This window comes from Tachypleus tridentatus, chromosome 9, assembly GCF_004210375.1.
Source record: "Tachypleus tridentatus isolate NWPU-2018 chromosome 9, ASM421037v1, whole genome shotgun sequence".
In the NCBI taxonomy this organism is placed as follows: Eukaryota; Metazoa; Arthropoda; class Merostomata; order Xiphosura; family Limulidae; genus Tachypleus; species Tachypleus tridentatus.
The window spans coordinates 76,359,005-76,647,362 of record NC_134833.1 but is presented as its reverse complement, the minus strand read 5'-3'; the positions used below and the strand labels follow the sequence as shown (position 1 = coordinate 76,647,362).

General features: G+C 33.0%; 3 protein-coding genes and 1 long non-coding RNA gene across 15 annotated transcripts; 2 read left to right on the top strand and 2 right to left on the bottom strand.

Annotated features, from left to right (window-relative positions):
• Positions 1–40,083: 40,083 nt before the first annotated feature.
• On the top strand, positions 40,084–60,712 carry LOC143227151 (uncharacterized). Its single transcript, XM_076458661.1, has 4 exons — positions 40,084–41,245; positions 49,092–49,492; positions 55,264–55,321; positions 59,521–60,712. Exons 1-4 carry the CDS (start codon positions 40,945–40,947, stop codon positions 59,895–59,897), a joined length of 1,137 nt encoding a protein of 378 aa, XP_076314776.1. The 5' UTR covers positions 40,084–40,944; the 3' UTR covers positions 59,898–60,712.
• Positions 60,713–102,598: 41,886 nt separating this feature from the next.
• LOC143225539 (uncharacterized) lies at positions 102,599–124,190 on the bottom strand. Of its 10 annotated transcripts, none has more exons than XR_013013910.1 (6): positions 123,917–124,190; positions 121,660–121,762; positions 119,884–119,914; positions 117,370–117,447; positions 114,155–114,304; positions 102,599–110,193 (listed from the first exon to the last, which is right to left on the bottom strand). It is a non-coding gene; the product is annotated as an uncharacterized LOC143225539 (long non-coding RNA). The 10 variants fall into 10 exon arrangements; XR_013013911.1 differs by having other exon boundaries at positions 123,946–124,190; XR_013013908.1 differs by having other exon boundaries at positions 123,857–124,189.
• An 8,927-nt stretch (positions 124,191–133,117) lies between these two features.
• LOC143225537 (tyrosine-protein kinase RYK-like) lies at positions 133,118–288,038 on the bottom strand. Of its 3 annotated transcripts, none has more exons than XM_076455168.1 (14): positions 287,856–288,038; positions 170,992–171,119; positions 161,356–161,455; positions 160,789–160,923; positions 152,528–152,557; positions 148,569–148,704; positions 147,874–147,962; positions 147,564–147,710; positions 145,884–145,973; positions 143,336–143,538; positions 141,652–141,761; positions 138,431–138,590; positions 137,843–137,979; positions 133,118–135,749 (listed from the first exon to the last, which is right to left on the bottom strand). In XM_076455168.1, exons 1-14 carry the CDS (start codon positions 287,962–287,964, stop codon positions 135,638–135,640), a joined length of 1,686 nt encoding a protein of 561 aa, XP_076311283.1. In that variant the 5' UTR covers positions 287,965–288,038; the 3' UTR covers positions 133,118–135,637. The 3 variants fall into 3 exon arrangements, with proteins under 3 accessions (XP_076311283.1, XP_076311281.1, XP_076311282.1); XM_076455166.1 differs by lacking the exon at positions 287,856–288,038 and adding an exon at positions 192,577–193,304; XM_076455167.1 differs by lacking the exon at positions 287,856–288,038 and adding an exon at positions 192,577–193,304 and having other exon boundaries at positions 147,874–147,956.
• On the top strand, positions 184,316–190,934 carry LOC143227150 (uncharacterized). The gene is made up of 3 exons (XM_076458660.1): positions 184,316–184,620; positions 188,367–189,615; positions 190,576–190,934. The coding sequence occupies exons 2-3, from the start codon at positions 189,304–189,306 to the stop codon at positions 190,600–190,602; spliced, it is 339 nt and encodes a 112-aa protein (XP_076314775.1). The 5' UTR covers positions 184,316–184,620; positions 188,367–189,303; the 3' UTR covers positions 190,603–190,934.
• Positions 288,039–288,358: the final 320 nt, after the last annotated feature.

Below are 288,358 nucleotides of genomic sequence, written 5' to 3'. Positions count from 1 at the left end.
GGTGAATAAAATAAAAACAATCATTGGATGGCGATTTTGTGAAATATGCCATCTTTATAAATTTGTGTTCTTATAGGTTACTATTATTTTGTTATTTTTGACTAAACCAAGGATTATTTAGAAAGGGATGGATAAACTTACAAGAAAAATATTCATGATGTGCTAAAAACATGTAAGTCCAAGAAGTCTTGATAAAACTGAAATAGAAACCCTTATAACCCAAGCGCTTTCGAAAGGTGGACCTTTCGAAAGCGCTCGGGTTGTAAGGGTTTCTATTTCAGTCTTACAAGAAAAATATACGTTGAAATAAAGATGTCTGTTATTTTGGCTCTGTTATCCCGAATATCAAGAATATACGATATTTCGCGTGAAGGATTTCATTCGTTTGAAATTAAGCACAAAGCTACACAATGGGCTACCTGTGCTCTGTCCACCACTGGTATTGAAACTCGGTGTTCAGCGGTGTAAGTTCGCAAACATACCGTTGCACCACTGGAGGTCTGTGTGCGAAGAAAGCGATGAGGTAGATATGTAGTGTCTGGAGTCACTGAAATGAAGCTGAGAAAAACTTGTAGAAAAACTATTAATGTGCGAAACATACGTACATCAAAGACAAGCTAAAACAAACATTTTAAAAAACCATTAAAGTTTCAAATGTACATAGATTAAGTACGAAGCAAATATCCTTAAAGAAAAAACACATTAAGGTGTGAAACACACGTTGATAAAGTGAACGCTCAGACAAACCTTTAAAAATAATTAAAGTATAGAACAATATGGTCAAATACTAGCTAAAGCAGAACAGTTTAAAAAACCATTAAAGTGTGACATGCACGAGGTTCGAATGAAAGTTAAAACAAATCTTATTGAAAACTATTAAAATGTGAAATGTGTATGAAGAATTTTAAGTATAATCCAAACAAAACTCATAAGAATCTCTTTGCGTTTTAACTTTGAAAATGGATAGAGGAAACTCGATCATTTGAATAAACTTTGTTATCAGTCTTGTAATAACAGATTTATTAATAAGACAAACTTGGTAATTAAAGATTAACGATATTAAATCAAACACTCAAGTAATTAACGTCAAAAACCAATTAAATTGAAGTTAAATATTCCAATGAATTACAACTGTTGTGGTAAAGAGCGTTTTAATGTCATATTATAAATCAAGGCAATCAAAATAATTTTATAAAAACATATAATGTATAGAATACTTCTAACAGCAAATGTTTGTTCGCATTAAAACAACGATTATATGTCCCTGTAATGATGTGACTACAGAGATGTCTATTCACATTACACAGAAAATTAGTATCAATACAGTAGTGTAAGCTGTGAATGAGGGGTTCTGTCGTTAGTGGGGTAGATTTCCTTCACCAGTTTCAGTTTATTCCAAGCTAGACTCGAGTGACAATGTTCTCTTCTTGTTTGTTTACTTGTTTTGAATTATGCGCGTTACACGAGGACTATCTGCGCTAGCCATCCCTAATTTAGTAGTGTAAGACTAGAGGGAAGGCAGCTAGTCATCACCACCCACCGCCAACTCTTGGGCGACTCTTTTACCAACGAATAGTGGGATTGACCGACACATTACAACGTCCCCACGACTGAAATGGCGAGCATGTTTGGTGTGACGGGGAGTCGAGTGCCGGGCCCTCTCTTCTTGATCTAGTTGCATACAAGGTAATATTGTACTATATTTAATGTTTTCTTTAGTTTCTGATATACCAAGCTGTACTGTATCGGTCTCTTCTTTCGTTGTTTGTGTGTGTCCGCAGTTTATCAATTCACATTAGTGTAATGTATATATATATGTGTGGATCAAGTTTAAACTAAAACAGATCTTGTTGAAAATCATTAAAGTGTGAAATAAATATGGATCAACATAAAGCTATGCAAACGTCATAATAAACACAAAGTATATTGCCTTTAGATATAAAATATCGATACTGTAATTATATTTAAATGAATACATAAACCGACCAGTTATAGCTAGCATTCAGATAGTTAAAGTCAACATTTATAACATTTCAAAAGCAGGCCTCTGCAGATGTAATCATTTGTATTTTTTTTTAAAATAATCTAAGTATAATCACAAGATTACTGAAAAATCCAAAATTTAATATATTAAAAAGCAAGTAGAATGTCTGCCAATATTTATAACGTTCGAAATATAATTACAGTAGATCGTTTTTTTTAATTATTACAACATCTCTCGATAATATGATTATCAGTCACGTGATAATCGATAGATTTCAAACACGACTCGCGATGAGATTTTGGACGAGTGTACGGTTTTTGAGAAATGGCCAGAAATCTCTCAAAGAGATGTTAACAGAATGTGAAACTACTTGAAAATCAATGTAACATTTATTTGGGAATCACGCACGAAGAAGTGAGAACATGATTCGTTATACAAGCAGACGGCAAATATACACGACAGTTGTACGATTTCAAAGCTAAATCAAATGTTTGAGGCCAGAGAGTTGTTTATATTTGAGATATATTTCTTTTTTACAAAAGACGAAATTTTAATGAAAGTAAGACACTTCAATTGTTATTATTTAAAATTACCGTAAATCATAAAAAAAGAGTTCTCAATCAGTGTGTTTAAAATATTGGCTTCAAGTTAAGAAATTTGAGAATTCTTTGTCAAATTTGCTAACTAACATGGACTCTTGTAACACGTACATTAAATAAATTTAATTACAATGCAATGCAAGTAAGTTCAATAATATACATCTGTAATAAGTAGCAACACATATAAGCAAATTTATATATATATATATATATATCACATTTACATAAAAAATATAAACATTAATGTGAAAATCAGGAACCTGCTAGTCCAAACTGAACAATAAAGCATATATTTATGACCAAATGAATTTCGATTTCGACCAAGATATCAGGTCGAACAAGAGATGCTATTCAAAATGTGCACTTAGATTTGGATATTGCACTATTATATTACTTAATGATACGACCCCCTAAATTAGTGTAGAAATTGAGCTATTGTTTTATTTAACTTTAGTCTCACGCATAATGATCTAACCTGAGTCTCGCACATGGTACATTAACATGATTCGCAGGTATGGTAGTTTAACCCAATTTTATGTGAGTCTCAGAAATGGTAGTTTTGTTCACACATGGCGGATTTATAACCGAGTTTCACAAAAGGTGGTATAACCAATGTGTTAGATGAGTTTCATACATGTTGGTCTTACACCTTGAGTTTCACGCATGGTAACTTAACTGGAATCTCACGCAGGTGGTTATACATTATACTAAAGTAATCTCGAATACGCACATGATCAAGTCGCGTGATAGTCACTTATGATATAAAGTTGCAAAGGAACGACATGTAACAGAATACAGCTTAGCACTACTTGATGTTACAAAGATAGTGTGTTGTAACCAAATCTCGATTACGTTTGGGTAGGAAATGGAAAATGTTAATACACTCAAACTATAAAGATGTTTTCAGATCGGGGAATTACAGTTTCCAAGGAGGGAATGTATTAATGTCATTGAAAAACAACTGAATATGGATCAATTGGGGTACCAAAATCATTCAGAAATTGACCCAATACTAGTCGTATCCCTGCCGTGATAAGCAAAGTGTGATGTCTTTTAACCGTTCAGTAGCAAAAGATATCCATGTGCCCTAAGCAACAATAAGCAACATAATCAAGAAGTATCTCCGTTTGGATAATGTGGCAACAAAGTACAGGTTTGACAAGATAAGACACCTAATCATATCTCCCATTCAACAATTGCATACATCAAGAATTTAGAGAAAGAAACGAGTATTCATGCTATTTCACATAAAAAAATTTTGGTCAAGATTCCGGACGCAACTCCAGTAGATTTCTGTACGATTGAACTGTTGAAACAGGAGCTAGTAAACCTTTGTTCTTTTACACAAAATAAATGAAAGAAAGTCAACAAGCAGAAGTAGCATGTTTTGAATATGACAATATTAGAACGGAGTCTTTTGCACTGGAAAGTACACTACAGGGCTACTGTGAGACAGAACATGACCAGACGTAGTGACATGTATTGTAACGACGTAATGAGGTTTCAAAATATTTTATATATAACATACTCAATCTCTGTAGACGTAGGATTAAACTCTTGTATTATTTAGTCAAAAAGCCGTCTGAATTTGTTTTTATAACCTAATAGTATTTTGCCGTCATGGAGAAAGTTCAAAGTGACAGAAAAAAATTGCAGAGTGATTATTTGTTTGGTAGACTAACTAATATGTAAGAAGTTAAAAATAAATGTGTCACTACAATCTACCCCACATTAACACTCATAGCAAACAATTATATTGTAAGACTATAAACAAATATCAAGTTTTATAATTCTTTACTTTGGTGTTTATAACTTTTTGGCGAAAAATTTCAACAATGCACTTGTTTTAAAACAACATATTCAAAACCAGTCAAACGTATGTACAAACATTTGTCACACTATTGGCTATCACAGGTATATCCAGAATTTGAAATAATTGTCTCTTTTATTATCAAAATCTTTATGGCCAGACTCACAAGCATGCAGTCTCATTATTGTTTTCAACACTAATTAAATTGAACACTTGCACTTTATAGCTATCTGAGTCATAACTCTCATATGAAATTTAAATGAAATAGTCAGATATATATAGCAATAAGTCCATCTTCAAGGAAAATATTTGCAATATTTTTACTCTATATACAAGCACTAATTCCAGTTCATATACAAAGTATTCTCATATAGTTTTCAACAACATTTGTAGTTTCCTTGTTTGTCTCTCATTGCATACGGCGTAGGGCGTCATCTCTATAGGACCCCTGGCCGTAGACTCGAGCTTATGTTACACAAGGTTTAATTTGCCTGATCTTTCTGTGAAGACACTTGTTTACTGACACAGAACTGTTAAAGGTCTTTCTTCTGCTTGCCAGTCAGTTCTGCACTTATCTTGACGTCTTTATATGTCTCATCTCCACCCAGTGGATTTAGGTCTAGTACATCGTCATCCTCTATGACAAAGTAACTGTCTTCTGGTTCTGTACCTATGCCAGTCACACCTATAATATCCATCTGTATCTAAATAACTGCACTCGTTAGGTCCTCTTCCCTCTTGAAGTACTTCTTCAACAGATTGGCGTGGTAGATCTTAGTCTTCCCATCCACTTTCACTTATAGTTCATTTCATTGACCACTGGTTGTACCTCAAAGGGTCTTTTCCAGTGCAGGGTGTATTCGTTGTTGTATGTAGGTAGCAAAATCAAGACCTTTTGTCTAACCCTTAAACATTGATCCTTGTCATCCTTTTCGTACAGGTGCTTGTTTTTGCCTTGAGCTGCATTCAAGCTCAATTAAGCGAGTTGACAGGTCTCCTCCAGTGGGTTTCTTTAGTGGTTTGTGTTCCTTACTTCTGATGTCTAACACATAGTGGTTTGTGTTCCTTACTTCTTAAGTCTAACCCATAGTGGTTTGTGTTCCTTACTTCTGAAGTCTAACACATAATGGTTTGTGTTCCTTACTTCTTAAGTCTGACCCATAGTGGTTTGTGGTCCTTACTTCTGAAGTCTAACACATAGTGGTTTGTGTTCCTTACTTCTTAAGTCTAACCCATAGTGGTTTGTGGTCCTTACTTCTGAAGTCTAACACAAAGTAGTTTGTGTTTCTTACTTCTGCAGTCTAACACATAGTGGTTTGTGTTCCTTACTTCTGAAGTCTAACACATACTGGTTTGTGTTCCTTACTTCTGAAGTCTAACACAAAGTGGTTTGTGTTCCTTACTTCTGAAGTCTAACACAAAGTGGTTTGTGTTTCTTACTTCTGAAGTCTAACACAAAGGGGTTTGTGTTCCTTACTTCTGAAGTCTAACACAAAGTGGTTTGTGTTCCTTATTTCTGAAGTCTAACACAAAGTGGTTTGTGTTCCTTACTTCTGAAGTCTAACACATAGTGGTTTGTTTTCCTTATTTCTGACTCTGACTCTTCTTCTGTCTACAACTCTTTCAGTATCTGTATCAGACCACAAGTTGTTCTTATGTACAGCAAACTCAAAGGGTAAAAGTCCTGTACTTTTTTATGACCCTTCTTGGTGAGCAAATAGCACATTTCAGTTGTCCTTGTCAGTATCATCAGATACTAGTGCTAGTAATCCAATCAAGTCTACAAGTACTCTGCTATGTGGCTCTTTTGTGAGCGTCACCCCATCCAGCGGTACCTTTATTACCTTCTCCCTTGGTATAGTATGTTAGCAGATGCCACATGACCTGTAAAATATGATTACATTACTTACGACACCTAATCAGAGGAAGTCGCTGGTAATTTTATCTGCAGTCTTCTTTGCGTAGTTGTCATCCCACAATTGACTCATGAGTCAGCCTCATCCCTCGAGTCCAGTACTCTGTTGATACAACGATCTGTTTAATTTCTCTAGTAGAACTGTCTTAGTAGGTCCAGTACAGTATTCCCTTCAGCTCCTATAGACTTATGTTGGGGATGTAACTTTCCAGACTTGCATGAGCTTGATATCTTTTTTTCCTTTTCCTTTCTTGAGCTCTTGTGGTGAGCAAAGACGCCTTATCAGTCTCCTTTCTGTCTGATTCTTCCAAACTTCTTCTACATTGTGTATTTCCAATCATCAAGTCATAGATGTGTGCTTTCATACAAGTGTCCTCAAAGTCTCCCACGTAATATGGAATTTCCACTTTTATTCTTCCTATGGAAAACTTTTTTACCGTCCTATCAATCAGCACATAAAGATGTGTTTTGTTTGCCATCTGGTCATCAGCTACAAGAGTGGCTCTCACTGCTGCACTACTGCATCCAGTGACTCGTAGGACCTTCAATTTCTTGTCCTCACCATAGCCATCACCTGCTGGTATGTTGTTGTTTTTTTGGCACTTTCCAATATTTGCCATAAGCTCCAAACACTACTAGTACTGTTGATACATTTGCTAACTTGTGTTGACAATTAGTCATGCACTGCTTAATTATGATGCTAGCATTTCTTTCTTGTGGTGAACCTAATAAGATGTTTTGATTCTGTTTTTCCTGGCAGCAGCATTTATCATGACAGTCACTTTTTTCTCACTTCTTGTCAGCCCCTACTTTGTGGATGGCCTCAAAGGCTTTATGTTGATATCTGCTGCTGCTACTTGTTGGAAACAAACATAACATCTCTTCTCTCATCTCTTTGTTGAATTATTGTCATCTTTGGTGGTATCTTGTTTCTGATCAGCCACTCATGTTTTCAAATCTAACTGGTTATTTTTGGACTTCCTAGTTATTCTCCCTCCATGGACTTCCATATACTGGTCTGCCACCTTTATCATCTCCTCTACATCTTTGGTGCCCTCTCCTTTAGAAACAGTGACATGTCACTTGAACATGTAATCATAAACTGTTCGCGTATTACTAGATCTGTCAGTCATTCAAACTATATTCACACTTGTAAAATATCACTGTACATGTGGTACAAACGGAAATACAATTTATCCAGTGTCGTATTTGACTTCTCTGGTGACTTCTCTTAGGAAGCTCACATCATTTCAGCAATGCTATTTTTAACTTGCCATAGTCCACAGCATCTTCTGATGTCATGCCTGCATACACTTGTGAGTCTTTTTCTGTGAGAAGTGGACTGAAACAGACTACCCAGTTGCATTTGTCCCAGTTCTGACTGGTTAAATTCTTAATATATCTCCAGTAAAGCATCCATATCATTTTTCTATGCATCAAATCTGGGCAGCTTGGGTTGGCTGATCCTGACTGCATTGTCATTCTCGGATCCATACTCCTTTGGATGGGAGAGTTTAGCTATCTTAGTTTGTTCTCTTATTCTCTCTACTTTTCTTCTCTTTTTCCGTTTCGTCTTTCTCAGTTTATATTCTTATTCCCTCAACTTGCAGTTTCTTTTGTCCCTCCTTTTTCTTTCTGAGTTTGTGATCTTATCCTCTTTATTTGAAGTCTTATCTCTTTCCTCTCTTCTTCTTTCTCAATCCATGCTCTTATCCCCTCTACCCATTTCCTTTACATTCCCTCTCCTCTGGTTATCCTCTTTCTCTCTCTTAGTTCTTGTTCTTATTTAAGCCCAAGTCGCTCACATCTATATATATTTATGAAAATCAGTTGATATGATCATATAGTGTGATTGTAATCTCTACATTATTTTCACCACTACTAGAGTTGTGTGTTTATAGTCCTACTTATTTCTGTTGTCATTTACGTCTTCTTCTACCGCCACTTACCGCTCTGTAATCTTGGCTGACTCGCCAATGTAAGGTTTTATAAAGACGTTGTTTTTTACAGCAGTTGTCTGTAGCTTAATTTCAGCATTGAATGGCTAATGCAGAATCCACTTGTTTTAAAATAATATATTCAAAATAAGTCAAATCTATATATAAAGTGTTTTTTTTTTTTACATTATTTGTCACCACGGTTGTATTCGAAGCTTTAAATAACCAACTCTTTTTCGTCAAAGTCCAGATAGACGGGCTCAATTACTTTATAGCACCCTTTGACAAGGCAAATTATTTTTCTCTGTCCCTGTTATTACAATACAAGCTGTGATAGTTTTACTTTAGAAATCACCCTTACACGCTCTTTATGGGCAGTCTCACAGTCACGCAGATTGATTTCACTTTTACACTTTTAATTTCACTTTCAGCACTAGCTATAATATATATTAACCAACTGAGTCCTAGAACTTTTTACAAACTACGAGACCTTATAATGCAATAATAATCACTTAAAGCAACGAGAAGAATTCAGAAGGTTCCAATAACGTAATGTCAATTCACAAAAATTGAACCACACAACAAATTACTCGTACGCAGTTACGTAGGCAAACCTGCAACAAATTGTTGCTTCTAAAAATACTATATTTAACATTAGCGTTTTATAACTATCTAAATCATAAATTTCATATTAAATTTAAATGAAACGGTTTTGTATATGTAACAACAAGTAACAATACTATAAATCACTTTCAGTATACGCACAAAGGTCAAAATAAAAGCTTTTAAACAAAATGATATCTGTGTTTCACGTTCTTTTTATCAGGATTTATTTCGTATATTCATCTTGAAATAAAATATAAGCTTAGAATAAACACGTAAAGATATAAAAGCTTGGTTGAAAAGCACCCTTCAATGGTATAATACATTCAAGTTGTTTTTTAAAACTTATCTAAACTCTCACGTTTCTCCTCAACATGCTCTTGTAGTATATTAATTTATTCTTCTCAACATGCTCTTGCAGTATATTAATTTATTCTTCTCAACATGCTCTTGCAGTATATTAATTTATTCTCCTCAACATGCTCTTGTAGTATATTAATTTATTCTCCTCAACATGCTCTTGCAGTATATTGATTTATTCTCCTTAACATGCTCTTGTAGTACATTAATTTATTCTCCTTAACATGCTCTTGTAGTATATTAATTTATTCTCCTTAACATGCTCTTGTAGTATATTAATTTATTCACTACTTCTTTATTTACGGTTAATGTAATTGCACAGAGCGAATTCAATGGGAGTCCATCAAAACAAGAAATGCCTCTAACCTAAAAAAGAAACCACTGAGTTAAAAAAACAAAGTTGTAAAAGGCAACGAGACAGTAAGACGAAGTTTACAATATCCCTAACAGCTTCGATCTTTTAAATTTGCTCAGTATTTTCTTATCGAATAGCCGCTCCGTTAATTCGTTTTTCTCCTAACACTAATCACGTAGCTTTTACGAACTGTTTCCACCGACTCGGATAACTTTATTTATCTTCGTTTCGACTAAGCGCGAAATCAAATTATTTTTTGTTCCTCCGTGGATTTCGTTTTTTAAAATACATTGACAACCTTCTTCCGCTTCCCTTGCCGTGAGAAATGTCAGAAGAGACAAATTCATTAGGTTATTAATAAGATACACAAGATTTAAATTACAAATAAACGTTACTAATTCGATCGAATCTGATGAAGGGGCACGTTTTGAGGGCAAATACTTTCGAACTCAATGAACCTCGGCGTTCAACGCTTCACCGCTAGTTCCGGCCGCCTCAGGGCACAGAGCTGCCGACAAATTGGCCGACAAATATCACTCCAGTGTTATTTGTTGACAAACAGAGCCCAATTACCGGTAAAATAATTACTTCATTGTTGGGGCATTGGCGACAGCGTACAGACTGAGCTTGGTTAGGCTTAATGCAATCACGACTTCCTCAGTGCCTTGCTGTTAAGGGACGGGCACGTGCTAATCTCGTGTCTACCTGGACTCGAGAACGCTCAGTACCTCTGTGTGCCGTTCAAGTCTAATGGTTGGATCTTTATTAATCCAATTTTGATCAAGCTTCCGAAATTATGTTGCCATTCAAAATAAACAATGGAAAGGACCGCCGGTAGCTCATAACCCGGTTAGGGGGTTCACGGCAAATCTGAAACCAGCGAAGCGTGAAATTTGGCTATCGGCAGCCGTTTCCCAAATCTTGAATCGGGATTACAGAAGACACGAATAGCAGGCACTGTTCACTCTTTCTGCAGTATGGTATTGATTCCCGTAGTGAAGAGTCTGAATTGTGGAAACTTATTATAGAAATGAAATTTAAGTTTCTTTGTTTTTCGTTTGGTCCTTACAAAATATAATAACGACCTTTTATCCAAAAGACTTTTAAAATCTTCCTTGTATATTCGTTTATGAATATTTTTTATTCGCTTTTAAAAGTCTATCTTGGAAAAGTATCACAGACTGGAGTGCTTAACGAAACGTATATATGCATGTATAACATTTAGAAAAGAAATTAAAACATCAAAATAAACTAACAGTAAATCTTTTCGAAACGTCAGTATTGACGACTTTCCAGAAAATTTTATGTTAAATTTATTTAAAACAATCAATTAAAATAAGTATGTTTTATTTTCGTTTGTTTTGAATTTTCGCACAAAGCAGTGTAAGACTATAGAGAAAACAGCTAGTTATCGTCGCCCACCGCCAACTCTTGGGCTACTCTTTCACGAATGAATAGTGGGCTTTACTGTACCATTATAACGCTCCGACGGCTGAAAGGGCGAGCATATTTGGTGTGACGAGGGATTCGAACCAGCGACTCTCTGATTACAAGTGGAGCACCCTAACAACCTGGCCATGCTGGGTTTCGTTAGATAATGTTTTATAAACAAGTTCGAACCTTTGATTAATTTGTTGTGGTGTTTTTCTGTTTGTTATTACATAAAAAGTTATAAAATGAGCCATCTGTGCTGTGCTCGCTATGGGTATTGAAAAAGTTTAAGCCTCATACGTCGGTTTGAACAGTGAACTACTTACTATCTCATGCAGTGATAACGAAAATAATTTCAACTTCGTTCAAGAACATTCGTTTTCCAAGCAAAATTAATATTATTCGTTTAAATATTAAACCAAATTCCTCAAGCTTTAACCTACATAAATGTTCTCAGGTAGAACAACGGTAAGTCGTCGGATTTACAACGCTAAACATCAGTGGTTCGGTTCCTCTCGGTGGAGGCAACAGATGGATGTGGCTCTGCTATAAGAAGACACTTAATCCATACATACAACAGCCTTATAATATTATAGGGTTAAGTAATTGGTTACAATTTAGCCTTCAACGACTAAATGTATTAGGCTTTAAAAAAAGCAAGTTTATCTTTTCTTAATGTTTCACCTATCTTTAAAATATTATTACTCACTTTAGTAGCCAAAATATAATAGTAGATTTTGTTACACGTTATTTAATATCGTATCGTGATTCTTTTCAGTTACCCCAAATTGCCAAAAACATACTCTTCGTAAAGACATTTCTTTATCTCAAGTGAAGAACGAAACTATTCCTAAATAATATATATATATATGAATAAAGAAGTCTCATTGGTAATTACAATCAATATTATTTATGGTGTTTCTGACACGTCTCGTCACATAATTTATAGTTTGTAAGTTATCAACCACCCGTTCAACAGATTTTCTTCCAGTTTATTGAAACCAGCTCAACCATCAAAAAGCGCCATGATGTTTTCAAATTTCGTCTCAGTAGTTAAATTATCTTGTTTCCTTTCTTTTTCAACTTTAGTATTAATTAACCTCGCTTATTATATTTTGCAACACAAAATTTTTAAATTGTTCAATATTTTGTTCTTATTACAGGGTTGTAAGATATAACTTTAGAGCAATTGACACAAATGAAGGTCTGCAATCGTAAAAGGCGTTTGTTAAAGTTTTACGGGAATTAACAAAGTCCCAAAGCTCAGTGTAAGAGATGTCGCTCTCTCACTTAAACATGTTAAAGAATAATACATGATCATTAATATAAAAATTCTTAAATTAATTATTAGGCTAAGAGTAAAATAGATTTTTAACCTTCTAGATTGTAGTAGATGCACAGCATCTATTAGAACTTCGTGCATGATGAGTATGTTAGTGTTTTTTCTTTAGGCAAAGTCACATCGGGCTCCCTGTTGTGTCCACTGAGGGAAATCGAACCCGTGATTTTAGCGTCGTAAATCCGAAGACTTACCGCTGTGCCAGGGGAACAGTGCATGATGAAATTTTGTGGACACTAGAATTTATTTGAGAATTCTACAAGTAACAGTTTCATGTTTCATATCTAGTCCAAAAAGTAACTTTTTTTACCATATCAAAAGTAAGTATAAGCTATCAAAATTATTTTACAATTAGTTTTACAATTTTCGTTTGTTGTAGCATGAATATTAAACACACCTTTCTGACTTTTAAGACGCTGTCACATTTGTTAGAATTTAGAAATAAAAGGGTTAAATGTGGAATTTCCTAATGAAAATAGTAATTGTTTATAAATATTTTAAGTTGTTTTAATTATTTATAAAAACTGCAGGGATTAAATTAAGACTCACATTTTTATAGAACTACGAACCCTCAGATTCATCATCTGAGCTAAAATGTAAGCCACGTACAACACTTATTCGCTAACAACATTACACACTTCGAACATGTGCCCTTCTACATCAGAATTGCTACTTCACGAACACCGTAACAATTATTAAGTTTATAAGTAGAGACTTCCAGTAGTACAACGTTATGTGAATGGACTTGAAACGTTAAAAATCGGGTTTTGATACTCAGGGTGGGCAGAACACAGATAACCCATTGTGTAGCTTTGCGCTTAACTTCAAACAAATAAACAACGTTTAAGTAGAAATATTACTAAAAACTGTAAAAAAAAAATGCTTTTGCTCGTTACTTAAGTATTGATTGGTTGTTAATTATACGTCCGTTAAACAGATACTCAGATTGAAAGCAACACCAGAAAGTTAAACCGTGATAGTTAGTTAGTTAAACATGTATTTTGGTTTTCAGAGTGCATTGTGAAAATGCCTAACGTGATTTTTTTGCAGATAATAAAGCCTTATAAATACTGGTGTCTTGGCCAACCACTTGTTGCTAATAAAAGAAACGGCATATCTTATAAATATTTTGAAGCGCAAATACTGAAACACCGACATCGCTTGTGGTCGTTTTTGAAAATTTTAATTTATAGAATATTGTAATTACTTTTGAAATATAGTAGGTGCTGACACGTTCTGGAACAAGTTTTATAAAATGTTATAAATAATGGCACTTATTTATATAACTATAAAATGAGAGCCACTAATATTACACACTAATAGTTTGTTTATGCGAACCTGACACCAAAATTATCTACCACCCTTTTTATTTTTGAATTGCCGTCCACATGGAATACAACTGTCCGGCAACAATAAGTGGTGGAAGTGATTGTCACATAACAAGGACTGAAAGGATAAGCATATTAAAATCGGATTTCGATCCCTTAACCTATGGATAGTGAGTTGAGTACTATAAACACCAGACCATCATGTGCTCGAGATAATCCCAAAACAATCCTATGAGTTCTGATTATCCTTCGATAACTTAAGTCTTAAGTGCATTGGAAAGCAAATTTCATACTAAACTTTAACAACTATAGCAGAACAAGTATCTACCTATCTATAGGGTAGCTAACTACAGTCATACAATGTTTGCCTTGGAACTTGTACTAAAACTGGTGTAATTTGCTAATTTGTTATACCAATAACTTGTAAACAGAGTTAGTGCTTTAAATATTTACTTACAAAACGTTTATATTAGCGATTTGGGATAGGCATACATTCAGGGGTATACAGAAAGGACGTATAATTGGTATGAAAAGTAATACTACTAGTAATCCAAGAAAACCTATAAATTAATATTCAGTTAAAGAATAGAAATAAAATACTAGTAAGATAAAAAAGTTAAATCGGCAACTCTGTGATTGATAAGCTAAGTCCATTCATCAACCTGTGATTGATAAGTTAAGTCCATTCATCAACCATGATTTGAGAGGTTTGATTTGGTTTTGTTATTGCAGTTATAGCCTGCTTACGCTCAATTTGCAACGTATCACTAGGATTCTCGCTTTGTGAATATTAAACTTAGGGATAAATGGGTTCAGAGTAAATTTGAACACAGTGACGGTAGGAATAAACTGACACTTGATATTGTCAGTATTGTTAAGCCTGCTATTGAAAGTAAGATATTCAGATGGACAAGACTCAAGTTTGGAGAACTTCAATTAGAAATGTTTAAATTTGTTTCGTTCAGCACAAAGATAGACACTAGGTTATCTCTACTCTGTCCACCAAAGGGAATGGAATCCCAAATTTGAGAGCTGTAACTTTGTAAACTTATTGTCGACCACCTGAGGGAAAAAGGTTGAACCACTGACTTAGAGGTAAAGGATAACTTTCATAGGGTTAACAGTAGCTGGTGTCAGAAATATGCTTACATAATATAGAATAAGTATATTTATTACTGTTGTATATAGCGCACACTAAAACTTTGTATTTTGTTCACAGTAGTTTGGTCAGAAACATGCCTACAAGGTTCACACTAAAACCTATTTAATACTCTTGTTAAACAATGATTGATGGCAAAACATATACAATGCAGATTAAACTTATTTATTACTGTTGTTAACAATTGTTCATGACAAAAACGTATATAACCTACTCTAAAACTTATTTAATATTCTTATTAGCAGTAGTTGCTGTCCAAAATGCATATAACGTACAAGGAAACTTAATTCATATTCTTTTCGAAACTGATTGGTGTCAAAAGCCTACATAACGTACACCAAAATTTACTTAATGCTCTTGTTAATAGTGGTTATCGTTTAAAACGTACTTAACGTACGTGAAAGCTTAACTAATACTCATTTGCACGGTGGATGATGTCAAAAACATACACAACGTGCATTAAAATTTATTAAGCACTCTTCCTAACATATATAAAGTATATCAAAAATTACTTAATACTTTTGTTAACAGTGGTTATGTCAAAACATACAAAACGTACACTAAAATCTTTTGTTGAATCCGTGTTAACAGTTTGGGACTTCAAAAGCATAATTAGAAAAAATACACTAAAGTCTAGGTAATATTCGAGTTTACAATGTACAATTTTAACATGTGATTCAACAGTGTGATCTTGGTGTGGTAACTCAGATATGATAACAAAGATACATGGCATGAAACTGCTTTAGCATGAAATGAAATGGAATGCATAGGTAACATTAATTTAGCTTCATATTCTAGTTTTACAATTACAACTAGCTTTCATTTCAAATTTTAGGCCCTACAAAGATATTATGAATATGCAATTAATATTATCAACTACGAAATCTAGCAATTAATGCGAGTTAGAGCTTAAATAAAAAAGTTGACACTTCTTACAAAATCTTAAGGACAGTTTTCTAACAGTTATATATATATATATATATATACAAATAAAGTAAGAAAATACACAATATCTCGTTAAAAATATATCCAAACTGGAACTCCTTACGTTTCTCTGACGCTCTGTCTTGCTACTTAACTAACAGGATAACATCGTACATATTCTGTAAAAAACAACTAACATAAGTAAATAAATATATATACACAAATTTTATAATACTGTCACCAACCACGTTTTTAACTCTCATAATAGGAAATAATTTCTTTATACCAACATCTGGTAAAGTGAGTATTTTTGAGATGTATCCAAAATATCTTAACGGAAATGAAGCAGTTTTGGCGTTTTCATAGAAACCTATAAAAAACATAAACATATGACAGTGTTTTCTGTAACAATTATGTGGCACTCCTGATGAATGCACCATTTTTAAAACAGAAAGTAGCCTCAAACTTCGTGTATCACATGCAACGCTGCCATATATATGGGATATAAGAATAATAATAACACATTTACCAATTTAAATGGCTTTATGCAAAAACAAAACATTAGTTATATTAAGTGGAGACACTTGTTGTGAAGGAAAACAATGTAATATGGTGCGTTATTTTGATTTATTGCACAGGGTTCTTTAAAAATATTTTAATTACTACAATTTTAAGAAGATGAGTTCTAATATATTTATACTGGACAGACTAGAGAAAATATCTAAAAACTTCGTCATGTTCTGATCAAGTTCATAACAGACAAAACAGTTGTAAAATACGTAATAATTAATGTATACTGGAATTATTAGATATATATTATTCCGCACTAAATGTAGCCTATATGTACCAGATAGAATTTGTATAATCTAACCACAAATAAGGTGTACAATATCCAAAGATTGATATCATATTGAACAAATTATGTATAGAATATCTAGCTGTGTTCTTATCCATTGTTGAAGGTTATTATCTAGAATACTGATAATTAGTTTCACATTCTGGTATAGTTTGCTGTAGAAAGTCCAGAGCTTATATCCAGCTTGTTGAACAATGTACCTGAAGAAAATCAAAAACGTACCGTCAAGTTACGTACAGAACATCTGGAAGCTGCTATCATATACAAAGAAGCTACGTGCAGAATATCTAGAAGTCACTGTCATATACAGACGAGTTACGTACAGAACATCTGGAAGCTGCTATCATATACAAAGAAGCTACGTGCAGAATATCTAGAAGTCACTGTCATATACAGACGAGTTACGTACAGAATATCTGAAGGCTACTGTTATATACCGGCAAGTTATCTATAGAATATCTAGTCGTTTCTCTCACCTACTATACATATTACCTGTATAATATCCAGCGGTTACTCTCACCTCTTGACCATGTTATCTCTAGAAGGCTAGAAAAGGAATTAGACACTCTTTCGTCCAAAAAAAAAAAAAAAAGACAATATACAATCTATCTCAGGTTAAAAGTATGTCTTTGGTTTGCGAAAATGATGGATGTATAAATCTGACATCCAGTAGATGTCAATTAAAGTTCATTAAGGTCACTCCGAGGTCAAATTATGGAAATTAGCATTTTACTATTTAAAGATATCTAGTTAAAACTATAAAGGTACTGTGACGTCAGGTATGGATTACAAGACATTAAGATATGCTAAGGTCAATAAGCATTTAATTAGTTTCAAGTTACATATTTGATAAAATCAAATCAAAGCGAATACTACGATAACTATTGGTTAACTGCCATTATCACAAACTTTGAAAGATTCTTTGACTTATAAACCAATAAATTAGCAACGTTCTCAATATCAAAGTAATGTAATACTTCTTACTAATTTACTTTGATATTTACAGTTAAATAAAAGTTTCGGAATAATTCCTCTTTTAACGGCCCGGCATGGCCAGGTGGGTTAAGGGGTTCGACCCGTAATCCCCGTTGCGCCAAACATGGTCGCCCTTTCAAACTTTGGGGCGTTATCAAGTGCGGCCAATCCCACTATTCGTTGGTAAAAGAAAAGCCTAAGAGTAGGCGGTGGGTAATGATGACTAGCTGCCTTCCCTCTAGTCTTACACTGCTATATTAGGGACGTATAGCGCAGATAACTCTCGTGTAGCTTTGCGCGAAATTCAAACAAACAAACCTCTTTTAATGGTTGTTTTCTTTGCTTCAGGTAAGTTTATTATAAATTTCACGTTGATCATAAGTCTGTCTTATCTCTATAATTTCTCTGTATGTTGTTATAATACCGAATTGATGAATATCTGATTATTATAACTTTTACAAAGAATAGAGACATAATTGTTTTGTTTGCCCTACACATTTCTGATGTTTGCAAAATAATTACATTCTTTTGATTACTATACTATGTAAATGAACTTTATGTTTAGAGATATATTATATAAATTCAGTACACGTGAAATAGATCCACCTTTTTCATGTTTATAGATATTACGTAAAAAAAAACTTTAGCATACGAGTAAATCGAACCATCTTTTTTCATGTTTATACATCTTATATTATAAAAGTATAGAACACGTGTAAGTAGATTCAAATTTCGAGAGATGAAAACCTTTTAGGAAATATATTGGTGCATTTTGTTGTTACAACATTCGCAGTTGTTAGAACTACATCCTCCAATAATCTACAATCCTTCAGTTCTCATCGTAATATTTATTTTTGTTCAATATACTAAAATATATACTTCTGTTTATTTCAGTTATTATGCTGAAACGAAAATATGCTGTCTTAAAACTTCCTACACTTATACTTTTATCATTTTCGTAAATTAATGTCATATATCATTAATCCTTCACGAAAGTTGTGTTTTGTTACATCCTACGAAAGGGATACGCCTAGTACTGGAATAATTTCCTTGTCTGTATCTAAACTTTACTGCCACCTACTGACAGATTGTTTGTAAAATACTTATTGGATACTATAAACTGCTCACCAAGTTGTTTTTAGAATATGGTGAGGTCAGTGTAATCTACTGACTAGTTACTTAAGAATATCTGGAGGTTACTTCTGTGTCTACAATATGTATGTATTTTGTTTGTCCTATCTTTGTAGATGTAATAGTAATAGCAAATGCTCTAAAATAGGTTTTTCGGCTTAAATATCAACGGAACATTATTCTGAACTAAAGCATTTATGTTAAACGTTAAAATTATTCATTTTTTCATGCAATAACTTACATATTGCTTTACTTTAATTATTATCAGTGGCGTAGTGGAATGTCTGCGGACTCACTCCGCTAGGAACTGAGTTTCGATACCTGTAGTGGGCAGAGTACAGACAGCCAGTTGTGTAGCTTTGTGCAGATATCGAAACCCATTTTCTAACGTTTATTGGTCGCAGTCTTATCGCTGTATCACCGGGAACGAGTAAAAAGTTTTTAGATTTATTACCATTTACAAGTCATGTTAAATCTGAGCTATCTAACGGTCGCTGTCATCTATTAAACAGAATAGTTACGTAACACTAATTATATTATCATACTATAATGGAACTCTTGCATATATGATAAAGGAAAAACGTTTTTATTACGCGATGTGTAACCTCCAACTTTGCGAAAATTTTGTCCTGTGTGCATATAGATTTGCAATGGGAGTCACGAGTTTCCGTTTCGATTCCATTTCCCGTCAAAGAGAACTTTACTTTTCTCTATTCTCAGGGTGCAGATATGACGTCATGAGTACGTCACACGCGGATCGAATGCGCTGGCGTCACGGGTAATTAGCAATAATCTTTCTGCTTACGAAATAGTAAAACTGATCTTCCAAAAATAATAACTTTTAAACTAAATAGGTAACATCATTACGATTACTTGAAACTCACAATGACGAAGAATGTGAAGGTTTTGAACCCAAAATAAACATTATTTACTTCTACTACGTAAGTAGAAATACATGAACCCTTAGTTATATTGTCTCCACTTCAATCAATAAATTAGCTTTTATTTCCCTAAAATCTCTAAAAAAAACATGTTAGAAGTAATAATTGCACAGATTATTTAGAATTTGATGATTTTAATATATTTAGTTTCCCATCCTTGATCTACTTATCCCAAATAGTGTAGTCTCGTATGTCTTAATAAAGGGAAGTTTTACCCCACAACTAAATATGTATTTGATTATTTGTAACAAAAGCAATTATTTTACAGATAATGTTTAATTAAAAGAATAACGGATGTAAAGATTGGTAAATAAACATTTCGTACATGTCTTCATAATATTAAAATATATCTAAGTTTCTGTTTTGTTTGTTTGTTTTTGAATTTCGCGCAAAGCTACTCGAGAGCTATCTGCGCTAGCTGTCCCTAATTTAGTAGTGTAAGACTAGAGGGAAGGCAGCTAGTCATCACCACCCACCGCCAACTTTTGGCTACTCTTTTACCAACGAATATTGGGATTGACCATAACATTATAACGCCCCCACGGCTGAAAGGTCAAGCATGTTTGGTGCGACCGGGATTCAAACCCGCGACCCTCGGATTACGAGTCGAACGCCTTAACACGCTTGATCATGCCGGGCCACTAAGTTTCTTATAAAGCAAACTCAATGTTTTGACTTCTACATGAAAATGGCGTGCAGAAATTATTAATTAAATAAAATAACTAAAATATTTACTAGTTTTTTAAATGAAATTATATTACTAACGTACAAAGAGCCATAAAAATGGAATATGAGAAAACAATGGAATCATATTCGAAATGTTTGTATATCGCATGACCAAGACATCTGTGTAGGCAGAAATTTGGTTTAATTCTTTTGTACATAGTTTTGTATGAAATTGCTTAAAACACCTATTACACTTTGACTTGTTACTACCTGTAGTTACTTATAAAACATTTAAACTGTGAACTATCTGAGGGTGTTAGCATTTATTAAACACAGTAGTTATGTAACACTTTATTTTATTATTACTTATAAAGCATGTTAAAACTGAAACATCTAAAGGTTACTGACATTTATTAAACACAGTAATTAACTGCGAAATACTTTAAATCTATTATTACACATAAGACGTGTTAACTGTGAATTATCTAACTGTTACTGTGATTTATTAGAGTGTTAAAGTATTTGAATTTTTTTGTTATTCATAAAAACATGATAATTGCAAATTGTTTAATGGCTAACGCTATTTATAAGACATAACGATTGAAATATCTAACAGTTTCTATGCTATTCTACGAACCTATCTGTAAATATTACTATTACTGACTCGTATGTAATACTTATAACCTAAATCATATGGAAAATCTAGTTTTTTTTACAACAATGTGTGACACATTACAGATTTATAAAGGACTTGTAATTACACATTTGAGTGAACAAATATTTGGTAGGCAGAAATTGGTTTGTCGCATGCATCTCTGGTAGTTTGAATTCATACCAGTTTAAACAAGAAATGTATTCAAGATCCAAAGCGGAAAAAAATATATTGCATAGAGGGAAAATGACGTTTAAGTAAAGCGTTTGAACTGAATTAGAACCTCTTGAATCTGAGTGGCTGGAAGTTTTTCATGAAGCCTTTCGACGTGCAAAAAAATTTTCTTGAATAAAATCCATCAAGAAAACAATGGAAACATTTTCGAAATGTTTGTATATCGCATGACCAAGTTAATTCACCCAGACAAGCATGGGCAAGAAACACTTATCAGCTAATACCAAACAATCGCAAGCTCTTAGCTCGTTTCTCGGACATCTTGCTCGTGTCAGCCGCTTGACTTGGTGGCAAATGACGCGTACCATGTTCTGGCTGCTCAGAATCTGAAGCGCGTGCAGTCACTCGCATAATCTGTCGTTTCGTAGCACGAGACAACTGGATATTTTAGATGCATTATGATGGCGTAATTAGGGAATCTAACAGCTTTGTTACACAGCAAATTTCCTGTCGTAAGCATTACTGCCTTTCATCGTCTGAATACAAAATGATGAGTCTTCAGGGAAAACTGGTAGCTTTTTAACATCTACAGAACCATTACCTTTGTCAGCCTTCAGCGTGTAATCTTAATTGCCTTAAAATGGTGGAATTCTCGGCTTGGGCATTAGAGAAAAATTATATTGAAGTAAAACATAAATCCGCAAATTAAATGAGTTTCAAAAGATATATCTGTATAAAGTAGAATCTCTCCAACGTACAGAAGTCGGCTTTTCTGGATGACTCTCTACTTGTATTTATGTTGAACATTTAGATCTTAATTTCTGTTTCCTTACAAAACAATACTTATATTTTTAAGCAAAGTGTATCAGAATGATTTATTGCAAAAAATATCAGAAAATTGTGAGGTAAAAGAATCTGTGATCTGAGGAAAACCAGCTGAACTAGATGTCGTCTTGGTTGAATATAATATTAAAAAAATTATACGAAACATTAATGAATATATAGTTTTCATCAACTGAATATAAAGGGGGTTTCGGACAGGGTTTTCATTAAATGTACTGAATACTGTTATCCTTAGATTCGGTTGTTTTAGTGTCACTTTAAAACCAATATAAAATTAGGGATAGTTTGATAAACATGATAATAGCGCATGGCATACATTTAATTCGGATCGTTATAATTTACCGTTGGAATAGCATTCTGGACAAATGATCATTTATGATCGATTCATTAACTACGTTACAACGAAGAAATTTAGTCCGTCAGTTCTTCGTCCTCTAATGTCTTTTTCTTTACTGACATAACTCTTCACATTGATTTACATGATATAGACTCCTTGATGTGCACATTTTTTACTAACAACGTTCCTTACAGTGTAACAGAGTTCAACTGTTCTTGTTCTTTCTATTCCTCGTATTGTAATGCTGATACAAACATGTTTATTTCATATTTTTCGTGGCATCCAATTCTATTTATATATGACATGTGATATTGCTGTTCATAAGCCTAAATTAGGCATAAAAATTTGAACATACCTTATCAAAATAAAGTACTAACTCGGTTCGATGTGTAAAAATACATTCTTCTTACTCTAGTTTTGTTGATACTGATTGTATTTACTGTGATTACAATCACTTTTTTAAACACTTTCTCTGTCCATTCTTTAATAACGCAACCAAGAAAGTAAACAGAAGTATTTGCTTTAAATCAATGGGCTAATTTGGGACTTCTTTTGATCATCATTCATGGAGATTATCAAACTACTTTTTTTTACAGTATTATTACCGACTACTCAGTTAGGGTGGTATTTTGCACAAGGTTTGTCGTACCGTTATTATTATTTTTTCAAGCTGAGAAACCATCCTGATAATTCAAAGACTCCATTCTTATGTTCTTAGTTGTGTTCCATACAAGCTGATGCTAAGTACTAGTGGTACAATTGAGATTGATGTTATTTCACGAGACGAACAAGGAGAAGTAATTCGAGTGACTAACAACGTTAGTTTATATGACACTGAACCGAATTCAATCAGCGCAGATTAAAGCTAAATTTAACTTTACCACTTGACAAAACGAAACTCCACAACGAAACTATAAGACTTTGTCACATATATATCTTAGTCTATACAAACTTTGCCACTTGTTTGAATCACTACGTAAAAGTGCTTTTCTTTCAGTCATCATCAAAATATTAGAGAAATAAATGTACTTGTTTAAAACAAAAAAACATTATCTCTTGGATGGTAAAACGATTTTTTATTTGTTTATATCACTGTATTGATTTCGAAAATAGAGTGGAATCTCACAAATACTAGAGAAAAAGTCTAAACATTCTATATAAAAGAAAACGTATTTAGAAAAAAATTCATATTTCTATACATCTTATATATACCTGACGGTCGCGGGTTCCACTCCCCGTCACACCAAACATGCTCGCCCTTTCAGCCGTGGGAGGTTATAATTGACAGTCAATCTAACTATTCGTCAATGAAAGAGTAGCCCAAAAGTTGGCGTTGGGTGATGATGACTAGTTGCCTTTCCTCTAGTCTTACACTGCTAAATTAGGTACGGCTAGCGCAGATAACCCTCGTGTAGCTTCATGCGAAATTAAAAACAAACAAACAAACAAATCATTATTTTTGAACCGATACGTTCAATGTGTTTAAAATTAAAGATGAAATATATCATAGAAGAAAAAAAAAACAACGTTAAACTGTATTTTTCTACTTACAAAATATATGAATTATAATCATACTAATGAATTTTTAAATTCCATATGTATATGCTTAAAAAACCGGTTTTTGAATATCGCGCAAAGCTAGAGGAGGGCTACCTGCGCTAGCCGTCCCTAATTTAGTAGCGTAAGACTAGAAGAGACGTAGCTCGTCATCATCACTCACCGCCAACTCTTGAGCTACTCTTTTACAAACGAATAGTGGGATTGACTGTCACTTATGACTCCTCCACGGCTGAAAGGGTGATCATGGCTGGTGTGAAGGAGATTTGAACCCCCGAATTACGAGTCGAGTGCCTTAACCACCTCGCCATGCCGGGCCTCTTAAAGAATCCAATGCTATTATAAGTTACTTTTATAACAAATAATTATACGTATGTCTTAAGCCCGAAACATTAACATGAAGTAACTAGATAGTATTACTAGATGTATTTTACAAATTCTGTTGATAAACAAATAAATATTAGTTTAAACGTATTTGATTAACAGCTATGGTACGGGAAAAGCTCCAATATTGAATCTAAACCAGAAAAATATGAGTCGTTTCCTGTCTTTTTACATATTACCTGAGAGAACAGAAGACTGAGGATACATTATTGTAGTTGTTTTATAGAATCGTGAATGGAATCAACTGTCCATATATTAAAATAACATGTCTGGGACTTAATTTCATTTTCTAACATTTCTAGCAAGAACAAAAAAAGTGGAGCATTAGTTTATTGTGTCAAAAATGTCAAACTTACATTTATTTTTTTCAATTTTCTTACATACAAGATTCAACGAAAGTAACAAATGGATTTAAACTGATATTTCCTCAATTCATTTTCAATTTGTCTTTCAGTAAGAACATTTAAATATTTTGTTCAAAATAAGATAAGAATGTTAAAATGAAGATTTTTTTTAACAACCAGCTAATTTCGAAGAAAAAGTTATGGGCACTAACATTAAATGATTGGAAAAACAAAATGTTCACTCAGACCGAAAGAGTTTACATTTTCACTTGATTCACTTCTACATCTTTTCTTAGCAACGTGACCAAAAATCGAGAAATGTTGGAAGAAACGAGCGCGACATCACTCATAGGCTGACTTCACTTTGTCAGTTAGCTATCAGTGCACTTTATAAACGTGAATTTGTAGAATATCACAATAGCGAAACAGAGAAGAAGATTTTAAGTTTCAGATTAAATTGTAAACTCGGTGCTCGGTCCATCTGTCTCGTGGCGTGTGCATTTGTCAAAACCTAATAAAATTACTTTTCCCTTTTCCGCTATGAGACGACCAACTGGACAGAGAGAATGGGGGAAGATTTCATAGATGAGGTGTCTTTTTAAGTCGGGAGTCCAAGTGGAAGAAGAACAAAGTGGGAAACATCACCCAACCCTCGCTCTTACAGACTAACAACAAACATAGCGAAGAGAAGGTCATTCAGCTAAAGCTGGTCTCACTAAGCTAATGCCACTCTAAGCAACCTACTCGATCCATCATTTCATCCCTAGCAAAATGACGCTTTTATCTAGATGTTCCAGAAAATCTCGTGTCAATGGATTTGTTACTTATAGCATGGTGCAAATGTAAACTCGACGCTAGTAATCTTATAATGCCAGTTTCCTCTGAGTTTGTTTTTTTTAAATACAAGTTTCCATTCATTTTATTTTGCACGATTTCTTAACTTATGGAAATATGTTTATCTCATTCTGGTACAGTGTCTGTATCCAATACAATATTGGAAATAATTATGATACACATATAGAAGTCACAAATAATGAATGGTGCCAGTTTATCATTATTATACAATACACTATTATAGCGAATATACAATAAAAGCAGATATGTTATACAATGCAGTAGCATTTGATACTTGCTTTAATTAGAGCAGTATGTCTCATTTTTATGCTATCACATATTTATCAATGTATGATTGTCAAATATTGTTCCAACGTTCTTCGGTTGTCGTTTAACCTTCTCAGTTTCCATTTATGATAATAAATCCTTAATAATATTTATTCTAAGATTTTGGTTATCAAGCTCTTTTTTTTATTATTATTCCAGGATTGCTTTACCACATTACTGCCTTGCTGGAAATTGAATCACTGCCAAACAGGTCTTTCCTCCGAGAGACTGGCGTGGTTGATTATAATATGTTTGTATCTACCTATCAGCAGTCATGGTACCATCAATTTTGTATAATTCAGTACCATTGGCTTTCAGCATGCTTCACCAGAAGTGCTGAACTTTAACCATGATTCCATTTTTTAAAACTAACTATCATTAATTGTTGCCAAACAATTTAAATTTGAATTAATATGTAAAGGTTACAGTCCTTCAGCTTTGCTTCTCTTATTGTTTGAAGCCTAATACACATTTCATCATTTTTATTAATTATTTCTCGTAAGCAATTTGTCAAAACCTAATAAAATTACTTTCCCCTTTTAGATCACTTTAGGGTAAAGTGTATTCTACTTTTTTAGAGGCAACGTCCACTTTTGTACTTAAAGGTAAGCCATTAACAACATCTCTGCTAGGCTTTAGTGTATCAGTTAAAGATAATCCATTACGTTTGAAGAATTTGGTCTTTATATTTCAACCGTTTACATTGTTAACACTATTAATTTTACGATCTCTCTTATGAGTTTCTATACAGTTTATGATGATACATGAAAATCACCTCATCCTGTCATTCAGAGCAACCTTAACCAGTTAGAAATTTGAATTCTACAAGCTTGTTATATAAAATTTCTCTTCTGTGAAGCCATATAATCAACCACCATACTACTGATGGGAAGTGTATGACAACCTGTACTTTTATATATAAAAATTATACTAACCTGAAACTTCCTGATTGATTGAATGATAATAGATCACAGTACCTTGGTACAACTCATTTCCATACAATAGAGTGGAACCAATCCCATAATAACTTGTATTTTATACTCAATTTATTCATTGTTTCCATAATTATTTCTAATATTACATATATTGATACTAAGCATGTCTTCAGTTCTACATGACCTTTGTGACAAACAGAAAAGACTTTACGTTTACTGAACTTTATAGATGACTTTTCATATCTGCTTCATTGAATGTTTCTAGAATGGTCGAGAGTGACTTATTGGTTATTTAGTTATAATGTCGGGCTTTGAATCCGAATATTAATGGTTTGCGGCTCGTTATCGTAAAAATGCTCTCCGAACTTTAACACCATAGGTCCTCTAAAATAACGACGATGAAATCCAACTATTTGATCAAATATGAGTAGCGAAGGAGTTGGTTTTGGATATTGTTGTCTCGATGCCTTCCTTTCAGCTGTCATCTCACAATTATGAGCAACTATACGCAGATAAACCCTGTGTAAAATTTCAAAGCAAACAAACCATTTACATTTATGAATTTCCACGTTCATTAGATCATTGTAATTAAAAAAGGTTGACCTTCGAAAGTGGCAAGATGTGTAAGAAATATACGATTCGAACCTACAGTAAACTCTTCTACGCAAGAGCAAATTAAAGATATTATTACTCCACTTTTCTTTTGAGGATCAAACTATAAAAATAACTAATATTCTACACTCTTTTGTTCAGGATCAAACAAAAACATACCTAATTATCTTCATATTCTGTTTAATACAGACTACAAATACAACTAATTATCTTCACTCTTCTGCTCAGAACTTATAATATAAACTTATATTATAACAATTACTCTAGCGTTAATGACACCCTTCACTTGTTATTAAGGGTAAAGATTAGAAGTGCCATTATGTTCTAAATTTTTCTGTTCAGGAACCAACTGTGCACATGACTAGTTCTATTTGTTATTCCGCTACCGTAAAGATAGAATAAAATGACAAAGATTTCTCAACGTTTTTGTAAATGAAAAAAATAGTTCACTACGTAAAGCACAGAAATAAACAATATATATATATATATATGATTGTGTGTATGGCCAGTGAAACATGTTTTTGTTAACTTCATCGTGGACCAATGAAAGTTGTTATATTCTCCTTAACAACCATGCTTTTTAATTTACTTATTTATGACCACATTATTCTTTCCCTAAGGTACTGTTCTCCAGTATGTCAGCGGACTTACAATGCTAAGATCCAGGGTTAGATTCTATGTTGTGGACAAAGTGCAAATAGTCCACTGTATTTCTTTACGTTTAAACGATATCTTCCAACTTTCGTAAAGCCTGCCCACAAATTATTCGTCTGGGTACATCTTACTAAAGATGATTAACCATCGCCTCTGGACTAATCATTAAACCTTGCCAGAATTTATTCGAACCTGCGACCCTCAGATTGCGAGTCAAGTGCCCTAACCGCCTGGCCATGCCAGGCCCCATTACTCTTATCTTTACGAGTTATCCAGAGATTATTTATCCATTAAAACTGTTCCCAAATTACTCTTTAGAAATGTTCAAAAATTTCTTTAAAATTGCTCAACAATAACTTATACCCTAAAAACATAACATTTCTTTGTTGCGTTTTCACCAAAGATTATTTTTCCTTCTTGAAACTAACCACAAATTAATATTCTCTTTAAACTAACCAGAATTCATCACCTTCTCTGGAATACCAAGAAACTAACTCTCCTTTTTAGAACTGTCTGAAGAGTTTTTCAAAACAATCCACTAAATATTCTTCCCTTTAGGATGACCAGAGATTAAGTTGTTACTATTGTTTTTCAGGAATATGTTCTTACCTTCAGAACTGTCAGGTTAAAGTTTCGTTAATCCTGAAAAGAAGTCCGGCACGGTCAGATGAATTGACTCGCAATCGTAAGTATGAATCCCCATTCCACTCAACATTTCCACTCTTTCAGTCATGTAAGCGTTATCAGGTTACGATCGACCCCAATATTCGTTGTTAGAAGAGTAGCACAAGAGTTGGCGGTGAGTGGTGGTTACTAGCTGCCTACCCTCTAGTCTTACACTGCTAAATTAGGGACGGCTAGCGCAAATAGCCTTCATATAGCTTTGCACGAAATTAAAAACAAACAGAAAGATATTATTTATTTTGTAATGACTGATCACATTGCACCGAGTTTTGAAACTCACAAATTATCCTTTGTTTCCCCACAACTACCTATATTTCAGTTTATATACAGGTCCGAAAACTAAATTACTTTTAAGGTCTATTTCAAAGCTAAAGACGTATTAGTCTTTTTAGAAAATAATTTTCTATATTTAATTAGCATTTATTAAAGAGAGACTAAAAATGATACTTACAATATATCGTATACGGCAAGTTCCTACTGTATATAATGAAACTTGTTTTGGCGATATCTATTTCACCAAAACTTCAATATTTCTGGAAGTAGGAATACAGGTCTCTCTTACGAATTTTCTCCCCAGTGAAACAACGAGCGGTATGTCTGCAGACTTACAACACTAGAAACCGTGTTTCGATACTCGTGGTGGGGCAGAGCACAGATAGATCATTGTGTAGCTTTGTGCTCAATTACAAAGAAACTTAAGAATGCTCCTTCCCCATTGCCTTAGTTATAAGTCCGCAGGCTAATGACCCTAAAAATCGGGTTTCGATCCTCGTTGCGCGCAGAGCAGAGATAGCCCATTGTATAGCTTCGCGCTTAAAAACAACCAAGTCATTTATAAACAAGAAACAATAAAAGACATTTAAGATAATGGAGCAGTAAACGTAACTTTATAATACTCTCATGTTCTGGCAATGTGAGGATTCTTGTGGTATGTGACGGGTTCGACTGATAACGTTTTCATTACTTACGTGTCATGAGAAAAACGTTTGGCAACAGTTGGTATAGCAATTTCGATAGTTTTAATAGCAATATTTGATAACAATAAAACTTCTCTTTCATTATGATAGATGAAAACTCGATATCCTTCTCTAAAGAAAACGTTATTCACCACAACTGTAATATCTTTAGTTCTGTTAACTAAAATGTATTATTGTTATATATGTGAAAACGGTTGGTATGGATAGAAAAAGCACTATGAAGAGGAATGAACAACGTTTCGACCTTCTTCGGTCATCGCCAGGTTCACAAAGAAAGAAAGAGATAACTGACCGATAGCTGACCACATGTTTGAAGGTAGTTGTGTAATTGAGTGTAAGAATGTAGAGGGCGTGCTTAGATGTTGAATATATTTATTAAGGTATAAAGATGTTCCTTCGTATTGGTTTATTTTGGGTTTAAGTTGTTGTATAAGTAAGGCTTCTTTAATTTTGCGTTTGTTTATGTTTGTTTCTTTACTTAGTATTTGAGTGTTTTCTAAGGTTATGTTGTGTTTATTTGACTTGCAGTGTTAGAAAACGTGTGAAGGTGATTTTTTATGTTCTTTGAATCTGGTTTCCATTTTTCTACTTGTTTCTCCAATATAGAAGTCGTGGCAGTTATCACATTGTATTTTATAAATAATGTTGGTGTGGTGTTTGTTAGTGTAGTTTTTACATAGTATAGACTTTAGTTTTGTGCCTGGTTTTTGAATAAATTTCGTATTAACTGGAATGTCATATTTTGTTATTAGTTTTTGCCAAATGTTGGTTATTTTTCTGCTGATGTCGGGAATATATGGTATGCAGCAGTATATCGTTTCGCGATTTTTTAAATCATGGGGTATATTTACTTTTGTCATCACGTATCATGAATTATTTTTATTATTTTTCAGATTGTTGACTAATACAAGAATATCCATTTGCTGGAATTCAATACAAACATATTTTTAAAATTGATTCACTTAGTATTAATATAACTATATTTTATTTTAACTATACAAAAATAGTTGTATCCGCAACATAGTAAAAACCTGTAAGCCAAAAAATCCACTGAACAACATAAGATTTTTTTTGTTTGTTTAATATTTTGTCCATGACCAAAAACGTTGGTTTGCTGGTGCCATTCTAGTGGCCACAAACAAAGTTTTTAGTAAAAGTTTTCCAAGTAGTAAACCATCTGGAATAGGCTGTATCACCAAAACAAACTAGTGGAGGATTTCTACAACTCGTTCTTTTGATACACATCATTACACTTCGGATCCACGAAATGATCCTAAAAAAATGACCGTTGTAGGGATAATTTGAGGTTGATTGATTACGATATAGGGTTTTGAGCATGAAGACGTTTTCTAAAACTTACGAGAGTGTCTCGCAAGACTAGATCATTGTCTCACTGTTCTCTCAAGACTTTGAGCCCAACGGATGCAGATGTATTTTGGAAATGTTGACTCGCTTTCATCATATCTTTAAACGGTCATTCGACATAACAGAAAATCATCAAAAAATTATAGTTTTCTTATCATCATATTATTACTGTTTTATTTTGTTCACAATTACTCTACATACATCCTAAGCATTTAGGCCTAGTGATTGTAGTAACAAGACTCTATTATTTATAAAATTTGAAATGAAACAGTTTTTTTTCTTCTTCGTCATCTTGTAAATTTTTCTCGTGGTGTTAGATAAGTATCTAAACCACATTTTTTATTGACTCCATGCAGGTAACTTCCTAAATACGTCTTCCTAAATTTGCCCAAATCCGCCTAAATTAATTTTTTACGTTAACACTTTTCTTTCTAACTTTAATTCTGGATCCTCTGTGAACTCGGAATCCTCTGCTTTCAATTCATATAAGTATTTTTTTTCATCTATTCAAATTTTCTAATAACATAGCTTCCTACCTTTAATATTTTGTAGACGCAGATGGACAACTTCGTAAATCCACATCTTTCATGTGAACTGGTACAAATTACATTTAGGTTCATGTATTACGCTAACACAGATAGGTAACGTTCTAAGCCTCAATATTTGGTAAACGCAGAGGACAGCATCTTTAATCTGTCTTTCGTGTAAACTGCACAGATTGCACTTAAATTTATGTATTATGCTAATACAAATAGATAACTTCTAAACCTCAACATTCTGTAGACCCAGACGGGAAAAATCATAAATCTATGTTTTTTACGTGCGCTGTTACAGATTGCGCATAAATTTACTTATTACACTAACACAAATAGGTAACTTCCTAAACCTCAGTATTCTGTAAATACTGGTTTGTTTTGAATTTCGCGCAAAGCTATACGATGGCTATCTGCCCTAGTCATCACTACTTTTGCAGTGTAAGACTAGAATGAAGGCAGCTTGTCATCACCACCCACCGCCAACTCTTGGGCTACTCTTTTACCAACGAATAGTGGGATTGACCGTCACATTATAACGCTCCCACGGTTGAAAGAGCGAGCATGTTTAGTGTGATGGGGATTCGAACCCGCGACCCTCGGATTACGAGTCGAATGCCTTTACCACCTGGCCATGCCGGGCCTCTGTAAACTAAAAAGAGCAATTCTCTAAATCCATTTATATTTTAATGAGTACGTCAGGGAGATTTTCAGCTAAAGATATTTCAACTGTAAAGTTTATTTAGCATAAAGACTGAAAGTATATGCGGTTGAATAACTACTAAATGATATAAAGCGAATAAAATACATGAAAATACATACGACATACACATGTTCCAGAAACGTGATGCGCCGAAAAGCCGATATTCAATGTGGAAACTATTATGCTGTGTAATACTCGCTTAATACATAAAACTGTATATACGTTGTAACATAAAACGGAAGTGTACAATTTTAATATAATATAATAAGACTTCATGCAGTGTTTAATGTTACAGAGCTTCATACTTGAAAGTCTGATTTATTAATACATAACATAAAATCACTGAAGAATATCTTAGTGATAGCTATTCTACCATAATTATGATTTCTATTACATATTTATATCCTAACTTGGTTGTTAATACTGATTATTGAACATTTATTTGTATTCTAACATAAACTTCAGTGTCTTTTCCTTAGTTTTTCCTCCGGTTTCCAAATTCTTCTACGTGATGAAGAAACACCAATCTTGAAAGCACGCGAAGTTTAAGTTAATTTTTGGACTCGTAATTTTTTATCGAATTTGTTTTTCTAATGTATCGTAATTTCTTACACAATAATGTCTATATATTTAGTTACATCTTAAGTTGTAAACTACTTTTTACACGAGAGTGTACTCTTTTTGTATTACATAATATTTTACCATATTTCACACATGGCAATTTACTGTTTAAGTAATGTTTAATGCCAAAAATAATCTCCATAAGTGAAAGTGAGTTATGGTTATGAATATCTCACGTATTGTCGCAGTATGTTCTTAAGTTGAAAGTATGCTATTTTAACGTTATCAAAAATAAAAAGTAACTTAAGTTTCGCAAGTGTTCTTTTAATAGCATGTAAAACCATAACAAACTTCGTACTCAAGGACTTAGCGTTATAATATATAACGTAACGTCCTCATCAGTGTAGCTGTTTTACAATAAATACTATTTACACAATATACTCCCACGTATGAGGTTATGTTACATCATAACTTGTATAATTGTACAATATCTTTTATCAACTTATGAATGTTTTAATCATTTTTAATGCGCCTTATAGTAATCTAAATTAATTTAGGTATATGAATAATATACAGTATTATACAGTGGACCAACTGTTTAATGGTTATACATATATATATATGTTACAGATTTCCTTTCTTGTTCGCCAAAGGTAAAACTGAAAATATCTTCTGTGGCGTAGAGGCTTAATTTATTCTTTGATTGACCGTATCATTTGCTGTGGTCTGTAGTTTCGTCTGTTCAAGGCTCATCAACACAGCGTTGTCAGCAAACCAAAGAAATACCATTAAGCCTCTTATAACGGTGATTGTATAAGTTTTATGGTAGGACTTTGAGTCAATTTCAATTCACTAATCACAGATTACAACATGCCTCTAGGTCACAGATGTTACTTTCATTTTTATCTCTGGTGATAAGTAAAATAATTCTGTAAAACACACACATATGTATATAATCTTTAAACAGTTGGACGCTGTATAATATCCCATAGTTGCATTGCTATAATAATATTCACGCAAGGAAAGTAATTTAGGTTGCTGTTTAGTGAATTAGAAAGTACTCAAAAACCATATAAATAATCTATAGATATCACTTTTATCAGGGCTTAACTGTATTACTTTCTTTCTTTCTTTTTTGGACCCAAGCTTTGTTGACTAGCCTTGAATAGGCGAAACTGCTTTCAACAGCAGAAGTTATGGCCAGTCAAAGAATGCATTTGGCGTCTACGTCACAGATATTTTCAGTTTTATCTTTGGTGGAAAAGAAACGTCATCTGTAACATAAATATATATATTATTTAATGAATTTGTTTTTAGACATTATTAAAACACTCATTGGTGAAGATATATTCCGTTAGTTATTGTTAAACAGTTGTATACAGTACTATTATTGTTAAATCATTGCACAAAATATAATTCTTACATAAAACTTCATTTTGTCTTCTATACAATGCTTTCTATCACGTTGCAACATTATGCTTGGATAAAACACTATTAATTCATAACTGAAGTTAATTTACATTAAATATTTTTACAACGATACATTTTTATGTATGCAATTAACTTTAGCTTTAGATATTGTCAACAGTATCGTTTTATAAACAAAAATCCGTTACATTATAAAGTATGCTTGTGTTGAGCTACACCAAACTTAGTGAAAATGTAAACTCTTATTATGTGACGTATTACAATAACTATTCTTAAAACAATACAGTTTCGTGTATGAAGATAGATAACATTATTTGAGATCACTAAAACTGTACTTTATAACGAAATATTTGTTATATTCAATATTGTTAAAACAAAACAAGCTAATGCTTATATTTAGGTTACATTGATTTTAACAGGTTATATTAGATAATAATTAAATATACAGAAGTGTACGGTACAACATCGAGTACAAATTAGCGTCACGCAGTTACAGAGATGTTACGTCTGGCATGACTGTATTGTGTTAAACAAAGATATAGTTATTACATAATAACTTTATGTATGAGAATGTTCCGTTTTAATATTTGTATGTATTTAGTAAATAAGAATCTATGAATAATAATATCTGATATTAGATTATGTTATATATAAAAATGTGCTCGTTTTAACTTCATTTAATACTGTAAATTAGAAGTTTCTAAATAAGAGTGTAATGTTATAATAATATTCTTATCTACATTCTTAAATTAATAAAGTACTTTAAGTTATACTGTATAATTACTAGCCTTGATAGCGACGTTAAATTGCAATTTTTCATGTATTATATTGCTTCACTTTAAAGTATTTAATTTTTGAATATACTTTCACATATGTGACTAAATGCAAGAAATATAATTATAATACATGCATTTAAAAAATCTTACTTGTTAACCAAGTTTTAAAAGCAAGAGTGATGCTAGTCATGGTGTCTTCACATTACTATTAGTATACAAGTGTTAATCACCATAAATTATTCATACTACCAAATAGCTAGTATTTGTCGTACTACTAGTTGTGATGATTTCATTTTCATTCTATAACAAAATATAGCAAACAGGTATTATCTGTCGTACTATTAGTTGTGATTAATTGAAATTAACGCCAACAAACGAGTGTTATCTAAGATACTGCTAGTTGCTTTTGGTTTAACATTTCTACTAAGAAACAGATATTCTCAGTCATACCACTAGTTATGATGGTATATTTTTGGGCTAGAAAAAAGTATTAATTGTAGAACTTCTGGTTGTGATGATTTAATTTTACTAATGAGAAATAGTTATATTCTGTCTGATACTTGTGATGATTTAAATTTGTGCTAACAAACAGGTATTGTCCTTCGTGCTGTTAGTTATGTCGTTTTCACTTTGCTACTAGCAAATATTTAATTTTTCTCTTGTGCTACTAATCGTAATAATATAAATACATGCAAGTATTAACAAAGAATAACTTACTGACCAACTGACAGTACATTACAAGTGCTGTTTTTTACATTCCACTGAATTTGTCTATTGTAGATTCTAAGCCAGAGGCGTTTAAAAATAGCATTTGAGGTCTATCCTTTATCTCTCATAATTCAACTGTCAAAAAGGCCTTTCGTCCGTAACCATAACTCTTCAGTCGAGCCTCTTATACTTCTAATTGTTATGACTTTACTATTACCAAACGAGTTTTATCTGTCATACAAGTTTTTATGACTGTTTGGTATAGTAAAATATTATTATTATTACTTTTTCTGCTAATTCTAATTTTTTTACTTTAGTACTAAGGTAAGTTTTAGTAATTTATTTGATATTAAAACCAACGTTACTGCCAAGATAGCATATAATATCTTTGCTTAATAGCACTCAACCTTTTAGCTATTTAAACATTGTTAATAGCGAATGTTCTAAACATATTGTATGTTTTGTTTTGTAGTTTTATCGTAATATATTTGATGCCCTCGGCTAATATAGAAAAGGTACAAAATAAACATAACTGCGTATCTTTTCATGTTATTATACTAATTCTTCAATATTTAAACACTGTTAATTAACATTTAGTGCTAATGAAAACCAGCTATTATATAGATCCGATATTAACATTAACTCAGTAATTAATCTAGCTAAATCAACATAATACATTTTCTTATAATTTTTAACGTTTCTAAGAAATAATATTATTCACCAGATTGGATACCAAATAAATATGTTTTTATTTTCATATAATATTATTTCAGTTTTAAAATCATATAGCAATTACCATATTATGTTACATTATTCTATAACACCTATTAACCTTTGACATCTTAAGTGCCATTTCGTGACAATATTACCAACAAAATATTATGTTAACTTTTTTTATATGCTACTGTAATTGCAATAAGTTGCATTATATTTTACCATCAATGCTAATAATTAAGGCAATTACAGGAGCATAGAAAAAAAAAAGGTTTACGTAATATTTTGTTGATAATGTTGTTAAAAATAGCACTTAAGATATCAACGGTTAATAGGTGTTAATGAATATTAAACACAAGTAAAAAATTACCTTAGTACTCTTAGCTTGCCCACAAAAAGATACTTAAATTAAGATATAAGTAAGAATTTAGCTGAAAAATTAGTCAGTTTGGGTTTTGAGTAAACTAACTAATTTTTCAGTTAAACTCTAACTTATTGTTTAATCTAAGAATGTTTTTGTGAGCAAGCTAAGGGTACTAATGGTACTTTTTCACTTGCGTTTAATATTCATTTTTAATATCTAATTTTACTGTATCAATTCTATCTATTAATATCGATTTGTTCATATTAATACTGATATTATTTTGTCACATCATAAAAGGTGTGCCAACAGTTGTGAACAACAAGTAATCAGCGAATCAGTGAGTAAAAGATCTATATTGAGTCGTTGTGTTTCAGGTTTTCGGTAAATACGACTCATTAATTTATTCAGCAACGAGTACTTAAAAATTTCACTAATGTACTCATTTGTGAAGACTTGTAAATTACAGTAATATACTCAGTTGTGCAAACTTAGGAGTTACACTAATGTAGTGAGTTGTGAACACTTTGAAATTACACCGACGTAGTCAGTTATGAATGTTTGAAAGTTACACTAATGTAGAAGTAGACACCTGTAAGTTACACTAATGTAAATAGTAATGAACACTCCGTAGTGATGTATTTTCTGTTTTTTTTTCTCTGTTAATTATAAATACTTCCCTGGATTCTTGGCCTTTAAAACAAGATACAATAGCTTTTAAAACATTATACATCATCATTGTATTATCGTTTAAAGGCCCGGCATGGCCAGGTGGTTAAGGCGCTCGACTCGTAATCTGAGGGTCGCGAGTTCGAATCGCTATCACACCATACATGCTCGCCCTTTCAGCCATGGGGGCGTTATAATGTTACAGTCAATCCCATTGTTCGTTGGTAAAAGAGTAGTCCAAGAGTTAGCCGTGGGTGGTGGTGATGACTAACTTCTTTCACTCTAGTCTTACACTGCAAAATAAGGGACGACTAACACAGATAACACTCGTGTAGTTTTGTGCGAAATTCAAAAACAAACAAAACAAATTATAGTTTAAATGAAAAATATAATTAACAACCTTCTCTTCTAAGTTTTTTGTGACATATTTATGCAGACGTCACTTTCAGTAAGTACATTATTTGTTTTTAAAATGTATATTATCTACAAAAGAATAGTAATCCTTGCTTTTTATTTAGAGAAAGCTTGAAAATCCTTTTAAACAGACAATGTTTAAAGTAAAAATTATGGAATTTGTAAGATAATAAACTTCAATTTATTTAACCTTTGTTACTTAATTTCTACAGATGCATTTTACATAGTTTCTATAACAGTCTATTGTGTGTACATTGAAAAGGCATTTTACGTGGATCCCCTACATAGTATATGCAAAAGGGACTGGTCATATGATATGTTATATGCATAGACATATGATGATAATGCATAAGAACAAGTATCTTTACAATTTTCAACTCCTCATTGGGGGTTCACGTCTTGCAGGTCCGCATCATCGTTTTGTTATTATTAACTGTCCAAATAATTTTCATCAGTGTCTATCGTTAACGGTAATTGAAAGGCAGAAAGAAGGTTTAGAAAATTGGAAACCTATAGTCGTTAACCGTAGGTTACAGACTGAGGGAAAAAGAGATGACAGAACAAATTTAATAAGTTTAAAAGACCTTCTATTATGATTCATTTCACCATTTTCTTCAACAGTTGTCTGGTTGTAGCTATCTCCAATTGCATCACCATCAAACTGTCATAAAGACCAAACCGAAAAGTATTTATTCTAGTTGCAAAAGGAAAGCATAGCTTTAATACACTAGGAATATAAATTTGTAAATAATTATTGAATAAATGGGAGCATTATGTGTGTTTCGCTAATTTTAGCCCTCAGTATAATGATATTTGAGCAACAATGTAAACACGAGACATTTGACCTTAAGTATGTTATTCCGACAATGTTAGCTGCTGGAGGTGTTTCGGGGTCATTCTCCTGGAAGATGAAGTTGAGCCTCTAATGCCTTAAGAGGAAAGTAGCATTCAAAGTATACACGAGCATGTTTACTGATAAAGCACTGTAGAATGTAGAATGTCTATTGTAATGGATGATGTCTCTTCCAAGACATAATGCAACAATCCACGGATTTTTGCTGTTCAAAAAACTGGTTTAGAGCATATAATAGTTTTATTCGTATTTGTTAGTCAGTATAGTCAAATAATTTTTATATGATTGAGTATTGTCAGGAGGAACACAGTTATTTGTTGTAATTTTCTGTGTACCAGTTGCAGATCAGTGAGTACGAGGAATAAGTAAGAATCGAACAAATGACTTTGCAGTATTTTATCATGTCTATACTACGCCAAATCCAGGTTCTTGTCGTAGTGAAACTGGTAAATCCTAGCATTACTTGGAGTTCCTAAGAAAACGTATTTTCTCTATATAACACATTAACAGCTTTCTAGTTTGTTGTGCGGACCTTGTATAGGTCTTGACAACTCAAACTTTCGTTACACATACTGTATAGTTTAAACATGTAATACACGTTTTCCTAGTATATACTGCATAATTTCTATAGATGAGATCCAGGATTTTTCCTATGACATACATATAGTTTCCATTGATAGTATATCAACCACATGTTTTTGATTCCACAAATACAACACGTGAGTTCTCCTAGCATACGTTGCACAGATCCACTGCTTATGCAATATAGTTTTCATAGTTAATAAAGCATACTTTCTTTTAATATGTTTCTTATAGTTTCAAAATATAAAATACCACACATTTTTCTAAAATATCATACATGTTTTCTGTCAAGCGTATTATGAGTTTCTATTTTTTAACAATGTTACGCAGTTTCTACAACTATTGTACCATAAGTTTTATTGACGTTTTCTATGCGAATTTTTTTGTTTAGTATCCTTAGTTTCCAGTGTGGCGTATACTTACTGTAAAGTTTGATGCTACTTACAAATACACCATTTGTAGATATATATTAATTTATTAAATAATAAGATCTACTTTGTTACATATCCTTCAATTTATCTTGGATTATACGTGTAGCTAAATTTTAAAAATACATACAAAATGTAAACAGGGTAGAAACATACCTTTTTTTTTCACTTTCTTCACACGAGGTCTTAAAAAGATATCACCCTATTTATAACACGACGTTTTCGTGAAAAACTTCAAGCACCTTCAATGGGCGCTGGACATCAAATACCGGCCCACGAGGAGCGCTTGCCCAGTACGGAAATTGAAGGGTAGAGTCCAATCAGCAATAGCGGCGCTAGTGGCGGGCCATCGAGACGAAGGGAAGCATGGAAAACACGCGGGAAATAATATGATTATAGGCGCGCGGGGTTGACAGACGAGGTATAAAAGTACGGGGTTATGAGTGGAATTTCTTCTGTAGATACACAACGACAAGCAGTGAATACAAACCGCAGCATCATCCCTATTAAAACAAAGTTACGGAAATTCCAATAAGTGTGATTTATGGTGACGTGGAAAACAAGGAGCAGCGTGGCCACTCCATATTTTACCGTTGAGAGATAGTATGGTCACTTACGTCGTATCAACAAAGGTTAATAAAATTCTAACCTAATCCACGAGAGTTCTGACTATGTTGATGTAATGTCATATTTTGGAAACTCTTGTTCTTGAGAGAGTATTTTGGAAATTTTAGAGGATATTTGTAGACCTCATATTGCGACCAAACTCACAGGAAGTTTAAGGCTAGATTCTGAAAGCTTCTCTTGATCTATTGCAGGTTTAAACAGTCTTGTGAACTACTACTCCAGCTTGAAAGTTTGGAAGGATCAAAATACATTTTGCAAACGGTTGTTGAGCTTGAATTTGTAAGAAGTGTCGAAATAGTTTTTGACAATTGAAAATCTAGGCCTAGAGGAAAATACTACTGTTCTGAACAAATCAAAATCAGGTCGAACTGTGCGACAAAATTCTATAAGCAACAAGAAAGAATATCCAGAAACTTACTGTTACTGTGACCTGTTGTTATACTTCAGCCATATCCTAGAAAATCTGAGTAATACAGTTGTTATTTTATATCCACAATGATGTTGGCTTTCGTTTTAAAAGGCTAAACACATCACTTCGGTAAAGATTCATAGTGTACTAAACAGTTAGCCTTACGAGAAACTGAACATTACTACTATGGAGCAGTTGGCAGAATTTGTATCCAAATCATTTACCACTGGTGATCGCCCAACTTTGACTACATCTCTCCCTCATCCATGTTTGGCTCCTGTCCATCCTTTTTCAAGTCACCTCTCTCTGCATCCCCCTGGACCAAGAGGACTGAACAGTGTTGTGGACAGACTAATGCTCCCCCATTTGTTTCCCCCAGGGTTTCCCAATCCCCCACTCTTACCACCACTGACCACAACAACAATGATTAGTCCGGCAGTCAGTGGTCGTAGCTGTGGCGATGATGAAGATTCTCGAAATAGAAAAGGTAAGAAAACATGTGTTTTACAGCAGTTATTAAAATAATGTATTATCAATCTAGAACACAGTTCATAGTTTACTCAGAAGTACAGTAGAAATAAAGATAAAACAGTTTGTTGTTTACTCTGAAGCACAGTAGAAATAATGATAAAACTGCACTCTAGAAAATCTGCCAGGAGAACTGATAGAACATAAGTAAGCAATACGAAATCACTATCAAAGAGTAAGAAGTACAAACTGTAATCTTGAGACACATTCCTATTATTTCAGATAAAACAAGCTACACATTGAGAGAAAAACTAAAATATCAACCTGTTAATGAGTACGTAGTTAATTATATATACTTGTGTTTTTAATTATAAAGATTAGAATGTATTGTTTCATTAGTTGGGACTCTACGCTTTTACCAATACTTCCGGCCGCAGTTATCAATCCTTGAAGTGAAACCATGGCATAGCGTTAAGCAAATATAGTTTGTTCATTACAATATAATTCACGAGAACAATACATTCTGTGTGTAGTTAGAACTGATGGGATTCCTGTACACAGTTTTTCATATTTTGTACTAGCCATCTTAATATAATGTGTGGTTGTTTTGATATTGTCTTATATAATCAAGTCATATTGGTAGTCAATGGCTGCGTGTTAAAAATTTCCTGTAGAGTAAACAGTGCAGCTTTTCTCCAACGTTTGATGTGTATTACTCATTTATTTATTTTTATTAAACATCTAACTTAACTAGATAATATCCCATCATCTGCAACTATTCAGTTGTCCTGTACGGGTATGTTATACGATTGTTTCTCAATGTTTGATTCAACGTACTAGCAGACGTATTCAGTGAAAGCACAGCGAGATGTTTATGAAGGTTAATATATCATTTATATGATTCATTTATTGATTTTATAGCAATTGTTTTACCAGTTATGAAAGTAAACAGTTTCTATTTTTGGTCTAAGTGTACCAATAATGATTTAAAGGACTGAGACTGCATGAATACCCCGTGTAAATGAAAAAGGAAGCTGGAGAGATCCCATCAGTATCCCTCGTGACTATCCCCATTGACTGATCTATGTTCAACCCGAATTTTAAAATAAAAGGAACTTTTTATAACACACCTCGAATCACTGTTAACTGAATAAAAACCATATTTAGCAGGTACATATGCAATAGCATAGGAAGAGTTAGAGGACAAACCAAATTATTTTAAATTATAATAGGAGTGGACATTTTATTGTTTAACATTACCATCGTAATTAGATAATACACCGTAATACACAACTGTTTTAATTTAAATAAACTTATTTTGTAGAGCCAGGCTGTACAGCTGGTCCTCAACATTTGAACATTTATATTCATTAGTACTGATATACATTGGACGCTGGAACAGGGAACTGGAACAATATCTGTATATTATAGCATATAATATAAAGTATACAAAAATATCAGAAGATGCAATTTGCCTAATAAGGCTATATGAATACCTGAAATGAGAAATCGCCTTTAAAGAGTATTAAAAACTAGATTTATTACTGCACATCATTGGAAACGAATACATAGGAAAATCAGTGTCTTTTTAACGCATGCTATGTTTTCAAAGACAGGAATTTGCAGGTACAATATAATATAATCTGGCTCCAAAACCACTAAGGCGGTACAAAAATTCTTAGGGTTAAGTGAAATCAAAGATTCACTCAGCTTTCACCTTAGACACAATGTGGCTTTCCAGTTTTAACCTCAAAAAATACAAGTTGGTAAAAAGATATGTGCAATGAGTCTTATTTGTATATATTTGTGTGAGGTATTGCTTTTATTATAATAAATTAGTTGTAAAAATACGTATGTGAATGAAGTATTGTCGAAATAACCAGCTGAGCTGAAATTAGGACATCTAAGTTACTATACCAGAAAGAAACCACGCAGTATAAAACATAGCGGTAGTTAAGAAACAATTGGAAGTTTATTTTATATAAAAATGTTATTGAATCACTATAACGAGGTGGGACATAATAACGTTAACATTAATAACAAAGTAACGGGTTATTGTGGATTTCCATTCATAACTGCTTATTAACCAGTATTTTAATTAAGATTTGCACGAGCTTTACTTATTATGAGTCTACATAAGTTTCACATATTCTTGTTTTATATTAATCTTATGAACAAACTTTTAATTCGATTTCTTTTAGCCTCGTGAAATGTGTTGCTATTGTTTTTTCAGTTTCACGTGAAACTTAACTGTAAACATTTATTGGTTATATATAAGAGAACATAAATATTTTTTATATTAATTGTACGAAAATCTGATCTTTGTGTGTTGTATCTATACGTCTACTCCAGCGAAGCATATGATCCAATAATAAGTTGTATCCATGATATTACATAACAAACAGATTGATAAGAAATTCACATGTTATTAGCTATTAAAGGACCACCCTTCACCAAGTCAGCTAATATACATTATAAGATCTTATATCACGTAAGTGACTTATATCAATTGTGTCTCAGCTACGACACTGTGTATTTCAACTCCATGAGCCCGACGAACTCTGATATTGAACGAAAGAACTCTTCGGGAACGACGTACTACAGATTTAAGTTCATACGCTATCATAAACTTTTTTTATACTGAAAATACGTATTGTCTAGTAAAAAATGATACGATTGTATTATCAGTTTTACTGTCACGACATATCACACCAAGTAACTACTATCCTTTACTTTTGGTGTCCATTTCAACGTGGAAGATAACAGATTATTATAAAGAGAGAGTCTTTCATGTTTATTTGTTTGTTTGTTGTTGAATTTCGCGCAAAGCTATACATGGGCTATCTTTGCTAGCCGTCCCTAATTTAGCAGTGTAATACTAGAGGGAAGGCAGCTAGTCATCACCACCCACCGCCAACTCTTGGGCTACTCTTTTACCAAAGAATAGTGGAATTGACCGTTACATATTAACGATCCCACGGGTGAAAGGGCGAGCATGTTTGGTGTGACTGGAATTCGAATCCGCGACCCTTAGATTACGAGTCAAGCGCCTTAATCACCTGGCCATGCCGGGCCAGCTTTCTTGTTAAATGGTTAGTTCCTAGTAAAATTTCTTAGAAAATCAGCATTCTTACCTGCAAAAGACCACGTTATTAGTTTATCAGTTCCATAATCAAGTAGAGACTATGAACTCGGGGTTCTTATTCAGGTGGGGGGCCCCGCTAGTACAGCAGTATGTCTCCGGATTTACAACGCTAAAATCAGCGGTTCGATTCCCCTCGGTGGGCTGAGCAGATAACCTTTGTGGCTTTGCTAAAAGAAAACACACACTTATTCAGGGATACCCTTTTCTATTGGTTTTCCCTGTTTCACTTAGATCATATTTAATGAACTTGAGACAGTGATTTACTGAGAACGTTATAGCATTCATGGTTCCGTATTCTGTGAATAATAGTTCTGATCTGTTAATATATCTTGCTGTTATTTTGGTTTTTATGTATTATGCATTAGAAACCTGGAAAGAAGATTCCGATTTAGAAGTAGACATACAATCAAAATATTTCCTTTAAATCTACTAACAGACCTACCTGTGCAATGCACGTGAGATATTTAGAAAAGTTTTTTTACTCAAAGTACGTTAGATTGAAAGTATATACGGATAAAATTATTCGTGTTCACTAAATCTGATTATTTAAATAACAATTTTATTTTCTTTTTTAGTTTTTAAATAAAAAATGTTTAATAACACATGATATAAAAACATCTCACCTGATATAAGTGTGTCTATCTTTAAAAGATATATACATATAAGCAATGTGTGAAAAAGAAATCCCTCCAATGATTGACATGGTCTAAAAAGTAAATGGAGTTGTAGAATTAATGTTTTACTAGTTATGAACGTAAATAGTATTTCTGCTTTTATTCTACAAATGCCAGTAATAATTGAAAATACACAGAACGTATATAAACCCATGTAATGAAAGATGAAACTGGAAAAAAAATCCCACCAGTACCTGGTACCCCTCATTGGCACCCCCTCCGACTGATCTATATTTAGCCAGCACTGAAGTTATGAACTCTGTGCATATAACTGAAAGATAAATTTCTGACACATCTCGAATAATCCTGGTTAATTAAACTACATTTAAAGGTCCAAATAGAAAAGTGTAGGAAGAATTGAAGGACAAAAACATTTTTTTAAATAGTAGTAGGATTACAATTTTTTTCCTTTTTGAGTTTCAGAAAGTTTATTTAATAGATATGTTACTTATGAAATACATATGAGATTATTCAGATTATAACCCATTTAACTGATACAAGTATTTTTACAACCTAAAAAGCAATATTCCTTGCTATAAACGTACTGATCACATTTCCTCATCTTAAATTTCGAAGCTAATAATAACAGATTATCTATATCCATTCTTCTATTGTACACAACCAGGTCTAATTGTACACATTTTGATCACAAACATATCAAGTTGTAGGTGAAATACTGTGAATATAATGATAGACAACACATCGACAGCACGTCACTACCAATTCATTGTAGGCCGTTTTCCGGCTATTTTTCCTACCACCAGACAGCCAGACGTGGGGAATTAATATCCGCTAATATGCAAACGTCGAGAAAACCGAAGTGGAAACCAAATCAAGGATGGCAGCTGAAGATGAGGATGATTTCCGGGAGCCTGCTATTATACCAAAAAGCGGGCTCGAATTTGCCCAAGGGCCTAAAGCGCCTGTATCGATGTGAAAAATTGACAACACTTGATGTCAAGCGGACTTAAATGCAAGCTGCTTGCTTTAAAACATGCAATGTGATTTGTCAAATATCGACTAAAGCTGTAAGCTGAATTTGCCTTCCAGCGTTCTTGTTTTTTTATAAAAGGAAGCTAGAAGTGAGAACAGAGACAAAGACATCAATGTTTTTACATCTACTTTTTTAGTCAAATTGCCTTTTTTTGTTTTGTTTCTGTGAGTAAAGCCATGATTGAATACCAAAGTTACTTGAATAAGATAAAACTAGAGATCTCTAGCTAGAGTTGAAGAACAAAGCAGGAATTTCGTTGTATACTGTTGAAATCACATATGTATGTAGAACACACATTAAAAAGACTGGGATATATAGAAATTATAGCACTCTTTGATATTCATATACAGTCAAATACTACACAGTCATAATTGTTAAAAACGTCTATTGAAAACAGTTCCAGGATCGGTTACGATACTATAATACATGATGCCAGTGTTTTATTTAATTTCTTATAGATACATTAGTTCAACATGAAACCAGCTCACATATTTTAAAATAAAGTGGACAACAAAAATAACATTATTCTTTATTATATTCATTCTGAGTTCCTGATAAAATTCGAGGAACTTATTCTTTCGAAACAATCTCTTATAACACTAAAACCATAGCACCTCTTAACAAGTATATATTTAACAAGCCGAAAACGTTTTAACGAGAGATATATAAACATTTAGAAACACCAAGTATCTTATAACGTAATAAGACGTGCCATTATATCAGTTAAAGTTAGAGCCGCTCATTTGCTTCATAAACTGTTTTAAATAATTTCCCAATGTTACATTAACAACCAAAACCATATTTCTATTTATGTTCCACATAAGTATATAAACAAAAAGTGTGTTAACACACACGTGTTAACCACGAGAGAACTTTAAGTTTATTCAGATTAAACATTCACATACTCTTAATATTTTCCCTTCTAAAGAGTATAATATGAAACACAATAAGTTTAAATTAGCAAGAAAATACATTATATGAACAAAGAGAACTGTAATTTTGAATTGTAATCGCTGTTATTAACTGATGTTGGATGATGTTAGAGAATTTTTACTCAATGTGAAGACAGACGAATCTCTACATTTTGGATCTTAAGCACTAGATGTTTAATCAATGTAAAAGAAAATAACAAATTTTAAAGGAAAAAGCCTCTGCCTTTTCGATCTCAAACACCAGATGTTTAATGCATATAATATAATACAATAACCTCTACAAGGAGGAAGCTCTACCTCTTGGGTCTTAAACAGAATCTACTCTTAAACCAGATCTCGGAGTCTAAGTAGTGCAATATTATTGGCGTCATATTTCGTTTCAATTACAGTTTGAAATATCTATTTATCCATTTGTTAAAAATGATAATATTATTAAATAATCCATACAAGTTATTAGAATAATTTTGAAAAAATACGTTTAATTAATCAATTAGATTGTAAACGTATTTAATAAAAATTGTAACTTACTTGTTTGTTTGTAACTAAGCGCAAAGATACACCATGGGCTATATGTACTCTAGCCACGACGAGTATCGAAACATGATGTCTAGTGTTGTAAGTCCTCAGACATACCGATGTAATCCCGATGGGTGGGAGGGAGTAACTTACTGGTAATTTTGATCCAAACATTGATCGATATCTAAATCATCTACAAAACTGAAAATATTTTCGATACTTAAAATTTTATGTAAAAATTGAGCAGATAAAGAAAACTCAGCAGTACTGATATCCGACTTACTAAAATTTTGGCAGAATTAAATATTTAAGATATCTCATTCATCAAATAACATTGATAGAGAATTGTTAAAAATACTCTTAATTCGATAATTACTTGGTAAAATTATTTTAAAATAATATTCGATTCCTTAATAAAGGTGGCCCGGCATGGCCAAGCGTGTTAAGGTGTTCGACTCGTAATCCGAGGGTCGCGGGTTCGAATCCCGGTCGCGCCAAACATGCTCGCCCTATAAGCCGTGGGGGCGTTATAATGTGACGGTCAATCCCACTATTCGTTGCTTAAAGAGTAGCCCAAGAGTTGGCGGTGGGTGGTGATGACTAGCTGTCTTCCCTCTAGTATTACACTGCTAAATTAGGGACGGGTAGCGCAGAGAGCCCTTGTGTAGCTTTGCGCGAAATTCAAAACAAACAAACAATTCCTCAATAAAGTGTGTAAGAATGTTGATAATACCAAGATTATTAAACTAAGTAATAATAGTAACACCTGATTTCATCAGTAAGGACGAGAATTAATTGTGTTTCATCTATGTGGTAGATGGTACTTTCATCGTTTTAAAGATTGGTAGGAATATTTAAGTTAGATAATTAATTACGCTTATCCTTAAATCTAGACTATGAAATAGTCCTTGTACTATGAATAACATTCGAAATGGAACATAAGTTTAGCCACTTATGTGATTTTGGGGAGATATTTTATTTATAACGAAGATACGATGTAGCTAATTTTAGTGTGTCAAGTCAGGCGATGAACTAGCCATACTTATCACTTAAGACGTCTGTGGTTTAAATGGTACTAATCGCTCCCAGGAGTCTTGTCGGATTTGACTTTCAATATAACGTACTTATAACCACTTTATCCAGGGATCAGTAATTGGATTGGACGAATATTACTGCTTATATAATAGTTTACACTTCAATCAACTGATGAATAACATGTAGTGGACAGAACGACGTAGAAATAAACTAATATAATTTAGAACCTACAATGTATTTTTGTTTGTATGCTACGGTTACTATCATCTTCCTCAAGCATTCTTATTTTCCATGCACAGAATATATAACTTTTAAAAGGTATTATTTTGCAAAATAAGGAAAATACCAATAACTCTTTCTAGGGAAAGACTGGAAATAGCACCTTCTTAAACTTATTTACGTTTAATTACATAGTCATAACTATTTAATATTAGTGACTGTTGTTTCTTTATAAACTGTCACGAATAAACGCAAATATATGTAAATAAATTGGACCCATTTACCACAACGACGGAGAAGTTTAGTTTCGTCATTGAAAAATGATTCAAGAGGTTTTCACAATTCCACAGAATCTCCTTCTTCGGCCAGATCAACTCCATCCTCACCATCGGAGAGAAAAAGTGATAAGAAGCCATCAGCATCTGGCCATAAGAAAACTAAGACAACATCTGATGAACACGAAGAAAAGTCTGAGGATGACAGCAATCCTAATTTATCAGAAGAAAACTTTAAACCAGAAGAGAAGAAAGAAGTTGACAATAACAAATCTAACACCCAGTCGCCGGCGCCTTCTGTGGATACCACCAACTCCCATTCCTCCAAGACAGCCAAACAGCGCCGTTCCAGAACTAACTTCACCTTAGAGCAGCTGAATGAATTGGAGAGACTATTTGATGAAACTCACTACCCTGATGCTTTCATGAGAGAAGAGTTGTCCCAGCGGTTAGGGCTCTCAGAAGCTCGAGTTCAGGTACGTGTTTATGTTATCTGTACTTTATCAAATCGTGTCAAGTAACAAAAATATAAATATATCTGATTGGCTTTGGAGGAGTTCCACCAATACTTGTGTATTTTGTTTGCTTGTTTTGCACTTTCAATGTAACTAGCTATTCTTAAACAAGAAACTGCAAGCAAGAAAAGTAGTTCTAATTTGAACATAGTCTGTTTCACATTTAGCTGACATGTTCCTCTACGTACAATAAAGTTTCTGTGTTACGTACGTTATATTCATGACAAATCCTTTTATTGTGATCCAAGGACTGTTTGTATAAATAGCCTCTTTCAACAAAAGCATTATGTATCAAGACGAAAACTCTGCTACTAGGAAAAAAGGCCTATAGCACTTTTAAAAAAAGCATGATGTATCAGGCAGAAATACTGCCAGTACGAACAAAGGCCTCTTTAGCACTTAAATCGTTCTTATATTTATAGTACAAACAAACTTAGCATGATGAACTTTTATCAAAATCTCTGATGGACCCAATCTCACAGATCTCCTATATCCAAAGGTTTGTTTGATAATTAATAAAAGCTTTGATTTATCCAGTGGAAAAGATATCTGGTATAAAGCATTCTCTTACTCTTATCCCCCTCGGTGGACTCAGCAGATAGCCTGACGTGGTTTTGCAATAAAAAAAAACACACACACTTACTCTTACCAAATATTTGTTGTAAACATACTTAGCGTTATCAAAAGATGTCGTTTTCAAAAAAAAATAAAAATGAAGAGTTATTATAAATAAGGGCTTGTTTTACTCTTATCACAATTTTGATGTAAATTCAATTAGTATAAACAAGGGTCTGTCTTACTCTAATGAAACTTTTGTTGTAAACATATTTACAATAAACAAGGTCTGTCTCACTCTTATCACAAGTTTGTTGTAAACAGATCGTTTGAACAAAGGATGTGACTGTGTCACTCTTATTGGAAATTTGTTGTAAACAGAGTTAGTACGAATAACGGTCTGTCCCACCCTCATTAAAAGGTTTTGTAAACAGGTTTACTATAAACAAGGGCCTGCCTTACTTTTATCATAATTTATTTGTAAGCGTAATTAATGTAAACAATGGTCTGTCTCACATTTAATGAAAATTTAAACCTTATACGTAATCAGTTGCTGAATGGATAGCTGTTATTCTAACAGAACGAAACTTCCTAAACACATCCAAAACCATCAGCAGTTTAACAGTTTATTTAAGTCACAACTTTTAGAAAACTTGGAACGTTCCAGAACAAGTTTTAGATGACATTATAGCGACTGTATGTTTTTGTAGCCTTTGTGAAATTCTAAATCTAATTAACATAATACCAGTATACAGCAAAGAATACTAACGCCTTGAGACTTGTGTAATCCAGAGTTATTGATAAGAGACGTAAAACAATGAAGCTCATGTAACTATAACTTTCTAAAACAAAACAATAGATAAGTCCGTTAAACTTAGTAAAGAAATCATCCACAATAAAGAATAAAACGACTTGTTTAGATGTAAACAAAATCTCAAACCTACAAAGTTTCCGCGAAAAATTTATTGCAAAAAAACTTAAATTTGTTAAAAATACTTTATATTATAGGGAAAAAAAACGTGCATTTTTTTGTCAACAAGCTCCGTTTAAACGAACGAACTAGCCTGAAAGCTGTACAGTCTTCTGGTGGCTAACATAATCAACTCGAAGAATAGTGTATTTTATGTTTTTAGTATTGAGCGATGGGAAGGAGAAGAGATTAGATTTTCCCAAACTTTATTTTGAACAAAAAGTTTTTTGTGCGTCTAAAGTATTTACAACTGGTATTAAAAAAGTAGATCTCGTTTGAGCTATAGCTTGGTTAGGAATATGTCTTATTAAAATATATGTAATTTTAACTGTAAAAAAATATGAAAATTTCTATACTTTGACTTGATAAATTGGCCAAAGTATTTATTTCAGTGCTTTTGATCGTTCTCTGGAACTTTCATTTTTCATCTTGACTCTTCGTAATTTCTACTATATTTTCTAGCGAATTTCACAAGATATAAATGATGTTTGAGGGGAGGAAAAGTTTAAAAAATCATACTATAATTTGTACTAAGTAAAACACTTTAGATATTCAGAGAGTTAAATTAACTTTCATAATTCTCTCTATGTAAAGTGTACATCTTTAACACTCCCTGACATTATTATGGTAAGATCGTACGCATTATCTTGATTATAAAAACCCTTCGTCCTGTAAAACGTATATTGTACAATTTACAACGTAACGAGGGAGACGGTATTATTACGTTGCGCTTGTCATCGCCTGTTGGGAGAGAGAAAGCACTAGGGGTAAACTAGCTTGTCAATTAACTCTGGCTTTTATACAGATTAAATCGTTGTTTCCCTAATGCTTCTTTTAAGGAGACTGGCCCTTTTCATTTGGCCAACTTAATTGGTTCGAAAGGTCAGCGAAGAGCATGGAGTGATAGGCAGCACGCGCATCCCGACAATACCTAGCGGCCCGTCACTCCTTCCGATATGCTCGTAAATCCACAGAAAAACCCACGGACACTTCTTATTCGCGCGGCAGCTGTTTATACGATCTGTTTATTTGACTATAACTAAAGCTCTAACGATGACAAGCTACCAGCACAGAGTTTACACATCTTTTAGAGCACCTCACTGAGCTACAAAAGCCCACTTAATACCACTAATTTATCTAATCATGAAAATAGACTCCAGGGTTATATGGTAGAATAACGTAAGATTATCACTTAACCGATTCACTATAGTGACATCATCGTAAGGTTCTTTAAACTCTGTTTCGTGAAGACTTCGAATAATTGGCAAATTTAATTATGCGAATAATATTACTCTCTCAATATTCTTTATTAACATAAACATTTGTTGACCCGCAACTTTTTCTTTAGCACTAATACTGCATCATATTCTTTATAATTAGACCAGTTTTTATATACCAGTAAATTTAAGAATATGCACATGAGTAGACGAATCATGAAGTAGCTTCATAATTACGAATAAAGCTATGATGGCATAAAATTTGCAAGACAGCAAATATTACATTATACTTACATATCAGTAGAAATAGACCAGTCTTTTATATTATTAAGTTCGTTAATATAGCATGATAATAACAGAAAAAACATGATCAAACCAGTCTTAATATTCTGATTACAGATGAATCTGAGAAGCTCAGCTTTCATATAACATTATGATAACAGAAAAATACGATCAAACCAGTCTTAATATTCTGATTACAGACGAACCTAAGAAGCTCAGCTTTCATACACTGTTATAACAATAGAAAGATATGAGTATTGAGTCTCCTTGTCATGGTTAAAGATGGGTTTGAAAAGATTCGACTTGATTTAACATGTTAAGAAACTGACTTGAGTAGACGAGCCACAATGTATCTTTGCGTTTACAAATGATAAGATCATATTTTATATAACGTTGTAATTATAGATAATATATTTCGTGAAAACAATGAGTAGTTTTATCACTATAACTAAGGACTTCTCCGGGTTATTATGCTTACATAATTATGTACATAAGCCATTAAATATTAGAATATATTTGTTTATACTGCAAAAGCAATTACATTTGCTTCTGTTGAGACAAACGACCAATTTGTCAACGATTTTGATGTTGGCTCAAAACTTTATCTTTGACTTGAATCAATCTCTCCAAAGAGGAAGGACATTTTAGATTTTCAAAACTCTTTTTTTAGGTTCGTGCAGTTTTTTAATTCGAAACAAATAGAAGTTCGAAAGATGTGTTCCTTACCGAATCAACTCGGCATAGCCAGGTGATTAAGGCATTCGACACGTAATCCTAGAGTCGCGGGTTCGAATCCCCATCACACTAAACATGCTCGCCCTTTCGGCCGTGGGGGCGTTATAATCCCACAATTCGTTGATAAAATAGTAGCCCAAGAGTTGGCAGTGAGTGATGATGGATAGCTGTCTTCTCTCTAGCCTTACACTGCTAAATTAGGGACGGCTGGCGCAGATAATCCTCGTGTAGCTTTGCGCGAAATTCAAAAGAAACCAAACCTTACCGAATATACCTTAAAAAAAAACACATTTGATGTAAATAAAAGTTGAATTAAAATTTACTTAGTCAAAATTGGACATAAACAATATAAATTTATGTATTGTTCTGACAAACAGGAGAAATGTTGGGTCTTATTGACTTCCTTAACATGTTTTATCAGATTTGGTTTTAACTTCTAGACCCAGAATATTAGAAACTGTACAAGGTGTGAACAACTTGTACTAGCACAAAAACATGTGAATATCTCATTATTAAGAGTATTGCATTTGCTTCGTAGTTGCTGGATTAAATGGAGTAAAATATAAAAATTGAAAAGAAATATATCTATTCATGATAAAACTCCTATTATCTTCATATAAAGCACGTGACTAAAGTGATAGACAAGATGAAATCTGTTACTTTCACCTCACAGTCGCATCCGAACTACGTATTAAAAATTTGTGTAAACACCTCTTTTTTGGTTTGATTTATTTCAATTTTAATTAATCAGTTTTATTACTTGTGATTTACTTTTCGCATTTCAAATAATACTGGCTTTGTTGAAAACCTCGTGTTTTTTTTAAAGGCTGTCATTTATGTCATTACAATCTAACATTTTAATGCATGTCCGAAAATTATGGAATAACATTACCCGGTAAAGTTCATTTGTCGTTTTCTAAAAGAGTACATTATTGTTTTGTAATTTTTGGTTAAACGAACAACTCCCTAAAGTTGAAGTTCTCTATGCGTATTTTTCGTAAGAAGTCAAACTCTGCCCTCCTACGTGTAAACCCAATCATCCTGCCATATATTGATTTTGTGCATGGAAGTTTTACAGATAGGATTTAGCGTTTAAGCTAAAATATTAAAAAAAAAAACATTTGTTAGTGTTGTGTGAAGATTTGTCACCCTTTTGTCCAGCGGATTACGTGAATAAACAAATGTTCTCAACAGTGAAAAGATAATCAGCCATGAACAGGAACATGTATGCTTCGTATTATGAACAACAGAATAAGTTTCGCTGTCTCAGGGAGGCCTACTTTACATCCAGATAGATAACCTTCGTCTTGCTTATGTAGCTGTATTTTATAAAATGATTTAATATAATGAAGAAGATTTTCCAAACTTAACCAATCATGCAAACGCACTGACAAGAAAACCCCTCCCTCTGTATGCGTCACCCGCGTTAGAAGACGACAGCGTGCAAACGGGATAAAAGAAACGAATGAAAGTTGCTATCGCTAATATCATTAAGACAACGAGTCTGGAAGCCTGATGCGGGGTCCTGGGGGGCGAATGAATTAAATTAGAGAAGCAGTATTTTGTCTAAGTCTGCACAAAGCTCGAGGATTTACATAATTCCAGACTAAACGGTCTAGTGCAATCTATTCATTACCAAATTGCCGTTTAACAAGATTGAATTTATCAGTAATAAGTGGCCTCGCTAATGCAATCGTGTTGATGAAAGAAAATGCGGATATTTCCACAGAGTCATTAAGTCTGGGCTGGATAAGGACATGATTAATAACCGCCTCTGTGCGTCCATAATAAACTTCTCCTTACATCCTTATTTGACGCTTGTAGTGTTGGAATGGTCCCCGCGAGACCGCGTGCTACGTGAGGCGAGTGTTCACTAACGTGTGCTTGTCAACACTTTTGTTTACGACACAGGCATCGACACAGTTACGTGAGTTGACACTTCTAATGATAATTATTACTTTTCCTTTGTACAGGTTTGGTTTCAAAACAGAAGAGCCAAGTGCCGTAAGCACGAGAGCCAAGTGCAGAAAAGTAAGTGCATACTTACTTGTCTCTTTAGTCAAGTCTCATGTAAGTAACATTTTACCTAACATCTTCATGACTGATGGAAATGACCACATAATTTACTTGAAAGGTGCTGTTTTATTACGATCAGCTTAACAAATACATTATTTTATACAGTTCCCTCGTAAATTGAATCATGTGTGATAAGGAAAATAGTTGTTAGAAAAGTTAAAATTAAAGATTTTTTTCAAATAGATTGGGTAGAAAAATCTTAAATTACGATTTTAAAATTTCTTATTGTGCTTCAAAAAGAAATCTCTAAATACTGGAGAAAATATAATAATAGAACAATAATTATTCTTATACAAAGTAGATTTTTAGGTCAAACTACTCGATTCAAAACAAAGTTAAAATGAAATAAAGGACCTTAAGTGGGACAGTTACTTCACATCAGCTCTGAAAACATTCATTTTAGGAAGAAAAAGTATCACGTTTTCTGACAGAAACATTATCCCTCGTTTGCAAGTTCACTAATTACTTTAGTCAAACCAGTGTGTTAGATTAAATGTAATTACTGTTTACAGTTATATCAGATTAATCTGCTCTTTCTGAGAAAAACAACGATAATAATACAAAAAAAAAAACAGAAAATGTTACACGAACTTGGTAAATCTAAGCGCACGACTTTGTTATGAGTCTTTAAAAAGACACTGGTTTGGTTTGAATTTCGCACAAAGTTGCTTGAGAGCTACCTGAGTTAGCCCTTCCTAATTTTGGCAGTGATAGACACACTAATAGAAAGTAGCTAGTCAACAACATCCTCCGCCAACTCTTGGGCTACTGTTTTACCAATGAACAGAGGGATTGAAAGTCACACGCACATTAAACAAGTTAAGAAAATTTAGTGTACTTCAATATACCTATTACTCAAATTCGTTCTTCAAGAAAGCTGACAACCGGTTACGTCGTATTAGCAGGCAATGAATAGGTTTGAATTAATTAAAGACATTTAAGGGTAAATTCTGAAGATTATCTGATTTTTTTATTATTTCTTCAGCAGGTTTTATCTAGTAACTACAACGAGGTTGAGTATTTTCATTTAATATTACCAATTATATAAAACATTTCTTCATAACTTAGCACTTTAAAAGTACTTTCAGTAGATATTACAAAGCTGTATACTATTTTCAGTAGATATTACTAAGATGTATATATATATATATATATACATACCACCCTGAATAAACGTAAATATATGTACTACTATCACTAGATGTTACCAGGATATAGACACTAATGTCAGTAAAGGCTACCAGATTATATACTACTTTCAGTAAATGTTACAAATATATACATATGTACTACTATCACTAGATGTTACCAGGATATATTTACTGTCAGTAAATGTTACCAGATTATATTCTACTTTGTTATAAGGTTATGTATATACACTTCTTTGAGTACGTACCAGGATATAGAGAGTACTGTTAGTAAATGATATCATGTTATATACTACTTTTAGCAAGAATTGAGAAGTTAATATTCCTTTTGAGGATGGGTAACCATTTTATTTATTGCAAAACAAACACTGCTAATTGGAAAAATAATTTTTTGCTCTTAAAATAATGACATACGTTAGCTGGCAGAGAAAAAAAGACAGGTGAAGTGTCCTAAATTATTAGCACATTGATTTTGAGATAAATTGATATGCATATCCTTGTCACTTTTTTATATAAAATGGAACTGATATCATTACATTTATTATATTATTAACAGAAATAATTTAATATATACAACGAGAACGACTAGTCGTAAAATTAACAAACACTTATTAATAAATTACTGTAATGTAAAGCTCATATAAGTTCAAGAATTAATTTTTCCTAATTGGGTAAGATCACATGAAACTATATTTCATAGAATTACCAGTTGTTCTTCTAATTTAATTCAAAATTATCCATAGTGACAACGCTGACAGACGTGAACACACTCATCTAATTATGTTACAAATAAGCAAAATTCTGTCAAAATAATTTTGTTTGAATAATAAATGGTACTGTAAATTATAGATCTCTAAACTAAGAATGTTTCCTAGTACAAATAAATGAAATTAATATAATAAGTAGGTACTGGTTTTCAGTTGAATTTTTCTGTATTAACAAATGATTCAGACGTATTAAAAAATAAAACATATACAGTTCACAGAATGACAACAAACACATTGCACCGATTAGTGTGCATTAAATACTGCTGTCGAAAAACGTGTGCTAATTTGATTCTTATCTAATACCAAAACAGGTTTATTATCTCAAAACTAATAAAATTTCAAAGAAATCTATCTTGAGTCTCACTCTTTCCACGTGAGTTAAAATATAAACAGAAATAACTACTTTAGTCACATTTAGTTTATACAGGTAGCTGAACATAAAGTAAACAATATCTCATCATCAGCTTATTATAAGATCATTGTTCTCTAAAGCTCTTTAAATTCTAGTTGATTGATTCGCTTAACTTGTGATTTTACTTGGAACAAAAATTAACCAGAAATAGACTTCTTAACCTCCGAGGTATTGCGGTTTCTTCAGTTCAATTTCAGATTAATAAAGTAGTTAATCAAAACTGCAATGAACTGCCAGTTTGAAATGGCAGTTACCCACTCTCACTTGAAACTATAAAAAATTTGAAATTTCTCTGGTTTCATTAGTTAACATAACGTGAGGATAAATGACAAAACTTCTATGAATGTCACGTGAAATTGAATTATAACTTAAAAGAACTACATTTAATTAATTAGTAAATATTAGCTAACGCTAGTCCACAGAACATCAATTTACTCATCAATGAATTTTATGAGAAAGGAACTTAAAAGCGTTAGACATTCCTCTTAATAAATAGTGAGATATATATGGAATTAACCCACATGTCATTCATATCTATGTTTAACTACTACACCATTCTTCCCCCAAGTGGCTCAGCGATAAATCTGCTGGCTTGAGACGATAAAACCGGGGTTTCGATACCCGTGACGAACAGCACATAGATAGCCCATTTTATAACTTTGTGATTAACAACAACTAACCTAAGTGCTACTATACGCAGGATGTTAGCAAGCAGTTAATAAGGAGCTAATATTTTATAATGTAGTTAATAATAAAAATTATCTATGTTCAGAAACTGCTTTAAAGAACTTATAACCTAACATATGTTTTAGAGATTAAATAGAAGGCACTGTGAAGACATTTGTCGCCTTCTATTTAACCGTGTAGAACATAAACTCCTTTTCTGTTACTTTCTTAAAATTTACACCTATTATAAGTTCATGGTTCATCAGTATTCGCTAGTCAAGGAAAGGACAAAACACGTTACAACGATAATTTTAAACAACCATGAACTCCACAAAGTTTTATTAACACGACTAAAATCTTACTGTTTTTATAAAGTGACTTCCCAAAGAAACAACATGGCAAAATAGTGGTCTTTAGTGGAATAGCTTGAGTTGAAGATTATTTGATGTTTATGTTTAAAATAGATATTAGATAATGCTCGTCATATGTGCTTAATAGTTTCGATTATATGAATATATTTCTGTATGTATATGTATATATATACCCCATCCCATAAATAACAATCAATTTTATCAATGTGTACGTCTTTAGCAGAAAATTAAAATGTGTCCAGTTATGAACATTTCAGATGGGAACTTCACAAACGCGTCATCATAAGAAAAATGAAAACCTCAAAACGTGCCTGACTTTTTTTTTCTGCTATTTTGAAATTGCACGTTTGTCTGGGTAAACTACTTCATACAGATTAAACAACTTTTAAAGTATTTTATCTTTGACCAGTGTACTTAAAACAAGATGATGGCAACATATCATATTGTAAATATATATATATTTTACATTGATATCTAACACAGAGAAACACATCATACTAGAATTTTATAAATGAGTTTCATTTTTCATATGGCTGTCGTGAGAAATAATGTAGCAAACGTCCAAACTCATATTTTTAATATGAATTTTGAATTAACGAAATTTTTTCTGTACATAAGACTTTATGAATCCGATTAGAATTATCATACGTTTTCTTTCCATATAATAGCAGTCATATTATTAATTTCTTGTATTTTAATTTTGTATGCTTATTTTAGTTTTATATGTTTATCAGTTTTAAGTTTAATCAGCTAAAGATAACTTAGACATTTTTTTATTTTTACTTTTCAGATTTACTGATGGCAGCTAGTACACCTATCGAATCATCTCGGATTGCACCCTATATTAACGTCAGCAGTACGCCACCTAGGCTGCCACAAGAACGCTACCTGGTGCCAACTACTCATTATCTGCCTTACGCAGATCCTGCCTTTTTAGCAGCTGCTCATCAGTATTCTGTAGCTGCCGCTGCTGCAGCACAGGTTGCACACGGCACACAAGTTGCACATGGCACACTCCCCCATCCAAGTTTCTTCTTCTATCCTTCTCCCACTCACCCCTTTAGTCTATCAACTCTCATGGCTGCCGACAGGTTAACCAACAAAAATACAAGTATTGCAGATCTCAGGTTAAAAGCACAGAAACACACGGCTGCTCTAGGTCTTTAAGCTCTCGTTATTCGTGCCAAAAAATTAATATCATTCAAAAGATAGATGTCCTTGTTTATTATAACGTGAGATGTATTAGCAATAACTGATAAAAAATAACCTATTGAAACAATTCACGACATATATTACTGACCATCGTGGACTGCGTATGGACATAAAACATAAGTAAAACTTGTGTAAAGAAATAATTATTCCAAACCAGTTTAATATAAAGTTTGTTTTGCTTCTATAGAAGGCACAAGAAACGTAGATTCTCAAGAATTCTACATGCTATTAACAAGTGTTGAGTCTACATAACTAATAATTAAGATGAAAGAATGTTCACATATGTTACATTTTTTATTTCATATTTGTCAGTTGGTATCTTGAGCAAATTCTTAGAACGAAATACCTGTGATTTCATATGATCATGCTATACTGGAAGTAAAATGTTATATATTATACTGTAAAGCATTTTCTTTGTTTGCTCTATACTATATTTCTTCTTTATTACGAACCCTCACATCTCCCTGTAATGTTGTACTGTATATTTTCTGTATAAATTAGTAGAATAGTCATACCGGTGTCAGATTATGTTTTCGTCAACTTTAGCATACTAATAAAATATTCTTATATTTCTTCTAACTAGTGCCAAATTATGTTCTCGTCACCATTAACATGCAAGTAAATAATTCTTACATCTTGTAACTAGTGTCAGGTTATTTTATTGTCAAAAATAGCATGTTAGTAAAAATATATTACAATTCTTGTAACTAGTATCAAATTATCTCCTTGTCAACATTCAATTGCAAGTAAATAATTTTCACAATACTTGTAACTCGTATGAGATTGTGTTATTGTTAATAATAACATGCTAATAAAAAATTCTTACAGTTTTTGTAAATAGTAACAAATTATGTTTCGACGTTAACTTGCAAAAGATTTTTTATAATTCTTGTAAATAGTGTCAGGTTATGTCCTCGTCAACAATAATATGCTAATAAAAAAATCTTAATTTTTTAAACTAGTGACAGTTAACATTCAAGTAAACTATTATTGCAGTTTTTGTAACTAGTGTAAGATTATGTCTTGTCAACACCCTGTTAATAAAAATTATTACAGCTCTTGTAACAATATATGTTGTCTAATTGTTATCTTATTCAATAAGACGTTATTAAAGAGTTATTACGGTTCTTCAAACTACCGTTAAATTATATCCATGTCAACAGTAACATGTTGAATTCATACAGCTCTTATAACGAGTACCAGGTTAGGTTCCCGCTGACATTAACGTATAAGTAAACAATTCTTATACTTCTTGGAACTAGTAACAGATTATGTCCTCGTCAACAATAACATGTTAATAAAAAATCCATGCCATTCTGATAAGCAGTATTAGACTATGTCCATGCCAACAATAAAACGCATGTAAAGAATTATTATAATTTCTAGAAATAACTTCATCTTACATCCTCGTCAACAATAACATGTTAATAAAAAATCCATGCCATTCTGATAAGCAGTATTAGACTATGCCCATGCCAACAATAAAACGCATGTAAAGAATTATTATAATTTCTGGAAATAACTTCATCTTACATCCTCGTCAACATTAAGACGTTAATAAAGAATTCATATTACTCTGTCAACCAGTGTCAGATTATGCCCCTACGAACATTAAGATACAAATACAGAATTCTTGTAATTCTTGAAAATAGTATCAGATTATGTCCATAAGGCATGTTTGCTGATTTAAAAAAATAGGTGACAATAGACATCTTAACGGCCATTAAAAAATTCACATTTCAATTTTTTAGATCTTATAATAATAAAAAATGCAGAGACCCTCTTCTGCACAAAAAAAGCGTATTTCCTTTGAAATGCTATAATAACCACAGCATTTTATCTTACGAGACAGATAATAATAAAAAAGATTATTATAAGAAAGTGCGTTATAATACTATAATTTTCCATTATAGGAGCATTTGATTATCATATCGTTTGTTTGATCCCTGTATCAGGTTGTTATTATTAAGTTGCGAAGTACCGTTTACGAAATATAAGCCCTTAGTTCCTGATAAACTCTCTCTATCTTTGAATAATAAAAACATTACCAGCTGTTGTTAAAAATATTTTTGAGTTAAATAAATGAAAATTGAATTTCTAGCAATATACAACAGAATAGCGTAATAAATATTAATAAACAGCATGTGAATTTCTTAAACTATCAACTATGAAATAGAAAAAAAATAAATGTGTAAACATGAACAATTCTTAGATATCCTAGACTTTCAACTAGAACTGTGATGAGTTGCAACTTTATTAAATGTGCCAGATGAGAACAAACTGCTACATTTCGATAACCGTTAGCTGTCATTTTTAAGGACCTGTTTAAGTCAAACAGACTAAGTCAATGCCTACGTACTAAAGCAGTCATACTGTGGTGAAATTTTAAAAATGAAGAAAAAAAAACAAAACAGGATAACTTATTTTCAACCTTTGTAAAATCCCTTCCCAGTAATAATATAATTAGATTCTAAAATTTTGATACGATTCCAATTTATAGAAAAATTTATAAAATATGGTCAACCCTATCAAAATTTAAACATCACTTTTAGATCAATACGGACTTTTAACTGTTTGTTTATTTCACCTCATCTAAGTACCTACCTACGTACATATAACTTTCGTCAATATTTCGCACACTGTTTGTTCAACTACCTCATACTTCTCAAAAAGTGGACCTCCCAGTAGTACAGTGGTATTTTTGCTAAATTACACTACTAGAAACCAGGTTTCGACACCAGTAATGGCCAGAGCACTGATAGCTTTTTTTTTTTTTTTTAGTTTCTGCATAACAACAACCAAACAAACCCAAATCAAAAAGTGGTATTTTGTCACTGCGATGGACTAACATATTTCGGGAGTTACGTAACTTATTCAAGTTGGAAAAAATACCATTCCTATAAGGCATCATGGGAAATATTTCAATATGTCCCGTTGCAATAGCACTGGTTATTTTAAGATCACTGATCATTACATAGAAATCATCAAGTACTACAGTATCGGAACGTTTAAAACTTGTTGTTGTTGTTGAATCACTCCAGAATGATTTTGTCCGTGACTTTAAATTACTTAGATGCACTTTATCAGGGAGGGCCACATTTTTCTAGATTCAATTGTTGGGACATCTTACGGTTATCTTCTGTCAAGGATACGATGTGGCACGAGATGTAAGAAATTAAACGTTTGGATCAGTACATTAACGTAAGTTTTTGGTAGTCAAATGCTACCTGCGGTGGGAAAGTACTTTGTTTAATTTATTTCTAGAAAACGTGCTTGTAGATAAGAGAATGTTTTAAGTGTAATGTTTCATTATGAAAACAGTATTCTGGGGTCTGTAATTACACCTATGCGAAATTACTTTAATGTAAAACTGAATTTTCACACAAGTAGTTGTGATCGTGCATCAAAAATGAAGGTAACTGTGTGAATAGGCAACTTGTTCAGACCTATATTATCTTCAAATATAAGAAGTATTTAAACAATACTGTGCAACTATATTGAACCAATGGTTTTTGTTTTGTTTTAATGATTCTCTGCTTTGAGAAATGTAAGACTGCGTGGAATCAAAAATCAAGGCATGCATAACTTGATGCGCAATGGCCTGTTGAAATAGTATAGTAATCAATTGTAATTTATCACAGTGACTCCACCTACTGGAGTATCTGTTCAACCATGAAGATTCGCTTTCTACTTTTCTTATTCAAGATTTGATTTACTGTCAATGTGTAGTTATCCGTTCTTATAACTGTCAGCTGAAAAATGCCCACATTTTAACTTGAAATGAATATGTGTAAGACATTCTTGATTTCATGACGTACAATGGAACTAATATTCTGAAACAGTAAACCAGCAAAAAATGAGGAATGTAGAAAAGGAGAAAAGAAATATGAGTAAGACAATACACATGACGTACAATGAGGCTAACGGTGCAGTGGGCTAACAACCTACTTACTTAAATACTTGTTGCAGAATCCGCAAGCGATTGCGGCCCTATATTCCTAGATGGAATCTAATGGTGATAACTAACTAACTAACAATGAGGCTAATTACTAGCTCGCTTGTTTACAATGTAGGAAAGTGAGTAGCTACTGATTATCGAAAATAAATACTTCTGAATTTTTTACAGTGACGAATTTGAGTTAGAGGATCAAACTCGGTTTGGGATACCACATCGTTGTATATGAATATATGTAATATGTTTACTCCACCATCTGAAGAAAAGAAGACATTGTAGAACGGCACTGATAACAGTACCTCCCAAAAATATTTTATTTTTATATCAAAACAATTAGATTCAAAACAAACAGTATAAAAGAAGACAGGCAAATAAAACTAGTATTTAAACAGGGAAGAGAAATAGCATAAAATATCCCTGGAAAGAAAAGCCAAGATAGAGGTACAAAACAGAGGTACATTGTTTATCAGCTTTAACCTCTATTCAAAAATTTTACATGGTATACAAATTGAAGTAAAAAATAAAAATTACCAGATATACATCCGTAACGAGCATGTTTGGTTAACTGGGATTAAAATCCGCGACCTTCGGATTGCGAGTCGAGCGCCCTAACCATCTGGCCATGTCGGGCCTCTGTTGCAATAAATTAGTATTTAAGCGTCAATAAGGTGATAACTGATATGAATTTGAAAGTTTTGTGATATGTCAAATGATCTGAAATATCAAATGATAATATTAGAGCATACGAGCTAATGTTGTTTACTGTTACCTTTAAATAGTAGTATTCATTGAAATATAGAACATTAATTCGTATAAAAAAATCATTTCAGTTTTGATAAATGGCACTGGGATTTCTTCAATTCACTTTTATCTTGAATTATAAGGCACAAAATATGACATTATAACCCTGACGCTTAAAGCAGTGTAAAGTTAAACTTGAACACTTCACAGTAATTTATATATATGCACACATATATATATATATATATTAAAATGAATTAGGGCGTATAATTAGGTTAATTTCCGGAAATAGTAAACCGGCAAAAATTGGGGCATATTAACTTATTGTGTTTAATTAAGTAAATAAATTAAGTCTAATATTGTGCCAACAAGTCTTTATTCTAATTCTAATGTGTTATGATATAAATAAAATTAATGAAAAAATTACACTTCACCGACTTAATCCAGCTCACACAATAAGAGTTGTTGTCTTAACCACTATTATGTCCGTCGTACAACTCTGCCTGCCTGAAGAGATGAGGCATCAGACAAAAGGTCTCGTCGGAAATTGAACAACCAGGCAGCATTGACATATTATTTTTCACATTTCTTTACTTTCACTCATAAAATCTTATTAATAATTTCATCTTTTATGTAGTATTTGCTTACGCCTACCTTATACTGGCTTGTGTATTCATAAGACGGCTGGTATGGGTAATACAACTTTAATTAAGTTAAAGTACTGAGAAACGTTTAGACCTTCTTAGATCATCTTCAGGTAAACAAAGAAGTTTGCAACTGACGGTTGCTGGGTTAGTCACGTAAGAAGCTGCTTGTAATATCATATTGAACCTTTATTATAAACAGACTTTTCTACCTTTCACTGCATGTTATTTATATTGATTTATTTCTGATAAAAGCATACATTCTTTGCTTTGTTTAGCTGTTTTATTGTTAAAGACAATCATAGGCAGTCAAATATTCATTCGTTGGTTTCAATTATTTCTTAACATACGAAATTGCATAATATTGTACGTTTTTCATTGTTTAAACATTTTATCAGTATTGTTTTTTTAGATAAAATTTAAAGGAAAACAGAAACAAAGGCCGCACTGTGAGTGCTTTCTCATTTTCTATTATTCAAATCTTGACACTGATCCAATATTCAAAAAGCCAGGGACCGTCCCTTTGTTTCATCATGATAATGGAACGTCAATGGTTGATATTTCTCATCCGTAAACAAATTCGAGAAACGATTAGCCACTAACGGCTTGGTTATTGGAAGACCTGGCTTCTTTTTTCTTTTCACAGTTTAATCTTACTAATGTTGTAGACGTGGGGTTTAAGAGGAGAAAAGGCTCCTTTCATGCGTATGAACTACAGAAAAACTCTTCTTATTAAACAACTCTCAACCTGTCTTTAGAGAGAACTGCTTGAATCAAAGCTCCAGACCAAGACAATACTGTTCTAAATGAATATTTCACCATTAAGATGGGCCATTCATACGTCGTTAAGTGTATTTTCTTTCAGCAAAATAAATCCAAAACTTTCACTTGTTAATAATCTAAAACGAGTTTTCCAAAAAGATGAATAATGGACTAAATACTTTTCCAGAAACTGGATTACAGAAAAAAATGAAACATTAAATGAATTGAAGAACTTAGATAATCTCAAATTAAGGAGTTAAGTCATTAAATAAAACAACCAAGTAGAACAACCGACTAGTAAATGAGTCTTTCATTAAGAATCATTACATGGAGTCAAAGATTAATATAAATTATTTCCGAAAAAAAATGTTTTGGTATTTCGCAGAGCTGAATACAGAAAATAATCCGGAAGAACTCCGAATACATTGTAAATTAATACAATATAGACAAGTCTAGACAAAAACACATATAAGTTGTAGATTATTATAGTAAACGTAAGAAAAAAATTCTTCATATAAACGGTACAATTGTATGTTAAAACATTCTTTATTAAAATAATTCTTTAAATCTCTATAATTTCTACAGAAATTAGGAAAAAAGCACAAAATAATATTGAAGAAAATTAATTTGTTAAAATGGTGTAAAAATAAGTTGCTGGCTGGAAATAACTTCAGAAAGAGGTTAAATAATGTATTAATACGCTAAAGACTCACGACTTTAAAAATTGATCAAATTAGTTCTATTTATATATGAAATTCAGATATGTTAAGAATTGTTTTTTCAATCTTTGAAACACATTCGAAACTTTCTTAGCAATAAAGAATGTGCCACTAAATTAAATGTATTAGTTAATGTTTGAAGACATCTACTCTTAATTGTAGCTGCTGGCACTTTATTGTGTAAACCAACTCGTTTAGTTGTGTATACCGATCACAGTCGTTTACTATTTTTAATACAATTACTTAAAATCGCAAACAAAGAAAAAGAAATCCATGCATGTTAAATATGTTAATTATTGAACAAAAATTGAAAAGCAAATGAACAGAATTTATATACAGCATTATCACCGTTTTTTAATTATAAAAACCATATATAGAGTCGTTAATGTTAAGAATTTGTTTTATAAGAACTGTGTACTCAATAAAAGAAATTAAAACAGTTATTTGATCATTGAGTAGTTTAAAAAATAGACGAACTTCTTTTATTGTTTACGGACAGCCAAGACAAAGCGAAAATGCTCTGGAATTGAGAGGTAGTAATTTTGAAATGCTTGCTTTTAATAACTTATATTGTAAGTGTTAGAGAGCAAACATTTCACATAATTATTGCTTTCTTCTTTCTTATTTTTCTTTTAGCTTAGTGCTGAGAAAGGTCCAGTGGTTAGCATGCCAGATTGTAGATTTTAAGCTCTTGACCTGTTACTGCCGTAGGTCAGTTATAAGCGTAAAGAACAGATCCCAATATATGATTATAGCAGCCCTCGAATTGACAGTGGACGGCGCTGACTAGCCTCCTTCCCTTTAGCTTATCACTTCAAAGTTAGGGACGACTAGTGTAGATAACACTTGCCAAACAAAAAGCTAATAGAAATAAAGCAATGTGTTCTGTAAATAACTAATGCAGCATCCGTTTAATGCATTCCATTCTATTTTGTTTAACCTAAATCTACGGTCATTCTAAAGGCGGAAACAAAACAAGTATTACTTAGTGAACCAGCTCTAACTAGCACAGCTTTACAAAAAACATCCTTCCCAGAGACAGTTCGAATCTCGTCAGAACAATCTCACCACGAACATGGTTTCTTAGCTCTTCGCTTAATCCAATCACATACGTGATTCCCCACTGTGGTGAAATTCGAGAATAAAAACACATGCGACTCCACAACATACGGCATTAGCGAAAATGGCCAATTCCTGTGTTTATATGCATGTGTGTTACTGATTATCGCACATCACCTTTATTCAATGTTTACAAAACTGCTACACATTAAGATATAAACATCACAATTTTATGATAGATTGCTCACTCTTATGATATCAGTATTGGAACTAATTTTATTTTTATCCCGTGAACAACAACAAACAAATCAAAGAACAGTAAACTAATCGATATACTAATAACTACGAACACGTAACAACGATATAATTACCTGTATCACATAACATAACTACTCACTATACATATATATATGTATGTGAGTATCTGTGGTTAGATATACAGTCATTACATTACGATCAATGCATCATCTATCATAGAAAATAAATGTTAATTGTTAGAGTGTGATTCAAGAGATAAATTAGTTATGGCTAATGTTTCGGTCAAACAAACGTCATCTCTGATTTGCAATTACTTAAAAAAAAAATCAACAGATAACAGATTGCATGACCTTTATGAATTAGTATAATTCTTTGTAAAGTTCAGCTTAAATAAGTAAATTGAATTTGATGATAGGTCAGAAAACATTGTCCTTAAAACACGATGTTTAGAAATAACGTGTGCTTTAGTAGATCCTTCAAACGTTTAAAAGCAGTAAGTAAGTTTTATATAATTTTTTAAAACTATAGTAAACAGGAACTCTCAGACACGTACGTATGTTCCTCCCTACTTTCAGCTTGGGGAATATAAAAAAAAGTAAGTCTTTTTTTGTGCACATATCTCCTGGACGAATGCTCAAAAGTTATAGACGAGAGGTGGGAATACTTTGGAAGCTTTATTTAACATTGCTACCTATAGGAAATACATCTAACCCACTAGAAATTGTTTGGAGTTGATAAATTTTCCATTATTCAGTACGTAACAACCACACCAAAAATCCTGAGAAAAGAATTATTTAATAAAACTACGATTTTTTTTAAACTGTAAAATCAACTGATGAAAGTCATTGTTAGGCCTGTTAAATCAAGTCAGAAATAAATCTTAAGCCTTGTGGTCATGTTTGTTCAATTGTCTCTTGTTTGTCCTACAATTTATAAATCCGCTGAAGAAAATGCATAAAATGTACAAATCAGCTTTCACCAACATCCCTTCTCCCTATTGTGGTAATCCTACTACCACTGTACTGACCATGTATAATTGTGTTAGCGGGACGTTTCCTGAGCGCGAGCGGCCGGTGGTTTACACGAAAATAAAGACTCTTCCAAGTAGCCACGGCGGTGTAGGACGAAGTGCGTGTGCTGCTAAACCAACTGCAGTTTATCATTCAAGAGTTATTGAATTAGGAGTGAAGTAATATGATTTGGCTTGTCGAAAAAGATTCCCTAGTTGTCCTCTATGAAAATTACATGAAAAATTCACAGTTCTAGGGCCAGAAAATAGAATATAGCGAAAACGCATATTTGAAACTTTGTCATACATGTATGTATGCATGATATAAAACTTCAAATACAGTTAAGTCACGAAAACGTTAAAAGAAACTTTCTAACCACACTTCAATCTTCACTACAGTAAAACGTCACTGACATTTGTTAAACTTTCCGACTTTCAGTCTCCAGTACTTCAAATAAAATACTTAAATGCTGGTCAAGAATATTCAAATAAGGACTATCTCACAATCTATTATTCGTTTCTGTTTCTCGATCAATCTATATTTTCGAGATGTTAAGTGTTAGCGACACTTAATTCTAAACTTAAAACGAAACTCTGATAAAATTCCTTTGTTATTGGCTGGAACCTAAATTGAATGTTCCCCACTGATACAACGGTGAGTCTACGGATTTACAACGTTAAAATCAGGGGCTCGATTCCCCTCGATTGACTCAGCAGATAACCCGATGTGGCTTTGCTGTAATAAAAACACACAGCGTAAATTAAATTCAACTTGTTATATTCACTCGGCAATATTATTTCAAATTCACGTAGAAATTTATCAAATATTTCGTCCATAGTCTTTTGGAAAAAATATCACAAGCAAATACATTTTATCAAATTTTGACTTGGATGTTGTTCAAAACAAAGCTACAAAATCGGCTCTCTGGGCTCTGACCACAATGAGTATCGAAAACATATTTTTTGTATTGTAAGCCTGCAACTTTACCGCTGAACCACCGAAATGTCAGATCATAAAAAGAGCCTTAGTATTAACATTCAGGCACCCTTCATCAGAACCGAGTCTTTCTCCTAATCTCTAACTTAATGAATGCACTAAATTAGATTGATGATAATTATTCGTATTCGTGTAAATTTTGTTTTCTAATTATATCATTTTTTTTTCAATAGATTTCGGTTAGGATAAATCTCAATTAAAAAAGCGACTATTACCCTTAGGTAGTGACTAGATGGAGAAATTTAACAAATGTACAAAAAATGAACAAATATTGGGATGTATTAACTAATAGACATATATATAAATAAGCTAGAAATGAATGCAATTAAAATTGTATGTATTATTATTTTTTATTGTTTGAAATATGCAATAATAAATCTCTAAACCAGTTCCTTCCGTAATTTACTTAATGAAATTAACACCAGCTGCCACAGCATAAAATTATTAGCTAACATTACGTTCTGATATACGATTTGTATGTAAATATGAACACAATTTTTAATTAGTGTCTGTCACTTTTTTCCTCGATATTCAATATCACCTTTTTCTTTAGAACAAATTCGTCATTTCCCACTAATTACGTTAGTTGAAATTTCCCTTCCTTACGAAGAAAGTCTGTTGACTTTATAAATATAAGTAAATTTATCTTAATTTCTTCTTTTTCCTTCTTTTACTATAGTTTGATAAAACTAATTATATCCTTTTTAGACCACAATTCTTTGCCTTTGAAAAATTATACCTTCCATTATTTATATTTTGTTTTCAGCTATACAATTTTCAAAGTTTTGTAGATGTACGTTTTGTCGTCACTCAGACCTTTATGACGTTACATATACATCTATATAGACTTCTTACTCGAATAGGCATGGTAGCTGGAAGTATGTTTAATGCGCAATTAATTAGTAATCGATTTAATCGATATTTTGTCCATTAATTGATTGGGCCACTTGAGAGATAATAACCGACACCAATTACAATGGGAAATGCCAGAGATAAGAAATTTACCATTTTTGTGTTTTAGTTAGCAAAACTACTCAAACTTATAAAGTAACTAATATAATAAATTGTAATTTAAACAAAGATAGTAGTCTTATTACTACAATGTACACTAATTACTGTACATTTTAATTTTGAATTATTAATTGGCCTAACAAACAACGTAATTGTAATATTCCTTAAATGGTTTCAATGTCACGGTGACTAGAATTTTCTAACAAATTAATTGGTGGAATGAAACATTTTGGTGTTGACTAGTGAGGTACTTCAAAGAAAGTATTGTAAAGTCGTGAATTATTTGAAACATTTAAGACGTTATTACAGTTAAGTGATAAAAATGGAATAACAAGTACAACAATTACACCTTTAGTTTGACTGTTTTCTCAGTGTGTCATCAGACAAATACTGGTTTATGTCAGTGTATAAAAATACACAAAATTACATGACATTGGTTAATAATTATGACATTTTCTTTTAAAAAGTAAATGCAAAAATCCGTTACTGTTAAATAATGTTCGGCACTGATTAATTGGCAATCGCTAATAGAACACTAATTTTAGTCAATTTATTATAAGAGGTTATATTGTAATTCTATCAACCTTTGCCTTAAGATATGTGCTTTGAACCCCAAAAATATTAGTATTTTAAACATGAGCCGTACTTCATGCGCACACGTACTAAGCCACTATATTTTAGGTGCAATCGTCACTAATTTTTAAATAATAAACTATAGTGAAGGCAGCTAGGTTGTTCTTGTCAGACTGAAAAGTGGGATTTTGCCGTCGCTGTTACAGTGCACTTTCGGTCCTAATATGGGAAGTGTATCTTTTCTTGGTGGCACATCAGAAAATATCAGTACTTAGGGAGTTTGTTGATCGGCACCCCACAGAAAGCGAAACGTGTGTAGGCCTCAGACAATAGGGGAGAGGTAGAAACGATGTCATAGTTCCACGAAGTGTAACCATAGGTCGCGTTACTAGGCCACCATGACATCTGACAACGGAAATTGTCTTATACTAGAAAACACATTGCTGGGGCCACGAACCGGCACCAGAGAGTGAATTGGTATGATGAGTGCACAAATAGATCAACATGACATTAACTATATAGTAGCTATCAAAGTCTCAAAATTAATCATCTAATCTAATTAGGGTAGCCTAGCAACGCGCTCTGTGGTTCCACTTTGTGGAACTAAGTCATTATCGTTTTTACCCCTCTCTCCTATTGCTCTGGATTTAACGCACGTGCCACCGCCACCCACTATCTAGCGACGTGCTGTTCAACAAGCCATCTAACAACTAACATCAGATCCATAGTTTAGTACAATAGACACTGGACCATACTCAGTCCACTAGCCAGAGAAGAGGCAACTAGTTAGCAGCACCTTCTCCCACAGGAATATTGTTCAGCTTTGAATTAATAAACGGAATGGACTAACACTCTTATAACACAACAATAGCTGAAATACAGAGCTTGTTTTAGGCATCGATTTTTAGATCATCATCTTAACTATTAGGCCGTGCTCATCCTAACACCCTTTAAATTAAAATACACATAAACATGCCTTTCACTTTTTAACAAATATTTCTTTTTGGACGAAAACAACGGGTTCACAAGTATTTTTAAGATCAAATTAAATTTTTATTTACATCCAAACATCTCTGTTCGCTAACTAACAACTCATGATGTTGTTGTTTGTTATTGAATTTCGCGCAAAGCTACTCGAGGGCTATCTGCGCTAGCCGTCCCTAATTTAGCAGTGTAAGACTAGAGGGAAGGCAGCTAGTCATCACCACCCACGCCAATTCTTGGGCTACACTTTTACCAACGAATAGTGGGATTGATCGTGACATTATAACGCCCCCACGGCTGGGAGGGTGAGCATGTTTGGTGCGACCGGGATTCGAACACGCGGATTACGAGTCGCACGGCTTAACACGCTTGGCCATGCCAGGCCTCGCTAACTAACAACTCATGATTAGGTTTGTTTGTTTTAACGATCCAACAAAGAATGTATGTTTAAACAATGATTCAAGCAAACCTTATGATGTAATAGTTCAAAATGCTTAGTTTAGTTTGTCTGTTCCAACCTTAAAAACAATTTAGGTTCAAACAATTTATCAATAAAATGTTATCAAATGACAACTCAAAATGCTTAAGTATTTTTGTCTATGTTGACCGTAAAACACAAAACTTAGGTTTTAAACAATGTATCAATAAAACCTTGGAATAACATCTCAAAGTGCTTAAACTAGTTTGTTTTGATAAAATCTATTCAGATGTAACAATATGTCCATACAAACCTTATGGGATGACAGTTCCAAAGTTCAAAATTAGAATAATTAATATCCAAACATGCACAAATCAAACTGTTTTAGGCGGCCCGTGTGCTTGACAATTAAAAGAGATACACATCAGTATTACTAAATGTTTAAAACTACGAGTACTAAGTTTTAACCAAAACAATAAACAATTAGAGGTATTATACACATTGATATGACTGTAATGTTAAAATAAACGCTTCACTTAAATAAGAAAAGGTAATAACATTCAAATTACAATTAAAAATGTAAAGTTCACAAAATACAGAAACGCAAAGTTGCCAATTCGTTGTTGATATGTTTATAAAAAAAAAAACATCTAATACGTAAGCTACAATAAACTTAGTATTGTTGTATAAAATGTATCAATTATTGAAAACTAATACTACATTTATTTGTGGTAAACCTGAGTAACAATTAGATAACTAGACATTGGTAAGTTCAACCCTCTTAATTAACAACTTCAAGACTTTTGGTATGCAACAGAAAAGCGAGAACACGCTTGCAAATTATCGAGATTGTCTCTGCTGCTCTATAATAAATATTGCTTATTACATTTATTACAGCTTTCTAAGAAAACAACTTTAAGTGTAGACAGTATTGCTATTGCATCATTGCAAATTTAACTAAAATAGTTTTAACGGATTTTCAGTTATGCATTTATTTTAATATATGCGCTTGTTTCAGTTTGATGCATGTGACATATATTGTTGAATGTGTATTGCACAAGTCTTGTCTGTTCTCTAAATCTGTAGAAGATTCTTAAGCATAAGAATCAGCAATGCATGATTTATATAAAATACTAGTAATTACCAGTATTCTTGACACCTGAACTTTCTAGAACCTCGCTTAAAAGTTTATAAATCGAAGCGCCAAGAGGCAGATATGGAATATTGTCTGGTCAGCTACATTCATAACACTATAAGTCTCGGAAGCTATAATTGTGATAAACGTTTAGTAATCGGAAAAACTACAGATATATGACCAGAAAACTTTATAAAATTCGAACATTACAAACCGTTCAACTTCAGTGAATTAGCTTTGGACCATAGTATTTCTGCGTAATATAATAAATCGAAGACTCGTCCGAGAAAAATTATAATACACAAAATAATAAACTAGGGGCTCGCGTTCGAGACGTGAATCAGAAACAAAATCCGATAGAAATTCAAATCATAATTCAATTTATATTTATTATTGCCAACAAGATATGATAATGTCTGATGATCAACATTTTTTAATCACCTAGAAAAATATAATAAGAAAAGTGAACTGCTCGAAACTGACAAAATTTAAAAATTAGAAGTTAAAAAAATCAATGAAATCAAAAGCGTATTATTGAAATAGCAGTTGTTGATGATTTGTTGTCTGAGGAAAAATTAGGAGAATACTCTAGTATTTCCACTGGCCAGTCAAAGTTGAGTGATAAAGATATGTTAAAAATCCAGTTAAAACTGAAACAAATTGAGTTTGAACAAGCCCGCATCAAGGCGGAAAGAGAAAGTAAACGCCTTGAGGCCGATCTAACCCGTATCAAAGCTAAAAACGAAATTCGGTTGAAAGAAATGGAAATTAGACTCAACTGTGATTGATCAATGTGAAATGACAACTTTGAACTTCATTGATATATTAAAGTACCACCATTTAATGAAAATGAAGTTGATGAATATTTCCAACATTATGAGAAAGTTGCCCAAACCATGGAATGTTTTAACTGGTAAAGCACAGAAGTTTATGCCGCTTTCTATCAAAAAGAATTATGACAAGATTAAATCAGCTATTCTCAAAGCATACAAGTTAGTACTGGAAGCTTATTGCCAAAAGTTTCAAAGTTATATGGAATTCGCCCAAGAAAAAGAGATTTATTCTGATTAATGGTGTAATTCTATGTATATTGACAACAGTTTCTACAAATTAAGACAATTATTTCTAGTTAAGGAATTTAAACATTGTATAAGTGAAGATTTCAAAACTTAATTGATGAAAAAAAGTTGAAACAATACAGGAAGCAGTTTTTCTTTCTGATGATTACACTTTAACACACAAAATCACTTTCATAAAAATAACTTCTTACCATTTCGACCAATATTTGCATCTGTTTGTTCCAATAAATTTCAGGGTTAGTTTAAAAAATCCATCTTCCTAGTTCGAAATATTACTACAGAAAGGATAAAACTTCATCAAAATCATCAAGGTCTGTCTGCCATTTTTTGTAAAACACATGGTTCATCTTATGTTCAATTGTTGGCGTTTGAAAAAGAAAACGGAGAGGAGGCAAAACCCAATGCGTTTGTATCCACTTATGGACCTAGTTTCACCAGATCACCTGATGTTTTTGATTTGGCCACTGGTAAAAAGACTGATAAAGTTAAGGAGAAATTTAGATCTTTTATATCTGTTGGTTCTGTATCTTTGGCAAATGACATTGCTAATACCATAGTCATACGTATTTTACGTGATACTGTGGTGACTCAGTCTTTGTTGTTAGAAGTTATACTGCCTATGGGTTCGAGTTTTGCTACTAGTGAGTCTGTTATTGTCTAAGGTATTGAGAGTAGCTTTGTTAATGTTCCTCTTCGTAACATTTGTTTAACATCAGACCTAGTTTGGTGACCAATTGTGGTTACAGTAACACCTTCTCTCCCATTTAAGGGTGTATCATCATTGTTGAGAAACGATTTGGCTGAAGGAAAGGTTATTGTTGAACCCAAGATGGTTAGCGATCACTGTTTCATCTAAGGATGATGTTGTTGTTGAGGAAAACCCAGATGTGTCTTTCTCCCGTGCTGTGACGCGAGTTCAGACTAAGAAATTATGCCAAATGTAAATAATAGAAATATTCTATATTCTATATTATAGATTTGTCTCAGGCATTTTTTTTTGGATCCGATAGGGATCTTGTGAATAATTGTGTTACTGATAATTCATTGGTGAGTGACAATTATGAACGTGAGAGATCTCATTTAGCTGGGGAAGTTCCGTTTGCCAAAAGTAAACTGATCGCTGAGCAAGGAAAGGATCTGCAGATCTCTTCAAAATTTAAATATGCACTCTCAAAGAACGAACTGGAGAAAGTTCCAAATAGTTTCTTTTTCGAGAATAGTGTGTTTATAAGAAAACGGAGATCACCAAATGCGCCAGCTTCAGAGGACTGGGCTATAATTTTATCATACTCTTGTTCCAAAAGCATACCGTTCTGAAAGTTGCCATTGAACTTTCCATGGGAGACCATTTAGGAGTCAACAAGACGTGAAAGATCATGAGACCAAAAATTAAGCAAGATTTTCTCAGTTTTCTAAAACTTGTCGTACCTCTCAATTTGTTGGAAAATTAAACCAGAAAATTCCAGTTACTTCTTTGAAACCTCTCCCAGCTTTTGGAGAACACCTCAGTCATGTGATTGTTGACTGTGTTAAGTTAAAAATATAACATTTCTGTTTAAGCACTTTTATGTGATGTGTAATTTTATTCTCAAAAAGCTATTTGTACTGATTGTGTTGTATCATTTTCATGATTATTGAAGTTGTATAATAATTTGACAATGTATTATATTTAATGTATTATTCGTAATGTATATAAATGAATAGTATCCGAGTTAAAACTGTCTAACACTAATTCTTATTTCTCTAAGGAGAGAGGTGTAACGTATTCACTGTTATACTTCTATTTTAATTTCTACGTTTGTTTAAGTTTAATGCATGCGACATATATATCGTTGAATGCGTATTGTGCAAGTCTCGCCCGTTCTCTAAATGTGTAGAAGATTGTAGAATAATCAACAATGTACGATCTATATAAAATAATAGGTATTGCCAGTATTTTTACCAACTGAACTTTCTAGAAACTTGCCTAAAAGTTTATAAATCGAAGTGCCAAGATATAAAGTATAGAATATTGTTTAATCAGCTACAGTGAGTATGCTATGAGCCTCGGAAGGTCAAATTGTGACAAACGCTTATTAATCGGGAAACTACAGATATTTGACTAGGAAAGTTTATCAGATTTGAACATTAAAGACTGTTCAACTTCAGTGAATTAACTTCGTGTATTAGTATTTTTACGATGACATTAAATATTTGCGTGTATATAAACCATTATTTGTAATAAGCATTATTATAACTTGTATTGTTGTTTGTATATTAAAAAAGGTTTGTGTTAAAAAAGAAAACTGTGTGTATCAATCATGTTGGCAAATATCATAAATTTGATAGATAATGAAGTTTAATTAACTTCTAAATTAAAATAGTAATTTCTGGCTGTTTGTTTGTTTTTGAATTTCGCACAAAGCTACTCGAGAGCTATCTGTGCTAGCCGTCCCTAATTTAGCAGTGTAAGACTAGAGGGAAAGCAGCTAGTCATCACCACCCACCGCCAACTCTTGGGCTGCTATTTTACTAACGAATAGCGGGATTGACCGTAACATTATAACGCCCCCACAGCTGGGAGGGCGAGCATGTTTGGTGCGACCGGGATTCGTTCCCGCGACCCTTAGATTACGAGTCGAACGTCTTAACCCACCTGGCCATGCTGGGCCTACCTGGCTATTTGAAATCGTAACACATAACATACGTAACATAATAAATTACGATACGAAACACAGTATTATGTCTTTATTTACAAAATATTGAACAAAGAAAATAGTTTAATGGCAAAACACTGTATATTAAAGATGTATCTAAAATCTGAATCAGAGGTTAACATAAACTACAAACATATTAAGTAAGATACAAAAAGACTTTTATTAGCTAGCATCTGCCGGATATCCGAAAATTTCGGTTACGAAAGGGCCTCCCCTACGATATTTTACAGGATAAAACATTTGACACCCTATTCATTTTCTAAAGTACAGTTTTTCTATATTTCTGTAATAATGATAATTATAAAGAGTAATAAGTGTTCAAACACCTTAAACTGTATAAATAATTTATAAGTACAATATTTTAAATGTGAATCACAGTACAAGTGGCTAATAACTAAAACGTAATGACGGGAAAAATGTTAAATAGGACACACTAGCACCACTTAACTACAATGAGCATCTGTATTTAGAGATATTGAAATTGCTGGGTTCAGTAGCTTTCCAGATAGAAATAACAAAGCTTATACCGTCATTAGTTTTTTTATGTTATATATATATATGTATATATAAGGCTTAATTTCTTGATTTAATGTATAGTTTGAAGTTACTGAAATACAAGTGTTGGAAGAATAAGTGAGATATGACAGACTGAGTTGAAGTTATAGTATTTGTTAAGTGAAGTAAATGATAACTTAAAGTTAGAAGTTGAGTAAATGTCGATACGTATCCAATTTACAACACTTGCCATCAAAATTGACATACACATTAGATACAAATACATTTTAATATACAAACAATAATACAACTTACGATAAGAGTTATTACAAATAATGAGCTATATACAAAATTTTTACAAACTTACAATCAATATTGAGTCTTCTATTTCGTCCGGAACCTTTTTGATATTTTATCGGGGGTTCACAATGAGTGAAAACAATTCACTTAACCAGGATCTATCTAGCTCTGTATTCTTCTTTCTTTGCTGGTCACACGTCGAGTTTTTCCACCGAATAAGTTATGTACTGTTTTCGTAAGAATATTAATGTCCAATGTGAATCGGCCGAAGCTAAACGGTTTGTAATGCTCGAAATTTATAAACGCTTACGGTCAAATATCTGAACTTACCAATTAATAAGCGAAACAGTTATAGCTTCCGAGGTTTATAGTATATCAACTATAGCAAACCAATATATAGTCTTTTGGCACGTCGCGTTGATTATATTTATAAGCGTATGGAGAAAGCGTTTCTAGAAATTTCAACCTGCCCGACAATATTGACGATACATTAGTGTTTATGTATTCACGTACATGTTGGTTCTTACATAAGAGATTATTCTATAACTTTAGTAAATAGATGGGAATTTCGTAATTCATTTCAAAATATAAATTTAACTTAAACAAACATCAATATTAAAATAGATACATCATAATCAAACCGTCTCAACTCCCTCCTTTGAGAACAAAATTAGCGTTATTATATACATACGTTGGCACCAACGCATTAAATATAATACATTATTAAAGAATTATACAATTTCAGTAATCATGACACAATGTATAACACACTTAGTGCAAACAACCTTATGGTCATGAAATTATATAGCACGCAAAATTACATCAGCACAAATGTTATTAACCCCTACACATGGATTATCTTCAAATGATATTTATGGAATGTTAAACTCCAATTTAACAGTCTTCTGTTTTTCTCTTTATTTCGTTCAAAAAACGTCAGTGGGTTGTAATCAACATAAATAACAACTGGTTGTTGTGATGCAGATACATACACATTAAAGTGTTCTAAAGCTAACACTAAAGCCAATGTTTCTTTTCCCGTAGTACAATAGTCCTTTTGAAGACAATAAAACTATCTAGAAAAATAATAAACTGGGTGTTCAATACATTTGTCATCTGTTTCAAATAGAATAACAGCACCACAACCACAATCACTGGTATCAACAGCTAATATGAAATATTTAATAAAGTCAGGTGTCATCAATACAGGATGAGTGCACAATAATAATCTGACCATTTCCAAAGCAGATTTATTTGTTTCATACCACTCGAACTTTTGATTTTTTATACTAGATTTGTTAATGGTACAGTGATGTTAGCAAAATTTTTACTAAACTTCCTAAAACTCTCATCAAACTTTTGTTGTTGGCAAGAGTTTGATAACTCACAACACAATCAACTTTCATACAACTGATGGGTTCTTCGAAAGTTGGAATAGGTTTCAAAGGAGCAACAGAGATTTTCTGATTAGGTTTCCTGATCAACTGAGAAATGAGAAAATTTAACAAAACTGAGAAATGTTTTACCTAACTTTTGACCAAAAGAAATGTCTCATAATTTTTTCACATGCTTGTTGACACCTAAATGACCTCTTAATGACGTTTATGGCTTGCCTCAGCCGATAGAAGTTAAGTCTAATTTCCACTTCTTCCAGGTTAATTTTTTTCTCGGCTTCATTGCCAGTATTCTCGGCCTCTTGACGTTTATTTTCTATTTCAACTTGAATCCGAGCTTTTTCAAGCTCGATTTATTTGAGTTTTAGCTGGATCTCCAATTTATTTTTATCACTCAATTCCAATTGGCTAGTGGGAACACCAGAGTATTCCCCTAGTTCTTCCTCAGACAACAAATCATCATCAACTATTATTTCGATAATACGTTTTTATTTAATTTTTCTCATTAATTTCCTAACCTCGAGTTCTACAACTTCGAGCAATTAATTTTTGTTATATCTTTCTAGTTGTTCGAAGGAGGGTGATTCAAAAAAATCTTGATAATAATAAATGATAAAATCTTGTTATCATTGATAAATATATTAATTGAATTATAATATAAATTTAAATTTAGATCGAATCTTGTCTCTGATTCGAATCTCAGACACGAATATCGATAACAAAATAAATATAAGATAGTAATGCCATCACATATTACTTTAGGTTACTGTACGATTTCAAGCCCTCTAACAACAATAACAAAATGCATCACATCTATAAATAAACTATTAAGGATTTGATACTATTAGGTTAGGACAAGTGCTGTTTGTTTGTCAGTTATTATTATAAACTATAAAGTAAAGAAAAAAATTGTGCAGATAGAATAATTGAAGCCATCCAATCATTGTTTCCTTCATTTTTTCCATAAAATGAAACGAAATTTACTTAACACTTAAAAAAAAGTCTTTAGTTGTTTTTTATTTTACCTTGATTAATTGCTGTATTAATTTTTTACACTACTCATTTACCTTAGTCACACAATTTTAACGAAGTTATTTTTTGATATAAGCAAATCCTTTTTATCAAACAACAGTTTGCAAATGTAGAAAAAGTACCATTTCAGTCTTTTGTTTTCAAATTAAATGGGTATTAGTTGCATGTTCTTAGCTTTTAAATGTGATCCACGTAATTGTCAAACTGTTTAAAGACATTTCACTTCTGGCGCCATCTATCAAATATAGTTAATTCTTGATCACTCTCAAAATGAACAGAATAAACAATGTACCATGATTTTGGTTACTGATATAATACTCAGAATCAGACAAAGACAATAACAATGAAATGAATAAAATCATTTCTCCTCATTTTCCTTTCTGTGGTAAACTATTATTTTTCACATGTCATATTTCCGGCCGGTATAATATGTGCTGTTCCCAGCGCAACTCAGCAGGCAGTCGCTGATGAAGATTTATCAGTTATCATCTCCACCTTTATTACACGACACGGGTTGTTAGGCAGAAAAAACATCAACTTACGGCTTAGTCTTACCATCACGCACGCAGAGTGTCTTTTCACAGCAGTTCTTGTTTTTTTTAAATTTACTAAAAGATAACATTAAAGGAGATATTTGCATAAATCAGAAGACAAATTCAAACCTAAATCTCCCACATCTTATATTAAACCGTTTTTTATATATCAATTTACTACTGTATCTTAGAACACTATCAGCTGTGAATGTGCAATGCATGTAATGGTATATCTCTTTAAACTAAAATATTTAACTTGTTTTAAAATCAAATAAAACCACTAAAGCAAGATATAAATCAAAATAACACGTCCTACCACTAGATTTATCTATTCTTATAACAGTGAAGGAACAAAGACCTATTCTGGAATGAACTGTCCACACGTACTACAATTCATGACTCATTTGTAAATGTTTTCCCTTACTTTCAACAATAATACTACGTAAATCATACACATACACAATATTTTAAATGTTACGGTTTAAATGCCGAAAACTGGCGAAGCATAAGAAACCAATTGGCCTAATAATCACATTATTAACTACAGATAGACCAGTTATGACGAATATAAAAAAAAATATCTTCAGTTAATTTGATTTTCTCATAAATATTTAAACTGGTAATTAATTAAAAGCATTAAAATCATTACGGTATAATCCTTCCAGTATATATTTTTCACATATTAATGAAACAGTACACTAAAAATACGTTTTATTTTATACTAAATTTATGTGAAAATAGGCTAAAACTGAATATTTTATGGTTTTTTTTAAATATCTTAAAATAGGACATGCTACAGACAGAGTATTTATTTTTCATTCTCAATAAGTTAATCTGAGAGCTAAATAATGAAAAAACAGGATACATCAGGTCTCTCTGGTTTAAAGTCAGAGAAAATCTAGTCACTGTTTGTTATATACACAAACACGTGTATATATTAACATTTCTTCTGAGTAGACTGTGAACACTTTAGATGGTAACACTTCTTATGGCCGATTGTGAATGGTCGTTTTAAATGTTTACAACTTTCTCGACAATATTTAATTTGTGCTGATAATTGTAGATAATTGTTAAAAATAGAACTTCTAAGAAAATAGACTGTGTCTGGAAAATAAAACAATAAATCTAATTCCATGGCTTATTGAAGCTTTCCAGACATCATCGTATAACACCATTTGGAATTGTCAAGAATGCTTAAAAATATTGTTGTGACTCAGTCAGTATGTCTTTCTCTTCACAATACATTTTCCACAACACGGAAGTTGTTTAATGATTTTTTAAATATTTTATTCCTGGGACAATCACGAAATCTAAAAGTCATCATGAATTAGGTAAATCTCTCTGAAAATGTCTTTACGATACAAAAATAATATTTGCAGAAAATGTTTTATGACAGTACGATTAAGTATATTTTTATTGAAGTTAGTAAGTACTTAGAATAAACACCATCACGGTTATTTTCTTAAAGTTCCATATATTTGTTATCCATTTCGAAATGAAATATACTAGCTACGTATGCCTTGCGCTTTCTGTTCCAAGTTAAAGACGTTTGCTCATGGCCCGGCATGGCCAAGGATGTTAAGGCGTGCGACTCGTAATCTGAGAGTCGCGGGTTCGCATCGCCGTCGCGCCAAACATGCTCGCCCTTTTAGCCGTGGGGGCGTTATAATGTTACGGTCAATCCCACTATTCGTTTGTAAAAGAGTAGCCCAAGAGTTGGAGGTGGGTGGTGATGACTCGCTGCCTTCCCTCTAGTCTTACACTGCTAAATTAGGGACGTCTAGCACAGAGAGTCCTTGACTAGCTTTGTGCGAAATTCAAAAAACAACCAAACATTTGCTCATGATTTGGCTAAAAACAACAAACAAACAAACAAAAATCGGGATTTTCCTTTGTAACGCATTGGAGAGCACTAGTGACAATAGCCGATATTCAAATTTTTCAATGATTATGAATTTTAAAATGTGTGCTAAAATGTACAACTTTTGATGGTTAAATTATATACTCTTATAAGAACGATCGGCTCTTATAAATCTGGTTTTAAAAAAATAATTTTCTGATACTTTTTTAATTTTTATATTGACCATCATTTCCGGCATTCTTTAGTATTCATTTTGTCTGGTGCTTCTTATATTACAGACAATAATTTATTGTAAATTAACCATTTTCAGTAACTAAAGAACATAACAGCACTAGCTTATTCTTGTGGGTCTTTTATCATTGGTAACCATTTTCAGTAACTAAATAACATGACAACACTAGCTTACTTTTGTGCGTCTTATATCACCGGTAACCATTTTCAATAACTAAAGAACATAACAGTACTAGCTTGTTTTTGTGTGTCTTTTACCATCGGTAACCATTTTCAATAACTGAAGAACATGACAAAATGAACTTGTTCTTGCGCGTCTTATACCACTAGCAGTCATTTTCTGAAACCAAATAATCTGGCAATTTAGTTTTATGCATTTATGTATTTAAACAAGTAAGACTATGTGAAATATCGCATCTTAGAAGAATAAATGAAACTTCAACATAATACAGAATTATTATCATGAACACAAAAAACACATTATTATTATTCCTAAATGTAAGAATTTTCATAGTAATAAATACAGTAATTCTCATACTAGACTACTTCTATATAGTCCCTCGCTGGTAAAGCGGTAAGTCTACAGATTTATAATGTTAAAATCAGAGGTTCGATTCCCTTCGGTGGACTCAACAAATAGCCCGATGTGGCTTTCCTATAAGAAAACAAACAAACACACAAAAACCAAATGGTTCGTGTTACATTTCTTGACTGCTTTCGTTACATGTTGGCGTATGATTTACAGAAGTCAGACAAACGATAAATGACTTATCAAAATCCCAGTGTAGTTACTATTGGACCACTTACCAGGTGATAAGTGGAATTCCAGTTAAGAAGTGAGAAGATAATAAGAGTTTTGTTTAATGTTATTTTCTGAACAAATGTATAAAGTATCCTAGTTATTACAATTTGCAACACTATTCAGACTAATAATAAAATCTCCACTTTGTTTTGAATTTTCGCGCAAAGCTACTCGAGGGCTAACTGCGCAAGCCGTCCCTAATTTAGCACTGTAAGACAAAAGGGAAGGCAGCTAGTCATCACCAGCTACCGCCAACTCTTGGGCTACTATTTCACCAACGAATAGTGGGATTGACCGTCACATTATAACGCCCCCACAGCTGAAAGGGCGAGCATGTTGGGTGCGACAGGGATGCGAACCCGCGACACTCGGATTACGAGTCGAATGCCTTAACATGCTTGGCCATGCCGGGCCCACTTTAACTGTATTATCAACAACACATAAACCGCGTCTCAATACACGTGATACCAATTGTGTAGCTTTGCGCTTGACTACAAACAAACAATCTAGGGGGACCAAATATTAAAAATATGGATCTGATAAGATTGTTTTAGGGAAGAAAAATATTATGTTGAAATCTGGAATTTAATTTAATATAAATCTGATATAAAAAGCAATATAGCTTTGGATTACATTCGTTGTACTTTAGATAATTTATTACACATAACGCTTTTAGATACCATAAAAGTAAAATTACGTAAAAGTGTTTGAATTTGTTTATTTGGTTTAGTCCAAAATTATACAATAGGTTATACGAGAACTTTCTACTACGTGGAATTGAACCCTAAAATTTAGCATTGTAAATCCATAAACTTACCACTGACCAACCTGAAGTCCAACTTTTAACACCCGTATAGTCAGAATTAAATAAATTCCAATAGTCAAAGTACTAATTATAACATAAAATCAAATAACATATTTTAAATAAACATACAGTTTATTAACTCGTCATTTGCTGAAAAATATAGGTTTTACACTCTAAATAAGATTAACGTTACCATCTGAGACTAAAGAAAGTTTTGTTTGTTTGTTTTAGAGTGAGGTCACAATAGGCTATTGTGATAAACTTACCGCTGTCTCACCGAGGGACACTAAAGAAAGCAGAACATTATCGAGTAATCTCTACTGAATACATGCATCACGTTTGTCAACCAACGTGTTATATCTTGTGTTCTAAATAGTAATCTTTAATAACTATCCTTCCGTAAAAGTATTACATAGTTCTAGTGAAAAGCGGAAAAACGCTTTAAGTAGCTGCTACATGGCTAAGTACACAGTAAATATATCCGGTAGGTAAAATAAGAAACCAATTATCTTTCAATTTTAGAAAATTATGAGCTACAAGATTACAATATTGAAGAACATGGCTAAGTACCCACTGAGGCTGATGAAACAAGCTGATAAAAAAGTCTAATAAAAAAGTCTGATAAAAAAACTGAAAAAATAGGTTGGTAAAACAGTCCATTTCTTTGACCACTTAATAAAAACGAATTAAAAAAATAAGTAAATCCAATAACTACCCACACCCCTAAAAGGTTTTACACTTTTTCAATTTTAATTTACTCTGATTATAAAAACAGTAGAAGTGAGAAAAAACTCCAGCCTGAACTGTGATAAATAACATTATTATTATTGTGTTCTAAATAAACGCCCCTTGTTATATTCAGTTTGTGAATATCTGATGTTTTTGAATTGACTGTTGCATGTAAGCTATTTGAAAACATTTGATTTTTTGGTTAACTGAAACTAAATTAAAAACATCTTCATTAAACGGGAATATTAGTAGTTGTTATCCATTATACAACTTTTATCTTCGTATATTGAATATATTTAACCTCGGAAGATCTAAGACTTAATTTGTGCCAAAGAATAGTGATCATAGTTATCTTTGTTTCCAATATCTCTTGAACTTCCTTATATACATATATATAAAACATATTATCCATAACTAACAGAGAAAGATGCAAGTTTACTTTTCAGATAATTAATTCATGATTTAAAAATTTCATACTGTTTAGTGTTGAATAATTCGGTACGAGTTTTAGCACGATCAAATCTTCAGGTGTATTACCTCAATGAAAATGTTGACCATTAAAACACCGGTAGGCTAGACTTTTATATAAATATAGACACCTAACGGCTGAATTGTCAGGAACATGTGGATAACTAAAATAATTTGTACATATAAAAGTAGCATTTATTTATAATCTAACAAGTTTACATTTTTAACACAGTACTGCACTCAAAAACGTTTCAAGACTACTGATATTCATTAAGAACCAAAGATAAAACACATCATGAAAACTGTAATGTAATATCATGTCACTTAAAGCCTGCATTACATCATGCACTCACTGGAAAAAACAAACAAACGATTTTATCAAGTTTCGAGTAGCTTTGAAATCTTCGGCTTAAACGACATCGTCATCACTTTTCGATTTAGAAAACTGAGAGCCATTAAAGCTGGCTGTATGAATGGATGAACGAACAGAAAGACGAACGGGTGAAAAGGACATTTCAAATTCAAACCTGAAATATTCAAGATATTTTATTTCTTCAGGTATAGATAAAAAAACAAACTAGAAAGATGCAAAACAGTATTACCAGTAACAAAAACACATAATTAACAAATGCTGAGCGAAAACCTCAAGAAAAGATGGAAAAGCGGTCATACCTATGACATTAAAGTTTTTGTGATCATCGACATAGTTGTTTAATTACTTCTTCAGTATAAACTATTCTTCTACATTAAAAAGAAACAAATGAAGTTTTTAAGAGCTACACAATGAACTATCTACACTTTGACGATGGTAAATATCTAAATCAGAATGTTAACGTTATAAATCCTTCGACTTACGAGACACCGGGAACGTTTAAAAATATAATTGCAATGATAATAAATGTAGGAACAGAAATATATATTCTGTTTATAAATATGGTTGTGGTTTCGATGATTTCCATATAGAACTTGACATCTGTATACTGTGATGTTTACTATATGTTGAAAGTTAAGTAAAAATTTATTTTTTTATAATGATAAATGGCCCTTTTAAAAAAGTGGTAAAAAGTCTTGATTTTGTTTTTAAAGTTACTGTTCATAAAGTGCGTATGTGATAACGAACTTGAATGAACGTAAGCTTTAATGTGACAAAACGGTGACAACGCCGCCCGCACGCGCTGACGTTCAGAAACAACGTTGGGAGCCGCATGATCTATAGGCCAGTTGTGTTCCATCCATAATAATAAAATTTATCTGTAATAAAGGTGGCGAAGGTATAAGGCTTTGTAATCTAATCCTGCTATTAGACGGCGGCAGCGCGAGCTCAATAAATCGGTTGTGACGGCGGGCACGCGCGGGCGAGGCGCCCATGCAAAAAAGGTCTGCGTATAGAATTTGATTTGAATCCAAATATGCAGGAGGTAGGCCCATCAAGTTGGCAAATTCAACGTCTTCAGACGGCAACGTCGTGTTAAGGTGCATTATCCAGTCTCGATGTCGTTTGTCTTTGTACCAATGGCTGCCTACAGGAGTGATGAAGGAAGAACAAATTGATTTAATAAACGAGTGAGCTACAGGAGGCTTAAAGACAGTTGTAGTGATGTTCTGTGACAGGACAAACGTCGTCTTGTTCGCTGTTCCGACAAAGACGACTGGACAAGAAAAGGAGAAGCTGAAATTGACTGGAAGTGACCATTTGCGTAAAGCGCTATAGATTGAAAATACAGTAATTTTTCAACAAGAACACACAGTTAAGCAGCAAAAACAAACGGTGAAGAACTATTACTCGTCAAATATTGTTTTACGAATCTATTTTTCAAACATTGAACATATGTTCAATAGTTTTCTTATAGATTTCACAAAAAAAAATTTCAAACAAATTTATCAGTTTGTTTACTTTGATAAATTTCGCGCAAAGAGATGTAATAGACTGGAGGAAGGACAACTAGCCAACACCATCCCTCGTCACCTCTTGAGCTACTCTTCATCAACGAATGGTGGGATTAACTGTCACAGTTCAACATCACAACACAATTGAATTGACAAGCATAATCGTTGATGGGTTACGATCCAGCGACCTACAGATTGCAAGTCCAGTCCTAGCCACCAGGCCTCCAAATAACTTAATATTTTCTGATCCAGAATTATCAATTGTCATTAAATTAAATTTCGTCTAATTAGGAATGTTTATTCCAGAAGCACTTTATTCTTCTAGAATCACAGTAGTTTTTACAGGATAGCTTAAGACACTTAACGTGTAGCAGCATAGATTTTTTAAACTATCCAAAACGACTCTTCAGTACGTTAACTTTATTATCAGCGAGTTTTTAAATTGAAAATTATTATTTGGTGATTTGTGTTTACTATACATCATAGAAGCTAAAATACTTATTGACTCTTCAGATTCAATATTCCAAAACGTTTTCGTTTCTGCAAAATTTTCCACCAATTTTTTTCAAGTATTGTCTAAATTATCTAGATATCCGTCTTTTAAACACTCACACGTTTCATGTCAAAGTCTACGTTTCTTCTTTCTTGGAGAAGTTTCATTCTAACTAAAACTCCTTAACTTGGAAGGAAATCAGTAAAATCTCTGACAAACGGAAACGTTCACAATAGAGATCATTAACATATTTAAATAAAAAGGTTTTGGAGTACAAAACAAATTTAAATAAGAAAAAGATCAGAAACAATAAGTTGCTGTGTTACTTTCATGAAAAAGTCCTGATAGCTGAAGTTTGAAATGCTATCTTCGAGAATCTCGCATTATTGACATGCTGAATGCACGAATGGTTGATTACATATTTTTAAATAGCTATTTTCCCGCGGGTTTTTAAAAATTTCGATTTAAGAGAGAACATGTACGTGTAATGGTCTACAGTACAGATATTTCCCAGACAGACTGAGGCTGCTTAAAGTGCATATTGAGCATCACTTAAGTGCTGAAACTTGTTCGTCAACGAAGGACGAAACAACCGTTGGTGTCATTCTTCGTAACAAAGCCAGTGATCCTTTTCTTACTGACGTCCTATTGACCATGGATGCTTGTTTTGATACGAGCAAGCAGGGAAAAGCAAATTTCGTAATAATTATTCTAGGGAAATAACACCAGTTCTGTGTTATATAGAATATTATTGTAAAATTCAATTCTTACTGCGTTATTAACGCTTTTGATACACTTTCAATTATTGTGGTTACAAAGGAAATGAATCAGTGAAATGGCTAGAAAGATAATTTAGTTTCTAAATTTGTGCAGGATGGTAATTTAGAGAATGCCCCTTTGGCATCACATGCAAGTCAGCAAATGAAATCTTTCTACTGCTTGGAAGAGATTGAAGAAGGCTGGCAGAAAAGAAGCCTAAGTCAGGAGATTTTTATTAGGCTAATGAAGTAAAGTACACTGGCGAAGAAAGGGAACCGTAGCGGGGCCATTACGATAATGAACTCTGCTCTGACGGAAACGTCTTATAATTACACACTAATTAATTTCAAGAGACAAAGTACAAAGACTAGGTTTTCGGGAGTTTGTAGCCTGTTCGTCTTATCTTCTTTGTCTTTGTTACGCAAACTAAATTATATCGTTGACAATGCTATAGAAAACAATTTAAAGACAAACATTAAGTACTTGCTAGTTATAACATTAAATGTTATACTAATGCCATCATATGAATTTGAGTTCAAGATACCTGAAAACTGTTCTCTTATTTATACTATCAAACTTTCATTTAATGCGTTACGTTTCTCTTTGACATAAGAGTCCATTGAAATATCCAAATTCTTATAGCGTATCATATGAACATTTTATAAATGTCCCTATTTTTTACCAAAATATTATTCTAAATAAATATCCAATCACAACATTAAAGCTTACTAAAGCTAGCAACTGGTTAGTCTAATATGTAGAATAAAGCAAGTCGTACATAAAACAATATGTTGCACAATTGTGGCGCACTTTCTTTTAAGAACGTAGCATACCTATCTTATGAACTTAACTTCTACATGTGGAAGACACAGCAACATGAACTGTTGTATAACAACAATGTGCAGTGTATTTAAAAAAACCTTCACGAATGTTGCACATTAAACTTACCTTTGAAAATGTCACATGATTACTAAATGAGTACTAAATAAGTATTCTAAACATTGATACGTGATCATTGCTTATGAGTCCGGTACTTAAACATACTCATGGAGTTTAGACGGAATAACTAATCATAACCATTATAATAACTAATTAATTAAATCATAACCATTTATTGATAACGCCAGAGTTTGTTTGTTTTTTATTCATGATTCACCTTTTTTTATTCTGTAAGTTTTTATCTATCGTGAACATAAATGTATAGACATATGCATACGTGGATGTGTGTTTTCTTATAGTAAAGCCACCTCTAACTATCCGCTGTGTAGAAAGCCAGATAAATAACTAAATTTACAGGTAAACAGTCAAACACTAAGACAGAAAATATTTAGTCAGCTGAACAAATGGATATTTTACAGTGAGACATATAGATAGACAACGCTCCTCTCTAGCCTTCTTACTGTTTGTCATTACTGAAATGTCAGCAAGAAACTGACAAAGCGTTCGGCACGACATAGAGACGAATCCTGACAACGATATCGTCAAACGCTATTTATGGCAAGCCATGATATAATAACGCCCCATCGTATTTTCTTCCTAACTGGCCAAGTATATGTACAATAACTCTGTATTGTCTGGATTGCTGGACATAGAGGCCAGCAATAAAGTGGCAAAACGGTGAAATAATGAAATAAGCCTCCAACGGACGACATAACTCTCACTCGGTGTTCTCCAACTTTCCTTAACTCGTACAAAAGACACGGTCGGGGACTCACCATTAAACGGATTCCTATTCAACGTCTCAAAATATATACATTCACGTTCAAAATTTTTCGCTCCGTTGATTCTTTTCCAGTGTTATGGTTTTTGGACTGATATTAAATAAATATACATATTGACATTTTACACAGCCTGGCAGTGTTGGGCTTGCTTGTTAAAATATTTAGATTCATTTCAAAACACTTAAATTATTAAAAAGCCCCTTGTATTGCTCTATACAAACTGGCCTATTTCTGGGTTTGGACCATACGACTTACATTAAATGGAGAAACGTTTATAACTGCAAAACAGTCTACGAATTTATGACACTTAAATACAGATGGAACAATATCGAAGAAATTCGATTTTTATTTTCTACTCTTGGAATAAAGTGAAATTTAATTTTTTATTTACTGTTTTATCCATGTAACACAAGTTGTTATTAAACAACTAACATAGTTTTGCTTGATATATACATACTGGAAAGCATGCTTTTAACGGCTAATCACTTTTTATTCATGATATCAAACAGAAAAAAATTATAACAAAAATAATTTTACATTAAACTTCGAAACATCTGTTGTTTCTTCTATTCTGAGTATTTCTAATAAAAGGTGTATTATCATAAACAATGAAATACGTTATAATATTATCATAAGCAAGGGATGTGTTATAATAAAGCGTATATTATAAGAAAGAGAATATGATTAATATAAGATATATTATCAAAATCAAGGGGACATGTTATAAAACTGAATATATTATCATAAGCAAAAAACGAGCATATATATGTTAACTTATTTTGGTATTTAGTCTAAAAGTCTCAATTTTTAATTTTTTTAATTTCGCGCAAAGCTAAACGAGGGCTATCTGCGCTAGTCCCTAATTTAGCAGAGTAAGACTAGAGGGAAAGCAGCTAGTTATCCCCACCCACAGCCAACTTTTGAGCTACTCTTTTACCAACAAATAGTGGGATTGACCGTCACATTATAACGCCCCCACGGCTGAAAGAGCGAGCATGTTTGGTGTGACGGGGTTTCGAATCCACGACTCTCGAATTACGAGTCGAGTGCCTTGACCATCTGGCCATGCCGGGCTCTTCTAAGTTTTTAAATGTTTCATATTCTAGACTTAACATGTAATATAAATTTGGTCTTTTTTAAGTATTATTTGATAGTTATACTATGTATCTAATATTATATGATTTTATTGTCGTACATCCAGTTCAGACAATTGTGGTATTTGAATTTTAGTTCTCTAGGTGATTCTGGCGCTGACGCAATATATATAAATAGACATATAAATTTAAGGTGTATGGTATCACGAAAATTGTAAATTACTAATATGTACTAATATGGCCCGTGTCAAACCTCTGAGCTGTATAACAAACGTAGCAAGTGATTTCTGGCATAAAGTACTGAGATATAGTCATCTTCAACTGACTTCATTATCTTTAGTAAATTTTAAAAGTTAAAAATTTGTTAAGAATATTCTAACGACTCCCTTGAGTTTTTCGTAATGATTTTAAGTTGCACATTCAGTCGAAGAAAACGAATTGCTGAAGTTTCTCATACTGGAACAACAACTACAAATAATAACCGATGTTCCTGCCAAGCGTCTGTCGTCAAGCGACCTCGTTCAATCTGGCGAAAGTGATCGAAAAATCAACGAAATCGAGGCAAAAACGACAAGGGTAAAGAGAAAGAGCTTGGCAATCAAGTGTCCATTACACAAACAGATTTGCTGTGATTGAAGAACAGTGCGACACTCAATCTGTCTGCTGACACTTTCCTAAGTTTTTGTACGTCACATCACGTTCCCTACCCGTGGGGCTGCGCGTGACAAACGACTAGTGCGAAACCTGTTAATGTAACGAGCTGGCGAGTATCGTCAGGTGCACATTAGCCGTTTCTTTTAGCGCGCACTCACGTGCGTAGCTCGATGGTCTGCGTCACACTTCAGTGTACTTCTGTCACCTGTAAAATTGAACCACCAGCATTCTATTAATACGCGTCGCTAGATAGTAGAAACACCAAGGCTGTTCGTACAGCTTTTTCTCAAAGCAATAAGATAATATAATGGTGGTAAATGTACCCATACTTTGTTGGTCTGTCTGGGGACACCAACGATGCACAGAACGAGATATCTTGACAGGTTGCTATTCCACCGCATTAAGAAGTCGAATACCACAGCTAGCCGCGTGAAAATAGACAGATAAGAATTTTGCTGTCAGGGGGCTAATCCATCAATAAACAGTACGATAGGCTGTCAAGAATGGGTGTTATGTACATATTCGTTACCCAAAGGCTTAGCTTACGAGAACATAATATAATTTTTTTTCTAGTAACAGAACCGAGTCTTGTCTGTAGACAGTAGAAACTTTGAAGCAATTGTTCAGTCTGATAATTAAAAGAAAATCATATAAAGTGCAATTAGATTACTCGCGAGAGCCGAATCCTTGAGGCTGTTCACTTACTTCATCAATTCCGGAGAACGGAGCAACATTTTTATGGCCCATTGCTTGAACGGCGCCCGTGTGGTGGAAGGCTTTCTAACAAACCATGTGGCCACAGGCTGCCTTCAGCAAGCTACAGGAGGCCATAGCACTCGGTACGTAACACGATTTGCCTGGAACATTGTCATCTTGTGAACGAGCGCTGATGGAAGCGTTAGTTCTGTTTACGGGCTCAAGATTAGGATAAAATAGAGTTTAACTGCATAATGAATGAATTGTCCGTCCGCTCCTCTTACTGAGCGAGATTTACGCATGCTGCAAGGACCATTTGTGACCGTCTCACCATATCTTAACTATCTAGATAGCCTCGTATGTTGTGGCTGGCTTCAGCTATCTGCTAAAACGATTTAATGTCAAAAACCTTCTTTCTGTTAGATGTTTAGTAGTGGTCTAAAAGTGTGGGGAATGTATGTTTTAACATCGTATCTGTTTTTGTATGGTGATTAGATTCTCCTTCCAATTTCAGTTCTATTCTGTCACATCAGAAATATTAACAATTTGAGTATCTTGAGAAAGGTTATAAGAGTAAAAAATATATTGTATGATACATTTTTAGTGTTATCAGACACAGTTTAAATCAAACTACAATGAGCATATGAATCCTTGTAATCCAATGGGAATTTTGTGATTACATTTAATAAATAAAAAAGATTAACTTGATATTTAAAAATGTTATAAAATTCACAATTAACTTATCGAAAGTTAGTTTTCAAGATAATTTCATTAAACAAAAATTCAAGTTTTTTCAAATTTGCGCATTAATTCTGTTTTTGAAAGCAATGCTACACGATAGTTTTGAGAGGCTGCTTAGACACAACCGCTTGCATGTGTTTTTAGACTTACATTTTTTTCAGCTGCTTTTCATATACTCATATTACGCAAATTACACCCAAGTAATGGCGATTTTTTTTTCCTTTTCTCTAATTGGTTTATTTGTTTTTAAGCTTGGAGCTACAAAATGGTCTATCTCTGCAGTATTCCGGGAGTATCGAAACCCGATTTTAAGTGTTACAAACCTTCAGACTTACTGATGAGCCACCAGTCAGTCAGTCAGTTGTGTTTTTTTTTATGCATTTTAACAATGCTGCCACAATTTCTAAATTAATTAATTGTAACATTGCCACGTTTATCTGTTGTAACAGTAGTATACCACAAGTTATTTTTGTAGCACTATCACATTATTATAACTGCGTCATTCAAAGAAAACGATCCCATTTATTGTAGTACTACTACCTTAAAATAGTTATAATGGAACTGCTTAACTTAAAATAATTCTAGTCTAGTTAGTATTCTATTTGTTTTAAATTTTAATGCGTGGATTGTTATCGATTACAGAACTATTAAATTAGGATTGTTTCTGTTTATTGTATCATTATCCTGATAAGTTTGTTTGGTTTGTTTTGAATTTCGCGTAAAGTTATACAAGGGCTATCTGCGCTAGCCGTCCCTAATTTAGCAGTGTAAAACTAAAGGGAAGGCAGCTACCTCACCACCCACCACCAACTCTTGGACTACTTTTTTTACCAACGAATAGTGAGATTGGCTGTCAAGTTATAACGCCCCACAGTCGAAAGGACGACCATGTTTGGTGCAACGGGGATTCAAACCTGCGACTCTCGGATTATGAGCTGAGTGCCTTAACCACCTGGCCATGCCGTGCCTTTATTCTGGTAAGAAAACCATTTATTAAAGACAGTATGCTAAAATAACATCAGAAAATTAAAATCCAGATTTTCTCCTTTACATTACGCAATTTTCTAAATTTCCAACAATAAGCCGCCTAGTTTGTTCTACTTTCGTTTCTTTTTAAACAGATAATGAATAATTTGTAAATAGGCAAAGAAGCAAATTCAGCGGATACTTTATTAATGAAAACCCAGCAGGTCTCAAAGTGTATTCTCCCCAGTAGCTCACCGGTATGTCTGCAGGCTTATGACGCTAAAAATTGGGTTTCGATTCCCATGCTAAACAGAGCACAGATAGTCTATTGTGTAGCTCTGTGCAGATTTTCAAACAACGTCTTTCCACAGATGCTACCCCTATAAGAGAAATTATACTTGAGAATTCAAATAAGGAAAACTGGTGCTGAAATTCTACAATAGAAAGATAAAAGATTGTGCACTAAACTTCGCTGAAGGTTAAGAATGGCAGAGAAGAAAATGTGGAGATAGCAATAATGTATTAATTGGTATTTTTATTAATGTTCTCTATTCCACGATTGCAGTGGAGAAGCTGGAAACCACTTCAACAAACACTGAACGCGGAAATCGAACGAAAACATTGTTATTATGGATAGACTGAGCTACAAAAATATATCGATGAGTAGAACTGTTGCCACATTTTAATTTAAAATAACGCTCTTCAAAGAAAATTTCAAATGAATTAATTGATCCATAAAAGAAATCCTGTCACGGTACAAGTTATCTGATGTTTCATCCACAAAGGTGGTTTGTGTGTCATTGTATCACAAGAAGCCCAATAATTATTCTTTTTTGGCCCTACACGACTTTCCACTGATTAAAAAGAGATTAACCCAGCAAACTGGATTCATACGTTTGTAAGAACAAGTTCCGAGAGCAAAAGTGAATCCAGTATAGATTTGTTAAAATTTATGGTTAGTTATACTGTAATTTTGCGTCACACAAACAACCAGTCGGTGGATCACTCTTTGATAGCGTCATGTTTTACATATCATATGAATTGATATACCATCTACAGATATGAATAGAATGGACTAGTGGTAATTAAAAGAAGCTGAAGACCAACCTTACCAACGAAAGTATCTTTAAGTAAAACGATGTGTAGATGCTAGACACAGTAAAACAAGCATCTTGGGGATAGTTTTTCAAACACGCAATTGAGTTGAGGTTTTCCATATACAGTTTCAAACTCTGATATGAATAATTTTTAGTGCTCAGAGAAGGCGATGTTTATGATATGAAAATATGCAAAAATCCGCAAAGAGCACATAGAGTTGTTAGTAGCAAAACGCTCCTCGAGAAGTCCGAAATCTTCTAACTGTTGAACTCATTGGTTTGAAGAAGACTTCTGAAGATGGTGTGTGAAAAACTCTGTTGGTTAGAATTTTATCTTTGATAGAAAAGTGTTAACTATTCTGTCAACTGTTATAATTGAAAAAGATCCTACAAGTAACGTAGACAACTTCACAGAGATCGTGTTGAACTAGATATGTATACCATGCATAAGGTCTTCACATCGTGAAGACAGATGTTACATTACAGCGTTTCTGGAGCTTTACAAGTAAATAAAGATGTTACTGGACCATTGGACCATATTGTGCTCACCATTAAAATGACTCTAAGCAGACTTATACATATTACACGATTCAATGTTTGGAAATTAATTATTATTTGGCTAAAATCATATTCAAAACCAATTTTGTACGTGACTCAACTCTTGAAATTTAATATGAGTGATTTTGAAACTCCTAAGAAGCACATTTCCGTATAATCCCTTATGCTAACCATATTTTATAGTTGAAAATCTTGTTTGATATAAATCCTTGGAATAAAATCAATCCTCAATTACAAAATTATCTTAAATTAGCAACCGGGAAGTCTGTACGTAGTCTTTAGAACCGAATTTTTCAGCCAAAATGGCAAATTTCTGCGAACGTGGGTTAAACAACTAAATCAGGGGCCCCTAAGATTCTGGCATAGTTGTGCTTAATTCTGAACTACTGACCAGTCGTTACAAGTGTTTTTTTCGGTTCTTTAAATACGATAATGGGTTTGATTGTTATTTTTATTGCGTCTACAACTGAAATTACGAAGCGTGTTCGCAAACATCACGTCTTGAATTATGAATCTTTTGATACGCAGCCTAATATTCTAGCCACTAGGCTACGCACTACCAGTATAGAACTTATAACTTTTTTTTATAAAATATAAAGTTAATTTTTCAAGTCTTCAGTTAGTCATTAGCCATTCCTAAATACACCATATATCAATACTTTTTCTTTTTTTCTGAATTTCGCGCAAAGCTACACGACGTCTATCTGCGCTTTCCGTCCCCAATTTACCAGAGTAAGAATAGAGGGAAGGCATCTAGTTACTACCACCCACTGCCAACTCTTAGGGTACTTTTTTCCCCAACACATAGTGGGATTGATCGTAACGTTATAACGCCCCACGGTAAGAATGGTGGTTGTGATAAGAATTCGAACCTGAGAGCTGCAGAGTAGGAATCGAGCGTCCTAACCACCTGGCTATCAGCACTTCGAAATATTATTACTTTTTTTATTATCTAATGATATTTTAATCTGAAATGCTCTAATAAAGACTATGGTTATCATTTTAACGGGGCTTATATGATTGTTTTAGAAACTCCAAAATTTCACTTGTAAATTAAATTAACGTATACATGCACTTGTGGTTCTGTTAATGTAAATCATCGATGTTCATCAGTACTCAATATTAAAGCGTCGCTCACATTTCTCAAAATCATTAACTTTTAGATTATACATTTTAAAAAAATCTTTGTTGTTTGTTTTTTGGAATTTCGCGCAAAGCTAACCATTCCTAATTTTGCAGTGTAAGACTAGAGGGAAAGCAGCTAGTCTTCATCACCTACCACTAAATCTCGGGATACTTTTTACCAACGAATAGTAGGATTGACCGTCACATTATATAGCCCCCACAGCTGAAAGGGCGAGCATGTTTGGTGCGACGGGGATTCGAACCTGCAACACTCAGATTACGAGTCGCACGCCATAGCCCACCTGGCCAGATCTTTCTCAGTTTAAGAAATTACGAATTTTGTATCAATGTAAAATTTTTGTAAGATAAATAAATGATTAAATATTTAGTACCATGTTCGAGTCAAAATTGTTAAAATTTCTACAAAGGTTGTTTATAAACTGCCAGTTTTTTGAATAAGTAAAATTTATATTTTGCCAAAAAAATCAACTGAGTATTCCAATAATTAACGTCACTAAGAAAAAAAATTGTGCAAAACTTCATTTATTGTTCAATAAGTTCATATAAGGAAACTAAGTGGTTAAACTTACATAAAGCACGGAAGAGAACTGATGCATAGAACCGTGTTAACATATTAAGAAATAACACTGCTTTTGTTTTTAAATCAAAATGTTCTCGTTAATAAGCACACAAAGACAGATGAGCCCTTTTTTTTATATTAAACTTGAGATCAAAACGTCCTGATTAGCACGCTAGGGTGCTTCCAGTGAATAATATATTTAGTTTTGATAAATCTTTATGAGAAAAGTAATTTTTGCTAGAGTAATCTACACACTGAGTTATTTTTTTGTAAAAAGTGATTTGCGTGAATTTGTTTGGGATTACTTAGAAAAACGATATCATAGTAGGATATAAATAACTTTTAAATATTAGTTAATATAACTCAGTAGACACAAAAGCTTGTTTTTTGTTTGTTTGTTTTGGAATTTCGCACAAAGCTACTCGAGGGCTATCTGTGCTAGCCGTCCCTAATTTAGCAGTGTAAGACTAGAGGGAAGGCAGCTAGTCATCACCACCCACCGCCAACTCTTGGGCTACTCTTTTACCAACGAAAAGTGGGATTGACCGTCACATTATAACGCCCCCACGGCTGGGAGGGCGAGCATGTTTGGCGCGACTCGGGCGCAAACCTGCGACCCTCAGATTACGAAGCGCACGCCTTAACGCGCTAGGCCATGCCAGGCCAACACACAAAAGCTTAAATCGCAAATATAAAAAAAAAATAATAAGTGTTCAGTTGTAGTTTTTATACTTTTCTGATACAGCAAAAAAAAATTTTGAAGTTTACGTACTTTATAAAAATCATATACTAATTAAATTAGTATATTAAATTAAATGCTACATCATGTAATATATATAGAATAGTTTTACTTTAAATATTAGATAGTTAGTTAGTTATCACCATTAGATTCCATCAAGGAACATAGGGCCGCAATCGCTTGCGGATTCTTCAAGAGGTATTTAAGTGAGTAGGTTGTTAGCCCGCTGCACCGAGCCGTCCCTAATTTAGTAGTGTAAGACTAGAGGGAAGGCAGCTAGTCATCACCACCCACCGCCAACTCTTGGGATACTCTTTTACCAACGAATAGTGGGATTGATCGTACCATTATAACGCCCCCACGGCTGGGAGGGCGAGAATGTTTAGCGCGACGCGGGCGCGGACCCGCGAATTACGAGTCGCACGCCTTACGCGCTCGGCCATGCCATGCCATACTTTTAATATTAATTAACATTTATCATTCAAGTCCCTTATAAGGTGCTTTAAGGCTGGTTTTTTTTTCTGTTATTTCTGAGTTTTAATCCAAACTGCACAATGGGCTATATATGAAGTTAATATCGCATTGCGAAGTCTAGTGTTATAGAACCTCAAACTTAAAAATTTTAGCTTTTAACGTTTTGCTAAACTCAAGGCTACACAATAAGTTATCTCTGTTCTATCCATCGCAGACACTGAAACCCGGTTTTTATAGTTATCAGACTTACTGCTGAGCCAACATGGGCGAGGTTTTAGCCGAAGATCAAGTTTTTATATTTTTTAAGTATGTTAAGTTGATGCTAATTTTGTTTGTTTGTTTTTTTTAATTTCGCGCAAAGCTACACGAGAGCTATATGCTCTAATCGTCCCTAATTTAGCAGTGTAAAACTAGAAGGAAGGCAGCTGGTCATCATCACCCACTGCCAACTCTGGGGCTACTATTTTACCAACGAATAGTTAAATTGACAGTAACATCATAAGGCCCCCACGGACGACAGGGTGAGTATGTTTGGTGTGAAGGGGATTCGAATACGCAACTCTCAGATTACGAGTCAGGCGCCCTAACCACTCGGCCATGTCGGGCCTATGTTAATCTTACACCTTTTTGAAAAAAAAAGCAAAAAGAAAAAAACTTTTGATAGTTTTACAGTGTGTTTGTGTGTGAGTATCTGACAGCAAAGCCGTAGCGGAGTATCCGATTTTAGCGTTGTAAATCCATAGACTTTCTGCTGTCTCATCTGAGGACTAGCTTTATTTTGTGTACTAGTCCACACTTATAATATAATATAAAGCTTCTATTTATTTGTAACATTACTTAGACATCAAAAGATATTCATTCATACTTTAGCTTGGCCAGACGGTTAAAACACTCGACTCGCAATCCGAGGGTCGCGGGTTCGAATCCCCGTCACACCAAACATACTAGCCCTTTAAGCCATGGGGGCGTTATAATGTGACGATCAATCCCACTATTCGTTGGCAAAGGAGTGGCCCACGAGTTGGTGGTGAGTAGTGATGATTAGCTCCCTTCCCTCTCGTCTTACACTGCTAAATTTTTACACAGTACATCAACCATACAATAATTCATTAATATACAAAAGATTGAATACGTTATATTAAACCACTTTGAAAAAGCAAAACAATGCACATGTCAACCATGGTCCATATAACACTACGGTGGCACCGAATATAACACAACTACGTTTTTACTTTAGTTACACCTTCATAAAACTGGTGTGAAAAATACTGTCAACGTAGAAAGTATTTAATTTGTGACACAATTCAATGAAAAGTTAGCCATGTCCACATTTGAGATCATCTGAAGAAGGGAGAAATAAAAGTTTCACTTTCTCATTGAATTTAAGTACAAAATGGGATGTTTCCACTTCCAAAACTTTTTCAATTATTCTTGATAACAGTTTTCATTGTACCTCGACAGGTTCTCCTTTTTTGACTGTCCTAACAGGAAAAATATTTTACAGTAATTGTTCACAAATAAAAAAATGATAAAATTGCATCCCCAGTTAGGTGCAGGATAGCGCTTGAAAACAACAACAACAGACCAAGTTACTGTCGAAATACTTGGTTTGTTTTCTATAATAAATATCATCGTGTTTGTTTGTTTTCTTATAGTAAAGCCACATTGGGCTGTCTGGTGAGTCCACCGAGGAGAATCAAACCTTATTTTAGCATTGTAAATCCGAAGTCTCAACGCTGTACTAGCGGGGGACTATCAATGTGCTTAAAAACCCTTGTTTTAATATTAGCTATATATTTCTCCCATTAGCTTGTTTCTTTAAGAGATGCAACGTGAATGAAGCTTTTTAATCGAAATTAATTTCTATCAGGTTCTAGATAACGATCATGGTAGTATATTATGTCAGACACTGATTCTTTGTCTGATATTCTTACGAGCAGCAACTGTCCAATACTTTCAGAATTTGGTTGCTTTGTTCACGTAAATTCAATCATACTGGTCAAGTCTTTACGTTAACAAGGTTTTTCTGTTAGAACATAATTCCCAAAAAATAATGTTACTTTTATCATCAGTGAAACAATCTGAAACTTTCAATAATTATAAAAAGATAACGGTACAGTTAAAGACAGTTATTTCTATATCGTCCTATCAGGATGTTGGCAATCACGTTTGGTAATAACAAAGGATTACGACCACTTCTGACAAACAACATTGTTAATTTCGTTGAACATGGACAAAGATAAAAGTTACTTTATCTACAGATTCCATCATACCTCCAGTATCTAAAGCAAAATGTAAAGACTTTACGTCATATCATTAAAATTATAAAGCTACATTTAACAATAATTAAATAAAAAACAAACACACAGAAACTGAGCAAGAGAAATTTTAATAAGAAAATACAGAAATATTAAGACCAATTACAAAATTAATATAATACTAAAAATGAACAATATAAATAAATATTGGGTGTTATTTAGGGTTAGAAGATGCTGTTTGACATAAAAGTTTCCTTAATCAATGATTCTAAGTTAGGGTTGAGGAAGGTAGTGAAATTAAATAGGTTAAGTTGGTAGCGTTTCTTCATTATATTGGAGAATATAAAAAGCGCAGGAGTTACACAACTTTTTTGCGTTTGTTGTTTCCGACTGTGAAAAATAGAACTTTAAAACGATTAACCTCGATATTTGCTTCCTTACTTCGTGTTAATTATAGCGAAAGAAATTAACAGTAATTAGTAAAAGTTCATTGGTTACAAGACAATAGTATTAAAGTTAAAATTTTGCTTTGGTTATTACAAAAGAAAATATCCAAGTTATTTGTTATGTAGATACTTATATCACTTTTTCTGAAAGGTAAAAATGTAATACGTTTATATTAGCATCACATTTTTACAGGCTTTTAGACTGTTTCAATAATCTGTAAGTTGATTATATGCAGAGTCAAATACACTTTAGTAAAATACTTTTAAGCATGTAAATCATCTCATGTGACAACCACAGCTGACAAATTTAGGATGGAAAAGTACGTATCAGGACAATATTTTGACGTTGTTTGTTGTTTATTAGGTAATGTGATGCCTTTTAAAAACTGAATTATTTTGAAAATACATAACAGCCCTTTTCAAAGCTAAATATTTAAATTCTTAGATCATAAGGATGTGTTCAAAACAGGGATTCAGAATTTCATATATGGGGATATTCCTTGTACTCAAAGGCATTGTATGAATTAACTTAGTGAACTCAGGACTATCCAAAAAGATAACTGTAATGTGTCGTACTCCAGCTATGGTAAGCAAAATCTGGCATTTTGTAATGGATAAAAATCCACAAACACATATGTCAGTCACAAAAGCCGTCAACATACCCCTGGCAACAGTACATAATAATCAAGAAGTGTCCATCTGCCAATAAGGCCAACAAAGTATATGTTTATCAAGATAAAGTTTCCATTCATACTTCCTTTAAATCATTACATACCTCAAGCAGCTACTGGAAAATAAAATAGGTATTAATGTGATTCTATGTGAATACACATCAATAGACTATGAGCCTATGGACTTTTGTGACATTTGCCTATTTAAATAGCTGCTGAGAAACCATCATCTTTGTATAGTATGTGAATTATGAAAAACCAGCAGGAAGGAGTTATGTGTTTTTGCTGTTATAACCAAATGATGGATTCCTTTGCAATAGAAACTACACTACAGGACTATCAAGGTATACAGTTGTCAGATACAGCATGAGTGGACATGACAATAAATAGACTGTAAATGACATGGTAAGGCTCCAAAATTGTTTTGATATTTTTAATATAACATTATCAATCTCTGTATATGCAATCACAGAAATATAAATGGAAAAGAAAGACAATAGCACTAAAATTGAAATGTCCTTCTATTAATATATTGAAAATATCAACATTTCAACAGAAATATATTTTTACTAGGAATACAAAATTTCATAGGGAATACATACAATAAAAGTCACGTTTGCTTTCTCAAAGAACCATGTTATACAGAGATAAAAGATGATTTTGTACAAAGTTTTTCAGAATTTGTAAATCAATAGAACATCCAATTTAAAATGTTAACTACCCTAAAAGTTTCTTTAAAAAACAATGAAATTTCAATGATAAGTATTAAAAATTTTAAACAAGAAAGAAATGACAGATCATAGGGAAGATTAAAATAGCTTGCAGCAAAACTAACATTAGTCATCACTATAAATATTCAATATTTCTTTGACAATAATATCTTGAGCATTATGAAAAAGCTTGAAATAAAAATTTGGTATTCCACATAACTGCTACACCTGTGAAAGGTGTATGAAAATTAAAGTATTTCAGAAAACGACCCACAAAAAAAACCCTCCAAACATCCATTGCTCAGTGATTGTGATTCTAGAGAAAACTGGTAAAATTTAGCTGTATAATTGCAGAAGTAGTTTAAATAAAATAAACTCACCCCCAAAACAGAAACATCTACACATACAAAGAAAATAAGTTTCTTTCTTGGATATAAGCATGCCTGGTTTTTAAAATTTTAAAAATGGTTATACTTTTAACTATACTAATGATAGGATAATATCTGTATACTGCCAGATACTTCTAATATACACATTGCATTTGGTAAATACAACTTTGTCCAATTTATCTTTTCATTATTATAATGAAATCAGCTAAAAAATAAAATTGTGGTTTTCTCAGAACTTCCATAATATGTTATAATTGCATGTAAAATTTGAAATTGTTTATAATTTTATATAGTTTGTGAAATAAATGAAGAAGATAAAATTACCCAGCTCAAAATTAGTATGGGAAATCCATTCAGACTGCTTTCTGTATAAATGATAATTCAACTTAAGAAAAGTTTTGTATTTTTAAGAAGTAATGAAACTGAAGTGTTAACTAATGCAGTAAGTTATACAAACTTCTCAATTGCTAACTGTAAATTGTCCAAGTTTTGACCAGACTGTAATGTGGGAGAGTGAAAAGTGTGCAGAGATAAGTACTTAAAGCAGGTATGGTTCCTAACCACAGTCATGCAGATATGTTTACATAGAAACAAATGGAAAAAAGCTGACAGGGAGAAGAACAGAAATGTAGAATAAATAATAAATAATTATGTATAATGATGAACATTCTCAAAATTATAAATTATTTCCATCTTGTTTTTAATATCTTATGTATATCTGTTTATGTTCCATGTACTTCATACATCTACAGTCAAATGCTCCTAATGATTAGTACACTTTTAATGGAGATTTTGCCAGTCCATGGACAGGAAAAAGTTAGAAACCACTGTTTTAGGATACAACAGCCTATGTTATGGGTAATTTTCCTTTAGAATTTGATACAACTCTGCTGCACATCATTTCTATGCTTGACAGATAAAATATTTTAGAAACTAATATGTAAACAAAGAGTTGGGAAAATCAAGCAGAATGTGTGCCCATTCCTTATTTTTATTTAATTATGTTATTTTAAATTGGTGCTCATAAACGTACATAGTATTTACAGAATGGTAAACTATTCAAAACACATAAAAATTAATGTATGAAAATATCAACAAATTACTTCTAGTGGTCAAACACATCCTCTTTAACTTGTTTTTTCAAACTGTAATCTAAGATTTTCTATATAAAATATAAAAAAATGCATTTTACAAACATAAAGTTTCACTCTTCACATAAAAGTGAGAACAAAAACAATTTCAATTTCCACAATATTTGAGCAGTCACCAAGTAGATCCATTCAGTCAATAAATCTACAAAGGATTCACTGCTCAGTATTCCCACACAGCTCACAAAACCTTGATATTATACCATTCGAGCATTCATATTAACCAAGAACAAAACTATCGCAATGTAAGATAGTGGTGACAAGAATATTTGACACAGCATATAACTTAAAATTTAAGCAACAACTTAGTCTTCTTGTCCAAGTTTTTTTTTTCTTCATCATCAAGATAATTTTTAATCTGTAAGTTTGTTCATACTCTTTAACACTAACTTCAGTAATGATATCAAAACACACCTTGAATGCTAAACAAAGCACAGTTCAAGACACTCTTAATAATTTTGGTTCCTTCTGATTATTGTTTTCACTGACTCACCTTCAAAAACACTCACATAATCAACAGTATGCCTAACAAATTAACAAATATTGAAGCTTAAGAAGTTGACAAACAGTGAAACTAAGGAGTCAATTTTCATCTTTGGTAATAAAGGGATTAAAAAAATGGAATGATAATGTCTTATCAAATAACCAATGTAAGCTATTGTGTTTAAATAATACAAAATGTTCATTTTTATTTTTTAGCACACAAAAAATGAGGTTATTTGCAATCAAACAACCATCCTGCACATTCAAAGAATAACACATCCAATGTAAGGTGTCATAGTTTAACCATTCATCAAATCCATACAATGAGACAGCTAATATAAGTTACTCTAACTTTAAAAAGATTCAAATCATGAAGGGTTATTAACTCTTTAGTACACAGCAGTCTTGCAATCTGAACATAACTTAAGTGAGGAGGATTACAATACCAAAGAACATTTACTACATATAAATATTCCTTTTTCTGAGTGCACAAGTCGCACATTCTTAAAATGTTCAAACTTGCAAAAGGGATTATGAATAGTATCTTAATTCTAATACATATTTTTAAAATTTTTACTTACATGTTTCCTGTAAAAAACAGGCATACATATAAAAAAGTTTATATATAAAGACTTAAAAATGTTTTTCACACAACAAAATAAACACAACAGGATATGATGTATATTAAAAATAGGTACACTATATAGTTGATTGTTAAAAATTATAAACAGTTATAGGTTGGCATTAAAAATGCCCCTTGGGAACCTATATCTGTGACAATTAAAATGAATAAAAACATTATAACCTGAGCACTTGTGAAAGGAGTTTGCATGTGTGATAAATTCTTTAAGTGATTGAAGACTGGCTGTGCAAATTAAAAATATGTCATCTATGTAACATTTCCACACTTGAGATTTTACAGAGCTTACTTGTAAAAGTTGGCTATTAATATGACCCATAAAAATGTTGGCATATTTGGAAGGCATTTTGGTACCAATTGCAGTACCATTAACTTGAATGCAATGCTTGTTATTAAATTTGAAGTTGTCCAGAGTTAAAACAAGATTGGCAAGATTATTTACTATTTAAGATTGTGATGGGTTATAAAGATTTAATGCAAACTTTAGACTTTTTAGTCATGTGAAATACTGGTGTAAAGGGAAAAAACATCCACTGAGCAAAGAAGACCATTGGGTGGTAACTGTCCATCAGTATTAATATCTTCTGTTATAGTATCCTTCATGCAAGGTGGGAAGGTTCAGGGAATACATTTTGTGTTGATCAATAAAAACAGACAGCTTTACAGTAACCATGTTTATATTGGAAATTATGGGTTGGTCAAGATTGTGTATTTTGGGTAAGAGATAAAATCTACCAGGAAAAGCTTGTTTGTTAATTTTATTGTCTTGGTGGAGTTCTTTAAGTTATCAGTTATAGTCTTAATAAACTGAGATGTAGGATCACGAGTTTTTATTTTAATATAAATTAGTGTCCTGTAGTTGCTACTTAACTTTCATGATATAGTTATCTTTGTTAAAAATAACAACAGTTCCACCCTTATATGCTGGCTTTATTATGATATTGTTACTTAAGATTGTTTAAAGTGCCTCTTTTGTTTTGGTTAATATTATCAGGACATTGCTTGGAAGGTTATAAAGTTTGTATTATATCATTTTCTACAGCTTTAATATAACACTAAATCTGGTTCTCCATTTGGTAGAGATGTCCATACAGACTTTTCTATAAAGTTCAGTCTATGTTGATTTTCAGCTGGATAAAATCTTTTATCTAGAGAATTTCTAGATAATTCTAGAAATAATTCTAGTTTTCTAGAGAATTCATGAAGGTCAGAAAGAAGTTCAAGTTCATTAACATAGCTGTTATTTGGGCAGAAGTTGAGACCTTTACTAAGTAGACTGAGTTATTACCAAAAGTTTAACAATGTTAGAGGGTATGTTGGAAGTGTTCATCATTATTTGTATGTTTTGTAAGGTCACTGTTATTTTCAACAAATTTGTTAGTTTAAGAAGGTTTATTTATATTAGAGTATGAAGTGTTTTTAAGGGTCTTTTTAAGCTGTTCATTGTGAGATAAAGGGATTTTAATAGTTTCTGGTAGACTGCTTGATGTTATGGTAGTTTCTTTATGACAAAAGAAAAAAGAGTATTGTTAGATGTGCTTTTGAAATTGGTGTTATTGGTAGGAAGCTGATTTTTGTTATTTGTAGGAATAAGGAATGTATCAGCTTTATTTGTAAATATTTATAGTTCTTTTTTCCTCCAGCAAAGGGTTGTAGAGGTGATAATAGTGGAGAATTTCTTTATCTAGAATATCAAAAAATTTTTGACAGAATATTTTCAGTGATATTCATGAGTTCTAAAGAGGTGTTTTCAAGGATCTGTTGCTATTTGTTGCAGAAGTTCTGATCATGTGCTCCTATTGTTATTGGTGCTTTTAATGAGAGAGATTTAGGGATATTTCTGTTTTTTTATGTTATGCACTAACAACTGGTCCTGTTGATAATGTTTTGTGTGTTTCTTAACAAGTTTTCTATGTTTTTGAAATAGTTGTTTTCTGCTGTAATTGAATGATTCACTGCTTGGTTCATGTTGAATATTGACAAATATTGGTGTGAGAAAATTATTGTAATTGTGAGATAGAAGGTGATTAAGCTTAAGGGAAGGAAGAGGTAAGTAACTATGTTCTTCAGGGTATGGAGTGCATTGATGGTCATTCTGAGAATTTGTGCTAACAGATGAAAGACTACTGTGTTCAAGTGAAGGTAATTCTACAATAAACTGATCAACTGGTGTAGATTGTTCCATAGAACATGTGACTTTACACTTGTAGTGATCTGGTGAGAAAAGAGGGTTTGTGGATAAAAAAATGAACGACAAAAACATAAGAAAAACGATTTTAGATATTTGTGGAATGTGGTGTATTGGGGAAAGCGTGATTTATGTTTTGTCCTCTAGCAGAGCTTGAAGGATCATTGTAAAAGAGCAAGTGAGTTTTTAGTTGAGTAGATTGAGTAAAAGAGGTATTATTGTGAGAGACATTGGTAGCTTCAGAAATAGGGAAGGACAGAAGAACTATTAGAAATAATACTAGGAGATGACTAGGGTGACTTAGAAAAAGAAGAAAGAAGTGGGAAAATGTTATGGTAAATGAAGTATTTGAAGTTTGAGGCCAGGATAAAAATACCAGGAAAGTTGAGGTGAAGTCCATCTCATGCAAAACAATTAGTGAATGGAATTAAGTTTGTGTGGTTAACAAAGGCAAGCTGGGGTTTAAGTCAGCATAACTGTGTGGTTAATTCATTAAAATGTTGAATTTTGTAGATGAATTGTTTAATTATTGTGTTTTTTTGTATGTTGTAATCAGCAAAAGTGTGTATGTTCACAATTAATATGTATTCACATTAACAGTGACAAAATGTTGCATTGTGATACATTATTCTTTAATAATCCCCTTTTAACTGTTCATATTTTTTTAATTTCAAGTGAAATAACTAAGTTATATTTTTCAAAATATAATTAAATGAATTTTTAAAAGTTTACTACAGACTAAAAGATATATCCACGTATGTAAACTAACTGAAAACACAGTAGAGAAAACAATTTCATATCAACATTAATATTATCCAGCCAACTGTCATTTTTTTAATTGTGGTACACTCAAGCTTACAGTTCAAAATTTACCAAAGAATGTTAAAAGTTGTTCTTTGTTTTGCTAAAGTTCTATTAACTTCTCTGCATTTTAAGCATCAAATAGCTAATTAATGAAGGTTCTTGTTACAGCAAGTTCAATATTTATGGAAAGTTTTCTCGTGAGCAGCTCCTGTATTATGTTGGGCTCCATGAAGCCATTTACTGAAAACAAAAAAAATAAAAATAAAAAGAAGATTAATACATTTCTAAATTAATCAAAGAAAACCCAAAAAACTAAGAAGATATCCATCAAAACCACACACAACAGTACTATAAAATAAATATGAAAATAACTCTCCAAATCTAAAGAAAGACTAGGCATAGAACCCAAAGAATTATCATGAACAAACCCAAGACAAAAGTTGTCCACATAAAAAACATTTCCCAATTAACCTACCTATAATAATGATGCAGAAGTGAGATGATACAAAATATTTGTAACTGTTCTGTGTGAAAACACTTACTGCTGTCATGGAGTTAGTCATACATCACATGCAAACAAGTAATATGCTTATAAATATTAAGTAATACATAAATATTTTCTATTCAATAAATCATGGATTCAGAGTTAGGTTTATGTGTACACTTGGAAGATTGATAGATGTATCTTGCAACATATATTTTCAATTTGATAATGGCCTTTTTTCAAATATGCAAACTAATAAGTGACAAAATGTTTCTTCCAACAGTTACTCTATCTTACATTTAGTTAAATAATTAAATGTATCAGCCACATAATCCTAGTATGGCCAATTCTGACAGCATAAAAATTATGAGAAATGCATAAAAATCTAAAACTGCCTATATCTCTGCTTGGAACCTGCAAGAATGTGTCTTTGTACTAAATCCCATGCAAGTTGGTTGAGATATACATGAATAATTCACAAAAACCCCAAACTGTGCTCTCTTTAATGAAAAACTTCATAATTGTCTATATCTCTGTTTGGGACCTATAAAAAAATAGCTTTGTAAAATTGGCCAAAATGCAACACAGTAAATGTCAAAAAATATAAAATTATGCATTTTACCCCCCTAAAATGACCAAAAATAGGAATATCCAAAATCTTCGTATCTCTTTCTAAGTGATCTGTAAAAATGTATTTTTGTACTAAATCTCATCTGAATTGGCAAATATACAACAAACTAATTGTCAAAAAAATCTTAAAATTATACTCTTTGTAGCATCTTGACTTCCCTATATTATTAAAACTGTAAAAGATCCCCAATTTTGTTTGTCACTATGTGGGACAAGTAGAAAAGTTTCTTTGTACTAAATCCCATGTACCTTGGTCAAAATACAGCAAAGTAATTAACCAAAAACTGCAAAATTATGTTTTAATGAGCTCTGACTTTAATAAAAAGATTCAAAATTGGTAAATACAACATTTTTGTATGTCATGTGTTGTATGTATGAAAATTTATAAATGTGCCAATTTTCATCTTGAATGCTGAAAATATAACCAAAGCCCAAATATACATTTTTTTTTATGTTTTACCTTTGATACCAAAGGATCCTTAAAAAGGTCTAAAACAAAAAAATGAAAAGACTGGGCATACTGGAGAAAGATATAAGTTTCAAGTCAATTTGCCTAGAAATGAAGGAACAGCACTCACTTGAAAAGTGTTTGGAAGAAGAAATAAGTGAAAAACAGTGTCTCCCTGCAGAGACATTATAAAATGTGATGAGATTATAATGCAAATAATATCTATAAAAATGTCTTTCCTCAACAAACATGAGTGTGAAATTTATAATCTATCATCTTTGGTCTATTAAAAATTAATTCTATGATTTTTATTAGTTTTTCAAGATTCACTCATGAACTACACCACACAGAACTTATAATGTCCAATAATCTTTCTTGATGCAATAATGAACTGTAGGAAAATAAATCACTCCTATAATGCATATACCAAACTGATCCCACAACATTGAACACAAACAGTATGACAACAAATATGATGAAGAAAGATACAGGGACCTCAGAATTATAGAGAGACTAGTTAATTTTTATTGTTGCACATTTAGACTGAAAAAATACCATTCAAAAACTGACCATTTACAAACTTCATGTAAATTCTAATGATAGAAAGCAGAAAGGAAAAAATTACAATTTACACTTTAAAATTATGATCAGAAAGTTATTGAATATATTCAATAAGACAACAAACTGCTGCTATTCTTGTCAACATCCTTAGCTTAATACATTTGCAATTACATATACTAAACTCTAGAAACTTTAGCATACAAAACACAAACTTCCAATAGAGTCAATAATAAACTGTGGATATTGTATATGTAAAACACACACACGTCATATAGTATGCTGGTATATGCTGGAAACAAATGCAGACTGAGCTAAGTCTATTTTATTTTGGCCCTAATCAACTCAATAATTATTTTTAAAACATTTTTAAGGTCATAGGAAACAAAAATGGAAAACTACTAAAATCTGGTAACATTTGGACAAGGCAATATAATACAAATATCTATGACAAATTACAGAACCCTAGAAATTAACCATATTCTCATGAAGATGCTTAGTTGGACAATGGGAGAATAACCAAAATCCCTGAGAAGTCACCAAGTTGTTTGCACTACCACAGAAGATAAGATCAAAATGCAGTTCTAATTGCATCAGAAAACAACAGTTTATGCACAACCTGGGCAATCAAATTGCAAAATAGTCTCTTCGTGATGTGAAAAGAAGAACTCATTTCAAATGGCACCTACTGTTATAGAACAGATGCCAATATTCCTCAATACCATCACAGTAGCTATCTTCATACTATGGGCTGTAATAACAGTGTTTCCACTCAGAAGCCATTCCTTACTTTAGGCAATATTATATTATCAATTGCAGTAGGCGTCACATACAGTTTCATAGAATTCTGTCCTATGGAACATTAACATTCTTTTATGAGTCAAAATTTTCATAGTCTCTGGTAGATACACATGAGTTTAGCAAATAATCTCTCTAAGAACTTTTGTTAAACTGTTTTGCAAGCCATGGTAAAATATAACAGTATTTTGCTTTTCATGTGAAGTGTCATTTAGACAGTTGGATAATCACAACTAATGGTTTACAAAGAGATACCTGCTACCTATCTTCATCAACACAGTGTTTTCAGGAAAGATGGGGCTCTTCCTCATATGGCCCTTGTCATAAGTCAATGGCTTGAAGACCAGGACCATTCTTGATTGCTCTATGTGCAAGCATCTAAAACATCCAACTTCTGGAGACACTCTCATCCAAGTTACCACATGTAAGATCAAATAGTTTATGAACAAGATATATAGCTTTTTTCTGTTTTAAGTACTGCAAAACAAAAGTCCTTTAAGTGCTAATGATAATGTTTTACCTTTTGTTTCATGTTTGTTTATTTACTAAAAAAATATTCTAAATACTTATTGGTAAGATGTGTACATAGATTTTTTTGGGGAGAATGTTTAAATTTTCCATTTATAATAAAGTTGATGATAAATCATGTGATTATGTATGTTTATGCAATATGTAATATCATGATAAATGTATAACTGATGTTCATATGTGCAAAAACATGTATTTTGTTGAAAATAAAATCCTTGTACATGCTAAGATGCAGTTATGTGTCAGTTTGTTTTCTGCTGTATTTCACGTGTTAAGTATCATCACGATTAAAAAAACCAAACATATATATGTGTAACACACAAATATATTTACAGAAAATTTACCACATCATCATTATACCAAACAATTTATTCTATCATTTATCCTACCAGCTAATTTATTCCAAGTATTAGAAAATAACATCAGCTAAAATAAAGATTGGAAAAATATAATTTATTGAATGATGTTGAGAAATCAAATATATAGATATATAGCTTTTACATACAATTTATGTGACTTACATAATTAAACCTCAACAAGCCATACATACTATTTGGAAACTTCATATGGATAGTGGTAAATATTAAGATATCATAAATTAAATGATTACTATCATCACTTTTTATCATTATTTTAACTAAAACAGCATACTAAATAATTACTCCACAAAATAACATAAAAACTTCCAACAAATTACAGTTACGGACTGAATAAGCCCATGGGTAATGTAAGTGGAGAAGAAGACTCTTAATTACCTCACTAATCACTTGTCTCAACAACCGCAGTGCTTCACTGACTTAGTAAAGTTTTGTCCCATAATGTTTCACAAGGGAGCAAATTCCATCTGGCTGTAACCAGAAAACATCAGAAACTCCATCTCTAACAAAGAACTTGTGGTTGAAAAGCTGGAAACACAATATAATCAAAACTAAGGGAAAAGTTTGCTAAAACCAGAGTTGAAAATTAACAAATATATTTCATTAGTGCATGTGGGGTATATGTTTTCTTTTAAGTTCTGCTTAAAAAGGGTTGTAACTGTACACTATCATAGACACAAAATACACCGTATTTAAAAAACTTTCACTAAATTAAAATATTCAAACATTTTGAAGGTTTTATAAATTGAGCTTTGGAAATACTTTATTTTCTCCTTCTACTTAAGAGTAATAAAAAAAGTTTCTCAATGAAGTAATGCATTATTCATCACTTTATTTTCTATAGTAAATACTAACTACAGAAATAATTATACAATTTTAAAATTAATATTTTGAGTGGTTTATACCCTAATAAATTTACTGGTTATTAAAGCTGTTAGGAATACAACAGTGGAAAACTAACTAAGACTGACTTAGATGAACAGTTTTGTTTGTTTATCTTAACTAATGGTTTGATTAATTTTGAAGCTTGTCACATACTACATCGTAAATGTACAATCATTAATTGAACTTTGTACTTCAATATCAAATTACAAATAAAAATAGCAGACATTTTAGCCTGCTAAAAATAAGTGAAAAACAAGTATATTTTTCTAAGCTCAAAATAATACTGCAGTTAAAGTATCTGTTTATTACTATCTGTGATATATGAGGCTAAGAAACAGAAATTATGGACAACTTCTGTGCTTTTATAAATAAATAACTTCAGGGTACCTTTTTATTCACAAATTTTTCATAAACCTATGTTTTAATATAAAAGGCATACTAAAGCCTACTGAAGTGATTAAACAATGAAGAACTTACTCAAGAGCCCCATTCGCCAGTAGGTAATGCTTACCCATGTAACAAACACTAACCTACCCTTTCCTCCCAAATACTTAAAAATACAAGGCATTATTTCAACACACATCCTATAAACAGATAAACAATACCCCTTTAAGCCCTGCTCTGTGGGTTTAGTCATAGGAGTTCCTTGTATCTTAAATCTGCTTTAAGTAATTAAACTTACAATAGAGATTAGTTGGGTCTAAATATACAAAAGTTGATACATAAGAATTTAAAAAGTCATTAAAACTGAAAAGAAAAAATACCACATTTGACTAACAGAGGATATACATACAGCTTGATAGTTTAGACATTTGTCTCAAGCTACACAAGTGCTACCTGCACTAGCTGTGTGCAAGCTTTACCTTAATGAATAGAAAGAACATACTAGTCAATAGCAATCAATGCCAAGTTTAAGATACTCTAATTGAAAAATGGGATTTCACTGTAACATCTATGAATTAGCAAATCTTTACTGTTTAATTTAGAGTTACGTCAAAATACTATCAGAATATTCACAAACTTAAAGCATATTCAAACAATTTCTGAAAGATAAATGCTCAAAAAATCTTATTATTAAGCTCCAAATTTTTAAATACTTGTAATTTTTTAAATGATCAATATATAACTCAGTGAGATTTTTATTTATTGTCTGCTATGTTTAAATGTATTTGTAAATTTATTTTCCTTTAGTTTGTTTTTTTTCCTACAAGACAGAAAGAAGGCAGTTGCAAATGCTGGACTCCTCAGTCATACTGGATGGGTGTAATTAATTAATCTATCATATCTAATGTTTTGATGTAATGGTTACTCTAATGAATTTTGAAAATGTTATATAAATTAATGTAATTATAAACTACTATTTAAAACTGAATCATTAACATTTGGTAGTAAATGTTTAAGAATAATTTATATATATATACTTCACAAATTCCCTGCAACTTACATTAAGTAAGTTATTTCTGTAAAGGTTATTGATTTACTTGAGATGATTCTTTTCAACAATCTTTAAATAAGAAGTCTGCTAGTCTTTTGTTTGCTGTGATCTCTTAATCAGATTGCAACAAACTTTTGTAGTACACAGACATAGTGACAGCATGTATAACAAAATGTTATCTGGTTTCATAGATGGAACAAACCCTTGAATACTTTGTTGTTGTTGTATTGCAATGTCATTTAACAATGTAATTAAGCATCAACATGAACAAAGGAACCTCTGAATGTTTATTAGATTTGTATAAAATAGTCCCATATCCTAAACTGTTCATTCACAGTACAAACTTTATACTTAAATGATCACATAATATCCAAGCTTCCCTTGATTCAATTTTAGTTTATTTCTTTCAAAATGATCATATTATTAAATACCTATAGTAACTGGTCAACAGATCAATGAAGCAAACCATTATATAATTCTCACTATTTCATTCTAATATTACTAGTACTCATAAATGTTGCATTTTTGAAAAAGGGTAATAGTAAACAAAACTGTCATATTAACGTGAAAGATACAGGTTACAAAGAAACTATTTTATTACCATAAATATTACAGCAGAAAAGAAAAAAGAATGATGGAAAGCCTTTGCCAATCAGTTAACAATTATAAAACTATGAGTAGTACTCATTTTTGTAATATTGGTTAGGGTTTATAAAACCTTAATAACAAATGAGAGAGAAACAGAATTTCATGGCATTCATAATTGTCTCATAAACTGGAATCTTATCCAAACCCAGTTGTTACTCCTTTAAAAAAAACAAAAAACTTTATTGAACAATACGCTGCTCTTTTATGTATATAATAAATAACTTTACTGCTTTCTTAGCTGCCATTATAGCTTCAACATTATATGACTGTCAGTAAGTCATAATTTTGTGAAAACATCAAGACTAAACAGGATTTTAAAGTCTTAATCAATTTCTGAACTAGGAAAACTTAGCAAAGCTGTATAGAGACACTAGGGAGAGAAATAAAGAATTTGTAACTTGTTTCATTTATCTGAATTATTTCTTTTTACAAATTCAGAAGTACATCAAAGAGTGTACCACTATTAATATCCATTATTCCAACAGCATCTTTACTAGTTTTGAAAGAATGAACACAATTTAAATATTTCAAGCTCTTCCAACTTTTCTACTTCCTAATGATTTACAAACAGAAGAACAGTTTTAACACCTGCTAACTCCATCAGAAACTGGGTTTAACCACATACCAAAAAACTGACAGTCTACTCTTGCTGTACCAGCAAGTTCTGCGTCTTCTAGCTCCATCTGGTCCCTCTATTGTGAAGCTGTAAATAAAAATTTTAGATAAAGACGTTTTGATTTGATTTACCAATAACCAGGACAAAAATAGTAAAAATATTAACAAAATAGAAGCACTGAAAATCTTATAACTAATTATCATAACACTCTTTAAGGAAGACACTAATTAACACATTTAACAATGTGAATAAGTACAGGAAAAGGTTACAACAAACATTGTGAAATACAGTACTTTTTGTTCAAATACATTGGGGTGGAGGCAATTTCAATTCATAATGAGAATTTTTCTCAGTGTATATATTAATTAGTCATTTGATAAATTTTATCTAAGAAACAAAACAGTATTTAAATTTCTTGTTTTTAGCAAAATATAAGCAGGTGAAATGTATTATAATGTTATTTAGTTACTAATTTAAAAAAAATAAATTTATTGAGATAAAACACTGATTTCTCATCATATTTAACTACAATTTTATACACCATGTTCATAAAAAATAACTTGTAAAACAAGTAATAGGATTTTACTGAAATATATTTATATCATTGATACAAAATAATACAATTAATTTAAGTCATTTATGGATGTCCATACAAAACTTATCTACTAATTCTACTTTTCAAGTTCTCTATGATTTTGATTATTTGATTCGTTTCATAATAGTGATAATAATCAAGCTGAACACACTCAAATTACCAAAAATAATTTGTTTGGTTTGTTTTGGAATTTCGCACAAAGCTACATGAGGGCTATCTGTGCTAGCCGTCCCTAATTTAGCAGTGTAAAACTAGAGGGAAGGCAGCTAGTCATCATCACCCACCGCCAACTCTTGGGCTACTCTTTTACCAACGAATAGTGAGATTGATCGTCACATTATAACACACCCATGACTGAAAAGGCGAGCATGTTTGGCACGACCGGGATGCGAACCCGCAACCCTCAGATTACGAGTCGCATGCCTTAACATGCTTGGCCATGCCGGGCCACCAAAAATAATGAAAAATCATAAAGACATTATTTGTATCACTTAGATACTGGATATTTGGAATAATTAAAACATTCTTAATCAGAAATGCTAACTTTGTTTTCATGACATCAATTGATTTAATCATAACTTCAACTAGCCAATTACTACAGGTGACACCAATTGATGTAGTAGATGCTCATAGGCATAGTCAATTATATCAATTAATTTCCCAGCTTTAAGTTCACTCAATATCTCAAAATTAACATTTTTTATGTGCTTGGTACCTTCATACTAATATGAATTTGTAATCAAAATAATATACTCTTCAAAAAAAGAAACACAAAAGGCAAAATTTGAAGGTGACGTAACCGGATGTAGTGATCTTGTGCAAGCGTGGTCACACGAGGTCTGCCAGATTGTGGACGGTCACGAGTTGATCCATGTTGTTGGTGACGATTCCATAGCCTTGTGATGGTGCTTGGGTGGACATTCACAGCTCTGGCAACATCTGATCGAGATTCGCCTGCTTCCAAGCGACCAATGGCGTTGTTGCGTTGTGCTTCAGTCAGTCTTGGCGTAACTGTATTGCATGTCGGTGGCTTAACACTGAGCTATGGAAACTGAGAACCCGTCACTTTTATAGGGATTTTGCACATGTTGCACTTGCAGAACATGCAGATCTCTCAAACAAATATATTGGACACACATGCGTTTTGGCGAAAAATCCAATGTTTTCCTCCGTTTTCAAAGTGCACAACTTTTATTGTCATTTTGGTCTGACAATCAGTGCCTTAACACATGTTACATCACATACTCTGAGCTTGTAACGTTATTACATATATTTCTCTTTAAAATAAAAAAAATATCCCTTTTGCGTTTCTTTTTTTTAAGAGTATAATAAGTGTCTTGAAAAATATCCTCAATCAATTTAGAAGAAACTTGTTAGTCATCTGTATCAGTCCAATCTCCCCTAACGAAGTGTATTACCAAGTTAATAGTTAGTTAGCTACTCATTAAGAAACATTGAAAAAATTGTACAGAATTGTATTTCATATCTGACATTTGCTTTAGTCTAAACAAGACAAATATTATATCAAAAAATATTTTAGAGACATTTTTTCAAACAACTGTAGAGTAAGTTCATAAAAGATTGATCTCATCACTTCCTTAACAGTTTATATCAGCAGCAAATTCTAAATGATAATTTGAATGTTTTAACAAATATGTTTTCTTATTCATACTAAATTTGACAAGTTGCATACATGGATTTTATGTTTTGCATGACATTATCCATAATAAATGTTATCTAACATCTTTGAACTGAATTTGTAAATATCAGAGCAAAGAAAAGCATATACAATAAAATGTTTCATGAGCTGCTGAAAAGAATTAAGATTCATGAACACTGAAAGAAAATAATGTACCATTGTTAAAATTAATGGGTTATTACACCTTTCTGATTTTTGAAAATGCTTTAACTGAATGAGTGTTATTTACCTGTAATTTGAAGAAAATGGAGTGTTCAGCTCTAGAATACAACAGAGAAATTTGTTAATCACACCTTCTAGTCTGGCAAGTTCAAGTTAACTTGATTTATAAAATGGTATGTACACATCTTTCATACACCTTTTTAATCTTTCATTAAAAATATATATTGGAATATTTATTCTTAAATTTCAGATCAGCAAGTATTAAGGTTAGTAATAAGAACAGTATTTGTGTGAATAAACTTGTACATCTTTAATTAACTGTTAAAAAATATAAATAAAAATATTTCATTAATTCTATGTTTTTATAAAAATTTTAATAATACTGTGAGTAAATAACTTGATAGGTTGGGAGTTTTAATCTTGATCAAGAAATGGAATAAATGAATTACTTCTCATTCCAATATGTGTATTTTAAAACCAGATAAGCAGTATATATTCTTTTTAATTTTTTACTATTCTATAAATTTCTTTAAAAAATTGAAAATATAAGAATTTTATTTCTAATTTATAACATTATCAGCTTGATACACATTTTTAGTATAATATACACTTTTGGATAACCTTGGGATTTAATTTGTTTCATCAGTACTAGCCCAGGTATTATATCTTCATTACTGACAATGTTTGTTGCACTCCAAGTCATTCTCTTTCTCTTTTTTTTTTCAATTTTTTTATTATCTACATTTAATTACAGCAATATTAGCTTAGACATTTTCTCTTTCAATACTAAACATGAAATTACTGACATTTACAAACTAGCTGTATAATGTTATATTATGGAAGTTGTGCAGATGACTGCATCATAACCTAAGACACATAAAATATAACATTATTTAGAAAAGCAACATAAAGTACAGAACATGGAAAAATAATCCAATTTATTTTACATTCAAAGAGATCATATTAATTTCTTAGTCCATTGTTCATTGGGTCTTTGCTATATGGACAGCTAAAACTGTAAAGGACTTGGGAAACATAACTTACTGCAAGTTCATGCAAGTAAATGAAATTTATTCAAAGTGATTCCATCATAATTATCAAGTGCTTTGTAAACCACTGAATAATTTTTTCTAGATACAACTAAAACAAAATAGAATAAGTTTATAAGGATAATATAATAAATTTCAAACAGCAAACAAGTGCAGGATAAACTTTTATTTTAAAGAACCAAAAATAATAATTTTTTAAACATTTATCTAAATCACTAATTTATTACAAATGGCTAAACATGGGTGCAAAACAAGCATAACATTTGGTATATTAACTTATTTTAATAGGCGAGACAAACGTGTTTCATTTATTAAGTTTTTCTTTAAATTCTTTAAAAAAAAAACTTGTGAAACTTAAAATGTTATTTATCACATTAAAAATCTACACCATTTCTTCTAACACAGAACAATAACATTTCAAATAGTTGAAAAAACTATCTTCAACCAAAACTACATGATATAAATTCAGACTGAAAGAGATAGTATCCTAATTATACTTTTGTACATAAAAGCAAAGCATCACCTGGTCAGAACTGTTTTTTTTAAGTACTTCAAGACAATGGAAAAATGTAATATTTAAAGACATTTAAGATTTGGAAAAACCAATTCAAGCCTTGGTGCTAAAGGTACAAAAGAGCTTACATTTTCCTATTAATAATGAGTCATTAATATACCAACTGTATGCATCTTTGTACCATCTGGAATAACTGGTTTCTTAAAGACACCATACACTTAAGCTCATTAAATGATTAATGTGCCTATAAAACAAGCAAAACTGAAATTTTAAGATGTACTTTCTCTCTTCTACTTTTTCTTTTGCCTGTAATGACTCTGGCCTTTACCACAAAATCACATGTTGGTTCTAAAGGCTAGCAGCTCCTACTGAATCATCAACATCTAAAAAAAAAAGAGAAAGAAAGAAAGAACATTGTGAAAATATGCTTATTTTTTTATTGTTTGTGCTTAAATGGGTACACCTAAATTAAATTATCTTAATTTATTAGCAGAAAATGTTTATATTCAAGAAATTTGTTTTGTAAGAAAACATTTCCTAATAATATTAGTTTGTAATGTGGTTCTGAATTATGGTCAATTTCAATGTCAGATTGTACCTCAATATTTTTAGTTATAAATCTTGACTGTTTGCAATTAAGCACAAATGTACACAATGGTTACCTGTGCTATTCTGTAAAATCTTGTTCACTTAGTCAAAGATATTCCTATATGTTTTTAATTTTCATAAGTTATCAAACTTGCAAATATATAAGGATACTACCTAATCATCATTTTGTATACCACACTAAAAAAATATTTAATTAATCTTCAAAGTGCACATAGATTCTCAAAATATATAAATATTTAATGGTTTGTTTAAATCTCAAGTTTCTAAGATAATAAAAACATTTAATATGTTGCTACATTTTTTTCAGTTCATAACATTTATTAAAGATTAAACTTATCTGTAAAAACTTTCCAACTTTTCAAAAATTTGCCAGTATGAAAGTGACTGATTCTGCATGTATTTAGAACATATAGTGGTGTCATATGCCAACATAAAATAGAAGAATTAAGTAAAAGCTTTACCTTTGGTCCAGTCTATAACTGACAAATTCTATTTTTGTAAATTTTGGAAAATACTCACAGCACATTTAATAATAAATCCAATGATGTGGGAGGTTGTTATGCTATATGCACAATACTACATGTAAAGTGACAAATGATTATTAAAGGATGTGAAATAAAATAAAGAACACTTGGAGACTTTTCAAATGTGCAATTACTAATTCAAGATATTATTTTTAAAACTACATCTTGCCAAAACAAAATTTTATGTCAGTATAGTGACATGTAATAAATCATTGATACTGTATTTGGTGCTTCTATATATTTTTGAATTAACTGTTTGTGTTTAGTTCACAACCACACGCCCTTAATGATACAGTTTGATCTAGTTCTTATTAAGTTAAAAGGTAGCTTGTTCAAAAGACATCAGTCAGATAGATATATGTATATCTATTACCAGTAATTACAATAAATTACAGTAAACATATAACTATCCTCAAAACAACTAACAGGGAATAAAATTTAAAATACAAATTACAATTTTAACCATAACTAAATCCATATTTTCTTAAATAATGTGAATAAAATATTGGAAACTGCCTCTTTTTTTCATTTTAAAGTTAATTAGGCTAAATTTTTAGTTCAAGATTAATATAAGCAAGTAATTTCAGCAAAAATGCAAACACTAAACTAAAGTGATTAAAAATAAAAATAATTCTAAATTTAGGCCCTAGAACCACTTGTTTTTCATTGACTAATTTAAGAATAGAGTTATATGTGATAAAAATGTATCCAATGCTTGAATACTCAAATAGGAAGACAAAGTTAATTTTGAAACTAAAAATGCTTTCAATAAAAAAAACTATTTAAAACTAAATAAGACTTTGTTACTAAATATAATCATTATAATTATCAATATACTTTCATAAAGCTTACAAAAACAACAAAAGTTACTATGAAGCTAAATAATGATACCCCTTTCTTACATTTTGTGATTCAACTATCACAGACACCTGTTTATTAATGCCATGGGTTACTGAACTCCCTTCGTAAGTTCCTGATAACAATGGATTAGAACCCAAAAAAATAGTTTGTATTTTTATGAAGAATAAAAAAAATGTTAAAAGTACGGCATACAGAAAAATTATTCAACTGTGTCTTCGAATTCAAATTTCAATGAAAAAGTAATCAGGTCCATAATTGAAATTATAAACAGAAATTAAAATAATTTTCAAGGTTATTTTTCACAAACCCACTACTGGTACTATAACCGAGTATAACTTATAAACATAAATGAATGAGCCTACTGATAACTTAATTATAAATAGGAAGTATCTAACATGTCACTTCAACATTTCAACTGATTACCTACAAATATTGTAAATTGCTGTAATATTATTATATTACGTGACATTCATACTTTATTACCTAATATTATATTAAATTATTTTCTAACTTCAATCCAATACAAAGTGAAAAAATCAGCACTTGAATCAGTCTTTCATCCATAAAAACACCTTTTGCGCGTTTGTTTGTAGTTAAGCGGAGAGCTGGAAGATCGAAACGTTCGTTGTTCTCTCTTTATCAACCGGCCGTTCTGAGATACATTTTTATTTCAATTGGGTTTCTTGTCATCAAAAATATCTGTGTTTTGCTCACCACGAGTATCGAAACTAAGTTTCTAGCGTTCTAAGTCCCCAGACGTGCCGCGATGTCACTGAAAGACAATAAAAACAGTAAACATGCAAACCTACACACAACCTGTAATGAAAAGGTTTCATCTAAAAAATGTTAAGATAAGGTATTGAGGTTTTTGTATAATTTTTTCTGATTATAGATAATATGCTTTAATTTGACAAATTAACTACGCTCTACCTTTTAAAAAATAGAATATATAGCACTCATTAAAAGAATGACTGTAACTTATAAATGTAAATTTGATTAAACTAAACTTTTTCTTTTTTTTTAGTTTTATTGAGTAGCTAAAACTTCAATTTTTTTTGTTCATTTTAATACAAAACCAAATATTTGCACTTTGTCCATTGATACTTTTTGTTTGTTTGTTTGGAAATTTCGCACAAAGTTACTCGAGGGCTATCTGTGCTAGCCGTCCCTAATTTAGCAGTGTAAGACTAGAGGGAAGGCAACTAGTCATCACCACCCACCGCCAACTCTGGGGCTACTCTTTACCAACGAATAGTGGGATTGACCGTCACATTATACACCCCCACGGCTGGGAGGGCGAGCATGTTTAGCGCGACGGGGGCGCGAACCCGCGACCCTCGGATTACGAGTCGCACGCCTTACGCGCTAGGCCATGCCGGGCCCAGGTCCATTGATACAATTCGTAGAACAATGAGATAGGTACGATTGATAACAAGATAATCAACAACAATGTATTACGAAAAAAGTGTGAATTCCTGAGCAAATGAATTTATGAAAATATAATAAAGAGAGTGGACTCAATGTAATAATGTAAGTAAATAATCATCATAGCGACAGTAACTCAAACCAATGTCTGTGCTTATGGGCAGAAGTAGGGTACTTCTACTGGATCAGGTAAATGTTTTCTTCAAACTTACGAGGGCTATTCAAAAAAATACGCGAACTGACGTCATAAAACAAAATGTACTTTATTTAGAAGTTACAGGTCTGGGACTCCTTCAAAGTACTCTTTCCCCAACGCACACACTTATCCCAACGGTGTTTCCACTTGTTGAAACAGTCCTGGTACGCTTCTTTTGTAATGTCCTCCAGCTCCTTCGACGCATTTGCCTTAATCTCGGGAATCGTCTCAAATCTTCTTCCTTTCAAGGGTCTTTTGAGTTTGGGGAACAAGAAAAAATCGTAAGGAGCAAGGTCAGGTGAGTAGGGGGGTGGGGAAGAACAGTGATCGAGTGTTTGGCCAAAAAACTCACGAGTTCTGAGGGCTGAATTTCGCAGCAACGCGGTGCATCTTCAATTTTTCGGTCAAAATCTCGTAACAAGATCCAACTGATATCCCACACTCTTCAGCAAGCTCCCTGACAGTCAGACGTCGATTTGCCTGCACCAGGGTGTTGATTTTGTCGACGTGTGGGTCGTCAGTTGACGTGGAAGGACGTCCAGGACGCTCATCATCTTCAATGGACTGTCGACCATCCTTAAAACGTTCATGTTACTTGAAACATGCCGTATGATTCATAGCAACATCACCGTAAGTCGTGTTAAGCATAGCAAAAGTTTTAGTCGCAGATTTTCCAAGTTTAACACAAAATTTCACAGCAAGTCGTTGCTCCTTCAGGTCATTCATTCTGAAATCCGCCAAACCAAAAAATCGCACTTCACTTAAAACCGCGTAGCTAATACACAAATAAAGATATCTGCAATCGGGAAATGGCGTCGTAATCAGCTGATCTTTGCGAACCTAGCGACACCAAGCGGATTCCCCTGGAACCAACTGGAGCCGCGCAATTCAAACAGTCCGCGTATTTTTTGAACAGCCCTCGTTTCTTCAAGGTTTTATACTTGACTCTTTACGTTCATGTTCCTTACTTTCTAAATAACGACAGATTTATCCAGAGCGACTAGTGCTAATCATGTAATGGTCATTCTCATTAAAACTTAGGAGAAGATGTATCCTCAAAATACCACGATATCTACCATTAAAGGAAGTTGCTGTCTATATTTTTGCACATCAGCAGCATCACCAACAAAAAGTGAGAAAAACACAAATGAAGTTACAATGAAGTCAACGAATTTCTAGACCATATGATAAATGTAGAATAATGCTATATTAAAACAAAAAGGTAGAAAACGCACGCTATGTTTACATATTACAAATATATCCTTGACCCACTGGGGGCATATATTTCAAAAGTTAATTAATTTTACTTTAATATTGTATTAATTAGAAGTTTGTTTTTATTGTGTTTGTTTCTTATAGCAAGGCTACATCGGGCTGAGTCCACCGAGGGGAATCAAACCCCTTATTTTAGCGTTGTAAATCCGTAAATTTACCGCAGGACCAGCGAGGTCGTTTTTATTGGGCAGAAATAGATACAACCATTACAAAATACAAATATGCTATTACCTTTTAACGTTTTTCTGCTCTTCAGTGTTAAAAGTAGACATAGAAATATTCATTTCAAAACAGCTTTTTTATTAGATAGCTTCATCTAAAAAGTATTTACGTAGAAAAATATTTAAATAAAATTCTATTAACATATAAGAGTTCAATATAAGGGCTTTGAGATAAATATCTTAATGCCTAAAAAAATTCACCAATCGTTTTAGTAGGACAGCTACAATAATTACGAATATTATTCTCAGCAACATTTTGTGAATGAAGTTGGAGTACATGGATAATACTTAGGTACAATATAATCAGTAATGACGAGAAAACCCATTTATAGAGAAAAATATATATGTAAAAACGACTAACCTACTTTGGTCATCATCAGATCGAAGAAGGTCGAAACGTTGTTCGCTCCTCCACATAAAAATTTTCTCAACCCAAACCAGCCGTTTTTACATATATATTTTAGGTACAAAATGTGTCTGTGTTTCATTTACATTGGACCTAGGAGATGCATAAGGCGATCTGTTTAGATACTTCAATAACTTAGAAGCTATCCAACAAATCTAAAGAAATTGAAAAGGCCTTTACACACGCATACATATAAATAAATATATGTATATATGATATTCAAGGACACCGAACTACAGTGCCGTGACACCAACAACATAGTGAGTCTTTGCCTCTTATGACTCTGTTCCACTGCTGATAATTATAATAAATCCAGATATTGCCATTTTGTTCCCCATATCCCCTGCAGAATCAGCCAACTCAGTCTAATATGGCATTTTTTCGACATGATTTCTCAGGTATATTATGTTTTATCCAATTTCCCGTTTCTCTATAATTTCTTATTACTTCCACGTTGGCTGATTTATCGTCTTTGGCTCTAACTTTACATATGTGGTTTCATTGTAGTTAGGATTTTCTGAGTCGTGAGGCAACCTTGTCCGGGTGCGTTTGTTACCTCTTTATTTTTGGGATTTCTGTATTTTTTCATTGGTGGTATGTTTTGATCGTTTATCTCAGACTTTAAAATTTCGTGTGTAATCTCTATGCCAACACTCGACTGTTTCGTTAGTGGTTGCATGCTTGTTGCAGTTGGAGCTATGACACTCCCCTATTCATTTCTTGTTCTAACCCTTATCTACTTATCCCTGTCCCCTTTCCATGGGTTTTCTCATGACGATGTGTTATCCAGCATTGATGAACATGCTGTCAACAGTCCCAAAGATTAACTAGAGAGTTCTGATCCAGTGGGAACTTGACTAAAGTATATTGTTTTCCTTTGATGATCTTTCACTACAGATTCATGGGTTCTTTGGATTTTATCAGAGGGACGTGTCTTACTATTTCTTTCATCCCATACTTTGTCTTTGCTATCCTTTTTCTTTGACCATGACTTGGGATCATCCCACTAGCTTGTGTACCCGTTCAATATCTTTCTATGTGCTTTTATTCCAGGATATTTATTCTCCTTGGACAAAACTGGAGATAACCTGTTATAGATTTGTTCCTCCTTATTCTAATTTTAAATTTGCCTCATTGTACCTTGGAGCCGTTTCTCACGCTTGGATGGACTTTTTTCCAGGTTTATCGATAACAAAGAGATGTGTCGCGAATGATTGTTTGCATATCCTAATATTTTGTAATTCACGACCCTCTCTTTAGTTTATTCTCCATGTGGTGGTTTCTCTATTTCACGCACTGCCTTTCGGACTTACTTTGGCCCAATATGCTTTATCGGGTTTTCAAAGCACTTACATGTTCTTAAGTTGTGCTTTCTCCTTTCTTCGACTGGCTACTGTTTACTTGTTCTGAACAGCAGTTCGCCTGTTACCCTTATAAGCTGATCGTGAAGGTGGCTATAAAAGGCTGTTAATCAAGTTGGAGAAGTTCTTAGTGAGGTCCATCCAGAATCTTGTCAGTCCAAATGTTTTTCTTTTTCTACACACATCTTAGCTAGGCCCGTCCTTCTCCTCTTTGACTTCATTTGATAGGTTTTCGGTTTTGTTACAGCTCACAAATTTCTTTCACTTCTGGGAATATCCTTCATGATAACACTTATACCCTTTGTGGGCTTTTTACGGCCAAAGGAATTTCACAAGAATCCTTTACTAGATCTTATTATCCTTCCTCTTGCCCTTGTTGTCATTCAGTGTTGGTGATTGATATTACTTACATGTCAGTGAGTGACCTCCTTCCTCTTCCTCATTCAGTTTTCTACATTTCATGGACACATCCTTTTGGGCATGGGGGATAAAATGGAAGATTCGGGTTTTTGGTTTGTAGACAAAATGTCTTATCCTATCACTGTACTACAACTTCTTACTGTAGCTCATGTTTTAGTTCATTTTTCTCCATCTGGCCAGAAATCAACTAGTGATGATCCATTCCAATTTTTCCTCAGTGGTTGCTAATCTTAATTACCTGGGAGACACCCATTCTTCGTCCCTCGGTATTCATATGTTGGATCTTCTTTTGAGGCCCACATGCTTGATATTTTTACCATAACATGTCAAGTTCTGGGTGCTTTTAATCTTGCCATAAATTGGATTCTTGTTCGGGCAACATTTATCTGACAGGAAAATCTCTCAATTCTTTTGTTTTACAATGGCTTTTACTTCAGTTGAATACTCCTCAAATTAAGGCTTTTCTACATCCCTTAACAACAATGTTTTTTGGTTTGGTCTTTGGATTTTTATCTTTTTGCTCTGGCTATTGAAATTTTCAGCAAGTATTGAACCTACACATTTGTTTATCCTCTTGTTCTCTTTTTCTCCTGACGATTTTGTTCATCTTTGACACTACATGTTCAATCGTTCTGATAGCTCCTTTCTGTCTATCTAAGCTGTGATTTCTGTGGCTTCTTCAGCTACAGTCATCTTCCATTGCCTTTGCTTCTGTTTTCATCCCTTTTTGTCACCCTCAAGTGTTTCATCCAGACCTCCCTGTTCTTCATCTTCATGTCTAGGTTTTCTCTGCCCATTGGTGATGTGATGTGGATTCTCCTGATGGTTAACCTCTTTATGGAGCTTGTTAGGTTTGCCCTTTATACATGGAATTTCTCAACACAAATGGAAATTTTTCACTGTTTGTTTCTGGGCCCAGGAGTTTTTCCTAATCAAACCACTGTTTTTATTCATGTAGATCAGTAGTCTTCTGTCTCCTTGGTCTCGGATTTTCGGTTTGTTCTGTCACACATCTTCCAGAAGTATTTACCTCTTTTACACTTTATCTGTCGACATGACCCTGCTAAATATGTCATTTGTCAGAGTGGGTCGCACCTCCAGAAGGGGACGTTAATGTGGTCCTGAACTGCTTCACTCTGTCTATGTTCGAATTACTTTCTAGATATTCCTTGTTTCAACTTTCCTTATGTTTTCCTTCCCTCTCTTCATTGTTTGTGGATGTTAGTGTTTTTTTTTATTTTTCATACTATTTATCCTTCTATATATCTTCTCCTTTCTCCAGATCATTTCCTCTCCCTAACACTTCGGTGCCTCGTGAGAATAACTTCGCTATTTAGCCACTTTCCCTTTCTTCTATTTCACACCTTTATTCTGGTCTTGATCTAGATAGACTTCTATGCTCTGTAAGTGTTCTTCAGCGGTGACTGCTTTCGCCTTTCTTTCTTGGTAATCATCTTCTGTTTATGTTCTTTCTTTTTCTTCATTTGCGGTTGGGTTTGATTCTTCATTTGATTAAGCTGTGTATGACCAAGTGGTTAGGTCGCTCGACTCGTAATCTGTGGGTCACATATTCGAATCCCCGTCACACTAGACATGCTCGCCCTTTCAGCTGTGGGGCGTTATAACATTATGATCAATCCCACTATTCGTTGGAAAAAGAGTAGCTTAAGAGTTGGCAGTGGGTGGTGATGACTAGCTGCCTTCCCTCTAGTCTTAAACTGCTAAATTTGTGATGGCTAGCACAGATAGTCCTCGCGTAACGTTGTGCGAAATTCAAAACAAACAAATAAACAAGTGATTGGATTCTTTGTCCTCTTTACCGTCTTCCTCCCATTCTTTATTCCAAGTGTCTTCTCACCCAACTCGACACCGTACCACTTCATTGGTATTTTTCATCTGCATTATCCTTTGGAGGTACTTCTTCAATTGGGCTTGTAGAGCTTAGTGCCTGACCAGATATTCTTTAACTGTTCAAATCCACATTGTCAGGCTATACCAATCTGCATATTATAATTCCGTGGCCATGCAATTTACACTACAGAATTGGGGTGTTCCACAATTCACTTATAGAGACAATTGCTTCATAAGTCTGTTCATCTGAGACTATATCAAGTCATGGACTACACGGATAAAATAGAGGAAGATAGCAGCCCTTCCCTGCTATCGTACCTATCTCATTGTTCTACGAATTGCATCAATGGACCTGGGCCCGGCATGGCCTAGCGCGTAAGGCGTGCGACTCGTAATCCGAGGGTCGCGGTTTCGCGCCCGCGTCGCGCTAAACATGCTCGCCGTCCCAGCCGTGGGGGCATTATAAAGTGACGGTCAATCCCACTATTCGTTGGTAAAAGAGTAACCCAAGAGTTGGCGGTGGGTGGTGATGACTAGCTGCCTTCCCTCTAGTCTTACACTGCTAAATTAGGGACGGTTAGCACAGATAGCCGGAGAGTAGCTTTGTGCGAAATTCCCAAACAAACAAAAATCATCTGTGTTGTTGAAATAATTGTGGTTTGTTATTGTTCTTTTGCTATCCATCAATTCTTCATGTTCTGAGGAAGTTAAAACATTTGGTGAGATTCTGGTCAATTTCACTTTTCAGAAGGCTTAAAATATGCAGACATGTTTTTGATACTGGATTTTGGGTTCCTGGACCAATCCATCTTATTCACAAGTGCCCTGTTCGTGAGTAGGGAGATATTAGATACCCTCTAGTCTCATAAGCTTGAGGTGGAGACAGTATGGTACTTTTTCCTTACCCTCACCAGATGGCTGAGTTTGGGATTGTTGTTGTTTATAAATCAGTATGATCCTTTTCCTACCCCCATATGGATGCTAGCTCCCAGTGTCATGGATTTTGGATGTAGTTGACTTGCCGTGTATGGTCTGTTGCACTTAAGCCCACCTAGAGGCATATCCTTTTCACTTTAACCACATTTATAATTTATTGGAGTGAGTTTTTAAATAATGCCTGATTTAGATCACTTTCCAGCCATAGATGTCTATCTTGGGACCTACTCCTCGGTTTTGTGCTCATCTATGCAACATTTTTCTACGATGGGCAAAAGTTATAGCTGTATAAGAAGTGGTGTGGTTTCCCATATCAGATCTTTCAGAATCTGTCTCATTTTAAGGAGTGTCATTCAGATGCTTTTTTCTTTCCTTTGCAATATACTCCCCCCCTATTTAATAGCTGTGAAGAGGATGCTGCAGTTTTACACAGTTTTTTAGATCATTTAGTGAGTTGGGCAAATAAGTAACACATGGATTTTAATTATAATAACTAAAATGTAATATAATGCATGTGGGTTATAAGAATTTGAATTACAAGTACAATGTGGATGGGAATAAGTTCAACAGTGTCATAAAAGAAAGGGTTACTAGAATGGTGCATGAAATGGAGGGATTTAAATCTCTATACCTGTTTTCCCTTACAAAGAAGAGTTGAGAGATCTGATTGAGGTATCCAAGATTGTAAGATAATTGATAGTGTTGATGTATCATCTTTTTTCATATTTAACAACAAAAATACTAGGACTAAGGTGCACAAATATAAATGGATTGCTTTGCAAAATTAAAAGAATTTAAGAATAAGCTTGAGAAGTATACAAATAATAACAATTGGCTTTAAGATATGTTTAAATTTCCTTTTTAATAGTATTGGTTTAGAAGGTGGAACAGCCACAACGAATCAATAGGTCCCATAACGTTATTATGTATGAAAATACATATCAGGTATGCAGTAAATCTACTTTTCAATCAGAATAATCATTAATATTATACTTGGATATTACTGTAAACTGCTTTAAATTTATTAATCAAGCATTTTCTTCAGCAAATTGAAAACTAAATTTTATAAACAGAGATTAAACATATATTTCAATAATGAATCAGAATTCAAATAAGGTTCATATTTTTGTGTTTAACTAAGTAATTATATCACGTTCATATACAGATTTTTTATAGAGTTGTCTTTTGAGAGTAAATTAATGCATACACTGTTTGATACAGCTTTTAATTGCAAATAAATATTTATTTTTATAAAGCGTGTGTGTTTTTCTTATAGCAAAGCCACATCGGGCTATCTACTCAGCCCACCAAGGATAATCAAACCCCTGATTTTAGCGTTGTAAATCCAGAGACATACCGCTGTACTAGCGTGGGGGCTATTTTTTTTTTTATAAAGTCTCACTTTTTCAACAATATATTTACATATAGACTGTTTGAGACACCTTTCAATTGCAAATATATTCTTTTTATAGTGTTTAATTTTTGGCAATGTGTGTACATAAACTTTTACAATTAGATTTTGAATGTTACAAGAGAAATGAAGATTTTTAAATTGCTTAGGAACTTAACATCTTACATGAGGCATAACTTACTATTGAAGGTCTGATGGAAATTTAAAAAATACCAGTTTTTGCATAAAAATAACAAACACAAATTCAAAATCACAAAGATCTTTTATATATGTATATTTATACATTTGGCATACTAGTACCATACAATGGACAAGTCATCTCATTGAGCATTTTATAGCTATAGAAGAAATACCATGAAAATACCAAAACAGCTGTACAAAATTTACAAATTGGTACAAACATATTAGCTGTTATATTGGCCATCAAGAACAAATACACAAATCGTCAATAAACGTTGACTAGCATTCAAACTTGGGTTTCTGTCAGAATAATCCTAAAGATTTAGGCAACAGAATTTTAGTTATTCCCTTAAACACTAAACAGCTCACTGGATGAGAAAAAACAGCTATGGAAGAGGATATCAAAATCCAATAAATATAAGAGAAAAACCTACTTTATCGTTTCACATAACACAAAGCATTTCATGTATTCCATACCAGTTTTAAAGTATTTTTTTAATTTTCTTGTTAATAAAAAAGCAAATCTAGTAACCACAAAAGTTCTATAGCAAGAACAAAAAATATTCCACGAAGTTCTTTAGTATGTGATGAAGGGAAGAATGATATCAGCAAATTTAATAACTAAGTTTTGATCAGGTTTTAAAAATATGACTCATTTGTTTAAACTACTATTAAAAGAAACTAATTACACAGGGTACAAAAGTTCAGAGTTATATATTACTATACTGCACATCATCAAGAGCCATCACTTCCATTTCTCACTATTATATAAAAATGTTAAACAGAAGTCGTTTCTGATCCATAATGCTTTATGACTGGAAAGATGAAGTAGAGCTTTGATCATTTTCCAGAAGCACATCCAATTCACATGATACACTTTTTTAAGCATCTGATGAGATTTTTTACTAAACAACAAAGAACAAGAGTTTTATTATAGATATATGCAATCGTTTCAATACAAACATTTAATTAACATAAAAACTTCTAATTACATTCAAATAATTTTTCATGTATCTAACAAATGTGAAAATTTTTCAAACCTTTGAAATAGATGTCACTCTCAGCCTCTTGTATAAACATTAACAACTAAAATCTATAATCAATAACAGATTCAACATAAAAATATTGGACCACATTATGACATTCTTTTCCTTCTCCATTTGAGGTAAGATTTCATATTTTCAATTGTTTCTCAAACTGGTGTCATTAATAGAATCATCTTAATGTTATAGCTGTGGAAAACAAATACACATAATTATACACAACAGCACAATTGGAAATGAGGATTACTGAAAAATAATGTGTTTACAGTCTTTGATATATTTTGAAATCCAACATGCCCTTAGTTTTGTAAGAATTCTTTGGAATAAAAATATATTAGGAAATAAGCAAAACCTTTGTATTTTTTATATGATAAAACTAAAAAGATTTATGTTACTCTTATATATTAAGATTTTTCTTAGTAAAGACCTAATTCCCATTCAAAAATATAATGCATGATTAAATAGTGAGTGGACTCATGCATGATGATAAAAGAATGTTTGTTTAGTACGTTAAAATTAATACATGAAAATATTCAAAGAAAATGAATTTTCAAAAGCATTATTTCTTTCAAATTAAATCAAGTACAATTTGTTATTTCATCAGGATTAATTGTGTCTATTAGAATAGTTAGGAGTGGTCTTAGTCATTCTGGAGCCTTGGGTAGAATTCAGTAAATGGAGCCTCATAATGATAAGAAAACTCAAGATTAAAAGGCATAGCACTGGAGGCCCTTGGGCAATTGCCCAGTTTGCCCGACAGGTAAGACCACTCATGAAAACAGCAAAATTTAACAACTTTGTTTGAAACTCTAATTAAATAAAGTACTTAAACATGTGTTATTTAACCCTTAAACAGTGGGAATGTTGTAGGTAGCAGCATCAATTGATGATGGCTGCTATTTAAGGGTTAAAACGAGACAAAAGATCATTTCACTGTTAACAGTTTAGAAACCCAAACACATACTTGTTTGGTCCTTACCTGTATGAAGGTCAATGAGAAATAACCACTGACATGAATAAATTACAGTGTAATACAGAATTTTTTAATAGACAGCCAAACAGCAATAAATTAGGTAAAAACTGAAAATTAGAGTTTCTTTTTGAAATAGTGTTAATGATAAGTTCAAGTTACCTTAATTACTGTTTTACATATAAATCTATCACTTGTCTTTGTATTTTCATTCTAATAATATTTTTCAGTTAAAATATCAAACCAGTTTTCCTAGAAACTCTAAGGTATGTACAAACTGAGATATGGCCTTGTTCTTTGATATTACTATTGGTGAACTAGGTATAAAATGTAATGTTATATTGTCTGTCCGATAGTACAACATCAGGTCAATATTGATCACTATGGTTCAAAAGTTTCTTTTTCCTACATGAAATTCATGGCACTTAATAATTAAAATATCAAATAATACAATGTTAAAGACTGAGAGTTTCATTCTTATAAAACAGAAGATAGACAGAAATTACTCCTTTCTTTGACTCTGCATTGACCTGAGAGATCTTTTTACCATCTGTAATTGCTGACATAGATCAAACGTAAAGTCCTAGGGCATTGTAAAAGTCTTGGAAACAGACAAGCAACTGTATAAAACTTGGTCGTTTTTCAGGTGCAGCAGCCCAGCTAAAGGCCATCAAAGTGTACCTGTAGGCATAAGTGCAATTATTAATAAAGTAATCTTTTAACACTATTTAATATCAGATAATTATTTATTGCCTATAAAATTCACTGGAAATCATATTTTTATAAGATGTCAAATACACACACACACATACACGACATTTAAAATAAATAAATATTAAATACTGAATAAATAATATTAAAATATTAATTGTTTGCTGAATTCAAATATTTCCAGAGTTTCTGTTGTATTAAATATAAAGATTAATAAAATATTGATGTTTCACATATGATTTACCTTCCATTATTCTTTGAAAGTAGACTTAAATCTAATTTTTGACTTTGTCCTAACAGTACTGTATTTTGATCCATAATGACATTACATAACATGATACAATAATATACAAAATAAGAAATGTATAGGTACAGGCTTAACGACAGGGTCACGTCTTATAATGCTCCAAATATGAAAAACTGCATAGTACCATGATTGTTGTCAAACATAAAGTTTAAAAATTTAATTTAAAACCTGCTATCTATTTTCAAAATACATATTTTCTGCTATTTTTCAGAGCATAAATGAACTTGATTGGGTCTTTATTTAAACATAGAAATCAAACATTAGATATTCTAATATGATGTACTTTCAATAACTATCTGTTAAGGTTGTAGTGAAAGCATGAACCTAGTATTCTTTAATTGCTTATGGTAATGTTCTGGTGTAGGATACAAGTCATTGTGATGGTTAATAGCCTACAGTCACTTAAGTCTAATTACTAAAATTTCTTTTTATATAAATATTAAATTACTAATTAACTAGTTTTTATCTATTGCCTCAAGTTACTGCCTAAAAAAAGTCCTGAGAAGCTTCTTTTATATAATAAATAAACATCAAACATCAACAGTAAACAAGAATAAAATTAAGACATACATCTTAGAGATTATCTGAAAACAAAGACATTTAAACAACATAAAATCATAATAATATTTAGAAGTCTCAATAAAATAGCAATTAGTACACAACAAACTACCTAAATACACAATGGTAATGATTAAAAAAAAATCTTTCTACAGCATCATCTGTGAATATGGGTTAAAACATCTTAACTGAAAAAAAAAGCCAACAAAAGTTCAAATTCAGAATTATAATAAACATTCAACACTTGATGACACCAATCTATCTGCCATAGACCATCAATTCAGAGATCATACATTAAATTGAAATAAGACTGAAATAAAAGGGTATTAATTATGAACAAGAACAAAGGAACATAAAATAAACCTCCTAATTCATCTAACTGATAATACACTCATTCAACCTAGCATAGAAATCAGCAAAATTTCAATACCCCTTCTTAAATACATTCAAACAGTTAGTTGAATTAAATTCTCTTAGTGGATATTCAAGTGAATTGGATAAAGCATACAACTTCCATTAAAAGATCAAATTCTGGCCACAAATAACACAGAAAATAGTCTTTTTCAGGAGTTCCTGAAAACAGCAACTGGTTAGCAGTCACAACAGAGGATAAAACTCAGTGATGTCGAGAAAACCCACTTGTAGAGAAATATATACGCAAAAACGGCTCGTTTGGGTTGAGAAATATTTTACATATTTTTTTGTGAACCTGACGATGACCGAAGAAGGTCAAAACGTTGTTCGCTCTTCTATGTAAAATATTTCTCAACCCAAACGAGCCGTTTTTGCATATATATAGAAGATAAAAATAGTTACCACTTGATGTGTGATTATACATATATTATAAAAAATTTTATTGATTCATAATTAGACTTAGGTAATTGTAAAGGCTAATAACCATAACTGGGTAGTATGAACATTTTAATTTTTATTCTATATGATGTTACTATAAATGTAAACTTAAATCACATTCCTTATGCAACAAACTAAGCTTTATACCCAGCCATGTTTCAGACTTATAGGTAAGATGAATTTTGAAAAATAAAAAAATCTTGAACATCTGTTTTTAAGTTTTTATTTTAGTTCTAAGCTACATTTGACAATGGGCTATTTATATTTTGCCCATTGCAAGGAATGGAATCTTAGACCTTTTTAAGTTTACTGTAAGATCTTATTGATGCAATAAATGCATACTTACAATTCATCAGGACAGTTGATTGGCTGAGAAAGCCTGTAACCATCACGAAGAGATGCTCCCATTTCAAAGGGATCTATTTCTACATAAGGCTGGTGACCAAGGGTCATCAACTCCCAAAGAGTGACCCCAAATGACCACTGAAAATAAAAATAAACAATTTTACACAAGATAATATAAAGTATGAAACTAGAACTTTCTAAAAACATATCTTTTTTTAGTATAAGCCACAAACAGTTTGTAGTGCAAGATGATAAACACTATACTTTCATCATTTCTCTAAATTCCAACATTTTTATGCTAAGTTTCTTTGTTGATACCAAAAAAAAGGGTGACATTGAAATAAATGTCACTTCCCATTAAAATATGTGAAGAACCTCAATACATTATTTAACCTATTTTTTCACCAATACAAAAAAGTTTGATCTGTAATGTGCAATATTTCAGAGAAATACCCAAAGTGTAGCTACTTTTTATAAGCTTTTACGAACTAGGTTTTCAATTATTTTCAAAAGTTTTGATAAATCAAAAATATTTGTTGATTCAATTTTATTTTTACATAGTGATAAAATGATATATTTTACTACTTACAACATCACTAGCTGTTGAGAACTCTTTTTTGAGCAAGCTCTCTAATGCAAGCCATTTTACAGGCCTGTTTTCATTGTCACCAAGACAATGATAGTCATTGGGGAACAAATCACGTGACAAGGCATTGTCCGTAATTTTCACATGTAATTTGTCATCCACTCTAAAAGAAATAATGAACATAAAAATTAGGAAATGCACTTATAACAATAAACTTAAAGACTATTGATTTTCATTAAAAATAAACTGTTAATTATTAGAAAGCTAATGACGTGAATAGTTCCACAACACCATAACAAATAATAACTATTACTGTTTAATTATGTTGTTTTTTTAGGATTAAGTGTAAGTGGTTATATGTACATCTGGAAAATTACAAACCAAACCAATTCTTGTCATATACAGGATTAAAACATCTAAAAGGTTACCTGTTAAATCTACTACTTCAACAGCATACTGAATATTACATAAAGTAGAAGTTTAAAAGAATAAAAAAATCAACATTTCCATACAAAATAAGGATGTAAATTATACCAATTATTAATTGTAATAAAAAGATCAAGTAGTTGATAATGTACAATTTTAAGAGCTCCTTGTAATGTTCAGAATGAGAAGGAATAGCAGTTAATTGACATCCATTTTTTTTAACATTAGTATAATCTTTAGTATTAGTGCTAGCAGTTCAGAAGTAGTTTATCAATCATCCTCATAAATTAAAGCCCACAGTTTAAATTGGTTAGTTTGCCCTTATTTAAAAATTATGTGCTTTTAGAGTGATATAATCTACTATTGTTGTTTTCAATTAGAATTTTGTTTTATTTAATATTATACATGTATACACACAAACATTTGCTATTATATCCTTTTCTATAAAACCTACACCTTAAATTGATAAAATGTAATTAACATACATATGTGTGTATGTGTTTTTGAAATAAACCAATTAAAATTTCTGGAGGACCACTTAGAATTTCTGTGAAGGATCAGCTAGAAATATTGCAAGTTTTGAATATAAATAATGTTATATACATCAGGCAGATGGTAGCACTGTCAAAGTAGGGATGGTCTTTACTCTTTGTCAAAATGGTATTCTTAAATATTTCTTAAATAGGTCCTTAGAGCTTCATAATACTATACAATGTTTCCTTTTATAACAATATTTATGAAATGACTGAGCCACAAGTTCTTGTAATGTCAGTAAATATAATAGCAAAAGGTTTGAATTTACTGTTTGTCTTTCTGCTGCTGCTTTTTATTATGTGAAAATTAAAAGAAAAAAACAATGGTGTCAATCAATTTCACTGAGGTAATATAGTTTGAAATAGAGTATCCACGTTTATAAATCTTAAGTCTTATTAACTAGTAGCGATTAAAAAAGCCCCATAATTCTTTATATATAATATTATCAGTACTTAGCTTTCTTACAGAAATTTGGTGCCCTATGTAAAACTTAAGTACAGAATGAAACAGAAATTACCACCCAATAATATAAAAACAATGGAACCTCACCATATTTAGAACTTGGTTATAAGTACAACTTTCCTATGCCTATTGACATACTGCATTGAAAAAAAACAAGCAAACAAGTAAAGAAAAAAAAACACTTTTCAAGAAAAGGAAGTAAATGTAGTGATGATTAATAACAAGCCTTCAAAAACAATGCAAAGAATACAGTAAAAATGACATTTCCATCATATAACAGAAGAGAAGAATTAGTGTACAGTAATATATATAAAACTATTCAATTCAGTTTAATTTCTCCTATTTTTGTCTATTAATATTATACTACACTTTGTATCTGTGCTATTATTTAGGAAGGATGCAAATGTCATCCCTACTATTTTGTTTGCATTGTTTTTGAAAGATTTATATTAGCCATCCCTACATTTAATTCTTGTAATTGCTTATAATAATAATAATAATAAAATTTAACAGTTAATAAAATTCAAATCTATATGTTTTACATCATATAATTGATTACAAGATACAAACAAAACAAAAAGCTCTACAAAATTTACTGGATTAGAAAGGTCCATAGATAATTAACATTCATGTTTACCTTCTACATAATGCAGCAGATTAGACAGGCTGGTAAGTTGACTGAAAGCAAAATCTACTAACTACATTTGAATGTATAAAAATAAAATGCTTATGAATTAGCTAAACACTGTGACCACAATTTTCCAGATAATATACATAATTAGAAAAAGCAGCAGTTGAGTCAAATCAGTTTTAATATTGTGTACATCATATAAAATAACTATGATTTATGCATAAGATTGAATTCACAACATGTCTTACACACTGATGTAATAACAGGGAAATAAATTAAGAAAAAATAGAGAAATGTGTTTAAAGAATGCAGCAAATTTAAAATTAGATGGATGAGCCTTAATCAAACATTATATCTAAAATTTTAAGAAAATTATAAGAGTTAACAATTAGTTAATTTCCATATTATCCACATAATAACAACAAAACAATAAACAGTTGATCAAAAGCCAAAGCATGGTTTCTATGGGATGATCTGTTAAATTATGTCCAAGTTATATCTCATTACAGCTTAGTATTTTGAATTTTTTTAAATTGTATCTTAAATTGACAATTCACTTTAATAATTTTAAATAGTGTTTTTCTCTAAAGGAATTTTAGACAGGTTTATGACAAAATGTATGTTAACTACTTTATTAGTAAAAAAGAAGAGAAACTTAAATATATGTTGCCACAGTGAAAATAGCTTACATTTCATAAAAGCAAAGCTAACTTTGAAGTCTGTTCAGAAGTTGGGATATATACACAAGTAACTGTTATAATATTATAATAATGTCCTGTGACTTAAAATTATATGGAGACATATATTTAAAAATGGTCATCGTCAGGTTCACAAAGAAAGAAAGGGTTACTGATCAGTAGCTGACCACATGTTTGAAGGCGGTTGTGTAATTTAGTGTAGGAATGTAGAGGGCGTGCTTAGATGTTGGAAATATTTATTAATATAGGTATAAAGGTGTTCCTTTGTATTGGTTCATTTTTGGCTTGAGTTGTTGTATAAGTAAGGCTTTCTCTACCCATACTAGCCGTTTTGAAATACATCATTTTCTCTACAAGTGGGTTTTCTCATCACAGATTATATACACTTCTGAAAAAGCAGAGTTTGAAATAAATGGAGAACAATTAGTTTAATTTTGGAAGTATAAGAAAAGTAAAAAAACATGGCTGCTTACACACAGTTCCTAGTAGCTAGATCACCATGGATAATCTTCTTCTTGTTTAGATAAATCATTCCTTGGACCATCTGGATTGCCATGCCAACAAGGTCTTGGGTCAGCAATGTCTAAAGTATAAGCAAGAAAAGTGAGCCTTGTTACAAGTCCAAAAATTTACCATAATTATGATAAGTTTTCATAAATAATATAAAGCATAATTTCTTATTTGTACAAAGTAGATATGCTTTAGATCGATAAATTATGAAAAAATTTACTTTACTTTTAAGTTAGGCTGCTAAATAGCTGATGTAAGCTTTGAGTGAAACTCTTAGTGAAACACATTCTAAAAAATTGTCAGGGACAAATTCTTTACAGTATGTGTATAACCTGTTGGCAATAAATTTCAATAGTAAATATACAGCACAAAATCTACTTGTTTTAAAATAATGCATTCAAAACAAATCAAACATATGGAAACAACTTTATTACACTATTGGTCATCAAAGTTGTATCCAGAGATTTAAAATAATTGTCCCTTTATATCAAAGTCCACAAAGGCAGGTTTGATTACTTTAGACCACTGTTTGACAAAAATTATTATTCTCTATTTCTGTTATTGCAATACTGGTTGCAATACACACTTTAAAATCATCAATATAACTGTTGTTTACCATAACTGTATCCAGAGCTTTAAATAATTGTCTTTTGTTTTGTCATAGGCTATACAAGCAGATTCAATTACTTTACAACACCTTTTGACAAGACTAATTATTCTTTTCTATCTCTGTTGTTACTTTAGAAAATTGCTTGTTACTGCTAAACTGACAATTAAGCAGTCTAACTTTACTTTTTCTCACTTTTACTTTCACTAACTTATTTACTTCCTCTCTGTATCTGCAAGCATTTATAACATATGAAAAAAACACCTACTAATAACAATATTACATATGAAGAGAAAAATTCAGAGGCTTTGATTACAATGACTTCAAGAACATTACTAAAGCCTAATACAACAATTACACTGCACACACGACTTGTACAAGTTACGTAAGGAAATATACTATAAGTATCACTTTTAACACTAAACTAAATAATCATTAAATATCAAATCACTAAATAAAAATTCTTAAATTGAACAGTCTTATATATTCAACAAATAAAGTTAACTTTTATCATAAAATGTTAGTGAATCACTTGACTCTATGGTAAATAAAATACCTTTTCAGCCATATTCTACACGTTGTTTTACTTTCCATTTATTTTCTAAACTTCTAATATACTTGTTAAGTAAGCTTTGAATCAAACAATCACTTTAATATGCACTTAATATTCAAAACTTCTATAATGTATATTTTAAACTAATAAATCATTGGAATAATATTATATAAAACTGTAAACAGTTAAGGTGTAAAAGATATCAAAGAATTAAACAAAAGCAATTGAAAATATTCTCTGTCACCACTAATCAAAAAACTGTTTAGGATGATAAAAGTTCCTTTACTCATTTCACACGTTTTACATAAAACTCTCAAAATAAAATTAATGAAAATTAATATTTAGTTTCATTTTCAGCACAAAAATCGATATACAGTTTTCAAGAAAACATCAACAAACTCTGACATTATTCATGAATATTGGATTTTACTGAAGTGTAATGTTTTAAAGTTGTTCATGTTAAATTCTAACAGCTGAACTATCTTACATGACAGTGGCCTTCAACTGAAAACTTGCACTTCTGAAGAAAGAGCTTCAGGTTTCCACGGTTCATGAAGGGATAGACCAGAAGAGGATGCTGCACATCATCCATGCACACAGCAATAATTGGTAACACATTCTTGTGATTTGTACCATACATCTTCATTCCTTCAGCAAGAAGCAATGATATCTGGTCTTTAGAAGCTTGATCTGAAGAAAGAAAGAAAACAAAAAACATCAACGTACAAATCTGACAAACACTGTAAATTAAATGGCCTGCCTACATGAGAAGATTTAAACTAAAGTGAGTACCAATACGTTTTTGATGTTTGGTTTAGAAAGATAAAGAAGGTTTTGATTAAAACTATCTTAACAAACGTAATTTTTGACTAAATTACTTAACTCTGTGAAATTGCAATTTGTTCATTACATGCCTAAAAAAATTATAATTTAGCGAATAGAACACTTACTAGAATTAATTATAAGAATAGCAAGAGATAAAATATTATTCTTCTCTCTTAAGTGGCAGAAAATTACAAAAAACCGACACACAATTTAAAACAGAAATCTACCAAAAAAATCACCCATACTGGACTATACATTCCTTGGGACTCAGCACATGAAACAAAACAAAAACTCAACATACTAAGAAACCAAATAAACACAGCCATAAAACTATGCTCACCAGATAAAATTAACGATGAATTAGACAAAATAAAACAATACTTCATCAACATCAATAAGTTTCCTCCACAAACCGTAGAAAACATTATATGCACACACCTAGACAGAAAGCAAAATCAACCAACAAAAGTAAATATATCTCACAAATCAAAAAATCACGAAACCATATGCTGCTGCATACCATATATTCCCAACATCAGCAGAAAAATAACCAACAATTGGCAAAAACTAGTAACAAAATATGCCACAACTTCTATATTGGAGATACGAGTAGAAAAATGGAAACCAGATTCAAAGAACATAAAAAGTCACCTTTACACATTTTCGAACACTGCAAGTCAAATAAACACAACATAACCATAGAAAACACTCAAATACTAAACAAACACAAAATTAAAGAAGCCTTACTTATACAAACACTCAGGCCCAAAATAAGCCAATATATTTTATACCTATATTAATAAATATAATCAAACATCTAACACCGCCTTCTACATTCTGATACTCAGTTACACAACCCCTTTCAAACATGTGGTCAGCTTCCAGTCAGTTACCTCTTTCTTTCTTTGTGAACCTGATGATGACCGAAGAAGGTAGAACGTTGTTCGCTCCTCTACGTAAAATATTTTCTCAACCCAAATGAGCCGTTTTCACATATATATTTTTCTCTACAAGTGGGTTTTCTCAACATCACTGATTTTAATAAACTGTTGAAATAAACCAACTCTACAGAAAACATTATATTTTAAACAAAAATTTTATCATATTTCCCCTCAATCTTTAGTGATAAAACCTAACAAATGTACTGCTCAGAAAATCTTAATTGTAGATTAAGTTATCTAATACTCTTTTCATTTTATATAGCAGAAGGAAACAAAAATACATCTGTGTACTTGAGCTGAAAGCTATGCTTTCTGTAAACCTTCTAGCTTAATATATCTAATCCAAAACATCTGATATAAAAAAAAGGTGAAGCCAAACAAAAAAAAAGATAGAGCCTCTGAGTTAAAGAAATGAAATCAGAATTGGTGGTGACACTGGTAGTTACATGTATAACAATAATAATTTTACAGCAAACATTTATTCATACTTTGGCCAGACCACATTTTTTGTTCAATGTGGAACAAGTAAGAAAGTGATATTCAACAGTAATCAACATTAGCTTTAGAATTGTAATCATATTATTTGGGACAGACCTGTACTTTATAGAACCAACAAGATTCTTTAAAATATATGTTGATACTTTTGCTTACTAACAGTGTTAGTAACTTTCTTTATACTAATGCCATGGAAACTAGATTAACAGTTTCGTGTTATCACCCACATGCACTCAGTAAGCTGTATCAAGCATCATTATTTACACTAAACTGCTTAAGCTAACATCATGTGCCACTATACACTCTTTATGTAGGAGAATTTCATACGATGGAAGAATTTGTGCTTAACAATTGGCAATAAATGATGAATACTAACATTACACTCTGTCCACTTGTACGATTCCTTTGATACCCTAGTGTGTTTTGTGGTCGCAACGGTGGTTTTTATTGCGTAGCTCTCTCTCTCTTGTATATTTCTACCTTGTGTATTTCTCACTGGATTCTCTTAAAATTGTCTATGTAAAGTACGAGTGCAGTAGAGCACATCTACTAGAAATATATGGTAGTTTGGATTACCACAGCCCAAGCTATAGAAAGTAGAAAATTGCTAACTTCCTGTTAATCACACGCAGTGCTCCTGCAGGTTGTTTTGACTGCATGGCATACTATAGTGTGTCAGAGCTTTCCAGAAAAACTTCTGCTGAAGAATTCAAAGCAACAAATTAGATTGTTAAGGTATTTTCAAATACAAATTTGGAAAAAAATGGAAATTACCAGATACTGTTTTCACAAAAGTATTCTGTTTCATAGTGATTTCATTGTCAGTTTCAATCAGCATTCCATGATAAATCTGACCAAATGTTCCTAAAGAGTGGAGAGAAAAATTATTTTAACTTAAAAGCATAACAACATTGAATTTGGTTTTTAAGTCACACACTACAGCGCTAAATATAATGTAACTCACTCAAACCTGAAAACCAGATAACAGCTTCATCTCTTCATGTGGTTACGATGAAATAATTGCACAAATGACCAAGATATATGAAGATGTTTAAAGATAATTAGAGAAAGAGAGAGTTCTTTCCAATTAATATACACAAAGGAAATGCAATTTCTTGGTTATACAATGACCAAGTTACTTCTGTAATTTCACAACTTATATTTATCCTCTTAATCAATACAACAGCACCTACCAATGTTGAATGCAAAAAAATAATGTTAGAAATAGAGGGTTAAGATTCCACCCTTCTATTATATTTTGCCATTGAACATGAACAATTTGTCCAATTTAATTATACCTTTGCATGAAATCCAACTTTATTTTGGCATTGGTTTCACACAAGTTGCTACTGACCTCTAGCTAAGTTCAGCCATTTTTGCAACACTAATGCCATAAAATTGAAATGGCTGCCAACCTAACCATTTGTCCACTTAAGCTCACTCTTTAGAAGGGCCTCCCAAGTTCCTTTATCAAATCTCATCAAAATTGGTTTAGCCAATTTCTCAAATAATTTGTGGCAATAGATAACCCTACATCATATATGTACTACTAGTGGAAACTTAATAAGTATTTTAAACAAGGACTTACTTATCCAAAATATCTTTATATATATAAAAGTATTCTTTAAATAGTTGAAACAGAGTATTAGCTAGAGTTTTGAATATCAACTTCTTAGAATTACAGTCAAATGTTCAGTACTGTTATTTATTATTGGTAATAATATTCTTCATTCACAGTTGATTATTTTCTTAGTGAATGTTGTACTTTTTCATAATCAGTAAATTTTAAAGTCTGTATTTTTAATTACAAACAAAGTTTTCAGTAACAGGATGTCTTTTCTATTTTACATCTCAATAATACAGGCATTTTTAGTATTGGTAGAACCTAACTGAATCAATCATTACATATTACTTTCCAAATTCCTTTTTCTAAACTAGTACTAAGCCATGGTGTGCTTTAATAAGTATGTTAATAATGATTTCCAATTGCCACAGAATATAATGTTCTATGCCAGACACAAAACACAATAATCTGGACTTCAACTTGGTTCTCCTATATTATCAAAATAGGCTATCTACACAGATCAGAATTAAAATTAACCCAATTAAGAATATAACCAATTTAATGTGCTTAGCTGTCAAAGTATTTAATTTTAAAAAAACATATATAATGATTAAAATACATTTTTTTTCATCATTTAGATACCCTCATTGTTATTAATATGTTTGTGTATAATACTATCTTACAAATTACAATATTTCTAAAGTCACTATATATATAAGATGAAAATTTAACTTTGAGTTAAAGACAAAGAGATCAAATTCAATCTCAAAATGATCTAAATAGACTATATTAGATATTTTCTAAAAATTTCATAACAAGCAAAAAAATCCTTACCACACTAAGAAGCTTAGACATAAAAGATCTCATCCTCTGTTATTATGTAATGTTACCTTCTTGTATCTTTTCATATAATGCAATGTTCTTCCTTTCAACATCAATCTCACTAATTTGTTCAGTCAGTTCAGATGCTCGCAAGTTATTCACTTGTACTGGTACGTTGATAGACAATGGGGTTAGACGTCGAAAACTAGAGTAACCTGAAATCAGTTAAAGTAATAATAATAAACTCAGAACTTTGCCTTTCTAAACTAAAGTATCTATATCAATTACTAAAATTACTTAGAAAACTAATAAGATAAACTTTTGAAATTAAATGAATTGGTAATAAGCAAATCTGTTTAACTAACATATTTCACTTACTTCCTGTTGTACTAGCATTATTTGGTGTGTCAACCCTCAAGAATGTTTGGCCTTGGGCAGAAGCTCCTCTAGATGAGTCTCCTCTGTAACTGACAAACAATAACGATGTAGACCAACCAAGAAAGGTGTTCAATACATTTCAAAACTAATAAAGATATAAAACAAAGTGGATTGGAAAAATGTCATTATGTGTTACACTTCATAAGCTTGTGACATGAAGTTATATATTTCTTGTTTTTGGTTTTCTTTGTTAGCCACTGAGCTGTTCCACATTCTTTTTATCATACTCCTCACTTGTATTTAAAACAATTTAGGTTTCTTCATTTCACTTTGTTTCACAATTCTTCAAGCTATTCATACAAAATAACTCAAGCTACTGATTCAAAGACAGTTTAAAAATAAGAATATAATTCATGAGATTATTATTTGTTGTGCATAAATGGCTTTTTGTTTAGAAATAATATGTATCAATAATTCAGAAAATCTTTACACACGTACCTGTATTACTCAAAATACACTGTTAATTTAAAAATAAATACAAATACAAAATGCTACCTAAAGCTACCTTTCATATGTTTATGCCATTTCAAGAATATTTAGAGTAAAAAAATACAAGTTAAGAGTATTTAACTGAAAAAGAAAAACATACAATACTTTGTACCTTACAATTTCTGATTTTCATAATAATAACTTACTTGGAATCATTTCTGCAGGATTTTTGACTTCGAATATAACATGCAGTGGCTGTTGCTGTCATGATAAGAATTAAACCACTGGCACATCCAACAGAAATGTAAAAGGAACTAGTTGATGCTACCATGGCTGATGGGTCTGAAGTGGAGAATAATCATAAGATACCAAAAATCTTGCTCTGTAATACTTAAGGAATTTACTTAACAATTATCAAAATGGTTTTAGAAATCATTTTGTGTTTTAGCTTACCAACTTCAAATGTAGAAGACCCACTTATATTTTCATTTTGCATTTTAAATTTTATAAAGCTGCTCAAAGCTTAAAAAGTTATGAAGTTAGTGGCAGAAATAAGAATTAATTTTTGTGCTATTAAAACTGAGCTTCTTCTTAACATGGTTTTGTTAACTTATGAAAATATTTATATTTTTCACCTTACTTCATAAGTTTCTTATTGAAAAAGTTCTAAAACTTTTGGCAAGTGAGACAAAACTGAACAGCAACACTTTTTTAAATCAAATAGAGGAACATGATTTTAAAAACTTTCTTTATATATATGCAAGTAACCAAGTAAGTAATTTGTGTTTATGAGTGACTTAACAAAAATAATTTATTTTTATGTTCAGTACCCAAATTTAATTTTTAATTGGTTACTGGAATTCTTCCAACTTTGTGTATACAAACACCAAACTGTTTGACTAAATTGTTCTTGTGTTGTTCAATAGTCATATTTGTTTAAGTACTAAACAACGGGGGTAAAATGATATTATATTTTATGCAATGTTCATTTTCATACTGATACTTTTACAAGATAGTATGAAATATTCATGAACTTCTAATGTTTAGTTTATGGTGATACTGCTCATGAGTGTTTGGATTTGATATTGATATATTAGGGTGCTAGAAATATCTCTGATGAAATTTTGGACAAATCATAAAAGTTTCAATGGTAAGCCTAGAAAGGAGCTTCTTTGTATGAATGTAATTTCAACAAGTTTACTTACAAATGGGTAATTCTGAAACTCTTTATATTTCAGAAACAATCCGAGTTCTTGCCAAAATATGTGATTTACACCATATCTCCATTTATGAAATTAGCTTGTGATATTCCACAGCAGGGACAAATAATAATTACAAACAAGCATACCCATTGCCAGTAGTAGAAAAAGTTTACGTTAATCTGTTGACTTTAATTATTTCATAGGCTTTAAAAAGTTGATTGTGTTGCACTCTTGGTTTAATTAATATCCAAACTTCTGAGCTACTTACACTGCCCATCACAAAAAGTAATTGTTAAGCATTTCAATTATGCCAAGACCCACTCAGTAATAACACATGGTAAATCTACATTTTTAAAGTTCCATTACATTTTAAAATATGAATGATAGTGTGATTAATTCCTAAAACTTAATGTAGAATATCCAGCGTGTGAAGTAAAATTTGGCATAAGCAATATTCATGCCTTTTCTCCCATCATTTCAAAATAGAATGTTGAGTTTTGCCTGAATGTGCAGCTTTTCAAACACAGTGTGGAAAATGACCACCACAATGTACAGACAGAGTGTTTGCAATATACAAGATCTAATTTATGTACAATGGAGATATAATGTAGTTTATACAATGTTTCCATTAAAGTATATTTCATTTACTTTGAAGTGATACTTCTACACTCATATCAACATTTGTTTGATTTGTGCAAGGTGTCATCTTAATAAATGCCAACAGGTTTTTGTGGTTACAGCCCTATATTTAGTTTGGTCTTTTAGTAATAAAACTGACAGAGAATCTCTCTTATACTTTGATAAGTGTATCAAGTAAAAATTATTTACTCTTAGTAAAGTTTACTAATACTTTATAAAAATGTTATGGTTAATTAGCTAAATCACTAACATATTTAATGAAAGAATATTTTTTTTCATTAAAAACTCACTTTGTAAATATGTTTCTTTACTATATCAGTTTTTTGATAGCTATTAATGCATTAACAACCAAATTGAGCAAAGTGAGGAATTAAGAGCAAAAATACAGGTGTTTGTAAAACATTATGACCACAGGAAAATAATAAATTATGGAGTGTCAATATTTAGGTGTGATATACACTGTTGAACAGCTCTGCTTTACTTCGAAGGAGTATGATTTAAGAATCACATTGATACTAGGACTTCAAATACTTATTTTCTTTGCAGGTCCCTCATGCTGTTTGGTCTATCAAGTTCTATGTTTGTATGAATTAAAGGTTTCTAGTCTATTATTGGCAGGAAAGTTTATTCTTGTTTGGAAGATTTTCCTGCAAATGCTATTACTACAGGGAATTATAAAATTTGAATCAAATGTATTTGCATATTTACAAGACATACAAATGCTACTGTATGTCTTTTCTATTTTACTTCTCAAAAATACAACCATTTTTAGCATTGGTAGAACTTAATTGAATCAATCATTACATATTACTTAACAAATTTCTTTTTCTAAACTAGTACTGATGAACTAGTAATCAATATCATAGGCATGTGATATTCATTTTTTGATAATCATGAAAAACAGAACTTTGATTGTACTTTATATGTTATGCTTAATGAATCACTGTTTGCAAATGCTCATCGTCTGCAGAATTGGTGTTATAATCATGAATTGAGTTTACGCTTGTTTTTGGTCATTGCATTATTTACTTTTTACATCCAATCAAATCGTTCTTTGGCATGGCAATTATGTAAATAAAGAACTTATTATGTACTTCACTGGCATCTTTTGTGAATAGTTATGCATAAGAATGTTAAATTCTGTTCCTATAAATAATTATTTTCTGTTTAAGTTACAATGATGTGGATTTTGTTGTCCTACTACCAATAATCCTTCCCAAAAATATTTCTTTATTATTCACCTTGTGGATTATTTTGTACAAATGAAATACTTGCACTGAATTTTGTTACTGCAGAATAATATAGCAAAATTTTCCATTGAAAAGTTGTATTTCTTCACGATGTTCCTCATCTGATTTTGGATACTGGAATCCACTTTCTGAGCATCATTTACAAGAAATTTTTGAATTGAGCATAAGTTTACAACTTCTTTCCACAACTAAATATGTCTGAAGAAGATACCTGGACATTAAAAACTTCTGTGGGTTTGCATGTTGAAGAAGGGAATATAAAACCACAATGGACCAAGTATTAAGTCTTTCATCGGAAAGTGCACAGAAATCTGATGCTTTTTTTTGTATATATGATATATATTTCATACATTGGAAATGAATGTCTATAAGAATACTATCAGAGGTTTCTCAATGTTTCATTGTTGTACTCTTGATACTGCATAACCTAAAAGGCTTGTAATTCAGTACTGTTATCTCTTGGCCACATATATAATAAATAAAATGACAAATAAGAAAATATTACTGTTAATCATAAAGCATGAATAAAGCAAATTTTCTTCCAAGGTTAAGCTAGTATAACTTATAAACATTCCTTTTTATTGATGCCAGTTGTATGATTATGAAGCTTTGGGATGTTAATCATAAAGTCAAATTTGTCTGCAGGTACTCCATCTTTGTAATTTACTACCTTTTTATTTTAGATATGTATTGGTAGGACTAAGTAGATGTTTTGCGCTTATAGAGTAGTTATGCATGTCAACATGTCTGCCAGAATGGAAAGTCATTTTGTGTAATGTCTTCTTTGCAGATATGTCAGGACCTTCACCATATCTCAAGATATGATTTTCTAAGTGTTGAAAATATGTTCATTTCAGTGTTTGTTTAACTATCGTAATATGCATATTGTATAAGAACAGTATTCTTGTTAGATAACCTAGTGTATACTTAAATAGTCCATTACTTTAGCTAAAACATCCACTACAAGTTCTCCACCCGAGTACAAGCTAGACGTCTCTGAACTGATATCTTGTTAATTAAGAAACTTCACAATATAACAGAAACAAATAAAAACATGGAAATGTAAGAACTTACCCATTAACATAGTTTCATTGTGGCTTTCATCTGAAATATTAAACAAATGAAATTTTAATTATTATTCGAAGCATTACTAGACTTAAAATTTTATTTGATTTAATTCATATGTTAGCTTCATCTGGTTTTCATCAAGTTTCTCATGTATAACTGGTTTATTTACTTTGAATATGAATTATAACATACAACCACTGTAACTAAATCCAATGAATAAAAAATCTTAAATTTATAGTTGCAAAATTAATGAATGTACACTGGATCTGTTTTTATGGTTGGTTTTAAGTGTTTTATCAGAAGTCTCTTTGGTTTGTAATGTTTTACTTATTAGAGCTGTTGATGAAGAATGTTCTTTATAAATTAAAATCCTGCTAATCAAACATCTAAAGTTAGCACTTACAAATCAAACTTTAACTTTCTTAGTCTGTACAAATTCAATGCAGTTACCAATTGAAAAAATTCTATAGCTTAGAATCAATTTTTGAATACAGCCTATCCAAAATGCTAACTAATAAAAACTAAAAATAATTAATTACACTTTAATAAAGACATTTAGCAGTGTGGTAATTCAGGGATAAACCAAACATAGTTATTTGACATCTGCAGTAAATAGACATTTGAGGACCCATTTTCTGGAAGGACAAGTGTGAGATTTGTTGTTGATAGAATAAAAGAGAAGACTCAGTGTTAAGAGTTAAAATACAATTTAATTTCTCAAAGAAAAACAAAATAATGAATATCTAGGGAAGCATCGTGTCTTGATGTGAAAAATAAAAACAAGAAAAGAATAAACAACTGTGTCAGACATAGGTGAATAAAATAGTGTATTACAAACAAACAATAGAAATAAACTTTACTGAATAACGGATTTAAGAAAAAAAGCACGTATGATCAATAGACTTTACAGTTCTTACCTTTCCCTAAGTGTAAATATCAACCAACTCTCATGCAGAGATTTATTGATTGACTCCCTAAAGCACCTTAATCAAGAAAAGTGGGAGGTGTCATAAAACCTCAATCCAGTGTAATACAGAACGTAACAAAGCGCAGTGTTGAAAGTAAAATAGTACGATCATTCTATGTTTCAGTTTAACATAACTGTTCCCATAAATCTTGTTGGATGTTTTCACATTATTGTAAAATATGCTACTCTTTAGGGTTTACTGCCGGTCTGGCGAGAAGCACATATGCGATTTAAATTATATTTTTGATTCCATTTCAATCGAAGAAAAATGTTTACAAATGAAACTTAAGTAAAAAAAAAAATATATTATTCCCTATTCATCTGTAGTAGTTATTAGTATTAAAGTGTGTATACTTAAATGTATCTACGTTATGCATAATTAGTAATACTGATTTGTACAAAAGGTGTATAGGTGGGTAGGGTTAAAGAAAAATACATCTGCAATTCCGGTAACTTTTACCACTCGTAAAGAGTAAAAACCTTTGGTACTACGTTTTAGCAAGAGCTTGATAAATAGTTAAGAAATTTACTACATTTATGTATAGTGCATATTTTACTCACAAAATAAAAAATAGAGGAAACAAAGACGAAACTTCCAGGACGAGTCTTGACTTCTTGTCTGTCTGGGCTGGTATTTAGATCGTAGCAGACGACCTGGGAGGGTCAGGTTTGGTTTGGTTTTTGAAATTTCGCACAAAGCTACTCGAGGGCTATCTGTGCTAGCCGTCCCTAATTTAGCAGTGTAAGACTAGAGGGAAGGCAGCTAGTCATCACCACCCACCGCCAACTCTTGGGCTACTCTTTTACCAACGAATAGTGGGATTGACCGTCACACTATAACGCCCCCACGGCTGGGAGGGCGAGCATGTTTGGCGTGACTCGGGCGCGAACCAGCGATCCTCAGTTTACGAAGCGCACGCCTTAACGCGCTAGGCCATGCCAGGCCCTAAGGGTCAGGTAAAACGAGACCTTTTCGTCCCTCCTTGACTATTTGTTGTTTTAAACGATATATAATAAAACATGAGAAACTGCGTGCAAATGACAATATTATTTTCACAGTTCCTATTATCATTTTCATGGCCATGTCCATGAATTTTATCTTAGTAGCATTTCGTGCTATTTACTATTTTCCATGGCCCGGCGTGGCCAGGTGGTGAAGACACTCGACTCGTAAGCCGAGGGTCGCGGGTTCGAATCCCCATCATACCAAACATGCTTGCCCTTTCAACCGTGGGGCATAATAAGTCACAATCAATCCCACTATTCATTGGTAAAAGAGTAACCCAAGAGTTGGCGGTGAATGGTGATCACTTAGACTGCTGCATTAGGGACGGCTAGCGCAGATAGCCCTCGTGTAACTTTGCGTTAAATTCAAACCAAACCATTTTCCATAGTTTGATCCACTTTAAAGTTCACAAAACGTTTTGTTGGTAAACGTCTCATTATCACTAGATAACATTACCAAAGGCTTATATATACATAAATACCATTTCAATGCATTTATGTTACTTTGATCTAGGTGATGTTGTGAGCTGTAGGAATAGGTGACTTAATTGTTACCTAACCCTGGATATTTATATTTAGTTGGATTTGTGATAAGTGAGTTCATGATAATTGGAGTACATATGGAATTACAGGTGTAAAATGTCTCTTGGAATTTTTTATGAAAAGGGTGATACTATCTTTATGATTTTTGGGGTTTCGTTACTGTCAAAAGAAATCAACAATGTATTTTAACAACTTCTACGATAGGTTTTTGATACTGTCTGATTAGTTCGTTTTGAATTTCGCGCAAAACTACACGAGGGCTATCTGCGCTAACCGTCCCTAATTTAGCAGTGTAAGACTAGACGGAAGGCAGCTAGTCATCATCACCCACCGCCAACTCTGGGGCTACTCTTTCACCAACGAATAGTGGGATTGACCGTTACTTTATAACACCCCCACGGCTGAAAGGGTGAGCATATTTGGTGGGACGGGAATTCGACCCCGCGAGCCTCAGATTACGAGTCGAGTGCCTCAACCACTTGGCCATGATGCCGGATACGGTCGGAAGAAATCAGTGAATGTTTTTTTAACAGCTTCTACAACAGGTTTTTAATAATGTCGGAAGAACTCAGTAAAGGTTTGTTTTTAATAGCTTCTTTATAATATGATTTGTTTCTGTATTTATAGGAACTGTTTATGTGATATTTATTTCTTGACTTACTTCCATTGATTTTGTTGATGTACCGTAGATCTTTTGCGTTGTGGTTGTTTTGTTTACTTTCGTGTTTCTTTTCAGAGTTTGCGTACGTGCTACCTCTATGTGATGTTGGCTGTGCATATACATTTGGGGTGTGTTACGGGTAGTGAAGTTTCTCTTTTTTATTTGTTTACGTTTGTTTCTGTGGGTTGAGTTATTGTGTATGTTATGATGCCTTTATATTTAGGGAATTCTTTGTAATTGGCAGTGTATTTCATTTACAGTTATAGTACAAATGTTTTTTGTGTTGTTTTGGGCAGTCAGAATTAAGGTGATCACCACCAACCTCATACATCATGGGAGAGATTTACACACTGCTGCAATATGTCCGTAACGTTAACAGTTGTAACACCGGGTTACAACTATGGCGTGTATTTTGCATTCTTCTACCCGAAATCTCGCCTACCGAATAATTAAATACTGGATTAAATCTCTCGATTCGTGTGTATAAATTCTAATTATGTTTGAAATAACGTGTTCTGTTTTTGTGTATAAAATGTTATTTTGTGTTAGTTTCTAACCAGTAACGAATCTATTTTAAAATGCGGAAACTGCGTTTAAGGTCGCCCCTTTCTCTCTGTAGTTTATCAATCAAAAATCTGTATCACAACAATCCCAAAGTATCTCTCCTCCACGTGACATTCGTAAAAACAAAGCGCAGTAGGACGCAAAGAGTTTTTCCATGATATAAGTTTGAACGAGAGACAGTTTTGGTGAACAGACCCACTATAGAAAGAGACACTTTACACTTAAAAAACACTTAGAATTTAGTACATGGCATCGGCCTGATTTAGTATGTTCTAAATTGAAATAAATAAATATTTTTTGTAGATATTGAATTTGTATTAATAGAAAGTGAGAATTATCTTGCTTACATATATCAGTTTTATTATTTAATAAGGTGTAAAAAATCTAGCTTACACCAATTACTACAGAACACTTTAAAGAACTAGACGAAACGAAGATGACAGGCAACATGATTTATAGCAAAATATAATTAAGGAAACTGCATATACAGAGTCGATTGTAAAACGTCATTCAATCACTTTAGGAGAATTAATTATGCTTATATTACATTTTATCAAGTTAGCAATAAATGACATATTTATACAACAAATCTGATAACAAATTTTGGATAGCCGATGACGGGACAAGTATAAACTTAACCAACACTTATCGCTAATTGAAATAAACAGATTTTGCAAAACCGAGCTTGATTAACAAAGAAACAGAAAAGAGCAGTCAAACTTCGGTAAATTCTTTTGTGAACCAATCGAAATTAAAATCATTCGTAAACTGAATTCGTAGTTCACAGAATAATTATTTGCAAAATTAGTTAAATGAACAACTTTTAGTATATACAAAAGTCATTGCGTTTTGTAACACCTGTTTTCCACTGTTGGAAGTGTATAAAACAAAACTTATAGGCAATAGAAGTGAGAAACCATTTGTTGATTTCTTAATTTAGAGTATCCACTGTTCGATTTTTTTTAATATTTAAAATGTTGTCGGTATAACAAAAAATAGCTTAATTTAGAAAGTATTGAAATTTAAAGTGGAATCAGTATTTTTACTTTTGTGACAAATTTTATGCTCTTGGTGTTCTAGGTAAGGTTATCCCACACTACGTCTTTATGACTTATTGTTCCAACACTTATTACACTTTTAATGTTTTACGCCCTAACCCCTTCACGGCCCCTTGTACTCCGTCACTAAAACCATAATCGAACCATTCCGATTGTTTGGTTGGTTTGGCGTTTTAAGGCGCAAAGCAACTAGGTTATCTGCGCCAAACATCCGGTTAAAAGTTAAAATTAAAGTATTAAAATTCGTAAAAAGAAATTAAGGTAAAACAAAACAAAGTTTAATTTTTAAATTAAAAGCATAAATAGCATTAAATCCAATTTTTACATCTATTCTACAGTGGTAAGAGAAAAACTACAGTATAACAAGTTGTAAAGGACTTTCTGTAGTGTAATTGTAATTATCGTAACTTGCTAGGATGACTGACGGGTAAGTTCAAACATCAGCATTAGTCACCTGAAGTTGACCTTTCCAGTCCTGGTCTCGAGTTATTTGACCTCACGACCGTTTTCTAATTCCAAATCGAACTAGTTGTACTGAAATTCTTAAAAATGAATCACATTACAAAAAGGTCTAATATATAAATTAAAAAAGTAAAATAGCATTAAAATATTAATGGCCTTTAAAAAACTAAAAATATTTGTTAGGTGGACAGTGTCACCATCACCAAAGACACTGCCTAACGTTATAGGTAAACCTGGGGACAAAACATATTCAAAATGGTGTCGTCGTTGAGAGTCGTAACGACGGTAAGGTAGCAAAATGTGGCTTATTGTCACCTGAGTGTCACACAAACAACACATTGGTGCATTAGTCCCATACAAAAGAAAATGATGAGTAGTCTAGTTAGGATAACTTCCTCTTTCCTATCCAAATAGAAGCAAGACGGCCAAAGTCCAATAAAGGGTTTTACTTGGAAAAGCTTGTTTTCACGTTGCTCACTCCAAGTCGACTGCCAACTGGCACAGAGCTAAGCCTTGAATACAGAACCACAGTCCATGCATAGAACAGAACAGCAGTGATAGTGCCAGAGCAGATAGATTTAGCTGCTGTGTTGGCGAGCTCATTCCCGCGAATACTAATGTGGCCTAGTATCTGGAAAAAACAGATATAAGCAGATGTTAAAGAGAAATGGGTCAGTCGGTTTAGAATATCAGCGAGAACAGTATGTGAACTCACGTGAAGCGATTCCAGGGCCAGTAGAGAACTAAGCAAGTCAGTATATATAGTGCAGTTTGAGTACTGCTTAGCTTCTATGTGATCCAGGGCAAGAGAAATGGTGTACAGTTCAGCAGTGAACACAGAAGCTGTAGAGGGAATTCTGCATACAACCACCAAACCATGGCAAAGTCCACATAGTCACCTGATTTTCCACCGTCTGTATAAATAGGAATGGAAGGATGGTTCAAGAGGTGTTCAGAGAATAACATACAGTATTTCCAATCAGGAGTGTCTACTTTTCTCAGCTGACTTAAAAATAGGTCACATTCGGGTACGAAGAAGTCATGGTGGGATGGGCTGACCAGTGTATACAGCAATGTTATCCAAGCACAGACCCAATTCATCCAACTGCGCCTGGATACGAAAGTCAAAGAGAGCAAGGGCAGATCATTTGTTCCGAAAAAGTGTGGCCCACCAAGGAAGAAAAACACAACTACAGATGAGATGCTTTGGTAAGGAACGAAGTTTCGAAGCACATAGTAAAAACATAGCAGTCTTTTTTCTTTATTTGAGGGAGGTCTGTTGACTTCAATGGATTCTTTCCTGCATCGATTGGGCAGGTCTTTGTCGTTGGAAGAAGATTCCAGCGACTGATAACGTGAACAAATATTCGTTTTGCATTTTGGGGCGGGAGAAGATGTACCCAAGAAAATGCCCATACCCGGAACCAAAGGTAGTGGATTTTGGGGTTTGCTGTAATGAATGTTAGGGACAAAGATGGGTGTTAACGTTGATTCAGCAACGTTTTAAACTATGGAGGTCAAAAGACTTTTCGTATGGTTTGAGAATGATTCTTTTGGAGGCACAGAGAGATCCGTCTGCATTCCCATTGTAGTAGTGGAACAAAGTGCAGTAGCATACGTCTGAGATGATGTGGTGGACAGCAACTTTCGAGCTTCATGGTAAGTAATGTTTTGAATCGTCTTCAAATGCTGTACCTCTTTTTTTTATCCAACCACTAAAGGCGAGAACGAAAGTAGGATGGGTGAGAGCCATTCCAATTAACGCAATGAGAGTCTTCAAGTGACTAAACTGCTGACACTGAAAACATCTGAGAGGGTTTGGAACATATGGCCGTACCTTGAAATTAAGATAACCTGCCTTGATGGTGACAGGTGGACGTGGTAATATAAATGGTCAGCATCATAATTCCATCTTTGCGAGTGGAGATATGTCTCACTGCAAAAACTCCTTGGGTGGAGAAACCAGCCAGAATCTCTGATTCGGAGATGTTCTTCAAATCCCTCTCAAAAATAACTCCTTGTGACGAATTCAAAGTAGCATGAGGTGTAAGAGGCGTTTACTATGTTGTGATGTGGATGTTTCTACCAATATGTCACCAGAGCGAAGCTTTTTGACTGACTTTGGAGAGCCAGCAAGTCCCTCTAGTCCTTTCTGAATAAAAAAGGAAACATTTACCCTAAAGGTTTGTCTGAAAGAGAATGTAATATAAGAAAATTAGGTACAACAGGTGTTACAGATGTTGAAGATTGCTGCTCAGAATCTTCAAGACGTGGTCGTTTACCTATGGACTGTTTTATTTTATCATATTCTATTTAAGTTTTTATTTGGGGGATCCATAATAAAAAAGTGTTTCGGCGCCCACTAACGCGACTCATCATAGAGCCCTGGGAGGGGACGAACTACAATGCTAAACAAGAACACTGCAACAACATCAGGGTTTCGTGAGCACTATACCCATATACCAGCGTCGGGTACAATGTCCACAACACCTGTTGAGAACATCGAACACTAGTATTTGGTTGACTCTAGCCCAAGTGGACCAGTCATTTGACCCTAGGGGGCCACCTCAAGGCCAACCGTCTACAGGAATTCGAGGCCAAAGTGATGTGTTAGCGTTGTACCCCTCACTAATCAGGATCCTCTCCTCCCATTCACGGGTCTCCACGCACGGCAAACACGTGGATGGATGTTTAGATCTCAGAGGAAATAAACTGAAAAAACACAACCTTTCCTGGGAGGTTTCCTTACCACGCACAGGAATCCACACCGAGGAGCGAACTATTCTGAATAAATTCATTTTGGCTTTTATGACTCCTCTGATTTCGAGAAATGAAGCGTGACGTGGTATAAAGTGGCTTTTATATAATTCAGATAATCAATAACACAACAGACAAAACATTATTTTATAAACTGTTAGGATCGTGTTGCAAGATCAAATTTTAACTCCAAAAGTAGTCCTTTGTTTCATTGTTTTTAACTTCAGATCTTGAGACAGTTCCAACTTACCCTTGAGACAAATCTTTCTTCGTTTCAATGTCAGAAATGTAACGTTTAATTGGTTCTCTGTGGTCACGTTGATTTGGATTCGTACGTCAACTTCTTCACTTTGTTTACCTGTGCATGGCAGCGAGACTTGAAACACTAAAACAAGAGTATTATTTTATTGATGTCTGACATGCATGAAACAATAAACGAATAGCAAATGTCTTACAGAATTAGCCAAATCACGATGAAGACCAATTAAATTTTATTAAAACAGGTTAAATGTTATTTTCTTCACACGACTAGTTCTGAATTCAAGTATTTCGAGTATTTAATTCATGACAACGAAAATAAAATATTAAAACACTTTATTACAACAACACAAACTTAGTGTTTAAAAGTACAATCGCATCAAATTCATACAGAATATCAAACTTCCCGAGTTATTCTTTATCTTGTAAAATAATTTGGTAAGAAATACTCACACAAAGCTGTGTATTTGTTTTGAAAAAAAATTATATTAGCCATTGTATCAGATTTCTAACAAACCTACAATATCGATTGTGCAAATCTCTGGAATAATAAGCTCACCCTCTTGCTCTTCTGGCACTAAACCTTTTCTGGGAATATCCAGATGTGGCGTTCCCAGGGCTTCTGTCTTATTGACCAGTACTGCCATAGAGTACAGTAGCTGGAGGGATAAGTAAACGCACGAATAAAACACGCGAAAAATACAAAAATACATTTACTTTAATTAAATAATAAAAAGTTACTTGAATTTTGTTTTATATTAGGCGGTTACGTTATCAAAATTTACCATTCTTATCGAAACATACAGATTAGGCAGTTATGTTTCAAGTTTTACCATTCTAATACTAAGAACCATATAAATCAGGCGGTTATGTTTCACGCTTTACTGTCCCCCCAGTGGCAAAGTATGTGTGCGGACTTACAACGCTATAAACCGGGTTTCGATACCCGTGATGGGCATAGAAGAGATAGCCCTTTGTACTTAATTACAAACAACACCGATATCAAACTTTACCATTGTAATAAAAACAAACAAATCAGACATTTATATTGTTAAATTTTACTATTCTAATAAACAATATCATCAAATGTAAAATGATAATAATAAGTTATTTATATCTCGTATTTTAAAAACGGTACAAAAATCTAAATTTTAAGATAAAAAAAAGGAATCCTTAGTAGCCACGGCCGTAATTAGATCTCAAATTGGCCAAGAGATTGGGCTATGAGCTAAAGGTTCGTACTTGAAGAGAAAAAAAGAATTTAGAGCCATTCTATGAGCCACTATATCGCGTCCAAAACTTGCACTGTGAAAATAAATTTAGTTATTCTTTAAGACTGTAAATAAGAGCTCTTTTAATTCTTTCACTATCACTTTGTCGATATAATAATGAGCAACTTACAATGCAAGTTTTATTTTAGGTACGCAAAAAACACGTGGTGTTGATACTCACTTATACCTTGTTTATTAGTTGTTATATCAACACGAAATAATGTTTAGAAATAACGCTAAAAATCAGGTTTCGATAATCACTGTGGGCACAGTCCATTGTACAGCTTTGTGCCTAACAACAAACAAACAATTAATATGAAATATTTACTTTTACAAAATTAATTATAAGTTTATTGATTATACTGAATTGTTATTTTTCAAAACATTTATTTAAGATCACAGTTTTCGAAACTAAAACTAAGGTTATTTAGTGTGTCTCAGATACAGGGTTTAGATAAAAATTAAAACACCTAGTTAAGGATAAACCCATTCCTCCCAACACTTTAAATGAACAAAATTTTCAGCTTATTGATTAATTTGATATTACTTTTAGACAGGTTTTATTTAAAGTTATGTAAGCTATACTCCGTGTGACTTATAATTATAGGCGTTCGATTAATTTGTGCATTTGTAACTCAAGCTGCACAACTTCTTGGCATCGGAGGGTAAATAACATCACATGTTATTACAGCATGGCGAGTATATCATCAGGTAGGTTTAATAGTGCTTCAGTAATCCTTACGAACGATCGCCATTCTTGTGTTTTGTGTCAAATTGTAAAGAAATGGAATTTAATTCTTAAGCATACATTTTACGTACCTGCAGCTGTCCTAGTAGAAGGAACTGAAGCAGTTCTATCAGCCAAAGGTAAATTCGTTATTAGGTCGATTTCATTGAAGATACAAAATATTTTTGTTAAACTCATGTAAATGACCACAGTGAGAATCAACTATTTTAAGTAAAAAAGCATAAAAAAACATCAATTCTGAATAAAATTTTTATTATGGGGTGGGGAGTGAAATGGCAGTAACTTTCTAGTTGAAAGTGACACTTCTTGAAAAAGTTTTGAGGGAATAATATACAACTGGCACTCTGAATTGAGCGTGGCACGACAAGAGATTAGAACCCTCGACTGGAATCTAGAAGTTGCGGGTTCTAAACCTCATTCCATCAAACATGCTCGCCTGTTCAGCCGCGTGTACGTTATAATGTGAGGTTCATTCCCACTATTCGTTGGTAAAAGAGTAGTCCAGTTGGCGGTAGGTGGTGATAACCACCTGCCTTATTTATAGTCTTTCACTGGAACGGTCAGCACAGATAACCCTTATGTAGTTTTGAGAGAAATTCAAAACAGACGAACAATCTATGCATTTGTCGAATCTTGCTTTGAAAATAAAACAATTTTACTGGCTTAAGGGATATACAAATGCTTATGTTTGTCTAGGCCCTCTAGGGTATGGTGTAAGATATATAACCTTTTGTAGCATGTTCCTCTGATAAAATTGCTTTTATTAGATTACTTTAAAATGTCAGCCAATAATAATTTTCTCGTTATAATTTAACTAAAGTGTAGTATACTAATAATAATGATGAGTTTAAACACAATTTTAAAAATATTTTAAAATTAATGATAATCTACAGAATTTAATGCGAAACCTATATTTTCAGTAATTACAACATATATCATATCGTTCGGTTCGCGCCCGCGTCGCGCTAAACATGCTCGCCCTCCCAGCCGTGGGGGTGTATAATGTGACGGTCAATCCCACTATTCGTTGGTAAAGAGTAGCCCAAGAGTTGGCGGTGGGTGGTGATGACTAGCTGCCTTCCCTCTAGTCTTACACTGCTAAATTAGGGACGGCTAGCACAGATAGCCCTCGAGTAGCTTTGTGCGAAATTTCCAAACAAAAAAAAACCCCAAAGAAACAAGCAATAAAAAAAAGTTGAAGTGCTAATTAAGACGGGTCCGGTGATTATGGCACTCGACTCGTAATCTGAGGGTCGCGGGTTCGAATCCCCGTCACACCAAAGATGCTCGCCCTTTCAGCTGTGAGGGCGTTATAATGTGACGATCAATCCCACTATTCGTTGATAAAAGAGTAGCCAAAGAGTTGGCGGTGGTTGGTGATGACTGGCTGTCTTCCCTCTACTTTTACACTGCAAAATTAGGGACGGTTAGCGCAGATAGCCCTCGTGCAGCTTTGCGCAAATTTCAAACCAAACCAATCATTAAGACGATTAAAATACAAAATAATATTAATATTTTTATATAATATAGATTCGAAATATTTCTTCTATCCATTACCTTCTAGTCCTAGACACTGAAACTGAATTATTTAATGTAAGCATTTCGTAATTAAAAGGCAGTACCTTTTTTTGACATTGTAAAATAGTGTACAGTCTGGTTCGAACTAAATTAACAAAACATAAATTGATGTGATAAAAGTTTTTGAGTTTGATTACTTACAAGTTTATTGATTATATTGTATAACTACTTCTCAGAACATTTATTTAATAACACACTCTTCGAGACTGAAAGAAACTACGAAATATAAATTGATATCATAAAGGTTGACGTTAAATTGCGTCCGGTAATGGTGATCTATTTATTTATTTACCGCCAACATTGCTACATAACTGTAGTAAAAAAAGTGTAAAATAACGTCTATAAGCTACGTAACTGCATAATCTATTACTTTGTCAAAATGTGCGCATTCTATATACACACACAGGAATCTCTTGTTTGTGTTCTTTTTTGTTGATTTTGAAAGAACAGTTATTTGTAGCGATCAATCGAAGAGAAGCTTGGGTAAGAAATGTATGTTTTTTGTACGTTGTAAACCCTTGTCACAGAAGTAAAAATACAAACATATGTACGTCGACGAACGTTTTTGGTCTTTCTTAAGAAAAGAAAAATATATGTATGTATTCGTATTCTGACAGTTACTGTGTAGATCAGCAAGTAAAAATGCGGGTATGTTTATGTTTTTGACATTTAATGTGTTGGTTCTTCAAGATGCAAAAATATAGATATATAATAGTATATTCCTGTTCATTAGTAAACAGAAATACCGAAATGCATGCGTGTTTGAAAGTTTCGTATCCTTCTGAAAAGCAATTAATAGCTAGTATATCAATGTTTCGATGCAATTCATTATTTTGAAGAAGTACAAGTAGTTATGAATGTGTTCTGCGATAATGTTTTTGTTTTATTCGAAGACAAGCTAGAAATTAAGATGTTTCCATTGCGTTACAGAAAAATAAAGAAGAAAGGTAAGAGAAACAATGAAGTTCCTTAGAACTGCACGTGAGGCAAATTAATGACGCTAGCGAAAAAGACATGAGGCTACTATCCCACGCTTTATCTAATGAACAGAGGAGTTCAGGTGACACCATTAGCCAAGGGAGTCTATTTCCAGGTCATAAGTACGTCATTAACATCTGGTTGAGTGGTCAGCTTCCGAGCCATTGTTAGTTCTAGCTGGCTTACAGTTCAAGTTCTTTCCTCCTTCAATAACTTGCAAAAGTCATTCTCTGGGACCAACTACAAATTACACATGTTGTTAAATGTGGGTAAAGTAATCCAAACGAAGAAAGAAACTACAGTTAAAAAACAAAACAACGCCAATCGACCTTTGGCTAGGAAATTTAATTCCCCCCAAAAAATTATGGCATCGAATATAGATAAGTAGACGTTCATTTATTATAGCGAGTTTCATCCAAAATAATAATCAGAATTACATCTCATAACATTAACTAACTTGTTTTGCTATTAGACGATTAGAAATTGAAAAATATCAATAACAAGGTTATTTTATACTTATTCATTATATGTATATAGCTTTTCCACAATCTGAATAGTTTCAAACAAAGAGGTTAAAAGGTTAAGAAAGTATAAACTGGTTCAATAAAATATTTTTCAACAATGATAATCTACACCTTAAGTAACAGTGTAAACTATTTGTCGTTAAGGGAAAACTACACTACGAGCTATCTGTGCTACACCCGTTGCATGTATTTAAACACGATTTTTAGCGATACAAGCTATAGATTTACCGCTGAGCTATCTACTAATAGACAACAGGATAAATGAACAGGAAATACTATAGTAAGTTTAATATTTTAACTTCAGAGATACTGACTTAATGAGTTTCATGGCTTTAATAAATTTGCCAGTGTTGCTAGAGATTATTCCTATCATGTTCATGTTTTATCTTCTCTGCGATCAGTAGGTAACACCACATGTCAGTTTAGAAACCTATATCTATGAATTTAAAACACCAGTAGTGAAGAAGATGGGTTGAAGGGCTGAAACTCATCCGCTGTACGTTTTGAACCTACTTAATATTCTTCACAGGTATGCAGAAGGCCAACTAAATGATAGGATGGGGATAGCATGCAGTATTTTTCAGTATTGGTTTTCAGATTGGGTCTATGTTTGGTTATTGTTCAGATAAAAGCATCTACTAAACTAGGCATAGGTAATAAAAATAAACACCGTCTCTCTCTTTTTAGTATGAAACTGTTTTATAAACAGCGGAAATTAAATGCGATATGTATGTAGTATTTTCAGTCTTGACGTCATTTCAAGCTCTGCCAATAAACAGGTTAAGCACACAGAATGTAAGTCCCTCTGGTTTGTTTGGTTGGTTGGTTGAATTTCGCGCAATACTACACGAGGACTATCTGCGCTAGCCATCCATGATTTAGTAGCGTAAGACTAGAGGGAAGGCAGCTAGTCATCACCACCCACCGCCAACCCTTGGGCTACTCTTTCACCAACGAATAGAAGGATTGACCGTCACATTATACTACCTCCACAGCTGAAAGGGTGAGCATGTTTGGTGTGACGGGATTCGAACCCGCAATACTCGGATTACGAGTCTAGCGCCCTAACCATCTGGCCATGCCGGCCAGAAATCCCTAAGGATCAAGTATAACTATCACTAATTTAGAACTGCTGACCAGAGGAGAGTAAATAGTCAGACCCCCCCCCTTATGCTGCTACCATTAACTGAATAGAGAAATTGATTGTCAGAGTTAAAAACACATTAGCTGAAACTATAGAGCGTATTTAGCAGCATGTCGCAACTCAAACCTTGGACCTTTCGATCTGCTATCCATCCCATTAATTACTGACCGTATAACCTTTAAAATACATCTCTAAGGCTATAACACAGTAATAATGCAACGATATATATATACTCTGTCAAATCAAATACCAGTCATGAATTTTATTGAATAGTTTAACGTAATTAGAAACCATAAAACCCACATACCTATAAAATAGTTATTGCAATGCTCATGTACTCTTTAGATATTGATAAAACAGAATTATGCACTTAATTATCAGTTTTAGTTTATTTAATTTCATCTCATGTTTATAATTCATACCATGTTCGCTCTTGTTGTATACCTTCATCCTTTTTCTTCGATTCAGTTATTATTTTCCCTATTAATATTTATTTCATTAATTCGTTTTCAATTTATTTCAATTTTTTCTCCTTATTCCAGTCTCTCCTGCCTGAGTAGATACTTTATTTTTATTGCTTTAGTAGATACATAGCAGACCGCGTTAAAATATATATGATGCTAAAACTATTTTTATTTCAAATAACTCAATAACAACTCTATTTTCATTTTGAGACGATTGCTTTATGTTCAAACACTTTAATTCATCACCATCGAGGAGTAAAACAAACCAGCATTCAAACGACGTTCGAAAACGAAACCCCTATGGTATTGTTTCACTTAGAGTCTGTTACGTAGTCAGCTTTCAGCTAAACATTGGTTTGTTTTGAACTTTCCCCCCGCTAGTACAGTGGTATGTCTTCGGATTTGCAACGCTAAAAGCAGGGGTTCGATTCCCCTAGGTGGGTTCAGCAAATAGCCCTATGTGGCTTTGCTATAAGAAAAATTTGTTTTTGAAATTTGTGCAAAGCTACACGAGGGCTATCTGCGTTAAGTGTCCCTAATTTTGCAGTGTAAGACTAGAGGGAAGGCAGCTAGTCATCACCACCCACTACCAACTCTTGGGCTACTTTTTCACCAACGAATAGTGGGATTGACCGTCATATTATAATGCCCCCACGGCTGAAAAGGCGAGCATGTTTGGTGAGACGGGGATTCGAACTCGCGACCATCAGATTACGAGTCGAGTGTCTTAACCATCTGGCCATGCTGGGCCTCCAACTGAACATTATGCTTCAATGACTTCCACTCCTTTAGGTATGAGTCAGATGATGTTGGACAACATGACAACTACTAATGTTAATAAGCAACAAGACGATCCAAGAGGGTTTTGAAATAAGAGTATTAAAGTCGCTCGGTGAAAAGTTGCCAAAAACATTGCAAACTGTATTCTTTTCTCAGATAATTTGGTTTGTAAAATGTTTTATTGTTTGTTTATAGTTAAGCATAAAAATAATTAATGGGATATCTCTGCTGTATCCAACATGGGTATCAAAACCCGAGTTTTAGCATTATAAGTCTGCAGACTTACCGTTAAGCCACTAGAGTGTGTTTGTAAAATGAAATAACATTTTTTGAAAACATTTTGCTGTCAAGTTTCAATACACAGCAATATTTTGGATCCTGTTCTTTGTATAATTAATAAAAAATAATTTTTACTTTTCAAATTACATACAATTATTAAATAATAGTGTAGTATACTATAACGGTGGTTCTAGAAAATTAAAAAACAACTGAGTGATTGGAATTTATAATTTATTCTCAGTTTATTATTATTTCAACATGCCCAATTTCATCGTAACATTTTCAATACACTTATATTTTTTCACACGCACTTGTATACTTGAGTGCAGTTCATTAACTACACAACTTTACAGACACCTTAATAAAAATCTAATAGATTTGCTATCTAATTCAAGTTGTGTTTTTGATTATTATTGGAAAATATTAGACTCGAACAAGACTGAAAATTTCACCCTGTACAACATGCATAAAATAAACTTGTCTTCATCACATGAATGTCGATGCTTGCTTAGTTGTTTATCTTTAAGCACAAAGCTATACAACAGGGTATTTGAGCTGCGCCAACCACGTATATTGAAACGCAGTTTCTAGCGTTATAAGCCTTCAGATTTTCCGATGAGCCACTAAATAGGAGAGGGAGTCAAGTCGACGCAGTGACCTTTTGTTTGTTTTGGAATTCCGTCACAAAGCTACACGAAGGCTATATGCGCTAGCTGCCCCTAATTCAGCACTATAAGACTAGAGGAAAAGCAGCTAGTCATCAGTACGCTTGGCCAACTCTTGAGTTACTCTTTTACCAAGGATTAGTGGGATTAACCGTCACAATATAACGTACCCACTGCTTAAAAGGACGAGCATCTTTGGTGTGACGGGAATTCGAACTCGCGACTCTCAGATTGCGAGTCGAGCGCCCTCTTCACCTGGCCATGCCGGGCTTACAGTGACCTACTGGATAAAGTAATCCATCTATCATTATACTTAGCTATAAAACTATAAAATCCAAGGCGAGCATTGAGAAATTCAAAATAAATCAATTTAAACTAAATATTTTGAATTTCCAGTAGTTAAAATTTAATCAGAAGGTAAGACGCATTCCCAGAAACCAAAATGATTAAAACACAAATTAAAAACTATTGAGCTTTAAGGAACCCGGCATGGCCAGGTGGTTAGGGTTCTCGACTCATAATTTGAGGGTCACGGGTTCGAATTCTCGTCACACCAAACATGCTCGCCCTTTCAGACCTGGGGGCGTTATAAAGTGGCTGTCAATCCCACCATTCGCTAGTAAAAGAGTAGCCCAAACGTTGGTGGTGGGTCGTGATTACTAGCTGCATTCCCTCTAGTCTTACACAGCTAAATTAGGGACGGCTAACGCAGATAGCTCTCGTGTAGCTTTGAGCGAAATTCAAAAACAAAGAAAGCTTTAAGGAATAATGTTAAATATTTTTTTTTGTTTGTTCTTTAAAAATTGTTGGAATGTTTTCCAGAAGGGAATTATGAATGGTTAAAACTCTATCAGCCTGTCGATTAAAAATAAATAAAATGTGCATTTCAACAAACCGTTAGACCACGATAAGTACGATTACTAACGCGATCTTGAACTGCACGCGATATTAGTTAATTTAAAACAGCAGTTAAAGCACGCTAAGCCTGTTTCATTAAAAGTCGGCATGTTTCTGTTAATGAGAGAAACAAAAGTGACCGTGCACACAATTAGATACGCCCCTAAACCATCGATTCTCAATATCATGTTATTTCGTGCGCGGACAGGCAATGTAAAATCAAAAATAAGGGCGCCAGCATGTCATTATGTTTGTCTCACCCGTTTTATTAAAGCTTAGGCATTACCGACGTCAAGTAAAGATGGGCTCCGGTCCTACGACATCTAGAACAACAGGTCAGAAGTGAACTCTATACTTGAAGGTCACTATTTCAAGCACATGGCATGGAGCTAACATCACACTCTCGTCACGTCTGCACGACGTAGTCAAACAAATCACGAACTGGATTCTGAAAAGCTCCGCCTTCTCTTTTTTATGTCAAAAGTTACATTTATTCAAAGGCACAAACTGTCAAACAGGCACAGATAAACCCGTTAAACTGTCTACATAAAACAAATAACTTCACAATTATCTTTCATGGTTGGTTCTACATTACTATAAAAGATCTTAAGCATGTGTGTTGAACTAACAAAATAAGTTGGTTGTGAGCAGTGTTTTAAGAGAGTTAATCTCATGAGTCGTGAACAATAGTAACTGATTGTCGTTTCTTGGAATATCTGTGTTTGTATAATAAAAAGAATCTAGAGATACCTTGTGCGAATTACTGTACCGACAGTATCTGTCAACTATTGAAACAAAAATGTTTGTATTACTTCCTACAACTTCAACTTGAGAAGAGTAGAAATGAGACCTTAACCAAACTCTTACCTTCTGATGAATCAAACTTTCCCAAGTAAAACGAAGCTCAGATATTTCATTTGGTACAACTACTTCGAATCCTAGGGCGTAGGTATTCACTTTTCCGTCTCGCACGTAATATAACTCCGAGTTCAAACCTGAAACAAAACGTCCAGTGCTAAACAACAAATAGTTTTATATTTGAAACTACAACATAATAAAATTCTTAAATAAGGAAAGGATCTCAAGTTTCCCAAATTTTTCTCGAGGCTTAATGTTTGTAAAACCTTTAAGAAGCTTTAGAAAATAATGTTAAATAGTTTTAAAATTATTTGTTTCTTGTAAATTGATGGAATGTTTTCCAGACGGGTATGACGAGTGGTGAGATTAAAACACAATCACAGTTACTGATAAGAGTTTCACCCTTGTATACATCTCTAAAGCCTTTTGGGAAGGCTGAGAGTTTGATAGACAGCACAAAGCCTCTGAGGTAAAAAGACTGCGAGAATACAGTATACATATACCGTTATGACACTAGGGGGCGTATAAGTTTTATGTATAAACAGAAGAAACTAATTTTCAAAGCTACCCACTTTTATGGAATACGCTAGACCTAAAATATATGCAATTACAACATATATAAATCATCTGCAAGTAAGTTGAGAAGTTGACACACGTCCTGAACGAACAAGCAACGGTTGGGTACAACACAGAATTATTTGAAAATCTAACTAAGATTCTTATTCAACAAAATAGTTATCTTTCGTGAAACCCAATCAAGAAAACATTTTGCAGAGTTAAAAATAGAGAGTTTCCAGTAAATAATTTAATTTTTTTTTAAATATGCGTGGTTCCACGAGGTGCTTGCTTGCACTCAATCGATTGATCATGATCAGAATTCAGGTTTTTAAAGACCAGGGAGAGTCAGGTCCTTGTGACCTCTTCCTCCAGCCCGTGCTTGTGTTGATGTTATTGATTAACGTTAATAATAATACTACATGATTTAGTCACGTTGATTTCGAATTGTAGGTTAATACAAAACATTTTGCTGATGTTGTGGTCTGGGGTACAGTGTTCTATTCACATATAATTTAAGTGGATCTTTGTTGTGTCTAATCAGTTTTCCACATTCTATTGTGAAGGATGTAATATCATGTATTTATTTTAATATTGATATTTGTTAAATATATATTTGGAAATGCATGTAACTTACACTGTTAAATGTGTTTTAGAAATTCCCACATATTTCTTAAATTTGTAAAAGATTTTCGAGTGTAAGAATCAACAATATATGATGTGTGTATGTAAAACACTAACGATTGCCAGTATTATTGCGAACTGAAATTTTGAAGTGACAGCTTAGATTGTTGGTTTGTTACAGTTGGTATTCTATAAACCTCGAAAGCTATAAGGCTAAGTAACGCTTATCAATCGGAAATCTACAGATATTTGACCAGAAACGTTTATAGACTACGAACATGACCAATTATTTAATTTCAGAGAATTAACTTCGGATGTTAGTATTTCTACGTGGACTTTGCATATCTTCGTCAATGTAAAACTCGCGTGTGCTCAGTGTTTCTGTGTTTTGACACAGTGTTAGGAAAGAAAATTATGTGTTAATCTTGTCGGCAAATAATATAAACTTGATACATATCGACATTCAATTAATTTCTTTATTAAAATTACAATTTAACTCAGTTCAGGCTGTTTGAAATCGTAATACGTAACAAATACATTAGAGGCTTGTCCGAGATAAATTGTAACACGTAACACTTTTAGTGGATTTTTGAAGATATTTATTTTCATATGATATTTATGGCAATATTAAACAATATTATTTAGTTGGGATCGTAGATTTATTTCTGCTAGTAAGGGAATATGAGCACTTTTCCAGACCGTAAAATCGTCTGTCATTTGTGAAGAAAAGCCAAAATTTAGACCTTTGAGAGATATATTGCTCACATACATTATGAATAATATAGAACTAGCTATCCCTGCTTGGGATCTTCAGCCTCTGGGATAAAAAAGGTCCAACAATGTTTCACTTAGAGTTACTTTGCATTTCTTGTTTTCAAGAAAGTTTGATAGCCAGCGAATAATTCCACACGCCAATTCCATTCCTGACGTACGGAACCTCACTATTTCAGGAAACTTGTTTTCACATTTCGCGCAAAGCTGTACAAAACTATTTGTGTCACCTTTCCCTAATTTTGAACTGACAGGCTACAAGAGAAGGCAGCTATTGAACAACACTTACTATCAACTATTGATCTACCCTTGTCTGACCAAATAGTGCACTCATAGGCTTTAAAGTGAGAGACTTTTCTTTCTTTCTTTTTTGTGGTAACGGGAGGCGAATAACAGTCTTTTGAAAATTAAGATTCTTGATTACTAACCATTGTGAAACTGAATTGTACATCTGATTTATAATAACTTACATCACAGCTTTCAGCTGTGACCTGAAAGAAGTCAAGACAGTTGTATTTCTTAAAACATGATAGTGAGTAATTCCTGTTACTTCTTTAAGAAATAAGTCACATCGAAAATTTTAATTCGTTTCCATTTGCTGCCAGGTATTTAATCAACGAAAAATAAACTTCGCAAACAAAAATTAACTTTAAAAAAATGTTCTATAACGAACTGATCACAGTAGAGCTATCAGTTCGCTAAACATTTGCTGGTGTGTACGTACACTCTACCTACATCGAGATAAACAAAGTTCCATTTGTACCTAACTTCATACCATCCATATAGCACATATCTTTCTGAGATCAATTCACCCCTGAAGAAGGAAGGACCTTCTTTTCGAAAACCTACAGATTATTGGACTTATTGTTTCAAAACGTACTTACATTTTTATCTTATCTGTTCTTTTTATTCTAATATCACGATATTGGAAATTACATCTAGAAACTTACCGACATTTCTAAACATGCCACATAGTCACGTTAGCCTAGTAATTCACGAACACAAAAAACAAAATTTCTTGCCCATCAAAAGGTTTCCTTAATTGTTAATCTGGAGAAAGAATAAAGTAGGCCTAAGCAAGCTATTTTCAGCAGATTAAGTTAGGGCGCTGCTAATTATTACTTGCACAAAATATTAATACCAAATTAAGAGAACTTCTATTAACAACGGTTTAGGCTTTTTATATTTCAAAGTGCACTTCTGATGAGAAGTCATTTGGCTAAGCTTATTAAAAATCAGTCTATTCTTTTAATGAAAAGAGGTAAAAATCAATGCTTGCGAAAACAAGTACGATAGCACTCTAGTCAGAGACATTCGAGTATATTATAAGGATTTCTGACATTATTTAAATATATACGGATACAGTTAAGTTACTGTATTGTTCGATTTTAGGAAGCACAAATTATGAATAAAACAAGAAAGTTTCATAAGTCAACAACAAAGTCTTCGAAGTCAGCAGTGAATACACTTAGAACTTCAACGTTCTAAGCGAACAGATTTTAGATGACCTCGTGAAACATTATCATTACATTTTACTGTATTTGCAAATACAACTTTTCAGAACAAAATGGAAAGTTGGAATATTCTTTCCTTAATGTTCGATTACACGTCGAAAATGTAAACTAAAGCGAGAGTTTACAGTAGTAAAATGCACAACAGTGTAAGTGAAATATTTCAGATATTAAGGTATGCATTTCCAATACTGAATAACATGTTGTATCACTGAAATACAGTGACTTGAATTAATGAACGAGATTAGCAGTAGATGTTTATTTTATCAAAATATCCGTCGTATCAATCTGCAAGCTCAAGGCAACTACCATGTGAGATTATTACGAACATACCACTTCAAACCGTTTTCCTTCATTAGTTAATACGGATAAGGAGTTGTTTGAACAATTGGATGGATACCATAATTTCGTGTTCAAAATGTATTGAATATTAAAAACATACACGAATTCCAATTTGTCTAACCTAGTCAATAACAACGACGCCTTTAAAGGAATACACAAACAGTAAGTTTGTTTGTTTTTGGAATTTCGCACAAAGCTACTCCAGAGCTATCTTTGCTAGTCGTTCCTAAATTAGCAGTGCAAGACTAGAGGGAAGGCAGCTTGTCATCACGACCACCGTCAACTCTTGAGCTACTCTTTTACCAACGAAAAGTGGGATTGACCGTCACATTATAACGCCCTCACGGCTGAAAGGGCGAGCAAGTTTGGCGCGACGGGGATGTGAACTCGAGACCCTCAAATTACGAATCGCACGCCTTAACACGCTTGGCCATGCCGGGCCACAAATAGTAAGAATGCGAAAGTTAGTACCTTTTCATCTCTTTACCAGGTTTATGTGCTTACTAACCTGATTAGTAAACCAATCAAATATTTCATTCTTACTGAAATATTTAATATGTATCTACAGTAAAGACAAACAACTGAGAGTCCATGGTTCCTTTTCACTGCCGCAAAATATGGGGTTTTCACTTTGAGTGTATTATAAGTGTGACGCTCAAATCCAAGAATTCGATTTTAACAGTACCTATCATAAATCTTCGAGCTTCATCTAATCTATTACTTCAAAATTAGGGACTGCTAGTGCAAATTACCCTTGCGTAGCTTTGCGCGAATACTTACAACAAACAAATAGACGTAGAAAATATCTCAATGGTCCAGAAGGACTTACACCTTAAAATACAAACTCCATTCTTGCAATTTTGACTTAAAAATAACAAATCAGGCAAAAGATCGAAGAAAAAAATTGGCTTATTTACTTGTTATAGCAGAACGGAGTAATAAATTTTGTGTATTTTTATTATTTCATGTCATTAAAAATGCGTGTGTATTTTTAATATTCCCTTAGGCGTTTTAGTTTCAGTTAGAACGTCAGACATACCCAAGTTTACCTGTATTTACTTGATGTCAAATCGTGCTTGCTGGAATGTCACAACCGTTAGTTACAGATCCACAGAGAGCCTTCGTTACCAAAAAAACATTAAAGTCATAAATTTTGCAAAACTCTTTCGCAGATATTCTTGAACAAGAAAAGTAACGTGTGATGTTTAGTCTAGCGTCATGCTTGTAACGTAACACTTGACAAAAGTCACCAGTTTCGTAATGGGGTAAACGGAACCAGATCATTATACCTTAGGCGGTTTCTTTATTCTCGCTGATTTTACGTAAAAGCGATGATAACCAGTGAGAAGGACGGCAAACAGTCATTATTCACTAGGAATGACTGGCCTGGGGGTTTACATGTCACCACGAACCACAGATCTTCATATCAAAGAATCTTCAAAAACGAATAAATATAGTACACACTATCGAAGGGGGGCAGCAGTTGCTTAACTAGCTAACTTCGTTTCCGTTAATATACCTAGGATAAGCATTATGGGTCACAACTCAGTTAACAACAACAAAAAAAAAAAAAAAGCAACAAATTTTCTTATTTTGGTTTATGAGGTTCAACATATAAAACTCGCATTAAGATGTAATTTAAAGATAAGTTTAAATTACTTTGGATTGACCTACTTTATTAAACTAAATGCAGACATAATAACCCTCATCATGTTTTCAAATATGAGGCATTATTTGGAGAAAAACTATTTATCAAAAATAATTAAGGGAACTTTTAAATTAGACTGAGCTATACAACTAAATAAACTAAAACACGATTCAGTTATAAATTATCAATTTTCGTTTAGAAATCTTGTTTATTTTTATCATCGTAACAGAAGCAGATCAAAGTGTATGTAGTAAACGAAGTAATAATTCACGTTATATGTATAGTAAAAAGATGTGATATGTTATTGTTATACATAAATGACTTAGGGAAATGTATCTTTACTTATTTCATTGTATGTGTTGTAACGAATTTACCGTTACACATACAAGAAAGCATGTGACGTATATTGTTGGCTATGTATTATGCAAATCCCACGTGTTCTCGAAATTTTTATAATGTTCTTTGAGTGTGAAAATCAACAATATTTGTGGTACAAAAACGTTGGTGTACTCAGCCATTCTTGAAAATTCTAGTTTCGCGTGACTGGTAAATATATATATAGAAACCGACGCTTTGTTTGTTTTTGAATTTCGCGCAAAGATACTCGAGGGCTATCTGCACTAGCCGTCCCTAATTTAGCAGTGTAAGACTAGAGGGAAGGCAGCTAGTAATTACCACCCACCGCCAACTCTTGGGCTGCTCTTTTAGCAACGAATAGTGGGATTGACTGTCACATATAATGCCCCTACAGCTGAAAGGGCGAGCATGTTTGGTGCGACGGGGATTCGAACCGACATCCCTCAGATTCGAGCCAAACGCCTTAACCCACCTGGCCATAAACTGACGCGCCGCAAGACAGAGAATATTATTGGACAGCTGTGATCAGCATAAAGAGCTGTAATTGTAATTGACGTCAATTAATACAGAAATGATTCAGGAAAGTTTGTAGATTTCGAACATTGCAAACTGTTCAGCTTATGTGAATAACTTCGGATATCAGTATCTTCGTCTGTAAGAAGTAAACTTGTAAGTGCTGTGAGGCCAATCAAGCTAGCTAGCGTAAGCGAGGTGCAACAATATCAATTCAGAAATAATGAAAAGCAATCGGGACGGTTCGAGTTTGGCAACAATTTTACTGCTTTAATATCTCTAATGAGGAATCACCTGAGCGAAGTGAAATAAGTGAAGTCAACACAAAAAAAGGTTAATGTTGTTGAATACCGCACGTAGCACTGGTATTTTTGCATCTGCCGAACAGTTCGTGTTATATTACTCAAAATAGTGTATTTTGAACCACGCCCCCATTTACAGCATATATTTCAAAAGCAGAATAACTGGGTACATTATGTATTTCAATGGTTCTTGAATGTGGTATTCGAGATATCTGTAGTTCAATACATTTGAATTCTTAAAAAAATATTCTTTAAACAGGTTTGGAAATCGTATTATACTCATCGAAAGCGGGCTCGACATGGCCAGGTGGTTAAGGCACTTGATTCGTAATCCGAGGGTCGCGAGATCAAATTCCCGTCACGTGTATTTCAGGCGTGGGGGCGTTATAATGTGACGGCCAATCCCACTATTCTTTGGTAAAAGAGTAGCCCAAGAATTGGCGGTGGGTGGTGATGACTAGCTGCCTTCCCTCTAGTCTTACAGTGCTAAATTAGGGACTGCTAGCACAAATATCACTCGTGTAGCTTTGCGTGAAATTCAAAACAAACCAAAACAAATCATAAAAAGAGATTATTTGTGCCGATGTGTATTTTTGATTAAGGATTCTCTCTCCATGTAGTTACTTCATTTAAATTCCTTGGTCACGCTTATAGCGGGAGACATACCTAGATTAATCATGCTAATAACATTAACACAAAATCTGGAAATTAATAAATCACATAAGAGATCTGGCTGACAAAAAATACGGACACATAAGAATATGCCAGGCTAAATGTTACAAAACTAAACCTCTCAAAATCAAACCCTCAGTAAAATTTGTATTCTTCGGTGTATCCACAGTGATATCTGCTAATTTGTTCCATAATTATGTAAACTTCCTTGTATTATCGGAAGACATATACAGCCTTTACAAAGTTATTTGAAGAAAACCCTAAACAAAAATGTTTTTTAAGTAATTAGAATAATTGTCTCACATCTCATGGCAACAGACCTAAGTACCTAATGCCAACGACCATATATAAACTTCAACTCATTCAAAAGGCACCTAATATTAAGTAACAATAATCCCAAATATTTTTACGTATCATAGCTTGACTGTTTGTGATATGTACGGATATTTTACACATTCGCGAGTGCAACAGAGATTATTATCACACGTGCTTAGTAGCGTAGTGCAAACTAGCGGAGCTTCCCTGCAAAAATCATGTTTTGCTTCCCATACACACACACACCGTGGGGTTGCTGGAAGTTTACTACGCCACCGCATGTGCTCTAAATATTGTCTGTCTATGGACATAGTTGAAAAGAGCCAAGTGGGTGGCTTATAAATTTATATATAGATGCGAGTAGCCTTTTCTGTTTTTAACTAATCGCTACATATATCCATAAGTTTACATCCTATGCCACGGAAGGAGACAAAAGTAAAACTAAGCATATAACCCTCTCAGGTCATCCAACATTTTGACCTGAGTGACGGCACTGAAACAAATTGTTTTTTGTACTCGTAAGACAACCAACCATTTTCAGTTTTTCTTTGATGTAACACCGTGAAACCGGTCAAAACTTGTTTTAATATTCCCTATAACACACAGAACAACCTTTAAATAACTTATGTAGTGTTTGCTGTAATATAACACGATAAAACCCTTGACACTATTTCAGTATTCTGACATGTAGGACAACCTTTAAATAACTTTACCAGTGTTTGCTGTCATGTAACGCCATAAAACCATATATCACTTTTTAGCACTCATATAAAGTAGCACACAGCACAAATGTCAAATAATATATTTAGTGTCTGCTGTAATGTTACATCGCGGAGCCGTCAAAATATTGTCTTACTAATGGCTGAAAGTAACATATATGTAACAACCACCTAATAACATGTTTATTATTCGTTGTAATGTGACACCATGAAGACGTAAAAAAAACGGCTTATTTCCTACTGCGATGTGACACAATACCCCACAGTTGAGATGTTGACTACAAAAGCACATTTAAGACCCACGTTACACGTTTTAAAACATAATGAAATGAATTTTTTTAATATAAATAACTGTTTGAATAAAATGAAATATAGAATAACGTAATCAAACACGGGGAACATGTTTTTTTTTATCACAGTGGTGTGCAGTTTACCTCTGAAACAATGTCTGCATAATACAACGGTAACTTAATGAAATTATTCGTGTATGTGGGAAACTTGCAGCTGTAGCTGTCTAGTGATTGATAGGGGGATCAAGATAACAGCAAATCTAGCATTAAGAATGTATAATAAAGGCATAAAGACAGATATTATAGAAACATCTTCCATTTTAAATTTAAATAAGCCAAGAAATTATACATTATTAGCAACAAACAGAAATTCAAATTATAGAATGTATCGCTTTAACTAATAATCATCAACAATGTAGATAAACATGTATATCCAATGAAATAAATTCTTTTTAAAGATATCAAAATTAGTTTTCAAAAATATGTTCGAATTCGTCAAATTGGGGAGGAACGCTTTACAAAAACCTGTTAAGTTTCCAATGTTTACTGCTGCAGAACTCCTACATTGAGAGAGTTCAGTATTTCAGCGTCCAGACAGTTTGGAACATGACATTACAGATGGGTTAAACTCGGCTCAACTGGAGTGCCTTGTTAAGCGTAGTATCTTTAAATTCAGAGCTTAGTGTTAATCGGCAGATGAAGCATATACCCTCGGTGACATTGCTTGGGAAAGTAAAGAACTTTTTTTTCTATCTAAGATCGGGTAGTCTGAATTACTTGTTCTGGTTGCTGTACGTAATGTTTGTATCAGTTTGTTCGAGGAAGAGGGTATCCGTTACTCGTGTTTACGAAGATTTGTAACCAAACACGCAAATCATGATCATGATTTATTGATATTTCCAGAGCAATCAATTTTTCTCTGATTACGTTATCACGTGCAAATAATTTTGTATTCAATCCATTAAAGTGTTGAATATATATCATGTTACAATAATTATATACCTGAATCAGTGAAAACACAAACCGTTATTTTTATCAGTGATTTTATAATATGTTATCGTTTTCAATGAGTTATTCACATAATCAAATGATAGGAAATACATTCCTTCTGTATACTCGTATAAAGAAGAGTCGAAAGAGAGAATTGATGATACAAGGTGAGAAGATAACAGAAGAAACTAATTCCAGCCTACTTGAACGGGTACTTTACTGGCAACCTTCAGCACTTAGTATCTTCAATTTTTATAACATATTTTTTACTTACTTGGCTGGTTAAATAACCTAAATCATAGCAAAGCGGGTACTTTATTGGCAACCCTCAGTACTTACTATCTTCTGTTTTTGTAACGTATTTTTTATTTACTTGACTGGTTTCCAAGTTGCAGCAGACCAGGTACTTTATTAGCAGTTTTCAGTACCTACTATTCTCATTTTTATAACGTATTTTTTACTTACTTGGTTGGTTTCCAAGTTGCACCATACCAGGTACTTTATTAGCAACTTTAAGTACTTACTATCTTTAATATTTATAACGTATTTTTTATTTACTTGGCTGGTTAACAAATTGCACCATACCAGGTACTTTATTAACAACTTTCAATGCTTACTATCTTCAATCTTTATGATGTATGTTTGTGAATTGTAACTTTGTAAATTTTATTTCATTGTATATCTTTGACAGCACTCTAAGGTCGTTCGCCAAGCCAATACCAGTATTTACATAAAATATGTTTTCATAAACATCAGGAGCATTAGTAGCACCTCGCAACTATGGAATAGTATAATGTCTTTACTGAAATATAACTTCACTCAGTACTAGAACCCCTAACGGATAACAAGCTTGAAATGTCAGTGAATGCAATACGCGATTAATTTCTTCTCTATTCTCTATATGGTGATTTAAGTACGTATGTTCCAACTATAATTTAAACTAGTCGACCAACGGACCGTCCGGCTCGTTTATGTCACGAACCCGGACTATAGAGGCACTCCCTAACCCATCTACTCGTTTGTCAAACACGTGCATGGGAAACACCCTGCGTGAGCCCAGCAGCAACGTTAACTCCCATACCAGGTGTTCTTCAATACCTAGTTAGCATACACGTACAACATTCGTGTGTGTGAAAAAAAAAAAATAACGGGTTTCTTTCCCTGATTTAAATACAAGGTATAGAAACAATACCTCATAAACAAAGGAGTTTATAACAATTTATTAGTATAAAAGAAGTAGCCGCAATTACTGTGAAATAGAAATTTGTTGAGCATATAAATAATGTGTAGTATACTACCTAACTCCCACACGTATATCTTAAAAACTGCTAAACGAAGACAGTGAGCTAGAAAGGTTGAACTCTTACATTCTCTTCTAATTAAAATGTTAAAAAAACAACAACTGCTGCCTCGTATGGCAGCGAAACGTAGAAAACTTCTTCAATTATTTTGAATTCTTTAATACGTTCGTAGCACGCCGTTAATGATGTATAAGGCTTAATTTTGTTTAAGTTCAGCTTCCTTAAAATAGTGTATCTTTATTTACTTCATTACAATCTGAAGACATCAGTCTTAATAAAAATATTACAGTATAAGTAAAAAATATTATTGCACAGTTATTACATTTTTAAGGATATGGAATTACAACTTTTAAGATCGCTTATCAAGTGTGAAGAATGGTCATGTCCAAATGTTTCAACTGCACCATTGTTAACTTTAGTGTTTCTACGTCACACATGTTAAAGTAAATAACATAAAGTTCAAAGCTGTAAACAGCGAGCTATCTACTGTGTCCACCAAGGGGAAATCGCACCTATGATTTTAGCGTTGTAAGTCTGAAGACTTACCATTGTCCCATTGGTGGACCGGATTAGAGTAAGACATGAATATAAAACGAACTAATAACTTACCTGGCCATCTGTATCCTAATCAAATATATTTTTCTTACTTTCCTACTTTTAAAGATTACAATGTATTGTTTCATCAGTTGGATGCTCTCGCTTTGCAACAATATATTCGGTTGTAATTCCAATAACATCTTGCGAAGTTCGACCACTTTAGGAAATTCACGTTAAGCCTAAACATAATAATTAGTACATCAAACACAAAGAACGAGAAGACCTGAGGGCTGTTAGATATGCACTGTTACAGAATTCATCTCAAATCTGTAGTACGTATGTCTCAGTGAAATCAGCTGAATTTACAACACTGAAAGTTTTTATCTACTGTTCTGGTGTTACTAGAGAATAAATTGTTATTTCACTCCCGAAATTTATTTCCAGGATATCTCATCAGATGGCGCCACACAATATATAAAATTTTAAAAAAGTTTCATAATAGGGTCATTGTTTTTATATCGTGATATATTAAACAAACATTTTGACAGTAGTTGCACACAAATACAAAAAAACAGTGAACAAACAGAAAGATAAGCACATAATAAAACTAAATAAAGATTCACTGAAGATACAAAGAAGTGAAGTATACACATCTCGCAAATAACGCCTGATCAGTGAAATACTTTTATTTGTTGTATTTCGCGCAAAGCTACACGAGGGCTATCTGCGCTAGCTGTACCTAACTTAACAGTGTAAGGCTAAAGGGAAGGCAACTAGTTATTACTACTCACAGCCAACTCTTGGACTACTCTTTTACGAACGAATAATGGGATTGACCTTCACTTTATAACGCCCCCACAGCTGAGGAGGCAAATATGTTTGGTGTGAAGGGAATTCGAACCCGTGACTCTCAGATAGCGAGTCAAGCGCGCTAATCACCTGGCCATGTCTGGCCTACAGTGACCTACTAGATAAAGTAACCAACTAGAAGAGTGAAATCATTATATCTATGCCGGGCCTCGATCAGAGAAATACATAAACAAATAAGAATTAAGAAAAAGTAACCAAAGTTTTTATACAAAAATAGCAAAATAATAACATATACTGACTGTGAGGTTATCTCAGAGAGTTAAATAAATCCAAATTACAAACGGTAAAATAATGACATTCGTACAATCTAATTATTAACTCAGATAACATCACCTCCGTTCATTTATTGTTTGGAATACCTTTTTATTTTTGTATTTTTACGACTGAATACCAGAAATCCACTCTCTTCTAACACACAGTTTGATAATATATCGTGAATTTAATAGATAAGTCTGTCTTATATGTTTGTCGTTTGAGTGAAGGACGTAACACTTAGAAAGTACGATTATTTCAAAACTGGAGAAGATTTTTTTTCTTTTACCCGCTTTTGGACCAAGCATGGTCTAGTGGTTAGTATGCTCGAAATGTAAATTCAAGGGTTCGTGGTTCGGGCTTCGTTGCTGCAAAAACACGCTCTGCTTGTAAGATTGTAAGTGCAATATAAAAACGACAGTCATGTTCCATTATACAAAAGTAGTCCAAGAAGTGACAGCGGGTACTGATAACTAACTATATTCCCTCTAGTTTACCGCATAGTTTCGAAACAAATAAACAAATTATCCCCTGCTTGTATCTGTGAGTACAATTTACTGTTTTTGGTGCACCGTCTGTACAAAGTTTACATTATTTATTTCTAATGCTCCCTGAGAAGCGTGATATGACTGAGAATGTGACATTAACCCTTGAATTACTGACTTGTTAGGGGTGTACGTATTGCATCACGTTGGATAAGTTTTTGTGTTTTTTTTGCTTGTTACAACACTTAGTGTAAAAAAATTAGAGACATAACAGAAACAATTAATGAACCTCATTGTGAAGACGTAACATAACTGGGGAAACTCAAACATTTAAAACTTATAGTGGTATATGAAGTGAAGCTTAGACCATGTTTTCTTCCAGAAGATACATTAAACAGTTGAACTATATATTTCAGATATTACGCCACTTTAAGGCAATACTGAATGAAGGAATTATATTTCGATGTTGGGCTTTACATTTATTAATAACATTTCGCGATAACGTGTATTGAGGAACTTTTTTGCATCCGTATTCAGTTTGCTGAAACAGAGAGGCACGTTCGTGTTGTCAAAATCTGCAGTGCGTAAGTAGATTATGTTACTTCATAGAATGTAAACAATTATTGATAAACAGTTGCGTAGACTATCTGTAAACTGCTAACGTCTCATTGTATTTACAATTCTTGTTTCTGTATAAACTTTTAATCAGTTATCATATACGGACGACATAAACCCTCATTATATTTAATCGAATGTGAAATGTACAGAGTTTAAATTTTTGTACAACTTTAAACGTAAGTTACTAGACATTAGACGAAATGACGCCCTATAGGCAGCTGTTTGTGATAGAAATCGCTAATCATAGTATTTACATTTTATGAAAAATTTAGAAAAAATGAACATTTACTTTAAAAAGTATGTTTCTGGGAAATACGACACGGGAAAAGTGTTCGGGTTGTGTTAATATGAACTGTAATGTTTTTATTAAAATTATTTTTTGTAAAACTCCATTTTAGTATTGTAGTTACATATTACATTAATAAAGATATAATCAAACCCTCATGTACAGTCTTAATGAAAGTTGTGTTATTGTTCTGAGGAAAGTACTTTTATTCAAAACTGTGTTCTGTGATAAAGAAATGATTGTTGCACATACTGTAGTTAATTTTTGAATTGTTCGAATCTGTAATACATAAAGAGTGAATTTTGTGTGTGTGTTTTTTTTGTGTTTTTTTTTGTGGTGCCATTCAATAGGTGGCCCCACAATGTGTTTATTATGTCGGTCACATACATACATGTCACGTCCATTATAGTAAGATTTCTTTTGATTAAACAATAGCTTCTATGGCAAGTAAACAATAAGGATGTGTAAGACTTGTCATGATAAACAGACTAAAATGCTGCTCACTTTACACAAACAGACAATTTGAATCGAGAATACATTAGCTTGGTTTGTTTGGAGTTTCGCGCAAAGCTACACGAGGGCTATCTGCGCTAGCCATCCCTAATTTAACAGTGTAAGACTAGAGGGAAGGCAGCTATTCATCACCACCCACCGCCAACCCTTGGGCTACTCTTTTACCAACGAATAGTGGGATTGAGAGTAACATTAGAATGTCCCCACGGCTGAAAAGGCGAACATGTTTGATGCGACGGGCTTGCGAACCCACGACCCTCAGATCACGAGTCGCACGCCTTAACCCACCTGGCCATGACGGGCCATGAATATCGAGACAATGTCCAACAACATACTCGCCATCAGTATTTTTTCAAGTACAGTAAGTATCTCAGCATACAACCGCTGTCAACAACGTGTATGAATTACTGGATTACGAAGAAGCTGGTAGTTCCAACCACATTAGATACCACATATAGATCATAACGTTTAAGGAAAGTTGTATTTATTACAGTCATAAATCCTTCTAACCTGTGCCTACAACGTTCTTTTACTTCAAGTTGCACCAAAGAGGTAACCTAGCAACATTAGAAACAAGACTATTTGTCAGATGACCTAACCATTCGCTATCTTCAAACATTAGAGAGTTACTCACAAAAACTGTAATGTGTCATTCAGTTAGACACTCATTAAAATATTCCTACTTATACAGAAAACATTATGAGTGCCATTTTCACATCAAGTATCCAATAATTTGATATCAATAAATATTAGCAAAACCTGATAGTTTTACGTGGATATTTTTGTATTTCACATAAAATACACTGCCTTATATTAAGAACAAATTATATTTGTTAAAATAGTAAATAATCTATTAGCCACAAGTTAATGGAGGAAGACGTTGTAAGGGAATATTTAGTTATCTTTTTCACCGTTGCATTTGAAACTTCTAAAATTATGACCATTCGAATGATGATGTATGATGTTACATTTGAAGATTCTACCACAGAATATTGAAATACTTATGTATGTTCGACTATGAAGTTGCATGTGAAGCTACTGAATTGTTATGACTATTCAAATGATGATGTATGCTCGAATACATATAATGTGATTTTTGACTAAAATAATTATTGGAGAGTTTTGAAAAGTATGAAGGAAATATAATAAAAACGAAAAACAGCCAGAATAGTTTTGATCTAAAATGTGCATGTTTGTTTCTGTGTAACGCTCGTGATGTTATAAAAACAAATTATTATTCAAGTATTTACTCCAAAAATGTAATCATTTAAAAAATGTAGAGGGTTTAACCGTGTTGATAAGTTAGAAAATATAAACCCTTACTTTAATTAGTTGCACCATATTTCTGTTCGCCTAAGCGTTGCAGCGTTATTTTAATTACAAATCAAAGATAACTGTCCACATAGATTAGAATTAACCATCAATTAATATAGCTAATTTAATATACCAATCTTATTCTATGAAAGTTAAAAAAAAACACTAACTTATAATGATCAGAATGTATTGATTAACCAGCTGAGTATTATTTACTGTTTATGATACTGTATAAATATATTCGTCGAAGTTTAACCGTTTTAACAAACGAGAATTTTATTTTAAAGCTTTTTTTTTTTATAAAATCTATGATCTATGAATGATTTTCAGCAAAGTTGCTAAAGTAAAACAACACTAATATTGAAGAATTTGCTTTACAGCGTAAATAATCTAGTATACGTTCTGATTTTAGGAAGTTAACAGTTTAGAATATTATTATAATGAGATGAAGAAAACCTGAGCTCTAGATCTAGCTGAAAAGTGGAATAATCTTAAACTCTATTTCGGAATGAAAAATAGAGAGGCGAGAGTGGGTCTACAAATTATATCAAATAGAAGCGTGAATAGGTCTATAAATGATATCGAATTGAGGCGTAAGTGGGTCTATAAATGATATCAAACTATAATATTCTTCACGCTGAAAATGTTTTCGATTTTCTTTCTGAAGATAGCAAAATCACTTTTACTGCTAGTTCAGTAAGTAATCTATAAGACGACTAACATCTTTTTTACATCCTAAAGATTATTAGTTTACGAGCAATATCTGTGTTTAGAGAATTCAAGACAATTAACATAATTTTCAGAAGAAAACAGTTTAAATGTATATATTTACATTTATTGTTTATGTTGGTGGAATTTGTTTTCGGTTTCGGAAACAAACAACTAGATGAGTAGTCTAATTATTTGTTTGTCAAGTCTCACCTTGACTGATGACCATTTGAGGCTTTATAAACCTAAATTGTTAACATAGTTTCACGAGAACACCAGTTTTGAAACTGATTATATATGATCGAGGGATGGTTTTCAAATTAGCTTTCTCAACAAAACATTAATAATTAGTTATTCATTTTCACAGAACTTCATTGAATCCCAAGCGTTTCGCTAAGAAATGAAGGTCATTCTTTGTGAGGCCCGGCATGGCCAAGCGTGTTAAGGCGTGCGACTCGTAATCTGAGGGTCGCGGGTTCGCATCCCCGTCGCGCCAAACATGCTTGCCCTTTCAGCCGTGGGGGCGTCATAATGTTACGGACAATCCCACTATTCGTTGGTAAAAGAGTAGTCCAAGAGTTGGCGGTTGGTGGTGATGACTAGCTATCTTCCCTCTAGTCTTACATTGCTAAATTAGGGACGGCTAGCACAGATAGCCCTCGAGTAGCTTTGTGCGAAATTCAAAAAACAAACAAACAAACATTCTTTGTGCACGGAAAAGGAAAAAAAAGAGTAAAAAATTATGATCTGAGAATAAGCCAGAAACTGTTAAGTACATTGTAGATTACAATCATAAAAAATACGCATGCGCCAAACAAAAGAAGGTTTATTGGTCTATAAAAAAAAAAGGAAAGCTGATGTTCTGAAGATCGTAATCTTTTTCCTTTCCAGAATCCACGTGAAGCTGATTAAAGACAGATTTCTTACACGTGCAGTTTTCACACGACTACGAGCTAGATAAACTGTGAACTCACTTCTGTGGTACTGATTAAGCCTTATAAATTTAGACATCTATCAAATACGGGCGACATCCTGACATGTATTTATAATGTGTTCTTCACAGCCCTTTTTTTTTCACATCAATAGAGATTGCTGGACTTTAAACCACACATATAAACCTTCTGAAATGATTGGACAATCCCATGTTATTTTCCAACGCCTCGTACTCTCCAGCACACAAAATAAAGAATGCCAACTTCTTCATGGTCGTGGGCCAGTTTCTATCTAAAATGTAATCTAGGAGTCAAGACTATATGACTGGAAAAGTCCGTCCAGAATATTTGATTCGAATTTAAGTTCCACTCTCTACACTTTATTCTATAGTTGAATTTTCTGAACAAGGGTCGGATAAAATATCTTCGAAGGCCATTTATTTAGTTGATGAAGTCATTGACACACAAAACTGTTGAATAACACCTGGTGACATTTTTCCTAATACATCATGCGCATGTTAAACAAAAAAATGAAACGTATGAATATATATGAGCTCTTCTGGTTTCCTAGCTTTGTCATCTCTTTAAGATTCTGTGTATTATGAATTACACAAAAGTGTCAGACAAGAACCAATCAATATTAATTTTATATTTACAGAAATTAGAGATGTGGTTTGGCCCAGGAAAAAAACAAATGCAAACTTTAAATATATATATTTATACAATAAGGGTGGGTGTATTTTATGACTCCTGGCAACGATCGCATAAGAATTACTTCTTAGGAGACAACTTCCATGCAATAAAGTATATAGTTCTTTTATGATCCAAGAAAAGTTGGTGGGAAACTAACTAGGCGGCCCCCAACCTTGGTGTATCACGCTGATAAAGAAAGATCTATGAGCCAGTCTTTACGAGTAACGACCGAAGAAGCAAAGGTACTAGGTAAACGGCGGCTGAGCGGGACAGATGTTAGGCTTTGGTCTGAATCGCTGATTCTTCATTTAACTTTAACACCACTCCTTGGCTCCAAACCTGTCCGTGAGCAGATTGTAGAGATAGAGACCGGCCAAAAGAGGGAGACGCCCCGTTGTCAAGATAAACAGACTCGGGGAACACATTCTTGTCAACTACAACGTGAAAAGGCATCGGGGGTCGTCTATTTAAGTGAAAACTTCCTGAAGAAGTTGTTTTATTGTGTTATTATATGGGTATGTGTATTTATAATGACACCATTGGATTATTTCTCCAACAAAAACTTTATACTTATAGGAAAGAAACTTCCTGTATAATAAACTAAAATTGGTATAACGTGATAGCATCAACACTGAAATTGTACTCTTAGCATAAAACTTTAAGTACGTCTTTAACCCTTACTCAGATTCTCTTTAATTTTCGAATCATTTTTCTTGTGTTTTGCAGAAGCTCAATAAACACACACAAAAATTTTCTGTGCATGCCTTCGACTTCTAGATCCTTGAGTTATATCTTACATAAATACACTAACTAACAAAGGGTTATTTCTGATTTGTTATGTGACACTTCCTCTAGCTTCTGTATACAAATGACCCAAATAAGTGTCATTCGCTCTTTATGTCCGTGTTTGATGTTAAAATTCTCGAATTTGGATAAAATCACAGCCTCATTAGCTACGAATAACAGGAAATCCACTAATCATCACTAACTCATAAAGAACCACGCCTTTTTAAAATTATGTTTCATTACGCATTCAGTGATTTGTCACAATAATACAGATTTTATTATGTAATTGTAAAAAGTTAAATTTATTTTATTTACCATTTGGGATTATATCTTTCATAAATATTATTAAAGTTTACATTTCTTACTCCAAACTATCATTTTAAAATATCATATTCTTCTATTATTTATTGTGATTACGTTTACAATAACCATTAAAAAAAGTTATAACTTTCAACTTAAGTGCCACCAAACAGAGATGACGAACATCTTTATAAGGTAAAGAATTAATCGCATTTAATTTAAAATACTGTAGTTTTTGTTTTTCCATAGAATAAATACCCTGAGAAAAACATCTTTGATAAATACTTGGAGTTAAGAAATATTGAGTTTTTAAAAACTTGTGTATTGAACTTTAGTTTGTTCTTAATAATGGTACAGATTACATCTCTGAGTATCTCTTCGCCTTCTAGATCCATGTGTTTACAGAAATCTACTAATTAACTTAAGAAGTATACCTGAGCACCTGTTTAACCCCTGGATGTATTTTACAGAAGCCTACTAATTAACAGTCAGCATTCTTGAGCAGCTTTTCAACGTTCCATCATCCAAGTCTTAATTTACAGAAATCTTCTATGTAATAAATAATTCTTAAAACCCTTCCAAACATTTATGTTGTGTTCTTCAGTTACCTACCGAATAATACTAACTCGGAAAAAATTAACCATTCGTTTTTTGTCTAGTTTTAATGAGTACTATTGGTTTTTTTTATTACGAAAATAATAAATACACTTTTGTACATAATCTATATTTGTTCTATGACCAAGATGAATAAACCAGAATAATTAAATATCTAAACCCTAACTTCACAGAAGACTGAAATTATTCATTGCTATATGATGCACATTAAAAAAATGTTTGTTTTTATTTGGATGATAACTACGAATTAGTTTGTATGCCTAAAATGATAAATGTCTGTATTTTCACCAATGCTTAATATTAATTAAAATATTACATATCGTTACAACCATCTGTTCTTCACATATAGGTACTATTAAAGAAAATAGTTTCCAAATTGAATTATTCAGACGAACACTATTTGACGCTCCCTCCCATCTCGTCCTCCACACAACCCCCAGGGGTTCACGCGTAGTTCTGACAGAACGGCGTGTCCCATCACCACCAGAACATGACATTTCTTAGCCGCTAGAGTTCACAGTATGGGCCATGCCTCGTGCGTGACTGCCTTATGACATCGGTGACATTTTAGGTGTAATTAATCAATATTCTGGAAGTGGTACAAACCTTATCTTCTTTCTAACCATACCACTGTGTAGAATGAAAAACGACCGGTATTTGACCCAAAAAATTCAACAAATTTCAGTTAGAGGACTTTGCGTCTTTTTCTTTAGCTTGGAAATAAACTGTCTTTCAAAGTTTAAAAATCTTCCGAGATGCTATAAAAATATACAAAGACCCAACTGAACAGATCTAGCTGATGCAAAGCAAGGCAGCAAAACCAGTATAAGTTTATTACATTAAGCTTGAAGATCTCACGCTTGCTTTACATCCTTTGTCATGCCTTAATGACCTATAAACTGTGTCCATAGGCACAGCCACTGCAGGGTAATAAACTGAAATATAAAACAAGCGGCTACTCGATTTAATAAAATATACTTTAAACCTCACACCTTGAAGTCAAGAGAATAAAAATAGAGAGAAAGACGTTCAACTTTTTCCAAACCTAAACTTCTCAAAGACACTCTGTTCATGGTAAAAATGGGTGTGTATTTATTAATAATGAAGCAGGGCATCCATCGTGAACGACATTTCAAATTTGTCTGTACTAGCGAAACGCATAATGACCGTTATGTAGATTGGGAACAACAGAGCATCGCCAAAATAACAACAGAAGTTAACTTTAACCTAGTGTTCAGTTTACCAGTAAACTCTTACAGACGTTTGTGTGTTTTGTAAAACTATAAAATATTACAACCTTTTTTCTCTCTCTATAGAACAACATTTGAGGTATTTTTTCATAGATCATATGTAAAGACTTACTATAATCTACTAAGAATAGCGTAAATGTCTCGAAAGGTAAGCCAAACCAAATAGACTGGTTGATATCATGTTCACGTATAGAAGGCTATTCCGTCAATATCGTTTTAATACTATGTTTATTACGATTAATGTTTGTGTTATATAGACTCTTGAAAGAATGATGAAAATAAAAATGTAAACAGATTTTGCTTCTAAGAATTAATCGGCTAAAACTCAACTAAAACTAGATCAGCTGAAATGGGATAGAATGTTATTGTTACTAAAACCCTAAATATGTTGAATTTTTGGGGTCAAATACTGGTCGTTTCTATTTGTTTTTTTATAAACTGTTTCATAAATAATCCATATAAATAAAGATAAATAATTCTACGGTCTGACTTAATGATATGAAACAATAGTAGAAACAGACTTACCCAACAGTCGGTGAACTTCATCTCTTCGCAAAAACAAACTGAAGCTACCAAAACAAATACTAGCTCCAAAACCCAGTATTAGAACTATTTGACAGGCTATATGGATACTCGTCTCTGAATTAAGTCCTACCATTGTTAGCAATTATTATGTAAAACAATAATTGTCAGGTATACAGAATGAGGGAGGAAATGGTTTGAGAAAGTGGCGGTTCTGACGTAGTAAATTCAGTAAGTAAAAGAAGCAGAGCACGTGCCACAAGCATTACGGTAACCCTCAGACACTGGAATTTAAGAGATACTGTATTCACGAAACTGCAAGTACGGTTTTTATGGATCAGTTAGAATGGAAAAAAGCAATACTTTCTGTCTAAGAGATCGATTTAAATTGCACAACTGCTCTACTGGAGTGCCAAAGGCAGTTTTTATACATCGAGTACACTGATCTAAGCCGAATGAAGTTGATTGACGATTCCACTCAGTTCTGCTTACCGGAAGGTTTACTGATATGTTTGCCTGTTCGAAACGTGTTGCACATTGCCGATCTGCGTCTCTGGTGCATGTGTTCCGTTTCTTTTTCAACTTCCAAGGATATCGTTCAACGAATAAAAGAAAGTGTTTGTTATGTCAGCTTCAATGCAATAACTATTGATCATACAAATTTGCCTTTCAATTATGAGCTCGTAAACTTTAACATTAACGACCAATCCTTATTACAAAGCGAATGGCGCTAGAACATCAGCCGCGAGAGGCCTCGATTCATAGCTCTTCCTTATTGGCTCAGAGTCCCTCGCTTGCTTAAAGTTGATTGGTGGAAAGACTGAGAGTGAGAGGTGAAAGCCAGCTGTATGATTACTCATCGTACCAATATAAATATAATTTACCTGGTGGTGACTTCATACAAGCGGAATGGTAAATCGCTTTTCATATTTCACAATGATTTGTAAAAGTTGAAGAATACTATTCTGATTCCGAATTTCGGTTGTGATAAAGAAATGTTAACTGTTTAAGTAGGTAGAGAACGAGTTCGTGGTATTACAGAGGGGTCAAATTCAATAACTGAGGTTTACGTGTCATCTCTTTCAATATAATATCTTATACCGCCACAATTCTATACAATTAAACGGGGAATTGTATCTATCACATATTATTTAAAGTGTTTGTTTGTTGTTAAGCACAAAGCTGCACAATGGGTTATCTGTGCTGTGCCCGCGAGGAATATCGAGAATTATTAAATTCCTGAAGCGTGTTTCATTGAACAATATTTCTGTCTCCGCAGGGAAACGTTTTTCGTTTATCGTTTCTTCCACTTTCTTTCATATTTCTTCAAAACATGTCTCAATCGGCTGTCATTTTTTTTACGTCTTTCAGCGGGTTGATTTGAAACTTGGTAGGTTTATACCTGGATCCATCTTTTAAAGGTTTTTATAAAGTCAAACGCAAAAAAATCCAAAAATGTATATTTTGATCTTCTTTGGGATCATATTTAGACCATTGAAGATGAAAATTTGCACAAATATAAATTTTTATGCGCCCAACGTATTGACACGTAAAAATTTCGGATTTGTCCTTTTAAGAGGGGTTAGAGCTCACAAAGAAAATCCTAATTTTAGGTTTTTTGTTAATTGCTCGGCCATCTTTTGACCAGTTTACATGGGATTTAATAGAGAGGTCTCAAGCGGTGACTGATATTAGATTTCTAGCTTTTTCTGTGTTTCTCACTATTTTTCTGGTGACAAAATTAGTCATATTCGGATTTCTTGGCGGAGACAAGTTACATCCGCTTGGTATATTTAATTGAGATTGCATTACTATGTTCTCTGAAAAAGTATTGGAAAGATTTACTCAGCATGAAATATAAGTGTCCTATAATTCTAAGTCAAAATGTAAACAAAATCATCGTTGTTTACCTGCATACATCAAAGTTTACTTATTCAATGAATGTGTATTATTCAACCTTATAGCTGTAATATTACCACTGGGCTAAATATTCTAGGTGGCCAGTGATGTTAATGGGAGATTTTATTATAAGCTTTCAAACGGATCTTTCCAAATGACTTAAGTAATATACTGTGGGGGTCAAAATTAGATTCTGAACTGACCATTCCAAAATGTTTTGTAACAGGAGGCATTATGTTGTTGGACAAGAACAACAACAACAAAATATTGACTTCGTAATCAAAAACTCCGTTATGGATATTGAACTGTGTTCACTTAAGATCTATTGATATCCAAATATGTTTGCATGTACATACTCCATAAACAGATTAATAATCGGTTGCCACTTTAAAAGTGGGTAAAGCTTCTGTCTCTACCTCGCGAAAAGCTTTACCAATCGTGAAGTTCTGTTTGTTTGTTTGTTTTTGGAATTTCGCACAAAGCTACTCGAGGGCTATCTGTGCTAGCCGTCCCTAATTTAGCAGTGTAAGACTAGAGGGAAGGCAGCTAGTCATCACCACCCACCGCCAACTCTTTGGCTACTCTTTTACCAACGAATAGTGGGATTGACCGTCACATTATACACCCCCACGGCTGGGAGGGTGAGCATGTTTAGCGCGACGCGGGCGCGAACTCGCGACCCTCGGATTACGAGTCGCACGCCTTAGCGCTTGGCAATGCCAGGCGTGAAGTTCTGAACAGACGAGTTTTACATCAAGAGAAGTAGTGCCAAGCATGCACGGGTTGCTGTATTATTTGAGCCTTCCGGTTCTTCCTTAACACCAACTTTTATGGAGAACACGCTAAGCATGTCTTACAAATAACACTTTTCACATTGGCTCCAATGAGTAAAGTGAAGTCAATGTGAAATTGTTGCAAAAATTATTTCTGATACGTATCACGGTCCTAATTAGTGAAAATATTTCTTGCTACATAATGCCCAAAAAACCACCTCGCGTTCTATATAGATGCATAGAGACGCAATAAAACAAATAGATTTGTGTTTTTGTTGTAAAGCACAAAGGTATAGAATGAGATGTCTGTGCTCTGTTTACCGCGGAGTCCCCGCTAGTACAGCGGTAAGTCTACGGATTTACAACGCTAAAATCAGGGGTTCGATTCCCCTCGGTGGGCTCAGCAGATAGCTCGATGTGGCTTTGCTATAATAAACAACACACACACGTCTACTGCGGGTATTGAAATCCAGTTTTTAGTGTTATAACGTCCCTAACTTATCGCTGAGTAGCGGGAACTAAAAACATAACAAGTAGGAAATACTGCTGTCTGATTTGTCAGTATTATAACGTATAGTCACAAAAGTCAAATACAACAAGTCTGGTAACACAAACTTAGATGCAATATTCAAGAAGAAGTGGCGCTGCTGTAGAGTTCATTACCATATTAACATTAAACTTATAATGAAGTTTTTAAAAGATAAGGATGACGTAGGGATGACAGTGTCAAAAAGTACAGAAACAAAGTAAAATGAATACGTAAAACCATACAAGAACCCTACATAAGTAGCCTATGAGTCAATATTACAAACTTATGGAAATTAGCCATTGTAAAACTTTATATCATATTCGGTTTGATTGCTTTAAATCAAACCTGAATATTTGCAATGAAAGGAATTCAACACTTAGTTGTAGATAAAAGTTTTTCTTTGGAAAAAATGGCTACTTATGTAGGGATTTTTATATTTAGTTTGTGTATTCATCTCTACACTGTTCCTGTTCTTTTTGACATTACCATCCGTGTTTTTCTCTTTTTAAATAGTATCATTGAAGTTAGTTTATAAATGAACATTTGTTTTATTTTTAAAATTCAAAGGTAATATTTATTGTCAATATTATTATCAGTTTCTTCGTTGCACTTGTAGAATAAACTCAGATATTAATATCATGTGTTGAAATCAGTGAAACGTTATACTGCTTCTAAGTTCCCAAAGTTAAAATGAGACATTTTGGTGTGTAAATCATTACAACAAGACTAAGGATTGGTGAGCTAGTCTTTCTGACGTCAGAATCAGACTAATCAGTGGAACATTTGACTGTTATGCTACTCGCCGGTTCTCTACCATAACGATGTTTTTGGCTTACTGAAGGTTTCAATAGTTTTTGAAAATTACTAAAATATAAGTTTGGTGTTTATAAAAGTCTCTTAGATTGTTATAAAAGAATTTTAAGACTGTGATGATCAACACGTAATATGCGATGGTCATTTTTTCTTGGGCTTTACCTACATGTTAAACACTACTATGCTTGGTGATTGAATTAGATATGGTTATATAAGAGAAATTTATAAGTATTAATAAATGAAAAACGTGGTTTCACTGTTTGTTTCACCACTGTGGTTACTCAATACCCTCAGCTTTGGCTAGTACTTTGTTTTCATTTTCTGTTACATTAGTATTCGATCTGGAGTTCTATACAAATTAAACTTTAATAATCGCATGAGGGATTTTATCATCTGGTACATCAATATTTTAATAGCGTCGTAAATGTTGGCTGAAAGCAAATGAATAAATCTGTGTGTAATGCACATAAAATTGACTTTTATCATTTTGTTATCATGGAACGCATTTTCGATTTATTCATTTTAGCCAAAGTAGAACAAACAAATTCCTATGTTCTCGTCCATCACTAGTTTTGTTTTTCTTGACCACACGAGTAAGATGTTTCTCGACATTTAGTCATCACATCTCCGGTCTTGAGCTGAGACTCAGTTCGCAAGTTCTCGTATGATCTTGTAACACTGGCCAATATGATACAAAAAGGCATTTTGTAACGTCACGTAGAATTACAATTGTTTCACTTATCTCACCGATGTTCTCAAGGTAAATATTTAAACGGATTTACTTCTTTCCTTGGCTGGTGATGATGAAGATTTAATGATAGAAAATGAAGCTACAGTTTCCTCGAATCATGTGCAAGAAATGTGCTTTTAAAAAAAATAAATCAGTGAAATAACGCAGAACGAATTAGTTTCTTTCATTTGTTACATTAGAAAATGTAATTAATTATATTAAATTTGTTTAATACTCTAAAGATCTATCGATTAGAATATTTTTAATTTTAAAAAATGATAAACTCATTTAAATTCAGTATCATATACTTTTTAAATCAAATAAATTATTTTATGACGCCTGCTGTGTTTTAATATCTATTGCTACAGCCGCATGATGATAACGTGTTTCGTTCAGTGTCCATCAAATGGATGTGTACGAAACTTGAACAGTTGGAAACAAACAAGAAAAAAAAAAAGTCAGGTGTCCAACATGTGGGTTAAAATTTACTCTAAGAATGATTATTCCTTGAGCCAAATAATTCGATTGGAAACAGAAATCTTTCCATGACAAAGTGGCCAAACGAACAAATCTAATGAAAGTGTTATCTCGGATTGGTGATTTTATGAGTATTAAAGTATTTTGAGAAAAAGAAAACACGTTAATTACCCGGTAACTTTATTTGTCCAAAAAAGACACTCCTGGTAGAGAACAAATATAAATTTAGTTATGAAAGAGTGTAAATGATTTCATAATTTTCTGATATCATTTTGTTAAATGACGAAATTTAAATGTATTGCTAGCATGTTCAACCATGCCTTACAATGTTTATTGACTGGTTCGTGCACTTACAGTTTAAGCAATATGAATTGTTTGTTACTTTCCATATTTACGAGAAATCAGATTCGATCGTTAACTTTAATATATTTACGGTTGTTGTTCATGAAAGAACTAATATGTCTGACGTGTTCAAATCGACCTGATGAGCCCTGGTACTGAACGAAAGACTTTGTCAGCAATAGGTATGTCAGATGTAGTGTGGTTGACATATAATGACATATTATTATTTGCATTTATTCATAAGTTCTCAGAATTAGGTAAAAGTCCATACTAATCAAAATAAAGTGTTCATTCATAGAAGTTATGTAAACGTAAGCGCGTTTTTGAGTTGGGTATTTTAGTACGGGATCTTAACCATTCTAGGAAGTGCTCTGTACAAGTTTAGGTTTATCCCTCTTAATTATAGTTGGAATGATCGTATATGTATGTAACCTAAGGATTGGGGGATATCATACTAGAAATTTGGTCTAACTATAAAAGTGAGCTATCTGCAAAGCTTTCTCGCTTGTCTAACATTGCATTTTATATTACAAACATATTAAAGAAATCTTCTTTTATACCAAAGTATCCAGTGAAAAAAAAGGCCAATAAGAAAAGATATAAACAGTAAACGTGCATTTTTGTTTCACTTAGTCACTTGCGTCATCTGTGTTCCATTACTGTCCTCGTTTGATTTTACTCTCTACGCAATACACTGCGGATAGTTTGAGCTACCTGTTTGAGTTTACTAACATTAAAACAGTCATAATACTGATCCAGACCGCGTATACATATATATATATATATATATATTCTGAGATCAATGTTGTCAACTGATACCATTGTCAACCAATGTCTTATCATCCGATGTCATTTTCACTGTCGAACTTTTCTTTTTTAAAAATAAAAAAATATGATTATATTTGTCAATAGTAGTATTCAAAACATTATTATTACCTATTCCGATAAACCTAAATGCGTTTAAAATTACGGATTGTTTATAAACAAAAGCTTGTTTTTTAAAGTTTTAAAAGCATCTTTCAATAATACCATCGGCCTGATATCCAGTATAGACAAGAAAACTAATTTTACCTACTACAATTACCTGGTTTATAAATAAAAGATTTTATATATAATAATTTTAATAACGTAAATCAGATGTATTTTAATTGTATTAAGACTGCAAAGATAGGTGTATATTTCCAACAAACAAAATTTCATGTAATTACTGCATGTTTCAATAAATTATGATGTTTGAAAATTCTTTCCCATATGATTAACTTGTATATTTTCAACACTTTAATAAAGTAAGACCAATGTAAGGGTTTTAGTATTTTTTTTCAACAAAAAGTAAATTTGATTTATCTTTGAATAAATAGTCACAGTTACTACATTTTAAGCCAATAGTGGTTCTTGATTAGCGTGCTGGATCATGAATCTGTGGATCGCGTCCCGTTATCGCAGGAATAAAAAAAAAAAAATCGCGCCATGCACTTTGGGGTTACAGATGTATTTTAGAGTTGAATGTCAAAATTCATTATTCGACCAAACAAAAGTAGTCTAAGAAATGGTGGTGCCTGTTTTTGACTGGATGGTTCCCTCTGATCTGTAAGCTAGAGATGGCTAGTGCAGATAGCATTTGAGTGTCTTTGAATGTAATTACTACATTTTAAAATACTGATCTGGAAAATACTTACGATAGGTTTATTTAAGAGTCGTCACTCTTTTGGTTATTTTCACGAGCGTGTAAAACATTCTCTTTTCTTTTTTAAAGATGTTATCGAACATTGGTCTTTATGAGCAGGGCGCTCGGAAACAGAAAATAAATGTTTGAGTCCTCAAAATTTGCCAAACTTGTTGCTGGTCAAAATTTTTACAAGTTGTTTATTATTATCAAATTGTTTGAAAGTTTGTGAAACGTGTACGTAAAATTGTACCTGCTACTCCACATCGCAGCGTAAAATTGTGAAGTGTTTCGAAATAATGATTTGTGTATGGTGCATGATAAAATACTATTTTGGAAATTATTTACCATATACTTATTAAGTAATGATTTGCACATAATGTTAATACATGATCAAATAGGGCTATAAACAGTATACACTATATACTTATTATATTATGACTAACGTATCGAGTTTTTTTTTACAATGTGTAATTTAAACAGTGGTTAAAGTGCCGAACTATAAATTGGAGAGGTAACGGTTGTCGACCACTTTACCAAAATGGTGCTACACACTTTGAGGCCGTCGGTAAGTTATAATAGCGGTGAAATCTACTATTTATTTAGATTATCACTGTAATTGGCAGTGCGTGTTGTTGACGAAATGCTAACCCTCTAGTTTATCAATACAAAAAAGGAAAAGTTAGCGTAAATGAACCACGTACTACTTTATATGATAACCTGAGATAAATAAACGTTTAGTACTTGCTAATATATAACCCTGGATAATGTTTTATAAGGCTAACAAATGATTTAATAAAGTTTTCAGATCGCACATCACAGTACATCAGAAGGTTAGCATATCTATCACACATTGTGTTTTTAGTAAGGATAAAAATTACTATACGAGTTTATCAAGTCATTAAACTGCATATTACAATACATGAGATGGTTAGTATATCATATATTGTATTTAAATGATAGCAAGTAATTATATGATTTTAAAACTTTTGAGATCAAAAGAGGAACAATAAAAACTGTTTGCAGAAATGTGGTACATCGAAAGATAGTTAAGGTAATAATAACACTATGTAACAAATTTTTTACTTTTTCTTGTTCCTGGGAAGAAAGTGTTATTCCCAGTTGCTTATGCCTAAAGTAAATGGAAAAGACCTATTTTTCTCTTGAAACTTTGCTTTTGTAACCTGGGTAGTTAAATTTTCAAATTTACCTATTTTCCAGAACATTCCAGGTAGATTCAGTGCTGAGTAGCTGCTAGAGAATTTTCTCGAACTTACAAGAATTTTCAAGAACTTTCTAGAATGTTGTAGAAGCCTTAAAGCTGTGCTGCTCCATAACGGGAATAAGTATCTGCTCCATAACGGGAATAAGTATCTGTCTCTCACCCTGGCTCATTCGGTGCACCTCAAAGAGGAATACAACAGCGTCAAGACCTAGCTAGAAGCCTTGAAGTATGATGAATATGGCTGTGAGGTTATCGGAGACTTCAAAATGGTGTCATTCCTGATGGGTCTCCAAGGAGGCTTTACCAAGTTTCTCTGTTATTTTGCCTTTGGGACAGCAGTGACACCGCAGCTCACTACAACAGGAAGCACTGGCCACAACGGACCGAGTTCTTTGTGGGAAGGCACAATGTCGGGTGTGAGCCACTAGTGGACCTCCAGACGGTGTTATTCTTACCATTGCACATAAAAATGGGTCTTATGAAACAACTTGTCACAGCTCTTGATAAGGAGTCTCCAGCCTTCAAGTACCTTCGAGACTCCTTCCCTAAGCTGTCTGAGGCAAAGGTCAAAGTTAGTGTCTTCGTTGGACCACAAATAAAGAAGATCCTAGAGTGCACAAAATTCCCTAAGAAGCTCAGTAGGAAGGAAAAAAAGCTTGGGGCAGCTTTGTCGCAGTGGTTCGGAGCTTCTTGGGCAAGCATAAGGTGAAGAACTACGGTCAAATAGGCTGCAGGATGTCCCTTAAAATCCATATCCTTGACGCTTATCTTGATAAATTCAAGGAGAACATGAGAGTATACTGAGGAGCAATGCGAGCGCTTCCACAAGATATACTGGACTTTGAACGCCGCTACCAAGGAGCGTAGAACAAAAACATGATGGGAGGCTATATTTTGGGGCTGATACGTGAAAGTGATTTACATTATAGTCGCAAATCTCGAAAAACTACTCACTTCTCAACATTTTTGTATAACTTTAATATAAATACGCGTAAATCTTGATTCATATGTTGTTTTATTCAGACCTTATGTAAATGAAAATGTGCAAATTTGCCCGTTTTTTACATAGAAAATAGGTTAATTTCTAAATTTAATTATCCAGGTCATAAAATCAAAGTTTGAAGGGAATAATGGCCATTTCTGTGCTTTTACAACATAAGCAATTAAGAAATAACACATACTATCCAGGAACAATATTTGTGTTACATAGTGTAATTTTATCATCGGTGATGTAAATAACAAATATATCTACGAGACTTCCCAACTGCTTAAACAGAACAGACATGTAATTTATAATAATAATCATGGGAATATATATCATTACATATATTTCTTTCCTACAGTTTTTTTTTTATCTGTCTATATAACTTATCATTTTGGGCAAAGTTTTTCTGGGGTATTCATATTACTCTTATTTTTTAAACACTTCGTGACTTGGAAACATGGGTTGTAATTCATTGTTTTATCTATAGTTACCATATAAGACAAAAGCTTTAACGTCTTAGGGGTGATCTTGAACTAAAAAAATGTTGTTTTTTTCAATATATATGCCCGCCCTTTTAACTGAGGATTTATTAGTTTGCTTCCCAAAGACATAGCATTATATGTTTCTAGGAAAACTATATTGAGACTGCATATACCTGGGTAGACATTCTTACACGAGTAATCGTATTTTATGTTGCTAGCAGTGTGTTATACGTACTGGGCTTTCGTTTGTTAATAATAAAACAGGATGCTAGGGAACTTGCACTTACCGAGCCTACTAATTCAATTATGGCATTTTCCAATTTTTCGTGAGATCTCTGCTGCACGCGCTACAGAAATCTCGGACCTCGTGTTTACTCTAGATAAAGAAGAAAAAATCAAACTGTCGTTAATCTGGTCCGATGGTCAATCAAGCCTTCATTACTTATTGATTTGTATCCAGTTTTACGCACGACGAAAAGATGTGCAGCAGATCTACAGATGTGTTCACTCATTGATTTGCGTTTAGTTTCACGTACGAATGACGTGTAACAACTGTACAAGTGCTCATCCGTGAACTTGTGCTTAGTTTCACACATGACAGAAAGATGTGCAGCAGCTTTACAGATGACTTCACTCATTTATCTGTGTCCAGTTTCACATACGAATGACATGTAACAGCTGTAAAAGTGCTCATTCATGGACTTGTGTTTAGTTTCACACATGACAGAAGGTTGTGCAGCAGTTTTCATATGCATTCACTCATTTATTTCTGTCCAGTTTCACATACTATAAAAAATGTGTTGCAGCTACAAACAAGCACTCATAAAGAGAAGTTTCCTTTTTCTTTATAACAAGTAAGAAAAGCGAAAGTAATGAGAGTTTATTCACGATAATTATTTAGATTTTAAAGTATTGAAGGACAATGCTGTTCAAACTTGCTCTAAGTAAATATAGTTGAAAAGTCGTTTATTCTTGTTGATAAAAGTATTTTATAATTTTTAATCATATTTGTTTATTTTATGGCAAGATAAGTAATCAAAACAAAGAAAATAAATTCATAGTGTTTTTTTCTTGTGTATTCGTTTAACCGTTTACTTGTGGAATATACGAGAAGGAATCGTCTTAAAATAACATTTTGTTGGAAAAAATGTATATATTTTATCCGGAAACAACAAAAATGTGCTTGAAGATCAGATTTTAAATGTAGGGAAATGTAAAGACTCGTCATCTTTTCCTCATAAGATGAGCTTAAAATCATAAAACTTTCTTAAATACTGATATTATACTATTTATTCACCTTTAAATGAAGTAATAAATTTAAATTTGTTTAATATAATATTCCCATCGTATTAATTACCGGAAAACTCCAGTTGGAGTTATGGTCACAGAGAAAAAGTGATCCAGCACGTTTAGTTCACGCAAACACACGACCCTGATCCTATAAATGTTTCTTTTATGATTCTTGCCTAAATCCTTCCCTATTCAAAGGAACAATTCATTCACTTTTTAGTCATAGGTTTTTTCTTTTTCCATCAAAATCATTTAAGAACATTCGTTTCCAGCAAATATTATTTTCACAAATGTTTCAAACATTTACTTTTTGAATTTTCGATAAAATTGTATGAAAACATTTGTAGATCATCAACACTTTACTTATGAATGGTTAGTAAAGTAGTTTGTTACTTTTTATTCTTTTGCGTACAATTCTATCCTTCAAAAATTATTAACCTATCTTAGACACTCAAAGGCAACGTATCTGTGTGAATAACATAGAGGAATGAAATGTCTCAGTTGTCACAGAGAGAGGGAGTGACAAAATAAAGGTAATATATGAATCAAAACACTAATGTATTCTATTGTATATTGTTATTTACTATTTCTGGTTTTTATATAGATACTCGTATTAGGTTGTTTCTGTGTCTGAGTGTATACATGAATGGTACTGTCTAAAATAACTCCAGTTTTACCTAATGGCTTTCTACTCAAACTGTTAGCAGGATAATGCTTAATGAAATTGCAAGCAATTAAATTTATGGTAACAAGAGCTAACTTGTGGCTTATGGCTGAAATTTCCACCAAAATGTTATTTTTATATATTTTGCTTTATATGTTGATATATAGTGAATATTCTAATAACCTGTTGTTTAAGTATATTCTGGCAAAGTGCATCAGAATATTCTGTGTATTTTAGGTAAGAAAAAAGTATCCATTTTTCATCGTTTCAGTTGCTCGTGCACAGTGAGACTGTTGTATCTTAATGATGATTTGAGTAAGGTAGATTGTACTGGTTTTAGTTCTTTTGTAATTTAGGAAAATAGACGACATTGACCTGTCAAATATGTCGAAGATCCAAAAGGCATTCATTCAGCTTTAAACTTCAGTTTTATTTGTAAGTCTGATTGTTTCCTATGACTTGTTTTCCTCCAGTAAATAAATAAATTTAACGACAGTAAGAGCTTTTTTTACTCTTCAAAATCACATTATTTAGCTAGTATGAACCACACATGCTTGAAATAAAACAAAACTTATCGAAATTACTATAGAAGAAGCTTGTTTGTTTGTTTGTTTTGGAATTTCGCACAAAGCTACTCGAGGGCTATCTGTGCTAGCCGTCCCTAATTTAGTAGTGTAAGACTAGAGGGAAGGCAGCTAGTCATCACCACCCACCGCCAATTATAGAAGAAGCAACATGATAAATACATATATTTAGCCTCAGTCCCAGAACTGGGCAGAAAATAAACGTCTTCATAATGCATGTGGAATTACTCTATATCTATTAATAGTCATAATATGCATCAAAAATCAAAAGCAAAGGGTGCATTATTTTATGTATGAGTACTGTTTTTCATTGTTATTGAACAATCAATCTGTTATTCACAACCACGGAAGTTTCTGTTGAATAAAACACACTACATTGCGAATTAACTGTAAAGAAACTCTCCACAGTTTGGTTGCTAGGCAACAGATGATCTAATCCTCCCTATTTGTATAGAAGACCTAAGGTTACTACCCATCAAGAGTAAAGCAGACGAAGATTTTTCCTTTTACTCTAAGCCTCTTACAAAACGTGCCAACAAAAGGATGAACTAAACCTGGAAGAAGAGAAGTTTTACTTTATTAATAGACGAGAGAAAGAGGATTTAGAATCGAGATCCATTAAGAAGCTTAAACACAAACATTTCCATTCCATCTTGCCTTCTAAACTGAGCTTCTGGAGTTAACAAACATTTACAGTTGTAAAAATGTTTGATCTGTATATAACATGCGTTGAAAAAACGTGATTATGACTGAATTCTCAGTTTCTGATTTTTGTGAAGCGCGAAATATTTCTATTTAACAACTATTCTATGTAACAACAGTTTTGTGTTTCCATGTTTTTGTTCACAATAGAACTTTGCTGGTAGTTATTGTTAATTTTCATACTAAATTACGACTTTTAATTTAGAACCTAATACTGTCGTTCTAACAAAATTATTCTGTTGTTAGTATTATTTAATTGGTTCATTTCCGTGCATATTTAAAAGTTGATATATAAACTATTATATTTTGAACACAAATTTATTTTAGTAAGATAATTTCGTGCTTTTGTTGTTATACCTAGCATAATGTTGTTGATGCTCTTAAACAATTTATATCTTCGAAATTGTTAATTGAATACAAATAATGTTAAGTCATTAACAATTTTATGAATGTTGTGGCAAATTTAAGAAAGAAAATGTAATTATTGTAAGTTAATTATAATTAAATAGAATCAAAGGAATTAGGTGGCCATATTAAAAAAAAGTCAATTAAAATTCCAAGTAACCAAGTTACTTAACAGGCTTAGTGTTTGCTAATTTATTAAATTACATAATATTTAATATAGAAGAGAACCATGGCACACGAAATCACGTTACCTGCATACAGAATTTTGTTTAAAATAATTATATTTTTAGCTATGCGCATTTTTAAGTAAGCAGAGGAAACTTCAGTTTGTTTTTTATATTGGATCGTGCAACTTTCAATTATTTATATCTGTCCAATAAATTAAATCATAATATTATTTTGTTTTCACTTAATTTTTAAGCCATTTATAAGCCCAAAAGTAACTAACTGTTTTGAAGCTCGGTAAATGGCATGGCTATTTGCCAATACCAGACATTTGTATTGTTTTTTCATTCATATTTATAATTTGATAGAAGTGTACAAAGAAATGTCTTGTGATTTAAAAATAGATAAATCACGAACAAAGAGTCTCGTTAACTAAATATGTGTTTTTTAAAAGTTATATAGAGACTGAGTACTTTATATCAACATCATTTTGGAGTCTCGCTACGTCATTACAGTTCATGTCGCCATATCCGAGTAAGCTTTTTCTGACACTGGTGAATTTTGAAAGTAGCATTACAGTGTAATTTTAATTGCAAAAGACTCTGTCGTAAGGTTGTCATGTGAAAAGCACACCGTTAGTTCCTGCGTGCTTTCCATTCTCTAACTTATGTATGAGAATGATAGCTTCCAAGCGTTTATTTCAACAGACTGATTGCAAAAGAATCCACTGCATCTAGTAACCTGATCGGTGTCTTCTTATGGAATAGCATGAACAAGCGTTCCAATTTTCCAGTTCAATGCGACGATTGAACAAACATATCGCAACCTGTGTCACTTTTACAGACGGAAAGCCTTTTTTATTATGTTTCGAAGTGTTGCCTGAAGTACATGGATAGCATTTGTCCTCACCTTTGTGCAGATGAAGTCTCCCTGACACAAGACACTACATTTGCTTAGTACGGCTGAGGTATGAATAGTTTCACTATTTTTCTTTTCTGAATGGTTCTTGTGTCTGAAATTAATCAATGTTCTTTTGTGTTCATGGCCCGGCATGGCCAAGCGCGTAAGGCGCGCGACTCGTAATCCGAGGGTCGCGGGTTCGCGCCCGCGTCGCGCCAAACATGCTCGCCCTCCCAGCCGTGGGGGCGTTATAATGTGACGGTCAATCCCCCCTATTCGTTGGTAAAAGAGTAGCCCAAGAGTTGGCGGTGGGTGGTGATGACTAGCTGCCTTCTTACACTGCTAAATTAGGGACGGCTAGCATAGATAGCCCTCGAGTAGCTTTGTGCGAAATTCCAAACAAACAAACAAATCTTTTGTGTTCCGATGCCATTAAATAAAAGGGATATTCCCGTCTTAATGTATTCTCAAGACTCTCTTTGTTAACCTGAAGATGATCTAAGAAGGTCAAAACGTTGTTCTGTATTTTATTTTGATTAAAGTTTTAATATCCATACCAGCTGTCATGAGAATACATTTATACTTCAAGTGGGTTTTTTCATCATCATCAAATATTCTCGTCTTAGACATTATAAATGTTCAGTCTAAACACATTATTATGATCTGAGTGTATGAATATTTTGCATCAAAAGGATTGTACATACCCTACCTTAAAGTGACCAGTTTTCTGTGGTATCACATTACACCAGTACGTCAAACAATGTCAAAACATAGAGTGGTTACATACCCTTCAACCGCGGTTTTACTTCGGCTGCGATTTTTAAGTCACTTGGTAATTGTGTAACGTGTTCAACCTTCTGTATTTTACTTCGTCGAAAGTGAATTCACTCTGAATAAGAAATGTTTCTCTCGTACAATGTCCCGGTTATCATGTTTCTTTTTTTTTCTTTTTTTGTGGTTGTTGATACAAGTTATTTACCTTCGAATCATTATAAAAATATGTTATTTTTTCTTTGTAAATTTCTCAATATTCCAAACTAGTTTGTTTCGTTTTCCACTGAAACCTATAATGTTCCTCTTCTATTGTAACTTTATTGTTAAAGTATTAAGTTTGTTTATTTTATTTTTTCATTTAAATAAATAAGTTTAAATTATGACTGATTAAGAGAAATATGGCATTGTCACAACGTCTATAGAGTGTATAATATTTGTTGGGCCCGACATGGCCAGGTGGTTAAGACACTCGACTCGTAATCGCAGGTTCGTATCTCCGTCACAGCAAACATGCTCGTCCTTTAGCCGTTGGGGCAATATAATATGACGGTCAATCCCACTATTCGTTGGTAAAAGAGTAGCCCAAGAGTTGGCGGTGGGTAGTAGCTGTGACTAGCTGTCTTCCCTGTAGTCTTTCACTGCTAAATTAGGGACGACTAGCGCAGATAGCCCTCGTGTAGCTTCGCGCGAAATTCAAAAACAAACAATATTTGCTGTGGGTGGAACGTTACGAGTTAAACTGCACAGTAGGGAGATTTAACGGAGCCCATCACAACACTTGATATATAGAAAACGTATTGGAAGAAAAGCATAGTTCAGTTTTAGTTCGTAACGAGTTGTGCTGTATATGGCACATTTAACAAAATCAAAACTGGCCAGCTGTGCTCTGATTAGTCGTATTCAAATACGTTAGACTACCTTCTTTACACAATACAAATACTTAATGAGAGTTTTATATCGTCTTACAAACTTTTTACTTACAAAATCACACAACGGTTCAGCTTCTGAAAACGCTTACAGAAAAAGCGATACGTAATTGTTTGTTTGGTTTTGAATTTCGCACAAAGCTACTCGAGGGCTATCTGTGCTAGCCGTCCCTAATTTAGCAATGTAAGACTAGAGGGAAGATAGCTAGTCATCACCACCCACCGCCAACTATTGGGCTACTCTTTACCAACGAATAGTGGGATTGACCATCACATTATAACGCTCCCAAGGCTGAAAGAGCGAGCATGTTTGGCGCGACCGGGATGCGAACCCGCGACCCTCAGATTACGAGTCTCACGCCTTAACACACTTGGCCAGCGATACGTAATATTTATTAATTTCCTACCTTTGATAATGTTATTTTGAACTCAGACAAAACATTAAACAAATTAATCGCAAAAAATAAAATACAGGTGGGAATGGTTGAATTTATTTCAAAAAAAGAAACAAATTTCTATCACACTTAATCACAGTTTTTACACGTGGAATGAAATTATAAAATCAAAATTAGTTCTTTATTTCATAGTGGAGTTTTACGAGTAGGTTCTAAGTTAGATTGATAGTATATTCATGGTACTGTCTGAGTCCGACAGTAACCTCTCTAACTAAAATATATCCCACCGTTTCAGCTCTAATTTGTTTACACACTAATGTTATTTGTATCAGATGTTGCTTTTCGCCTGGCTGTTTGACTGAAGTTAAGATAACCGAAGACTTGGTAATACGTGTGTATTACACATTCGTACTTTCATGGTTTGATTTCGCATGCCTTTTACGCTCAAATTCCAAGTCCTCCGGTAACAGAGCACAAGTAGTCCATTGTGTAGTTTTTCGCGAACGTCAAAAAATAAAACTCTAAAATGATAACATTTAATGCTGCTATTGCATAAATGAATAAGATCAAAACAACAATGTAAAAAATAAAACTGCGACACAAATATCTATATTTATCTGTATAAAAGATGAAGGAGAATACGATAAAGCAACCCAAACTTTTCAAAGGAAGGTCGGGAATATTATTTTACCTTGGCGAAAGAATGGTAATGTGATTATTTTATAATAAAAAAAATTAACTGCCGATAAAAATAATATTACATATTTGTTCATTGTTAATTTAAGAAAAAAAATTGATAAAAAAGTGGTTAATCTGTTATATATTGGTTCTAGTGTAAGTAATGTTTTGTAGTGTGTTTTTAATGTGAACCAGAAGGTGAGAATGTAAAACAGTGCGTTAGTCTACTATAATTATCATACTTATACTGGTCTTCTTTCATCTAAATAGTAAAGTTATACATAATTGAATAGATAAAACTTATGTCTTCTGATGAACAGAATATAGATAGTACATTGTGTAGCTTTTTGCTAAAAATGAACAGGAAAATTTTCCAAACGTTACGTCAGTCGCGTTTCTAGCTCGGAAAAGAATTTTAGCAGCGAAGGATGTTCTGTGATAAAACATTCTTGTATGTTTAGTTGTGTCATCGTTTTCAAAGTCAGTGACATATTATCTAGCTCATTTGCTTATTCGTCTCACCTATATCAATATAATTTACAACACAATACATAAATATGTAAGTTACATATGCTCCAGCATTATACTTTATTAAGGGCATATAAGAACGAATAAATATCGTGATTTTAAGTACGTAAATGAAGGATATTCACTACGAACAGCAAAGACCTTCTGGCATGCTTGAAGTCAGAATGTTAAATTCTTACAAATAAGAACGCCAGTAAGGTCTCGAGATGTCCTCAGTCAATCTTGTATTTAAACACATTTTCCATGCCATCTTTAGTTACTGGAGCCGCTTTAGGAGATACAATGAGTCTCCCTAAAGTATCCCAAGCATATGCGTACTTGATAAGATTGCAGTCAAGTGAGCTTACAGACGACTCCATTTAGACAATCCTTTCTTCATGACTGTGTCTACATGTTTAACACGCAGGTATGGGCGTTGTTATATATTAGATTCAGGGTAGATATAATTCAATAGCCACTTTAAATTACAGAGTGACAAATAAAATAACTACGTGAGACCATTATATGCAACTTAAGCTGGCTAATCAGTTATCTGCACTTCAGTTGTCTGATTTGCATATTAGTGAACTAAGAAAAGTGAATGATATAATTCTGCATCTGTGGTTTTTGCTTTGCCACAGCTATAATAATACAAATAATGATTTCCCTTTAATTGTTCTGTATATTGTGTATTGTTCATGCGTTAATCGAAGGAGAATCAAAAAAATCCAGACAAATTATATCACTTACAGTAAGATATCAAACTGCCAAGGTGAATAAAATTATGTTCACTAAAGAAAACTGAAATTCCATCGTTTTGTATTTGAGTTGTTTTATCAAAATATTAGTGTCATGATAGATACCATAATGTTTAAAGTTCAGTAACAATAACATTTCTCCAAATTTTGAAACTAGATAGTCATAAACAATTTCATTCATGTCTTCGATTGCTCTTCGTAGTCATTTCAAGAGGTAAATATTCTTAAAACCTTGAAAGCACTGGTTTCTTGCTAACGTCAGGAGCCAAGAGTTACCAAAGTATCTCTCAACAATAACGTGCCCTTCTACAGTCGATACCATAACGAGGTTACTTCTCTAAGTACCTATGTTTTCATGCATACGTAAGTATACAGTTGTAGAGTGGGTGGCGAGTGTCCATAACAACTAAAAAGTGTTTGTGTATATATATGTATATATATATATAGATGTGTGTGTGTTTGGTAGGTCCTTTACGCGATCATGTGTCTACATGTTGGTGTCTCCATATCTAAACATGCTTTTTCACTTTAGATTTTTGCTTCTTTTTTTTTCCACTGACAGCAAGCTTTAACGTCTTAAAAAGGAAAAGAAAGAACAAGCAGTGAGTTCGAAAATAGCAAGCGTGATGAAGATCTCAACATAAACTAAAACCTTTTTATTTGACCAGTAAGTGTGGCTAATAAAGCAGATTTGAGGGATAAGTTTCAAGAATCTCTTTTCTATCTCGCTTTCGGTTTAGGTTAAGAACTGATGAATTTGCAATTCGTAAGCAAAACGTATCTAATACATTCTGTGTATAGTACTAGACAGGTTTGTTGTTTTTTTTTCTAGTGAAATGTAATGAAATATAAATAAAGACTCGATTCTAACAAAACTTTTCTCTCTGTTTGGTTAATCATACATATATGTGAGTGAAAGAAGGGTTTGTACTGAGCACAAAAACTTAAATTATTCCTCCCAGCTCAATAACTCCGCAAAGTTTATCACTTTCTGTGTGTCAACTGTTATCATATTATATCATTATAAAAATAAATATATATATCTATTGTATACACTTTGTTCGTTTTAGCAAAAAATTACAAAACGACTGCTTGCATTATCTGTGTCTAATTTTGATCGCGTAAGGTAGAGTGAACACTAGTCATAAGAAACCACCGCCGACTCTTGGGCTACTCTAATCAAATAATGAGATTTGTTCGTCACTCTTATAACTTACACAAAGTGAGGAGCGCGATTTTATGACAACTATGAACTATCGGATTTACTCTAAGTGCTAGGCCACTCCCATTCTCATGTGGACTAAAGACCTAACTCTTGTGTAATAAGTAGGTATATTAACTATTTTTTATCACTTGAATGCATTGCGTTAACCTCGTAAAACAATTGAGATGTTTATGTCTCGTTTACAAATATCACTTTGGATTTGTTTAAAATAGATTGGTCCAATAATCAAAGATGCTAATATATTACTCAACTGTTAATAAACTAGTACAGTACTCTCATAACCCAGCACGTTGCTGATATTGTAATATTATCTGAACACGGACCAGTATTAAATAGATTTTACCATATTCAAATATTTATGCTATTAAACTTGAGAAGACAGTGAAAACCTAGTTATAGATAGCTTCCTCTATTGTCCTTAGCATATCCTTAGAGCTAGAACTATCTATATCTGAGTCGTATTTCTGTTATTTAAGTAGTGAAGTGTTGACTGGAATATGGGAGATATAATACAGATAGATCTTATTTTGACAGTTCATTTTATATATAAGCTTTCTTTATTTATTAAGTGCAGTGACAACAAATACCTGGTAATAAGTAACATTGAAAACAGGAGATTTGTTTTCTTTCTCCTGTTAATAATTTCGACTATTTTATCAGACAAAATAAGTTGAAAAATGTAATTAAATATTTGTGATATTCTACTCATAGTATTCTGTACGTTATAGAAATACTCTTTGTATTTCGTTCAGTAAATTCAGGCATAAAAAATCTACTATGTAATTCCTATAGAACGAGTTTCTTCAAAACAACAAAGCTTTGTGATACCTATTAATATTAAGTTATATTTATTGTTTTGCTCACAAGTCAGTTTCATCCTGAAATGCGCTGTTAAGTATTGTGAAAATTTAACTGTATTTGTGAGCTACACGTGAAGATTCTAAATCATTTATCTTTAACAAACAGCTTCATTAATAAACCAGCATCGTACGCTTTAAATTGCTCTTTGGAATCTGTTGTCCATCTGCCTGAGGACTTATTAAGAGGTACGTTGATTTGGTTTGAATTTCGCGCAAAGCTACACGAGATCTATCTGCGCTAGCCGTTCCTAATTTAGCAGTGTAGGACTACAGAGAAGACAGCTATTCATCATCAGCAACTCTTGGGCTTCTCTTTTACCAATGAATAATGGGATTGACCATCACATTATAACGCCCCCATAACTGAAAGGGCGAGCATGTTTGGTGTGACGAGGATTCGAACCGATGACCCTCAGATTACGAGTTTAGTGCCTTAACCACTTGGCCATGCCAGCCAGGTATTAACGAGAAGAAGAGGTTTTGCTATTAATAACTAAAGGTATGACTAAATCCAGAAGACTGGTATTGGTCCTGTCTTTTACAAATCTTAACACCTAAGAAAAGCAGTAAAGGATTTTCACATCATAGGCACCAATTGCCACTTATGAGGATATAAACAGTTTGGTTATATGTTAAACAGAAAATCTCACAACAAAAAATATTAAATGTATTATTATCAAATGAGCATCGGCATGTGCTTTTATTAAAGCCGTTTGTTGTTCTTTCACACACATTAAATGAGGTTATACGAAAATATTCGTTGAAATCAGTTTATTATGTCGATATAATAGTTAAATACTTACGGTTAAATACCGTACTAACTACGGGGTACGTTAATTATTGATAAATCAATATGATTTATTAAAGTAGTGAAAGCTACTTATTTCATTACTCTATATTAATATTTTAAAATCTGATGTTTCAAGGAACGTTTTATCTTTTGCACAAGAATGAATTTTTAAGGTTGTAAAACAACGTTCGATATAATAATTTCTAATTCATTTAATGTTTGCAATTAAACACATTTGTGCTATGCCAACCACGGGTATCAAAACATGGTTTTTAGCGTTGTAAGTCCATAGACATACCGCTGTGCCACTGGGGAGCTTTTTAATTTAAAATTCACAGTTTTTCCAAAATTTTCTAATCTATCTTCTACCTATGAGCGTTAAGTAATAATTATGGGTATGTGTTCCGTCTCTTCCTTTTTTTATCTGGTGAGGTAATCTGGGCAGAAGTTTTATTGTGAACAAAAATATTGATAAATGAAGCATTCACTGTCCAGCAAGTTCTTTTATGTGTATTAATATTAAAAAAGGAGAACGTACGAGCCATAGACAGTACACGTGCATTTTAGGTTATTTTATTTAGTAATAATCACGTAAAATGTCCATGATATTCCTGATGGAAAGTCATGAGCTGTATGATTCAATTTTCTAGTTACCGTTTTTTTTAACTAAATCAACATTCAAAGTTAGAAGATAATATATATATATATATATGTAATTATAAAACTGGAAATACTATACAAGTGTGTGAAACAAGGCTAACCATTCAGCAAGGTCAGCTTAACATAATAAACAGTATAATTGAGTCTAACAGCAGTTTAAAAAAACGAATTGGAAACATTTGAGGTCTATAATGTTTGGTATGTCACATTGTGTTTTGCCAGTTTATTTATTGAAACATGTGAGAGAAGACACATATTATCACAGTCAGATGCTCATAGAAGAAATACAATTTCCATAGCGCAAGTCAGGAGATTTATGAAATTCTTATGGAGGAACAATGAATTTCCTGCTCGTTTCCTTATATGCCATTATACGACACCAGCAAAACGTGGTTTAATTATATATGCGAAGATGTGTTTATTACACAAATATGAAAACAACGTACGCGGGAGTTCTATTACCTGAATCTAAAATTAGCAAGTGAAGTTCAATAATGTTTATTTAGTTTTCACTTATTTTACTTAGCCTGTAAACTCACTTACAGGTAACAGATTCATTTTATGAGAATCGAACTTTAATGAAGAATTATGGAACGACTGCAACAACATTTAATTCTTGAACGTTTCGGAACGTATATACATATACATATATATATATACATTCATCACTTACAGATAATAGTAAGTTACTAATAACTGCGTAGAAACATATGATGTGATGTGACAAAGCAACGGAAATTACCACAATAAAAAATACGATTACAACTGGCATTTACAACCTGTGATAACCTGTATATATATATATATACATTCATCACTAATAACTGCGTAGAAACATATGATGTGATGTGACAAAAGAACGGAAATTACCACAATAAAAAATACGATTACGACTGGCATTTGCAGCCTGTAACAAATTTCATTCTTTTAGACGTTTATGGCAATATTATGCAATTATTCTTGAAGATTAGATTGCCCAAGAGTGACCATAGAAGAGTGTGGCTCAATATATTTTGCTTGCATTTATTGAAAATAAATAAATAATGATTTTGAAATTTATTCAGGGATCCGAAACAACGATGCTTAACTACTGGTAACACATTAAAGAAGAAAAGAAATAAAAGAAACATAAATATCATACAACTTTTGACAGCGTAGATTCAGACGTATCATAGTGTATAGCGAGTAAGGGCTATAAACTAAAGGATTCGTGATTCGTAGGCTGCTACCGTAAAAACGCGATTCGCACTTAGATCATGAATGCGCTATTACATTGACGGTTAAATTCGATCAGACAGAAGTAACCCATAACCTTCCTAATTGAAAAGTGAGAAAAATGACAGCAATCCAACAGTACAAATTGATCTGTTTTCGATAGAGTATGTAAAGCGCAAAATAATCACACACGTAGATTATAGATATGTGTTCAGTTCATCGATTTAAAATTTGTAAAAGAGATGTCATCGTTTTGGCACCTAACATTTCACTACATAATCAAGTCGTATCTCTATCTTAAAAAAATAACACGACCATATTTAGAAAGCTGTACGCATGGAACCTTGCCAGGAGTAAAACTGTAGTATGTGATGACACTCAATGAAGGGTATAACTCGACAGCTGTAATAAGTATCATGTCATTTTACACTGGTTAATGTGTAAAATTATATTTCTAAAGGTTGGACACATCATGTCCAAAAGCTTTTTCAAATAGATTTATGATAATCACTGAATGGTGTATTATGGAAAGCATGCAGTGCAGAGTGATGTGCTTTGGTCATGACAACTTTACGATAAAGAGCTGAGAACTAAGCTACTTTTAGTATGCACAATCGTCATGGCCAGACGTGGCGATACGGACTCTAATGGTAAGGTGAGGCTCTAAAGTCGTGTTAATACAACTTACCTAACCTCTGTATAACTGCCAATCGCTGGTGACTGAGTGAAAGAAAATTGAATACATTTTAGATTGTAATACCACTTGACTAATTCATTAAATATCAGTTTGAAAACACCAGCTCTTAACTATACTGTGCAAATATATTTATGATATATGTTATGTGGCAGTTGACAACCAGTCTGAAAAAGACAATTATCAGTACAAACAGAAGATACAGTTTCAGAAATTTATAGTAACATAGACAATCAACTACTGGAAGCGTGTAATGCATTTTGATAATTCAAGTTTTACCATTCACTGTTACTAATAAAAAAATATGGAACTGACTTTATTTATATTTTATGACACAGGAAGTACTGGTGTAGATAACGTAATGTGAAGCCTTTATAATAGTGGATAATACACTGCGCATGACTTAACGTTATTTCTAGATACGCTCTACTCACAATGTTGAATTTTCACCCTAATAGGCATAGTCCATTTCAAGACGAAATATTCTAAAATTGGTTTGAAGATTGTTGCATCATACAGTTGTTTCTTTTTATCGGTACAAATGACATTTATAAGTTATGTAATGACATTTGTGAGCGTAATACAGACTACCCTTCTGGACGAATGAACTACAGTTTGACAAAGCATCTTTAGCTATTTGTTTAAAAATCTATAATATGTTGGATACTAGGTATTAGCATTGCGAAAGTTGATATAATCCAATATTAGGAGAAAAGCATAATAAACTAGTACGTAATTAATGTATAGTGTTACAAGTGTAGGTCTCGCTAGTTCGAAAGTACTGGTTGATTGTTATCTGAATTAATTTAGTTTTAAAGTTACAGTTTCTAAAGTTGACAACATTTAATCAATCAATTAATTATATACCTAGTCAAGGTTGCAAAGATAACATGATATAACTTATTTCTTAAATACAGCTGTATCAAAGTTACAGAATGGGCTATCTGTGCCACGTTTGTTTTGTTTTTGAAATTTCGCGCAAATCTACACGGTGGCTATCTGCATTAGATGTCCTTAATTTAGTAGCTTGTCATCACCTCCCATAGCCAATTTTTGGACTACTCTCTTACCGAAAAATAGTGGGATTGACCGTAAATTATAACGCACCCAAGGCTTAAAGCGGCGCACATGTGTGGTATGATGAGAACCCGCGACCTTCAGAATATGAATCAAGCGCTCTAACCACCTGACCACGCTGGGCCTTTTTAAATTGGCTCGCAAAATAATATTCAAGTGATTATATTTGTTTTCAATATTTTTCATTAATATTAGAACCAAAACTTACTGAAACTGAAAGTTAAATGTAGCAGAAATATAATCTAAATTGTTTACACTTGTCATTCACTTCTAATAGTGAATTATTGAAAATATTGTTTACTGAAAATAATAATTCTCTAAAATTATACATGTATTGTAAGGGAACTTGTATGGAAAAAGAAAACATATTTTTATCACTTTCTTGGTTTTCTATAGAATTTCTCTTATTTTTCCTACTGTGTTCGGTAATTAGAAAATAACAGCGGGGGCTCGTCTCCTAGGTTTTAAAATCTCCACTTCCAGGAAATTCTAATGTCTTTTACATTGAAATATTTCTACAACACCTTTTTATTGGTTTTCATAAAGGAAAATCAGTACGTGTTATGTTGAAACGGACATAATCATGACATTGAATTTCTGAGAAAGGAAATGATAGAAAGTTCTTTTCACGCTTCGCTTAAAAAAAATGCGTTAGAACAGCATGATGTCAACGTCATAAAAGATTAAATTTGATAGGGAAACATTCGCAGAGAAGCTCCGAATACGAGGTTGCGTCTTTCTGGTTTTACACAAGTTTTATGTTTAGAAAATACAATTTAATATCACTTAGTCTCTGATTGCTATATCTGTCTCTCTATCCATAGCTCTCTTATAGTCAGCCTATCTCTAATTCACGCATCAAAAGTAATTGAGATGGTTGAACATCAGTAAAATAAACAATCCTTTAAAATGGATTTCAAAACTATGAAATAAGGAAACAATTATGGTAACCTATTTATATTTTATTTTATAGTAAATCCATAAATAATAGAATGGTGGCTTACATAACGTCAATATCAAGTAAGATTAGTGTGTTTTTAAAGTATTGATAATAACACACTAACGGCTGTATATGTATGTAAAGGTTCTTCCTTATTCATATTCCTTATTACAGTAATAATGGCGTACGCATGAGAGTGGTCTTTGGAGCATATTAAAAATATTCATGATAACTTAATAACTGTTGCGCACACTAAAATGATCGTTGGAGCATGTCTAATGTTGCTTTGATACCTTACTAACAGCTGTACTCAAGGGAATAATCAACCGACCGTATTCTAAGTGCTCATGTTGACTCAGTGTCATTTACGGTCGGGAAAGGTCGTATCGAAATCAAACTCCTCATAATAATTTAATATCCGATTCATCTTTTCGAAATAACACGAAACCCTAATGATAAGTTAATATGTTATAGTGGAAATGACCTCTGTTATACATACATATATATATACGAACTTCTGATAGAATGCAGTAAATTCCTAATATATAGGAATTATCTTTCGAACCAATATCATACTTTGGTACATTGTTGAAAATTAATTTTATTTGGATGTGCGATTCTATGTCTACCGGAAATTACTCTTTTAACAATTGTTTTATAGTTTTCGAAGCGCTTTGATTACGAATATTTGTGTATATGGATGAGGTGTTTTAGTTTATACTGAAAAGGTACGAATTATCGAGACAAAATTGAAAACATGATCCTAAGTTCAAGTTTAAATAACTAGTTTTGAATTATTGTAGAGTATTAGAAGCTCATAATAATAATAATAAACTACTTCTATTTGAACATTCAGAAAAATTTAAAACTAGAATATCGCTTTGTAAGATAACAAAAATGAAATCAGGTTGGAATCGAACCCTAAATTATAATTGTTTTCATTTCTTCGATAAATCTTTATTCTCTGTTTGTAGTCCGTTAGCCATTAAATAGTGTATTGCTTGTGCATTACTGGAGGATTATTTCTTATTGAAAGACAATTCTTCCTGCATAACTCCTTGGTATCAGTTAATATCTTGATATTTCAATTAATAGAGTCGGAAACGTGTATTATCGCATTTAAAACCTGAATAACAATTTATGTATATTGTAATGCTTTGCTTTGAAAATAACAATATATGTTGGGATTCCCGACTCTCTCATACCTACACTTGAATGGAATTTGTTAAATATATGTTTTACGTATATACGTGCCGTTCCCTAATATCTAACCTAATACGAGTATGCTTTGTTTCACGACCTCGAGACGTGCCGGCAGATGGAAGGCACGAGGATGTCAGGAGCACAAACCCAAGGCCACTGTCACGTGGTAGACTAGTGCATACGATTAGTTGTTAAGCCTAATCCATCAATCACCAAGAAGCGGTAGATTTACGAGCAGAATTCGCATCCCTAGGGCTTACCTACAGAGATGTAAATGTTAACTGGAGTTTTGCCCGCCTGCTTGATTATACCTTCGTAACTTCGTGTTTGTTTTAGGAATCGAAAATGAGCTTCATTCCATTACACAATCACAGTGTATACATATATCTTTATTTTGAGACACGAAAACTTAACGTAACGTGATCAAGAACAAAGAGGAATGAAGTGAAAAGGCTGACTCTTTTTGTTGTATTCTAAATATTAGCAGATTTCTACAATAGGCATGTGCAACAATGATGCATCTGCACATTATTTATGTACATAGGCAGTTATTTCATTTTTCAAACTTTTAACCCCCATCTATTATATGTATTGGAAATTCAACTCTTATCTTTATAATTAACCTTCACCTTATTTACCCCTTTTCGCCCTTCGAAGATATATCTAAAAAATTATACCAAGTGTGTATATTTCCAGTGTACTCTAGGTACGTCCAAGAAAGAAGACTTCGAACCACTGAATTATTAAAAATGCAAGTGCAAGTAAAAAGCACGTAAAATCTGTTGCAAAAACAAAGGTTCAAAATATGTTTAAAATTATAGTAAGAAAAAAAACACAAAACAACTAGATGATTAACAAAAAAGTAAAAACAAAACGGAAATACTGTGGCAAAATAAAGGTAGCTTGATAGAAAACAGGTTCATATACCAATGTCAGAATCCGATTTCTCTTAAAACTAAACCTAAAGAAAGAGTGTAAGTATTGTTATTTGTGTATATTGTTAACAACTTTTATTTGTTTATTATTTTAGCTTGAATTAATTATCATTGACAAAAAATGACGAATCAGCAAGCTAGTCGTTTTGTACCAGGAACAACCACGACGTTAACAGTATAAGTGTCATAGACTACTAGTTTATGTGGATATATTTAAAATATTAAACATTGTAATCAGAAACAATTATTTTTGGTGAAGTTTATTTTCATTCAAGCTTTGTAAATTCACAAATAAATCAATCTCGACATAACACAATTGTCTTTATTAGTCATTTTATAGATTAATATCTGTATTTATTCGTAAGTTGAAAACTACTGGTTGCGTCGAGCTCATATTGTGAAATAACAGTTGTATTGCGAGGTTCTTAACAAAAATATACCATATACAAATTGTCTGAAAGCGAATCGACACCTTGCTGACAACACCTCATGAAATCTTTATTTACTTTACAATGACTTGTGCTTTACTGACTCCTAACTGACTTGTTTTATCTTCACAGCATGGAAACGAGATACTATAAATTCTCAACACCAATGCGATTCTCCTCACACACTTTAATGTTATTCAAACTGTTAACAACAGTCTGTGTTTCCTTCACTTTTATACAGCACTCAAATGTGCATAATAGACCTCATAACCAGTTACCTAACAATTGTTTCGTATAGAAATGGACTCAGTGACATTATTTAATTAATAACAGTGGTTGTGTCTTACTTATAGCTTTAATATGAAAAAACATCGATTAAACGTGTCGAGCAGTGTATTATAAAGTAACATTAGTTCTACTTATCTTCAGGGTCACTTTATGTCAGTGGAACATAAATTATAATTACATAGATGATTCTTTAGAATTGCTGAGTATTTACAATGGCGGAAGACTTTATTGCGTCACCCAATGTTTTCACAATTTTCTTCGGAATCATTATTTTGAAGCCCTGATATATGCAGGTGCGAATGTGTTTCATGGATGATGCAATACTGTCTAATTGTTACATCAGTAACTTTTTAGGCTGTCTGGGTGTTGTATCAGTTTTGTTATTTTTACTATAAATAGAGGTTCTTACTGAGAGTCAATTTAGAAACCTCTATGCTATAATGTGCATGTTTTGCTACTATGACCAAAATTTGTGAGATAAATATCAACGGAACAAAAAGCAGTCGATTCTTTAAGCAAAGAGGAAATTTCAACAAGGCAGACTGCTAGAAAAAATTAAATTCAACGAATCTACTTTGAGTTGCTAAGTGCACAGATACAGAGGGATTGGCTGTGTGGGGTGGTGGAAGAGAAACGGCTGGAAGAAAGCTTCCACAGCAGCTGAGAACCATGTCCTGAGACACCGTAGAGGACCGTTGACTGTCGTCCACAGACCTACAAAGAGTATAACAGGAACCATCAGAGATTAAGACGGTCAAAAAAGACGTTAAGGAAGATGAGGTCCAACAGAGACAAAGAATAATTTGGAGCAAAGTGATCTCCTCAGACGATTAAAAATTTAACCTGCACGAGTCTAATGAGAAGCACTTTGTACAACATCAGTTTGGAGAAGAGCTTTATCCAACATGTTTAAGTGCAACTGTGAAGCAGCTCTGGCCAAGGTTTAGAATGTTTACATTTTGTGAAAGGCACAACCACTGCCTACAAGTAAATCAAGATTATTGATTCCCGATTAAAGCCAATAATTCAGGATAACTCCAGTGGAACTAACCAGTGCACATTCCAAAATGACTCTGCTCGATACTACAGGGCTATGAAGATTGATAATATACATGTGCTCTGCAATAGACGTGAAATAAAGAGAAAATTTCACTCTTCACCTATTAAAAATACATCGGAGGTTTTATTTCATTGTCTCGGATGAAGGACTATTTTTGAAGGGAGAAGATAAAGACACCACACTGGCCAAGCAACAGTCCAGATCTTAATTTCATCTGAAACTGATATAAGTAATAGATAACGAAGTGTATGAGAAGAAACTGAAAAGCACCTTGATGTAGGAACCTCTTATCCAGTGTGGCATCGAAAAGTCACCACTGCCTAATTTCAGTTCCTCGTGCACTTTATGCCAGAGAGATGTCACGCAGTTATCAAATCCAGAGGTCGTACAATCAGATGTTAAAACAAGAAATACACTTTGTGGATACTTTCTATCAATTAAATTAGTGAAGTTATTTTTAGATCTAGGTTTTATTACTCACCAAGTATTTGTTGATCATTTGCTGTAATACGTTTCTCACGGTTGGTTTGTTAACAAAAATGCATAAATGTGTTTGGATAAACGACGTATGACCACACCACACAATGTCTATAACCATTTTACACTGGTTCTGATACTTCCACAATGCACAATCTCGTAAAAAATTACAGGAGCCAAGAAAAGTGTGAAAAACTGATAGATGAAATATTTTTCCGCCGTTGTATAAAGTAATGGTGGTGTCTTTAAAAACAAAGTACCCTACAGAGGCGCAGCGGAATCTCTGCGGACTTATAACACAATAAACCGGGTTTTGATACCCATGGTGCACAAAGCGTAGATACCCTACTGCGTAGCTTTGTGTTTAACTACAAACAAACAAAGTACTATTAAATAACGAACACTAAAGTTTGGCAGTAGTGTTAAAAAACTTGTTTAAGATTGAAAGCATGTCAGATGGTTATGATGATAAAATACTCCTTCCTATTTTTTATTCAACAAAATACAGTGTTGTTATCCTTAGGGTATTCTAACTGCATAGGATGTCTGATATTTGCTATTTTTAATTGTAGTTTTAGGTAGAATATAGGTTTTGCAAGTTTATTTTAGATATGACATAGTATAATGACTGGTTTTGATGCATTTTTTACTTAGTTTTAGTAGAATATTTGTTTTGCTTGTTGTTTTTAGATATAACTGGTTAGAATGTTTGTTGTGTGAGTTTTAACTGTGATTTTGAATAGAGTATTTAAACGTACAAAGTAGTGTTTAACTATAAATTGAGATTCGATGTCTGGTGTGCGTATTTCATTCACAAGTATTTTAGAAGAATGTCTATTGTTTGTGTTCTTAACTAGAGAGAGAGAGAATCCCCTCTCTTACTAGCTAGCTCTAGGTAGGAATTCTGTTTACGTGTTTCCCTGTAGAAAATAGGTATAGGTTTCTTCGTAACTAGGATTAAGTTGTATTTCTACACGTGCTTCTTTGTAATATTGATTTAAATATAAAGTCTGTTATGAGTGTATGTCTGAGTATTTTAATTATAATTATTTAACGTTGATGGTGGGTGGTAGGGTACTGCTGGTTTGCTGCCTTACCTCTCTCTGCTCAGTGGTTCAAAGGAAGGAAAGGAGACAGATAAGCCTAGTAGCTACGCTATGAATGTAAAATATAAACTTAACTTGAACTAACCTTGGGGAAAGTACGTACTGCACGCGCTTCTTTGAAATATAGAGGTAGAATCTGTGTTGTATTAGTTTTATAGCTGTTAGTTTATCTGTTGGCTTGCTTTTTTGAGAAATGTTCGAGTTGATTGGTTGTTATTTGGCCTTTTAAAATAGCACAAGTATAACGAAAAAAAATCACTAAATAAAAACTACATAGAGCTGGCGACTGAACTTGAGAAAAAGAAATCAAACAAGACAGAGATGGACATGAACATCCCTAAATTACTGGCTTCTTCACTTTGTTTATAAAAAAGCTTGGTGTTTGCATAGAATCTCAGATTTCATCGTTTTACCTTTCCGTTAGTTAGTTTTATAATACTACTTTCAGGACTATTTTACAATTGAGTAATATTTTACGATGGAAAATTCTGGTCCTATTTGCTTTTCCAGTGAGGAAGCCAATAGTATAAGGATTTTATCCTCCTTGTAAAATTGAAATGGCTTAACCGCTCAAGTGATATGTCCACCCCTGTCCCTATCTTGTTTGGTTCCTTTTTTCAAGTTCAGTAGCCAGCCCTACGTATATTTTTTATTTAGCAATAATATTTTTCTTTCATTTGTTTGTTTACTTTGTTATAAGATGACATATGTGGATTACTAGATTATAGAGTGTACTCTAAAGCTTTGTATATTTTGCTTATAATAATAATAAAATACAGTAGTCAAAAATCGTGAAGAACTATTTCGCTCTATCAAATGATGATAAATTTATAGTTATCGCTAGAATTATGTAGGTGCTGGGCCTAATGAAAAAAGATGATGACGAACATACATAAGAAATCTCGGTTTTTGGCTATTCGCCAGTTTTCGACTTCATGACGCTCTGCATAGCTGAAAAGCGGCATATACACCGAATATAGAGCGATTATGTCAGGTAGCTTTTCATATCTATTTTCTGATGGCCTTTATATAAAGAAATAACAGATGATTTTGTATTGATTTATTAATACGAGCGTCTGTGCCATCCCTACGTAAGGAATGCTAACACAGTCTCCAATTAAATGAGACACCTTTTGTGAATGGTCCCCTGAAGTTTAGTTGAATGAAAACATATTGAACATGTATTCTGGGATAAGTATTATGCATGCTTTATGTTAAATTTCTATGATAGTTTTAAGTAGGTAATGAATATCTGTATGATATTTTTAGGTTCTTTCTTGAGACACAGTTCAGGGAAATGTCTGTTAATTAAGCTGTATTTAACTAATTTCAGGTTATGTTGTACCCTCTTGAATCGCACTTGGAAAGAATTTATCCAATCAGACAATTCCACCCATCTGCTCTGACCTTCTTAAGCTGATCTGAAAATAAAACCAATAACACAACTCGTGAGCCATAAAAGGAAGTTTCTTCAAAGTTATTTTTTTCTTCTCTTCAAGTATTTCGGTTTCATGTGGTCTTTTTATAAGCAAAAAACTTATTTTTCGATATTAAATTAACCCAGTACATAAAAAAATAAACAACGCTAAAGGCACTCTTGTCGATTCCCTCCTCCCTGTCCTCCTTCCATGTAATTGCATTTCTTTCTGTTGATTTTGACAGTTGTTTCTAAAGTGCACCTGTATCCCGCCGTAGCAAAGTAAAACATCCTAAACAAAGATTAAATATTATGCACGAATACCAGTGTTTGTAAGAAGCAAGACAATAAGGTATTCTAACAAGAAATTAGACAAAAGATAGGTAAAACCCAATGTGAACTGATCTAGCCTGAAACAAGATAAGCTAGCAGCTTTACTTGTATTAGCGGAAAGAAAATGATAGAGTAGCACCATCAACACTCGGCCCACCCCACAATTAGTCTGTCATGTTGTAGGCGCACTTCAGGACCAAGGTTAACGGGGTCAAGGGAAGGGGGAGGTGCTACGGTTAACGGACAATGAACTTGGTCCAATTGTTACTTTAGGCACAATCCAACAAGCATTTGTAGTTCCTTAGCGATTTATATCAGCTTCTTAAATTAAAGTAGCGCCCTCTATAAGATGCTACGTAATCGCCATCTTACGGCGGTAAATGAAATACCAAGATATATTTTACTTACACAATCTAATTTGGTTAGCAATCTACTACAATGATGAACAAATAGGCTAATTTAAAATAACAAAGTGATACGTTTTATTATTTTTTAAATAAAACTTGTCAAAGAAGGCAGAAATTTGCTGAGTCATAATGACAATAATAACTTGTTCATCATGATGATGGAGAACTTGCAGTTGTTAAAAATTTATGGTGACTGTACAAGATGTTTTTAAGTCCTCTTATCACACTTTATTCTGTTTACTGATTAGATAAAAATGCTAATTTGTTGTTTTCAGTTGTCTACAGTAAGCACGCATGAAAACAAACATTGTTCTCTCTCTTGGTTATGTGATCGAATAGCTTTATAAATTCGCTATTTTATCAATATATTTCATTAGTTTTTATCCTCTTAAGTTTATTAAAATTATTTCTTTCCTTTTGACATTTTTCTAAACAACCTAAAGCAGATTATATAAAAATATATAATATATATAACGTGATTCCCTTGTTAAAAGTTTAAAATAATACGTTTTTCAGAATTAAATAAATATCACTAATATTATTATTGTTTGTTGAGATTTCTCTGTCGAAAACTGAAGGTGGAAAAATCTTCGTTAAGTAATTTTATATCCAATTTATCTAGTTGAGTCCAGCAAGAGAAAATAATTTAATTAAAAGTTAAAATAAATGAGTAGCTCAAATTAATCTAAGTTATCGGAAGCTGAATAAAAATACAATAAACAAAGTTCATCGTTCGTTAACAAGTTCATTAACAAGCCTTACTTAAAGACGTTATTTTGTTTTTCTTCTCTGGAAGCCTCCCGCTATAACAGCGGTAAGTCTACGTATTTACAATGCTAAAATTAGGCGTTCTATTCCCCTTGGTGGGCTCAGCAGCTAGCCCGATGTGGCTTTGCTATAAGAAAACACACACTTTTCTGGAAAAATGAATGACGTCACTGAAGAACAACTAATAAATGCTTTTAAAATGTGTTTTGTAGAATTTTATGTTAGATGTGAAGATAGACTTTGATTATGCAGTGTGAAAATGCTATATGTAGTTTCCTTCGTTCGAAATTTAAATATAATTATGTAGTGTCTGAGGCAAATGTTGTACGAAACAAGTTAATAAAAAAGACAATACTGAACTACAAAATCTAAGTTATAAGCAATAAAGTTTTTAATAGAAATTTATAGCTATTGTTGTGATTTGGCGTTTGTAGAATTGCGTCATGTTACTAGAATCTTTTAATTTTCTCGTTGTTTTGATCGAGTATAAGTACATCATAATATTTTGTAGTGTGTGGAAAGTTCTAGGCCTCAGTTGACCCATTTATAATTACGAGTCCAAAATATAGTTCAAGTTAGTAGCTCAAAGTTGGTTAGAGATAAATCTAGATTATGTGTTTGAGTTTAGCCGTAAAAAGCATATAGTGACGTTTCTTTTTCTCTTTTTGAGAGAAATTATCGCAGATTGTATTGTAATAACAGAGTAAAGAATAATAAGTTGTCTTGTCAGTTTCGTTCAAAAGTAATCGAATAAGTCTGTGTGGACTTTTGACGAAAAGCGACAATTATTTAAAGGTTTGGATACAGCTGTGATAAATAAACGTGTGACAAACATTTTGTATATATGTTTGACTTGTTTTAAAATATATTGGTTTAAAACAAGTGGACTGTGTGATTTTTGTTTGTTGTTGAAATTTATCGCCAACGAGTCAAAGGCATCTACTATGAAGAATCTGGCTCACACATATACGTAAAACCTGACATGTTTATTATGATATTGTATCATTGTAGGAGCAGAACATATTCTTATAAATACCAGTATAAAAGAACGTGACTAGCAAAAACATAATGTCTTAAAATACAGAAGTATTTTATAACTTATATTACACGATTAAAGTTGCTTGATTTTAGAATTTCGAAATGGCGCACCAAGTTTTTAATAACTCTGTAATTATGTTCGCAGTTATATATTAAACAAGTTTTAACCTGTAGATTTTTTATCCAAAAACGTGCGAACAATTTGATATTGAATCCTTGATCGGACAATGCATAAAAAATAATAATCTTTTTGGTACTTGTATTATATTATAAAGTATTTTTAGATATAGTATTTTAGGTTCTCTAATTGTTTTCAAATTTTTTATCATAAAGCTATGATTTACCTCTTACGACTGATTTCAAGTGCAAGTTTTGTCAAATGTCATAAAAATATTTATCGGTCATTTACAATAAAGAAATAGGCGCTTCCATTGAAAATATATAAAAAGCATTCCATATGGGGGTACAACAATACGTTTGCAGCATCTAGTATGCAAACAATTAACGTTCAAAGGTTTGCGATAATTCATAAAAAAACTGGCTTAGATTTTCTATTGTTCCATTCTAAATTTATCAGTCTTTACTAATGGCACTAATACCGAAATTTAAGGTGGCTAATATAACAACTATAACTGTACGCATCTCCTAAAAACTATTCATTATTGTAAATTTATTCTCTGTGATAAGCAAAATTACAATTGTTTATCCTATTTGTTCGGATTTTTGTAGCACGTAAAGCATGATAGATGAAAAAAACAACAACAGATAATTTAATTATATGGTATAAGTAATAACTGTTAAGCAAATCATACTTAAATATCGAAGCATGCTTTGTAGCTAGAAAAATTACAGTGGCATGGCCTTAACATTAAAAAAAATAACAGGCACGTAATCACTATTTTATTTATATTGTTATGCACTAAGAACTGTGCACATCATTTTAAAAATAAATATTTGCATCACGAACTTCTCTTGATTAAACGTTGACGGCCTGAGCAAAAGACAAGTAATTAAAACAATGTAGAACGTGACAGCTGCCGAAAGCCCACAACCAATTTAAAACAAATTATATAGCGTGTAATTAAGAAGGCTTACCTATTTATCATGACACATACCACAAGTTGGTTTTTAATATCGTATCATGTGATTAAGAGACGTTTTTGAAAGTTTATGCTTGAACGATTATTACTGCTTTTCCCAACAATATTACTGCATGTAAATAAATGTAGGTTAAAAACATTCTAGATTATTTTGTCACGACGATTTTGCCGAAGTCAAAGAGAGATCGTTTACACATACGGTGTTTATTCGTTCATACTAATGCATTTTAATGATATAGTTAGATGTCATAGATTCCACGATAAGCTCACTCAAGCGCTATCTCCACTGTGTTAGCTAATGAGCAAGTGTTGGTTCTTATGTTCGATTTCTCCTTGAACAAGTATACTCCAGTAATTTTCATACGCTAAAAAAAAAAAAAGAGTTCACTTTTTTACTTTGAAGCTCACGTATAACATCGTTACTCACTTCGCTTGAAGAAAGTCGAAGAAAGAAATATTTAAAACTGCAACCTACAGATCAGTATTTATTTTTTGTTTAGCTCCCACAAATACTTAATACACAGATACACTACTGATCGAAAAGTAAAACATATCCTGAAGATACAGAAAAACTGAGATCAAAATACAGTCAAATAATATAATTCTGAGAAAATTAAAGAAGCGTGGGACAAAACCGAAACGAGAAAAACAAAGAAATTCACAAAAGACAAACAGAACAAAGTAGTAAAGTTTGAATGAAAATAGAAAAAAACGAGCAAGAAAGAAAAAATGATATACAATGACTATCTGCCCATAACTGATTGAATAGTGAGATTGAGTGTCGCTCGTATAGAAGAGTAGAAAACCTTTTTGAGGCAACTAATTGCTAAACATGAATCCTTAGATTAACCTTCCACCCCCAACACACACACAAAATGAATGAAATAAAGGAAACCAAATTCAACAAAAGCAAGATGAATAGAGAATGAAAATGAAGAACTAAAATAATTCAAATGTACGCACGCGCACAAAAGGAAAAATACAGGATAGAAAACAACTAAACAGAATTAAATTGAGGAAAACAAATGTTTAGATTTAGATAACAAGAATAAAATGCTACAATAAGAAATAAATGCTGAAAAAGCCTAGAAAATGGCTGAAAAGAAGAAAAGAAACATAAGGTAAGAAAAAATGTAGAAAAACGAACACAGAATAGAAAAGAATAAGTGTTTTTATGAAGTAAACTAATTTTGATGTGTTATTTTCAATCCGAAGAAACTTTTGTGTAACATGTGGGCTAAATGATCAAGTCAGAGACGTTCAGACATAGTTATCTCTAGTTAGGAATTACTAATCCGAAGGAGAACAAATGGTCAGCAACACCTGCCACCTACACATTTATTCTTATATTAATAGCTGGATTGAATGTCGCAGTTGAAACATCTTCATAGCTGAAAGATAGGCGTATTCAATATCGCGGCAAGAACCTTGGACGTTTGATTCGCATTCCGGTACATTAGCTATTAGAACACATTCTGTCCGGGTAAAAACAAACACAGGTGCTCATATTTTACTGTTTTGGAATTGTAGTATTTTTTATTTATTTTTGAGAATTCCCAATCATGATTAGTGAAACATCTGTTATGTCATCAATTTTAAATAACGCTTCTATAGTTTACGTTCAACATGTTCGTTTTCTTTGTCTTCCCATTCTCATTTTATTTCACCTTAGTATTTGTTTAATATTTAACTCTTGTCAGGAATCGTCAAAGAGATTGTCTTCTTGAACTTTGTATCTAGCACTCAACCAGTGCAACATAGTAGCGTTTGAAACAGTCTCAATGGAACAAGTTAAGATTGTTGCTAACGTAATTCTTATTTCTGGAGTGTCCTAGGTTAGCCTTTAATTTGTGTGATTTAGATACTTTAAAACCCGTGCTTTGGTGAAGATAGGGTTGTTTGTTTTGTTATGCACAAATCTACACAATGGGCTGTCTGCGCTCTGCCCACTAAGGGTATCGAAACCCGGTTTCATATATTGTAGGTCCGCAGACACACCACTGTTCCACTTAGAGGACGTGGTGAAGATAGAAGAATTAAGTAAGAAAATAAGCACGTTCTACCAGGTTGCCATTCTCTTGTGAAACTAAAGTAATGAGAAAAGTGTGTTAAACTTTTCCTTTCATTTGTCACCATAATTTACGTATCTCAACTATATTGTGAGGTTTTAGACGGAATATTCTTACAACATTATATTCTAAATATAGTAAAAAGATCTTATTGGAAGTACAATGTTGTTTAAAAATATTTTTTGTTTAATCTACCAACAGTCATTAAGAAACTGTTGGAGTTATCACTGTGTACTGCCTGATAAATGTAGATAATACTCAAATCTCCAAGAAGGCTTCAGGGCAACCACTGTAAACCTCAAACTAATATCTCATTAGATAACAAGCGCCAGCTTAAAGCTTAAACCAGAAAAGTATGCATTAAAATGTTTTAACGTGTTTGAGCTCTATGGGCACGTAGTAAGTTGCAACAGAATCAAAATGTATCCTGTTAATGTGGGAGCCATATCTAAAATTAGCATCAATCCAGATCAAAGATATAAACTGTGTAGCTATCTCAGTTTTTCTTCTCACTATCCGTACTTCAAAACAAATAATTCAACCTTGTCCACATCCAAGGATAAGCTCATACTTCAGATGGGTTGTTGAGTACGAACGCATCTTTCAGTCACTAAAGATTGGTTTGAATTTCGCACAGAGCTACACGAGGGCTATCTGCGCTAGCTTCCTAATTTAGCAGTGTGAGAGTAGATAGAAGGCAGATGGTCATCACCATCCACCGCCAACTCTTGGGCTACTCTTTTACCAACGAATAGTGGGCGTGATCGTCGCATTATAACGCCTCCACGGCTGAAAGAGCGAGTATGTTTGGTGTGACGGGGATTCGAACCCGCGACCCTCAGATTGCGAATCGAACGCCCTAACCACCTGGCCATGCTGGTCCAGCCACTGAAGTCTACTATAATTAAAGAACTAATATTGGCAACAGAATTCATCAGTATAGGAGAAGTTCTGTGATAAATGTGAAATGACGTACAGTGAGTTATTGTGAACATAAATCACACACAGAACCAAGATAACACATTACTGCACCACTAAGAAAGAACTGCTAGTCGCTGTTGAAGTCTTCAATAACACCTACCAGTACTTATCTATACATGTGGATTATTTCTCAAAATGATAGATACTAACTGCAACATATAAATTAGGACAACCCACTGTGCATGGTAAAAAATACACCATTACAAAGCCATAAAGGAGTCATGACTTCTACTTTCCAAGCTTTATGTAAACAAGTATTTATGTTGATGATTATATTTAATTAAATAATCCATTCAGAACACAAAGCTATACTCACACTATTATACTTTAATAAGAAACATATTCTACTAAATTGTTTCGATATTCGAGGCCCTTCTGTTACTGAATGGACACCATTTTCAAGTTATATATCTCAGCTTTAAATAACCATCTCTTTATCATTGTTTATACGACTGGCATAACTAGCATGCATATGTCAGTCTATGTTTGCAACTTGACAGAAACGTATTGTGGAAAATGGCTGTCTCAGTTTTCTCCTGGATGTGGTAGATGTGTTTCAACATATATTTATGGTTATGTAAAGAGAAACTCCCTGGTTTTAAATACCTATCAAAACGTATAATAATACTGATTGTTGTCTGCGGTATGTCCATGTAACTACTTTGCAGGATGTAGATGGATCTTCACCAATTAGGTTCAGGGGAAAATACATACAAATATTCAGTTTTGCGGTTTTTATGAGCGTTTTCGCATTTTATTTACCACTTCTTGGTCCCCTTTTGATGGATCTTCACCAAATTTGGCTGTACGTTTGTTGGATCCATGTGGAGATACAGGCAAATTTTCGGTTTCACATTTTGTGTTTTGCAGTATTTATGGGAGTTTTTTTTATATAATAACGTATAAGGGAAGCAACTTTTCATGTCCTAAGATAACTTTCCGTTTAACAATAATTTACATAACTTCCGTCCAGGGGAGGGTACTCTAGCTAGTTTTCAATAAGCTCCAATATTTATGCAAACAATGTTGAAAAATAAAATATTATGATAGGTATTCTTTACTACATTCGGTGGTACTAATTTCTTTTATTTTTCTCTACAGCGGTATTATATTTTCTTTTTATAGTTTAGTAGTAAACTGTACTGATGAACATTTACTCTTTCCTATATTTTGCCTGAATATTACTTGAGTAATAGTGCGTCCGCTAAACCAAACGTTTATGTGCTCTAACTTGCTACAGCAGAATTCTGTCATAAGCTAATTAGTTATTTTGTATAATTATTACACAAAATTGACCACAGTGAAGCAACTTTGGTAAATAAGCATAGAGATTTTCATTTCTTTACTGAGAGAATTAAGTAAGAATTAGCTGCGGTCATTGTTATGCCCATTGAGACAGCGGTCTCAGATTTACAACACTCAAATCAGGGGCTCAATTCCTCTCGGTGGGCACAGCAGATAACCAGATGTACCTTTGCTGTAAGAAAAACACACACGCGCTCTTGTGGCTTTAGGATTATTAATCTTTATTAGGTGTATTTTATGGTATTATTTTTATCTTGAATGTCACATATGCTTTAGCCACTCAATCTGCAAGAGAAAAGATAGTTAACTTGGCCTCTTCCAGAAGCATTAGAGGTAGTGTGTACTTTAGAATTCACCGCTAAATGTTCATTTACTGACTGACAATCCACTACTGTCAATAATGCACATTGGTACTTGATAATTTAAGTGCCGATGTCCAAATATTGTCTTCTGTTGTTTTCTCATTGAACTGCGAAATATTACATTCCTAAGTGTGGGCTTTATTACTCTTTCCATCAGCTAAAAATACAGAGAGCCACTTGCAAGATTGCATGAAAAAGATTCAGTCACGTTCACTCTCTTTACCATCCAAATTATGGCAAGAGCCCTGATCATTCTGGGACCAGAGACACAGATGGAGAGGGTAACAATGAATATTTTTCAGTGCTTTTTACAATACAAAATCGCTAAAGACACACTAGTGCTAATGTCAATGACTACTCAGCATATAATGCTTTCTACCACCTCATCTAGTGACCCAGACTGCTAGAAGACCACCATTGCTAACTAGATAAACTATCACTGTTGAATGGTGAACTGTTTCCTAGAAGTATCTGGTGTACAGTAGCTGCTTGGGGTCAATTTGAGGATGTATTTCAGACTTTACTGCAAGGTGGAATATTTTAATCAGATTGGACTCTTGACTTGTTTGAAAGCATTAAAGGCTGTAAAACCAGAACAGTAACATCTCCTTTAAGTATTGGCACTTTGATGTCAGCTACCTCTCACTGAGTCTGGCAGCAAAACAACCTGCCAAAGACCCTTTCCAAGAATATTTCAAAGGTTCTTCACCTTCAGGATATAGAAAACTGGTGCAGTCACTGTTAGGCCAAAGCAACCCCCGACGTCGTGATTGTGTGTAAAAAAGGCTGCGAGAAAGGCCAGGACAACGTGAGTTAGCTAAAAGGTACCCGGAAGAGCTTGGTCAAGGCCCAACATGAACTTCAACATGAAAAAGACGTTTTCCTTCATGCTTCCAGTTATTATAATGTAAGAGAACTAATTAGAACTATCAAAACTCTAATATGACTGGAGGCAAGGAGTTATTATACCTATTACATAACTGTCAAACTTTTACTGTTGCTACAAGATAAAAAGTCGTAAGAATTATTACATAACTATTAACATTCACTCTCAGTGTGGGGCAAAAATTTATTATAGTTATTACAACACCTAGCGTGTTGCTAGCTATCAGATCTCTACTGTCGTAATGAAACGAGATATATTAATATTATAATTATTACGTAACTCTCAAAGCTTTATTATTTTTATAAGTTTGTGAAGTACATAATTGCCAAATCTGTTATTTTATTGTGAAGAGAAATCTTAATTACAATACGTAGCTATAAGAACTTGGGTGTTGCTGTAGCAAAGCTATATAACAGACAATCTGCACGTGGCCATTTCTAATTTTCAACTGATAGACTAGACTCACTAGAGGGAAGGTAGCTACTAAACTTGACCTATCGCCAATTTTTCGTCTATTCTTATCTGACCAGATAGTGGTGTTTGACCATCCCTTTCTTATATATCACCCACCAACTCAAAGTGCGGAGAGCGTTCTTAAGATAACAGGTCGCAAACCGCGAATACTCCCTTAAACTATCGTAGTTGAAATTAACTACAAATCTACACAATGGGTTCTCTGGCTACCACGGGTATCAAAACACGATTTCTAGTTCTGTAAGTCCGCAGACATACCGCTGTGCCACTGGGGGCCTAGCTCTTGTCGTTCTCTATCCATTAGAAATATACTGTTATGTTGTTTCTCTGTTTTTAATTTCGTGCAAAGCTACACGAGGGTTATCTGCGCTAGCCGTTCCTAATTTAGCAGTGTAAAACTAGAGGTAAGGCAGCTAGTCCTTACCACCTACCGTCAAATCTTTGGCTATTTTTTTACCAAAGAATTGCGGGATTGATCGTTACTTTATAACGACCCCACCGCTGATAAGACGATTACGTTTGGTGTGACAAGGATTCAAACTCGCGATCCTCAGATTACTAGTCGAACGCCCTAACTACCTGGCCATATCGGGCCCAAAAACTGTTACGAGCAAGAAACTTCTCCAGTTATTGCAAAGTTTTACAGTTTGTTAATAATGTGAGAAAGACATTATTCCAGTCATTACGTGGTTATTACAACATTAACGGAATTTTTGGTTGTAAGACCACGAGAGCAGTTTTACATTTAAAAGACATAAAAGTTACAGTGAATATATTTTGTTATAAATAAATATTCAGCCTGAGAATCCAACGTCTAGATACGTGTTTGGTTATAACGTCAATAAAGTCGTGTCTTAACACTAATGTTTATTCCTGTTATTAATCGATATAATTATGTTTTAACTGAGACTGTTCTTACCAATTAATATCTAAATGGCTGAACTAAATCATTACGTAAAATGAGAACGTGCAATTCTAATCAATTAGCATTACAACTTGCTATCCAGAATGTTAATTAATTGTAAACCAGGTTATTTAAAGTAATTATTTTACACTAAATACAATTTTTCTCTTTAATTACTTATCATCAGAACCGAGAGGATGGTTTCATAACTATATTTTATTAGTTTTTGTAATTTATGAATCTCTAAGAAATGGAGTAGGAAATTTTCTGATTGGCTTTGAAACATTTAGTAACTTTTAATTGATTCTGAAACATTTAGTAACTGATTTATTACGATTTATCTTATAATGCCTATTAAACTAACAATGGGCTGTCATGAACATAGTACTTTCAAATAGTTTGTTTTTGTATTTATGGTCAAAACCTTTCCACGCTAACGATTTCAGTTTGTTAAAACTTATTTCTATCTTTTTACAAAGGCTAGTGCCTAATCTTACTTTTTCATTGAACACCGAATTTTTCATTTTATAAATTCTTTTTTGAACGGGCGAGTAAATGATTTTGTTTGTGCCTGCGCCACTTTTCGGTTTGAGATTTAATTTGTTGATCTCCGTAACGAGCCCCTGCGTGGCCAGGTGGTTAAGGCATTCGACTCGTAATCTAAGGGTCGCGGGTTCGAATCCCCGTCACACCAAACGTGCTCTCCCTTTCAGCTATGGAGGCATTATAGTGTGACGATCAATCCCACTATTCGTTGGTAAAAGAGTAACCCAAGAGTTGGCGGTGGGTGGTGATGACTAGCCGCCTTCTCTCTAGTCTTACATTGCTAAATTAGGGACGGCTAGCGCAGATAATTTTCGTGTAGCTTTGTAGGATATTCAATACACAAACAAGCATAATGTTTAGATAAATATCTTTTTTATATATATATAAGATGATAAGCCAATTAAAATGTTATTCAGAGCAGTTTTATTAGCTACAAAGTTAGCAGCAAAATAAACACTACTCGATTTTATTGCTTTGTAACATTCGAATATTAGCCAGAATATTGCGCACATTTAGAATAATCTTTTTATTCACCAGATGTTCGTCGTTCGTTTTTAGCAGTATAATTGTGTTGTTATTCAGCTTTTAAGTATGTTTTCCAACATTAAACAATTGTGTAATTCTCAATATGTGTAACTTGCTTCTAAGGTTTAAGTCTATGCGCATAAAATAATATATATATTTATACTCACGCACATAAATATACACATACATATATAGATATAAATCGATTATTTTTAAATTTGTTCTTGTCGTATGAGAATCATTTCAAACTATTCTTATCAACTTTGTATAAATATTGCATTTAACAGCAAGCTGAAGGTTAGCGTTGATTTAATCTGTATGACATGTATACGTATGATTGTTAAGTGATTAAGAAATGTCTTTAAAGTTACTGAGGAACTCCGATTTCTGAAGAAGTGTAGTTACTTGTGTTTGCATATTTTTATTAAAAGCCTAATCTGATCTTACAAGAATGCCTAAGAATCCGTTTAAGATTGAAAGATACCATATATGTGGAGTTCACTTTCAAAAATCATTAACAGTACTAAATTCCTTATCATACAATAAAAATGTTCTCTTCTATTTTTCATGATGCTCGTTAGTGCATAATTGTTAGCTGTTGATAAAGTGTAGGAAAAAGGGAAAATGAACAATATTACAAAATCTTTATGTATTTCTTGTAAAGTAACAGGTTCCCTCAACAATATAATCAATCGTGCTTCTTGTAAGGCAACAGAAAAATGTCGTTAGAAACACAAACACACCTACACGCATAGCCTGTTCCTCCACATATTATATCTTATTGCGTATATCTATTTCCAAAGATGTCTCAAACAACCATTAACCAGCCTTAAGTTGAACTCTGTCAAACAAACTTGCGCTAGAGCCTCGTTATGTGAGATCTCGGAACCTTCTCAACCGTCAACAACTTCTCATTCTGATACAGGTGAAACAAGTTCTTATCAAGTTCGCCAACGCTCTACTACTACTCAGCTTATATCAATAGTTTACAAGCTCAAGAGAGGAAATGGATCGATCACTGTGTTAAACATAAAGCGTCTTGTTGTGTAGTTGTAATCGTAGATGTTTCAATATTATATTTAAATATGCAAATTGAATTAAAGAAAACAACAAATAGAAGTACATTTTTAAGCACCAGTCTATATCATTACATAGCAAAGTAGTCATTTACCAGTATTTTTTTTCAAAAAGTATAGCAGAAAAAGAGATAGTAATTTTCAATTGGCTAGAGTAATAAAGTAAAGAAACATATTTCATTCTGTTTTCATACTTATATTACTCTAATATCTGAAACTAAAATCTGAAATATATGTTTCCGTAACGGTGTGTTTCTGGTATAATGTTTGTAATATATATAAAGATGCATTAAACAAAGCATGGATGCAGTTAAATATGGCTTGGCTTGGCCAGGTGGTTAAGGCACTCGACTTGTTATCCGAGAGTTGCGGGTTCGAATCTCCGTCACACTAAACATGCTCGCCCTTTAAGCCATGGGGGCGTTATAATGTGATAGTCATATATTTAGGAACGGCTGGTATGGGTAGAGAAAGAACTAGTAGAGGAGCGAACAATGTTTTGACCTTTTTTCACAAAAACCTAACGATAACCAAAGTGCTTTCTTTACCCATACCAGCCGTTTTTAAATATATGACTATCACATTATAACGTGTTAGTCAATTCAACTATTCGTTAGTAAAAGAGTAGCCCAAGAGTTGACGGTGCGTGGTGATGACTAGCTACCTTCCCTCTAGTCTTACACTTCTAAATTAGGAACGGCTAGCACAGATAGCCCTCGTGTAACTTTGAGCGAAATTCAAAACAAACAATAAAGTGTATATTTTAAAATTTCAAATAAATATTGTTTATTCAGTGCAAATGTTTTCTGTAAAATAGTTTCATGTTCTTTTACGATTATATATTAATTGTACAGTAACAAGACATTAGCCCACTTTGGACTTCAATACACTTTAATAATTTCAAATATCAATTAACATCTAAATTGATTGATCTGTTTTAGGTAAAACTGGAGATTTTTTTTTACCCAAAGGTTTCTTTCTTTTTGGCATAGCCTGTATAAAAACACTTTCTGGTTACTTAGAAGAATTCTGGAATTTAACGTCCTCCTCAACTCCTTTCCTTAGTTCATTCAAATGTTCTAAAGTTGTAAAGGCATTTTTAACTATAGCTTGTTGACAACGTTTTACTCAAATAAAAAGGCTTCAAAATGTTTTTTTTCACCTCAATAGTGGTAAACTGGAAGGCTTACTGCTTTCTATTTATTCATCTATACTTTTTATAAGATCTTTCTACGTGAAATTTTACTAAAACATGTTTACAAAACCCCTGATGAATTAATTTAAATAGTATTAGTTTTGTTTTGTCCTTTACGAACTGGTAGGAATAATTTTTGAAATAAAACTAATCCTTACTCTTTTATATAAGAAATTAATGTAACGATTTTGAAAATATCTGTTTAAAAGTAAGAATATTTCTAAATGATAATTTTCTGTAGCACGAACAGTTTTCGTAATGTCTCTATTGATCCTTAGATGCGTTATGAAAAGGCAAAAATATATCATTAAGAACAGAAAATGTGGTTTACGTTTCATCAGATTTAGGTATTCGATTTTTGTTCCACAAAGTAGATGGTAACCAAACTATAGTATATAAAATGTCCTCTAAGCCAAATGACTAGTTGGTGATACTGAGTTGTATTTTACAATTATTTTTTTGTGAACAACAATATTTTGATAAATAAATGGTAATACGACGAGGTAAAGTATTTTTCTTAAACATATCAATTGATAAGCATAAGCCTGAAAAAAAAGGTTTACAGTTTCTGATTGTTTAGTTAAACTCATTTACTGAGATTAGCGACATTTACGAGACGTGTTTTCCTTATAATTAACACCAATTCATTAGAATTAATTTAAAACTTTGAAGCAATGCCTTTCAAAATAAACTACCTAGATATGAATATATGTAAAATGGAGAATATAAATGTGGCTTGTAAGCTAAAAAAATTGTTTTCGCTTGATTCATATTTTCTAATGTAACAGTGTAAAGCGTGGCTCATTGATTACATAAAAAGCTATCTAAATGCGTTTTCCCAAAAATTGTATAGGTCAAAACTTTCAATAATTTAATTATCAGATCATCTATCTTCCTGCTTTACGTTCAGAATACGGGGATATGATGAAATACAACGCTCAGAAATTCAATTTTACAAAATACACTGGAAACCACGCAAAAACATCCAAAAATAGTTTGATTCCCTCAAGCAAATAGCCGTAAAAATACTTGTTCAAGTTAATTATGAAATTTTCTGCTCCAGTAAACAGACGTCGTAAATGAAACTAGCAGATATCTTAGCAGAAGACAATTTAATGCACTCCAAAACCAACAAAAAACCCAATCTTAACAGTGGTCGAACATGTATGTTATTTCAACTGGAAACCTTATAGGTTGGAACGGCTTCAAGATTTTACATACCAATACTGGGAAGAAAGAAACATACATAAATATTTCTAATAAAGTTTTCTTGCTTTAAACTTACATTATTTGTTAAGCTCCTTCCAAGAAGCTAGGCTATCTTTATTTTACGTAATTCCTCAAAATCGGGTAAATTTTGGGGTTTTGTTTGCACATCCAAAACCTATTGTTGTTGAACGTAAAAATGCCAGTTTTAGTGTTTTTTCAGTTACGCAAATTCACCTTAACATAGAAAGGACTCTTCTGCAACAATAGACACCTTCATTGTTTTAGCCAACTAATTTCAAGGTTTTCATTTTAGAGATAAAAATTTCACTGTGGAATATAGTGTTTAGTTTAACTATCTGACACTCATTCAACATCTTTTAATTTTTTGTGAAGAAAATTGACCGTCAAAATGTCTGTTTGTAAAGCGAATGATTTATGTAAAGAATGAAAAGACATGAAAAAATGTTGAAAAAATGTACACATAAGAGTTGTACAGTTAAATACAATTGCTTGTACACACTATCTTTAATCTTCAACGTGGTGGAAATGAGCGAAGGCTCGTCAAAACACTGGCAAGTCTCAAAACTGATTCAACTCAACAGAAAATAACAGGAAACATTTTATCAAACTGCAGAAACAAGAAGGCTAAAAAGTAAATTTTATTCAGTTCAAACTCATTTTTGGTTGAATCTAATTGACTATATTGTTTAAATGCAAAATGGCTTGAAAGGACAGTAACATTCAGAAATAAGTGTTACATACCAACAGGATTTAGAATATCCTTTTGTCTAGCTTTGTGTTTTTTCAGTAATCTCTATTGAAATAAGACCCTATGTCTCTATAATGACCGCAAATTATAGCTTTATGTCTAAATAATATTATATGTATATTATTTTCTTGTAATGTTAATTTTGAAGGCATATTACGACCTGGCATGACCAAGTAGTTAGGACGCTTGACTGGTTATCTGAGGGTCGCGAGTCTAAATCCCTGCCATACCAAACATGCTCGCCCTTTCAGCCGTTGGGGTGTTATAAGTGACGGTCAATCCCACTATTCATTGATGAAAGAGTAGCCCAAGAGTTGGCGGTGGATGGTGATGACTATCTGTCTTTCATGTAGTCTTACACTGCTAAGTTAGGGACGGCTAGTGCAGATAGTCCTCATGTAGCTTTGTGCGAAATTCAAAAAACAAACAATCATACAAAAGAAGGCATATTATGATAAATAAATAGTAAAGATATCATTGATTGCCTAATCATTCGCATTTTGTAGTATAAAAAAATGCATATTTATCTATCTATGCGGAAATACTATTCTGTTCAGTTGTCAAGGGATAATCTACCGACATAAGAAAAAACAAATAAGGTATCAATCGGGGTAAGAAATATATAAAAACTCTCATATCAGTACAGTAAGTTGGCACTTTCATCGGATAGACCTAAAGATATTTTAATTTCTTGTCATAAGTTTCCAAAAGCACATGAGTAAATTATTACAGAACACTTAATAAAACCTGGATAAGATATAAAAAATAATATGTAGATTTTGTAGTCTAACCAAGCAAAATATACAATTTTAAAAAGTTTAAAAATTTGCTTAGTAGAGGATACGCTCAATAAGTGAGGTAATTAATTTTTAGTACTTCAGTCATATTGGCATTGACAAAGTAACGTGAAGATGTTAGAGGTATTTCTCGCATATTAATCTTACGATATATATAGCAGACTATTTCTCAAACTGAAATCGCACTTTTAAGGGGGAAACAGCGCTTTGGAAGGTCAACTATTTCATTCCAGAATACACTGTTTACGTACATTGTTGAATGCAAATATAAACTCTGCTCGTACGCTTTTCAATATAAGAGCTTGTTGATAGAGAGAGATTAGGAAGGAACCTACAGTTCTTTGTATATTGTTTCTAGAATCAAGACCACACACACACATATCCTTTTACAAGATTCTTGAAGGTCTTCGTCAAGAATACTGTCCATGCTCATATTTAAGGAATCGGGACGTCATCCATCAGAGCCTAATGAGGTGCGAGATCTTAATATCTGTCAGCAAATCACTGGCCACAATAGTAGTTTTTAGAAGCGGGAGTAGAAGAGACGAACCCTATTCAGCACTCTGGCAAAGATGTTCTGATGACAGCTTAAGACAGACTTCAGACCTACGGCAAGTTCACAGACCACTTGGCTATGTAGTCTACTAATGTTAACTTGTGTAATTGTCTATATTTCACACATGCGAGCTGAACAATGTTCAGTTTGCCAAAATTATTTGAGTTTTACACTGAATTATGATACAGAAATTACTATTAAATTTATACGCGTCAATACGTATTGGATGAATACTTTTGGGGATGGTTGTCAAGTGAAATAATTTAAATTGTACTCAACCAAGAAACTATTAAAGTAGCACATGAAATTTATAAATTCATCCAGAAGTTTTTAAGGAACTGATCTAGTGAAATACTATGTTAATATATACATTCTCTTCTATTCATTCTCTAATATTGTAAATATTAAGTATTTAGTGTCTCCTAATGTAATAAGTCTTTAATAATGTATATATACTAAGCTTCTTTCAGATATTTTACCGTTTTAGCTACAGGTGAAAGTTAACAAGAAGTTACTCGTGTAAAATACGTTTGTTTGTTTTTTAATTTCGCGCAAAGCTACACGAGGGCTATCTGCGCTAGCCGTCTCTAATTTAGCAGTGTAAGACTAGAGAGAAGGCAGCTAGTCTTCACCACCCACCGCCAACTATTGGGCTACCCTTTTAACAACGAATAGTGGGATTGACCGTCACATTACAACGCCCTCACGGCTGAGAAGGCGAGCATGTTTGGTGCGACGGGGTTTCGAACCCGCGATTCTCAGATTACAAGTCGAACACCTTAACCCACCTGGCCATGCCGGGCCGTAAGATAAGCATTCCTTTGATTCTGTGAGCTGTAATAAAACACAGTGTAATTAACTATTCAACCCGTTACAAAATTATACTTGAAGGTTAATATATAATTATCTACAGACGATAAGATATACTATGTTCTTAAACTGCATTTCTTACATTAAGTTCAAACGTACAGTATCTGAATACAAATAAGAATAAAAGTTATAATTATCAAATCATGCTAAGAATAGTACTTGTAATACACAAATAGACATGCTATTAAACTCCCACTTCCCCTCCCCCCCAGTGGCTTAGTGGTACGTCTGCGGACTTACAACGCTACAAACGGGGTGTCTATACCCGTGGTGGGCAGAGTACAGATAGCCCATTGTGTAGCTTTGTGCACAATTCAAAACAACAATGTGATTGATCTCTTTCTTCTAACATATAAAATGCTTTATCATCAGTGCGTGTGTACTTCTTTTAGCAAAGCCACATCAGTCTATATGTTGGGTCAACCGAGGGTAATCGAACCCCTGAATTTAGCGGGGAATTTTTACCATCAAGTGTCTTTATAATATTTAAATATTCGAAAGAAAAAAGAACATAAACATTGTACAATCAGTTTTGAATAATGAAAAACACGATAATGTATGTCTTGGAAGAGCGATAAATTATAACATGAGCGGTTAACATTCTGAAGGCAAACTTTAGAGTTAAGTGATTAAATTACTAAGCGTGTAAGCCGAGAAAGTAAAATACATATTAATAAATTCAAAGACCTCTTTTATAAATTAGCTGATGGCTATTTAAAAGATCTTTTAATGGCCATACAAGCGAGATAAAGAAGAGATGAGACCGTTCAAGATGCACTTGTTTATAGATATGCTGTACTTGAGGTTGACATGGTAACGCGGCTAAGATAAGATGGCAAAGGATGTATTTGGCTGTGGTCTCAGAATTTTTATGTTGACATGGAAACACCGGAAACTAGAAGGTTGGACGTAACTCTAATGTTACTTTCTGTGTAGTAATAATTTATAATTCTCAGATAGAATGGTTTCTTTGCTTGTCTTTTCTGCAATGGTTGTGGACAAGCAATCTCTGTTAGTTCGTGATGACGAGAAAACCCACTTGTAGAGAAAATTACTTATTTAAAAACGGCTGTTATGAGTAGAGAAGGTACTAATATAGGAGCGAACAACGTTTCGACCTTCTTCGTTGTTCGGTCCTCTATTAGTGCCTTCTCTACCCATAACAGCCGTTTTTAAATATATAACAATCTCTGTTAGATATGATATGCTTTGTATTTACATATCAAAGAACTTACCGAAACTTAATTAGTGTGGAGTACAAAAAACAATAAACCACAATGGCATACCAGTTTAAATACTGAACGAGTTTAGCTTATTTGTACTTGAAATTTATCCTGTTATTTTTTATAAGAAAGGATTCTACCAGAACCTGAATTATAAGTATATGACAAAAGCAAAGAAAACAATAGACTATGAATATAAGTTAAAATTACTTCACCATAACAATGATTCAAAAAAGCTACAAAACAGTCACTATTTTTACTCTGATGTGTGTTTTTTAAGGATTTTCAAATCTGGATTCACTTCCATTACACCAGTATTTTCTTCGTAAGCCCTAAATATTATGATTATAAAAACACTACACAAAACAATTAAAAGATAACTAGATTTTGCCATAATAAACAGCTGCGGTAGGCAAAACCAATGCTATAAAGTAATGCCATTTTAAACTCTTATAATAATTTGTAGGCAAACCAAGCATTTTGTGATCCATTATGTGACCTGAAATGCAAGTAACAAATCGATCATTGAGCTTATTCTTCACAACACAATATTGAAGTGGATGTTATGGATAGTAAAGATATAAAGCCATGCCATTTCTGTACGTATTAACAAATATAGGCTAAATGACCAATCATTTGAATTTCAGAAAGCATGACGAACCTTCAGGTTATTTTGATTTTCATAAAAATGAATTAAGGGTGAGTGATCGCTATTATTTTAAAATAATTGTTTTGCCATTTCATAGGTAATTTTTTATCATACAGTGCATTTTGTTTCCTATTATTCTGTACGATGTATATACATTATCATCGAAAATACCAAGAAAATGTTTGTTTGTGTTTTTATACATTTATGAAATAAAAAGTTTTAACATAGAAATTTTTACGAATAAGTATTTTGAATATATACTCAGAACCTACATTGATAAAACGTACTTAATCTACGTTAGAATTATTAATATTTGTTACCCCGTGGTTAGGGTAGCTGGCAAACTCCATATGGTAGGTTACAAGTAATTTTGTATAGTGTAAACATTTGTACTGTCACATGGTGTGCGTATTTGCGTAAAATATTGCGCACTGTTTAATACGTATCATACTATAATGGAACTCTTACTTATATGATACTGGAAAAACGCTTTAACTTCGCAATGTGTAACTCTCAACTTCGCGAAATTCTTATCCTGTGTGTCTATAGATTTTCAATAGGGAACACGATTTTCCCGTTTCGCTTCTTTCCTCGTCACGGAGAACTTTATTTTTCTCCATTCTCAGGGTGCAGATATGACGTCATGAATATCTCACATGCGGATCTAAAGCACTGGCGCCACTGGTAAGTAAAAATAATCTTTCTGCTTACGAAATAGTAGAAGTGATCTTCGAAAAATAATAACTTTTAGAGTAAATAGGTAAATCTAGTAACATCATTTTAATTAACTGAACCTTCTATGACAAACAATGTGAAGGTTTTTAACCGAAAACAAATGTTATTTATTTTTATTACGTAAGTAACGCATCTAAACCTTCTTGTGTGTTTAATTTTAATTTTTTCATCTTTCTTCGGATAATCTTTGTTAATCCATAAAAATAAACAAGTAGTTATTTTATTTTTAAAAAGCATATGTAATTTATAGTAAGTACAAGCAATAATTGTCAAATTAATTATATTCTATTAATATGGAAAATACAATATCAATTAGAAAATTTTTCTACACTGTTTTCAACTCTCACAATTTCAAGCTGTGTCTATCACCAGGGGGTGCTGATGTTTAGTGCGTTCAGTTTCTTTCAGACTAAAACAATCGATATCCCAGGCGACATAGAGATAAATTATAACTTTTTGTGTTGTTAACCAAATATAACAGCCTCACGTTCCCCACAAAGTTCATTATACCAACGTGATTCTACCCGTGGAAAAAAAATAATTCTGATGAGTACAACAAATTATTCCACTTCCTAGCCAGACAAATAAAAGAAGAAAGAAAGAGAAATTGCATACATTGAAAGACGATGTTTGATTGTCAGGAAATTTTTAAATATATGTTCAAAATATTATACAGTAGCTACATCATGTATGCATATATATATGTGTGGTTCATGAATGGTACACATTAAGTACTGCTCTAGTTTTTGAACTATTTTTACACGCAGTGATTGAGCTGCTGACAGCAATTTAGTAAATTTATGAGACGCTAGTCTAATGATAGCAATCCCGCTGGAGTTAAAGAACTGGAAAAAATATCTGGGATCGTTGAGTTAAAAAAACGTATTAAATATGAATATTTCGTAGTTCGTTATGGTTGATTATTAGCAGAATGTGAATATTCTGTGGTTCGTTAATGTTAAAGAAACGATAAAGTGTGAATATTTGTGTTTTATGAATGTTAAAATCCCAGGGAAGTGTGATAATACCGGAGCTTGTTAAAGAAACGATAAAGTATAAATATTTTGTAGTTTGACAAGTTTCAAGTTGCTGTAAATTTGTTAGTGTTAAATTTGAAAAAAACAACAACAAAAAAACACCAAGGAGTAAAATACTACAGTTTGTTAAGAAGAAGAACATTTTAAATACGCTGGAAATAATTAAAGACAAAGGATTAAAAAAGCCTGTATAAAGTATGAGTATTTTGAAGTTCATTAAAGATGAAGTAGTAGTGGAAAAGTAGCAAAATCGGAATGAACTACAATTCACTAAAGTTGAAAAAGTATCGAAGACATAATACATTGATGTTCGTCAAAATTAAAGAAGTGTATTGTGAACGCTACCAATATTCGTTAAAGTACAAGATAGCAAATTTTGATAGTCCAGCAAATGTGAAAGTAAAGAAAATTAGCAGGGTGTTCATGTGTTTGAGCGAGTGAAATAAAAACAAAAAGGTGTGAGCATAAAACGGTTCTTCCTTGGAAAGGAAATTTCTTATCAACGATGTACTTTCAAATCGTTATCTACTTTATAACTAACAAGCGCGCTTCAAGCGTTTCCTTTCCAACAACTTGAGGATAGTAATTATAACGTAAGTTCGAAGTGTACCTTTCTTCTGTTAGTAACGTGCAAAAAAAAAAAAAAAAAGAGTTAATGTATAAATTTTACTCTGACTTATGCCTCTTTGTTTGTAATTAATTTTGTAATAGATGTTTCTTCCATACTGTGACCTGAAGAACATCCCACACCTTAATTGAAAACAGACCGATTTTACGTTTTTCACTGCTTAAAAATAATAATTATATTGTAAAAATATTAGAAAATGACTCCTCTTCAATCTTTTCACATTCCTGTTAAGAGACGTTTAAATTTGTTTGTTTGTAATTAACCATAAAGCTACAAATGGGCCACTTGTGCTCTGCCCCCACGGGTATCGAAACCCGGATTCTAGCGTTGTAAGTCTCCAGACATACCGCCCTAAACCACCTGACCATGCCAGCTCCCTTGACAAAATGTTTGTACATTGTTCTATATTAATGTTACTGTTTGCTTATATGAAGTAGTTACTGAGTAAATATATTATAGTAGTAACAGAGCAGGTAGCATATGACCGGACAAACATGGACGAGTTGTTATTCTGGTCTGTATAAGTTGTTTTAAATATTAGTTCATCAAAACTTACATGAACACATGTTTTGTATAATAGGATTTGGTTTGGGTATAATCTTTTTTCAAAATAGATCAACGCTTTATTCAGACGATTTCTCTATATTCAGTGTACACTCATGCCATAAGGTACAGAGCGCATAGAGTGTCAAATTGTTCGACTAACCAGGAACGGTATTTCAGAATCCTAGACTGAAATATCATCGAACTACAAAAAACATAGTTCCAGAAAAGTCTACTGGTAGACGCCATAAACTGCTGCCCAAGATGACAATATTTTTTTAGATTAAGACGTTATGTTCAAAAGTTTGTTTGTTTGTTTTGGAATTTCGCACAAAGCTACTCGAGGGCTATCTGTGCTAGCCGTCCCTAATTTAGCAGTGTAAAACTAGAGGGAAGGCAGCTAGTCATCACCACCCACCGCCAACTCTTGGGCTACTCTTTTACCAACGAATAGTGGGATTGACCGTAACATTATAACGCCCCCACGGTTGGGAGGGCGAGCATGTTTGGCGCAACGGGGATGCGAACCCTCGACCCTCAGATTACGAGTCGCACGCCTTAACACGCTTGGCCATGCCGGGCCCTCGACGACAGGAATGATATGAATATATTCATTTCAGGGTATCCAGATGAACAGTGAATAGAAGACTAACCAAAAAACGTTATTTCGCACGAATGCCTATCTGAAAACTTATATTAACACGAATTCACCACTGTCATCATGTTTCTTGGGCATGACACCATGCCAATTTACAATTAGGACACTCGTGTCATGTGATCTTTTCAGATGTGTCCTGTTTTCAACTAGAATTCACCACTGTCACTATGTTACTTCGGCAAGGACACTGGTGACATGTCATCTTTTCAGATGAGTCCTGTTTTCAAGTTTTTAAAGATGATGGTAGAAGTTGTGTTAGTCGTTTGCCTGGAGGACAGACAAGGAAAGATATCTTTTCAACAGGGAACAAATAGGAGGTGGTGCAGTACATGTTTTGGGCAGTTATTCATTATGGTGGCAAAATTGCTCTTCATATCTTCCAGAGAAACGACAATGGCTCAACCTACATGCATCATACGGAGACTACATTATTGCTCTATGCTAGGGCAAGGTTTGCAATAACTTTGTGCTCCAAGATGGCAATGAAACTATCCACTGATTGTAATACCTTTGAGAATTGTTGAATAAAACTGAGCTGAAAAATTGCTAACCCTTAACCTAAACACCAAACAGTAGTTCAGTTGCAGCGCCTTCTAGTGACAATTTGAGATGGCATCACAGTGGATTATATCAATAACTTCATCGAATGCGTGCCACGTCCCTTGTACGTGGAGGAATAAGCAAGTAGCAAGTAATGAATATTTAATATTAACTTATGCGAGGTTACAGATGCTATTTTTAATAATTTGATGTTATATTTTATAATTATATATGTTTTGGTAAAGTTTTGTTGTGATAGGTGAAATTCTGAATTACACATATTTCTACAGATGTTTTATAAAATTGTTTGATGTTCTAATAAATCGTACACAATGTCCATAGAACCTGTATTATTATACAAGTTACATATGTAGGTGTTTAATATAACGTGCATTTCTCGGTTTAACAGAGCTAAGTGTATTTAATATTAATAATAACGATCTTACTTGTTACAAGATATGTAAAACATTTTGGCTAAGACGGTAGGGTAAGTACAATTCGCAGATGCCCCATGTGTAGCTTAGAGATAAAACAAAAGCACATACTTGTAGTTACTCACACACACAAATATGAATTTAGAATAAATAAGCTGAGGAGATCACTATAAGTTGTACGTGGAAAATGCTCGAACAATCACGTGTTTTTATTAACATGCGCATTTAAGTCTCATTTTATTTATGCAACAAAACTATCGGTATTGCTATATTTATGGAAATGATATTTGGCTATAAAAACATTTTATTAGTTTACCCACCGTCTGGGTACAACCAAACTTGTCGTTAGTTTGAGTTTCTAGCAATATAGTGTGAACATGAAATGACTATATTGTATAGCACAGGTATACAGTGCTAAATCTTGTAAACAAAATTTTATTTCTAATATATTCATGGCCTCTCCAGTGGCACAACTGTATGTCTGAAGACTTAAAACACCAGAAACCAGGTTTCAATACTCGTGGTGGGCAGAGTACATTTAGCCCATTGTGTAGCTTCGAGTTTGATTACAAGCAAACAACAATACACTGGAAATTACTAAGAAAATATAACAACTTTCAGCTGACGCTTTCGGAAAATGTAACTTCGGTCTAGAGTGCTAGTCTGTGTAGTGATGTAGTTATATTGTGGTTAGGTTGAAACACAATTTATTAGAGCAATGACGTATTCGACTTTGAAAGGGTATGGTGATAAGTGCCAATAGCAAGTAATAGAAACATATTTATGAAATACAATTTTTTTGAGGACTGCTTAAAGGCATCTGTCATCAAGGTTTATCAAAAGAGGCAGACGAAAAAGAATACGTCTGTTGATAAAAAATAATACAGTATAATTACTTCATATTTAGAAAAAAAGTCGATTGAATGTATTTGCAATTGCAACAGGTATAAGACCGTGGTTTCAATTTACCCATAATCCTTCCACCATCGTTCGGGACACAACTACTTCAACTATACCACGTGAAAAACGTCGTAAACATTATAACATAGCAGATATAATCACTTCAATAACCACTTACAGTGTATCTCGGATGCAGCATGGTAGCACTGGTGCTCAGACCATCATACAATTCGGACAATTAACGAATGGAATCATGTTATGTGGTCTAATGAGTTGTATTTCGCTTTTTTCTGCAATGATGACAGAGCAAAAGTATGGAGAAAACCATATAAACCTGCTGAGTTGTAATAACAGTGCAAGTTGCTGGAAGAGTGTAAGGGTTTAGAGGAATTTCTCGTACTAGTAATTGAGTAAATGGTTTAATTCACTTAGTTAGGTGGGTGGCATCCAGAGTTTATAAAAATTCTTACCTGTTATATTCACACTACAATGCTGCAGCCAATAATAAATGATTTTCGAATCCAGTAATGCAACGTACAACTTGTTTCCGATGTTTGAACTTAGTTTACAAAGTAAAAAAGTGACAGGTATGGCAATGTAATTAGATATCTGTAGTATGAAACTGAGCACTTCATTCACGAAGCAATTTTTTACCGGCATCTGTAAACCCTTTGAATACTTAACTTTTGCTGGCATGTGTTGTAATCAAACAAGAAATTTTTCAGTATCTTGAAAATTTTATTGCAGAGATAGGTAATCCATTATAAGGGCAGATTTATAACGAAATAACAGATCATTGTCTGTTTGAAATGTTGTTGTATATTGATTGATATTCGTTTATTTATTGTTACATATTTTAGAAAGTGCAAAAATGCCATTTTGAGTTTGTATGACACATCAAAGGAAAGAAAGATTAAAATAAACATTATTAGGCATTTTCATAACATTCTCATAAAACAAAACTTTTTAAAGTTAGAATAACATTAACGTATATCCCAGAATACATGATTTGCTCATTTTTGGCATCAAAATTTAGTAGGATTTATATATCACTAGTCTTCTTCCAAGATGTCAAATTATATAAGCGTTCGCTTATAATCTTTACTTTTCTTTTCCCAGCGAGCTTTATGACAACAGTTAATTATTGGTGAAAATAAAGAGATTGATCACCCCTTTAGTAAACTTTTATAGTTTCAATTTAGACCCTTCAGAAAACGAATTTACTGCATTTTGCCGCAATGCTAATATTTATAACTTTGGTAGGAAGGTAACAGAACAACAGACTGGGTTATTTGTTACAAGTACTGAAATAGTTTTCCCTCGATAATCTCCAAGTTCAGTTGTACACAACTCTTCGATTGGAAGTCAAGTGTTTTAACCACATGGCCAAACGAAATAAGAAATGCAAAAGCGCATCAGGTCGTAAAAATAAAAGAAACGTAAGGAAGAATAAAATGAAAATAAATGAGCGAGAAAGAAAAACAAAAACAGTTACGTGTGTAGGTAAGTATTCATTTAGAATTATCGAAAAACGCAACCACAGAGCTATTTGCATACATCCGTCCTTAGTCATAAACTTATAAACAAACACGGTAGTCGCGCAGATAGCTCTCGAGTAGCTTTGCGCGAAATTCAAAACAAAACACACGGTAGTGGCCTAAACAACCTAGGTGTTATTAACAGGAGTGGCAGTTTAGCCATTTCCCACTTTCTGTAACTCGGACAGTGGTAAAAAAAACAAACACATATTTTCAGTGATATATGCTTTACTTCACATACAAAATGTTAAGGTAATACATTCACAAATACACGAGATATAAAATCTCCAATTTTTACTGAATTTTTCATTTCTTATTTTTCTTTGCACAGAAAGTAAGAAAATTTTATCTGATAAAAAACATACTGAACTTTCATGATTTTTTTTCAAATTCCGTTAACTGGTAGATATTTACTACCTACAATTCTGTGTCATTTAGTCTAAATATAAACCATATGTGCAAAATTATTCAACAAAAATCGCTCAATTTTTGACAAAAATGTTTACGCACGCCTACGCAAAACGTTAGTTGAGCAATCAGTCTAAAGTTTTTTACTTCAGTTTCACCTAAGTGGCCCGGCATGGCCTAGCGCGTAAGGCGTGTGACTCGTAATCCGAGGGTCGCGGGTTCGCGCCCGCGTCGCGCTAAACATGCTCGCCCTCCCACCCGTGGGGGTGTATAATGTGACGGTCAATCCCACTATTCGTTGGTAAAGAGTAGCCCAAGAGTTGGCGGTGGGTGGTGATGACTAGCTGCCCTTCCTCTAGTCTTACACTGCTAAATTAGGGACGGCTAGCACAGATAGCCCTCGAGTAGCTTTGTGCGAAATTCCCAAAACAAACAAACAAACAATTCACCTAAGAGTAAAGGTGACCGTTTTCAGGTTTGGTCATTCGGATTAAAGACGTCTGATTTTAGAACAGAAAAACTATAGGGTAAAAGGACGTGCAGATACATAAGTATTGGTTAGGCCAAGCAAAGTTTTCAAAAGAATTACATCATTGGACGATTATTATTCATTATTTATTAGCAAATTGTTTTGAGATTCTTCCAATTAAAGAGCATTTAGTGTCACATGATATCAGCTTAAATAGCTAAAGTAAAAATTGATACGGTTGTACCAGTGCAGGCAGGTCATGACAAAAGAAAAAAAAACAACTGTTAATCTAGTTTCCATGGCGTTACTATAACGGAAGTTGTTAACACCATATATTTTAAAAAATCTGGTTGATTCTGTAAAGTATAGACCTATTTCACGTTATAGGGTTGCCATCTTAAAGCTACTGTTGATTATTGTCGAATGTCACTTTGTTACTTGCTGCGATTTGTTGGTATGTACTGACCAAATATGTCATATCTAATAAATAAAATTTTAGGTATGGAAAAAGAGTGGTAGCCAAAACGGGGACTGAGTGTGCAACTTAAAAGAATGAAGTCATAATTGGCGGCCAAAAGTGTATTCTCAAGACTGCTGGTACGAGTATTAATACTTTAATTAAAATAAAGTACAAAACAACGTTTTGACCTTCTTAAGTCATTTCCAGGTTACTTCAAGTGGGTTTCTCGTCATCATGAATTATCGGCCAAAGCGATAGCTAAACTTATAGCATAAATAAGAATTTTACAGAAAATATTTGTTCATTAGTTAGATAGGCCGCGTATTTTATTTTACTCACCATTATGTCCTAAGTTGAACAAAAATCGCAGCCTGTTTAAGTGATGAATGAAAATTTTCTGTAAAATTCTTATCGATGCTATAAGTATAGCTACTAATTTGGCCACCAACTGTGATTTCATTTCTTTTAAGCCGTACACTCTATTATTTTTTTGGCCCCACTTTTTGTTTTTCACACAAAGGTATTTTTAGACTAGATGGAAGACTAGTAGACAAAAACTTCCACCTAAACTCGTTATAAATATTGGAGTGCATTTTCGAGGCAATGGACTTGGACCACGAACCCTCGGTTTCACAGGTTAAACAGGTTAATCATTAGATTACTCCCGTCCCCATGAAAGAAAATGAGAAGAAAAAGTTGATGAATATTAGGTAATAAAATATTTAAAAATATATAAATCTTATATAAATAAATCTATATTATAAAATGGAAGTGTATACGAAAAGGCTTTGTCAGCCAATTCTGAAGGCATTGCTTTGAAGTTTTCTATACCTATTTAGAATGGTGAGAAAACCCATGGATATTTATTGGGAATCACAATTATGTACATGGTTTGTTTTGTCAGATACTTTTTTATAGCTATGCCTCGATTCACAAAGATCGTCGCCGTCTTTTGGAAACGTATAAACATTTCACGGTGACATTCCTGATGTCACATAAAGCTATTCGTTTTATCTTATCATGACAGCGTTTTGCGTTATTTGTTAACAAGATAGTATGAAATGACAACTTTTGTTTTCTTGCGATGAAACAAATTTTTAATTTGTTTATTTCTTTAATATTATAGGCTGTACTGCGTAAGGCTATTATGTTCTGTAATCAAATCAGTCATAGGGTTTGTTGAGTTTGTTATTTCCTTTGTTTCAATCTGACTTACTTGAGTGCGCGGGCTCACTAATACGCTTGTGAGTTGGCACATTGTCTTATTTACAGATGTAAACATTATTATTTTCTTTACAATCTGAAGAGTCACACGTGCTAACTCTTCACTGGGCTACATTATTTTAACTTTCAAAGATGTGGAACAATCTTTTAAATACTTTAAGTACTTCGTAATGCCATATTAGGGGTCCAAAATCAATTCTAGGTACTCTTAAAACAAGCATCATCGACCTTACGGTGTGTTTTTCTTCATTGTACACTTTAATTACCATCACCGTGTTTGTTTGTGTCCGCTTTTAACTGGCGAACTCTTGTAACAATTGTCGCCAAACCTGACATATATCTTAAAACCTCTTGGATAGTGATACAAGAAGAGCTGACGTTCTGGGGGTCTCATATCTTCCACCTGCGTTAAACGAGGACATTAACTAATATGTATATTTGTTGTGCGCAAAGCTACACAATGGAATCTTATATGTGCTCTACTCATTGCGGGTATGGAAACCTGATTTTTAGCATTATAGACCCACAGACTTTCCGCTGACTTACCAGGGGCAATATATGTGTACAATTTGTCGTTGATTGTTGAATTTCGCGTCTATCTACTCGAGTGTTATCTGCGTTAGCTGTCACTAATTTTGAAGTGATAGATAAGGGAGTGTTTGTTTTGATTGTTTTGAATTTCGTGCAAAGCTACATGAAGGCTATGTGCGCTAACCGAACCCAATTTAGCAGTGAAAAACTAGAGGGAATGCAGATAGTCATCACCACCCACTGCCAACTCTTGAGCTACTCTTTTACCAACAAATATTGGGATTGACCGTATCTTATAACACTCCTACGGCTAAAAGGGCGAGCATGTTTGATATGACAGGGATTTAGACTCACGAACCTCAAATTGCGAGTAAATCGCCCTAACCACCTGGTCATTCCGGGCTCGAGAAGGGAGAGAAGACAGCTAGTCATTACCACACATTGCCAGCTCATAGACTACTCTAATAAAATAGTGAAATTAGACTACCATTTTTATAATGCTATTACGACATTTTCGAGTATAGCTCATTTTTTATATTTACTTTGCCTGTAGCGAGGCCCCAGCCACGGAACCTATGATCTATGTATGTAAAAAAGGTATCATTTGATAATATACTCTTCAAAAAAAGAAACGCAAAAGCCAAAATGTGAGACAAATTGTTAACAAGTTTATTCCGGGTAGTTCTGTATGACATATGTGTAACTTTGCGCATTCACTGCTGAACATCCAAAGTCTGCAAAGGCGAAGTCCACGCTCACTAGTTGAAGTTTAACGTCACTCAACGTCAATAACGAGAATGCCCCCGTGAGCATCAATAACTGCTTGGCATCTCTTGGTAGAGTCTGCGGTTGAGGTTGTCGCCGTCGCAGACGTCGGTCCAACTCGTCCCAAAGATGTTCGATGGGGTTTAAATCTGGTGATCTGGAGGGCCAGGGAAGAACGTTGATGTTGTGGTGTCTCAAGAAGACAGTGGTGAGTCGGGCTGTGTGAGGACGGGCGTTGTCATGTTGAAAAACGTCGTTGACGTTCACCATGATGGGTTGCACATGGGGCCGAAGAATCTCGTCGACGTATCGTTGAGCCGTAAGATTCCCTCGAATGTGCAAAAGGTCTGTTCTGGTATTGTAGGCGATGGCAGCCCACATCATGACTCTGCCACCACCAAATTTGTCAACTTCCTGCACACAGTTTGCCGCAAAACGTTCACCTCGGCGACGGTAAACACGCGCCCTTCCATCCTGCCTACGAAGCATAAAACGTGAATCATCGCTGAACCAAACATGCCTCCATCGACGATGAGGCCATACCCGATGTGCCCGAGTCCACTGCAGCCGTGCTTGACGATGTTGCTGGGTGAGGATGACGCCTCTGACTGGACATCGAGGTTGGATTCCTGCATCTCGTAGACGGTTGCGTACGGTCTTATCGGAAATCCTACGCAGCCCTGGTATGGTTGAGGCAGTAGACGTCGCAGTGGTTGTCCTATCCCGAAGGTGACGTAAGCAGGTGTTGCGATCTTGTGCGGGCGTGGGCACACGAGGTCTGCCAGATCGTGGACGGTCACGAGTTGATCCATGTTGTTGGTGACGATTCCATAGCCTTATGATGGTGCTTGGGTGGACATTCACAGCTCTGGCAACATCTGATCGAGATTCGCCTGCTTCCAATCGACCAATGGCGTTATTGCGTTGTGCTTCAGTCAGTCTTGGCGTAACTGTATTGTGGGTTGGTGGCTTAACACTGAGCTATGGAAACCGAGAACCCGTCACTTTCATAGGGATTTTGCACATGTTGCACTTGCAGAACATGCAGATCTCTCAAACAAATTTATTGGACAGGCATGCGTTTTGGCGAAAAATCCGATGTTTTCCTCCGTTTTCAATGTGCACAACTTTTATTGTCATTTTGGTCTGACAATCAGTGCCTTAACACGTGTAACATCACATACTCTGAGCTTGTAACGTTATTACATATATTTCTCTTTAAAATAAAAAAATATTCCTTTTGTGTTTCTTGTTTTGAAGAGTATATATTAGATAAATGAGTAAAAAGAATATAAATAAAAAGGAAATAAATTATTCAAAATACGCAAAATTCATAATAATCTAGAGCAAAAAGAAGTAAAAGAACAGAAATAGTGAACAAGAAAAAAGAGAGCGTAATAACAGTCAACAGTATTTTATTTGAGGTATTCAAGACAACAGACCACATTTAAACATAACGTTTTACTTTAAATGAGCAATGAAGTGACTTGTAAATATTTTTGTTTACTTTTTGCAAAATGATAATGGGAATCTGTTTTGTGTTTTTTACTCACATTTTGTTAAGTTGAGGGGAATAAGTTGGGAGCAACAGTTTCGTATGTTAATAAATAAGGAAACAATTTCTCATATGAAGCCTAGTGACTGTTGCCATAGATGCAGTGTTTATGTACGTGGCTTTTGTTAATGTTATGAACAAAAAATGTTCTTTCTGATGTATATGGAAATGTATCTATGTTATTATCAAACAAACTAATTTAGACATTTTCAAATAATTCTCTAACATATAACATTGAAAATTACCTTGATGTTTTGATCGTGCGAATTCAATCCAACGAAATTCTGCTTATGTTTTTCGAGACTGACCTTAATTCAAAAAGCCTATATACCGTAACCTTTCTTCTTACAAATATCAAAGGATCGTAAATTATGAGAAATCATCAATGTCATATTAGAATAAAGGATTTTTGAAATACGCTTGGCTTACTTATTTCTGAATTCCATTTCAAATGCCTTTTGGCATGTAGAACCTCAAATATCCTTCAACTTAATAGGAAATGACGAAAATAATGTATTAAAATAAATAAAACAATTTAATGAATTTATTTTGACATTTATATTATTATTCCTAACTTATAAGCTTGACTTATTGTTTAGTTTGCTGATCGAAAAAATAGATTATTTTAAATTAAACACAATCAGTAAATTTTATGTTAAATATTTCCAATAAAAAAAAGCTGTTTTAACTGACAACATTATTTTACATTATGTTTGTACTTAACAATGAGAATAAGTAGTTTATATTTAATAAAAATGTAGCATAAAATAATAATATGCGGTACGATATGCAGTGCAAGTTAGAAATGAAAATATAAATAATAAAATAAGAAATGCACCTGAATAGGATGGTTGTTTGGATTGGAACGTTAGCGAGTGTAGATCCGATACTCTAGATTTTGAATAAAAAGATAACGTGGACGCACTCTTCTGCTTAATGTTCTCAATGTTTGATAAATGCATTTAGTCAAAATCATTGGAGCATCAAGTGGCTGAACTGATGAATATAAGTGAAGATTTAGACAAAACAAATGTATTACTTTCTGTTGTATATTTCTTAATCCTTTCTAAAGCCTTCAGAAACAAACAAAGAAAGTATTTTTTCTTATTAAACCCATGTTTAAAATACAGAAGCGTGAAAACCAAATATTTATTTTTCTCCCTGCGTTAATCAAACGGTCGCGCCACCTATAAATATATGGATTAGTAAGTGTTTCCAAATATTGCAGAGAAGCAAAACAGCCACACTGAGCGATTTTTTGTTTGCTTTAGTATGAAGAAGTACACGCGAAATATCAAGTTTTTTATTGCTTTCCTCTTACCGAAACTTACAATAATGTTTACAAAACCACTTTCTATTGTGCTTATTTGACTTTAATGAGGAAAAAATAAGAGATACTGCCAATTTATTGTGCTATAGATGATAAATATTCATGAGTCCGGAAAAAAAAAAATTGAAGGAAATTTTTACCAAGTTGTTACAAAACTCCAATAAAGCTTTTATAATGATAAATATTCATAGTTAACGAGCCAAAAAAGCGTTTTAAGATAACTATAAGACTGAAATAATGAGCAAGTAAATTGCAGAACACAATATAGAAAACGTATGATATGCTGTTTTTATGAAGAAAAGAACAGACGAAGAAAAAGAAAAACTAGATTGATTGAGACGAGGTATTTGTATATTTAAACAAGAACCAACATTGACATGAAAAATAGCCGGATAGAAACGAAATGTTAAGTAAACATTGACAGCAACTGTTAGAAACAACATAAACAGAAGAAAAATAATGCAGACGTGAAACGTGACTTTTAAATACTGAAAGAAAAACTAACAGTGGCCTATCCAGAGGATACCTAAGTTAAAGAAACAGTTAACCCAAAGTAATAGAAGATCGCCAAGTAAAACAAAGTTAATTTTATGAAATCTTCCACTGAATATATATCCTAGTATTACAGGGACGTTTTTATCAAATTTTTAGGCTTCTCTAATAACTATGCGTCTTCAAGTGTGGTTTGAATTACGCGCTAAGCTACATGAAGGCTATCTGCGCTAGCGGTCCCTAATTGAGCAGTGTAAGTCATCACCACTCACCGCCAACTATTGGGCTACCCTTTTACCAACAAAGAGTGGGATTGACTGTCACATTATAACACCCTCACGGTTGAAAGGTTTGGTGCGATGGGGATTCGAGCCCGCGACTCTCAGATTACGAGTCAAGTGCCTTATCCACTTGGAAGTGCCGGGCCCTTCAAGGGTCACAGAAACACTTCTGATGTAATAAGGCCAAGCACAAGCATGCGATCGTGGCTCGTGCGCCCATGTATCACCTGTAAATTGTTTTTCTTTTTATCTGGTAATCAATAATAAGCGTAGAAAATAACACTAATTGGCTGGAAATGAAAACCTTTTTATTTTCTGATATATTCTCTGTAAAGTAATTATTGAAACGCCACTTCCAGTCAAAAGTAGGAAATACTTCCAATGAAAGAAATGACAGTCATCCAGTACTGTCTATTCGTCAGTATTTGTTAGATAATTATACAAATTGTATCTGTTTGACAACAAGTAAATTCAGTTTAATGGATTCTATGCAGACGATGATCACGAACACAGTGGAATCCAAATATCATTAGTATAATGATAAGTAAGCATAGATTTAATTATATATAACAAAACTAATATTAGAATTCTAATTAAAATGATTATTGCAAGAGGAAAGTCTAGAATTATTGACCAAAATGTAGCAAGACCAGCACTATATGAAATCTAAACGCTATTTAGCATGGCAAGTATCTCTGGAATTAGAGGGATTTTACAGAAGATTTTGTTATGAATCCCAAGGGAATTGATATACAACACCGATAATAATATAAATTATTAAACTATTCACATATCAGCAGTTAATTTGTTTAATTAACTTACAAGGAAGTAATAACTAGGTCTTAAAATATTTTAGATGTTATTTTTCGTTTAAAGGTAACCACATACAAAAGAAATAAAAGGTTTTGAACAACTTTACGAAAATCTGTAGTCGTGAATAACAACCAAGTAAGCAAGTCACATTCTATAATACGAAGTGAAGCAAGCATTATCAATCACGAGCCCATGACACTTCGTAGAAGGATATAATTATCTAGTTCTACCATAGCTTACCTTGATCTAGTTTCGTCAAGCGAGGGAATTATGATCAAATGCCTTGTCAACCATCTAATCTATGGCATCCTATCGCATAAACCAGAAACTCTGTACGCAATTTTCCCAGCTTGAGGAAGAACAAAAATAGAAGGAAAGAGAAGGGTTTAACCGAATAACGCCTCTCGAGATTTAAATAATAAATCATATTTGTTACAATAAAAAATAGACACTAACTAGTAAGTATACTCCACCCATACTGAGTGATTAATAATAAATAAGATTAAAAAAAACTTGACATATGAAGATATAATCACTTTTATAGACGTATTCACTGCTTAACAATTACAATGTAACGCAAAATGTCATGTTTTTGTTATTCAGGTAGTGATAAGGATGACTTTTTCCACTTTCTACTTAATTTTTCTAAACTAGCCCTTCAGATATACATTTGGTCTTCCAATAGTCACTGCTAAATAAGCTTTTCATTCAATACTGGAACTCATCAGTTGGGCTGAACTATGAGAAACGAAAGATTCTATGAAACGCTTATTTATGTATGGAACGTATTAATTTAAAGTTGCAGTTTAATTAAATTTCTAAACATGTGGAAACTAATAAGCCTAAAAGTTGTTATAAAATGAATTAACTGAATATTTTAGATAGCATAGAAACTTTATTTTTATACATCTCTGATTTCGAGCCATAATGAACAAATTAAGAGTAACGCTGAAAGAAAAATCAATAACAACATCTGCATTAAGTTGTTTTGTTTCTGTAACAGTCTTTAGGCCTATTGGTTTCCCAATATTTCGCGGTCTTTTAACGTATACACTGTAATAATACAGATGAGTTAGTACACGGCAATTAATTATATGTAGAATGGTACAGCTGAAAGTAACAACACTTGTACTGCTTTATTCAGGCATAATGTACTGTGTAAGGGAAAAGTTTAACAGCTTTAAAATACATTACTACCCCTCAAGAAAGTAAAAGAGTTGTTAAAATGAATTTCTTCTGATGAATCATTCAGTGAACTAACTGTAAGTATAGGTCATGGTTTTTGACATTTATACTATTTTCACAATTATACCTTAACCAATGAATTTTCCTGTGTGGATAGTGTTTTAATCACTTACAGTTTTGCTCCTCCTCCCCATTGTAGCACAGCGGTATGTCTGCAGACTTATGACGCTGGAAACCAGGTTTTGATAGCCGTGGTGGGCAGAGCACAGATGGCCGTAGCTGTGTGCTTAATTACAAATAACAACTAAACACAGTTTCATCCATAAGTCATGTTACGTTGATTTCGAATGACACGTTTGTCTAAGTTTAACGTCAATAAGTTTTCTATTCACCCATTGTATAATGGATGTCTTAAATTTGTTTTTTGGAGAACTGATGACATTGTGAGTGAATGCTGCAACTGACATAATGTTCATGTTTTACATCATTATTTCTGTTTGACTGGCATCCCTCTCGATTTACGTTCATCTTAATTTGAGTGGTGGGTTCTCCATTTTTTTCACATTCTCGGATAACTGTATCGAATGTGAGCACTCGCTCTTTTATTACTTAGATTCGTTACTTCTGTAAACCACAAGATACTCTATTATATTTTCGTGTTTACTTATCTTATTCGCCTCGGATCATTGATTCCAATAATTTGATTTTGATCTTGTTTCATTTGATTTACCACATTACCTTCTCAAAGGAAAACAAATCAAGAGTATGTTCTAATAATCTGCATAGAAAACACTCAGGAATGCATTGTCTTTAATTTACTATCCGGAAATACACAAGTGTTTATTCAACTTAGCGTATTAAACATATAAGCAAGGCGACTGCTGTAATTCTATACTTGTAACAATGTCATATTGTGTTAATTTGCTAATAATAAAACTTGACGGTCGATTCACAAAAGTGACGATATTTACACTACCCATGATGCCATAGCTTACACAATTGATACTGTAAAACAACTAGCTGCTGTGTTACAGATATAATGTGGTATTTGGTATACAACTTTACAATTCATGATTTAATTTACAGGGTGTGTAATATAATAATGATAACACGATGTTACAAAATATATATATATATGTTAGATTCTACAGAAGTAAATGTCGTTTAAGAATTGCGAAGTTTGGGAAAGTATAAACCAGTGTTGTAAAACACACTTTAATCAAAGTAAGCACCATTTACTTCAACACACTTTTGCCAGCGTGTAACGATGATGTTTACGCCCCTGGTGTAGAAATCAGAGTTTCTATGGTGAATGAGCTCCCTGATATCTTCTTCTGCAGCTGCCTGGTTTTAAAAGTGTGTATTATTAAAAAATTGTCAAAGTCCTTGAAAAAATGAAAATCTGTAGGAAAAAGGTCTGAGAAATAAGGAGGATGAGGCAGAACCTCGATTCCCAATTCGTTCAATTTTTGAACCGTTGTCCTTGACAGGTCTTATAACGCCGATTTTTGTTGATCTTCAGTCAGCTCATGCGGAACTCACTTATCCAACATTTTCGTCTTTCTAATCCCACTCAGGTGATAGGCAATGCTTGATTTGCTTTTGCCTAGCTTCTCTTCAAGTTCACATACTGTTGTGCGAGGGTGTGTCTCAACTACTTCCCCTAATGTGTTTTCATCTAAGGATAGCGTCCTTCTACGACCTTCGTGGTCTTTAAGACTTTTATCTCCATGTCGAAACCTTTGAAACCAACGTTGAACTGTACGTTCAGTAACAGATCCACGGCTGAATGCCTGGTTGATGTTTCATGTAAATTCGGTAGTTTTTCGTCCAAGTTTGAATTCATAGATGAAAATCAGACGAATGTTCTTGTCCATGCTGTCTGGGAGGTTGCGAAATTTACTCTAAGTAGAGTTGAAACAGCAATTAAGAACCTTGTAAGCAACAAACGTTGGATTAAACCGACCAACCAACGATAAGTTACTCAATATTCAACTTCCAAATGTCATCGTGAAAATTCCGACATTTATTTCTAGACAACCTAATATATTGTGTCTACATGTGATTTACTCTGAAGAACAGGTAAATGTATAGTCTCGTAACAACAACACGATGTTACGTTTTCTATATCTGGTTTACTCCATAAAACAGATGACTATTATTCAACGTGTGTAAACCCGCAATAATAATGATAACACGATGTTACATTCTGTATATACAATATTGTGAACAATTGTTAAGCCAAGATAATATTTTGTCATTGTTTCCATTTTATGGACTAATTCTTCTATTCCATTACAGAATGTAAATTTCAACACTATGGTAATGCTTTACTGATACATGTTGACAACTGAATGAACCAGGATGAGAATACTTATCATTTTTTAGAATTCCTAAATGCTTGTCCAAGGCATGTCATAACGGTTTTGCTTGAATAAACATACTGATAAAATTTAGGGTCTAAAATAACTGTCGTGTTACCCAGTGCGGTGTCTTAACTATATAGAAAGAAGCTAGCAAGGAACTAGCATATAATACCAGAATATGCTCGAAGAAATCAATTTAATAACACTTTACAAATAAACCTTACTAAAAACAATATTTAACACTATATATTAAGTTTTGTCGTCATGTCACAGCTCAAAAAAACGCAGGTAATTGACAGTTGAGCACATAGTTCATATAAAAACTTTACGTGATGCTGGTTAGACTCTCCGACAAACTGCTGCAGACTTGAAATGCTCTTCAAACACTATCAAGTACACCCTGTCTCGGTCTCACGATCTTAACATCAGTATCAATGAGTTCAGGTATTTTATTTCTGTCCTCCCTTTTTTTTGTTTATGCAGACTTCTGGATAGAAGGAAGACTGTCACTGATCTCAAGCATGATAAACGACCATGTACCAAATGATAGAAAAGTGTCCAGATCTTCAGTGTCAAAAAGACTCAACAAGAATGAAATATTTGATCGGGCAGCAGTTAAATAATACTTACTCCTATTTCCAAATATTTTCAAGATACTTTAAGTTGCTAAAAGAAACTATAAAACCTGGATTGTTGATAATTGGAAAAGTGTGTTATGGACGGGTTAGTCCAAGTTTTATATATCTGGTTCAAAGCGTAGATTGTATGTTCGACAGAAGAAAGGTGAAAGATACATCAATGCTCAGCATCTACCATGAAGCATGGTGGAGGCAGTGTGATGGTTTGGGGATGTTTTTTCTGTTGAGATGACAGGAGATATTTACAAAATAGATGGAATAATGGATTAGCGCAAGTACCATTAGTGGTTTGTGTATTATTAGTAAAGGATTTTATTACCAAGAAAATAATCACCACAAACTCTCATCTAACTATAAAGAAATTACTTAGCTAAGAAAGAAGCTGCTGGAGTCATTCAAACGATGCGATATCTCCCGCAGAGTCACAATCTTAACCCAACTGAGAAGGTCTAACATTTGAAGATCAAAATCTTATAAATCAAAAGTTACTTCCAAGAAAGACTTATGAAAGTGTATTAGAGACATCCGGATGAAATCCAAAACGACACTTTGATTAAATATGTTCAATCAATGCCTGAAAGGTTGTCTGCGGTTATTAAAGCAAAAACGTGAAACACAAAAAAATTAACTGTTTCCTGAACTCAAACTCTTCTACTGAGTTTCTGTTGTACTAAATATTCAGATTGATAAAATTCTAATGTTTCATCTGTGATTTACCTTTCATTGTTCTTTGAAAGTAGCCTGAAATCTAGTTTTTGACTTTTGTATTAACAGTTTTGCACAGCACTGTATATATGATTTACTCTACATAACAGGTGTTGCCTTTCAGGATGTATAATTTCGTGACAAGAACATGGTGTTACGTTCTATATATACATGTGTGTGTGTGTATAGTTTACAGAACAGGTGACCGTTATTCAATATGTGTAACTGTGCAATAATATAACGATGTTACATTATATATAGTCCTCCCAGTGGTACTGGGGTATATCTGTGTACTTAGACCACCAGAAACCAGGTTTCGATACCCGTGGTGGACAGAACACAGCCAGCCCATTTGGTAGCTTTGTGCTTAACTTAAAACAAACAAATATAATACACATACACAGTTTCTTCTGGAGAATAAATTACAGCTGTTCAGTTTATGTAATGACGTAAATAATGATATTGTGTTAAATTATATTTTGGGTTTTATTGTTTATTAGTAAACACAAACATATGTTAGGTTTTTAAGTAATTCTCTTATGACTTGGAATTACAAATAATGCGCACAATATAGGTTATATTAGTGATTCAGCTGAACGTGTATTTTGCGCAAGTATTCTTTATTATAGAATAGCTATCATTTATAACTCGCCTTTGTGTTGTTTTTTTATCTTTGGGTAGGGTTGAAATGATACAGTTATTTTGTTAGCTGTGGCGTTGGTTATTTAAACCTTAAAAAAGCGTGTAAAATCACACCAGTCAGTCTACTCCATTTACAGTAATAGACGTAGCTTCGTTTTCGCAATATTAAAACGATTTATACTGTTGTTAAGTAAGTAGTTCTTTAGATTACACGAGGAATAATAAATTAGTTTTAACTTTAGTAAAAGGCTTGTACTAGGGAGAAGTAACTTGAACATGAGATACTATTTTAAGTCTTAGAATAGATGACAGGTGGATGATACTACAAAATTAAAATATTCATAGGTAATCACCGATGAAAGTATAGCCATATAAATGTACGGTCGCCATTTGAAGAGCTGAGCGATTTACTGAAGTCCCGAACATCTCATTCCTAATTGTAAGTCTCTCACCGTTTTGATTTATATCCTAATGAAACGATATACAGGGTAATTAGGTAAAGAATACAGCACATCCGTTTCTATAGAGATTTCACATTTTGTACTTTAGTAAACACCGATCTAATCACCAGGGAATTATTCTACTACCCTACGTCTCTATTGTGGAGTTAGTTGGGTGAAACTGACAAAGCTTAATCATGCGAGGCGTGCTTCTGTCTGCTTGCTCTGTGCTAGACTGTAGGCTGTAGATTTTCGTCACAAGTGTCACAGCTGAACAAATACAGCATTATCAAAAGAGACGATATGTTCTGGAATTGTTAAAATCTATCTATACACTTGAACCATTCGTGAGTTTTTATGTATGAGAAACACTTTTAGTCGAAACTCGATGAAATTTGACAAAAGTATTAAACACAATTTTGTATAAGATAAAAAAATACGTTTACTTTTTAAGGGAGGAAAGATTTCTTCTCAAATTACAAAGGATCAAACTAGTTCGCTTATTAATAAAAATCGAAGATTAAATGTTTTGAGCAAAAGTGAGTTAAGCATTTTTAAGCAGATAATTTCAATTAAAACAAAGTATTATTAATTAAGACTTAATTTATTGTTAGATATGGAGTAATTCATTCAGTAGTGTTTAGAAAAAAGTTTTTGTATCCAAATTTCGTTCCACTTTTACTTCTATTTATTTAGAACAAATTGTCATTTCACACCAGTCTTTTCTTAATAAGATTATATGAGTTGCACTCTAACTCTATTTTTATAGATCAGATTGTGTTTATATCAAGTTTCAATAGCACCTTTTTTTCTGTTAATAAAATTATCCCACTTCCATTTTACTTCTATTTTTATTTTTGTAGATTAAATTGTCTTTATACAAGTTTCAATGTGTAACGGATTTACTATTTTATACTTATTTTAATATTGATGTTTGTTTCAGTTAAATGTATATTTAAAAATGTTTGTTTGTAGTTAAGGACAAACCTAGTCAATGAGCTATTTGTGCTCTGCGCACAACGGGTATCGAAACCTGTTTTCTAGTGTTGTAAGTCCGTAGACCTTCCGCTGTGCCACTAGGGGGGGGATTAAAATGTACGAAATTCACACTGTTAAATGTGTGTTGCGAACTTCCCGTTTATTCACTGAAGTTGTAGAAGATTGATTCTTTAGTGTAAGAATCAACAATGTCCTAGTGATTGACAGTATTTTTCAAACTGAACTTTCGAGAACCTCGTTTAACGTTTATAAATCAACGCGCCGAGAGAGTTTTTATATTGTTTGCTACAATTGTTATACTATAAACCTCGGAAACTATAACTGTGGTAAATGCTTATTAATGGGGAAACTACAGATATTTGACCAAGAACCTTTATAGATTTATACAAACAGTTCAGCCTTAGTGGATTAAATTTGGGCGTTCGTATTTATACGAATACATTGTATAACTTCAGCTGTTAAAAACACACAAGTGATCAGAAGAGCTAGCTTGCTCCCCGTTAAATGAAATGTTCGTGTATCAACATAGAATTAATTCGCTCATCGTAAACCATTGATTAAAGATTCAGTTCCAGATCAGATAAAAGACTCAGTATTGATTCTAAGTTTGTAACACTTTTACAAATAAATCGTTATTTGTAATAAGTGTTATTTAAATTGTATTATTGTTTATATATATAAATATTTTTGTGTTAAAAAGAAAACTGTGTGTATCAATCTCGCTGGCAAATATCATAATTTTAATAATATCCAAATTACAATTCAATGCAGTTTTAAGCTAGTTCAAATCGTAATACGTAACATAAAAATACGAAGTTTCGTCAGAGAGAAATTATAATGCGTCATAAACACCACGTGTATTCTCTTAATAATGTTATCTGAGTTTTACTCCAATTCTGTTTCTATTTTTGTAAATCGAATTGTCTTTATATTAAGTATCAATAGAATTTATCTTCTCTTAATAAAGTTATCCGATTTGTATTTTATTTCTGTTTCTACTTTCAGATGTTGAATTCCTTTGTGCAGGATCCAATGGTAGGCGTCTTCTCATAACAAATTTGATGCATTACAAACGTATTTTTTTTTAATGGCTGAAAAATTATCTTTTATTTTATAGGACATGTGTGAAAAGTAAATAAAATGTGCGTAGAAGTTTATATAATTAAAGTGCAAGTAGCAACTGATGTAACACGTGGCATTAAGCTTTCTTCAAAGGCATCTATCAGTCCTTTTTTTTAATAAACACATACATATTTGTGTGGGTAGCTACTAAATAAAGCTGGAACTCGAAAATTACATGATTAAATTCTAATAAACTGAGTAATCGATAAGCCTCTGCGAACACTAAGGACTAAATATAAATTTCATTTCACTTGTATTATCTGATTATTTAGAATAAAACGAAAAAAATTTAGACTTGAAGCTCCGCTAGTTTGTTGTACTTACATGTCCGCTTCAGTTCTGTCAGATAAATTGAAATCCTGGGGATGCAATTTGCAGGTCTCAATGTTGCTATGGGAACGGAATGCTATTCGTCGAGGGCGTGTGACGTTGGGTTAGAAGACGTGTCACCACTTGTTATGACGCGTGATATTTTTGAAATTTGTTCTTCTACTTCAGGTTCCAAATTGTTGAGACCTATACAGCATTAGCGATTTATTTTTGTTTCTTGAAAATAATAAAATTATGTGCTTGAATTTAAAAGTCAGTGTAAGATTTTAATTGTCTCTTTCCTCGAGGGATAAAAACTAAATCACAGAAAATAAGTTAATTTACGAAATGTAACGAGCTTTAAACTTATAATAAGAAACAGACACTTTTACGAAACTCCAATCATTATTAAGAAGTAGTAATAATAATTTGCTGTTAAAATTTGAGCAGAACTAGTACATTGCGAAATGACCAAGAAAGTAATTGTTGAGATTGCTAAGATTTGGAATAACTGTAAGGATTGTTTGTTTTAGAATTTCACGCAAAGCTACACGAACTGTCCCTAATTTTGTAGTGTAAGACTAGAGGAAATGCAACTAGTCATCACCACTCACCGCCAACTCTTGGGCTACTTTTTTACCAACTAATAGTTGGATTGACCGTCACATAATAACGCCCTCACGGCTGAAATGGCGAGCATGTTTGGTGTATTGGGGATTCAAACCCGCGATCCTCATAGTACGAGTCGAGTGCTTTAACCACGTGGCCATGACGGGCCAATAACTCTAAGTATAATGGTGTTTTACTTATACATTTTAGCCACTAGAGGGTATGACCAACTTCCTAATGTTAAAAGTATTTACTTTCTGTATTTCATTATATTTTTCATTTCTCTTAAGTTTATATACATTCTTTTAATTGTTTATTGTTTTTGTGAAAGCCGTAAGACATGAAATATTTTAGACTGATCATAGTTCACGATGAACTTAAGAAATCAACAAAAATCGCACTTGTAGAATGTGTAAAGATGTTGCACTGTCAGTAAAGTGAATAAATTCTCGTTAAATGAACAAAATGCGAATAATAATACGACGTCATGCAGTAAATATTAAATAAAAAACCTACAAACTCATGTTTCTTGCGTACATTAAAGGAAGTAAAGTGAAAACCAATGCTTCATAGGTTCTTAAAGAGAGTATATTATAGTTACATTTCGTTTATGTTCCTTTAGTTTGGTTTGGTTTGAATTTCGCGCAAAGCTACACGAGGGCTAGCCGTCTCTAATTTAGCAGTGTAAGACTAGAGGGAAGGCAGCTAATATTGACAATTAAACTCAAAATATCTTATATATACTTCGAACCGCAGTGTCCGAGAGTTCATCTGTTTCTCGTTTGAAAAGCTGTGGAAGCAGGCAAAACTCAACATTCACTTTTGAAATGACGGGACAGCAGGCGTGAATAATGTTGAAGCCAAATTTTATTTCATGAGCGGGATGTTCTACACTAAACTGTTAGGAATTAATTACACTATTGTTCACACATCAAAATGTGACGTAATATAAAAAATAAAAATGTAGATTTACTGTACGTTGTTGTTGAGTGGCTCTTACCATGACGTGCTCAACAACTACTTTTCACGGTGGATGATATAAGTAGCCCAGAGATTCTCTGAGAGAAACCAAGAGTGCAACAAAATAAACATTTTTAAAGTCTATGAAATAACTTAAGTTGATAAATTAACATTTTCTTCCCTCATGACCGAGTATGGGTACTTTTGCTTATTCAGTATTATTTTAAGCCTTTCCTTATGCATTCAGTTGTGATTTGTTTGCATTGTCGTATAAGTCAGCTACATTATTTCGAAAATTTGAAGAGTTCGTCTTTAGGATGACTATACATTGTAAGTTAAGAGGTTACGGACTGACAACGTTCAAATCCGGGGTTCAATTCTTAGAATGTAGAAAATAACCTAATGAGAATTTTCTCTAAAATAACCAACCAACTAACCAACACGAACATAGAGTTCTGTGGTACCTTAAAAAGTAATCCCCTATCGTTGCACACAACAAGAATCGAAACTTGTATTTTACTGGTAAAAAATGTATGGTCTATATAATTTTACTTACTAATCGATAGTTTGCTCAGGTTTCTTGTTAATTTGTTTAGGTGACGTTAAAAAGAAACTATTCTTCCTTTAATTAAGCTAAATCTCTCTATTTATGCATTTGTTGCATGTATTCTCCCACGAGTATATATATCGTAACGATCAGTCATTCTATCTTTCATTGGATAGGCGTTGTTATTAGTCGCTTGTGGCTAATATGGATATCACAATCTGAGGTAGTATTCCATAATCTATAATTAATTATTGAAATCGAAAGGAGTCAATGATATTCTACTGTATTAAACTTGGCAAGAAATATCAACATAATTCACTGTACACTTAGTTGACTAATAACGTACATTTCTTCATTTTTGGGGGGTAGTGAAAGTGTAAGAAAACATGAATAAATGAAAGCAGATATGAGCGTTCAAGACAACAACTTCCCTAATCTATGCCACATTTGGTAGTTTTCTTAAAAATAAGTAAAAATATAAGAAATAAATATTTCTGTTAAGCACAAAGCTATACAATGAGCTTTCTCTTGTTGTGTCCATCACATGTATCGAAACCCGGATTTTAGCGCTATAAACCTTCAGATTTGACGCTGAGCTGTAGGGAGGCAGAAAGAAATGAAACAGCGTATTATTAAAATAGACTGTTAGGGGGAATTAGCAACACCTTATTTCTTGAAGTGGGCATTTCAGCCTTCAACACGATATTCAAAATGTTAGTTAAGCAGCCAGGAATGCTTGCAAAAAATAATGACCCAACACATGGAGATTTTGGTGGCTTAGCTCTCATAAAAGAAGGAACAGGAGCGAACACCCACAGGAAGTACCGCAATTATATAGACATTTGTTTATTTCCTAACATTTGGACCTTTTTTTTTCTTTCCGTTGTCGTCTTAATTTCGGTTTGAAATTTTTTACGAGGGAAAAAATTCTGTGCACGTGCTTATTATGCGTTAAGGACAAGATGCCATTGGCAACCAATGAACTATAGATGGTAGAGTGCTTAAAGTATTCCCAGCTAAAGCTTTTAAGAATATTACCTCGTTCTCTGTAATATGCAAATATTACATACCTTACGCTCTTTATATATATATATTTCCTATATAGAAAGCTCTACATTTTTCCTAGTCCTGATTTCGAGTATCCTAAATTCGATATGAACGTGAGGATTCTAGTTAAGTAATTACGTATATATTTTTTTTTGTTATGAATTTGTAACTAAATATTCTACTTAACTTATTAAGTATATATATTTCACATGTAACATATACATAGAGAAAAGATACTACGTTCTACATATTAACCACCCCGTTATAATGTGTAAGAATTAAGCCCTTAAGAAGAAAAAAAAAGAAGACACTTACCAAAATATGCAATGTCGACCATCCCTAGTTTATTATAACGCAACATACTTCAGTTTAAGATAGTTTCAAAACTATAAAAACGGCTAGGAAAATCGAACAAAGTTCTGTCTTTTCCTTCATCTTAAGCATTTTCTGCCAAACGACTTTCAAAACGATCATTATTACATAAATAATTGATTGGGGTTCTATACTATCTTTATATGTGAAAAGTAAAACATAGCATTTTGATGTCATACTTGACATAAAGTTAGTTCCATGTATCTGTTCTTAAAATTCCGCTGGTTTAAAGATGGTTTTAATTTTGAATTGTGCTAAACACGTGAAAATGAAAAAAAAGTCCTATTTTAAAGATTAAGGTGATTTTGTATACTTTGAAAGAATCTCTTAGCTCGCAGCACTACAATTTAACCAAATGGTTAAAATTGCTTTTAATGACTATAGAAAAAGAAATTCTTTTATTAATAGGTTGGTTCGTGGATAGGGTTGGTTTGTTACAAATGTCGCGCAAAGCTACACGAGCGCTATCTGTCCCTAATTTAGCAGTGTAAGACTAGAAGGAAGGCAGATAGTCATCACCACTCACTGCCAACTCTTAGTTTACTCTTTTACTAACGCCACATTAGAACGTCCCCTACGGCTGAAGGGCCGAGCACATTTGGTGTGACGGAGATTCGAACTCGCTGTCCTCGGATTACGAGTCGAGTGCCTTAACCATCTGGCCACGTCGGGCCTCATCGATAGGAGTCGAAATTACAGAAAAACAGGCTTTCTATTTTACCCCAATATATTATACGCGGACAGTTTCTCTATCAATCTTAATTTCAAGAATGAACGCAGAGTACAAGTAATCTAGATTATTTTGTGAAATTATATAAATATAAAGCTTTTCTTGGTAACTCGACGTTTACGATTCAATAAAATGAGCTATCGTATCGCCTTTATATTACCTTCATACAAAGTAAAATGACTATTTGTTCACGTTGATAGTTAAGAAACATTCAAGTGAATGTGTTTTGGATAGTTCAAACAATTCTAACAGTTTTGACTGATTTTTATTCACTTTTGGACAACTTGCAACTGAATTTTAAATAATGGTTTACGAACTTGCAAGCATTTGCTTTTAATGAAAACTTTCCGATGCTTGTTAGTCCTAAATTTATCGTGGAGCGTTGTAACGTAACTGTCAATCCCACTATATTCTTTAGTAAAAGAGTAGCTCAAAATGGTGGTGCACGAAATTAAAACCAAGCCTAAAAATATATGTACACCAGATTCTTTATTCAGTTTATAAACGAGAGTAAATAAGTAGAAAATAATCTTATTTAAAACTTTTAACAAGTTAAGTTTTGAACGAATGGTCTTTTTTAAGTACTGAGTATTAACCAAGATTCACACGTAGTATTTGCTGGAAACGTCTTCTAATAAAAATATCTTTTTAAATTTGTAATTGATTTTTCCGTTTATTTATTCTGCAGTATTTATTATAATAATAATAATAATAAATTTATTAAGCAATAAATTAGACACAAAAAATCAAATATCAATATAAAACCATCAACAAAGAGTTAACTCGTCCTGTGGTGGTTGAACACATAATAAAGTAAAATCAAAACTTACAAAATCAATATAAAATTCCCAGAATATTATCATCAGTATTTAAGATCCATTGTTTTAAGTATTTCTTTTGCTTAACACGATTAATAGAAGATCTTATACTATAAGGAATAAAATTATGAATACGAGGTGCCAAATAAAGATATTGATGAAGTGTAACTGTTTTACGTGGTGTGGGTACATTAATTGGAAAAAAAGATTGAAGTCGTGTAAAATATGAAGTGACTTTAAAAGGCCTATTAAAAGAAACATGCAATGTAGATAAAGCTAAAAAATATAAATAAAGTTTATCATATGAAAGAGGGGAGTTAAATTTACTGAAATCGGTATCAAGCCTATGAGTAAAAATAAGAGAGAAAACACTTTTTTGCAACTTGTGAATAGGAATTAAAAAAGTCTTATATGTGCCACCCCAAATTGAAATACAATATTGTAAGAAAGATTGAAAGAGAGCATAATATACACTTAACAAAATATGATAAGGAGCACAATGACTAAGTTCAAAAATTAGCATAGAACTATATTTTAATTTATTAACTAAAGAATTAATATGAAATTGCCAATTTAATTTTCGATCTAAAATAATTCCTAAATATTTAACAGAGGAAACTTGAGTCAATTTGGGACACTTACAATTAGGGTAAGTATAACAATCACTAGAATGATAAAAAATAGAAGGAAAAGCTGGAATGACACCATAAAGGTTAAACTGAAGAAGAAAAGATTTAGATATATTTAAGGATAAGCCATTACAGAAAAGCCAATTTTAATTTTATTAAGATCACTAGAAATAATGGTTTCATTAATTAGATTTGGCTTACTATAAACAACAGCAATATCATCGGCATAGGCTTGATATCTCCAAAAAACTGTTGGTAAAGAATATCATTTATATAAATGAGAAATAATAAAGGGCCCAGAACAGAACCTTGTGGTACTCCAACATTAATTGTAAGCCAATCACTATAATTATTATGGATACAAACCGATTGCTTTCTATTGTGAAAGTAAGAAAAAAAACAATAAAAAACAATGCCTCTAAAACCATAATAAGATAATTTATTTAACAATATTTTATGATTAACAGAATCAAAAGCTTTGGCTAAGTCAAGAAAAACAGCAATTGGATGAAGATCAGAATCCAAAGCTTCTGTAATACTTCCCACAAGTTTAGCAACAGCAACCTCCGTTCCAAGCCCAGGCCGAAAGCCAAATTGAGAAGGAGACAAAACTGAATGTCTATCAAGAAATGATAAAATTCTAATCTTCATAGATTTTTCAAATAGTTTAGAGAAATGTATTAATAAGGAAATAGGTCTATAATTCGTAAAATCAGAAATATTACCAGATTTATAAATAGGAATGACCAATGATAACTTTAAAGCATTAGGAAACTTCCCTTGAGTAAAAGATAAATTAATTAAAAAAGTCAAAATTGGTGCAAAAAGATTAGCATTAGCTTTCAAAATCTTAACCGAAACACCATCTACACCATTAGAAGCTGAATTTGATAAGGAGAAAATATTATTCATAGTTTCAGATACAGTAACAGGATATAGGTAACAAGAAGAAGAAGGAGCAGGAGGCATGCCCTGAGAACAAAATTTAGGATCGGAGCAAGTAGATTTAGCAACATTAACAAAAAAATAATTCAAATCAGATAAATCAGTAGTACCAAAATTACAAAATTTCTTTTTTTTTTTTAACATCAATAATAGAGTTAACAATATTCCAATTCTGTTTAATAGTTTTAGCATTCTTAAACAGGTTATGATAATAAGTCCATTTAGTCTTACGGGTCAAACTAACAACATAATTCCTTAAACACTTAAATCTAATCTTTAGATAAATATCATCAGGAAATTGATGTACTTTCTTTTTTAACTTATCTCTTTTAATCATTAACAAAAACCAATTCACTGGTAATCCATGGCTTAATTTTTCTAAACTTTCGTGACACAGAAACAGTAGTAGTACAACTTTGAATACAATCAGTTAACACTTCAGCAAAATTATTCACCATGTATTTTTACCAAAAATCATAAATTTGGAGAACTTCGTAGAACAATATTGAACATTTACTAACAAAATTCAGTTGTTAACAGATTGTTTGTTGAAAAAAAAGAATTATTTGGTTGAGTATTGTTTTCATAGTTCCCCTCTCGGTGTATCAACCTATGTCTGGGGATTATTACGATACACATAATTGCAAAAACGACAAAAAAATCATAATTCACACGTATCGTTATTTTTGACAAGAAGCCTGAGTTCACACAATTCTGATTTTAACTCATAAACGGAAAAGAAAATCGCAACACATACTTGAAATATTTGTTCAGCTACGTTTTTAACAGGCTTACAATACAAAAATCGGTGTTCGTTTCCCCATACTGGACAGAGCATAGACAGCCACAAAATTTATGCAGCTAATAAAACAAAAACATATTTAAAGTTCTTGGATAGTGTTACACGCATTGAAAAGAAAATTTTCAACGTAACTTAATATAATAAAATTTAATACATCGGTACTTTTAACAACCAAGTGCTTGCAATTCTCGACCACTTAATATATTTTCCTTAGCCAACACTATAGACTTATCAGTAAATATGATTGTTTAACTTAGATAACAGGTTAAAATGAAACACTAATTGAAATACACCTGTTTAAAGATATTTATTGAACAGTCGTAAGTCCATTAGTAAAATACAGAAAAGATTGGACAGCACAGTAAAAACAACTTTCCTTGTTTATTTATAGCTTATTACGATGCGATTAAAAGTTTTATTTTTCAATAAGACAGTTCACCGCTAATATTAATCGACTGGGTTCACGTCTAACAATAATGTTAGTTATATTAGCATATGTTTATACAGCGTATCATTTAAGGGAAGAAAAAACTCATATACTAAATACAAAGATTTTTTTTCCAATATTATTTTTCGTCTTGGCTAAACTTTACTGACTTGTTGCAACTTGTTCAGGAGCGAGTAAATAAGTGGTAGAAATTCACCATCTGGTACTTTAGTTTTTTCAATACAATCTAAAATAAATCAGTATCTCTAGTAGATCGCGTTGTTTTCCTCGCATTTTTCATAAGTGATCCTGCAATATGTTCACAATTCTGAAATTTTTAGGGAGCATCGTATCAGCAAATAGAGAAAAGGAATTCTATATGCGTTTTTCTTTTTATAATGATGACAAAAAGCATCAACTTCTTTCGGTGTTTTTTTACTACTACACTTTTTGTAGTTTTTATAAATCTTTATGACAGTATTAAACATTAGAGTAGTTTACTGTTATTGAATGTAGACTGACCTTACAATATACATTTATTACTTGTTGGCATAACCATTGCTATTAAGTCATGACAGCAAAATATTTATCCTGTGAACATGTTTTAAAAATGATTTAGACCATCATTTATTTACAAGGTTTACGAAACTCTTGTTATCTATACCAGTAGAATTTCTTTAGCATTTGCAAAACTATAATAAACCACATTGATATTTGTTTTGTCAACAAACAAACAATCAGGAACAAAGGTGTGGCTCTAAGACTAAAGATTATGTTTTCCCCTTTCCCGAAGAAGATTTTAAGTTTGAGTGTATATATACTTTCACTATTTAACTTTTATCCCTTGATTTTTTATAAACTATTCCTGAAACACAAACGATAATATTTTTAAGAAACTTAAGATGATTTTAATTTTTTTAATTGTAAATATTTTGTCGCCCGGCATGGCCAGGTGGTTATGGCACTCGACTCGAAATCTGACGGTCACGAGTTCGAAAACCCGTCACACCAAATATGCTCGCTCTTCCCGCCTATGGAGCATTATAATGTGAAATTCAATTCCAGTATTCGTTGGTAAAAGAGTAGTCCAAGAGTTCGCGGTGGGTGATGAAGACTAGATGCTTGCCCTTTAGTCTTACACTGCTAAATTAGGGACAGCTAGCGCAGATAGCCCTCATGTAGCTTTGCGTGAAATTCAAAACAAACCAAACCCTCTTATCTTACACTGTTAAATTAGGGACGACTAACACAGATAGCCCTGGTGTAGCTTTGCGCAAAATTCGAAACAAACAAATAAATGTTTCATAGAACTCTAAGATATAATAAATGGAAAAGACTAATACAAAGGTCTCATATCATAATGATTAATAATATTTTTAAATATTATTGAATGAGCAAGTGACATTCCTAGGGATCTTCACCATGTTAAACTTTTATCTTTTTCAGCTTTCTCTTTCCTATGTTGTAGTTTTCAACGAGCCATCATACTGTGAAAAATGTTCGTACGTTGTTATTCAGACATGATCTACAAGTTTAATTATGTTTAGTAAAATTAATTTTGGATCAATACTACAGTTAACATCAGATGAATAAAACGTGTCTCTAAATAATGTGACGCTTGAACTCAAGAACTGACAAAAAATGAAAATCAATGTCCTCAAAAACACTTTAAATTACCATAAACATTATAGTTGTAACATGCTGAAAAATGTGAGCATAAAATCCGCAGTGTAACGTAGGTGTTATTAGAAATATGGAAAAAGTAAAAAGAGAAAGGATCATTACATCTGAGTAATGCATGAAAAATTTTCGATATAGTTATGATAATTTCCATTTTTTTTCTCTCGTAAATTACGTATTTATGCAAAAATAAAATATAAATCTGATTATTTGCAAATCAAAAGTAAATGCTCTTATTAAACGGTATTTCCAACAAGATAATTTTTTGTTTGATACAACAAGAACCACTTGGCCTATGCTATGTTTAATCATTAAATATTAATACGTTCAGAGAGTTAAATCAATCATTGATATTCAAACACTGAATAAAATTAAGCCTTTAACTTTGACATTTTCAAAGTATTCACTAGCAGCATTAATTCATCTGTTAGCCTGTTTAATAGCCTATTATTGCTTTACAATCAATTATAAACTTAAAGAAAGATTTTCTTTGCCAAACAATGCCCAATGTTCGATTTGTTATTGAAAATTTTCAACCTGGTTGACACTGTGTTGTATGGCCCAGCACACTAACAGTAAGGCCACACCCAGCCTTGAACATTTTTGTAAGTAGCCCCATTTACGACGTATAAATATTATGCTGACATTCATCATTATATTATAAAAATAGCTCCTGCAAGCCTCGTGCTGCTGCTTCTATTGTTTGATCGTGCTCTGCCTGATAGCTCGAAGTACGTACTCTTATGAAGACCTCAAATTTCATTGGATTACGTTTCTACACATGATATAGAGGGTAGTCTTAAACGACACACCTTTTTACAAAATCTTTACTGTACGTGAAAGTCAAATTTCAATTCCATTTTTAAGCAAATCAAAGGCACAAAAGTCCACTTGCACTGCATCAAGAACTTAATGTCAAATAGAACGTTATGGTCCTTGTTTTTAGCCACCTGTTTTCATGTAAACGACCTCCATAAACCCAAGATTTTATTTGTTTATTATCTTGTTAACAGGACCAGGAGATATGCCTAGCTTCATAGCAATAACTTTTTATATAGGCGATTTTTTTTGTAATCATAGACGTTTCTTTGCAGCCGAAGGTGGTGCTTTACATTAGATTGAGGTGTTTAAGTAAAATGTAATTAACCCTGTGAACAACTATTTAACATCAGTTGATGAAGACCACACTTGGTAAAAATTGTAAAAATAACCTACGATATGCAATGAAACATTCTATTGCTCAATATTTATTTGTTTGTTTGTTTTTTTAATTTTGCGCAAAGCTACATAAGGCTATCTGCGCTAGCCGTCCCTAATTTAGCAGTGTAAGACTAGAGGGAAGACAGCTAGTCATCACCACCCACGGCCAACTATTGGGCTGTTCTTTTACCATCGAATAGTGGAATTAACTTTACATTATAACGCCCCCACGACTAAAACACGACTGTCATGTTTGGTATGACAGGGATTCGACCCCGCGACCCTCAGATTACAAGTCGAGTGCGTTAACTATTTGGCTATTCCGGGCCATTGTTCAGTAAATGGGAGGTCTAGAATACTGTAAGTTTCATGAACAAAAACCATATTTTTTCGAGTGGTTGGTTACTAATTAACTGAACAAACCAGAACTTTAATTTAAATCTTAAACATGAAAAACTTTGTGTATCAAGTTTAAGATCGCTAATCAGTGAGACAAAGTATTCTTTTTTGGTTTCCGCGAAAACTTTACTTGTAAGTTAAGGTTTATGGATTAAAGAAATCTATCTGTATTTCACATTTTCTTAATCATGGTACATGAGTATTTTTCTGAGTAAGCTGGGATTCGCGAATCAGTTTAGAAAACTACATTTTATCTTTTCCTACAATCTACATTGAAGTTACCTCTATGACAGGCGATGATTATATACCAGTATGCTTTCATTCCGTACATTTCACAAATAGAATATTCTGCAGAAGTACAAGTTTACAATTCATTAAAGACAAAAACACTGTGCATTTCCTTAAGGTCTTCTTATACAATGATTCCCTGTAAAGTTAAGGTTTAAATTATATGTCAGTATTACGTTTTTTTGTTCAACGCAAAGCACAAAAGTTGCTTCCGGCCAATTTAGTTTTCTTGAATTAATGGAACAGTATAAATCATTTTTGTATCATTGCTACTTTTATCTATTTATTTATTTTGTTCACATAGTTTGTTCCTGTGTTTCACAAATCAATATAACAATAAATATTTTTGAAATCTGGCACACATATATTGTGTTTCTCCAGTTTCACATTAGGCAATGAATGAGAACGATAAATCATGTTTTCGCGAACTTTAGGTGCGTTTTTGTGTATATATATATATAGGAACGTAATTTGAACAAGCAGGCAACATGAAGTTTTTCGCGTTTTTAATGTTACTTTAAAGTGAAACAAATGTTTTTATCAAAACTTGTTACCATCCTTCGGTGAAACCATCCATTCTTCTTGAGAAATGGGGAAACTTGTTACTGCTGTAAACTACAAAGTTGACAGATTTCTTTGACAGAAAGTCATCTTGTGAAAGTTGTTTCGGAAACGAGAAGGTATAATGGATACCGGAAGTTTCGAGTTGGCATGGTGTTACGTGTCATTTCCTTGGTCCTACTGAGCGGATCTTGTTCTTCCGCTTCTATCCCTTTCCCTGATCCATATTTCCCTAGACTTCAGGCAAGTAGCTTCCGGTGATTTTACTTTTTAGGAAGCAGCAGCGAAAAGAACTTATATCGTAACGAGGCTTCCTACTGTAGTGTTAATAATACTAGATTTAGCTTAACGTGAAACATCGTGAATTGGTAAATGTTGCCATAAATGTTTTATAGCATTTATTAAGTTCCATTGAAAACTGTAAAGGTTAAATGTTAACGTCGATATCTTTAAAGCTACTTTTGATTACAGGACTTATATAGCAGTTTTAAGAGGTAATTACACCGTCTTCTAAACGATGTCATTTGAGGTTTGTTTTAACAGCCTTGTTTGTTATACCTAAATTATTTCAGTGTGGATGTATTCAGTAGATGTTTGTCACAAAAGAAAAAAATGCCATGGGTTATTTATTAATAGTAGAGGACAAAATTTCTTGATAACGAAATGCGTTGTATTATTTGATAATAAAGAACCTCTTTTTTACATAAAATCTCTTTTAAAAACGTATTTAACAAAATAAATTTACGTGTCAGTTAGAAAAAATGTTGAACTTATGTGAAAAAAACAACAACTACTAAAAACGAACATAATCAGGCAATATTAACGCAATCAAATGTTTATGCGAGAAAAAAAAGACCTTTGACTATACATGGATTTGTGTTTACAAGATAACATGTAAGGAAACCAAAGCCTAAAGGAGCCGTAGCGGAGAACTTGACAGGTACGTGTTTGAACGACGTTACCATGACTCAAGTTTTGCAGCCCCATTTTTCAAGAAAATATTGTTTAAATTTGAGGGTTGGCAAGCAATGTTTTAACAGCCTTCTTAAATGTTATCGGGCAAAAGGGTTTTCTTTCGCAACAATAGTATTTTGCGTATGAGTTTTGAGATGTGTGGTTTAGGAAACCTTTACTATCCTATACAGTGTGATGTACTAATTTTTTTTCACTTCTACGAAGAACATTAAGCATTCCTGACTTCCAACGTTGTGTCATTTGGAGCTACATTGCTTAGTATTTGTGCCGTCTAAATGTTTCTTTCCAGAATTTTTTAGGCATTATTAACGCCTGGCAGTGTTGCACTGTCTAATTATTGTGCATAGAAGGTGTGATGTGAACTCTTTCTTATAATTTCTGGAGTATGAATATAAGAATTCATGATTCACAACTCATTACCAGAAATATGTGCTGCACAATTTAGGTTGTGGGTAAATTATAAGAGTGACTGTCAAATTCCGCCATTCTGTCACGCAAAAATAATCAAGAATTGGATATGGGTTCTGTTGACCACAGATGTTTTCCATCCACTTATTACTTTAAAATTAGGGGCGATTATGTTTAGATGCAGATGGTCTTTTTGAGGAGGTTTTCGCGAAAACGCTAAATAAACAAACCAAGCACATATAAGATAAATTTATGACCTTTGTTATCGCGATTCGCATTAGCTTAAACAGATCGTTCCAATAAACTAAGCAAGTTGCACACGCCTAAGATGTTGATTACTAGCTGTCGCTAATGTTACAGAAAATAAAGTATAAAATTACAAATGAATTTTAAATGTTATGAAACAACGCTCTGAGAGAGTAGCTTTGATAGTTTATAATATTCTAGCTCCTGCTGGTTTCACAAACATCTTTACTCTTTGTTATAACTGAAAAGAAAATCACATGAAACTCCATTTCCAGATGGCATGGAATATGTGCATATAAAAGTTACCCACTTCTATTACCAGCATATAAACTAACACTAAATCATTCATAGTTATATTATACAACTGACCAAAATCATTTGTAGTACATTATACAGCTGACTCTAAATCATATGTAGATTCATTCTACAACTGTTATTAAATAATTTGGAGCACATTATACAACTGACGTTAAATAATTTACAGAAGATTATAAAACTTATACTAAATAATTCATGGTGCATTATATCGCTGACTCTAAATGATTCGTAATACACTATACAAATGACAATAAATCATTTGCAGTATATATATGTAAATATATACACGCTTCTGTTTCGTGAAACATGCATTCCAAGTAAGATACTTCAAACGAGGAGTTCTAATATAAACCTGTAACATGTTAGTGTGGAGATTAGCTCTTCAGGGTGATGCTAGCATGAACTGTAACCGGTTAGTTTTCTGGTGGAAAGAGAACCAGTGACAGGAAGGCTATGGTAAGTGATTGGTAGCTCTGCAAATTGAATCACACTGCCAACTTTAGCGTTGAGCGTTAACAACCAACTGAATGGTGTCAGGAGGGAGAGTTTGTCCTATGAATCAGCATTCACCCCGTTCCCATCACAAGGAACGTGTGAGAGCAGCTCAGTGTTGCGTACACTCTGTGAACTACGTTTAGGCACTGTGCAAAAGGTAAATGTAACTCCAAGGTTTTGGGTCACTCGTTGCATGTGCTGAAAGTTAAAATAACAGATTACTATAATAACAACGTCTTAGGAAATTTAGTTCTCTTTATTATGATGCAGAAATTTTATCATTCTGAGTGCTTGTGCACGTAGCAAAGTTTGTAGCAGACAGGTTTGTACATTCTGAGATAGTCTGATCAACCATCAAATTTTAATCCCTTCAAAGCGATATAGGATAATTTTAAACGATTCAATATTGCTTTCCTGTTTCGACATCCCTGAAGCAACTGGACGAATTACGTATGGAAAAATGTGTAATATTTTTATATGTAGTAATCTGCTCTGCTATTGTCAGTAAAGAAAGCATACAATAGAAGAGAAGAATGAACTGATGTTTACAGAACTGTGAAATACCACTTTGAAAGTTCAATTGAATAAAACAAAATTTAAACAAACCAGATTGAATTTTCTTGCTTATAAGCTTACAATCTTGCCACAGTAGACGTTCCGAAATGTTGTACATATATATAAAATTTATAAAAAAACATCTAAAATCTAATACTATCTCGGTATCTACACTAATTTTTCAATAGAGTTATGAAAACGAACAGATATCAAGCCTTCGGGTACATTAAAAAAACACTTTCAAAGGGGTTTATTATTCATATTTTAAACTGTAAATGTCCTCTTAAAAACCTGAATCCAATTACGAAAAAACGTATTTTAATTTCGTTTCAGGTATGAATTGCACGTGGTTATGTAAAACCTCTATCATTTATATTCTGGTGCTTCAAAAACGGACTTAACAAAAAAAAATCCTATACAACATTCAATTTAATTGCGTTTCTATAACTTTAAAATAAGTACAACGTCCGTGAGATTATATAAAGTGAGCAAAATCTAAAGTCCGGAAGGTATATTTGTTGATCATTTTGAAGTTATGATACTCTAAATAACGATTATCTTGTGAAAATATTAAATATATTTTTAATGAAATTGCATGAATAAAATTACCATTTATATTACTTCATATACAAGTAACATCATTGTATAATACATAAAAACTAGATTTTTTCAACTAAAACAGCACCTTACTCATACGAAGATTAAACGGCCAGGTCACTGACGGCATACCTGAACCATATGGCCGTCATTACTTTTGAATTACTGTTTGTCTTCAGTGCAATACTACAAAATGGGCTATCTGCGTTATACTTACTCCAGAAATTGAAATTAGAATTTTGGTGTTCTTAGCCCTAAAACTAACGGCCGAGCAAATGGAAATCTTTAATTACTGCCCAGAGGCAAGAAGGCTAGGCACCACCGTCTGCCAGCACAAACGTGTTCAGAATCTTGAACCGAACAATGAGATTAGCTGTCACTTTATAACCTTCCTATGGATAAAATTTTGTTTGTTTGTTGTTAACCACAAAGCTACACATTGGGCTCTCTGGGCTGTGCCCAAAGCCACTACTGTTCCGTTATTTTCAGAGTTATAAGCTGTCATACTCACGGCTGAGTCACCGTAGGGGAGCTATAGATAAAATTCAGAACCTCAGACTCTTCGATCCGCAGCCTAGAATGTTAACTACCAACCATGTCTGTCTCTTTTTGTAGGTATAAAACAACTTAATAATTAAATTGTACTGATGCCACTCCATGACAAAGTCAGAAAAAAATTATAATGAAATATTTTCAGTTATTAACTCGTAAACTATTGTTTTAATATAAATATGTAAAATGAAACTCCACGTAGTAAAATTTAGAATGAAAATTACTAGTTCTTCCACCTTTACGACTTATTACTCATCTATCGTGAAATAATTCTGAGTATGTAAATATAGCAGAACTTGTAGCCTTACAAAGGGCATCAGTTTTAATCAGACTTAATGTTTAAGCATTCAAAATGATAATGTTTCAAAAGCAGATTCCTTTCCAATCCACGTTTTAAAAGGTACATCAAAATATGTCTGTCTGTTTGTTTGTTTTGAAATTTGCACAAAGCTACAGATGACTATCTGCGCTAGCCGTCCCTAATCTAGTAGTGTAAGACTAGAGGGAAAGCAGGTGGTCATCACCACTCACTTCCATCTCTTGGGATACTTTTTTACTAACGAATAGTGGGACTGACCGCCAAATTATAACGCCTCTATGGCTGAAAGGGCGATTATGTTTGGTGTGACTGGCCACATCAAAATGTAACTTAAGGCTGAGAACGGTTGAAGATTTAGACTAAATGTGCTTTAAAATTTATCATAATGTCTAGTTAAATAGACAGCTCTCAGTTATTTAAAGGTTGCACTCGTGACCTCACAGACTCATTTAAAAGCCAATACGGATTTGTGTCAGACGTAACAAAACAGCAATGTATTGTTAGCAACAAGTCTGATATACACTCTATGTCACTGAGAAATCGCGTTTCGATTTTGACAAGAAACACTTCTGATTATTTTTTAAAAAAGGGGTATTATACGATTATATAGAGCACCGTATTCGAGATTGAGTCTTAGAGACACATAGAAAAAGAAATCACAGCAGTTCATCCGAAAGCTTTTACAGATCCAAACAGTCTGCCGACAATAGACCTTTATCAAGATGAAAAAGACGGCTTTGACATTTACATCTGCTAAGACTGCTTCCCTGCCGAGCGTTATTATCAGTACTCGCTTCGAAATTTACCTTTCCCATGAACATCCATTATACTGATAAAACTAAATCACTTTAACTCCTCTCTAACACGAAAAAATTCTCATCGAGCACTGTAACTATGGTAACTAATACTAAGTCAGTCACTTTGCACTAGCTAATATTTTGGTCGTTAATTTTTATAGGGTTGCTTCTGTTATTATTGTTTGCTCTTACTTTTATATATATATTTAAACTAAAAGTATGTATAAAGAGCAAGAATAAAAGTTAAACTTAAGATTGACTTAAGATTAAACACCGTTCTTGAACGAGTAAACTTTTATGCGCAATGGAACAATCATTTTAAATGGTCAAAACTACCGCTAACAACAAGGAAATCAAATTGATGAAACAACGCATTCGAATCGTTATAACAAAAAACGTAAGATCAGTATATTGAATTAGCAATATTATTTACTGGTTTGAGTGTTCTTTCCGATCTCTTAGTATATTAGATTAGCAATATTCATTACTAGTTTGAGTGTTATTTCTGATCTGTGTGAGTATCTTGCTTTGGGTCCCCCGCTGGTACAGCGGAAAGTCTACGGATTTACAACGCTAAAATCAGGGGGTTCGATTCCCCTCGGCTTTGCTATAAGAAAACATACAGACATCTTGCTTTGGTGAGAAATTGATATTAGTAGATATTGATTATCTGTATTTTCTTTCCTTCACATAACAGTATAATGAATATATACTCAAAGAGCATCTGATATTTATCTGTGCATTTGTTTATATAGTATGATTTAAATATATAATCACAGGAAATACGAGGCTTACATATATATTCGTCGTGCATTTACTTAAAATAAAATAAGAGCTCAGAATACCCAAAGGCATATTCTACTTTAATCTTAATATTTAATCTCATTCTTTGTTCCATGATATAGAAATTAATATAACTCATCCTTTATAACTGAACTGATTTCATGATTTTTCAGAGAAGGCCTACTTTTGTTTTTCTTTTAATGAGAACAATGATTTTCTTTTGTAGAATTATATTATAAATTTCGTGGATAGATACGTGTTTCGTAAGTTTCAAAATGTGTGTACAGTTTTTAGAATGATAAAAAATAAATATATTTTCATCAACTCTTTTTGCACGATCGTGAAACGACTAAAGGAATGGAGTCTGTTCAGTTGAAGTGTACAGTAACTTACCTACTAGTCTTCCTAGTTCGTGAGACTGCAAGAAAAGGTTGAAGTATCCGGAGCACGGGTACAAAGTCAGTAACCAGCAGAGAAGCGCCACGAATAGCTGTTGCTTCATCTTGAAGACCTACCTAAACGTCCACTTTTATCGGGAAAGGATCAGAAGTTTAGCCTCTAAGCCATTGAAGTGAAACTGGAAAAACAAACTCGCAATTTAAAGAGTCTGTGATAAGATATATAGGTGGTTTTAAGTCCAAAGTCCAAACAGTGTAGTGTGTTCAGTTTTAAAATAAAGCATTTTAACGATTTTCTAGTTCATGATACTGTATATATATTTTTGTAAGACTGTGAATTCTTTAACGTTTTTCGTCATTGAATAAAATTAAAAGCTTTTAATAAAGAGTTCGAAACTTTTGATATAGTCAAACTTATACTAATTTATCTGGCTTTAAGGTAACATATTTTGTTCAGATGATAAAAGGAATAGTTCATAAAATGCATTTAAATTACTT

Excerpts from the sequence above, each read along its gene's own strand:
- LOC143227151 (XM_076458661.1), top strand. The coding sequence starts at position 40,945 with ATGGAGCAGTTGGCAGAATTTGTATCCAAATCATTTACCACTGGTGAT. Across the intron at positions 49,493-55,263 it reads TCTCAGAAGCTCGAGTTCAG|GTTTGGTTTCAAAACAGAAG; the intron begins GTACGTGTTTAT and ends TCCTTTGTACAG. Across the intron at positions 55,322-59,520 it reads CGAGAGCCAAGTGCAGAAAA|ATTTACTGATGGCAGCTAGT; the intron begins GTAAGTGCATAC and ends TTTACTTTTCAG.
- LOC143227150 (XM_076458660.1), top strand. The coding sequence starts at position 189,304 with ATGAGCCAGTCTTTACGAGTAACGACCGAAGAAGCAAAGGTACTAGGT. Across the intron at positions 189,616-190,575 it reads TTTATTGTGTTATTATATGG|ATCCATGTGTTTACAGAAAT; the intron begins GTATGTGTATTT and ends TTCGCCTTCTAG.
- LOC143225537 (XM_076455166.1), bottom strand. The coding sequence starts at position 192,709 with ATGGTAGGACTTAATTCAGAGACGAGTATCCATATAGCCTGTCAAATA. Across the intron at positions 152,558-160,788 it reads AAGAAAGATTTGTCTCAAGG|ATGAAAGCCACAATGAAACT; the intron begins GTAAGTTGGAAC and ends TTAATATTTCAG. Across the intron at positions 141,762-143,335 it reads CAGTTGAAGGCCACTGTCAT|ACATTGCTGACCCAAGACCT; the intron begins GTAAGATAGTTC and ends CTTATACTTTAG.